Source organism: Psammomys obesus, unplaced genomic scaffold (assembly GCF_907164565.1).
Source record: "Psammomys obesus unplaced genomic scaffold, mPsaObe1.curated_primary_1811, whole genome shotgun sequence".
Taxonomy (NCBI): domain Eukaryota; kingdom Metazoa; phylum Chordata; class Mammalia; order Rodentia; family Muridae; genus Psammomys; species Psammomys obesus.
In genome coordinates this window covers 1,798,768-2,087,125 of record NW_026596073.1, presented here as the reverse complement: position 1 = coordinate 2,087,125, position 288,358 = coordinate 1,798,768, and the positions used below count along the sequence as shown (strand labels likewise).

Here is a 288,358-nt window from a genome sequence, read left to right as displayed (position 1 = left end):
CAGTAATTATGCTGTCCTAGTTTTCTATCTGCTACTGTGATAATACACTCTGACCCAAAGCAACTTTGGAGAGAAAAGAGTTTATTTCATCTTTTACCTTTAGGTCACAGCCCTTCGTTGGGGGTGGGGCAGGGGGAGAACTCAGCCAGAAGAAGGCTGGATTCAGAGGAATGCTGCTTGGTACCTTGCTCACTGCCTCACACTCAGCAAGCCTCCTTATACAGTCCAGTACTGCCTGCCCAGGGAAAAGGCGCCTTCTACCGTGAGCTGGGTGTCGCTACATCAATTACCAGTTAAGACAGTCCCTCACAGTAATGCTCATAGACCAACCCGATGAAGACAAGTACTCAATTACTTCTTTTGATTTTAGGGTATATCAACTTGATAGTTAATGCTACCTATGACATATGCCTACCAAGAAAAAAGGAAAAAAGAAGAATGAAAGGAGAAGAAAAGGAAAAAAAAAACCCTTAATAAATTTTCAGGGAGTTGTAAATTTATCATGGATATTAAAAAAAAAAAGGAAGCACAAGGATTTCCTTGCATTAAAAAAAATGATGGCTTAGGAGAGAATAAGAGAAAAGGGAGAGAGAAATTCTTATCAAAGATCAAATTACCATTTGTGTCTTCATTTGAGGTTGTATTTGCCTGTGAGTGTTGCTTTTCTTTACTTGGTCCCAAAACCTTGTACATGCTAATAAAATGACCTATCCTTGAAAAAAAAAATGATGGTTTTCCAAACTTTGGAATTTTATGAAATTCATTCAAATTTTATTTTTACTCTTTTGAATGAATACCAGAAATCATGCTAAATAGCTAAATAATTTTTTGTTAACTCATCTTTATGAAAAGACTCACTTCATCAGAGTGTGCATAGATCTACAAACATTTCTAGAAATCATATTTCATAAAACAGTTTAACAGCTGTCATTACTTGATGGATAATAACAAAACTTTTAAGTTAACTAAAGAACATATTTTGTCTTTAGTAATTTCAGGATTGTAATACAGTTTTTACGGGTATGTGTAATTAGCAGAAAAATAATTGTCAGATGATTGACAAAATGATAAGTGATGTGTGCTTTTCTTTTCTTACATATTGTAATCATGCATCAGTTATATATATGTATATAATGTCTCCTATTAATATTCAGTTATACATATTGATCGGTGCCTTACCCAGTCATCATTAGAGAGGCTTCCTCTAGCAGTAGATGGGAACAGACGCAGAGACCCACAGTCAGACATTATGGGGAGAGAGTCTAATTGGGAGTTTCCATTAAATCCCTTGTTTAATAGCTCAGGGAATCCTGTGGAGATTTTTTTTCTTTTAAAATTTTTTAATTAAATTTATTTTTTAATTAATTACAGTTTATTCACTTTGTATCCCAGGTGTAGCCCCCTCCCTCATCCCCTCCCAACCCTACCTTCCCTCCCTCATCTCCTCCCATGCCCCTCCCCAAGTCCACTGATAGAAGAGGTCCTTCTCCTCTTCCATCTGACCCTAGTCTATCAGGTCTCATCAGGACTGGCTGCATTGTCTTCCTCTGTGGCCTGGTAAGGATGTTCCCCCCCTTAGGGGGAGGTGGTCAAAGAGCATACCACTGAGTTCATGTCAGAGACAGTCCCACTTGGAGGGAACCCACTTGGAGACTGAGCTGCCATGGGCTACATCTGTAGAGGGGTTCTAGGTTATCTCCATGCATGATCCTTGTTTAGAGTATCATTCTCAGAAAAGACCCCTGTGCCCAGATATTTTGGTTCTGTTGCTCTCCTTGTGGAGCTCCTGTTCCCTCCAGGTCTTTCTATTTCCCCCTTCTTTTATAAGATTCCTTGCGCTCTGCCCAAAGTTTGGCTATGTGGAGATTTTAAGAACCAGAAGGGATGGAGGAAACCAGGAGAACAAAGCCTTCTGAATTTATTAACCAGGGTGCAAATGAGCTCTCAGAGACAGAAACAGCAGCAGGCACAAGCAGGGCCCACAATGGGTCTATCTCAGGCCCTCTACACATACATCGCAGCTATTAGCTTAGTATTTTTATGTGATGCTGGACTGTGAGAATGAGTGTCTCTGGTTCTTTTGCCTGCTCTTGGGACTCTTTTCCTCCTTTTGGGTTTCTGTGTCCAACTGTTATATGACAGTTTTTGTTTCATCTTATTATATTTTATTTTGTCATGTTTGGTTGTCATCTCTCTTAGAAGCCTGTTCTTTTCTAATGAGAGGCAGAGAGGGATCCAGAGGGCAAGGGAATGTGAGGAGGAGCTGGGAGGAGCAGAGGGAGGGGAAGCTAGAATCAAGGTACAGTGTATGAGAAAAGAATCTATTTTCCATAAAGGTGAAAAATACTAGAATAAAAAATTAAGTTTTTATTATTTTCTTGGAGATAAATTAACAAGTAATGTTTTAAATATCTTCAAACAAGAATTAAAAAAAAGACCAAAAGACAATTTAATGGTTTTTAGTAAAGCAGTGGCTCACAGTCATACCTTTATTACATGTCAGGCACTGTCCATATTTTAGCTTAGTTGATATACATTGGAAGCTTACAGAGTAGCTATTTGTTATCCCATATTTTTAATTAGGTGTTTTTGCTTTACTTTTTGAAAATTTTATACATGTATACAGTAGATCTTCATCATACCCAACTCCTACTCTCTCACCTCAGTTTCTTCCAGGAACTCCATCATATCTCCACCTCAATTTCATGGATTTATTTGTTTATTTATCTTTCTCACTGAGTCTGATTAATGCTGCATAGGGGCATGGGGTCATCCACCAAGCATGAGGCACTACCTGTGGCCACAGCCTAAAAAAAGAAGACTTTTCTTCCTGCAGCAGCCATTAACTACTGGGAGCAGTGCATGTAGGCCCAGAGTCTGAGGAGTACCTCTGAACTCAAGGGTTTTTTTAAAAAGTCCTATTTTAAGATGTGAAGAATTGACATACAAAGAGGTTGAATACATTATACAAAGCCACACAACAAGCAAAATATTTGGGAAGTCTGTATGTGCTATGTCTAGCCTAAACATTAAAGGTACATATGTGAATAAAACAGAGGAGAAGAAAAGGCATTGGGGGTTTGCAATTTAGGATAGGATAGCCTGGGGAATTTTCATTGGGAGGTCAATAAGTCAAGAAGGTATTGATAAAAAAAATATCTCTGTTTCATGCAATCAAGAAATATTTCCGGGATGGCGCCCTTTGAAGGACAACTATTTGGTAGCAAACTGGCTTGGGAAAATGTTTACACCAACCAATGTTTATACTGACTTCTCATTGCCTGGCCAGATATCCTGCTCACAAATTTTGAGCTCTTTTGTCCTTTGGGTTCTAGTTTGGTTTGTCTAGTGGGAGTCACAGCAAGAGCTGACAGGCAGAACAGAGATCAGTGTGTGTGTTAGTGTGTGTGGTCATCAGGTTGATGTTTCCTTCCACAAAATTTTGTGATTTCAGTCAGGTTGTTCTCTCTTTAAGGCTTTCTTATTTTCAGACTAAGGGGTGAAGTCATCTTACAACTAGCACTAGTCACATGCAACCTCTTCTACTTCTTTGGAAAGTTTTCCCCTTAGGTTCTTTACAGATTGCCCAACTTGAGTTGCTTGCATTTTCTACTGCAGTCCTGAAATGCATGGTGGACATGTTAACTATGCAGTTCTCCAAATCGCCATTGAATTTGTTTATCGCTATAAACACCTCCAAATCAATGGGATATATTAAAGCACAGACCTAATTGGACATCTAATACATTTAGCATGTACTGTTTCCCTCTGTCTTCCTTCTAAAATTTACATAAAGTTGACTCTAAAATCCTTTTAACTTTAAACTTCTCCTATCCTCAGAGTGGTTTGCGTACAATCCCAGGTCCACTGTAGAAAACCATTTAAAGCAAGAAGTACTCAAAAAAGCTGATGTTTCAAAAGTGAGCAGCATTTTACTTGTAGGTAACAGTTTTTGAAGTGCTAGCCAAGTTGGCAATTTCTTCCTGGAAAGTAAGATAAATGAAAATTCATTCCATCAAATATGTTCCCTTCTCTTAATGACAGTTTTGATGACCTATTTTTAGTATCTGAATAAGTTCAGGTGAGAATATATCATATATAATATGTAAATTACAGAGGTATGTGATTTAGAAGTGAAACATTGGGTCTAAAAGACAAAATACCTGGAGTTGAATGCCTCTTCTATTGCTAGATCAATGTTGATAACCTAAGAAAATGACATTAAAAAATTAAAATCATATGTGTCTTTCTACTGGGATACCTCACTCAGGCTAATCTGTTCTAGTTCCCAACATTTGCCTGCAGATTTCATGATTTCCTTGTTTTTAATTGCTGGTAGTATTCCATTGTGTAAATGTACCACATTTTCTGTACCCATTCCTCCTTTGAAGGACATCTAGGTTGTTTTCAGATTCTGGTTATTACAAATAAAACTGCTATGAACATAGTTGAGCAAATGTCCTTATTGAATCGTAGGTTATCTTTTGGGTATATGCCTAAGAGTGGTATAGCTGGATCTTGAGGTAGCACTATTCCTAATTTTCTGAGAAAGCACCAGATTGATTTCCAAAGTGATTGTACAAGGTTACATACCCACCAATGATGGAGGATATATACTCACTTATAAGTGGATATTAGCCATATAATACAGGATAAACATACTAAAATCTATAGTTCTATAGAAGCTAAACAACAAGGAGGACACTAGGGAAGATGTTTAATCCCCAATTAGAAGGACAAACAGGATACACATTGGAAGTAGGAGAAGACAAGGAACAGGACAGGAGCCTTCCACAGAGGACCTCTGAAAGACTCTACCCAACAGAGTATCGAAGAAGATACTGAGACTCATAGCCAAACTTTGGCCAGAGTGCCAGAATCCTTATTGAAGAAGAGGGAGACAGAAAGACCTGGAGGGGACAGGAACTCCACAAGGAGAAAAACAAGTCAAAATACTTGGATCCAGGGGGCCCTGCAGGGACCCACACTCCAACCAAGGACCATGCATGGAGAGGACCCACACTCCCTGTTCAAAGAAAGCCCATTGGCTGTTCAGTTTCCAAGTGGGTTCCCTAGTAAGGGGTGTAGGGCCTGTCTCTGACATGAACTCAGTGGCTGGCTCTTTGATCATCTCCCCCTGGGGGGTGCAGCTTTGCCAGGCCACAGAGGAAGATGATGCAGCCAGTGTTGATGAGACCTGATAAGTTAAGGTCAGATAGAAGAGGAGGAGGTTCTCCCCTATCAGGGGACTAAGGAAAGAGCATAGGGGGAGAAGAGATACCTGGGAGGAGATGAGGGAGGGGGCTCCAGAGGGGATACAAAGTGAATAAATTGTAATAAATAAATAAAATAAATTAAAAAATTAAAATCATTCTGTGTATCTGTTTCTTTATCTAATGATGGAAATAACTTACTTAAAAAGATCATTGTGATGAGTCAACAATCTGGAACATAAAATCAGTTAGAATGGTGCTTCACATACAATAAACAATAGGAAAAAGATTTGATAAAGGCAACTTTTTTCCAGTGTCAATCCATACAAGTTAAGTACTTCAATACAAGGCATTACAAATTAAACGTGAAAGCTTGATTCAAATTAAGATACAAACTTCTATAGCTACAGAAGGCTTTATGGTAGCATGTCAAACATTTTTCCAAAGACTGCTCAATGTTGACAATTTTCTTTTATTAAAATATTATTTAAATATACATAGATATTACACTAATCTTAAATGCCCAGAACCATTAGTTCTTGCATGACAATAAAATTAAAATAAATGAAGGAAACTATAAAACAAATAAAATATAAATTAGAGACAGTAATTTAATGTGATAGATGATGTTTTGTTGAAAGGAAATTACTACCTGTAAAAACTCATTTTTATAGTGTTGGGTCATTTGAGGCTGGCCGCCTGTAATATATTTTATGATGACTCACTTTTACCATCTTAAAAACAGTTGGAGTACAAGGAAACCTTTGTCTTGACTTCCATGATGTCACTTTGTCTTCATGTGCCACAGTCTCATCACCTAAGTATTCAGAACATCCCAGTTCCTTCTCATTAGGCAGTGGCAAGTAAGTCAGTAATCTCTGCTGTAGCATAGTTATAAAAACAGTCATACATGTGGCCATCAGAACTGAGTGGTAGGATGGAGTCATAAGAGCAAAACATCCTTGTTGTTTTCTATGTGTATTATCTCAACACTAACTCAAAACATGCTGTTAAAAAAAAAAACCACAGAGAACTTTTAATTCTTCACAAGCTCTTCCAAGGACATTTATACAGTTTTTTTTTTTTTAAAGATTGGAGATATCACTAAATTAAAAAAAAATTTTTTTAATGAAAGCATGTCTTACGATGAAGGGATGATATGATTTGGAAAGGATGATGATATATGAAAAAAAATGCTTCATTTGAAGGAAAAAAATAATGCAAAATGGATTTCCAGGAATCCATTTTGTCTTGAATCTGGTACTTTATAGGTAATGCAACTTTATAATTGAGCCAAAAATATATTACTATTTATCTAGTATTTAAAAGTGGTGTAATAGATAAATCATAGCTAACAACATAATTCATAGACATTAAGAGAAGTCTCCTTACATATGTGATTGAACAGAAAATGTCTTTTTTGATAGATCATTTAAGATGTCATTCATTATTATTGTATTCTAAATTCACAGTAGTTGAGACTGTTTGTTTTTAGCTAAACTACACCATAAAATCTGCAAATCAAAGTTATACAGAGAACCGAAATGAAACAATTATTCTATAACAAATATGTGTTAAATTTTTACATTGCAAAATTACCTTTGGCCCTTGAATAACCAGCCGTGTACTCAATTCTTTCGTTGTCTGAGTTGCCCACTCCCTGATGAAAACATTAACCAGCTACATTGCAATGTCAGATGCTAAAAACAAGCATGGAATGCATCTGTTTCACAAGGTCTAGCAAAGAAGAATGTTCAACATGACCAACCAATTAGTAAGGTGGCACTGAAGGTATTGGCTCTAATATATTAGCAAGGCAATTTTCAGTTGTCCAGAATTTGAGGGTGAAAAAAAAAAAAAACACCAGTGTAATATCATGTGCACTTTTTTTTCTGTAAATACATATATCTAAACAAATGGAAAAAAGAAAAAGATTAACCAACGCTGTACATTCTTACTTTGAATTTAATTTAGTTTTATTTTCACTTTTGAGAGCTATGTTAATTCTTGAATGTCATGGCATAGAAAGGAGAGCAAGATGCAAATTTCATATTGAACTGTTATGTAGTTTTCTGTTTTTAAAAGTTGATTGAGGTCCTTATAAGCAAAATTTCAAAAAAGACAGAAACACATTTTAGTGACATGTAAGAATTTACATATTATCAAACGTTGTGTGCTAATTTGATATATTTATATAATGTGTAATGATCAAGTCAGTGGAATTCCATTTACTTGGAAAGAAACCTTTACATTTCTTCTGTGTGTGTGTGTGTATGTGTGCACATGTATGTGGGTTAGCATGTATATGTGTGGTCATGAGGGTGGAGGCCAAATGTCAACCGTGGGTGCTTTTCCTTGAAGCTGTCTGTCTTGCTTCTTCATACAAGGTTTTGGGTTTTTCAGCGGGTTCTTTGGCTCACCTCTTTGGCTGAAATGAATGCTAGAGAACCTCAGGAATCCTCATGTCTCGGTCTCCCGAGATTTAGTATTACCTGCACACGGCACCACACCCAACTTTTTGCATAGATGTTAGAAATCAAACTCATACTTGCATGCTAGATGCCTTTCTGACTGAAACTTCTCCTCAACACCTAGGCTTCTTTTTTTTTTTTTTAATTACACTTTATTCATTTTGTATCCCCCCATAAGCCCCTCCCTCCTCCCCTGCCGATCCCACCCTCCCTCCCCTTTCTGCATGCATGCCACTCCCCAAGTCCACTGATAGGGGAGGTTCTCCTCTTCTTTCTGATCTTAGTCTATCAGTTCTCATCAAAAGTGGCTGCATTGTCCTCTACTGTGGCCTGGTAAGGCTGCTCCCCCCTCAGGGGGAAGTGATCAACCAGCAGGCCAATCAGATTATGTCAGAGGCAGTCCCTCTTCCCATTACTATGTAACCCACTTGGACACTGAACTGCCATGGGCTACACCTGTGCAGGGGTTCCAGGTCATCTCCACGAATAGTCCTTGGTTGGAGTATGAGTCTCTGGGAAGTTCCCTGTGTTCAAATTATCTTGTTCTGTTGCTCTCCTTGTGGAGTTCCCGTCCCCTCCAGCTCTTACTGTTTCCCACTTCTTACATAAAATTCCATTCACTCTGCCCATCAGTTGGCCATCAGGCTCAGCATCTGCTTTGACAGTCTATACTGCAGAAGCTTTCAGAGGCCCTCTGTGGCAGGTTTCAAGGTTGTTTCCTGTTTTCTTCTGGCTTTCAGAGGCCCTCTGTAGCGGGTTCCGAGGTTGTTTCCTATTTTCTTTTTCTTCTGATGTCCATCCTCTTTGCCTTTCAGGATGGGGATTGAACATTTTAGTTAGGGTCCTCTCTTTTGCTTAGTTTGTTTAGATGTACAGATTTTAGTGGGTTTATTCTATATTGTATGTTTATATGAGTGAGTATATACCGTGAGTGTCTTTTTGCTTCTGGGACAACTCACTCAGGATGATCCTTTCCAGGTCCCACCATTTACCTGCAAATTTCATGATTTCCTTATTTTTCATTGCTGAGTAATACTCCATTGTATAGATGTACCACAGTTTCTGCATCCATTCTTCAGTTGAGGGGCATCTGGGTTGTTTCCAGCTTCTGGCTATTACAAATAAAGCTGCTACAAACATGGTTGAGCAAATGTCCTTTTTGTGTACTTGCGCCTCTTTTGGGTATATGCCTAGGAGTGGTATGGCTGGATCTTGAGGAAGCGCTATTCCTCGTTGTCTGAGAAAGCGCCAGATTGATTTCCAGAGTGGTTGTACCAGTTTACATTCCCACCAGCAGTGGAGAAGGGTTCCCCTTTCTTCACAACCTCTCCAGCATGTGTTGTCCCTTGAGTTTTTGATCTTGGCCATTCTGATGGGTGTAAGGTGAAATCTCAGGGTTGTTTTGATTTGCATTTCCCTAATGGCTAATGAGGTTGAGCATTTCTGTAAGTGCTTCTCTGCCATTCGATATTCCTCTGCAGAGAATTCTCTCTTTAACTCTGTTCCCCATTTTTAAGTGAATTACTTGGTTTGTTGCTTTTCAGCTTGTTTAGTTCTTTATATATATTGGATCTGAGTCCTCTGTCAGATAAAGGGTTGGTGATGATTCTTTCCCAATCTGTAGGCAGTCGCTTTGTTTTGATGACGGTGTCCTTTGCTTTACAGAAGCTTTTCAATTTCATGAGGTCCCATTTATTGATTGTTGCTCTTAGAGCCTGTGCTGTTGGTGTTCTGTTCAGGAAGTTTTCTCCTGTACCAATGAGTTCTAGGGTATTCCCCACTTTTTTTTCTAGCCGATTTAATGTGTCTGGTTTTATGTTGAGGTCTTTGATCCACTTGGACTTCAGTTTTGTGCAGGGTGATAAGTATGGATCTATTTTCATTTTTCTACATATAGACATCCAGTTGGACCAGCACCATTTGTTAAAGATGCTATCTTTTTTCCATTGTATGGTTTTGGCATCTTTGTCAAAAATTAGGTGTCCGTAAGTGTGTGGGTTTATTTCTGGGTCTTCTGTTCGATTCCATTGATCCACCATTCTGTTTCTATGCCAGTACCATGCAGTTTTTATAACTGTTGCTCTATAGTACAGCTTGAGATCAGGGATGGAGATACCTCCAGAAGATCTTTTATTGTAGAGGATTGTTTTAGCAATTCTCGGTTTCTTGTTATTCCATACGAAGTTGAGAATTTTTCTTTCCAGGTCTGTAAAGAATTGTGTTGGCAATTTGATGGGAATTGCATTAAATCTGTAGATTGCTTTTGGTAAGATGGCCATTTTTACTATGTTAATCCTGCCAAGCCATGAGCATGGGAGATCTTTCCATCTTCTCATATCTTCCTCTAATTCTTTCTTCAGAGACTTGAAATTTTTTTCATACAAGTCTTTGACTTGCTTGGTTAGGGTTACTCCAAGGTACTTTATGTCATTTGTGGCTATTGTGAATGGTGTTGTTTCTCTAATTTCTTTCTCAGCCCTTTTGCCTTTTGTATACAGGAGTGCTACTGATTTTTTTGAGTTAATTTTGTATCCGGCCACTTTGCTGAAGGTGTTTATCAGCTGTAGGAGTTCCCTGGTAGAGTTTTTGGGGTCACTCATATATACTATCATATCATCTGCAAATAGTGATAATTTGACTTCTTCCTTTCCCATCTGTATCCCCTTGATCTCCTTCAACTGTCTTATTGCTCTAGCAAGGACTTCCAGCACTATGTTGAAGAGATATGGAGACAGTGGGCAGCCTTGTCTTGTCCCTGATTTCAGTGGGATTGCTTTAAGTTTCTCTCCGTTCAGTTTGATGTTGGCTATAGGCTTGCTGTATATCGCCTTTACTATGTTTAGATATGTGCCTTGTATCCCTGATCTCTCCAGTACTTTAAACATGAATGGATGTTGGATTTTGTCAAATGCTTTTTCAGCATCTAGGGAGATTATCATGTGGTTTTTTTTTTTTCAGTTTGTTAATATGGTGGATCACATTGATGGATTTCCGTATATTGAACCACCCCTGCATACCTGGGATGAAGCCTACTTGGTCATAGTGGATAATATCTTTGATGTGTTCTTGGATCCGGTTTGCAAGTATTTTGTTAAGTATTTTTGCATCAATGTTCATAAGGGAGATTGGCCTGAAATTCTCTTTCTTTGTTGAGTCTTTGTGAGGTTTAGGTACCAAGGTGATTGTGGCTTCATAGAATGAGTTTGGTCATGTTCCTTCTGTTTCTGTTTTGTGGAATAGTTTGAAGAGAATTGGAGTTAGCTCTTCTTTGAAGGTCTGGTAGAATTCTGTGCTGAAGCCATCTGGTCCTGGGCTTTTTTTGGATGGGAGACTTTTGATGACTGCTTCTATTTCTTTGGGGGATATAGGACTATTTAGTTGATTTACCTGATCAACCCAGAGGGTCTGCTATAGAGCTGGGGATGTGACTGGGGGTTTTATCTAGAGGAATGGAGGGAAAGATGAAGATCAGCAGTCAGCCTACTTGCTTTCTGGCAGGAGAGACCTGTCGGCTCACAGGGAGTGCCTGCAGGAGTTAGGACTGGGATAATAAAAAAAAAAAGTGGAGGGAAGGGAGGGAAAGAGGAAAAGGTCTGTAAGATCTATGGGAGCTGTGTGATGGTGGAAGACGGGAAGGCTGCAGCAAGTGTTCTTTTACAGAGCTGGTGCTAAGAGTAGGGGACTAGATCTGGAGAAACAAAGGGGGAGGTGAAGATCTGCTGTCAGCCTGCCTGCTTCCCTGCCTCCTCTTTCTGAACAGTATATGTTGGATCTCTTTCAATGACCTAACATTAAAATGTAGCTTCCCTGCTTCCCTGCCCCCTTTCTTAACAGTATATCTTAGATATCTTTCAATGATCTTACATTGAAATGTAGCATTTTCCCAAAGCTGTCACTATTCCATTGTGTCATAATTAGTTTAATAAATTCTTCATTTGTATCTTTTGAATTTTTCTTTTACAGTTTTCTGGCATGAATGGGAAGTGCAATTAATATAGTTGTATATATTCAGTTATGTAAAACTTGATGACTCTGTCAGTCGGAATAAATCAAGTTTTGCTTTATAAAAGCTCATGACTACATAAATTAATTTCTTACTCCTTTAAAACACTTGGCAGGTTTAGGTGAATCATCTGCTCAATTGTCCTGTGTATTGGTTCTGAATTACAGGATGCTTTGATCTTACGTCTTATCTATATCAACAAATACTTTTATGATCACTGTGAACTGGAAATCCAGGTAGTGGCAATCACACTGTCCTGAAGAAGATAATCTTTGCTACTATATTATTGACCTAAGAATATAAATTAGTCGTGCTTATCTTCAAGAAAATGGGGGATCCTGTTGTTCTATGGGCCAGAAGTACAGGAGATCTCAATACTGATACACAGATAAGGGGCTATCACAGAGGCTGATCCAGTGACTATGGAACATAAGGCCTTGAGTCCAAGATAACAAAGGGATTGTAAGCTTATGAAAGCACAGAAATGCATTCCTCAAGTCCTAGGCTTCATCTGGGAATGATCCGTTAACTAAGAGAGGACCAGGGCTACAGGGAAGAATGGAGTGAAAAATAATACTAGCTCTTGACCGGAAGAACGACCATGGCAAATGATATGGGCAGAGAATTTCCAAATGGAAAAAAAAGGAGTGATGGTGCTGAAGGTGAAGTTATAGTCTCAGTTTAGTGGGCAAGTAGTTGTCAGGAAGAAGAAGATGAGTATGATATCCTGCTGTCAGATCAAGTGGTCGAGGAACAGGACTGGGAAGTCCATGGTCCATGGCCGTTAACATCCTAGCTTCACAATTGGCTTTGGAAAAGAATATGAGGTAAGGCTCCAGGATGTGATCTATGATCAGAGAACTAAAGTCTGTGTGAAGTATGACAAAACCATTATGGCTGTGGTTCTGAGTTTACGAGCCCACTGTGCATTTTCTCCTTACTTCTAGAAATGAATGATTGCCGTGTTTAAAAAAGTAACCATCTTTGAAAAATTAAAAAATGTTATACAGTTGTTGCACACATCACTATGGATCCATTTGCTCTGCTTATCTGTTTGAGTGGACTCTTGTGCTGTCCTAAATGTCCCCTTTCCACAATATCATTCACATCGGAAGTCTTGGTGCCCGGTTCCTCTCTTGTGCCTGTGACTGAGTATAATCAGCTCATACACATTCTAATTCCTCTTCAAAACTCTCTATCCACTGTTTCTCTATATCACTGTCATCACCATAGTTCAAGATAGAATCCTATATCTTGGACGTTAAAGTTTTGTAGTTGTTCTATCTTCCTCCAAATTGGCTGCCTTTATTACCCATACTGTAGGCTTCTTGACAAAATGAATAATACATACACACCCACGGCTTAAAATGATTCATTTTTTTTTCTATTGGCTTTAGAATCGAGAAAAAAATACTGTGTTAATGATCTACAAGGACATCAGTAGTTTGGTTACAATCTACGTTTCCTTTATAAACTCACAACACAATGTACTTTGGTCACTCAAAACAGCCTGTCTCAAAACGGTATATACTCACTTATATAGACCCATAAGAGATGATAAACATAATGAAATCTATACACCTAAAAAAGATAATCAAGAGAGCGGTCATGGGGTAAGATTATCAATCTTCGTTTTGAAAGACAGATGGGATGCGCATTGATCATTGACAGGAGTCTACTGAGCGCATTGGAAAGACTCTAACTAGCAGTGTTTTCAAAGCAAAGACTCATGACCAAACCTTTGGCAGAGTACAGGGAATCATAAGAAAGAAGGGGAGTTAGTCTGATGAGGAAAGGATAGGAGCTCCACAAGGACCAAAGATATCTGGGCACAGGGTCTTTTCTGAGACTGACATGCAACCAAGGACCATGTATGAATGTAACCTAGAACCTCTGCTCAGATGTAGCCTGGGGTAGCTCAGTAACCAATTGGTTTCCCATAGTGAGGGGAACAAGGACTATTTCTAACAGGAACTCAATGACTGGCTCTTTGGCCTCCCCACCCCCCAAGGGAGGAGCAGTCCTGTTAGGCCACAGAGGAGAGCTTTGCAGCCAGTCCTGAAGATACCTGATAAAACAGGATCTGATGAATGGGGAGGAGGTCCCCCCTATTAGTGGACTTGGCAAGGGGCACGGTGGAGATGAGGGAGGGAGGGACTGGGAGGGAATGAGGGATCGGGACACGGCTGGGATACAGAGTTAATAAAATGTAACTGATAAGAAAAAAATAAAATTCAAAAAAAAAAAAAGAAAAAACAAAAAAAAAAAACCCACAACAAAACAAAACAAAACAAAACAAAAAAACAGCCTGTCTTGACTGTTCATCTGCATTTCCCCTCCCCTGTCTCTGATTTTGGAAATTACATTCCTTTGGCCTGAATACTATTCACACCGTTCCGTTCCTCCTCTACAGGATGTGAATGCATCCTTCCAACCTCTGCTAAAGTGTTCTTTACCCAAATAAAGCTGTCCTGGTCCATTTTCTGTAACTATAACAGAATTCACATGACTAGGTAATTTATAAAGGATAGAAAGTGTTTTAACACATTTCTGGAGGCTGGGAATTCTGATAGCATGATGCCAGTGTCTGTGGAGATTTAAGTGAACAAAGGCTTTCATATTACTTACTACAACTCATGGCTGAAGTAGAAGAGCTGGGGAACACCTGAGAAAAGGCAAGCATTAGAGTTTCCTGCTTAAAATCTTTTTTCATTCACTTTACATCCTAATCATAGTCTCCCTCTCTCCTTTTCTTCAGGTCTCTTCCTTCCTCTGTCGTCTCCCTATCCCCCTTCCCCAGTCTTTAGAAAGGTACCCCCCCACACCAACTGACCCCAGCATGTCCACATCAGTCCTGAGCACATCCTTTTCCACTGAGGCTAGCCAAAACGGCCCCACCAGAAGAAGTGATAGAAAAGCAGGCAAGAGAGTCTATGTCAGAGACATCCCCTGCTCCCATACTACATATGAAGACTAAGCTGCCCACTGGCTACATATGTGTAGGGGGCCTAGGTCCAGCATGGTCTTTCCTGGGTGCTTCAGTCTCCATAAACCACCCTCTCCTGCCTTGGGCCAGTGTTAGTTCACTGTTGGTCTTCTTGTGAAGTTCTTGTCCCTTCCAGGTCGTTCTATCCTTCTTTCCACTCTTCAGCAAGGCACCCAGTGTTCTGCCTAATGCTTGGCTGTGAGTCTCAGCATCTGTTTCAATCCACTGCTGGGTGTAGCCTCTTAGAAGACAGCTATGCTATCTATGCTCCTGTCTGCAAGCATAGCAGAGTATTAATAGTGTCAGGGCTTGGCTCTCTCCCATGGTTTGGGTCTTAAGTTGGGCCAGGCATCGGTTGAACATTTCCCCAATATCTAATCTCTGCTTTATCTTTATCCCTGCACATCTTACAGGCAGGGTAAATTTTGGGTTAAGTTTTGTGGGTGGGTTGGTGTTCCGCTCCCTCCTCTAGAAGTCTTGTCTGGCTAGAGAGTGGCCTCTTCAGGCTCCAGCACTCCTGCTTCTAAAAGTCTTAGCTAGACTCACCTTTATATCCTCCCAGAAGCCTACCCTGTCCTAGGTCTCCAGCTTGTTTTAGAGATGCCCCTGACCTTTGTTTCTTTCCTCTCTCCCAGCCCTCTGGCCTCCCGCCCATGCTCTTCCCATGTCTGATCCCCACCTTCATTTCTCTCCACACTCCCTTTCCTACCCCGTACCCTTGCTTCATCCACTTCCACTGTCTATTCTATTTCCCCTTCTGAGTGATATTTAAGCATTCTCCTTTGGGCACTCCTTGGTACTTAGCTTCTTTGGGTCTATTAATTGTTTTATGGTTATTCTGTACTATATAGCTAATATCCACTTATATGTGAGCACTTACCATATATGTCTTTCTGGGTCTGTTCTACCTCACTCAAGATGATATTTTCTAATTCCATCTATTTGCCTGCAAATTTATGATTTCTCTTTTTAAACAGATGAGTAGTATTTCATTGTGTAAATATACCACATTTTCTTTATCCATTCTTTGGTTGACGGACATCCAGGTTATTTCCAGTTTCTGGCTATTACGAATAAAGCTACTAGGAACATAGTTGAACAAATGTCCTCATTGTATGGTGGAGCATCTTTTGGGTATACGCCCAGGAGTGGTATAGCTGGGTCTTGAGGTAGAACTATTTCCAGTTTTCTGAGAAAGCACCAGATTGATTTCCAAAGTGGCTGTACAAATTTGCACTCCCACCAGCAATGGAGGAGTGTCCCACTTTTGCTACAGTCTGGCCAGCATTTACTGTCACTTGAGTTTTTGATCTTAGCCATTCCTACTGGTATATGATGAAATCTCAGCATCATTTTTTATTTTCATTTCCCTAATGACTAAGGACGTTGAACATTTCTTTTTTTATTTTAATTTTAACTTTTTATATTAGTTACAGTCTATTCACTTTGTATCCCAGCTGTAGCTCCCTTCCTCATTCCTTCCCAATCCCACCCTCCGTCATTCTTCTACTCTCATGCCCCTCTCCAAGTCTGCTGATAGGAGAGGTCCTCCTCCTCTTCCATCTGACCCTAACCTATCAGGTCTCATCAGGACTGGATGCATTGTCTTCCTCTGTGGTCTGATAAGCCTGCCCCCCCCCCCATCAGGGGTGGGTGATCAAAGAGCCAGCCCCTGAGTTCATGTCAGAGACAGTCCCTGTTCCCCTTAGTAGGTGACCCATTTGGATATTGAGTTGCCCTGAGCTACATCTGTGCAGGGGTTCTAGGTTATCTCCATGCATGGTCCTTGGTTGGAGTATCAGTCTCAGAAAACTCCCCTGTGCTCAAATTTTTTGGTTCTGTTGCTCTCCTTGTGGAGCTCCTGTCCTCTCCAGGTCTTTTTATCTCCTACTTCTTTCCTAAGATTCCCTGCACTCTGCCCACACATTTTGGCTATGAGTCTCAGCATCTGCTTTGACACCCTGCTGGGTAAAGTTGTGGAATACTACTCAGCAATTAAAAACAAGGAAATCATGAAAATTGTGGGCAAATGGTGGGATATAGAAAAGATCATCCTGAGTGAGGTATCCCAGAAGCAGAAAGACACACATGGTATATACTCACTTATATTAGACATATAAGATAAACATATCACAATCTGTTCACCTAAAGAAGCTAAGCAAGAAAGAGAACCCTGGGTAAGATGATCAATTCTCACTCACAAAGGCAAAAGGGATGGACATCTGAAGAGGGAGAAAACAAGCAACAGGACAGGAGCCTACCATAGAGGGCCTCTGAACATTGAGCATTTTTTTAAGTGCTCTTGGTCATTTGAGACTTCTCTGTTGAGAAATCGCTGTTTAGCTCTGTACCTTATTTTTAACCGAATTATTTTGTTTTTTGGTTTTTAATTTCTTGAGTTCTTTATATATTTTGGATATTAGCCCTTGAAAGTCACCCTGATACCTAAACCACACAGAAACCCATCATCCTCCATGATCAAGTAGGCTTCATCCCAGGCAAACAGGAGTGGCTCAATATATGGAAATCTATCAACATAATCCACCATATAAACAAACTAATTAAAAAAATAAGATGATTTCATTAGGTGCTGAAAATGCACTTGACAAAATTCAACACCCCTTCATGATAACAGTCTTGAAAGACCAGGGATACAAGGCACATTCCTAAACACAACAAAGGCAATATACAGCAAGTTTATAGCCAACATAAAATTAAATGGTGAGAAATTTAAAGCACTTCCACTAAAATCAGTGACAAGGCTGCCCATCCTCTCAGCATCTCTTCAATATAGTACTTGAAGTCCTAGCTAGAACAATAAGACAACTTATCTTCAAGGGAATACAAAGAAAAGGGAAAAGAAAAAGTCAAAGTATTGCTATTCTCATATGATATGTAGTATACATAAATGAGCCCCAAAAATTCTACTGGAGAACTCCTACAGCTAATGTACACCTCCAGCAAAGTGGCTGGATACAAAATTAACTAAAAAACAAAAAAATAGTAGCCCTCTTGTATACAAACAACAAATGGTCTGAGAAAGAAATAAGGAAAACAATACACTTCACAATAGTCCCAAATAATATAAAGTAACTCTAAGCAAGCAAGTGAAAGACCTGTATGACAAAAACTTTAAGTCTCTGAAGAAAGAAATTTAAGAAGATATCATAAGATGGAAAGATCTCTCATGCTTATGGCTCATTAGGATTAACACAGTAAAAATGACCATCCTACCAAAAGCAATCTATAGATTCAATGCAATCCCCATCAAAATGCCAACAAAATTTTTTACAGATCTTGAAAGAACAATTCTCAACTTCATATAGAAAAGCAAAAAAACAAGAAAAGCTAAAACAATCCTGTGTAATAAAAGCACTTCTGAGGTGTCTCCATTACTGATTTCAAGCTAGTAATGAAAACTACGTGGTACTGGCATAGAAACAAAATGGTTGATCAATGAAATCAAATTGAAGACCCAGAAATAAACCCACACACCTATAGACACTTGATTTTTGACAAAGGAACCAAAACCATACAATGGAAAAAAGAAAGAATTTTCACCAAATGGTGCTGGTCTAACTGGATGTCTACATGTAGAGAAATGGAAATAGATCCATATTTATCACCCTGCACAAAACTCAAATCCAAGTGTATCAAACACCTCAACATAAAACCAGAAGCATTAAATCTATTAGAAGATAAAGTGGTGTTCAGCCTGGAACTCATTGGCACAGGAGACAACTTCCTGAACAGAACACCAACAGCTCGGGCTCTAAGGTCATCCATTAATAAATGGGACCTCATGAAACTGAAAAGCTTCTCTAAAGCAAAGGACACTGTCAACAGAACAAAATGGCAGTCTACAGATTGGGAAAAGAGCTTCCTCCTTTTAAAGCAACCTCCTCTGCTGTTTATTGATACAGTCCCTCAAGAGTGAGTATTCACTAAGTAGAAAAATACAAAAGGATAGGAGCTCTACAAGGACCAAATATATCCGGGCACAGGGTCTTTTCTGAGACTGACACTCAACCAAGGACCATCTATGGATATAACCTAGAACTTCTGCTCGGATGTGGCCTGTGGTAGCTCAGTAACCAAGTAGTTTTCCAAAGTAAGGGGAACACGGACTATTTCTAACAGGATCTCAAGGGCAGGCTCTTTGTCCTCCCCCCCCCCCCAGGGGAGGAGCAGTCTGTTAGGCCACAGAGGAGGACTTTGCAGCCAGCCCTGAAGATACCTGATAAAACAGGGTCAAATGAAAGGGGAGGAGGTCCTCCCCTATCAGTGGACTTGGAAAGGGGCAGGGAGGAGACCAGGGAGGGAGTGTAGGGTTGGGGAGGGAATGAGGGAGTGGGATACAGCTGGGACACAGAGTTAACAAAATGTAACTAAAAAGAAAAATAAAATTTAAAAATAAATAAAAATAAAAATTAAAAAAAATAAAATAAAATTAACTTAGAGAAATAGGATAAAAAAAAAAAAGAAAAATACATAAATTTATTTTGAGGTTTCAAAAACACCAGAAAGAAAAGGAAAGGAAATGTATTCTGGGCTCAGGCCAGAAAGAAGGGAAGAGAAAATTTTGGAAAACCAAACAAAATACCAGTAGAGTAGGTGTACAAGAGTTAGAAAAGCCTTGAAAAGAGAAGCAATATATGTAATAGCCAGACTTCAAGGAACTGAGGAAAGAAAAAAAAATTCTTCCAAGGATATGGATTGTTCGTTTCAATAGCACTCCATTGGTATGCTCTTAAATGTAGAGCAAAAGCTATGACGTGATGAGATTAAGTAGTTGGAGAACAACAATGGAAAGTATTAACCAACGGAGACAATGTACAGAAGATCCTGAATGTTGAATTTTATGGCGTAGAGTCATAGACAGAGCAAAGTAGCACAAGTTAGCAGATGCTCGAAAGGGAGCATTAATCACTTCGCAGGAGGAAGTGTTCCAGAAAGGCAGTTTGCAGTGTTACATGTGGGGAAAATGCTGTAGCCTAACAGTTTTGGCATAGATCTCAGAAGCCATTGGCTTTGATGAGGATCTCTGGAAGGAAATAGTTCACCGACAGGACAGGTGGCATTACACTGATAAAGGTCTAATTGTAAAGGCTTCTGACTATGTGACCAACCCTGCGACCTTAAGTAAGAGCCTCAAGGCTCTCTGAATTTTCGTTGCCCGTTCTGTGAAGTCATTATCTGTGAGGGTTAGCACTGAGTAAATGCCATATACACATTTATATATATGCCATCTTTAGACACATGATCAAATCTAATGCCCACAGTGAACCTCTGAGGCAGATACCATTTTTTTTTTAAATTTGGTTTCTTAGAATATGAATAAGGGAGGAAGAAAGGAAGCCAATGGGATTCTGAAGTTGAAAGTTGTATCTCTTGCTAGTCAGTTAACACTAAGGATGAAAGAGGATTCCAGCACTGGTGGCTGGTTGAGAAGTAGGAGGCCCTGTTGTGCTCTGGGACACCATTGCCAGAACTTTATACTGTGTGAACTGGTAAGACATCAAAACCAAGAAGGACTATCTATGCAACATACTGAAACTTATCAACTGTAGCAGTGTAGTCGGAAAATGTCCAGAGAGATTTGTGACCTTCAGGGAGTCTGCCCAACAAGACTCAGAATTTTGCCTGAGGAGGAATAGGACACTGAGACTTGAAACAGAGACAGCCATGCTGCTGGACATGAAAATCTTGAAATTCCAGATTTTCCTGAAACTCATGGTCCTGTAGAAGTGATTTACGTTCCCCTCCCTTTTGTGTTCCTTCCCTCCCAACATTAGAACCTGAAGAAGATACTTATCCAAGTAGTACATACAGCAAGCCTTCATCTCTCTCCTTATCAATTCTTCCCTTAAATAAAGGAATTTGAACAGAGGTACTCAATACAATGGGATACTTCCTTAAACGTCACTGCTCAGGGAGGGATACAGGCTTAACAATCATATCATTGCTTCCTTTTGAATGTCCACCATAACTAGATGGTAAAGACCCTGTTGCTGAAGACACCACATCCAGAGGATACAGAGGCAAGAAACTGGAATTTGTCCCTTGCTGGTCAATGTCCATAATGTCGGAGTGTGCAATGCAGGCTGCCATGGAAGAAAAGTTAGCAATAGCCTTATCCAGCAGTGGAATCTGCATGCTACAGTACTGACTTGGTGTGCAAGATCTCATGATGAAGGAAATGGTATATATGCATTGTATCTTCTATGTATATGTATTTCTATGTTATCTATATGTTTTCAAATCTCAGTGTCTTTGTCTGTAAAAAGAAGTTACATGAAACTGCCAAGAATGCTTGCATTCAAATCCAGTTTTGTCCTTATAACCTATGATTTTAGTAAATTATTTCTATTCTGTTTCTATGATTTTTATATACTAGTTTAAATTATTTTTTATTAATTAAATTTACATCTCAGTCGTATGCCCCTCCCTCTTCTCCTCCTAGTCTCACCCTCCCTCCTGTATCCCCTCTTTCCTCCTCTTTAGAATAGGGGAGCCCCTGTACCCAGACATTCCAGCTCATCTATTCACTTGAGAACTGAGTTCATCTTGTGGCCTTGTAGGAAAGTCCTACCAGGGGAACTTGATCAAAAGGTAGTCAACACACTCAATGTCAAAGATATCCCCTACTGTCCTAAAGAGTGGGTCCACATGAAGCCCAAGATGTTCATTGAACTTACCTTTTTGGAGTCTGTGCATTGTAATATGTCTATCCTGTGCCAAATTCTCTTATAAGGGAGGTTCTGCATATAAAGCACTAAACAGTATTTGAAAACCATAGCTACCTAGTATATATAACAAGGATGAGAAATCTGATTATTAGGTTATGATAATGGAAATTTACATAGATGACATCACTTTCCAAAGTGGTTCTCTAACGAAGTGTGTGACAAGAACGAAGACAGCAAATCACTTCTATTTCCAGCAAGTTTTATGGGCCTGTCTTGGTAGTAAACAACATTATACATTTAGAGGTGATGAGGTCCCTGACTAAAAGGAGCTTGCCATTTAATGTGGGAGATAAATCATCCAAACACAGGAGATTGCTTGTAAAACTCTCACAACTCAGATTGCTTCCAGAGTAGCAGCTCAAAGTCTGAGAACTGATATTTGTAATGACTTCATTTTTAATAAAAATGCACATGACAAAGAACCAAGTAATGTAATACCAACAGTAGCAATATAAGGTGAAGTATCTTAAAAGGCTAACCAGGAGGTAGCGAGTAGCTGAAAAATGAGGGCAGTATGAGTTTAAGTTAGAGTTGACTTCCGTTACCCACATCTGTGACATTGCCACAGCACAGAAGTTCACAGTGAAGCACACAGGCTCCTGTGAGCCCTTGGTTAAAACGTCTTTCTAGGGAATTCATACAAATGAACATCGTCCTTTTATATTTTGTTTTATTTTTTTGCATGTGAATGTGTGTGAGTGCCTGTGTGTGTACTGTGCTTGTGCATGTTCACATGTGAGTGCACATGTTTTTCAATGTGTGTGAGCACCCATGTGAGTCAGTGCACATCTGTATGTGAGTGGGTCCGTGTGGGGACGGGAATCTGAAGTTAAGTAATTTATAGGGGCAGAGTCCCTAGCTGAACGTAGACCTCACTAATTTGGTAAGTAAAGTTAGCCAACTAACTTCCAGGATCCTCTGTCCCTGCCTTCTATGGGTTGACATTACATACTTGGCCACCATTTCTATTTGTATTTATGTGGGTTCTGGAATTGAACTCCTGTCCTCAATTAGCCATCTCCCAAGCCCCATTTTATTTAACCCTTACTGAATAAAATTTTTTTTATTCATTAATATTAAACTCATGGTCAACAACACTGTACCTAATGTTTGAATGATGCGGAACATGATACTTTCTTTGTAACTCTCACCCAGACTTTTTGTGTTTGTGTCTCAATAGCAGGTTAACACTATACCTGGGGTCACTTTAGAGAGCACAATCAAGAACAAAAACAGAAGTACGGGAAGCACATTGTGTCAAACAGACCTTAAAATGATGTCTATTCGCACTAGGAAAGGCTGTTCTACCACTGAAAGCATACTCTTCTGTATATTTCTTTGAATGACCCTGAAAGTATAATGGACATTGATTTGGTGGTTGTGGTAGAGGACGCTTATAGCGATGGTGGTGGTGGTGTGCCTGATAAATTTTAACACATACTAAATCCATGAGTAATGAAGATAGACTGTAAGCCCAGAGGGCTTCAATGAAGGAATGGGCTTACAACTGTTTTGAGCATAGTAATGAAGATGGTAATGATGGACGGGGAATCCATCTCCTCACAGGCTCTGTGCCACCACAGTCTCCAAGTCCTGAGCACAGACCCCTCCTTCCTCTAGCGTGCCATGATTTCCTCAGGCTGGATCCTTGAACCTCACAGCCTATTACAGAAGGAGTCTCATAACAAAACACAAAAGACATCTAATATATAGAATAAATATTATTCAGCCTTTCTCCATATTTTAGATAAACTTCTGTCTGAGGATTAGAGAAGTCTGGAGATTTCATTCTTGTAAAAACATATCAAATTAAGAATTTGGCCTACCCAATACTAATCTTCAAACTGGACAGATTCTTGCTATTATTTTGTTACTATATACCCACATTTGGCTGAGCAGAGATAAAACATTAGAGGGTGGTTAGGGAGAGCCTTTTAAGTCTCCCCACTCCATGAATTAGCTTATGTTATCTTTGATTATCTTTGTTAAGTGGGAAAAAATGAGGCCCCCTTACTTTATATTTCAAACATTACATCTCAATAGTGATAAAAATAGCATGTAGGTATTAGTCAAAGATTTATTTTTTCAAGATTTGGCTCAAAACCAGACTAAAACTTCCATGTGCTCCAGTAGACCTAGTGTTTCTCATAGGTTGCTATTTTTGATCCCTGTTGCTATGACAATGGACTTTACATCAGCAGAAAGGGGATGAGGTATTGAGTGATTTATGCCCACTGTTTGATATTTTAAGCTATTCACCACTGCTCTTTTCCTTTTCTGTAGAAGGACTATACAATTACTTTTCTTATAGAGCTTTTGGATCTTCAGATAAAGGGGCTCAAAAAAAAAATCCAACCCTCTAAAAATCATAGCCAGTGTCTTTTTCACAAGACGTGTGGCTTGAAATTGCATTGGTCCTAGAGAACAAACAGAAGTCATGGCCACTGGCCTTTTCTATTCAAAATTATTCAGTGGAGATGAAAGGTCTGTGAAGCATTTCTGCAATGCCAAGTTGGGTGTAAAAACGTTAAAAAAAATTTAAAACAAATGAGCTCAAGAACAATTAATAATGACTAGTTTTCCTTTGAAGGCTAATCTGTTCCTTGATAAGTCCAAGACTATAGAAGGTTTGTTTTCAATGGCGTTACAGAGGGGAAACTAGCAATTCTGATGGATCCATTTGTGGTCCATGCTCCGTGGCCTTTATTATTTATTATACTTTAAAGGAAACAATTCATTGATCAAAAGATGGAAGGAGAAGAGGACCGCTTCTATCAGTGGACTGGGAGAGGGGCATGGGAGGAGAAGAGGGAGAGTGGGTGGGATTGGGAGGAGATGAGGGAAGGGGCCACATCTGGGATACAAAATGAATGAATTGTAATGAATAAAAAAATAAATTCATTAAAAACGTCAGTTTGGGAAGGGTCAGCGGTACGCGAGGGTCTGACTTGTTTCCATTTTCTCCTGGGCTGCCCTCTTCTGATTCCCCAGAGCACAGCAGTTGGGGGTCTCCCCCATCCACAATTAATACATTGACAATCTGAATGTTTGCCCAAGGACTCAGGGCTTTTAGCTCCCCCATTGGTAGCAAGGTATTGTAACCTTAAAAGGGTATTTATACTGAGCTTGTGAACGGCGGCGAGTGGAGGACTTCATAAACTTATGCAGTTGATGGTAACTTTTAAAAACAGTCTTCTGAACTGCTCGAAAGTGTTTGAAAGTGTTACTGGAAGCTAGTAACAAGTTCAGTATTTTACAGAAACCAGCCACTTTCTTAATTCCTTCCAGCTGGGGTTGAGGCACAAGCCAGTTTTACAACTCTAGAATTTTTTTTTTTTTTATGTAGAGAAAGAATGATCCAGGCTGGCTGTAATCACTGTGATAAAACGAATAAGTCTTTTCCTACTTTTGTTTCTTCAGTTCCTCCACTTTCATGTGGTCCCTCCCTGTCATTCCTACTTCAAATGGAGAAAATGCTAATGTAGACATAATTTTTTTTTCCTTCTCCCAATCCAATGCCACCTGCAAACCTGCAAGCCAAGTTTCAGTCCTGACCCTCTTTGCCCGCCACCATCCCTGCTATAGTTACTGCCCTTCATCTAAGGAGCTTCCCTTTACAGCAGACAGAGCTACCACCGAAAAGCACAACTGGATACAATGTAGAGATTAATGGATGTTAGGGAGCCCAGCACCAGTGAATACATCTGTGTCATTACTTCTGCTTCTATGGCTAAAGGAATATCACAGAAGAGGGGCTGAAAGATTGTAAGAGCCATGATACCAGGAAGTCTGCTGTGAAATAGCAGATGGTTGCATAAACAAGACCGGAACACTTGGGAAATATCAATAGATGTGTTAACATGATAGTGTGAAAATTTCATGGGGTCTCACCCCTAGGCAAAGAACCACAGGAAACTAGTAGTTGTTGGGAGAGGGAGAATTAGTCATTACTGGTTATCCATACCAAATGGTCAGCCCTGAAACCAAATCCACACAAACAACAAAAGCAGTGTCATTGGGTTGTGTTCATAACTTATGCATACATATACATATACCGTATGTCACAATAGTAATTAAAGAAAATGAGGCTACCGATCTGAGACTAGTAACGTGTGGGAAGGGTTGGAGGGAAGGGGCTGGAGAGGGGAAAGGAAGGGGGAAAGTGATGTAATTCTGTTGAATTGAAGTGTATTAAAATTGAACTTCAAAAGAAAAAGATTTGGAGAAAAAAATTCATATCAGTTATCAAGGCTTCAAAGTAACATATATGTATATATGTGTAAACATCTCTCTATATATTCTTTTCTCTAAGACCAGACAGACTTGATATTCATGATAGTTCTCTTTAAAAAACAAAGTGTGTTAGCTCCAGGTGCTCAGTTACTACTGATCAAAGAACATTAAAAAATGCTTGATGAGAATTTTGTAATTCCAGCACGCTGGTGAGTAAACATTCAGTGAAAGGCAAAATGGAGAGCCCCGGTTTGAAGGAGTGAGTTTCTCTTGCTGCAATTCGAATGTTTGCTTTAAAAGCACTTAAGAAGCTCCTGCTGAATCTCTTGCTCTCTCTTTTTGGGCTCCTCCTACAGGAAGGTTGATGTTACCCGAAGAGTTTAAATAAAACGTGTGGTACAAGTCCACACAGGCTGAATGCCTCTGAGTTCTTTCTGCTCTGTGGTGGCGAGTGGGTGGAATGCATACACAGGTTTTTTTGTTTTGTTTTGTTTTTAACGCGAGGAATTCTAACTACTCCGAATATCTGGGTGTAAGAATCAGGTAGTCACATACCTCCTCATTCTGGAACTTTTCCTTCTCACCACTCCTTCTCAACATCCTCCTTCTCATGTGAAAGCTCTTGAATGCTTGTCAAAAATAGAAAGCTGAACAGAGACTGTTTTCCCTCCCGGCTTTCTATGTTTTCTTACAGCTACAGTGTAGTTCTATAAATGTGATGAAAACCAATTACATTATTTTTCTTATGATAACATGTTTACCTGGAGGCTGTGAGGAGAGATACTGATGATGAAATATGAAGGCCTTGGTTCTGTATTGAATTCATATCATTTCATTATTACAGTAATGTCTTTACTATAAAATCAGTGTCTTAAGTGAAGTCGCACGCAAGTGATTTATTTGTGAAGGACACAAAACTAATTATAAGGAAAATTTGAGATATGAGCCCCATGCCCAATTTGCTACAGGCAGAAGGCCTGTATTGATGTCTTTGTTACATTAAAAGAGAAAATCTTTTAAGAAGGGCTCAGTAATTTGTTCCCTTTTGAATTAAAAATAAATAAAGTTCTGGTGAAAGGACATTGGGTCTCTAAGGATCAAGTCATGTTTTTAATTTTAAAATGCAACTTTATGTTCTTTTATGTAACCATTTTTCCAAAAAAGATTTCTAGTACTTTCCTTTCCTCTCTCTTTTTATTCAGACTGCTGTTAGTCCTAGACTCATGAACTTGTTCACTGACAAATCTACAAGGCCTCTGCATACCTTCCCTCGGGGTAGTCAGTGCCGAATGTGGCTAGGGCACTCTACGGCACATCATCTGTACAGGCCAACAGCTAACCTGGTTCCTGGTATCTCACTTTGTCCATTAGCAAATAGAGGATATATAGAACCCGTCCCCCAGAAGAGCGTGAGACGCCCGGAAACCATGATACGGATAAGGCTGTACTTACTGTTTATTCCTGCAGCAGTTCAGGGGCAGCATGATTGCTGTGTAATTTTTGCTTGCTTGCCACTCAAAGGACCTTCTACTCTTCCTCCCAAGCTGGTCCTTTTCATGTGTTCCATGCATGAACTTCATCAGACAGAAAAAAAAAAGGAATCAGCTTTAATTTCTTGTCTTTCATGCTCAATTTATTATTAACTGTAGATTTAAATAACAGTCCTGGGACCTCTCTCATTTTTCTATTTATAGGCACATTCTCTCTTACTTTGACTACATGGAGAGACTTCGAGAGGACCTTTTCCTTGAACCCCATCTTGCATCTTTTCTTCTTACCACAGTCATAGAGGCTTGAAAGAAATTTCACCACACCACCTCAGGTTTTGTAGTTTCTTAGATACTTACTAAATGCATTTATGATAGTCGTCCTGCCTAACCACCTCATACACCATTTTTTACTTTGACCTCTGACCTCTAGTTACAAGCTGCTTCTTCCTTTTCCTCTCTCCTCTTCCTTCTTTTTCTGTTTGTAGGTTTCATGTTTCTGACTGCAGGATCTTCCTACTTGTGTTTCCCTCAGCCAGAATATTCTTTCTTTTCATCCCATGGTTGATCATTATTAATTAATCAATGCCTAGCTTAAATGTTATTTCTTTGGCCACGTAAGTTGAATCCATTTGTTGTATATTCAAATTAGTTCATGTTTTCTCTTCATAATATTCATTTAAACTGCAACCACATCACTATGGAGCTCTCTTTTACTCTAGCATGCAAGCTCCGTGAAGGCTGTGCTGTAGCTCCTGCTCACCTTCCACCAGCAGATTGCCTTGAACATATTTGACATTCATTAAATGTTTACTGTCTGACTTTACCCACTTGGAGACTTAGAAATAGTTGCATATATAGGAAGTCCTGTATTTTAAAAATACCCACACCATGTGTAAGGCATGCAGCTCAGTGATAAAGTACATAAATGAGGTAATGTATTTATTCCAACACTCCTCTCTCATGCCTCTCTCTTTTGAAGCCTTTGCTAAGAGTGAATATAGTTTCTAAATACTATGTTCTGACATCAAACACTCATGCTAACTCTTTTGACTTACTTCTGAACACTCAAATTTGATTGGATTTCATAGCTTGAATTTTAAATTCAATTCTATTGGAGACAGTCTGGTATTTTCCTGACCATTGTCTTATCCTACCTACCAGAGTTGTGCTACAAAGCTGAGAATTCTGAATATTCATTTTTATTTTAATCTGGAAATGATTTCAATGCTATTAGGTTGTGAAGCCTAAGCTAGGTGCTATGAGGGAAATGGAGAGGCATTAGGCAAAGAACCAACTCTGAAAGCAGCTTTCAAATAACAAAGGGGCAAGAGGCGTATCTGAATATCGTGATTAGTTGTTTTCGCTGTTGAATTTTTACCAAATCTTAACAGAAACTACTTAAGGAAGGAACTACTTATTTTGAATCACAATTTCAATCCATCTTAGTGGAGAGACTGTGGCAGAACAGCTCAGTTCACACATCCTGTAGGGACAGGAAGCAGACAAAACAAGAAGCAGTTGAGGATGGTATGTGCCAAGGATCTGCCCCCAGTGACACACTTCCCTTGGCCATTCTTCCTACACTTGTAGGACCTCCACAAATAGTATTCACACTGTAAGCATACAGTAGATCTTACACATTCAAACCATAATAATATCCAAGTGCAATAGATTCACTGTGTGGATAGAATCTACTAAGAAATAGTTCAACTCCATCTCTTGTCCCCCATCCAAGAATAGGACTTAGAAAAATCATTAAGCTACAAGATTGTTTATGTTTCACATCTTGCCTTTCATTACAATCATCCAGGGAGCTCAATGATAGTTGAGTTCTGCCTCAGTTTGAGGTGCCACTAGGGCATACTGTGTCTGGTATCAAGCATGTACGTATTTGGGGAATGACCCAACTCAGCTAGTTAGGAGAGAGTGTCATGCCTCATCATCCTTTCAGAAAGGCAACTTTGGGTGGGAAGGGGCTAACAGCAAAGGCGAAGGTTGGGGAGGAGTTGCCTTCTCAGGTATTCTGTTAGTGGAATTAAACTTTCTTAGATGTGTATTGATAAAGCCACAGAGAAATGTTCATAATCATTTCATAACACTGATCATCTAAAACATCTGGGTGAGCTAATCAATTTTTTAATGAGCAACCAAAATGTTTTAGAACATGAAAAATAAAATTATAAAACTGTGCTGAACAGAAAAATATGGTTGACCCCCTCCCCCGGCAATGGGCAAAGAGACATCTTTTTGATGGTGTTGTTCTTACATCAGTCAGGGATAGAGTAAATGGCAGCCCTTTGTGCATCCTAGCTTGATGCCTATCTTGGTGGCCGAAGCTGTCTTATGCCTAGAACTCACAAAAATCTAATCAAATCAAATCCCGGCAGTGCAGTCTGGGACGAGGAAGACAAAGAGAGACTTGTGGACTGCCATGCCATCCACAGGCCTGCCCTCCAGTGCCTTGCGCAGACAGCCCATAGACACCCAGGGGCCGGTCAGCTGCGTGTCCAGTTTGCAGTGGGAGTCACTCCAATGTGTGAGGATGTGGTCGTCGGATGGGAGAGAAGGAGAAATGGAACAGCCTGAGCATTCTGAAGAGAGATGGAACTGGAGACCTGAGAGTGAAGAGGAGGAGCCTGTTGTGAGTGGCCAGCTCCACCACCTGGGGTCATGGTGAGGTCCCAGCCCAAGCCACTTCTGAGGGCGGTGCCTGGGTCTGTGGCTTCACAACAGCCGGGCTCAGTGTTGATAGCCACGGCTTATGTTACCACTAGAAAACATGGACGACCATGTGGATGTCCAGGTGCAGTACATAACTGGCCCCACCCCTCACTGGATGCAGCGCTCTGGAGATCTGGCCTCATCTCTCATCAGTGACAGCACTCAGGAGAGCAGGCTCTGTGCCTTGTCTAGTGGAGCTGGGCTTGGTGGCAGGGATGTGGGTGAGCCACCTTAGTGCATGAGGATGTGAGAGCTAACCCTGCCCACCCATTGGTCATGAGGTGGTATGGGTGCAGAGATGATGACCCCGCCCTCTCCTCATCACCTCTGGCAGGAGGAATGCTCCCCACAGGGTCGTGAGCAACTAGGGAGAGAGCAGGCCTTGCACCTTACCTAAGCAACACAGTGGAATTGGCCCTGATGGTGAGGGCACGGAGTCGCCAGCTCACAGGGAGTGAGAAAATGGAAGAGCTGGCTCAGCTCCTCATAGGTTGCAGCATCTGGGAGAGTGAGCCTTCCACTTCCAATGGGCCACCCGGTGGCTGGTGGGTGCCGGTGAGCTGGCCCCAGGGAATGGGAACAGGAGAACTGACCCCTCCTCCTACCAATGGTGGAATTGGGTGGCCTAGCTGGAGCAATGCTGGAGCTAGTGAGGTAAGAGAGCGAGCTGTTAAGCTGACCAGGCCCAGATCCAGGGATCTGACCTGACCCACTCCAAAATCTATACCATCTGTGTCAGATATGAGAAATGGTCGGTCCTGTTGTGCTAAATCTGCAGGATCTCTGTGGCATAGGGCAACAACAGGGTAACTGTGAGGAGATCTGGTGATGATCCGAAATTGATGGTGTCACAGAAGCCAGATATCTCAAACCAGAACAATGACTCCTTGCAATGAGCATTTGCACGTGAAGATGTGTGGACAGATGGATATACTGTGGGACACACTGTGACACACTACAGCTTCCATGATGACATGTTTTCTATGCTTAGTTTTTATTGTTGTTGTTTTTGTATGTTTTATTTTGGAGGGGGAGGTTTGCAAGGAAGAAGTTCGGATATGAGGAGCCAGGGAGATGAGCGGGATTGGGGTGCATGATGTGAAACTCACAAAGAATCAATAAAAAGTTAAAAAAGTGACTGAATTAGCAATTCTTGGCTTTGAGTAAAATTTATTTAAAACTATTCTAAGAATATATGCAGTAGAAGAGTGGGTTACAACATTTGTGAAGGGGAAGCCATATTAAGATAAACTTGGTTATAAATCAAGCATGAAATGTAGAGATAAAGAAATCCCAGGCCTCATCTTTTATTTTAAAGTTAAAGTTGTAAAGAAACAACCTTAGGTTGCTTGCCCGGGTCACACACTATTTGGGGATTTTTTTTTTTCATACTAGCTAAATTTCTAAAGGAAGTGGAAATTGTAATGTTCATTCTGTAGATGTTATTTTAAGATAACCCATAAGTTTAATCTTTGTTTTACTTATTATCATTGTTTCTGAAGAGTGTATTAATCAAAGTTCTCTAGAGTAGTGGTTCTCAACCTGTGGGTTATAAACCCTCTGTGGGGGGGTCACCTATCAGATATCCTGCATATCATGTATTTACATCACAATTCATAACAGTAGCAAAATTATATCTTTGTAGTAGCAACAAAATAATTTCATAGTTGGGGATCACCCCAACATGAGGAAGTATATTAAATAACCACAGCATTAGGAAGGTTGAAAAACACTGGTCTGGAGGAACAGAACAAATAAAATCAATGCATATTAAAAAGGAGTTTACTAGACTGGCTTACACAACGTGGTCTCGATAGTCCAACAGTGGCTGTCTTCTCAGTGGAGAGGCTGAGAACTTGTAGCTGTTCAGTTCATGAGGCTGGATGACTCAGTAGTCCCAAACCTAACCCTGAAGGTCTGAGATTTCCCGAGAGATGCTAGTCCTTAGTCCATGGTGGAAGGCAGAAGTGGGGTTCTGACACCAGGGAAGAATGGCAGCATCGTGACAGCAGCAACACCAGTGGCGGAAGTAGTGCAGATGAAGTCTCTAGCAAGATGCACAGTCAAGCAGTCACAAGACAAACCTTTCTCTTTGGAGCTTTTGTCAGGGCCACCACAGGCAGAGGTTGACCACACTCAGTGTGGGCCTTCTCACTTCGGATAGTGCAATCATAAAGGTGTGTCCAGAGGCTTGCCTGTTAGCTGAGTCCAGATCTAGTCAACCTGATCACAAAGATTCACCATCACAGACTGTGTGCAAATTACTGTGACATTCATCAATGAATTAAATTTAGCACTTATATGAATATTTAAATATATGTTAAAATTGCAATTACCATGAATCTTGACATTAAGAACTTATCCATTTAATGACATATTTCTACCAAAACAAACCTTGTTCCCCATCATATGTTTCTCTTTGCCTACTCAGATTTCATGATTCTGAAGAAGAAAAGGTAAATTGGTGTGACTCCATTTAAAGAACAGTTATTAACAGTAGTTTATGGGAAAATTGACAAAAAACTGGTGCTTTGCAGTCAATATGTGACATTGTTTTCACCAGAAATTGTGAAAGGCTGATTCTCAAAGGTGCCAGGAAAAAAAGCCACTTGAAGATAGAAAAATTTCCACTAAAATATAAGCAGATTATTTTTTTTGTATCTGTTCAGTTAAACACGAGACCAGAGATTATGATATCATTAAAAACAAGAAGGAATTCTTCCAAGATCCACAGATTCAAATCATAACTGCTATGTTGTATTGACTAGTGCTTGTGTTGACTCCAAAACCATGGTGCTTCATAAAAATGTTAGCGTTCAGTGTCTGTGTGTGGCCACATTTATGCAGAGATGATGAAGGGAGGCCTTTGGCTCTTGGCAGCTGCTACTTTGTATGAGATCATTATTTTTTCGTGCCCTCACTGGGACAAGGTAGCCTCTATATTTTTAAGGACCATCTTCATGCTGATGACATAGCATCTGGTTTTCATAGATGATGTCCAGGGTCCCAGAGCTGAATGCTGGTAATCATTTTTAGGTCTATTTCTTATCTGTTGTATTTTTCCAGAGACTGTCTCTTATATCTTTGTTTTTCTTTTCTTACCGTATTTTTAGTTATCTTTGCCTTTTCTTTTATACTCATTTTCTAAACTAAGATACACTCAGATCTTTAGGTACATATTTTGTAGGAGTTGAAGATTCTTGAAGCCATCTTGTCACACACACACACACACACACACACACACACACACACACACACACACGACTATACCTTAGCTGCAATAATATTAATTACACGTGATGCTTTGGGTTGTGTTATTCCACGGTTTATAACCTCTTTGTCCATATTTAGCAAATCATTACGTTACATAAGACATGATAGCAGTGGCCTAAACCTAAACTCTCACTGGTTAAACTTATTCCTCTATTGTTTGAAAAATTAAATTAGCCACAAACCCTGTAATCACACCATTTAAATGTCATTGAGGTGTTTTCTCACACTTTGGTTAATTTGCTGAAAATTCTGTTTAATTCATGTTTGACAAATTTAAAAAGTGTTTGTATTTACCAAAATGAATTTGTTTTAACTATTTGTTTTAACTATATTTATTATTATTTTATAATAATAAATTGGATAGAGTATTTTATCATTTGCTTGGTTTAGTCTGAGGTTGTCCAGCTGTCTAGGACCAACTGTTGACATGGCTATAAACAGAATTGTCAATGAAGGCAGCATGATTTTCTTATTGCTGTCATAATAAATTATTTTGAATGTGGTGGACTATTTTCCAGATGTTTGAAAGCAGAAATCCCTTTGTAAATTTTAATATCAGGAAGTTGGCATCTGGACATAAGTTTTTAGTTTCTGCATTTAATTGATTTTTAGTGAACTGATTTTAGAACATTTGATTTTTGGCATATTGACTTGATTCCCTATTAAATATATTATGTCATTTGAATTTTACAGGAATACTGATTAGCATAATACTTCTCAATAATTCTTTTTATGGGGGACAAATGGGTTTATTTCATATCTAGTTTTCTTGGCACAAATGAATTGAAATGCTATGTCATAAAGTATATGTACTGACATTTTGTCCTAAAATACTGTTGTAAAATTTGATCTCTTAGCTAAAGTGGCATTTGGCGGATTTTTCTATTATCAAATTATTTTTTTCAATTCATTGTGGTCTATAAGGGATTTCCTTCAAAATGTATAAAAGTTCTCTGTGTTAAACTTTTACCCAATGATTTTAGGATTCATTGATCACTCTTGCTCAAATAAATTATTATATGGCTGGTAACACAAAGAAAATTTCCTAATATTTGTAACCTTAATTTTTATTTTTTATGTGTATGGAATTTCTTCCATATATGTCTTTGTGCTACATGCATGCGGTATTGGCAGAAGAAGATATCAGACTCTCTGGATCTGCTGTTACAGATCATCATGAGGTGCTGGGAATCGAACCTGGGTCCTCCGGAGCATCAGGCACTGTTCTTGAATGCTAAGTCATCTCTACAGCCCAAGTTTTCAATGGTAACATTCCTTCTAGGTGTGTATATTAGATATTTTACACATTGCTGAGACAAAATGTCTGATAACAATAAGGATAGAAAGGCTTACTTTAATTTATAGTCCAAAGGTAGAATCCATCCTTCTGGATAAAGCACAGAGGAAGGGCATGAGGCAGATGATCACATCACATCTTCAGTCATACTGGTGTTCAGCTCACTTTCTCCTTTTCTTTAGTCCAAGACCCCAGTCCATGGAATAGTATCACCCACATTTAGAAAATATATCACAGATATATTTTCAGAAGTTTATTTTTGTGGTGATTCTAAATCTCATCACTGACTATCTAGATTAGCCATGGATTTTTAAAAAATAATTCAGTGTTATTATTCTTATTCTTGATGCTAAACTTAGCTTAAGTCTGATGTCACTACTACTCTTGAGTATTTTTTGACTTCATTAGATTTTAGGCTTCTCTATGTTTATCACACATGCATGCACGCACAAAAACACACACATCAGAGAGACAGAGAGAGAGAGAGAGAGAGAGAGAGAGAGAGAGAGTTTTGTATGCCCTCTGTCTAAGATATGAATCATTAATTTTTTTAAGGAGACAGTGTGGAACTTAATGTTTTCACTGTTATCAGGCTTTTGCCACTTTCAGGCTTTCATAGAGATCAGAGTTAAAAATAGGTCAGATTGGGCCAGTTGTAGTAGTGCTTTCTTATCCTTCAAAAATTGGCAACTATCTTACTTTTCAATAATCAGGTCTCCTCTAAGTTCCTCATCTAGTGGCCTGGCCTACTCCAGTGAGCTTTTCCAGTGCTGTCCCTAACCTACAGGCTTGAGCCAGGATATACATTTTGTGTGCCAGCTAGCTCTGCTCTGTGACTACCTGACTTCAAACTACCTATGCCATGTCCAACCACTAGGCCCAGCCTAGCCTCAGATCTTTTGTGGGCTTGTACTGCCTACCTGTTCCTATACTACCTGCTTATTCCCCAGGTCTCAGGTCTAGTTTTTATAGTGCTGGGAGGTGCTATGAAAACTGCCAAAGGATAGTAGCAATTAATACATCTAAATTGTTCTATCCAGCTGTGATGTCTATGACCACCATAGGTTAAAACCATGGCCAGCATGTAGAGATATCCCTAATGGTATGAGAGTGACAATAAAATCTTGGCAGTAACAAACAACTCTCTGATGGGACTTAAGACCCTCTCAAAAGATATTATTGCCTGGTCCTGGAAGTGTAGCCAGCTACCCATGAGCAATAAAGTCATGGGTCTCAGAGGAGAACAAGAACTGCCATTTTCCTAAACCAATGTAATTCTTATCTTTATACCCACAGATAAATGTAGCTCTTTTAGCCTCATCAAAGACGCTTCTATCTAAAGCAGACAGAGACCATTATAAAAAGCCACAACTGGTCAGAACTGTTTGTGGGGTGCCAAGCTCTAATTGATATATTTATATCAATAATACCCAAAGCTTAGAGAACATCAAGGTAGAGGGGACAGAAAGACTAAGAGTTAGAGGACCATGACTTCTTCTGCAAGATTGTGTCTCCTAGAAATGACAAAGAAACTGCACCCATGATACTTCAGCAACACGGCTGCTTAAACAGGATCAGAATGGTGGTAACACAAATAGACACACTTGAAGTGGAAGTTTCCGGTATCTTTGGAAACTCAGTTGTGTCATGTGACTATGTGTTTTTTTTGTTTTGTTTTGTTTTGTTTTTTGTCATTTGTTTGTTTGGGTCCCAGATGTGGCTTGCAGGAATGTTTTTTCCCTGCAAAAGAGCCTCCTGGAAAACAGCCCTCATAAGAGGGCAAGTGATGTTGGTCAGCTGAAAGCTACCTCGTGTGAGTGGTGTGGTTTTGTGAGCTGCAAAAAAATAGGTTAAAACCTTGTGTGGACTCTGAGATGGGTTAAATAGAATCCCATAGAGAGTGAGAGAATGCTTTGTGCATCTCTATGCTTCTGCATTGCTATGGTTTATGTCCTTTACTGATCTTCATAGAGAGAAATGATCCAGAGAACTTCTCAGGCTGCTTTGGGGCAGTTTTGCCCCTTTGGAGGATTCATGCCATTTGGGCAGAGTCTAGCCTCTTCTCTGCTGCTGCTGACAAGTGTTGCAGCTGCTACTTTGCTATTTGAGGAGACTGCTGGTCTCCTGACAACTGAGTTTGGTAAGCCCTAAAGGACCCTTATCATCAGGGAGTAGATAAAAGAGGTCTACAGCCCCTTTCCCTACTAATCTCCTAGCTAAGGTGGGGTGGGAGGTGGAAGAAAGGCAAGGTGTGTAAGAAGTTTATGATTCTGGAAAAAAAATTCTTAGGACCTCATTCATGCTGGGTAACCACTTTGCCATTGAGCTAAACTCCCAGCCTTAAAAAATGCACACATGTGTGTGTGTGTGCATAAGTGTATATATTTGTGTGTGGGCATATACATGTGTGTGAGCATAGTAAGCTTAATGACTCTAAAGGTTATAAAATGTGCAGCCAACACATCATTGCTAAGGCTTTGACTATTTCCTTAGATCAGATCCCCCAGAAAATACAGGGTGAGGTAAGGACTCTGGTAAAACTTTCTGTTAGGAAATTCAATCCCGAGAAATGAAACAGGGACAGAAAATCAAATGATATTTCCTGGGATAGCCTTCCTACCTCCTTGTATCAAATATGACTGATTGCTCAACCTAGGAGGACCACCTTTCAAGAGGCTGTATTAAACTACTTAGGGACGAGATAAAATTGTTCCACCTTGGGAAGAAGAATTTAACCTTGAACTTCCATGTCCCATTGCTCAAAGGATTCCTCTAAAATTGCTTCCTTCCATGAGCTATAAGTATGCTTGTCTGTATTCTGATCGCTGGAGGTGGCCTGCGATCTGCCTCAGTGCCAACAGGGAAGTCAAAGACACAGAAGATGAAGGGTGACTATTAATGTGAAGTCTAGGTGACTGGAGGAGCGTTCTGAAGCTTGTACAGAATTTGTCATGGAATTGGACCAAGATGAAAGTTGTTGAAAGTAACTGTAATGGGATGAGAGAGGTTTCTGACACAGTCACCTCTACTCCTTCATTTTCGTCATCCTTTTTTTTTTTTTTTTGAGACAAAGTTTCTCTCTGTAGCCTTGGCTATCCTGGACTCACTTTGTAGACCAGGCTGGCCTCAAAGCCACAGAGATCTGCCTGCCTCTGCCTCTGCCACCCCGCATGTGCTGAAATTGCAGGCATGTGCCACCGCACCTGGATTTTGTCATTCCCTTAATTTTCTTCTACAAAGTAGAGGCACAATAGTTACCTAAGATACTTTAAAATATAAAATAGGACTCATCCACATTGTTATGTTTCCTTTTCTGTTTTCATAATTATTGTAACCCATGAAAGTCAGGGCTTTTTTGGTTTAAGATATTGGAAAAATGTTAACTTTCACTAATGGCTCAGCAATTACATTAGGAGTCTTGTCATTCTGACCCAGTCTCCATGAAGGCCATAGAATCTTTTATCTCATCCTTTCTCTCCTAGGCTATCATATTCCCTCAGGTTTTGAGTACATTTTGCTTGAAAGAAATACCTAATGCTTTTCTCTCCTCCTACAATCATCTTTCTTTAGCCTGAATAATACCCCTGAAACATTTAAGCATATATTTATTTATATTATTCTTCAAAATATCAATTGCTTTTGAGTCTACTAAATTAAATTAATCTTCCTTCTGAAGGATTTACAAGTTTTCAGAAATTAACAAAAAAGCTGACTTTTCTGTTCCTTCTGTTTTAGAAATATCCATATAATTAATTGCAGCTACCAAATTGGATTTCCAGTTTTCTTGGACACTTGTTATACTTTTTAAAGCCTATTTCTCACCCTTATTCTTCCTCAGTCTCAAGTGCCTTTCCTTAAATCATTTAAGTACCACCTTAAAAACCATTCCGTTTGTTTTTCAAAGCACATCTTTGAAAATAATTCTTTCAGGATGCCTGAGAATCTTGGTCAAATCTGGTTTCATTATGACTAGTGTTGAATCTGTAGTCTTGATATTCCTTGCCTCCTGCATGGGCTAGTATTTATTCTTGTTGTTAGTAGGTCTCCTTAAAAATGTGGAAGGCTATCTCTTTAAACAGAACCGCAGGAATATTTCAAGTAGCTCTTTAGTATAGGACCTAGGTTTAAGGCTAGAATAAATTAATCTGGTAGGCTTAGCTGATGGGAACCAAAGGAAATTATACTACAAAGATATTCATGTTTTATGCACCTAGATTGATCATTTTGGATCATAGATGTCTACAAAAAGGTCTTTTCCTTCTGTGATAAAAGAAAGCTGTATTGCATGATGGAGCCAGACACTGACTGTGTTTTTGAAAGACAATGTCCAGTGTTTGCTAGTTCAAATGTAGACCATCTAGTAAAACTGGGATGGGGATAGAAGAATATAAGGCTTTTTTTCCTACACAATATGACTATTGAATTTCTATGTCACAGTGTGCAATTATAAGCTGAAAATAAATTCAATACACTTACAAAATGCAGTAAATAACAGCCCAAATAATTAATCTGAACACAGTCATCTGACTTATATTTGTTGGAGTCACATGAAATTCAGCTTTATTGACATCATTTCAAACACTCAGATGCCTTTTGCTTTATTTGGGTGGAGTTATTTTTACTAATCACACAACTGGGGAGAAATGAGTCTTACTGCATGTAAGCTAACATTTTGTACTAGTGAGAACATATTTTGGTAGGGAAGATGAGGGCTAAAAATAGCAACTTGGAAAAACCATTTTTATCAGGCTGATTTGACTGAGAAAGGTCCTAGAACTCTTGTCTTAAATGTGAGGTCTGTTTTTTCCTTTAGTCATCTTAATCAAAGAAAAAAGTTACTTTCTGATGATGATATTAGATATTCAGTAGTTTATGGTTTCAAGGCAAATAAATTTTTGTCTATGGAGAAGAGTTTCTTCAAAGGAGAAAACTGGCTAATTTTGGCTCATTTCCCTAGAGTCACAGTTTCCTATCTGATGGGAATTTGAGGAGCTTGACTGTATGTACTTGAGAAAAGTCAGTGGGAAGAAGAGATGTGGTGGAATAGAGAGCGACCTTTTGATCTAGCTGACAGCCAGAGTCCAAGGTTTTAAAATTAGGATTGTAGGGCGCTGGGGGTGGTGCAGTTTCTTGAGTCAAATGAGTTCTGTGGACACAGGACCTGTCTGTCCTGAATCTGTAGCCACCATCACTTCCTTACAGAAGGGATGCATCAGCTGGCTGGCTGAGCTCCTTGCTGCTAGATGCAGCCTGGTCTCAGTTCTGTGTACAACCAGGCAGAAATCATTTTTTTTTTTTCACTCACCAATGTGGTATCTAGCAAAAAAAAAAAAAAAAAGATAAAACTTAAAAAAAATGCAACAAATGAATGGATTGTCTAAAGTAGCAAATACAAAATCTCCTATGCTTATATGCTTCTGTTGGTTTGCTTTAGATCGTAAAAAAAAGTCTGATGCTCTAATGGTGAACATTCTTATCGGTTAGTAGTCCTCCTCTATGTCATCACTGCATTGTAATGATTTGTTGACATGCACTTTCATCCTTAGCCAGCAAGTTCCATATTTATTTACAGGCTTTTAATCCATGTATGCATATATACATTTGCGGGTCAATTTGTGAGTGTAGATGTGCATGCAAGTGTGTGCGTCTGCATGTGGAGGTCAGGGTTCAATGTCAGATGAATTCTTCAGTGGCTGCCCAGCCTCCTTTTTGAAACAGTGTCTCTTGCACAACCTGAAGTTCACCAATTCAGTAAGACTGCCTTCTCAGGCACCTCAGGGATTCTCTTGCTTTGTGTCCACACCTCTGCGGTTACTTCCCATTGTCAGCTTTTGTCTGGGTGCCGGAGACTGAGCTGAGATACCCATGCTTGCATAGCCAGCACTTTGAGCCATGTCCCCAATGACTATATTTTCTCTACATGGTAGGTAGTATAGCTTGGATCTGCCACATTTTTCAAGGACTCATGTGATAAAGCAGCGGTTCTCAACACGTGGGTCGCAAACATTGGGGGTCAAATGACCCTTTCACAGGGGTCACATATCAGATATCCTGCATATCAGATATTTACATTATGATTCAGGACAGAAGCAAAATTACAGTTATGAAGAAGCAATGAAAATACTCTTTTGGCTGGGGTCCACTACAGGAGGAGCTGTCTTAAAGAGTCTCAGCATGAGGAAGGTTGGGAACCACTGTGCTAAAGGCTTGCATCTCAGCATAGCTTTGTTGAGAGGTGATGGAACTTCTAAGTGATGAGATCTTACAGAAGTTAGGTGAATGGGCATACCATTGACGTGATATTGGGAGTCTGTCGCACTTTGCATTACAGCGGCTTTGAGAGCAGTGACATTGCCTGAACATATACTCTCCATGTTATTTGTCTCTTGCCACAGACTGGAAGACAAAAAAGCCAAGTGACCATGGGATGAAAGCTCTGAAGCTATGAACCAAATTGAAACTTTCCTTTTTAAGCTGATCGTCTTAGGTGTCTGTTACAATAATGGAAACCAACAATGCAGCAGGTGTTTGCTAAATTTTGCATTTAAAGATGCTATTTGTTATTACAGAATTGCGTTTACTCAGTTCAGAATACAAAAATCAACTCAAGAAATACTGATCCTTATTGTGTATTTATAAGTCCATACGATCTAGATTTTACAGACTTGTTTCACTGATTGTCTTTAGAAGCTTAAGGAGTTTATTTGATTTTTTTTCTTTAAAAACAATCTCTCCTAAAGTAATACTTGCAAATTTTTATCTTACAATTAAACTTTTCATATGTTTACTCATTTGTTTTTTTCTGGAGGAGCAGAGTTAGCAAGTAGCAATACAGGAAGGATTTAAATCTTAGTGTCTATCATTCTTGAGTACAAGTTTCCAGTGTTTCTTAAACTTGAAAAATGTACAGATTCCTTGGATATGCATATATATATATGCATATATATATATCCACATATACATGTACACACTTACACATACACACATATAACATACAACCTAGGGATCTTCTTTCCTTTGGAAAAAATCTCTTTAGTTTGAGAAAGACTGACAGAAGAAAGTAAGGTTTTATTCTATGGAAATTGTTTTCAATATGAATTATTGCTACAAGAGAACTGTAGATTTATAAAGGATTCCATCAACATAAATTACCAACTTTAAAAAAATTATATATTTTCAAGAATTTGTATACCTGGGCTTTTAGGTAGAACCAGGGCCAACGGACTCTTTGGAGGCAAGACCAGGGGAATGGTTTGTGCTCCATTCTTATAGTCTGGACAAGGAACATATTTCATAAGAGAAACCTGCTGCCAGAGCTGTGACCTTGTTCCCTTCAGAATCAGAAGTGCTGGGTGCAGAGAGTTTGGTTGTGATTCCCTCCTCATCTCATTCTTGGAGTCAGCATAATTTCTCTGGAAAGATGAGATAAAAGTGGACATAGAGGCCTGGCTCGTTGCTTCAGTTCAGCTCAGAGCTGAACAGACAGTGGGCTGTGCTGAAACTAAATTTCCATCCAGGCTTTCCCCATGTCCTATTCTACTTCCTTCAAATCCTTTGTAAATGTAAAGCAATATAAACATCTTCCATAAGATCATCTGTAAGAAAATATCTGTCTCAGGAACCCATACAAGACAAACAGTGAAGTCAAGGAAACAATTCAAATACAAAAGAATGATTTCTAGGTGTAGTTAGTGTAAGACAGGACACATGAGCCTGCTTCTCAGTCATCACGCATCTTGTAAGCTCCTTCTTCACATATACAGCAAAGGAAATTCTTGACTCTAACACATGGAGTATAGACGTCCAATATCGGTGACAACCTCCTCATTTGGAGACACAGCTTTGCAGAGGTTTCTTGTTACTCCCTGGATGGGTGGATCTCTCCAACAAGGTGGATGTAATCAATTTAGGAAAAACCAGGCAAACCCATAGAACTAGCTCAAATAATCTTGTTTGGTTTTCTGAATCAGCCAAATAAATAGAACAGTGATCACAACCCTTCACTATGAGTCATGCAGGTGATCTCAAATTATAATGTAACAGTTAAGCTAACAGCATTTAGCTGATGCTATGAGCATGACAATACAACATAAACCGGCATCAGGACCATCTTTCTGGGTTTATATGTGACCAGTGGCTAATCCTTTAATTCTTTAGCAGTCTTAAGTGGGAACAATTTGTATTGAGTTCCAGTAGCTGGAAGTATGCCTGAGTTACTGAGTAGGAACGCAAGAGTGACACCTGTTTAGAATGTGAATTTAGTTTCAGAACACTGGTTTTTTTTTAAACATAAAACAAAAAGAATGCAACATTGCAACATCACAATATGCCTTGTATAAACATAAAGGCTCCAATCCTTTCAGACCATTTCATTTGAATCTTTTTTTTTTTTTTTTTTGGAGGGCAGGGGTGTGTGTGTTTGATTTTTAACAACAGCAACAACAAACTTTTAACAATAATTGCTGAATCTTTTCTTTTCTTTTGAATTATTCAGGTAAGTCAAACATATTTGAGGTAACACTTAGACTGAAATACCTGTGCATGTATACCTTCTGAGCTCAGTTCTAAGATAACATTCTAGCATATGAGCCGAAGAAGAAATAAATGAGTTGTACCCCCAGCAACAAAGCAATTCTCAGAGTTCCATGTTCCCTTTGCCTGGTCATACATTGGGCTGATCAGTGGAACACAAGGTGACACAAAAAGCTTTTATCTTGCCGTGCTTTGAGAAAAAGAAGATGCGATTCAGTGTCAAAAAGGAAGTTAGCTATGAGACACAATGCAAGGTGCAGTGCATTGCTAATTATTATTACTGAGTGGAAGAGAGCAGCTCTCTCTGCTGGTTTTAAAGTGTGGCAGCCAAGAAAAACTCCAGATGTAGATTCAAAAGATAATTTCTTTGCATAGTCTTTGATGACTGTGTTTATGAAAGTAAATGTCAAGGTAAGCTTGGCAAGGAACAAAAGAGATGAGTCACATTCCTCCAGCCTCATTCTCCAGATGCTGTCTTTTACCTTTCTGAGTGTGCACAAGTGTGGTGCTGGGTTTCTGCTGGGAAGCAGTATGCAAACACTCAAGGAACAGCAGGGCAGTCATTTTTCACATAAGCTTTGTTTTCATTTCTGCGACTTGGAAAGACCAAGTTTCCAAACGCAGAAATCCATGTAATTGCTCTGCAACTTGAGTCCTTGCTTGCACTTTGGACTTTATATAGCAACTAGGTTTAAAAAAAAAATGCATTCAGAAGAAAGAGTGTATGAGCTTTGAATTAAAGCCCTCCTTCCATGTCTTGCTTTTATATCAGACAAACCAAGTTTGTTTAGAGAAGAGAAAGGTGTAAAGAACACTTGACAGTACCTTGGCTGGGTTTTGTTTTATGCTTTTTTATTTTCTGTAACTGCATTTATGCCTTCAAAGTACTATGCCATAACCCACAAAGCCAAGTGCTCTGACACGAATTGTGCCTTGTAATTTAAGAATAACTGTGTTAACTAATTTGCCCATTAATTAATTAGATTATTTGTTATCTTGCTATTCAATTTTAAATTTTTTCGCTATATTTTAGATTCTTTTCCTCTGTGGGCTGAATATTTTTTCGCAGATTTTTCACTCATATTAAAGGCTTTTTTTGTTTCTTTTGTTATGCAGAAATTTTAAATTGGATACAATTTCATTTATCACAGCAATAGAAAGGTAGCTAAGACACAGATGGATCATGAAAATACCTCTTGTACATATTATATACATAAATACATTATTTCACTTATGAAGAATGCTGTGTTGTTTGCAGGAACCTGGCAAAGATCATGTTATAAAGTCAAACATTGCATGCCTTCTCTCAAGGATGGAAGCTAAAGGCAAGGAAGACGTGAAAGTAAAAAAGTGCATTATGATGGATGTGTTGGGGAAAGGAGGCTAGAAAGGCAGCAGAGGGGGTGAAGTGACCATCTAACACACACACATGTATATAATTGCCGCAGTGAAACCCCCTCCTTTGTCCAGCTAGGAAGTGTTGAAATGTTGAGCGTTACGCCAGGAAGAGACCATTTTAAAGGCGACTCATTGTTCCTAATGAAGACGGGATGCTGCTTCCTCAGCATCAGTATCTTGAATCACTGTTTCATGTTTTTAATTTTGTCTTCATTTCCAAACTTACCCAATCATTTGCTATATGTGGCCTCACTTCCTCACTGTCATTATTTCCTGGTGTCTGAATTCTGCCTTATCGCTTTCTGGAAAAATTGACGGTCACCAGTGACGTTTTAGGAAGAGTATGTAAGGACATTTTTAAGGCTGATTCATTGTTTTGACCTCCCATAGCACGTGCCTTGTTGATCATCTACACTGAAACTCTTCCTTGTTCTCTAAGTTCCATGAGGCCATGAAACTGATTCTCAAATACAGCATGTTTTCTTAGCTTAGGTTAGTGCTGAGAACCCTGAAGTTATTCTTGATACATCCCTGCCTTTTTATTCCTATATTTCCTTTGTAGTATTCTGCCTGTATGGTTTTAAATCGCGTGAGTCCTGAGGCATAATTGTTCTTAACTGAGTTTTTTTTTTTTTCCCCTCATTCCAATCATCACAAAACTACTGTGGTGCTTTTTTGTTTGTTTGTTTTGTTTTTGTTCATAATCCACTTTTTCTGAGTAAGTCACTCTATCATGTTCTGTCCTCGGGAGTGGCTGGATTCAAGCTAGTGGGAAGTACATCTGTTCTGGTATTACATTTTTTTTTCTGAATAGTAAAAAAAAAAAAAATCACTTCCTGTGACAATGTAAAAAAAAACAAAAAACAAAAACGTGTCATGAATAGATCTTAACATTGCTCAAACCCTAATCAGAGTAGCTTCTTACAGAAGATGGGAACTAACAGAGACCCACAATTCGCAGAGCGAGAGATTTTGCAGTAGTCAGTCCTAAATGGGATGTCTTCACCACAGCCCTCTCCTCAAGGCTTAGGGATCTAAGTGGAAGAAAAGGCAGAAAGATTGTAAGAGCCACAAATGATAGATAACTCCAAAGAAACAGTGTCTTCTAGGGTCAACAGGACTGGTGCACAGAGGTACTAACAGACACTTATGGCACTGTGCCCACAACCTGCACAGGCTTAAGCCAGATGGGATCCTAGCACAGAGGGAAAGGGTTCACACCCCTATCCGAGAAGCTCTTTGCAGTTGATACCTACTGGGAAAGTGAAAGGTGGTTATCTCTAGGGGAGTGTTGCCGTGTATATCAACCACACTCCAGCACAGGTTCCATGCCTAGGAGTAGTGGAACTCAGTGGGTTTTGCATTTTGTTTTTGTTGTTATTATCTTTGCATTTTTTTTTGTCTTAGTGGTTTGTTGTTTGTCTTGATTATTGGTTTTGCTGAGACAAGAGAGATAGCGGTAGAGATAGATAGACAGAGATAGATAAAGAAGATTAAGTTGGATAGTAAGGTAGGTGTGGAGGATCTGAGGAGAGTCGGGAGAGAGGAAATAGGATAAAAATATATCATATAAAATTTTTATTTTTACTTTTTAAGCACACATGTTAACAATATCTGATTTTATTTATTTTATTTTTAATAATAAAATATAATGAGATAAAACAAACAGTAATATATCAGAATTATAGCAGCCTGGGTTGTTTGGAGATTCCCATGCGATCCCTTTGGCCAACAACTCAATTAGATGTACCCACTCCAGGTATTGGAAGTTTCATTTGTTGACAAGAGGTGTCCATTTGGGGTTCTGTCTTCCCCTTGGTGATTTCATTTAGATTGCCTTTATAAAGCAGTATGGAAACCTTTATATATATATATATATAAATGGGCCTTAACTTTAGTTGTCTTTCTGCACATTCCCTCTCTTGTTCCCTCTCCCTTTTTTGTCCCCATTATATCCTCCTGTTCCAGCTTCCTTCTCTGCCTGCATCCATAACTATACATTCTATATCCTTTTCCTAGAGTGATCTTTATGTCCTCAGTAGTCCCTTACACTACCTGATCTCTGTGGTTCTACAGATTGCATCTTGGTTATTATTGACTTACATAGCTAATATTCACATATAAACAAATACATAGGATATTCATCTTTCTGGGTCTGGAATATCATTCAGGATATTTTTTTTCGAGTTTTATTGATTTACTAGCAAAGTCTACAATTTTACTTTCTTAAAAAAATGGCTGGTTTGGATTGCCTAAAAACTTAGAGAATGGTGCAGAAAGCTGAAAAATATAAGCCAAATATATAACAAACTAACAATGAAAAAGTCATTGCTCCTCCATCAAAATCAGCAAAAGCAAAATCAAGACAAGCACCAAAGGTTGGGGCAAACATGGTATTGGTGAAAGGCAGGATGCAAGGAAGCTGGCCTGTGCCTTGAAAATACATTGAAAAGAATGAGAAAATAACTGTCAGCACCTGCGGGGCTGATGATTGGGTAAAAGGCAGACACATGGTGAGCATAAGTATATGTAGGCAAAACATGCATACATTAAAATACATTTTTTTTTAAATAAAGAAAAAATGGCTGAGTTGTATTGCATAATGTAAACATACCACATTGTCTGTATGTAGTCTTTTGTTGGGGGCCATCTAGGTTGTTTCTAACTTCTGGCTATTATGAATAGAGCAGCAATGAACAAATCTGAGAAAGTGTCTTTGTGGTGGGATGAAACATCCTTTGATTATGTGCCCAAGAGTAGTGTAGCTGGATACTGAGGTCAATCAATTTCCATCTCCCCGAGAAACTATCACATCAATTTCCATAGTGGTTGTACACGTTTTTACTTCCACCAGAAATGAATGAGTGTTCCCTTTACTCTACATTCTCACTAGCATGACTTAAATTTTAAATAAAAACTAAAAACATGCTCAGGTAGGCCCATTTGGTCTCAAGCTCTTTGGAGTGCCCAGGACAGAGTTCAGAAATGGGCACTCAACAGTAACATGACGAGTTGGACATTGGAGTGTAAGCAAAGCAGACACATGTTGAAGCATATTAGAGATTCTCACCCAGAAAACGAAGACCAAAGGAGTTGATGGTAGATGCTATGCTGGTGATGGCTAGTCAGTAAGGTCAGTAGAGGATGACCCAATGTTTGTTCGATACACCCCTAAAGATGATGTAGGGATGACCTGGCGTGTGGTCACTCGGATTTTATAGTTTTTGTTTTGGTTCTTGTGAGCAAAGCTGGAAAGTTGGGGAAGTGGCTCAGCGTATAGGTATACTTGTTGCTCATGCAGAGGATCCAACTTCGATAACTCAGCACTCACATGGTGACCCACAACCATGAATAACTCCAGTTCCAGGGGATCTGACACTGTCTTCTGAACCGTGCAGTCACCAAGCATGCATGTGCTGTGCATACATATAGACACAGGCAAAACAGTTAGGCTGACTAGGTTTAGGAAGACTGAAAAGTGAGGTTAACGTCTCCTAAGCTGCTTTGTATTACTCCTTTATATGAATTTGCTGTTTTAACTATTCTCAGTCAGTCGCTTGTTTTACAGTGTGTTCCCACCTCTGCAACACAGCTTATCTGTCAAGCTATTATACTATCTTTCTACCCAGATTACATGATTGATATCTTTCCTTCCATATCTGTTTCACATAAAAGCTATTACCAATTAGTTCTTGATTAAAAGACTCAGAAGCAAGTACCAGCTAACTTAGCTATCTATCATCCACATATGTTCCCAAAGCATTCAAGATGTCCTAACATTTGGAGAGGATCATAGAATTCAGTTTTGGCCAGGAAACACATGCAGGCACTAAGCAAATCCTGAAAGAAGAAAGAAGCACAAATATCATGCAATACTATGTCACTGTCACTACTGCTACAATGACCTTGACCTCGGACTATACCTTGTCCTTGTATCCCCCTCGAAACACCATAGAGCATCCAGTTAGACATTCACCACCTGCCCGTGAAGCACATGCTTCCATTTGTGGCCAGAAGATCTGTTACTATATTGTATGAAGAACATTGGCTGTAACTGAGTTCTCAAGTTGGAATGGAGGCTTTCCCAAGGAGGGGAGTAGACTATTGCTTAGAAAAGGATCAGCAGATGCTAGGTGGATTCAACATGACAAATTTCTACTAGCTATTTCTTTGTTAAGTCATTACTCTATATACTCAAACTCTCAATGACTTCTCTGCTCCTTAAGGTTTTATTCTTCACTAACAATTTGGCATGTTGCCACAAACATTTAATATTGTTTCTCAATATTACTTATGTTCAAGAATATGAAAAGACCTTGTGGGTAGAAACTTTAACTTTATATTCCTGCCCTCAGAAAAGGACTTTCCACATTGTCTGTACTAAATATATTTTAAAATTTTATATTGATCATATGCTTCCTTTTACAGGGTTGGTATCCTGTGAGAATTCATGGTGGGTTTTATTTATTTTCACGATGAATGAACCAAAAGAGGGAAAGTGGCATTTATCACACATAGGAACAAGGGAGAGAATATTCTCTTTTATAGCAAGAATGAAAATAGAAACATCTGGGGTCTACTTGGCTTTATTATGAGCCATGCATAACACTGGGTAACTTAGACACATTATGACAGTCACTCCTCAGAACAAACAATTAAGCTGCATCCTATTGTTTTGGTCCTTTTGTAGAAACAGATATCATCGGGTTCTAGAGAGATGGTTCAAAAGTTGAACACTTGCTGCTCTTCCAGAGGACTCAAGTTCAATTCCTGTCATCCATATGGATGGCACACAATGCCTTGTAACTCGACAGGGTGTCTGGCAGCCTCTTCTAGCCTCTGAGGGTAACTTCACACTTGTGGTAGACACATGGAAATATACACGTGAATAAAGATAGCTTTTTCAAATGGAATGGATATTATTGGTAAGAAAACCTTAGTAACTTTCTCAAAGTTTCATAAAGAACTGAAATCCAAGGCCTCTTCAGTATTTTTATATTGCTCAAGGACGCTGTCCTTTCCTTGATGACTAACTCCCTCAGTTTTTTAGAGTCACTTAGGAGACTGCTTGAAATGCAAACTGTGGAGGTGACGCCAAGAAATCTGTATTTCTGCAAAGCCTCCAGCTGATTCCAGAATGCATCCGTGTCCGAGAACTACAAACTGACATTGCATCTCTAAGAAAGCATTCCCACATGGCTCCACACATTCATGAGGTTTGCTGAGACCCTACTGTCTGATTATTGTGTTCTTTTCTTTATCATTATTTACTTATTTGTATTTTACCATATTTTTTTTTGTAATTCTGCTCTTTAAAACATCATTTATTTATTTGTATATGTGTGGACATTTTGCCTCAATGTCTGCACCACACGTGTCCCCGGTGTCCTCTGATGCCAGAAGAAGGTGTCAGATCCTCTTGGACTGGATTTTCTGACAGTTGTGAGCTGCCGCGTGGATTCTGGGAATCAGACTCTATGTTTTCAATCCTTGTACTAATAAATTCCTAGTTTCCATTGATTTTCCTGCCCTAGATTCTGTCAAATATTTTAAGTATGTTTAGGCTTTACATTTGCTCTTTTCTCTACCAGGAACATACTCTCTCCAACAGCAGTAAACAAGGCTATAGGTCACTGTTCAGATTACCCCCTATGAAAGAGGCTTTACTTGTCCATCCTGTTGAAAATGATTATGTTCACCCTACTCCAACCCTTCTAGATATGTCATCATTCTCTGTAATTTCTGTTTCTTTTTGTCCTGTGATGGATTTTCAAGGCATTTGATATGTTTCAGTTATTTATGTTTATTTCTTACATCTTTTTCTCTCCTTCCATTCCACTGGAAGGTAAGATCTACCATGGGAAAGATTTCTTAGATTGTATTATACTATTCACAGAAGCTAGAATTTTGCTTGGCACATAATAGTATTATAGAATTATTGCTGGGGAGATTAATGTTATCATTTACAAATAATCATACATTTTCTTAGTTTTGTAAACGAGATTTTGCTAACTTAGACTATTTTTTCTTTATTGAATATAAATATTTTTCACAGAATATATGAAATATATGATCACTGTTTCCCTTCTTCCACCCTTCTGAGATTTCTCCCACCTTCCCTTCCATGTAGTCTAAAATGTGGTGGCCATTCAGAATAAAATCAATAGGAAGAATTTAAATTTTGTTCTATTTTGTAGCTATCCAAAAGTCCTTTGTAGAGCTTAAAATGAAATGCTACTGGCTAATATAACTTCTTATGATTAACGACTTTCTAGGTTAGTAAAAGCAAAATGCCACTGAATTGATGTTTTACTGAACACCAATTACTGCTTAGCTATAGATGTTTCTAGAACTATTCCTTGTGAGTAATTGCTCCTTTTTGTTTATGTAACAAAGGCCATTTGGTAGCAAGTTTCAAAAGGATGACTTTAGCTGCCAGGACAGTATTTTTAATAGAACTTGTTTAGAAACAGAATTGACTAAAACCTCTTGCCAAATTATATAGTTGACCCAAAACAGATCAGAACCCTGGTGTCAAGCTTAGCACTCAGGATTTAATCTACTTTCCAAACAATAATTAATGCTGAAAAATATCTGAGAATTTAAATCTAATCCTAATTTTACAGATGAGGAGCCAAAAGGGGAAGAAGTTAAATGGCTTATTTAAAACACATCATGAACTAACAGCAAGCTGGGGCTCCATATAAGGTTCTTGGCTCATGTTTGGTATTTATTCCCGTCTTGATCTACTGCTAATACAGTCACTAGTGTCTGGGAAGCTGATAATTGATAACTGGCTTTCTCCAGTGCTATTGTGATGACTGGAAGTGCCTGTTAAAATCTGGTTTCTGTGCTGAGACATGGTTCATGTTGATTAAAAAAAGAAAAAAGAAAAGGATCTCTAACTATATTTGTGTCCTTATTTTGCCTTCTCTCAACCCTTCGGATAGAAGAGTTAAGCTAATAGGACTCAATGAAAAAACACACAGCTCCACATATCCTTATGTTATAGAGCACATTACTGTTTATAAATAAACTTAGGATTGTGTTTTCTTTCTCAGAGGTAATAGAGCGATCATATAATCCTTTTGTAGACCATCACAACTCAATTATAGAGACATAGAGGGAAGTGTAATAAAAACACATCATTTCATTATAGGGAACAGAATACCCACGGAATCCCTGCTTTGGGTATGGGCTCCTTTATTTTAGAAAGGCTTCACAGTACAGTCATACTTGTAAAAACACCAATTTGTTGGAAAGATTATTTTGTCTCTGTATTTTTGTGTGTGTGTGTGGTTTGCACCTCAAATGATAGTCATGGTGAAACTTCTTTAGTAAAGTTGCTGTAAGAATTAGATGAAATGGTCGAGGTTGAGCATTCAGCATAAGTGCTTGGCATAGGACGAGTAGAGCGTAATTATTAGTGTTCTCAGCCCTCTCATTCTGTTCCTGTTTGATGTTAAGTGATGATAGCTATTAAGTGAAAATGGGAACAGTACCCTCAGTGCGTATATGGAGACAGTGTGTGATCATTTTTTTTCTTCCTTGTGTTTCGCACCCTGGCTATGGACACTTTTTGCTAACCAGATGCAGGATGCGACTGTGAACTACTTTTGTAGCCAAATGATTGCAGTACTCAGAGCCAACAGACAGTTCAAGCCATAAGCAACAAAAGCCAAGGAAACAGAATCTTTCTCTTTTAGAATAAAAAAGAAATGGCAAGAGCACAATAACTGGCTACAGCCGACCAGTGAATCAGTTGTCTCCAGAGAGTGCCAGCCAGAATGAGGGCAGAAATGCCAACTTACTATCCATCTGCTGTGTTACCAACACTGAGGCGTCTTTTGGGTGAGTGGATATACAGACTGGTGGATGATGAGCAGATTGTTCCTATCCTAAGCCTCTGGATATAAAGAGTAGGACCAACGCGTAGATGGCCTTACCTAGCAAATCATCAACTACTTGGGAAAGGGAGTGGACTCTTTCTCCATGGATTCCATCTGCTGTAATTGAGCTTTGACTAATAAACTGTTTCCTTGGGGTTAGAATTTTCAGTGTTGACATTCGTTTTTACATGGGATGAATTCCAATTTTATATTCTTCTTTTTTGATCTTGCATCGTCAAACTCCACCTCCCTCCTTAAATAGTCTCTGATGCTCCCCAGCTAATTCACTTTCTTTGATGGTCTAGTTTTCTGAATTTTATATGTGTGTGGGTTTGCTTTTTGACATAATACGTTTGATTTCAATTTTTTTCTTCTTACTCACCAAATGTAAATGCTTTGTGGGACTGTGATATTAAAAGATTACTCAAAGGCCTTTGAATTTCCATAGTGTTCATCACAGTGTCTCAGGTGTGGTGAGTGCTTGTGAATACCAGAGGAATTTCGGTAGGATTCCTTAGGAAGGCTCCTTCGGAAACACTATGCCTAGAGGTAGTTTTCAGGGTTTAGACAATAATATGCGTGTCGATATCTGCTCATTCTCTTTTGCTCTCTCTCGTGCTTCAGACCCATCCTATCCATCATTCCCAGGCATTTTCACTTGAATGTGCTTCTGAGATGCTAAGCCAAGCATTCCTCAAACGTGTTACCTATACCTCAATCCTGCCTTTCCTTTCTGTCTGCAGTTAATGAGTGGCAGACAATTTTCACCACAGCATTTAACCAATAAATAGCCAAGAACGAAGTTGAACAGAAGACTCCAGAGTTAAGCTAACTGGGTTAAGCTCATCCTGGCTCTGTATAAGATGTGACTAATAATCACGTCTTCTGTTATAAGGGTTGAATAAAATCAGAACACAGAAAGTGCTTATGGTGCCTAGCTCACTGAAAACATTACCATTATTATTAAGCATTCGTTTGCTATTACCCAGGTTTTTAATTGTTTTAATGTTGTGAAATTCTTACTAAATAAGAGATAAAAGCCATGTCATTACTTTTTATGTTTAGGCAACTTCTCCACATTTATGAAATAAATGAATCTAGAATAACTTCTTTAAATTCATCTTATCTGCTTACTTTACCTCTAAAAATTTAGTGTCTATAAGTAAGGTTAAATCTTGAGAACCTTTTAACACACATCCACAAAGACCTGTTGATGTTTATGTAGCTTACAGATGAGCACTAAAATGTGGCAGTTTTTTGCTTGTACTTCTTATTTTTAAAGGAAGGCATTGGTACTTGTCAAATTTCCAGAGCTCATACATTGTATAAAATAGGATGGTGACATCAAGGAAAAGAGGCGAAAATATTTTAAAGTTAGAAATTGAAATAAAAGTAAGATGCATAATTAATTATCTTCCCAGTCTTATCTTTTAACCTTATATTCAAACTTCAGTATCTTTTATGCAATAAACAAACTTGTAGATACACGAAGACCTCATACCAATAATAACCGTACCAGAAGTCTATACAAGTTAACAAGCCTATTTGGAATTGTCACTTTCCTGTTTAATGGCAGAGTGGCTTCAGAAGACTTGCTTTTTAGCCAGTAGGATGTAGCATGGAAATAGAAAACTTGTGCATGCTCATTTTCTCCTGCTGGTGACGGAAAGATGCTGCTTCCAGAAGATGTCAGCACTCTGAACACCCGCTGCTGGGCGCTCATGCTCAGCCCTGGGAGCTGCTCAGTACATGCACAGTGAGTAGAAAGAAGGCATCTTCCCACACGAAAGTGTGCGGTCTCTTTCTACTTTCTTTACTTTTCATGTTCTTGAGATCTCTGAGATCCAAAGAATAAGCTATCATTTAAGTTTTTAAAATTTATTTTTAAATATTTTTATTTATTACAGTTTATTTACTTTGTATCCCATTTTTTATGTCGTTTCACAAATGGAAAGAAACGCTCAACTTTTAGGTGACTTGGATTCTACATAAACTGCAAAGTTCATAATTACAAATGGGCTTTCTTTCAATAAATAGAAGGAAACTATATTCTTCTTAATTTTTTAAAATAGGAAATTGTTTTTATTCTTTAAGCACAGTACAGAAACACTGCACAAATTTGACGGCAGAGTTGTCACAATTTCTCTTTGTAAGCAACAGATCAGCTGTATTCAACCATTTTAAACCATTTAATTATAACAGTCTAATCGTAGTTTTAAAAATAATTCTTATTTTCATCTTTTAAAACTAACAGCAGAGCTCATTTTGGATTGACTATTTGCAGAAAGCACGTAACGGTCACTGTAAGAATGTTTAATTGAACCTGACTCTTTTGAAAGAGTATCGAGTGTTCAGCTTTTGAACCGTCTCTTTAGAACCTAATGACATCCATTTCTATAAAAGGAGCAAAACAATAGGACCTACCTTAATTGGTTGAGACTTGTTCTTGCTCCTAGGGTCAGCCACGTCAGGATAAACTGAAATAAAGAGAGAGCTATCTTTCCTGCTCAGTATACTTAGTAGAAGAAATTTAAATTCCGTATGACTTGCTGTGTCTTAACTGTGAGATCCAATCTTAGTTTTCTCATATCCTCTATCCCCCCCCCTCATCATGTCTCCCCACCCCCTACCCCTCACCCTCATCCATCTTTCAGAAACATGAATGAATTGGCATAAGGCTGGCATGTTTTTTTCTCTCTCATATATATTGTGAATTTTCTTATATTTCGCAGCAGAAATGTGCTAATGTCTGTGAGTGCTTCCCCGGGTCTTACTATGAAAAGTTACAAAAGGGAGGAAGGATTGCAGGAGCCAGAGGGGTCGAGGCCACCACAAGAACATGATTCACAGAATCAGCTAAGCAGGGCTCATAGGCACTTACAGAGACTGAAAGTGACAATCAAGGAGCCTTATAGGTCTGAGGTAGTCCCTCTGCATACAGGTTGTGTTTGTGTTGCTTGACGTTCTTGTGGGATCCTTAACAATGAAAGTGGAAGATGTCTCTGACTCTTTACCTGCTTTGGGGACTCTCATCCAGCTTTGATATAAGGGTATGTGCCTAGTCTTATTGTATTTCTTTATTCTGTGTTCAGTTGATATCCCTGGAAGAATTTTTTTTTCTGAAGGAAAACAGAGGAGAAATGAATCTGGAGGAAATAAGAGGTGGGGGAGGGGCTCTGGGAGGAGTGGAGGGAGGAGAAACTGTATCCAGGATGCAATATATAAGAGAAGAATAAAAAAAAATGAAACCCTAGTAATGCTCTGATAGTCAAAAGATTCACAGTTTGAAACTATAGTAGGATCTTAGATTTTTCAAGGAGGGACTGTGGACTTGAATTTGGTGCTGGGGTGAATGGACATAGCTTTTCTGGTACCCGTAAGTCTGAGCCTGAGGGGCCTTGATGAAGTTACCTGTCCGTATTTAAAGTGATGCTTGCAGATGTAGAAACACCCATTAGATTTAACAAGCTTTCTTTTTATTTCTACCACTCCTTTCTTTTATTTTCCACCTCCTGGAATCTTGTGACATTGGATACAGTTCTTGCCATTAATTTCTTGCATTGCAGGTCTTTAGAGGTAACTGTTTGTGTTAAGAATGTTATTAGTCTTTTATCCCATTTTTTAATTGGATTATTTTTTGTTGGTGTTTAACTACTTGAGTTCTTTTGTGTATACTGGATATTATCTCTTCGGCAGATGTAGTATTGGTGATGAACTTTTTCCCAATCTGTAGCCTGCTGTTTCATTCATTAACAGTGTCCTTTGCTTTACAGAAGCTTTTCAGTTTCATGAGGTCCCATTTATTAATTGTTGATCTTAGAGCACGCGTTGTTGGTGTCCTGTTCAGGAAGTTGTCTCCTGTGATAATGAGTTCAAAGCTCTTATTCACTTTCTCCTCTAGCACATTTAGTGTATCTGCTTTTATGTTGAGGTCTTTGATTCACTTGGGCTTGAGTTTTGTGCATGGTAATAAATATGGATATATTTGCACTTTTCTACATATAGACATCCAGTTAGAGCAACATCATTTGTTGAAGATGTTTTTTTCCATTGCATGATTTTTTCTATTTGTCAAAAATCAGGTATGTGTAGGTGTGTGGGTTTATTTCTGGATCTTCGGTTCAATTCTATTGATCAACCAGCCTATTTCTATGTCAGTACCATGCAGTTTTTTTTTTTAATTACTATTGCTCTGTAGTATAGCTTGAGGTCAGGTGCAGAGATACTTCTGGAGGTTCTATTATTGTATAAGATTGTTTTAGCTATTCTTTTTGTTTGTTTGTTTTTCCATATGACGTTTAGAATTGGTCTTTCAAGCTCTGTGAAACATTGTGTTGGTATTGTGATAGGGACTGAATTGAATCTGTAGATTGCCTTTGGTAAGATGGTCATTTTTTCAATGTTAATCTTACCCATCCAGGAGCATGAGAGAGCTCAACAAAAGAATCTCCAATAGTGTAGAAGCACTTAAAGAAATGCTCGACATCCTTAATCATCAGGGATATGCAAATCAAAATGATGCTGAGGTTCCATCTTATACCCATCAGAATGGCTAAGATCAAAAACTCAAGTGACAGAACCAGCTGGCAAGGATGTAGAGAAAGGGGACACTCTTCCATTACTGGTGGGAGTGCAAACTTATATAACCACTTTGGAAATCAATCTGGCACTTTCTCAGAAAACTGGCAATAGCCATATTTCAAGACCCAGCTATACCAGTTCTGGTCATACACCCAAAAGATGCTCCACCATACAATAAGGACATTTGGTCAAACATGTTCATAGCAGCTTTATTGGTAATAGCCAGAAATTGGAAACAATCTAGATTGTCCCTCAGCCGAAGAATGGATAAAGAAATTGTGGTATATTTACACAATGGAATACTACTCATTCATTAAAAACAAGGAAATCATGAAAATTTCAGGCAAATGGAACTCGAAAAGATCATCCTGAGTGAGATAACACAGACCCAGAAAGACACACATGGTATATACTCACTTATAAGTGGATTTTAGTCATACAGTACAGGATAGACATACTACAATTCACTGATCCCACGCCCAAGCATCTTAGGCTTCATGAGGACCCACTAGGTATGGGAGTGGGGAATATCTCTGACATGGACTATGGTTCCAACTTTTTGATCACTTCTCCCTGATGGGACTTCCCTAACAAGCCATAGGGAAACTCAATTCTCAAGTAAATAGATGAGCTGGGGTGTCTGAGGATTAGGGGAGAGGGAACATGGAAGGAAGGGTGGGACTGGGAGGAGAGGAGGGAGTGACCTATGACTGAGATGTAAATTGAACTAATTAATAAAAAAAGGAATGCTATTAGTCAGGAACATACTTCATAGTTTTGTGGAGAGAGCAGAGGTTGTATGGATGTGGGTCCATCACAGCTGATATGATGAAAGTTGCTCTTGATGACATGAAGTCAGAATGGGGATCCTAAAAATGTGCTCAGTGGTGCTCTGTGCGCTGCACTCTTTGCAGCATAGTGACCGATCGTGTAAGAGAGGTAGGCACTCTATTCAGGTGTGCTGTTGCTATGTCTAGAAGATGTTTCAGGCTAAAATAGAAAATGTTCTTCCAGGAGAGGATAATCTATACTCACAAAACAACTTTTGTTTGTTTGCAGAAGGACACGTTTCTTTTGTGCAGTTGAAGGCATGCTGAAATGCCCTGTCACTCTGTGCCTCTCTTAAAACGATGTCCAGCAGGGGAAAATGGCAGCAACTGTAGAAAGGAGAATGTTCTCTTTCAAATGGTGTCCTGCGTGACCAAAGGTCTTTGTTCTCTGTAAATTTTCTTCTGATTTTTTTTTTGTTTACCTTGCTGAGCCAAATTTCTTTCAAAAGTTATATCTGCCCTCTGTGTGATATTCATTTGTAAGAATGCTTCTTTGTCTATGCAGCTATGACAGAATAATGTGTTCTTTGCTGAGCAGAATGCCAAGTAATTTCTTATCCAATAAAATGAAAAAAATGAAGCTGTTCGAAAGAAACTTCCAAGTGACTCTGTAAGCTAAGCTTCAGAGGGATACCCCAGCCACCCTGGAGACCACAGAACAGTGCTCAGGACCCTTCCATTTCTGTTTATCTTTCATTTGGACAGTGAGCAATGTGACAGTCATTAGGGTTTGGCCACTTCTAAGACAGAAAACAAATAGTAAATTTGCTGGAGGAAGCCCTCAAACCCTGTCATATGAAAAACAAAAATCAGAAGTGGGTCTAAGGCTCACTAACATTCACAGTAATTGGTTCCCAGTGAGGTCCTAGCCAAAGAGGGCAGCTACTGTTCACTGGGTCATGCATAACAGATGTATACAGGCCCATTCCTCAAAAAGATGCATGCGCATATGGTTTCACATATCATGAGAAATCTGGAAATCTCATGTACACAGAGTAAGTGTACAAAAGCAAGCATAGCAAACAAGTAGGTATAGATGCTTTAAAAATATCTTTTTAAAAAGGCTGTTTCTGTAAGTTATGTTACTTTTTATGTATGTTTTAAAGAAACAATAATGTATCTAAATAATTTTAATTGTTTAATTACAGTATTATTTATGACTGACATACTAGATAATACAAATCAGAACAAAATTATTTCCAACAATCCTTGTGAGAAAAGGCAGAAACTATCACAAATTTTTACCTAGGTCCAAAATACTATTTTATCTTGATACATTTAAAAAATAATTACATGTACAAAAATCAACGGACATAGAGCTATCATACTCATATTTGAGTTAGCACTGCCTTCCCAGGGCTTGGGATTTTGCTTCTGTTTGCTACCGCCTTTGCATGGGCTCTTTGAATGATTGTGAATTGTTCAGAACAGAAAGGATGATGATGGCGAGAGGTGGGAAGCAGTAACAAAGTCAGCAGCCATGGCGAGTGTGGATGGCTCTCCAGCTTAGGAGACATTTCAGTATTACCCTCTCCTCATAGAGCATCACACAAAGAGCTGGACAAAGTGCAGCAGAAATAGCTAAGCATTTACTTGCCCGGGGCTTTGCGGTTCACTCCACGGGTGCCAGCAACAGTCCCCTTTACGGCTGCGGATCTTAGTGAGTTGTAGTGGTTATCACCATCCTTGCTTTTTGAATTTGATACAGATGGGATATAAATATTAGTGTCTAATGTCTTTTTTTTTTTATTCTGTCAAGAACAGCTCATCTCCTAACCTGAGACACTTTGTCAGTGAGGATTTATAAAATGGGACCATCTCCTCTTAGGGCAGAAAGGACGAACTTTATTTGAGCATGTTGGACTCATGGTCAAAGAGAAAGGCCTGATCGACAAAGGAAGCCGCTGAGGAAGAGCAGTGGCTTATGGGTACTAGGAGTTTGGAAGTAGAGACCAGGGCACAAGTTCCCTTGTTTGCTGTACTGTCAGAGCTCACCCCCAAATAGTACAGATTGATGATAAGGAGGAAAGAGGTCTTTAGGAGAGTGGAGGGCAGATGCCCAATCAGTTTTGTGTTTCATTCTTTGCTAATGAAGATCCTGAGATTTTTTTTCCCTTCTCAAATTCCAGCTCGAAGCTGGAAGGTCAGAGGTGCTGGAACAAATAGTGACAAAGACACAGTATGTTCTAAACCGAATGACAAAGAAGATGCAAATAATTAACTGAACTTGAAGGCACCCATCCAAAAGAACTCCAGGAACCCAGGAGCAAAACAGACTTTGGCTCTTAAACAATTCATAGTCACAGATGACTTTCACATGCTCCTAAAATTTGAGGCTAGGTATCAAACTCATTTTCGTGATTCAAAAAATCCAACCTTTCTCATCTTCAGTATATCTTTATATAGAGAGACCTTCTTAGTCTTTAGAGCCATTTTTGGTTTGCTACAAAATTGAGAGAAACACACGTAGATTTTGTATGTATCATCTGTCTCAGTTCTTTGAGGCTGGTGTAGCAAAGTGTCCTCTGTGTGGTGTGAATAGACAACAGAAATGTGTTTCTTACCGTTCTGGAAGGTAGGAAAACATAGAAGAACATATAAGCAGATTTGGGGTCTGATGAGGATCTGGAGCCTTGTGAATAGACAGCTATATATTCACTGTTTTCACATGGCAACAGAGGCAGGGGGGGCTGTATGGGTTTCCCCTTTTACCACAATACTAATCTCATTGATGAAGGCACTGCAATGATAAATTAACCTTTGCTGAATCCTCTCATCCTACCCAACACCATCACCCTGATTAGGATATTTGTGTAAGGATTCTGTATATAGACTGTCTACAGCGTCCCTCCCTTCATACATGCAGAGTCTCTGTCAATATTCTCCACTAGGGTGGCTTATTTGTCACAACTGCTGGACCTATGTTCGCATATTGTGACCACCTAAACTCAGAGGTCACATTAAGGTAGAGGTCCTTCATCTGTGGGTAATGACCTCTTCAGGGTCTGAAGACCCTTTCACAGAGATTTCCTAAGACCATCTGAAAACACAGAAATTTACATTACAATTCATAGCAGTGTCAAAATTAGAGTTATGAAGTATCGATGAAAGAAATTTTATCATTGAGGCCCCCACAACATGAGCAACTGTACTAAGGGGCCGAGCATTAGGGAGGATGAGAACCACTGCATTCTGGTTTCTTTATCACAAAGAGAAATCCTTTTCAGCTGAGAAACTTTATGTGACTCTGGATTTTTAGGTATATAAAGTAGCTATTGAAATAAAACATTTATTGATGAATGATAAAGAAATTAATATTAAAACTATCCTTTGGAAGTAAGACTTTACCATGTACTGGACAAACACAGTTGCACACAAATGAGATGGATAAACTTGTGTACTTTTGCACAAAGGATTAAATCTGAGAATTTGATGCTGCGGGATATAGAGAATCTCTAGTGGGTTTCAGAGTTGATCAATATTTGGGGTGGGGCTTCACGTAACTATCTAGTACAAATCGGCAGTTTATGGTCATTTCAGAAGTATTTGAAAATTCTGTCCCAGTTGCAAGCGAAAATTCATTTAATAATGTTATTTTTATTTTTTCCATGTATCTATTTATTTATTTATTTACCTATCTATCTATCTATTTATTTATTTAATCACTTTCCAGCCCTATCTCAGCCCCCTCCCTTCTCTCCTCCCTGTAGCACTCTCATGCCTCCTTCCCCCATCTTTCTCCCAATCCCCCCTTTCCTTCTCAGAAAAGGGGAGGTCTTCAATGGGTACTAACCCATTCTAGCACCTCAAGTTACAGCAGAACTAAACAAGCATCCTCTTCCACTTAGGCCAGACAAGGCAGCCCAGCTAAGGGAAAGGGATCCAAAGGCAGGCAACAGAGTCAGAGGCTGCTCCTACTCCCATTGTTAGGGGACCCACATAATGACCAAGCTGCACATCTGCTTCATATGTGTAGGGGGTCTAAGTCCACTCCACGCAAGCTTTTTGGTTGGTGGTTAAGTCTCTGTGAGCCCGTATGGGCCCCAAGTTAGTTGACTCTGTATGTAGGTCTTCAATCCTCCCCACCCCTGCCCCAGCTCTTTCAACAAACTCCCCATGCTCAGCCTATTGTTTGGCTGTGAGTCTCTGCATTTGTTTCTGTCAGCTGCTGGGTTTTTTTAAATGAAGCTCAAGTCAGCAACTCAAACAGATAATTTTTAAATGAAGCAATTGAACACAACACAATCCTAAGCTCTGTTAACTTGATTCTTACATGTTGAGGCATAAGAGTATTAAAAAGTCTTTGCACTCCATAATTAAACTACACGTTTCTATAAGAGTAGAAAACATTGCATCCACAGCAAAACATAGCAATTGGTAGCAGATAATAGTCTAGACTCTTGAGCTGAATTTAAATGGAGACCAGACATAAAGAATTCCAGAGTAGACAAAAACCAGTCAGGCCTCATAAGTGACTTTATTCTTGTTTGACTTACAAACATAAGCGAAACTTAACCTGAGCTATTTCTTGTAAATGCCAATATTTAAAAAAAATGAAACTAAAAGCCACAAATTAACTTTTAAATGTATAACTAGAGGCTTCTATTGAGGCAGACCAAGTAAGGCAATTATATAGCCAGAACCAAACAAAATTATTTCTGCTCAACTTGTACATGTGTATCTTATAAAAGATGCCCACTTGTTACCCTGCTTCCAGTGCTGTGTCATCATAAATCGTTATTTGTCCAAGTAAATGCTTCATAATTCTATTGTGCCTCAGTTTATCTTACAACAATGTTGAATACTGTGTAGTTGTTTTGAATATGACAATGTATTAATTTATATACATACTTACAAGTTGGAGCTGTAGAAAATAAGACTTATAGTATCCATGTACAAAGTTATGTGTGTGTGTGTGTGTGTGTGTACGTACCAAAGCTTTGATTCTTCTGGGTAAGACCTAAGAAAGCTTGTATTCCTGTGGGGAAAAATACGCTTTCATAAGGAACAGTCAAACAAGGGCTGGGATTGTAACTACTAGTAGAGTGTTTGTCTAGCATGCACAGAGCATGGCGGTGCACATTTACAACCCCAGCTCTCTACAGGTGGAGGCACGAGGACCAGAGCTTTTTATTAAGGTCATTCTTGATAACCTTGGTTATCCTATGAAGGTTATCCTTGGTTGTACAACGCGTTTAAAGTCTGCCTGTGGTACAGAAGACCTGTTTCAAAACCAAGCCGGACAACAATAAGACAAAACTAAACTGTCTTGCAAAATGGCTGTACCATTCAGCATTCCCACCAGTGACAAATCAGAGTTCTTGCTGCTCTTCATGCTGGCCTCCATGAGATCTTTGTTGTCAGCACTCTGGGGCCGGGACATTCTAACAGATACATATCAAACTGTTTTAGTTTGCATTTTCTGATGACACACGATGTGACTTGTCTTTTCACATGCTTATCTGTCATCTCTGCATCTTCTCCATTAGTTATCTTCATGTCTTTGCCCTGTTGAACTTTAAGATTCCTTGTGAGCTGTGGGTGGAGGTATTTATGTGCCTTTTGCCAACATTTCCTTCTGTCTAGAACCTACCTTCTCAAAGTCTTGACATTGTCTTTTCAGGCTAGCAGTTATTTTCTCTCATGTGTCTTGCCTTCTATATTGCACTTTAAAATATCATTACCCGACCTAAGTCACCTAAGGTTTCTTCTTTTGTTGTCCTATAGGAGTTTTCACAGTTTTGACTTTAAATTAAGATTCATTATCTCCTTGGGAACAATTTTCATGAATGTCTGCATTTAGATACATTTTTAATGAGGATATCAATTTCTAGCTCATTCATTGAAAAGGCTATTCTTTGCCAGAGATAAACTGACTATATCTATTTCTTTTGTATTCTGTTGATATGTTTGTCTTTTCTTTCATGACAGTTACTGTGTTGATTCCTGCAGTTTGTCAGATGAGCCCTTAAGTTTTGTCATGTCATGTCTTCAACTTTATTCTCTTTTAGAATTAGAATTATGAATTTCTTACTTCTTTTCCTGAGTTTTAGAATCCCCTGGATGTCAGTGGAATGACTCGCTAGGATTTTGATTTGGGTTGCGTTGGGTTTCTAGAGCAAATTGGGACTCTCTGGCTTGGCAGTTTCTGCCGGTCTCATGCAGCACTGCCACACCCTAGAGACGGTAGATAATAAAGCTCCGTGGCTTCCTCATTCACGTCTGTTTGCTCAGCTCCTCTACCCATTTAGGTGACTGATGCCCTAAGTCAAGCTCTCTCTTATGAATTCCGAAATGGTTTCTGTTTCTCTGGTAGCTCCTATTGATGCATGAATATCAAGTGCTTAATGTAATACTTTCAGAATAATTTCTCTCATGCAATGGATATGAACAATGTAACTGAAGTGGAAATTACCCAATCTGTAAGGATTTTGAATCCTAATAAAGTACCACAGGCTCATGAGCCTTTTCATAATTCCCAAATCTGTAAAGCTCTGAACACTGAATTTGTAGAAAATTTATTTGATTGCAAATTCTGACTTGAATCAGTATAAAGCTACTTGTAGCTTTTATAGTTATCTGTCTGTAAGTTTCATTGTAAAAAGATTAATAATGAATTTGATTTCAGAAGACAACCAGACTCCAGCAAGGAGGTAATGCCATGATTGGAATTTGCACTTACAAACTTCAAATAACTCTGGGTTCAGAAATCCATTGGACCAAGGTTTAGGGTAGAAGTTGTATAGCTTTATTACATTTTAATTAAGAAAGAGTTATTTTTGAAATGGGCCTTGTGAAATTGGGTGGATGGCAGAGACAGGCAGAAAGGGCATTCTGAGTAGGAAGAAAGTTACAAAGAAAATTGTGGGAAAAGGGAACATGAGTTTATGTATGCTAAATAATAAATAAGGGTAGGAGTGGGTAAAGAAGAAAAATGAATACGATACACGTAATAAACCATCAATATTGAGTATATTATTAGGAAATGGAGGACTTTTAAGGATAATGACCTTGATGTTGTGTTAAGAGTCATTACACTAATGACTGGCTTAGCTTAGCAGGGACATATTGGAGATGGTGTACATTTAACAGGCTACTTTAGTAGGATAGACAAACGAATTGAAATAAAGCAACATCATTCCAAACAAAGACAGATTATAAGGATAAAGAATGCATAAGATGTGATAATTGGCTCTATGGGCGTGACAGTATCAGAGGGAAAGGTATCTTAGGTGTACTTAACATATTATCAACAGAAATATCCATGGCAGGGGAAGGAGCAAGAGGCAGGAGAAGAATGACTAAGTTAGGATATGCTGAGAAACTCAAATATGAAAGCCATCTGGAGCCGACAGAGTTTACTAAAGATGGCAAATACCTGCTTCCCTAAAGTCGTTTGTGGATTCACGGGTTGCGCAAAAATGATTTCAACTAGGTTTATCATTTGAAATTAGCATATGGAAATCTGACTTTGGAATGGAGAGATTTGCTTTCACAAGCTCTTCAAAACAGAAGTCTTGCCAATGCTAAAATTTCAATAGATTTCTGTAACTAAGAATAGAGACCCCTATTTTCACAATTACAGTTCACTTCTCTAGCACATGTGCTCTGCCTCCGTAGTACAAGCTGAATGCACTCACAATTACAAAAAGAAATTCCAAAATGATTTCATGGCTTAGAGCTTTTGATGACTTTACATTACCATTCAAGGGTAGTATGAAAAGTCTCATTCCTCAAAAGTGGCTTATTAGACAAATTTTCCCTTCCTTTGTGCAATTCCAGCCACGAAACCACAAGCATATTTTTACCATTGCTCAAGCAGCATCAAAACTGCCCTGTCACAGCAGCAGAGGTAGCTCTGTTATTATGGAGACAGTGTCTTGCTTCCAGGCAAGCATGGTTTCTAAATTTACACCTAGTTTCTTCTGACCGAGTGGGTCTCTTTGTGGCTAGAACGGGACAACCTATGACAGGTGTACACCGGAACATTTGCATTCGTTTGCTAGGACTGCTATGACAACCTAACAAACAGAATTTTACTCTCCTACTTTTGGAGGCTAGCTGCCTGGCATCAAGGTTCCAGAGAGCTCTTGTGAGATGGTAGGGTCTGTCCTAGGCCTGTCCCTTTGACTCAGGGACATTATCTTTCCTGTGTCTTGTCACATCATTTATCATTTCCTCTGTGCTTGTTAGGGTCTCTGTGAAACTTTTCTTTCTTTCTTTCTTTCTTTCTTTCTTTCTTTCTTTCTTTCTTTCTTTCTTTCTCTCTCTCTCTCTCTCTCCCTCCCTCCCTCCCTCCCTTCCTCCCTTCCCCCTTCCCTCCCTCCCTTCCCTCCCTCCCTTACCTCCCTTTCTTTCTTTCTTTCTTTCTTTCTTTCTTTCTTTCTTTCTTTCTTTCTTTCTTTCTTTCTTTCTACAAGAATGCCAGTCACTTTGGATCAGGGTCTACCCTGATGTTCTCATGTTGATGTATTACTTTCATAAAGACCCCATCTCCAAATAAGGGCACGTTCTGAGTTACTAGACGATAGGAATCCAGCATGTCTTGTTCAGGCACACAATTCCAACCACAACAACACACTATTATTAGGTGTGCTTCTGTGACTTATGTGATCCTGGTCCCCACTGCAAACATGTAAAAATGGTTCAGAACTGGATAGAACTGGCTGCTGTGGACTCACCAGGGGCTTCCTGGATGATGGGCTGGCACAAGTGAAAAAATAGATTACTAACTGGAACGTGACTGTTTGTTTCTGCAGTCTTCCCTTACTGTGCAATAATGATACTTTCTTGGACTGGGAGTGCAGCTAAATGATAGAGTGTTTCCATGGTATGCATGAGATTCTGGGTTTAACCTCTAGCACTGAAATTTTTTTTTCTGTAAAGAATGAGAACCTAATATGAATATATCACAACAGTTTATCTGCAACTAAAAGCAATAACTTCATTATGGAAAAAAAACAAAGGATGGCGTTTTATTTTACTTAATTGTGTCATAATCATTTTTTTAAAGCAGTGTTTATAAAGCATTGCTTTTAGTGGCAACAACTAGAAGAAACATACCTGCCTATTTATAGGCTGTGTAAATAAATACCGAGTGTTACTGTATAGTGGATATACTGCATTTCCCATAATTAGATTTTATTTACCTATACTAAGTTTCTGGTTGCTGGGCTTTGTCCTTGCCCAACATATAAGTTATTTAAATGAATGAACTGATGAATATATCATTTATGAGATCTTATTATTATCACTGTTCTATCATTCATGGAGAAGAGTACAAAACAGGAAACAAATAATGAAGTGTCAATTTCTAAATATCCCAACAATACCGTAACTTTTATAATGTAGGCGCTGGCATACGGAATCTGGTCCCTTCTTCTACAATGCCAAATCAAGGTTCAAAGAGATCACTGTTTCTGAGCTGATCCTGCTGTTGAGTGTCAGGCTGAACAGCATCACTGAGCAGTGCAGACGAGAGCACCGTGAACTAAATCTAGTTGTTGTTTCTTACGAGGCAATCTTTTAGATCTTCAGATCAGTTGAGGGTTGGCTGATCTCAGCCAGGCTCAGCTGGGTGGTCCTGTGGGGATCATCTGGGCTCACTCATGTGTCTGGAAGTCAGCTAATGTTGGCTTGACTCTGCTGGATGACTTGGCTTTGTTTTTTGTGTCTCATTCTTCTCTTGGGATCAGTGGGTCACCTTGAGTGTGTTGTCATGGCACTGGTGGTGAAAAAGGGAGCATACACAAGCTCTTTAAGCCCTTTCTGAGCTTTGGGATATGTTATAGAGCTCCAGTTCTATTGATGAAGACAATATTCTCCTCCCAGTAGGAGGAACTGTGAAACCTAATGGCAAATGGTATTGATATGGGGGCAGGGGACGTGCTATGAATAGTCAGTGCCATGAACCTTCCACAAATGGTACAAGATGGAACTAGGAGAAAAGGAGAGCTTATGAGATATGTTAATTTCATTCCAAGAATATGGTACATGAATCTTTGCTTTAATGTGCACTTTTGTATTATAATCAGAGTTGACAATATCTGTATTATTGGATAAGTACAAAGAATAAAAGAGGCTATTTATAAAATTCTCAAGGACTGGCTCTTTGGCCTCCCCACCCCCCAAGGGAGGAGCAGTCCTGTTAGGCCACAGAGGAGAGCTTTGCAGCCAGTCCTGAAGATACCTGATAAAACAGGATCAGATGAATGGGGAGGAGGTCCCCCCTATTAGTGGACTTGGCAAGGGGCACGGTGGAGATGAGGGAGGGAGGGAGGGACTGGGAGGGAATGAGGGATCGGGACATGGCTGGGATACAGAGTTAAAATGTAACTGATAATAAAAAAAATAAAATTAAAAAAAAGTATTTAAGACACATAAAAAAATTCTCGTATTGTAGTACATCTTGACTTTATGTTAGAAAAGTTCCAACTTATTCTTTGTGGTATGATTTGAGGAGAAACATGCCTAAAATAAAATAAAAAAGACAAAAATATGCAGAAAGATAAAGTATATAATGACCTTTTGCATGAATTTAAAAGAAGAATAAGAGGGAAATTTCCTGGCATGAAGAAATTTGTGCACATTAATGGAAAGAACAGAGAGGGTTTTCCAAGAGTGCAGAGGGGACTGGCATAGAATCAAATGTGAAAATTATGTTGAATCTATTTACCAAAGTATCTCTAGCTAAGTTCTTTCCTCCTGTGTGAGGAAGAGTCTTGGCAAAACACAAGACGGTTTTTTCCCCTCTTTTCTCTGCCACCCTTTTCTATAGATTCTTTATGGAGTTGTGCATCTGGAGAGAAGACCCAGAGCTCAAGACTTGATAGGTTTTGCTTTTCTCCTAGCTTCTGACCTTTCCCCGACCTTCCTAACTATCTCCAATCCTTACTAGAATGTCCTTATTCTTATATTCTTTACGTGTTGAAGACTTTTTAGGGGCCTCTAATGTGTAAAACATTGTATTTGATGTGGGTTGGGCTGACGAGGTAGTGGTGGCCGCATGTTTGTATGGAGGTAAGTGACAAAGAAACTAACAAGGTACAGGAATCTAGATACTCTGCCATTCCCTCCCAATAATTTGTATTCTCCTCTATATTGACTTTATCATTCTGTGGCTCAGGCTGGCATCTGTGAACAGCTTCAGCTGAGTTTTGTGTTCTTTTGGCTTCTATTAGAGTTTAGGCCAGAGAATGTGCCAGGGGAGACCAGAGGTTAGGAAGAGCATTTCGTTCCTGCTGGCCGGTGGACTGGAGTTCATACTGCCACTCAGCAGGGAGAACCAGCCTTTTCTTAGAGCTCCAGCTGCAGTCTGTCCTTAGTTCTGGGAACCATTTCTTCTCTTGGCCTGCAAGGCCTGATCCTCTTCACCCTGAAGCATTTCGTCAGTACCTCACACATATGTTTGTAGACAGTCCCTTCTCTCAGCCTTCTTTAACTGTTTTCTCCTATGTCATCCATGTTCTGTAGGAACCCTGACAGGGATTCCCTACCAATGTTAAGCTAATAAAGGTGTTGAAGGCCAAGTGTTGATAATGTTTTTGTTTGTTTGTTTTTGTCCCAAACGCAGGACTTTCTGGGTTCTTGACACCTTATTTCATTTTATATCTTTCTATACACTTCATTTTGGTTTGAAAACGCCCGTTTAAACTGTACTATTTGACTGATCTGAGATACTAAGTATGGCGTGCACTGTTCAGCATAGCATCTCCCACCCTCCTCCCTTCCTTTCTCCTGCAAAACCCCCGCTTTTCTCTTTTTCCTTTTTTCTCCTTTCCTTTTCTTCCCCCCTCTCCTTTCATTTTTCTTAATTGCTGTGTGGAGGAGGTCAAGAAAGTAATGTATGAGATCAAAGGACTGTTTGGACAAAACTGTAGAACTAGTGATTTATGAAAAGATATGAACATTCAGGCAGACAATGTTATACTCACAATATCATCTTAAAATTTAAGCTGCTAGTATTTTCACTCCTACATTATACCTCTTTACACCTTATAGCTCTAGCCCAAATACCTCAGGAACTTCTATGTCTTTTATAGCTTCTTTCAAAATATTAGATATTTTACTTCTACAATGCCTTAGGGATTTCTTTCTATCCATTCTAGAATTTCCTTTCACAACTTCATTCTGTGATGCATTCAAAATAGGTAAAAGTGAATATTCAAAGGCTTAATTGTATGTTGTGTTTTCTGTGCAGAAAAATTTGGCTTAGCCCACAGACACATCATGTAGAATCTTGTTGGGAGCTTATGCTTGCTGAGTTAAGGGTAACTTAGGTTTGCCATCTGTTCCTATGTGGAGTTAAGCCTCTTCAGATGGAATATCAAACAAGAGCCTCATCTGTCATATAAATGCTATTTACTGTGTTTTCTGACTCATCCTTTGATCGGTCTCTGCTTACATGAAGTCACACTGACCCACTTTCTGCTCCCCAAACAGTGTACTGGATGGTTTTCTTGAATCTGTTTTGATGATGTAGTCCCCCTGCTCTTCTCTTTGCTCAAGATCTTTGCTTCAAACGAACAAACGCCTACTCTATTTGACCTCTCTCATAAAAAAAAATGCTGAACTTCCAAAGCTCTCTGGAAGTAAGGTCATTCTCCCTGCACAGACTGGGAGTTAAGGCTCAGAGATTTTTACCCAGAATCATAAAAATTGACAAATACATAAGTTGCCAGTGTATGAATGGTTGGGATTTCTGCTGTTTCCAAATTTTGTGTCTTATTTTGCCAGTCAACTTTGTGTTTCTGTATTGAAATACTTGAGACAATTAGTTTAGAAAGACAAAAAATGATTTCTTTGGCTTACAGTAATGGGGTTACTGGTCCAGTAATGTTTCAGGGAGGGAGGTTGGGGATACACGTATTGCTCTGAGTCTCTGATGAGATAACACAAAATGGCAAATGTGTGCCACTGCAAACTCATCAGCTGGGGAGAAAGACAGAAAGAGGAAAAGACTGGGTTCCTATGATCCCTTTCAAGGACAAAAATAAAAATTACTAAGGGTTGCCTGCCTTCCATAGACCTGTACTGGATAGTTGTATTTCAACTTGACACAAGATAGTGTCATCTGAGAGGAGGGAAGCTCAACTGAGAAAACCATAAGAACAGGTTGTAGGCAAGACTGTAGGAAATGTTCTTCATTAGTGATTGATGGGGGAGGACCCAGACCATTGTGGGTGGTGCCATCCCTGGGCTGGTGGTCCTGAGTTCAATAAAAAAGCAGGCTGAGCAAGACATGAGGAGCAAGCCAGTCAGTAGCATCCCTCCGTGGCCTCTGCATCAGCTCCTGCCTCCAGGTTCCTGCTCTTTCCGAGTTCCTGTCCTGACTTCCTTTGATGACAGTAATAACTTGCTTTTTGGTGTTTTTAGTGCATTGATAAAAACTCTAACTAAGACAGACTAAGATAGCCCTACCATAGAATCCAAGCCCTAAACTTGTGGATCCCATAAAATATGTTCATACAATGAATAAGTGGGAAACTCATAATATGCCCTAATTACTGGGATTCAGAAATGGTTTAAAAGCATTCACAGTTTAGAACAGAAGGAAAGATAGGAGAGACACGCAGCACAAACTGTGTCATAGATACCACAGGAAAATCCTGTGCTATGGGAGAGTAAAGGAGCCCTCTGGGAGAGCTAATACTTAAGATAACTTTAAGTATAAACAAGACTTTCCTAAATGAAATGAATTTCAGGTTGAGATAGTTAATACTGTCAATTCCAATGCTTTGTTTTTCATGCATTTTTATATCGGCTTTGATTTTTAAAAATTGTATTGAGGTAGCTGTTTTGATACTTGAGTTCCTGGCATCCCTTTAAAGTTTCTGCAGTGAGTGATACCTCTTCTCACTCTGTTCTTTTCCCGATAACAGTTGTGACATTTTCCATGAAGTCACAGGAAATTTAACCTTGGTGAGTGAAGGGTGTGAGTCTGTGGAGATGGTGGAGAGATGAAGAGTGTCCAGAAAATGGGGTTTCATATGATTGTGAGGTGGCTTTGAAACAGGCCGAAAGTTTATTCTCATTTTTTTTGTTTGTTTGTTTGAATGAAAAATCGAAAGCATTTTTCAAATCAAGAGTGACATAACTAGATTTGATTTCTGGAGGATTCCTGTAGAGAGGAATGAATAGATGGGATCAACACTTGAGAGAGAGCAGGAAACAAAAAATTTCATTAACTAAGATGTGAAACTTCAAGAACCTAAATAAAAGCAATAAAGACAGGTAAGAATTTGGGGCAGTGTGAATTGTGTAATTAAGTTTTTCTTGGTTTTCTTTTTTTTTTCTTTTTCTTTTCCTTTTTTTTTTTTTTTTTTTTTTGCTAATTATGCAGTTGCTAGTTTGTTCTTCAAGAAAGACTCAGGGATTAGTTTAAAGATGTCAATATTTGATATCCTTTTTAATATCTTGCTTGCTTTTAGTTCAGAGATAAAAGGATGGTGAACAAGCTCATCTTCACACCTCTACCACACAATACCCAATCTGATAAACTTTGCCTTCCTTTGTTCGAAAAACATCAGCACCACGAAACCTCAGGGTGTTTATTTCACTTAGCATCTTACCACCCAACTGAGGTCGAATGTAAAATAAGGGTAAAAGCCTGCGGAATTGGAAATAGACTCAAATTACTTCAGAGTTTTCTCTCCTTTACAAATGTTTGGGCTCCAGGCAAGAGGAAAGTCCTGCACAATGTGAAGCTCAACTCATCTTACTGTGGTCTTTTTTGTTTTTTTCATCTGTTGACTTGGTTTTGAAACAGCTTTTGATTCTATGATGTCTTAAAAATTATAGCCCAAGTTTTATAGAAGTAAACGTTGATTTAGTTAATGAAATAAGTATCTTTGAAAGACAATTTGTTCAAGAGTAAGTCAAAGGGGTTATGCCATACTTCATTACTTAAATTGTACTAAATTGGTGGGGAATGTCAGAGTTTCTATTTCTGGGTGATAAGATATAATAATATGAAAATGATATATGAAAAGGATAAAGGTCTGAGGATGATGGCATCTAATACTTCCAACTAGTTTGCTTTATACTTTCAACACTATAAAAGTATGGGATTACCAGGGCTGGCACTAAGCAAGTTTTCCTGGAAAAATGTGTCACATTGCGAGGTGATAAGTAACTTTATCTTGGCAGCGGCTCCTGGCTCACTTGGAGTGTATTGTTTAATAGATTTTTCTAAGTGTTTTTCCTAGTAGGGCATCTTCCTCACAAACCTCAGTGCCAAGGGCCTTATCCTGGACATTACATCTTTCGATTCAGTTTACTTAGGGAAGTGAGCCAAGCAGTTCTAATGAGTTAGGAGAATAGAACCTTTCCTAAGAACTTAGGGTTCTGTTATCTGTGTCATTTTTATTCCCCTTCTTTTCTATTAACTTGGCAATTTGTCTGTCCCCAAAGTTTCAAATAACAACTTTAGGTTTGTGACTGAATCATGCCAAAACCATTCCACATTTCAGAGACCTAGAGCTGTAGAGTTATTTACTCTCTGGAGTTTTCTATCGAATTGCTCATTTTCTGTTTACTTAAACTTTTGCTGGGTGATCAGTGTTTGAATCCTCTCTTTCTCTTTTTGTCCTCCCTATATCCCCACTCTTGTCTTCTCTCTGCATGGCTGTAGTCACAGCCACCATAGTAGAGCAGTCGCTATGACGTGCCTAGACCATCAAGACAGCTCCTCACCACCATCATTCAGTGCTACATGCTTTCACCTCTCTCCATTTCTCCGAGCTCTACTTTACCCAGAAGATATGAGAATTATTATGTTGCTCTTCTATTAAAAATTAAAGGAGAGGGTCATTCCAGTGATAGAGTATTTTTTTATTTTTATTTTTGTTTCACCAAAAGACAAAGTCTAAGATTTGGCCCCAGCACTGGAAAAAAAAAAAAAAAAAAAAAAGTAAAAACTTTTGGCTAGATAGTTAGGTAGATGGTTTGTCTTTCAAGTACAAGGTCCCAAGTTTGATCTTCAGAACTCACACTAAAACCAAAAAGTCAAATGCAGTGGCACATGTCTTTAATGCCAGCACTGAGAAGGCAGTGAGTGATTCATGGATTCATAGGGCTTCATGGCCAGCCAAGGATCTTCAGGACCGCCGGAGACCCTTTCTCCAGGGAAAGGTGGATGATGGCTGAGGAGCAACAGTTAGATTGTCCTTTAGCCCCACCCCCCATAGGCGTGTGCACACTTGCTGATGCACCTACACATACACACAGGTTTCATTGATTCAGAAGCAGCTTCCGTTAGTAAATGCAGTTAACTCTCAAGAAAACTCTTTAAAATGAATACACTTAGTAACTTATATTTAAAACATCATTATGAATACACTTCAGTATATTACTAGCATTTGTGTAGTTTTCAATTCTGTCTATTACAAAAAAAATTCTATGGTTATTTGGATATAATTTTTGTGTTTATAAATGAATTTATTTCTCTCTGTTAAAAATTGAGAATAGGATCATAGGTCAAATGATAGGTAGGTATTTATTTAACTTTATTTTTTTCAACATTCTTTGTAAAATGATCGTGTCATATTCTCATCAACAGTGGGCAAGAAACCCAGTTGTTTTCTGTCATTGGTAACCATCTACAGGACAGATAATTCTTATTTCAATCTATACTACCCTAATTACTAATGAGAACATGTTTCCATGTGCCTCTTTATTATTCACATATTTCCTTTTATTGTTTTACTTTTTAAAAGTCAGATTGCTTCAAAGTTGGGAAAGGGCGAGGTGGAGGGTAGATCTTGAAGGAGTTACAGGGAAGAATGGAAGGTGAATACGATCAAAATACATTGTATAAAATTCTGAAGGAACTGATGAACTATTACACTAGAATCATTTTTTTTTTTTGTCTTGTTAGGAAGCTAAACAGAAAATCTAACAAGAACAAATTCTACACCATTTTTAAAGTGGGCTCTTTGTTTTCTTAGAATTTAATTATTTGAGTTCTTTGTATATTTTAGGTACTAACTCTTTGTCAGATGTATAACTGGTAAAGATCCTCTCCTGCACCCGGAACCATTGGCAGGCTGCCTCTCCACTTGAGTGATGGTGTCTTTTGTTGTACAAAATCTTTTTAGTTTCACTTATTTGCTGTTGGTCTTAAATCAAGATCTTGTTCAGAAAGTTCTTTCATGTTCCAATGAGTTCAAACGTAACTTTCTCCTGTGTTAGATTTAGGATAGCAGGTCTTATGTTGAGGTCTACAATCTGTTTGGAATAGAGTTTTGTTCAGGGTGAGAAACCAGAGTCAAGTTTCATTCTACATGTAGTTCTCCATTTGTTGAAGATGCAGTCTTTTCTCCAATACATATTGCTCGCTCCTCTATTAAAAATCAGGTGGATTTAGAAGTGTGGATGTATGTGTGAGTTCTCAATTCTATTACATTGATCAATGAGTTTAACCAATCGATGGTTAGCAATGATCAATTGCTGGCTAGCAAACTGATCAATTAGTCTGTTTTTATGCCATTACCATGCTATTGTCATTCCCATAGCTTTGAAGTACAACTTAAAATCTGAAATGGTGATGCCTTCAGCAGCTTTTTTGTTTTGTTTTCTTTGGAATTGTTTTGACTACCCTGAGTCTTTTGTATTTCATCATGAAGTTTAAGATTATTCTTTACATTTCTGTGAAGAATTGTTTTGGAATTATGATGGAGATTGCAATGAATCTGCAGATTACTTTTGGTATGAAGGCTATTTTCACAAAATTAATCATGCTAATACATGTACGTGGGATTGCTTAATTGATCTTTTTCTCTTGATATGTTTGCTGTTTGTATGTAGGAGGATCACTGAATTTTGTGTATTAGTTTTTGTATTCTGCTACTTTGTTGAATAAATTAATCAACTGTAGGAGTTTTCTGATGGAGACTGTAACATATAGAACCATATTACTTGCAAATGAAAATATTTTGAATTCTTCCTTTCCCATTGATATTCCTTTTTCTCCGCTTTACTTGTCTTATTGCTTCAGTTAAGCAAATATGATGTTTAACAGGAAAAGGGAAAGGAGCCATCCTTGCCTTGATTTTAGTGGAAATGCTTTGAGTTTTTCTCTGTTTAAGGTGATGTTGGCTGTAAGTTTGTTGCTTTATTTTGTTGAGATATGTTCTCTGTATTTTTACTCTCTTTAGGATTTTTATCATGAATAGATATCAGATTTTATCACAAGCTCTTTCTGCATCTAAGGATATAATCATATGGTTTCTGTCATTTAGTCTATGTAAATGGTGAATTTTACAATTTCACTCACGTATGTAATATATTTTTATCATATTTATCTGTTGTCCTCTCTTATTCTTCTCTTCTTCCATTTGGGCCTCTTTATCTTTTGAAAAACTTTACACTCCTTCTTTTGTGTCTTTTAAAATTATCCACTGACTTTTTTAGGGTAGTGTGCATGAGCATGAGTGAAGTTTTGTTTTGTTTTTAAATTTGCTTATGCAACCTTACAGTGGCTATACTACTGAAGAAAAAAATGACACCTATTCTTCCAGCAGTAAATGCCAGTAGCTCTTCAACTAGAGGTGGGGCCCTTCCGCATACATGATGAGATGTGGGATACTGACCAGCTCAATCTTGTCTACATACTGGTGGCTGCTATAAGCTGGGTGATGCCTCACTTTTTTTTTCTCCCAAGCTTCCATACAGTTCTCTCTAGCACCATTCACCCTCCCTAAGCAATCTCTTTGATAACTGCTGGTCAAATTAATCTTTCTAGTGTACTATTGTTTATGTTAACTACTCCCTAAAAGCCATCGGTACATGTTACCACCTGTTAAAACACTCATTTTTTTGTAGCCAATCTGTTATGAGGTCCTGGTCTTCGGAAGGAACTTCTAAGACCCGGGAGTTCTAGTTTACCTTTGCTTCTGTGTCTTCCTTATTTGATGTTACACTCTGACAGAAATGACAGCACAGTACATAGTGGGTACATATTAAGTATTTACTGAATGACCAAATGAATGGACCTGTTTCTACATACTGCTTGATAATATTAACTAGTAACATTTTCTCTGGAAACAAATTTCCTGTATTAATATTCATAATCTTTGACCTTAAAAGAATATTTATGAAAATGTGTTACAAGGTGATCTTCCAGCTGGGAAGTAATATTTTTGAGATATGACCTATAATAATGGAATGTCAGGTGGTCTGAAAGAGCAATAAAAGTATGATTAAGTCCAGCAAGATAAAACCCCCTCTTCTGATACCTCGGAGTCCATAAAATTATTATAAAGAATAGCTGGCTTGGAACCTTCTTAAAAGCATTTTCCTTTCAAAAATATTGAAAGTTAAGACAGTATCTTATTTTACATAGTAATGATACTTTTTTTAAAAAAAAGAGCTCAAAGCCAGGCTTGGTGACTAACACATGTAATTTTGGCAGGCTGAGACAGGAGTGTTGATGTCAGTTTGAGGCCAGCTTGGACTGTATATACTGAATTTCTCACCAGGCTGGGTTACAGAGTGAGACATCATCTCAAAAGCATTAAACTAAACTAAAATGGAGATACTCAACAGTGAAAACCATGATGCTATTATAGGAACACACCCTTTTTATGTAGACTTCTGTTGATGTCTCCGTGAAAGGTGCCTTCTTGAGTAAAGAAAAGACTATTTCAATGGCTCCTTAAACTATAGAATAAGACCCAAACTAGCTTAGCAGGTCAGACACTAAACAGTCTCCCCCAAAGCTATATCTCCATGCACGTTATTTTTCTTTTCTGTTATACATTTAAAGCACAGAGAAGTAAAAGTTACGAAGAGCTGTGCTTCTCACAGCAAATGACTTTATGGCTATTCTCCCTACCCCCTGTCCTACAGAGGAAGCCATCATCTTCCCTTGTATTATGTTGCTCCGAGTTTATTATCCATTTATTTTTAAGACTGAAAGTAGACTTTCTAGGAAGGGAAAAAAAATCCTCTCTTCAAGGGTTGGAGGAGGAAGAAATGGCCCATCTAAGGGAGAGAGTAATTAGCATTCCTGAACCCTAGGTAGTCTGAGAAGGTTTGTGCCACCCAGAGCTGGAAGCATGTGACTCCTGACTCTCCAGGAACTCTGGACTCTAAGCACTCACCTCTTAATCAGAGCTGAAACCTCCATGCATGACTTGATGAGTTAGTTATCAGAGAAAAGAACAACACTGAAAGGCACTTTTGACGCTGGCTAGCTGCAGGCAAACTGAATAGCAGAAAGACCCAAAAGAGAAGCTGCCTTCACTGCCACTCCTTTCCATTTCTTTCCCTGTTATAGACATCCAGTACTTAAAGAGAAACTAGATCACCCAAATGACAGAGAATAGACTGTCATTGGTCTAGTTCGTAGGGGCTCAGAGAATATTTAATTCAGTTTTAGAGAAAAATGAGACTATTCTTAAAGTTAGTAATTTATCTTTTTTCATGATGACAGCTAGATTCTTGACCCAAGAGAGTACCTCTGGGGGCTTCCATTTCTTCAATATGAGAAAGCAGCTACTTCTCCATGCCATGGGACATGCAGAATGATCCAGAGGAAATGATGTCATGATAAGAGGAATCTGGGAAGAAAGGAAGTAGGTGTGGTGTTTGGGGACATTGACTCTGAGGTCACACCACTCTGCCATGCAAGGTTTGTTTTATCACAAGTTAATACTAACCTCACTGTGTTGCAATTTCCTTATCTGCAAATAGTATGATGATAGAATGACCTCACAATGTTGTTTTACTAATTCCACGATTAAAGGGAAAGGTATGTAAAAAACTTAGTGTCTAGCACAGTAATTTTGAATAAATGCTCAGTAATATGAATTTTATAAACTGCAAATGACTATGCCTTTGGGCTTATGTAGAAAAATGTAACAATCAGAATTAATTGACACTTTCACAATATATTACAAAAAGGTTTGTGGTATTCCTATGACAAGGCACAAACATAGAAAGATGTTTCTTCACAACTATATGAATTCTAAGAAATGCACTCATTGTAATGTGAACATCACCGTATTTCCACAATCTGAATGGCTATGATTGCATTATTAGCAGATATGATCTCATGGAATCATCACTGTATGTGTGGTCAGTTGTTGACCAAAACGTTGCTATGAGACATGACTAAAGTAATAGTACAATAAAGAACGAGAGAGTTGGCTGAGGTCAAGAGAGCATGACCTCATGAATGCTCGGCACTGTATCTACAAGTGAGTCATATAGTCAGCATTGGGCTTCCATCTGGAAAAAAAAAAGTTTACAGTAGGCATTTATGACTAGCTTTCAAAACAGTCTTTGGGACAATACCATTTCTGCATTTTTCCCTGTACCCCGCTGTATGCTAGTGTAGTAATGACTTGATTTCCCTGAAGAAGAAATGTTTCCAAAACTGAATTCACCACAGTTGCTTCCAAATGAGTTGTTTCTTCCTGGATTCCTACTAGGTTAAAAACGATTAGATTTCAGATAGGAAACCTGGGGCTTCCATCAGTCCCTCTTGGCCTTCATCTATTCAAAAAAGGCATCACAGTATCCCCAGCAGGCCCACTTCCTTTCTCACTGATGGCTCTGGGTCATTCCTTATTTCTTGTGAATTTTTTTGTATTACCCTCTGGTTTACCTTTTGCTTACTTTCCCCTCCTTACCCTGCTTCAATATCTTGAATACTTCCGTCTCTGATGCATGTTCCCCCGAGACAGAGTCAGTCATATTATTTACCTCAGAACTTTGTGGGATTGCTCAGTGGATAAAGGCATGAGCTATCAAGCCTGATGACCTGGAGTTGAGTTTCCAGGTCCCATCAGGAAGGCAGAAAGAACTGATTCCCACAAGTTGTTCTCTGACTCCCACATCCAGGCAGTGGTATACACACACACACACACACACACACACACACACACACACACACGCACATATGCACATGCACACACACAGTCTACTCAATATTGAAACATATTAAAAAGCTTCAACTGGCTTTTCACTACTTTTCAAACGAAGAAAAAACACCCGATAATCACTCTCATTGCAATGAAACTTCTTCAGCACTCACAAACACATAGTCTAACTCTATTCCCAGGGCTCTTCCCTCATTTTTGTGTGTCTGGATCTGTGTTCTCTCCCTTTTTACACCACACATGACGCAGAGTACCTTTGCCTTGCTATGGTGAAGAGTTCAGTGAGAAACCAAGAATTTTGTTTCCTGAGAATTCAAAATCCATGGAGTGCTGCCCTCTTTTGGTTGCAGCAGCCAAGAGTTCCAAGTACCAAATACGGAATAGTGCTGGGTGACTCATCTTTTCCTTTCAGTTAGAGCCCTCGTGGAAACAAACAGGGCAGGCCGAAATAATTCCTCCCTCTCTCTTTTCATTTTAACTGACTTCAAAGATTATTTGTTATTAGGGAGATAGAAGATAAAATCTGTATAGGAAACCTTCATATAGGCAGTGTAAACTCCAGGAAAGTCAATGGTTACTTTGACCACATCCAGTGTTCTGGGGATCTTCAGATTAATATCGGCTCTTATGTATAAGGTAGGAGCTGGTCAAAGTACACGTTTTCTAAAGGCCCTTTCAGGTCTAAGAACAACTTCCTGACTTAGAGAAAGTAGGAGCAAGTGCAAGGTTCTTTTTCACACTGTTACTAAGTACCCACAGAAATAAAAATAGGGAGGCTGTCCTAGAAGTTAAAAGTTGCCTTCTTTAGATTTTCTGAGTGTCAAGCCCACAGCAACCATTCTGTTCTTGAAGCAGAGAATGACTTAAGCCCAGCAAAAATGAATCCCAAATTTCTAACAAAGGATGACTGATGAGAGACTAGCAGTAAAGAGTACCCCGTGACTGAGGGAATCTCACACAATAGAACTGTTCTAGAAGAATATCTTCAGGAGTCATTTTGTTTACTTTTTTTGTCATATAGAATGGTGCCTATCCCAATTGTAGTCAGAGAAGTTTCACCCAGGAACTGATAGAAACTGATGTAGAGACCCACAGTCAAACATTAGGTGGAGCCTAGGAAATTCTTAGGAAGAGGGGGAGGAAGGATTGTAGGAGACAGAGGGGTCAAGAAAACCACAAGAAAACCCATAGAATCAACTAAACTGGACCTATAGGGGCTCACAGAGACGTAACCACAATAATCAGGGAGCCTGCATAGGAATGACCTAGGCCCTCAGCAATATGGTACAGTTGTGTAGCTTGGTCTTCTTGTGGGACCCATAAGAGTAAGAACAGAAGTTGTTTCTGACTCTGTTGCCCACCTTTGGGACCCTTTCCCTACTGGGTCCCTTTTCCAGCCTTAATAGGAGAGGTGGTGCCTAGTCTTGCTGCAACTTGTTATGCCATGGCTGGTTGGTATCCATGGGAGGCCTGTCCCTTTCTGAAGAGAAACAGAGGAAGAATGGATGAGGGGGGAGGGGTTAGGGGAGAGACGGGAAACTGCTGCTGGCATGTAAAAAAAAAATAAAATAAAAAGTGTTCTAGGGCTGTTGATTTTAGAATGCTCCGTGTCTTTGCTATGAATCTCACTGAACATTGTTGGATACAAAGATAATGACAGTAGGCAGGCATGCACTATTAATAACAGGAAAGCTCGGTTGAGAACGGCCTTGAGCTTTATCTCACATGTCAGTAAAACCCAGCTTCCTTGGATATGAAATGGAAAGGCATTCCAAAACTGAAACTCAGAGGGTGACAGGAAGCCCCACACCTCTCAGAGGAGGACAGGTTTGTGGGCTGGTGCTTGTTGCGATCTTGGCACTATCTTTGATTAGGAGCTAATGTTAGCAGAAAGATCAGGTGTCAGTCATGAGAAGAGCTGTTTGTCGCTGTCCTGAGAAGGTCAGCAGATCCCTGCCCTTTCTTTTTGAAACGTGATCTGGGGTCCACAAACAGCCACAATGAGTTGGATCACTGCCACAAGCTCTAAATTGGGCTAAAGAGGTTGACTTCATTCCAGGACTTGATACAGGATGCAGCTTGAAATATTCAGCTGGGGAGGGGTTGGGGCTTCTTTATCCTTTTCAATAATGCTATTTGAGGAGACAGGATTGTATAGTGACATCAAGGAGCAATTTAAGTGTGATTTGTCATGCACTGAGCAGAGTGGGTCCAGAAAAGCCTTAAACTTTCTTGTGTTCAATTTTAGTTCCTGTAGATTACTTAGCTGCATTAGGAAGGTGATGTTTCTTTTAAAAGAGGTTGGCTTCCTAAAGTATTATACACTTCAACTTTGTAGAAAGGTCCATCAGAAACAAAGGAAATCAGTCTTCCAGGCAAGGATATGAATGCATGTATAAATACAGTTTCTTTTCATTTGCGTGTGAATTTGCAAGCAGCACCTCACTAAAGCTGAACTTTTGCTGTATAAATAAAACCATCTGGTGTATCCAAGTATTTCAGTCTCTAGAGAACAGGATCATAAACAATCGATCCTCCACAGGCTTGTCAGTGTTTTAGTTTGAGTAAAGCTTTCCCACACCACTGCTCTAATCATTCTAGTTTCTTTATTTTCAAGATTTTATAAGTTGGCTTTTTCAATCCTGTGTTTTTGTGTATTAGAGGAAAAGTCTACCTCATTTTTGGCAATGGGACAGAACAATACATTCTTTCAGGTGTTGGGATTAATGAGTTTTCATTAAATGTATACATAGGCAGATTAATAGAGCATTTCAAAGAGGAAGAGCATCATTCTAGTTTTCTGATGGGAAAATGGGACAAAGTGACAAGTTCAAGGTCCCTTGTCCCATAACTATTAGCTTCTAAACATGATCCAGATTTTGTGAGTCCCAGTTGAATAATCTTTTTTTTTCTCACAGTGACTTTAATCTGTTGTTTATTTTTTTCTAAGCATGGTTAGCAAGCATGTCTCTGAATTAAATATAGAGAATCCAGTCTCTGACCAGTTGACCAAGTAAGGTCTAACACCTGGGACATTGGTTAAGTTTCATGAGATTAGATTACTTTTCTTTTTCTTTAATCTCTCCTCCCTTTCATTAGCAAAAATGTTCACTATCAATCTACTTTTTAGGAAAAGAATTCTGAAACTAAAATATATTTGTTTGGATGACCAAAATAGACTGTTTGCAAAAGTCACATCATTGAATGCTGATTAAAAAATATCCACATCCAGAAAGCTGAACATGAATGCATTTGGAAAACTTTGGGAGCAGAAGGCAAAGGCTTGGGTCCCTTACCTAGAAGGAAGGATTTCACTGGTCTAGGAAGAGTTCCCTAGGTGATCTAAACATCTAGGCTAGGTTAGTGAATAAGTGTTTGCTGCACCTGGAATTGTTATTTATAGAGGCAGTGTGGATAGGGGTTCTTATCTTTATCCTAGGATACCTTTTCTGTTCAGCAATAATTTGAGGTGAACCGAGAAGATCAGGTAGTGATGAGAGGGAAAGACAATGGTTTAAATAATGGAAAAGCTTACTCCATCCTGGTTTCTACTTTTCTGAGGTTGACCAGATAGCCCACCTCGCCTCAGTGAGCAGTGGTAAGGATGTTATAGAGATTCCTTCTCTCAGCTTCAGAAAGAACTGGCCATGGAATCTCAGGCTTAAAAAATTGATTATAATCTTATAGACTCTTTTTTTTTAATCTGGACATATAGCAGTATTGTTATTACTGTGATTTATGTTGGCACATCATGGCATGTGAGGCAAGCATCTTCACTGCTGTATGCATACACTGTTACTTGCTGAGTCATTTGTTTGGGAACACTATGTTCCCTGGATCTTAGTGGATCCACACAAAAGCCTCCCTCAGTCTGGGAAAAGTCAGACTTCAACTAATACAATGTTAAAAACTGTAATGCTTCAAAGTAATAAAAAGATCCAAAGAAGCACAAGAAATACTTAAAGCTAATGTCTGCTTTTTCCTTTGAGAGTGGAAACTGTTACCTAGCAAGTATGGGCAGCTTGGCAAGAATCTGTTAATCATTTTAGCTTCTACCAGAACCATAGGCCTAGTAGGTCATTGCGTCTCAGCTTGAGAGTGAATCCAAGTTTTGTTTAGCGGTAATATTCTTAGTGGTTCCTTTTTAAAAATAGTTTTTCCTTTACTGTGTAGTTCATGCCTTTCCCAGGCTGATATAGAGAGCCTTGATAAGTCTGAAGTTAATAGGGAAGTCAGCTTGTTCATTCTGGCAGGGGGGCAGGAGGGTTGGGTCTCCCACTCAGCAGCCTTTCCACTCCTGCAGGAATGTGGGCAGGACGTATGGGGTCTGTGGTCTACAGACCTTAGATTGCTGTTTCTTCACCTTCCAGCGTCGACCAAACTTTGCCAAAAGAGATCTTGAAGTTTGTTTTTATATTGTGGCTCTAAAATTATTGGATAGTGCCCAGAAACTGTTTTGGAACAAGACAGGAAGATCTCAGTGAATTAAAACAAAACAAAACACCACACTTAATGTTTCTTAATATATTCATATCAACTCAAAAGAACCAAATATGGTTATAGTTTATAGAGTTTTATTCCATTTGTTATTTGTCCTTTTAAAAATGTAGCATTTGGACAGTTGATCTCCCAAGACAGAATATTGACATCAGGGTTTGTACAGGCTTTGATGTTACCTAGTTTATTGATGCGTACACTGTAATAGAAAATGATGGAGATCAGCAGGAATGAGTGAGTTCTAGTCCCAGCTTTGTCATAAGAGCTCTGTGACTTTCGACAAATGATCTTCAGCTCAGGACTCATGGAAGGAATATTCAGGACCTGCTGACAGCAGCTTTATTGTGCTATATTTGGTGAGATCTACTTTTTATTGAATCCTGTGTTAAAGCTCATTCAGACTTGCATTCAAGAACACCATATCAGAATGTACATTATTTCACCAGTCATTTGTTTGAGGACTCACAGATCCTTCTCAAGAATACAATATTCAAATTGTTTCTGAAAGACCCATCAGTACTGTCCCTGATCAGTGGTTTATTTTTCCTCCTTTTATTTTCCCCTTCACCTTTCACTATTTTCTTCTACGGAAACCACCTACTACTACCCAGCATCCGTACCTTGGAGATCTGGATACACTATTGTTGTCACTGTTTCATATGTACAAGATATATGGTGAACTTTGGGGGAGAGTGCGGACATTTTTTCATGAGGTGGGATGAGCTCAGCTATAGCTTCTGTTTTCCTAGAGGCCATGTTGTATTTATAGTTTTCTGCCTTCTACAGAACCTGAGCAGTACCAGGAGGGCTCTAATCACATAGTACCAGCCAAGGTGGCTGCAATCTGAGCTCTACCAGGGAGCCCCTCCCTCTTTTACTTTATTTAAAAAAATTAAATTTATTACAATTTATTCACTTTGTATCCCAGTTTTAGCCCCCCTCCTTACCCCTTCTCAATCCTGCCCTCCATTCTTCCCCAGTCCACTGATAGGGGAGGTCCTCCTCCCCTTCCATCTGAAGCTAGCCTATCAGGTCTCATCAGGACTGGCTGCATTGTCTTCCTCTGCGGCCTAGTAAGGCTGTTCCCCCTTCAGGGGGAGGTGATCAAAGAGCCAGCCAGCTGTCAGAGACAGCCACCAAGGAGCCCTTTCTTCTCACAGAAATTTTCCTCATCTCCTTATTTCAAACCTTTTCTCCTTTTCTCTCATCATAGGATGTTACTTTCTCACAGGCTTAGTGGAAAAAGAGAGGTGTGCTCCATTAGATTAAATGTGCATTTTCATTGAGAAACATTGCTTTTAGTAGAATACATTCTTTTTTTTTTTTACTTTTATTTTTTAATATATTTATTTATTCACTTTACATCTTATTTTTTTTATTTTATTTTTCTTTTTAGTTACATTTTGTTAACTCTGTGTCCCAGCTGTATCCCGCTCCCTCATTCCCTCCCCAACCCCACACTCCCTCCCTGGTATCCTCCCTGCCCCTTTCCAAGTCCCCTGATAGGGGAGGACCTCCTCCCCTTTCATCTGACCCTGTTTTATCAGGTATCTTCAGGGCTGGCTGCAAAGTCCTCCTCTGTGGCCTAACAGACTGCTCCTCCCCTGGGGGGGGGTCAAATAGCCTGCCCTTGAGATCCTGTTAGAAATAGTCCATGTTCCCCTTACTTTGGAAAACTACTTGGTTACTGAGCTACCACGGGCCACATCCGAGCAGAAGTTCTAGGTTATATCCATAGATGGTCCTTGGTTGAGTGTCAGTCTCAGAAAAGACCCTGTGCCCAGATATATTTGGTCCTTGTAGAGCTCCTATCCTTTCCATATCATACTAACTTCCCTTCTTTCATATGATTCCCTGCACTCTGCCAAGGGTTTGGTTATGAGTCTTAGTGTCTGCTTTGAAACATTGCTAGGTAGAGTCTTTCAGATGCCTTTTGTGGTAGACTCCTGTCATAAGTTCAATGCACATCCCATTTGTCTTTCTAAATGAGGATTAATCACCTTCGCCTGTGTCCACTTTCTTGATTATCTTCTTTAGGTGTGTAGATTTCATTATGTTTATCATATCTTGTAGGTCTATATAAGCGAGTATATACCAAGTTTGTCTTTCTCCTTCTGGGATACTTCACTCAGAATGATCTTTTCTAGATCCCACCACTTGCCTGCAAATTTCATGATTTCTTCCTTTTTGATTGCTGAGTAGTATTCCATTGTGTAAAAATACCACAGTTTCTGTATCCATTCCTCCGTTGATGGACATCTGGGTTGTTTCCAAGTTCTGGCTATTACAAATAAAGCTGCTATGAACATGGTTGAACAAATGTCCTTGTTGTGTACTTGAGCAAATTTTGGGTATATACCTAGGAGTGGTATAGCTGGGTCTTGAGGTAGCACTACTCCTAGTTGTCTAAGAAAGCGCCAGATTGACTTCCAAAGTGGTTGAACCAGTTTACATTCCCACCAGCAATGGAGGAGGGCTCCCTTTTCTCCACAACCTCTCCAGCATGTGCTATCACTTGAGTTTTTCATCTTGGCCATTCTGATGGGTGTAAGGTGAAATCTCAGGGTCGTTTTGATTTGCATTTCCCTAATGGCTAATGAGGTTGAGCATTTCTTTAAGTGTTTCTCTGCCATTCGATGTTCCTCTTTCGAGAATTCTCTGTTTAGCTCTGTTCCCCATTTTTTAAGTGGATTACTTGGTTTGTTGCTTTTCTGCTTCTTTAGTTCTTTATATATACTGGATATTAGTCCTCTGTCAGATAAAGGGTTGGTGAAGATTCTTTCCCAATCTGTAGGCTGTCTATTTGTTTTGATGACAGTGTCTTTTGCTTTACAGAAGCTTTTCAGTTTCATGAGGTCCCATTTATTGATTGTTGCTCTTAGAGCCTGTGCTGTTGGTGTTCTGTTCAGGAAGTTGTCTCCTGTGCCAATGAGTTCTAGGCTGTTTCCCACTTTTTTTTCCAACTGATTTAGAGTATCTGGTTTTATGTTGAGGTCCTTGATCCACTTGAACTTTAGTTTTGTGCAGGGTGATAAATATGGATCTATTTTCATTTTTCTGCATGTAGACATCCAGTTGGTCCAGCACTATTTGTTGAAGATGCTGTCTTTTTTCCATTGAATGGATTTGGCTTCTTTGTCAAATATTGAGTATTCATAGGTGTGTGGGTTTATTTCTGGGTCTTCTTTGCGATTCCATTGATCCTCCTTTCTGTTTCTATGCCAATACCATGCAGTTTTTATTACTGTTGCCCTGTAGTACAGCTTGAGATCGGAAATGGAGATACCTCCAGATGATCTGTTGTTGTACAGGATCGTTTTGAAGATTCTGGTTTTTTTGTTTCTCCATATGAAGCTGAGAATCTTTTTTTCAAGGTCTGTAAAGAATTGAGTTGGTATTTTGATGGGAATTGCATTGAATCTGTAGATTGCTTTTGGCAGGATCGCCATTTTCACAATGTTAATCCTACCAATCCATGAGCACGGGAGATCTTTCCATCTTCTGAGATCTTCTTCAATTTCTTTCTTCAAAGACTTGAAGTTTTTCTCAAACAGGTCTTTCACTTGCTTGGTTAGAGTCACACCAAGGTACTTTATGTTATTAGTGGCTATTGTGAAGGGTGTTGTTTTCCTAATTTCTTTCTCAGCCTTTTTGTCTTTGGTATACAAGAGGGCTTCTGATTTTTTTTGAGTTGATTTTGTATCCTGCCACTTTCCTGAAGGTGTTTATCAGCTGAAGAAGTTCTCTGGTTGAATCTTTGGGGTCGCTCATGTATACTATCATATCATCTGCAAATAGTGACACTTTGACCTCTTCCTTTCCGATTTGTATCCCCTTGATCTCCTTTAGTTGTTTTATTGCTCTGGCTAGGACTTCAAGTACAATGTTAAAGAGATATGGAGAGAGTGGGCAGCCTTGTCTTGTCCCTGATTTCAGTGGGATTGATTTAAGTTTCTCTCCATTGAGTTTGATGTTGTCTATAGGCTTGCCGTATATTGCCTTTACTATCTTTAGGTATGTGCCTTGTATCCCTGATCTCTCCAAGGCTTTAAACATAAATGGGTGTTGGACTTTGTCAAATGCTTTTTCAGCATCTAAGGAGATGATCATGTGGTTTTTCTCCTTCATTTTGTTTATGTGGTGGATTACATTGATGGATTTCCGTATGTTGAACCACCCTTGCATTCCTGGGATGAAGCCTACTTGGTCATGGTGGATGATATCTTTCATGTGTTCTTGGATTCAGTTTGCAAGTATTTTATTGAGTATTTTTGCATCAATGTTCATAAGAGAGATAGGTCTGAAGTTCTCTTTTTTTGTTGGATCTTTGTGTGGTTTAGGTATCAAAGTGACTGTGGCTTCATAGAATGAGTTTGGTAGTGTTCCTTCTGTTTCTATTTTATGGAATAGTTTGAGGAGAATTGGTGTTAGTACTTCTTTGAAGGTCTTGTAGAATTCTGCGCTGAAGCCATCTGGTCCAGGGCTTTTTTTGGAGGGGAGACTGTTAATGACTGCTTCAATTTCCTTGGGAGATATAGGACTATTCAGTTTTCCTACCTGATCTTGACTTAATTTTGGTAGATGGAATCTGTCAAGAAAGTTATCCATTTCATTTAGATTTTCAAATTTTGTGCCATATAGGCTTTTGTAGTATGACCTAATAATCGTTTGGATTTCCTCAGTGTCTGTAGTTATGTCCCCATTTTCCTTTCTGATTTTGCTGATTTGTATGGTTTCTCTCTGCTTTTTAGTTAGTTTGGCTAAGGGTTTGTCTATCTTGTTGATTTTCTCAAAGAACCAGCTTTTTGTTTCATTGATTCTTTGGATAATTTTATTTGTTTCTAATTGATTAATTTCTGCCCTTAGTTTGATTATTTCCAGCCGTCTGCTCCTCTTGGGTGTATCTGCTTCTTTTTTTTCTAGGTTTTTCAGTTGGGCCATTAAGTTGTTTGTATGTGATGTTACAGATTTCTTCTTGTAGGCACTTAGTGCTATAAATTTTCCTCTGAGCACTGCTTTCAATGTGTCCCATAAATTTGGGTATGTTGTGCCTTCATTTTCATTGAATTCTAGAAAGTCTTTAATTTCTTTCTTTATTTCTTCCTTGACCCAGCTGTCATTGAGTAGTAAGTTGTTCAGTTTCCATGTGCGTGTCGGCTTTTTGTTGTTTCTGTTGTTGTTGATATCCAGCTTTAGTCCATGGTGGTCAGATAGTAAACAAGGGATTATTTCAATCCTTTTGTATCTGTTGAGGCTTGCTTTGTGACCAACTATATGGTCTATTTTGGAGAAGGTTCCATGTGGTGCTGAAAAGAAGGTGTACTCTTTTGAGTTTGGGTGAAAAGATCTGTAGACGTCTATTAGGTCCATTTGATTTAGGGATTCTGTGAGTGCTTTTATTTCACTATTTGGTGTCTGTCTGGTTGATCTGTCCCTTGATGAGAGTGGGGTGTTGAAGTCTCCCACTATTAAGGTATTAGGATCAATGTATGATTTAAGCTTTAATATTGTTTCATTTACGAATGTAGGTGCTCTTGTATTTGGGGCATAGATATTCAAAATTGTGATGTCCTCTTGTTGGATTTTTCCTTTGATGAGAATATAGTGGCCCTCCTTATCCTTTTTGATTAACTTCGGATGAAAGTCTATTTTATTAGATATTGAGATGGCTACTCCAGCTTGTTTTCTGGAACCATTTGCTTGAAAAACATTTTTTCCAGCCCTTTACTCTGAGGTAGTGTTTATCTTTGTTGCATAGGTGTGTTTCTTGGATGCAACAGAATGTTGGGTCCTGTTTCCGTAACCATTCTGTTAGCCTGTGTCTTTTTATTGGTGAGTTGAGTCCATTAATATTGATAGATAATATTGACCAATGCATGTTAGTTCTTTTTGTAATGGAGTCGATGATCTTACCTTGTTTCATTGCTTGTTTTCTTTTCATTTTTGTTGGGATATTATCTGTATGCCCTGTTTTCTTGGGTGAATTCGTTTTCATTGGATTGGAGTTTTCCTTCTAGTATCTTCTGTAGGGTTGGTTTGCTGTATAGATATTGCGTAAATTTAGTTTTGTCATGGAATATTTTGTTTTCTCCATCTATGATGATTGAAAGCTTTGTAGGGTATAGTAGTCTGGGTTGACATTTGTGATCTCTTAGAGTCTCCATGATGCTTGCCCAGGCCCTTCTGGCTTTCATAGTTTCTGATGAGAAGTCTGGTGTGATTCTGATAGGTCTACCTTCATATGTTACTTGGCCTTTTTCCCTTGCTGCTTTAATATCTTTTCTTTGTTCTGTAGATTTAGTGTTTTGACTATGATGTGACGTGATGTGTTTCTTTTCTGGTCTAGTCTATTTGGAGTTCTGTAGGCCTCTTATATATTTATGGACATCTCTTTCTTTAAGTTGGGAAAATTTTCTTCTATGATTTTCTTGAAAATATTTTCTGGACCTTGGAGCCTGGAGTCTTCTTTTTCATCAATTCCTATTATTCTTAGATTTTGTCTTTTCATAGCATCCTTGATTTCTTGGATATTTTGTGATTGGAATTTTTCTGATTTTACTTTTTCTTTGAGAGAAGTATCAATTTCTGCAAGTGTGTCTTCAGCTCCAGAGATTCTCTCTTCCATCTCTTGTATTCTGTTGGTGATGCTTACTTTTGTGGTTCCTGATCTTTTCTCCAAGTTCTCCAGCTCAAGAGTTTTCTCATTTTGTGTTTTCTTTATTGATTCTAATTCTGTTTTCATGCCTTGCACCATTTCTTTCATGTGTTTGAATTTGGATTCCTGTCTCTCTATGATGGACTCTATTTCTTTGTTCATTTCCTTTTTGTATGCCACTAATTTTTTCTCTACTTGTGCCTCTATTTGTTTGGCTATGTTTGCCTGTGTTTCTTTAAGGGTTTTGTCTATTTCTTCTTTCTTTATCTCCAATTGACTGGCCAACTCTTTGAAAGATTTGTTCATTTCCTCCTTATGAGCCTCAAATAATTGAGCAAGCATGGCTTTAAGGTCATTTTCCCGTGCTTCTGATGAATTGGAGTATCCATCGATTTTGGGGTTTGCTGGTGAAGTCATGATGTCCTGATTTATGTTGGAAGTGTTCTTTCGCCTACCCCTGGCCATTGGCTTATCTGAGACCTTCCCTGTTTGTTTTTGGATTCTGCCGATCAGACTGGTACTGTCTCTCTCTCGAGTCTGGAGAATTCTTTAGGAAGTTGAGAGAGGTCCCATGTCCTTAGTGTGTGCTGAGGACTAGCTGTACCTGTGGGAGGAAAGTACGCAGGCGCAAACAGAGGCAAATGCAAGCGTGCGTGCGTGTGCATATGTGTGTGTGTGTGTAAGTGGGCGTGGGCGTGTGTCTCGAGGGACAGAGTGATGGCTAATGTTGAACCCTTGAGTGTGTGGGAGGGGCTCTGTAATGTATATGTCGCAGGCGCTAGTGATGATCACAGCGCAATTTCTGGCATTAACTTCCTTAACTCCTCAATTAGACCCACAGAGCAGGAACTTCCATGTTCCAAGTGCCCCTCTGTTTCCCAAACTGGGTATATGGGTGGGAGGGGGTTCGATGCCTGGCTTCTGTTTTAGAAGGACCCAGGATCAGTGGAGCTGCAGATTCTCAAGGGTGCACTCACTTACAGGCAGGTCACTTGGCAGAGATCGGGGTATCTGGGCTCTCTGCTCTCTGGTTTGGCCCTGCTTCTTTGATGTGCTCTGCCAGTTCCGTGCTGTTGTCACTGCCAGGTTATGAGGTCTTGCTGCAGCTGGAGATTTCAGGGTGGTCACGTCAGTGGGAATGGGGGTAACCAGCCTTTCTGTTCTCTGGTTTGGCCCTGGTTAGTCTTAAACTGGAGGGCTGATGTGCCCCGCCAGCTCAGTGCTGCTCTGCCGCCAGGTTAGAAAGTCCCGCTGTAACTGGAGACTGGGTTGCTAGTCCAGATGCTTTCTGGGAAGTCCTGGGGTCTCTTCACTGTGCTCTCCAAGCTTGGGAGGCCCAGCGCCTGGTGTGTCTAGCTTGTATGGCGTTTCTGTCTGGTTTTGGTGAGTATATAGCGTATTCTCTGTCACTGTGGGATTGGGCGGGCTGTACCGTCAGTGACGGCGCTCCTGCGGAGCTAGTATGGCATCTAGCAGACTCGGGCCCTGGGAGGATGGTGCAGCTGCCGCGCGAATCTGGGGCTCCGAGACACAGTACTGCTGGCCTTTGCCGATAAAGGGCTTGGGGCTCCGCCTCAGTGGCTGCAGGCCCCAGGCAGTTAGGTCTGCGCTGAGAAAGGCGAGTCCGCTGTGCTGAGGAGGAGGGAGGTCTGGGGGAGGGGAGTGCCGAGAGATCAAAGGATCGTTTCTCACCTTCCCCAAACAAGTCCCTGGGTGACCGGAGACCAAGGTTTTCACCTCCTGCGATGTTCCCTGCTGTTTAGAAAGTCTCTCCGTTGTTTCCCTGGCTTCAGAAGTTCTTCCACTCATCAACTCAGAACTTTATCTCTTCCACAGCTCCGAAACTGTGTGTGCTAGTCGCCATCTTGGCTCTGCCCCCCGTAGAATACATTCTTACACTTTATGTCAAAAGTAAGTTTCTCCAAGCTGCCGGTGAGAGCTTCCTCAATTGCAACCCAGGTTTCGACAATAAAAATAGCACACACTTAACAAGCAGAACATTTTGAAAGAAAATGCTGTGTTAAATGAAGTGAAAAAAAAAAGAATATGTATATTTTTTTTACCAGTTTTATTATATCTTTAACAATGTCAAATGTCTGTCACAAAGAAAAGCTTTCAGCAGTGGAGAAAGCTGATTAAGAATCAGAAAGTAGCTTTTGAAAACCATGTGTAATTTTTTGCACGTGTGCACGTACGTGTACATGAAGGGAAGGGGGTGACGTTTGAGGCTCAGTTCTTCCCCGCCTCATTTTGTGAAACAGGGTCCCCATCGAACTTGAGTGTTGCAATTCCGGTAGTCTGACTTTTCACTGAGCTCCTGGATGCCCCTGTTTCTACCTCCCTGAGCCGGGACTGGAGGCATACACTCCCACACTCCGATTTTTACGTGGGGAGCCAAAGTCAGGTTCTCACGCTGGTGTGGCAGATGCTTTCCAGATCTTTAGCCCCTCCTATGTAAAAATTTAACCCTTAAAAACTCTGAGAAGTACTCACAGATAAATATTTTATGACTAAAAAAAATTATCACTCTATGAACAGTTCTCCATCCTTAGACAGAACGGGCCTATCACAATATGTTTTAAAATTGAGACGAGACCTAGAAAAACCATTGGTAGAATTATATATAACAAGAATTGGAGGGCGCTGGGCATCTTTGAGAAGCCCCTTAAATCCTTTAAACTGAAGAATTCAAAAAATGTCCTCTAGATGGAGCACCAGGCTTTAGTTTGTGACAATAAATATTCTTATTTTTTTGTGAAAGTAACCCCCAAACTTCATTTTAAACAGAAAGTAATGTAAATGCATGATGAAATGCATTTCATATTGCTGTGAATTCTATCTTTTAATGAGAAGAATGTTATAATTTTGTGATGTAATTTATTCTTATAACCACTACAGTGAAGTGTATTCATGTTTAGATTTTCCATGAGCTGGCTACTGGGTTCTAGAGCCTTGTGGTTTCATATTCAACAGCTGAGAAGCTACAGGTGCCTGTGAAAATCTTAACTATGCTGGAGAGGGAAGGTTGTCGAGAGCTGGGACTGCAGTCGTGAGGGAAATCTTGTCTTGTTGGAGACTTTTCAAAAGTGGACTCAGGGTCTGCCAGTAACACTTGTGAATATGAAACATAGACTCCTGAAGTCATCCATTGCATCCTTCTCATTTTATGAAAGAAACTGAGACTGAGCAAGGTGCCCCTTCTCTCCCCTTGACGGAGTTGTTATGTAGAGCACAATAAAAGGAGCAGCGTGGTGAATTTTTGTTGCTCTCGTTGCTCCTTCTCAACGTCACTGATATATATATCATACATATATATACACACATATATATATGTATGATATATATATATATATATATGTATATATATATATATATATATATATATATATATATATATATATATATATATATATATATATATATATTTGTTTTGTTTTGAATTGTGCTCCTCCAAGAACATAGAATCTTGGAAAGCTAATAAAGGAAACCAAGGAGCCCAGGAAACTTCTATATATAACCAAACTTTAGGCACATGTCCAATTAGTCACTTGGAGATTTTAACTCTTCGGCAGTTTGTGAGGAAAATGAAGACATTGTAATTTGTTACCATAAGTGACAATCCAGTATCCAAGCCACCCATCCTCAAAGTACCAGGGGATTCTCCAGTAATGTTTTGAAAAATTTCCTTTGTTCTTAAACTGGCTAAAGTTCATATCTGCTATTTTTGTAACCAGAGTACTCAAGTATTTCCCACATTCTGCCGAATTCTCTCTCCAACCACAAAGCAAGATCCGAACATTGCGATTTTTAAGTATTCAGAAAAGTCAACGTAAGTCACTGAGAATAAAATAAGACTAAGCCACACAAAAAAGTCAGATCATTCCTTTCCAGTAACCCTAAGAAGGAGTATTACTCAGCAATGAAAAATAAGGAAATCATGAAATTTCAGGTAAATGGTGGGACCTGGAAAGGATCATCCTGAGTGAGTTGTCCCAGAAGCAAAAAGACACACATGGTATATACTCACTCATATAAACATACAACATGGGATAAACCCACTAAAATCGGTACATCTAACCAAACTAAACAAAAGAGAGGACCCTAACTAAAATGCTCAATCCCCATCCTGAAAGGCAAAGAGGATGGACATCAGAAGAAGAAGAAAACAGGAAACAACCTAGGAACCTGCTACAGAGGGCCTCTGAAAGCCAGAAGAAGAAAACAGGAAACAACCTAGGAACCTGCCACAGAGGGCATCTGAAAGCCTCTGCCCTGCAGACTATCAAAACAGATGCTGAGCCTGATGGCCAACTGATGGGCAGAGTGAATGGAATTTTATGTAAGAAGTGGGAAATAGCAAGAGCTGGAGAGGACAGGAACTCCACAAGCAGAGCAACAGAACAAGAAAATTTGAACACAGGGAACTTCCCAAAGACTCATACTCCAACCAAGGACTATTCATGGAGATAACCTAGAACCCCTGCACAGATGTAGCCCATGGCAGTTTAGTGTCCAAGTGGCTTACATAGTGATGAGAAGAGGGACTGCCTCTGACATAAACTGATTGGCCTGCTCTTTGATCACCTCCCCCTGAGGGGGGAGCAGCCTTACCAGGCCACAGAAGAAGACAATGCAGCCATTCCTGATGTGATCTGATAGACTAAGATCAGAAGGAAGGAGAGGAGGACCTCCCCTATCAGTGGACGTGGGGAGGAGCATGCATGAAGAAACGGGAGGTAATGTGGGATCGGGAGGGGAGGAGGGAGGGGCTTATTGGGGGATAAAAAATGAATAAAGTGTAAGTAATAATAATAATAATAACAATAAAAAGAAAAAAAGAAGAATCAAAACCACAGCATTACATTCTGCATCTTTTAGCTATGCGTTATGATTATAGTTAAAACTAGTCAACAACAGTTATAGTATTTGTTGAATAAACAAAAAAGTTTTTATTACATGACAACATAGTATGCTAAAATCCTATGCTAAAATCCTATCTTAGTATAGCTTTTACATTGATTCTTTTCTGATTATAAAGATAATATGTATTTTGCCCAGTTTTTCCCTTAGGTCTTAAAAACTATGTGACATGAATAAACTTTAGTATGTTTTCCTGTTGAAGACAAGAAAGAAACAAACTCCAGGCTGGCAAAATACTACAAGCAAGAAGCCATAGAAAAATATGATGGTTGTGTCAGACTGAAATGATGAGAAAAAATGAGGCATGGAACATTTTTTTTTCCCTCTTTCAAATCATTCTCACAAACATCTGGCTTAACTGCTCTTTTGAAAATATGTCACAAAACTTCATATTTTATTTTTAGTGTAATTCCTTTTTGTGTATCCAGCAAGTGGATCATTCCCCTCTTTGAAGAACTAAGAATGCAAGTTTTAAATAGAAGTTTTATGTTTATAAGTTTCTTTGGCTATATGGTAGCCAGTCTATGGGCTAACACAGCATTCTGATTTATGACTTGATGGGTCCCCTGTGTTAACACTGAACTCTCCCAGAAGCAGCAAACTATTCATTCTTAATTGACATTTCAGAAGAGAATTTTGCAATTGGCCCAGCTTGGCAAGGGAGGGCAAGGAAGGTACAGAATTCCATCATAGGCATTGACTCCCAAAAGTGACCAGCAGAGGGCTTCCCTGTACTTGTACCAAATGACTTTTTAATGGTAATACCTAGCACAACTGAAAAACTACCTTATTCAGCATCAACTCAGGTTAAGGAGAAATCACTTTTCCGGACATAAGCTTTGTTAATTAAAAATGAAATAGAAAGATTGGTTAGATGAGCAAAGCTTATGTGACTCTGTTAAATCTAATAATTGACTGACGAATGTACTATTTTTTTGGAAGAATGTTGTTCATTGCTTAGAGAAAAGCATTGGAAAAATTCAACAGTTGCTGAGGTCCACTCAAGTTAGATTTTTATAAATACAGTGATCTACCAAGGTTCTTTAGCTGAGTTACAGCAGTGTGCTGGATCCAGCTTTTACTGGCTCCTGAACGATGGTTACTAAATTTGCAGGACTTTTATGAGCCAGTTCAAAGTCATCAGAAATGTGAAGATTTATACCACGGGAACCTGAAGATGATGTATACTATGGTTCTTTACTTACCCTACTTCTGGCTGCTAAGTATTTGCCAGTATACCATTGGACCTTAAAAAAAAAAAGAGGGGGGGCACACTTTTAACACCCACTGTCACAAGTATGTGCCTGAAGTTGTTCATGGCTATCTGACCAGATGTTGGCACAGTTGCCCTTGAAAGTCGACTCCAGCCCTTCACATGTACATAGATCTACTTGGTTTCTTTTTCTCCCCTGCTAAGTGAGCTGGACGTTGGAGGTGGAACCAGGCTGGCCTCACGTGCAGGGCAAGCTGTGTTGATGAGGTAGTGAGAAGAGAGGTCTTGATGTGCCTGTGAGCTCTGAGCTGCAATTGCTGTCCTCGTATTGTCCCGACTTCCTTAGCCCTCTCTGATCATTTACAGGGTGTGCTTAAATGAACTTTTCCTAGGCTAGCTTGTGTTTCAGTACTATCTTTTACAATACTACCACCGTTCAGTGACACACTTTATATGGCATCTGACATGGCTGATGTACTAATACTGTTATTTATAAAGATCGTGGAATTTCAGACTTAGTAACACTCCCACGCAGGTGTTCAATTAATAATGATTTTTGTGTATTTGATCTTGAAGCACTGTCCTCTGTTTGGATGACTTAGACAAATGTCTTTTAGCATTCCAATCACTTTCCTTGCTATAATGTGGATGGCATGGTTGGAGGTGAACACAGGAGGCAGGGTGTTAGGTCTTGGTGTGTCATTTTCTGCAAGTGGCTGGTCTAAGGCTTCGCTTGAGCTAGTGATCAAGCAAGCTACAGAGTTGTTTCTCGTTGATGTCAGTAGCTGCTGCTGAATGTGACTATGGCTCCTGCTTTATTCTGGTTGTTTTCAGTCACGACCCGGGATTTTGTGTTAGCTTTCTCTGGTTGGTAGATCTTCTGAAGTCCATCGACTCCTACTCAGGCAGTCAATCGCTGGACTTCTGTTGAGATGATTCTTTCTCTAGATGGTGACCCTCATTCAGCCACGAAGCCAGACTCAACCAGTGGTTCTCAGCCATCCTAATGCTGAGACCTTTTGATACAGTTCCTCACATTTTGGTGAGAGGAACTGTATTAAAAGGTCGCAGCATTAAAATTATTTTAACTTTAAAATTATTTTTGTTGATATTTCACAACTATAATTTTGCTATTCTTATGCATTGCAATGTAAATATCTGATATGCAGGACATCTGGTATGAAACCCCTGTGAGTGAGTCATTTAACCCTCCAAAGGGTCACGACCCACAGGTTGAGAACTGATCTCAACTCAGTTTCACATGAGTTTATCTTAGAGACAGTGGTGTCGTCTTTTAAGTGGACAGGAGAGCTAGAGCTAGGAGGGCTGCCCTTAGATCCTCTTTCTGCTTACCAAGAGTTTTCGTTTTCACCTTTAGCACACCTGCTGTTGCTCCATCCTGCCTTCCTCTAGTCCTCTCCCTTTCCCACAGCCTTGACTGTAAACAGTGGACTTTAACTCCCTTTTCTGATCTCACTGGGAAGTCTGTCTTATACTGCTCTAACAACTACCTGTTTCTCATATTTGCCTCTAACTACGTAAAAGGCAGAAGCATAGGAAATTCCATTGGTTTTAGAAAAGCTTGGTTGTCAAATTAATTTAGTTTAATATTTATTAATTTATTTATTTGAGACAGAGCCTTATGCAGTCCAGACTTCTCTCAAATTCATTATGTAGCCCAGGCTGGCCTTGAACTCCTCCTCCTCAGCCCCTCAAATACTAGGATTAAAAGTATGACAGCCTGGTGGTAGTGGTGCAAACCTTTAATCCCGGGATTCTGCAGGCAAAGATAATTGGATCTCTGGGTTCGAGACCAGTCTAATCTACATAGTGAGTTTCAGGACAGTCAGGGCTATAACAGAAATCCTCTTTTGAAAAACAACAACACAAAAAGAAGTGTGAGTTGTATGCCTGACTTATTGACTTTTTGAAAACAAACTAATAATCCAGTTCTATGTTTGAAGCTGAGTATAATCAGAATTTCACAGGTGAGACACCATTACTGTTGAAACAATCTCCTGTTAGGTGTACTTGCAGTTATGAGTTCAGGAATAGCCGTTCACTGAGCACTCAGACAGCAGACTCAAATCAATAGAGGTTAAATAAACTCTAAAGAGAAACTAGCTACTGACACAATCTGATCTCAGGAGTCAGAATGCGACATTGGCCTGCTGCTAAAACAGGTTTATATAAGAAAAACTGCAACCAAGTAACAACCAGATAACCAAACAGTAACCAAGTCTAGGAAAAAAAACCACAACTAGATAACAACCAGGTAACAAAAACACAACCAGGTATCCATGTGTAGGATAGAACATTACATCATTTTACTTAGCAAGAAAAAGTGTTTCTCTGAAAAGCTTCTGTAAAGCAAAGGACACCGTCATCAAAACAAAACGACTGCCTACAGATTGGGAAAGAATCTTCACTAACCCTTTATCTGACAGAGGACTAATATCCAGTATATAAAGAACTAAAGAAGCTGAAAAGCAGCAAACCAAGTAATCCAATTAAAAAATGGGGAACAGAGCTAAACAGAGAATTCTCGACAGAGGAATATCGAATGGCAGAGAAACACTTAAAGAAATGCTCAACCTCATTAACCATCAGGGAAATGCAAATCAAAACGACCCTGAGATTTCACCTCACACCCATCAGAATGGCCAAGATGAAAAACTCAAGTGACAACACATGCTGGAGAGGTTGTAGAGAAAGGAGAACCCTCCTCCACTACTGGTGGGAATGTAAACTGGTACAACCACTTTGGAAATCTATCTGGCGCTTTCTCAGACAATTAGGAATAGTGCTTCCTCAAGACCCAGCTATACCACTGCTAGGTATATACCCAAACTTTGCTCAAGTACACAAAAGGGATACTTGCTCAACCATGTTTATAGCAGCTTTATTTGTAATAGCTAGAACCTGGAAACAACCCAGATGTCCATCAATGGAAGAATGGATACAGAAATTGTGGTATTTTTACACAATGGAATACTACTCAGCAATCAAAAAGGAGGAAATCATGAAATTTGCAGGCAAATGGTGGGATCTAGAAAAGATCATTCTGAGTGAAATATCCCAGAAGGAGAAAGACAAACATGGTATATACTTGCTTATATAGACCTATAAGATATGATAAACATAATGAAATCTATACACCTAAAAAAGATAATCAAGAGAGCGGACATGAGGTAACATGATCAATCCTCATTTAGAAAGACAGATGGGATGTGCTTTGAACATATGACAGGAGTCTACTGAGCACATCTGAAAGACTCTAACTAGCAGTGTTTTCAAAGCAGATACAAAGACTCATAACCAAACCTTTGGCAGAGTACAGGGAATCATATGAAAGAAGGTGAGTTAGTATGATGGGGAAAGGATAGGAGCTCCACAAGGACCAAATATATCTGGGCACAGGGTCTTTTCTGAGACTGACATTCAACCAAGTACCATGTATGGATATAACCTAGAACCTCTGCTCAGTGCTCGGATGTGGCCCGAGGTAGCTCAGTAACCAATTGGTTTCCCATAGTAAGGGAAACAAGGACTATTTCTAACAGGAACTCAATGGCTGGCTCTTTGACCTCCCCACCCCTAAGGGAGGAGCAGTCCTGTTAGGCCACAGAGGAGGACTTTGCAGCCAGTCCTTAAGATACCTGATAAAACAGGATCAGATGAATGGGGAGGAGGTCCCCCCCATCAGTGGACTTGGAAAGGGGCAGGGTGGAGATGAGGGAGAGAGGGTGGGGTAGGGAGGGAATGAGGGAGTGGGATACAGCTAGTATACAGAGTTAATAAAATGTAACTGATAAGAAAAAAAATTTAAAAAAAAAAGTGTTTCTAACTGACCTTTAATTGGATTGGTTGTGCAGTTGGGGGACTTCATAAAGTGTTCAGGTAACAAAGTATACAAAGTTTGTGAAATGAGACAAAATCATTGGGAGGCAAAGCCTGAAAACTTGAAATGCTAAGCTTCTGTTATGCTAAAGGTAACAGCAGGTATTAACAGAGGAACTACCAAGCAGACTTCAAGGAGAGATTGTGTAGTTGTGTAGGGCTTTTCCTAAAAGCCCTAGGAAAAAAAAGAAGCAGACACACCCATGAGGAATAGATGATTGGAAATTATCAAACTCAGAGCTAAAATCAATGAATTAGAAACAAAGAAAACAATTCAAAGAATCAATGAAACAAAGAACTGTTTCTTTGAGAAAATCAACAAGGTAGACAAACCCTTAGCCAAACTAACTAAAATGCAGAGAGACACTATCCAAATCAGCAAAATCAAAAATGAAAAGTGGATATAATGACAGACATGGAGGAAATCCAGAGTTATTAGGTCTTACTTCAAAAGCCTATATACCACTTTATTAGAAAATCTAAATGAAATGGAAAATTTTCTTGATAGATTCCATTTACCAAAATCAAGATCAGGTAAATAGATTACAAAGTCTTATATCCCCCAAGGAAATAGAAGCAGTAATCAAAAGTCTCCCATCCAAAAAAGACCAGGGCCAGACAGTTTCAACACATAATTCTACCAGACCTTCAAAGAAGAGCTAACTCCAATACTCTTCAAACTATTCCACAGAATAGAAACAGAAGGAACATTACCAACCACATTCTATGAGGCCACAGTCACCTTGATACCTAAACCATACAAAGACTCAACAAAAAAAAGAGAACTCCAGACCTATATCTCTTATGATCATTATGAAAAAATACTCAATAAAATACTTGCAAACCAAATCCAAGGACACATAAAAAAATATCATCCTTATTATGACCAAGTAAGCTTTATCCCAGGCATGCAGGGGTGGTTCAATATACGGAAATCCATCAGTGTAATCCACCATATAATCAAGCTGATGGAGAAAAACTACATGATCATCTCCTTAGAGTAGAAAAAGCATTTGACAAAATCCAACACCCGTTCACAATTAAAGTCTTATTAGGATCAGGGATACAAGGCACATACCTAAATATAGTAAAGGCAATATACAACAAGCCTATAGCCAATATCAAACTAAATGGAGAGAAACTTAAATTGATCCCACTGAAATCAGGGACAAGGCAAGGCTGCCTACTCTCTCCTTATCTCTTCAAGTACTTCAAGTCCTAGCAAGAGTAGTAAGACAACTAAGGGAGATCAAGGGGATACAAATTGGAAAGGAAGAAGTCAAAGTATCACTATTTGTGGATGATATGAGCACCTTCAGCAAAGTGGCTGGACACAAAATTAACTCAAAAATTCAGTAGCCCTCCTGTATATGAAAGACAAAAGGGTTGAAAATGAAATTAGGGAAATAACACCCTTCACAATAGCCACAAATAACATAAAGTACCTTTAAACATAAAGTAACTTTAAACAAGCAAGTGAAAGACCTGTACGAAAACAATTTCAAGTCTCTGAAGAAAAAAACTGAAGAAGATATCAGAAGATGGAAAGATCTCCCATGCTCATGGATCAGTAGGATTAACATAGTGAAAATGGCCATCCTACCTAAAGCAATCTACAGATTCAATACAATTCCCAGCAAAATACCAATACAACTCTTTACAGACATTGAAAGAACAATTTTCAATTTCATATGGAAAAAACAAACAACCCAAAATAGCTACAACAATCTACTACAATAAAAGATCATCTGGATGCATCTCCATCCCTGATATCAAGCTGTACTAGAGAGCAACAGTAATAAAAACAGCATGGTATTGGCATAGAAACAGAAAGTGGATCAATGGAATCAAATAGAAGACCCAGAAATAAACCCACACACCTATGGATACTTGATTTTTGACAAATAATCCAAAACATGTAATGAAAAAAGGAAAGCATCTTCAACAAATGGTGCTGGTCTGACTGGATTTCTACATGTAGAAAAATGCAAGTTGATCCATATTAATTGCCCTGCTAAAAAGTAAAGTCCAAGTGAATTAAAGACCTTAACATAAAACCAAACACACTAAATCTGTTAGAAGAAAAAGTGTGGAAGAACCTTGAACTCATTGGCACAGGAAACAACTTCCTGAACACCAATAGCACAGGCTTTAAGATCAACAATCAATAAATGGGACCCCATGAAACTGAAAAGTTTCTGTAAAGCAAAGGACCCTGTTGTCAGAACAAAACGCCTGCCTACAGACTGGGAAAGAATCTTCATTAACCCTATTATCTGACAGAGGCTAAGATCCAGAATATATAAAGAACTCAAGAAGTTAAACACCAACAAACCAAGGATTCCAATTAAAAATGGGGCACAAAGCTAAACAGAGAATTCTCAATAGGCGAATATCAAATTGCAGAGAAACACTTAAAGAAATGCTCAATGTCCTTAGTCATCAGGGAAATGTGAAAAAAATCAAAACTACCCTGAGATTTCACCTTACATCCACCAGAATGGTTAAGATCAAAAGCTCAAGGGATTATGCATGCTGGAGAGGCTGTGGAGAAAGGGGAACCCTCCTCCATTGCTGGTGGAAATGTTAACTTGTACAACCACCTCGGAAATCAGTCTGGCACTTTTTCAGACAATTAGGAATAGTGCTACCTCAAGATCCAGCTATACCACTCCTAGGCAAATATCTAAAATATGCTTAAGTATACAGCAAGGACATTTGTTCAACCATGTTTGTAGCAGCTTTATTCATAATAGCCAGAATCTGGAAACAACCTAGGTGTTCTTCAACCAAAGAAGGGGTAAAAAACAGTGGTTCATTTACACAATGGAATACTACTCAGCAATCAAAAACAAGGAAATTGTGAAATTTTCAGGCAAATGGTGGGAACTAGAAAAGATCATCCTGAGTGAGATAGCCCAGAAGCAGAAAGACACATGTGGTATATACTCATATGGATATTAGGCATATAATATAGGATAAACACTAAAATCTGTACCCTTAAAGAAGCTAAATAAGAATGAGGATCCTAGGGAAGATGCTCAATCCTCATTCAGAAGGGCAAATGGGATAAGCATCGGAAGTGGGAGAAGACAGGGAACAGGACAGGAGCCTACCACAGAGGATTTCTGAAAGACTCTTCTCATCAGGGCATCAAAGCAGATGCTGAGACTCATAGTCAAACTTTGGGCAGAGTGCAGGGAATCTTATGAAAGAAAGGGGAGATAGAAAGACCTGGGGGGCGGGACGTGAGCTCCATAAGGAGACCAACAGAGCCAAAAAGTCTTGGCCCATGAGTCCCTGTGGAGACAGATACTCCAACCAAGGATCATGCATAGAGAGGACCTAGAACCCCTGTTCAGATGTAACCCATAGCCAGCATAGTCTCCAAGTGGGTTCTCTAGTAAGGGGATCAGGGTCTGTGTCTGACAAACTCAGTGGCTGGCTCTTTGATCACCTCTTCCTGGGGTGGGGGGTACCGCCTTGCCAGGCCACAGAGGAAAACAATGAGGCCAGTCCTGATGAGACCTGATAAGCTAGGGTCAGATAGAAGGGGAGGAGGACCTCCCCTATCAATGGACTAGGGGAGGGGCATGGGAGGAGAAGAGGAAAGGAGGGTGGGACTGCAAGGAGAGGAGGGAGGGGGCTACAGCTGGGATTCAAAGTGAATAAACTATAATAAATAATAAATAAAATAAAAAGATATCCAGTAAAGATGACAAAAAGAAAGTTTAAGCTGAGCACAACACTTGTGTTCCTGCATACCGTGGCTTTAGTGCTCCTTAAGAGAAGATTCCTGCCTCCTCAAAATGGTTCCCTCTTGAGTATCATCTGCTATGTCTTCACCACCTTACTCTTTATGATTCCTCTTCTATCATCTTTAGAGTAACTACTTAAAGTCACATGGAATGGTGCATAGAATGCAAGTACTCTGAAGGCCGAGGCAAGAGGATTTCATTATCAAGGCCAGCAGTGTCTTCATAAAGAGTCTCAGGCTAGCCTTGCCACTTAATGTTACCAATTTCTATCACAAACCAAACCAAAAGAAACCAAACTCAACCAAACCAAAACTAGCCAACCAACTATGCAAACAGAAAACAGACAACAACATCCCTTTACATCAGCGGTTCTCAACCTTCCTACCTTCCTAGCACTGCGACCCATTATAATTCTTCATGTTGTGGTGACCCCCAACCATAATATTTTTGTTGTTACTTCCCAACTGTAATGAATCATAATGTAAATATCTAACATTTCTGATCGTGTTATGTGAGCCCTGTAAAAGACCCAGTCAACCCTCAAGGGGTCACGATCCACATGTTGAGAAATACTGCTCTACACGCTTGAAACAACTTGCAGTGTGTTTCATGCTCTCCAAACCTGCATTTTATCCAAAGTCTATTGTAGTTAATGACATTATCACTCATTCAGTTGGTCATCCCAGAAAACACCATCCTTTGTTTTTTCTCTCCAAGTGCCACATTTGTTTAAATAGCAACTTCAATTACTTTGTTTCTAAATATTTCTTGAGTAGTATCTTTCCTCAGGCTCTACATTTTATATCCTGGGCCAAATTGCTCTCATTTTTTAAGGACTTTTATTATGCCTGTTTTCCTTCATTTAATGGTGTTCTCCTGGAATACAGACTAACATTTAAAGCTGAGAGAAACATGTGTTTGTGTGTAAATATCTGTGTGTTCATCCTTGTGTAGGTATGCATACAAGTCTACAGCCCTCTGTTGCTTCTTTGCTTCCTATTCTCCTGTGGCTTCAGTGTTTTCTTTTGAGATTAAAGTCCTGGGTTCTTGGAATACGCCAAAGAGTTTGAACAGCCTCACTTTGCCTTGCTTACATTCTGGCCTTCCTCCAGACTCTTCCTCACCCATTCCTCTCCAGCCACACTATGTCCTTCAGCTCCTTAAGGCTTCTTGTGCTTTCTTATTTTCAGGCAACTACATAAGCAAATTTTCCTGCTTGGTAGAGCTGGGTTTAATTTAAAGATCATTTTCCAGACCCTGCATTTTCCCCTCAACTTTCTCAGAGCACCTTGACTTTTTTTTTTTTTAAATCACAATCCTCACAGTTGCACTTCAGTTATTATTAGGATGATTTATTTTAAATTAATTAATTAACTAATTGCCAAACATTTTACATTCCAGGAATAGCCCCCTCTTTCATCTCCCCCTAATCCTACCCACCTTTCCTCCTTTCTCTCCTCTCCCCTCAGGAGAAGGAACCCCCAAAAATCACCCATCCCAGCTCATTAAGTCACATGAGGAGTGACTTCTTCTCCTGTGGCCTGGTAAGGCATTCCTGTCAGGGGGAGTGATCAAAAAGCAGGCAATGGAGTCCATGTGGGAGACAGTCCCCGGACCTCCTACTAGTAGAAGTAAAGCCTGAGTTGCTAATTGGCTATGTATATGTAGAGGACCCATGTTCCATTCATGCATGGTCTTTGGTTGGTGCTTCATACTCTGCAGGCCCCTCTGAGCCTTGGTTGGTTGGCTCTGTTGGTCTTTTTGTGGAGCTTTAGGTCCATTTATCCTTCCCCCACTTTTCTACTAGACTCCCTAGGCTTCACCCAGTGTTTGACTGCGAATCTCAGTATCTGTTTTGAACCTTTGCTGGGCAGAGCCTTTCAGAGGACAACTGTGAGAGGCTCCTGTCTGTGAAAGCATAGAAGAGTACTGTTCATAGTGTCAGAGGTTGGTTTTCTTCCATGGGGTGGGTTTTGGGTCAAACATTGGTTGGACATTCCCTCAATCTCTGTTCTACCTGATCTTTGTCTCTGCAGTTCTTATAGGCAGGGTAAGTTTTGGTTTAAAGCTTTTGTGGGTGGGTTGGTGTTCTCCTCTCTCCACTAGGAGTCCTGTATAGTTAGAGGGTGTCCTCTTCAGTCTCCCTGGCCCCTGTTACTAGTAGTTTCAGCTAGAGTCCCCCTTATACCGTTCCAGAGGCCTGTTCTGACTAAGGTCTCCAGCTTGTCACAGAGATGCCCCGCCCACAGTTTCTCTTTTCTCTGAAGGCTTTCTGTCCTCCTGCTCCACATTCTCACTCTCCCCAGGTCTTATCTCCACCCTTATTTCTCTCTGTGCTCCCTCTTCTACCTTGTCCCTCTCTTCAACCACTATCTCTGTCTATTCTATTTCCACTTCTGAGCGAGATTTAAGCTTCCTCCCTTGGGTACTCCTTGTTACTGATCTTCTTTGAGTCTGTGCATTATAGTATGTTTATTCTGTACTATATATATCTTAACTATATGTATGATTAAAATCTACTTATAAGTGAATACATACCATGTGTGTCTTTCTGGGTTTGTGTTATCTCACTCAGGACGATCTTTTCTAGTTCTTTCTATTTGCCTGCACATTTCATGATTTCCTTGTATTTAGTGGTTGAGTAGTAGTATTCCATTGTGTAAATGTATCACATTTTTTTTTTTTTTTATCCATTCTTTGGTTGAGGGACATACAGATTGTTTCCAGATTCTGGCTATTACAAGGAAAGCTGCTATGAACATAGTTGTGCAAATGTCCTTGTATGGCAGACCATCTTTTGGATATATGCCCAGGAGTGGTATAGCTGGGTCTTGAGGTATTGCTATTCCCAATTATCTGAGAAAGTGCCAGACTGATTTCCAAAGTGGTTGAACAAGTTTTCATTTCTACCAGCAATGGAGGAGGGTTTCCCTTGCTCCACATCTTTGCCAGCATGTGCTGTCACTTGAGTTTTTGATCTTAGCCATTCTGACAGGTGTAAGATGGAACCTTACAGTCATTTTGATCTGTGATTTTCTGATTACTAGAGAGGTTGAGAATTTCTTTCAGTGCTTCTCAGACATTCAAGATTCCTCTGTTGAGAATAATTTGTTTAGCTCTATGCCCCAATTTTAAATTGGGTTATTTTGTTTGTTGATGTTTAGTTTCTTGAGTTCTTTATATAGTTTGGATATTAACCCTTTGTCCGGTGTAGGATTGGTGAACATCTGCTCCCAATCTGTAGACTGCCGTTTTGTTCTATTGACAGTGTCCTTTGCCTACAGAAGCTTTTCAGTTTCAAGAGGTCCATTTATTAATTCTTGATCTTAGAGCCTGAGTTATTGGTGTTCTGGTCAGGAAGTTGCTTCCTGTGCCAATGAATACAAGGGGTTGGTTCCACTTCTTTCTAGGAGGATTAGTGTTTCTGGTTTTAGGTTGAGGTCTTTGATTCACTTAGACTTTAGTTTTGTGCAGGGTGATAAATATGGATCGATTTGCATTTTTTTTACATGTAAACATCCAGTTAGACCAGCACCATTTGTTGAAGATGTTGTTTTTTTTTCCCATTGTATGCTTTTTGCTCCTTTGTAAAAAAATCAATCATGTGTCAATAGGTATATGGGTTTATTTCTGGGTCTTCGATTTGATTCTATTGATCAACCAGTCTACTTCTATGCCAATACCATGCAATATATTATTACTATTACTTTAGAGTATAGCTTGTAGTCAGGGATGGAGATACCGCCAAAAGTTCTATTATTGTATAGGATTTTTTTTTTTTAGCTTTTTTTTTCTATATGAAGTTTAGAACTGTTCTTTCAAGGTCTATAAAAATGTATTGGTATTTTGATAGGGATTGCATTGATTTTTATAGATCTCTTTTGGTAAGATGGCCATTTTTACTATGTTAATCTTACTGAACCATGAGCATGGGAGATCTTTCCATCTTCTAATATCTCCCTCAATTTCTTTCTTCAGAGGCTGGATGTTCTTGTCATGCAAATCTTTGACTTGCTTGGTTAGAATTACAGCAAGATACTGTATATTATTTGCAGCTTTTGAGAAGGTTATGGCTTCCCTAATTTATTTCTCAGTCTATTTGTCATTTGAATACAAGAAGGCTACTGATTTTTTCAATTAATCTTGTATTTAGCCAGTTTCCTGAAGGTGTTTATCTGGTGGAATTTTTGGGATCACTTATGTATGCTGTCATATCTGCAAATAGTGATACTTTAACTTCTTCCTTTCCAATTTGTATCCCCTTGATCTCCTTTAGTTATCTTATTGCTATAGCTAGAACTTCCAGTACTATATCAAAGAAATATGGAGTGAGTGGGAAGCCTTGTCATGTCCCTGATTTTAGTGGGATTGCTTTGAGTTTCTTTCCATTTAATTTGATGTTGGCTTTTTCCTTGTTGTAAATAGTCTTTATTATGCTTAGGTAAGGACCTTATATTTTTGATCTCTCCAAGAGTTTAAAAAATTTATTTATATATTTATTTATTACAATTTATTCATTTTGTATCACCACTGCAGCCCCCTTCCTTTGTCTCCACCCAGTCCTACCCATCCTCCCTCTTCTCCCTCTATGCCCTTTCCCTAGTTCCCTGACTCTAAGACATTTGTCATGAGGGAGTGTTAGATTTTGTTAAAGGTTTTTTTTTTTCCTGCATCTAATGAGATGATCATGTGATTTTTTTCTTTCAGTTTGTTTATATGGTGGATTACATTGATAGATATTTCATATTTGAATGATCCCTGCATCTCTGGGCTGAAGCCTACTAGAGTATGGTGGAATATATATTTAATGTGTTCTTGGATTCGATTTATATTTTATTGAGTGTTTTTGCATCAATGTTCATGAGTGAAATTGGTCTGAAATTCTCTTTCTTTGTTGGGTCTTTGTGTGGTTTAGGTATCAAGGGGACTGTGGCTTCATAGAATGAGTTGGCAATGTTTTTTCTGTTTCTATTTTGTGGAATAGTATGAGGGGTATTGATATTAGCTCATTTTTCAAGGTCTGGTAGAATTTGCACTAAAACCATCTGGCCCTGGGATTTTTTTTTTTTGGGGGGGGGAGGTTTTTGATGACTGCTTCTGTTTTCTTAGGGTTATAGGACTGTTTAAACCTGATCTTTATTTAAATTTGGTAGGTGAAATCTATCCAGAAAATATCCATTTCCTTTAGATTTTATAATTTTGTGGAATACTGGCTAATGAAGTAAGAACCAATGATTCTTTGGATTTCTTCAGTGTCTGTTGTTATGTCCCCCTCTTCTTTTCTGACTTCGTTAATTTTGGTACTCTCCTTCTCTGTCTTTTAGTTAGTTGGGCTAGGGTTTTGCCTATCTTGTTGATTGCCTCAAAGAACCTGCTCTTGGTTTCTTTGACTCTTTGTATTGCTCTCCTTGTTTCTAATTTATCAGTTTTAGCCCGAGTTTTGTTACTTCTTGCCATCTGCTCCTCTTAAGTGTGCTTGCTTCTTATTTTTCCTAAAGCTTTCAGGTATGCTACTAAGTTACTAGTATGGGATTCTTAATTTCTTCATTAAGGGACGAAGTGCTATGAACTTTCCTCTTCACACTGCTTTCATGGTGTCCCATAAGTTTGGGTACGCTGTGCCTTCATTTTCATTGAATTCTAGGAAGTCTTTAATTTCTTTCTTTCATTTCATCCCTGACCCAGTAGTCAATGAGCAAGGAGTTGTTCATTTTCCATGCATGTATAAGCTTTTTTTTTATTTCCGTTGGTGAAGTTTAGCTTTAATCCATGGTGATCTGATAAAGAACAATGTGTTAATTCAGTTTTCTTTTATCAGTTGAGGTTTGCTTTGGGACTGGCTATATTGTCGATTTAGGAGAAAGGTTGTGTGTGGTACTGAGAAGAAAGTATATTCTTTTCTGTTTGGGTAAAAAGTTCTGTGAACATGTATTAGGTCCATTTGATTCATGACTTCTGTTAGTTTCAATATTTCTCTATTTAGTTTCTGTTTTGATGATCTGTCTGTTAGTGAGAGTGGGGTATTGAAGTTTCCCACTATTAATGTGTGTAGATCAACTTGTGACTTAAGGTTTAATAATGTTTCTTTTACAGATGTGGGTGCCCTTCTTTTTGGGACTTAGATATTCAGGACTGAGATGTCCTCTTGGTGTATTTTTCCAAATGAATGATGAGAATGAAGTGTCCTTCCCCATCTCTTTACAATGATTTTTTAAAATTCTTTATTAATTTCACTTTATTCACTTTGTTTCCCCTCTGTGGTTCCCTCCCTCCTCCCATCCCAATCCCTTCCTTCCTCCACCTTCTGCATGCATGCCCCTTCCCAAGTCCACTGATAGGGGAGGTCTTCTTTTCCTTCCTTCTGATCCTAGTCAATTAGGTCTCATCAGGAGTGGCTGCAGGGTCTTCTTCTATGGCCTGGTAATGTTGCTTCCCCCTCAGGAGAAGGTAATTAAAGAACAGGCCAATCAGTTCATGTCAGAGACAGTCCCTGTTCCTATCACAATGGAACCCACTTGGATACTGAACTGCCAAGGGCTACATCTGTGCAGGGGTCTTAGATTATCTTCATGCATAGTCCTTGGTTGGAGTATCAGTCTCAGGAAAGACCCCTGTGCTCAGATTTTTTGGTTCTGTTGCTCTCCTTATGGAGTTCCTGTCCTCTCCAGATATTACTGTTTCCCACTTCTTTCCTAAGATTCCCTGCACTCTGCCCAAAGGTTGCCCATAAGTCTCAGCATCTGCATTGATAGTCTACAGGGCAGAGCCTTTCAGAGGTACTCTGTGTCAGGCTCCTGACTTGTTCCCTCTTTTCTCCTTCTTCTGATGTCCATCCTCTTTGCCTTTCTGGATAGGAATTGAGCATTTTAGCAAGAGTCTTCCCTCTTGCTAGTTTCTTTAGGTGTACAGATTTTAGTAGGTTTATCCTATATTATAGGTCTATATGAGTGAGTATATACCATGTGTGTCTTTCTGCTTCTGGGATAGCTCACTCAGGATGATCTTTTCCAGATCCCACCATTTACCTGCAAATTTCATGATTTTTTTTTAATGGAGCTTACATTATGGGATTATTTTTTGATGAAGGAAGCAAGCTTATTCTTTTCTCCATTTCCTTTGTCTCGTACTGCATATCAATTGAATTAGCTTTAAATGTAACTTGTGTGTTTTATTATTTGATGTTTTATGTCATCGAACAATGTTTTAAGCCATAGTAATAAACTGAAAATTTACATTACTAATTATTCATAATTTTTGTGATTGATTGGCTTTTCCCATCCATTCACTTCTAGGAATTTCTGTCCTTTCTTGCCTATATGAAGAGCAAAGTAATTTAGCTTAACTAGTAAGTAAGCCAGATGTTAGATTATGAAACACATAGCATAATGGCACTGGAGAAACATTCTCCCTTAACCTTTAAAATTTTTATTTTATTTTTAATATTATTTCTTTCTCTCCTATCTCTATTCTCTTCCAGATCCACCCTCCTTTGTTTCATCTTGAAACAAGGGAAGGTCTCCAAGAGATGACAGCTAAATAGGACAAAACAAGGTGTGTATTGTGTGAGAGAAGAATCTATTTCAGTAATTAAAAACACAATAAGAAGTAGACTTGGGAAAAGAAAAAAAAGACAAAAATCATCTTTTATTTTTCAAGATTGTAATTACATAATTACATTATTTTTCTTTTTCCCTTCTCTCTCTTCAACCCTTGCTAGGTATCTCCTTGCTCTCTCTCAAACTCACATATGCATAGCCACGTGTGTTTGTGTGTGTGTGTGTGTGTACATGTGCTTATGTGTGTACGTGTGTGCATGTGTGTGTGTGTGTGTGTGTGTACATGCATTTGGTGTTTGATTTTCTACATGCATTTCTCCCATTTTGGTCATATCTGCCATGAGGACCTTACTAGAATTAATTTCTTTTAGACCCTAAGCCTAAAGATTTGTGAGATGAATATACCTCCTTCAAAAATAAGAATGTTTTGTTCAGCATCAGAAAATGGACTAATATATATTTAGGTGTGGGTTATTTTAATCAGAAAGAATTCTACAGAGAAATATAATCAATACTATATATGCACACTAACACACATAAATAATGTATAAAATAAACAATATATGCTGGAGAGGATGCGGAGAAAGGGGAACCCTCCTCCATTGCTGGTGGAAATGTAAACTTGTACAATCATCTTGGAAATCAATCTGACACTTTCTCAGACAATTCGGAATAGCGCTTCCTCAAGATTCAGCTATACCACTCCTAGGCATATATCCAAAATATGCTGAAGTACACAACAAGGACGTTTGTTCAACTATGTTCGTAGCAGCTTTATTCATAATAGTCAGAACCTGGAAACAACCCAGATGTCCCTCAGCGGAGGAATAGATACAGAAATTGTGATACATTTACACAATGGAATACTACTCATCAATTAAAAACAAGGAAATCATGAAGTTTGCAGGCAAATGGTGGGAACTAGAAAAGATCATCCTGAGTGATATATCCCTGAAACAGAATGACACACATGGTATATTCTCACTTTTTAGTGGATACTAGACATATAATATACAATAAACCTACAAAAATCTTAATACCTAAAGAAGCTAAACAAGAAGGAGGACCCTGGGTAAGATGCTCAATCCTCACTCAGAAAGACAAATGGGATGGACATTGGAAGAAATAAAAACAGGCAACAGGACAGGAGCCTACCACTGAAGGCCTCTGAAAGACTCTACCCAGCAGTGTATAAAAGTAGATGCTGAGACTCATATCCAAACTTTAGGCTGAGTGCAGGGAATCTTGGGAAAGAAGTGGGAGATAGTAAGACCTGGAGAGGACAGGAGCTCCACAGGAGAGCAAAGAACCAAAATATCGGTGCCCAGGGGTCTTTTCTGAGACTGATAATCCAACCACTGACCATTCATGGATATAACATAGAACCCCTGCTCAGATGTAGCCTATGGCAACTCAGTATCCAAATTCCCTAGTAAGGAGAACCAGAACTCTCTCTGATATGAACTCAGTGGCTGGCTCTTTGATCACCATCTCCTGAGGAGGGAGTATCCTTGCCAGGCCACAGAGGAAGACAACACAGCCAGTCCTGATGAGACCTGATAGGCCAGGGTCAGATGGAAGGGGAGGAAGACCTCCCCTATCAGTGGACTTGGAGAGGAGCATGGGAGGAGATGAGGGAGGGAGGATGGGACTGGAAGGGAACGAGGGAGGGGGCTACAGCTGGGATACAAAGTGAATAAACTGTATTTAATATAAAAAGTAAAATTAAAAAAATAGGAAAAAAATCATCTATTTATGAAATTGGGTCATGGAATCTGAGAAATCCACAAGCTGCAATCAACAAGTTGGAGATCCAAAAGCCATTTGTTTAACTCTAATGTGAAACTGAATCTGAATGAAGGTGACTTTTTCTTTTGCCTTTGCTTTAACTCAACTATATTGCTAGAGCACAGATTTTTTTCTAATTTGATATTAATTTTTTTTTCTTTAGCTCTTCAGTGTGTTAGATGAGTCTTACCTGCATTGGGAAGGTGATGTGCTTTAACCAATCCATTGATTTAATGCTAATGTCACCCAGAAGAACTTTGCAGAAGACTCAGAACACTTTGTCTAAACATCTAGACACCCTGCCATTCTATAAAATTGACATATCAAATCAATCATCATAAATATGCTTCTTTCTGTCAGCTATTATTGTGTAGCATTTTTTTCCCCAAGATAGAATCTTCCATCTTGAAGGAAGCAGGTTGAGGCTCAGGGCACCTTCCCTTAGGGAGGTAAAGAATTCCATCCTGTGGCAGGTTCCTAGGTTGTTTCCTGTTTTCTTCTTCTGGCTTTCAGAGGCCCTCTGTAGCAGGTTCCTAGGTTGTTTCCTGTTTTCTTCTTCTTCTGATGTCCATCCTCTATGCCTTTCAGGATGGGGATTGAGCATTTTAGTTAGGGTCCTCTCTTTTGCTTAGTTTGTTTAGTGGGTTTATCCTATGTTGTATGTTTCTATGAGTGAGTATATACCGTGTGTGTCTTTTTGCTTCTGGGACAACTCACTCAAGATGATCCTTTACAGGTCCCACCATTTACCTGCAAATTTCATGATTTCCTTATTTTTCATTGCTGAGTAATACTCCATTGTATAGATGGACCACAGTTTCTGCATCCATTCTTCAGTTGAGGGGCGTCTGGGCTGTTTCCAGCTTCTGGCTATTACAAATAAAGCTGATACAAACATGGTTGAGCAAATGTCCTTTTTGTGTACTTGAGCCTCTTTTGGATATATGCCTAGGAGTGGTATGGCTGGATCTTGAGGAAGCGCTATTCCTAGTTGTCTGAGAAAGCGCCATATTGATTTCCAGAGTGGTTGTACAAGTTTACAATCCCACCAGCAGTGGAGAAGGGTTCCCCTTTCTCCACAACCTCTCCATCATGTGTTATCAGTTGAGTTTTTGATCTTGGCCATTCTGATGGGTGTAAGGTGAAATCTCAGGGTTGTTTTGATTTGCATTTCTCTTATGGCTAATGAGGTTGAGCATTTCTTTAAGTGCTTCTCTGCCATTTGATATTCCTCTACAGAGAGTTCTCTGTTTAGCTCTGTTCCCCATTTTTTAATTGGATTACTTGGTTTGCTGCTTTTCAGCTTCTTTAGTTCTTTATATATACTGGATATGAGTCCTCTGTCAGATAAAGGGTTGGTGATGATTCTTTCCCAATCTGTAGGCAGTCGCTTTGTTTTGATGACAGTGTCTTTTGCGTTACAGAAGCTTTTCAGTTTCATGAGGTCCCATTTATTGATTGTTGCTCTTAGAGCCTGTGCTGTTGGTGTTCTGTTCAGGAAGTTTTCTCCTGTGCCAATGAGTTCTAGGGTATTCCCTACTTTTTTTCTAGCCGATTTAATGTGTCTGGTTTTATGTTGAGTTCTTTGATCCACTTGGACTTCAGTTTTGTGCAGGGTGATAAGTATGGATCTATTTTCATTTTTCTACATGTAGACATCCAGTTGGACCAGCACCATTTGTTTAAGATACTATTTTTTTTCCATTGTATGGTTTTGGCATCTTTGTCAAAAATCAGGTGTCCATAAGTGTGTGGGTTTATTTCTGGGTCTTCTGTTCGGTTCCATTGATCCACCATTCTGTTTCTATGCCAGTACCATGCAGTTTTTATAACTGTTGCTCTATAGTACAGCTTGAGATCAGGGATGGAGATACCTCCAGAAGATCATTTATTGTGGAGGATTGTTTTAGCAATTCTGGGTTTCTTGCTATTCCATACGAAGTTGAGAATTTTTTCTTTCCAGGTCTGTAATGAATTGTGTTGGCAATTTGATGGGAATTGCATTGAATCTCTAGATTGCTTTTGGTAAGATGGCCATTTTTACTATGTTAATCCTGCCAAGCCATGAGCATGGGAGATCTTTCCATCTTCTCATATCTTCTTCTAATTCTTTCTTCAGAGACTTGAAATTTTTTTCATACAAGTCTTTGACTTTCTTGGTTAGACAGAGGGTCTCTGAAAGCCTCTGCCCTGCAGACTATCAAAGCAGATGCTGAGCCTGATCACCAATTGTTGGGCAGAGTGAATGGAATTTTATGTAAAAGTGGGAAATAGCAAGAGCTGGAGAGGACAGGAACTCCACAAGAAGAGCAACAGAACAAGAAAATTTGAACACAGGGAACTTCCCAGAGACTCATCCTCCAACCAAGCACTATTCATGGAGATAATCTAGAACCCCTGCACAGATGTAGCCCATGGCAGTTCAGTTTCCGAGTGGGTTACATAGTAATGGGAAGAGAGACTGCCTCTGACATAATCTGATTGGCCTGCTCTTTGATCACCTCCCCCTGAGGGGGGAGCAGCCTTACCAGTCCTCAGAAGATGACAATGCAGCCACTTCTGATGAGAACTGATAGACTAAGATCAGAAAGAAGGAGAGGAAGACCTCCCCTATCAGTGGACTTGGGGAGTGTCATGCAAGCAGAAAGGGGAGGAAATGTGGGATCGGGAGGGGAGGAGGGAGGGGTTTATGGGGGGTACAAAATGAATAAAGTGTAATTAATAATAATAATAATAATAATAATAATAATAGAAATATTAAAAAAATTCCATTCTGTAGGGAAGGTCTTTAAAACTCAGGAAGTAAACAATTCAAAAGGCTTAGGAAGTCCCTGAAACCAACCAGATTACTAGCCTCCAAAGGCTTTTATTAACAGGATCACTGAGAGACATTTTCAGACAAGCTGAGATGCTTAGGAGAGGTTTTCCAGCTGAGCTGTCTGGAAAAAAACTAGTTGAGTTGTGTGGAACAGGTTCAAACCAACCGAATTACCTCTAAGAATTACTCTCTGACTTGCTTGGTTTCCTGCAAGCTGTGCAATGAGATCCAGAGTTCCTTCCATTTTTCATGAGCTCTCACTCTTGCTGAGGTGGGCCTTTGGTGATACAATTGTCTTTGCGTCATTTCTCCTGTTGTAAGTAATCTGTTACCAATACTCTTCTAAGTAACCCTAATAAAATCATTGGTTCATTAAGTTGGGCTTTGATTATAAACTAACTGTTGATTTATCTGGGATGAATAAACATTTATTCATGTCTCCCAAGCAATCATGCTCTAGAACAGCTATGAGTCATGCTTAACAACAACAAAATACTAATTAAGTTAACTCAAGTTAAATAGAAGTTATTGCATAGATGTAGTCATGAAACCACTTCTTTCTTTGCTTCTTTCTAAGAAACCACCTCTGCAAAATACCTGATTGTGGTTGATCATTTAATAGCAAAATCATGAATGAAAAATAGCTTCCATCTTCAATTCTGTAAAGGTTTACAAAGTCAAGGACCACAACCTTAGGACAACAAATAACTTTGTCTCTCTAATTTATATTTCGGTGTCTGAGAAAGACATGGATAAGTTCTAGGACTACCTCTATGTTCATTTGACTGAGAACTAAGGGCCTATGTTGGTGGACAGAGAACGTGAGTGCTCTTATTACTATAACAAGTCTCAACTGACTTAGTGACGTAATGCAGCGCAAATATAACTAATGAGCCTAGATATCAGAAGTCTGAGATGGGTTTTACTGGCATTCAAAACAAGACATGGGCAGGACAGCTTTCCTCCCTGAAGCTCTGGAAGAAAATCCATAGCTTTGTCTTCTGTAGGTTTTGGAGGCTGTCTTCTTCCTCCCTCAGTGTCGCACTCTGACACCTTCTGCACTTACCATCTTTACGCTGGAATCACAGGCATTCTGTAGGATAGTCTTCCCAGCCAGAAAGCACAATCACATCTTTTAAAAACTGTTTTATGTCCTATAAATACCCTAGGTTCGTAGAATTAGGAACTTGTCATCTCTTCCCAGGGGTTAATGAGAGAGCAGCACATCACACCTATTCAGTGAGGGGTCTTGAAGGTATGTTGTCAATGGACCGGAGGTTGTGATTAAGAGGAATTGCTTTGTATAGGAAACCTATCAAGAGTAGGAAAACTAAATAGCACGTGTGTGTCATCTTATCTGCAGTGGGCAGGGATTCTCACCTTTAATCTCCATGTAATTTTCTCCACCTTCTGCTCTGTTTTGCAGAGGATTTTTTATCAATGCCACAGTGTTTATAATTTTCTTGCATTCCCTTTTTCTTACTTGTCTTGTATTCTAGTTCTCTAGAGCCATGTTTTTTCGTTATCAAGATATAGATGTCTAATGTCCTTAGACTCAATCAAAAACCATGAACTATAGAGAAGGTGGGCTTGCGAATCTGTGCATCTGATATGCTCCCTAGGTAATTCTTGTACATACCAGTTAGAGAGCTTCCACTGTGTTCTAAGGAAAGCTGATAAACTTATCTTGTTAAGAGAAGACTGAAGAAAAGCTTCTAAGGGAACTAGGACATTTTCACTGCAGCTTTCAGAAGACAGTGATAACAATTTTGTATGTAACTTAATAAGTGTCTCATTTCGGCCTGGAGTAGAGAAGAGGTCATGTCAAGATAGGAATGCACTCTTCGGGGCTTGATCAGCTCTTATTTGAATCTTAAATCACAACAAAGAACTTGGTCTCTTCTGTTGTTTTCATACTGATCTGAGTTCTGCTGAGAACTGCAATAATACCACATCTCCAAAGGCAATTTGGTAGCAAGTGTGTGATTAAACTTACACCCGATGTTATCCAGTGGTTACAATAGCAGCCATCATAAGCCAGATTGTTCATTTTTGAATTGGAATCTTGGTGTAATGGGAAACCATCCAGTCATAGCACTGAAGAATCTGAATGGTTTGGTTTTATAATTTATGATCCAAAGAGTAATTATTTTTATGTGCTTTTTTAAAATAATACATTTTTCAATTATTTGTTTTGAATAATTTTCACTTGAAATTAAGCTAAGAAAGAAAGTTACAAGTAAACTGATGGAAAAAACCACAAATGTTTAAAATACATGGAAAGAAAAAAACCTGTATTTGATGATTGGTGTTTTTATTTTTGGTAATAAGGTAGTTTATATGATCTTAAAATTAACTTGTTTTAAAATAGTTGGTGATAAAATAGTTAACCATAAAAACTGCTTGATGCTTCCTTTTAGATGTAAGGGACATTACCATAAGCCAAAACCAAAGCAAGAATAAAATTGAATTTCCTTCATTTTGAATTCAAGATTTGAATTCACACTCCCTGGTCTAGGAATCTTCAACCTGAGAAATCAACAAGTAACTCCCTAAAACATATGGTAGCAATAGATACATCATCATCATCATCATCACCACCACCACCACCACCATCATTGTCATCATCATCATTATTTGGTGGGAGGGGGCAATGGATACATCTTTAGTTCTGGTCCTCAAAGGATTCTCACAGACAATTCCCTGCCAACCATGTATACAACACACAAAAAATGGTAAAGTCCTTAAAGCAGTCCACCTTGAGTGAAGTAAACTTGATAGTAGGATTGAAACCATCACTGCTGCCCTTCAGGAAATTAAAATACTTTCTCTCAGCCGTTTCAAAGTAGGTGTACAGAAATGTTGATGATACAAGCAGGGATCACAGATATGAATTCTACAAGCTATCTTATTGTAATCAGAGAGTGAAACTCTAGCCACTCCCTCATACAATGCTCTCTGTAGTATAAATGCAACCTGTCGTAGTTTAGAGGACACAAAAGGTACCTGAGTTAGATGTTGACAAGAGGAAGCTAGTTGGAGGAGCATTGCTTCTTTTTCCATTAGATAGTGTGAATCACTCCATAGCAACCAGGAAAATGAATGTCCTTATACACTCTAGAGTGATGACTTTTGGGTCTAAACTTCATATTGAAATCATGAACAATACAGACATGACTTCTGAAGTATTACACATTCTTATATAGTAAAGTCAAGATAGATTACATCTAAATTAAATTATGTACAACATTCCAGAAATAGCCACATAGCACACAGCTTGAAAGCATATGTAAAATTCTACAAAGTATTATATTATAGTAAGAGAGTGAAACTCAGAGAGTTAAAATTCATCTTAGAGGTAGATTCTTTTGGTATCTCAATGATAAGACAATTTTTGGATAGAATCATGGACTCTGCAATGGTTGAGTTTAGCAAAGCAATTTTATTAGTAGACAGTGATATTATGGGAGTCAAATGTTAGCTACTTTAGATTTGATCTCAATTTACATAAGTGGATGTTATATAAATATGTAGAAATCAACTATTCTCAAAGACAGCATATTTTATTACAAAATCCCTTTATCAATGACATATATACCACAAGGTCTGAGTTTTCCCATTGCCCGTTGTTTTGAGTGTGCTGTGTTGAGGCCAACAGGTTGTTTGGTGTCAACTTTCTGGAGCTCATATTCCATGTGGGAAAATGCACAGTGCTTTTGTGGCAGAAAGGGAACTTTATTGCTTGCATTCTGTGCTTGCCTCAGGCTTCTTATGAACCTAGTCACTCTTCATAAACTGGTGGATGACTCACACTTTGCTTAACTTCCTTTGTCAGGGTATAAAACAAATATAAAAGTTGTCATTTTAACAGTAATAATCATACGTAGCAATAGTCATAAATTCCTTTTTGTGTCTCTGGGTCTAATCTTTCATCTAGACTCTCTGTTCTGTTGGCACTATTCATGGAAGCCTATTTTGCTTATTTTCATGCTGACTACCATTTCAGGTAACAAGTTCGTGACAGAGTTAGTTGAGAACGAACTTGGCATTTAGTTATTGCTTTCTTTGTCACTGTTCCTTCTTCTTTTCTAGTTTATTTCCTTTGAGAAGCCTTGACAGAGGGAATCAGAGGGAAGGCACATACAGCAAGCCTCTGCTTAGAAAAGAATGGCCAAGCTGGGGATTATTTTTTGGTGTGGTAATTTTGACTGCTTTCTTTACTAGACAAAACACCTTTCAGTATCTGAACACATAGATTAAAAACAGAAGAGTAGAAAAGAAAGTCAGATGATACAGTTTTGGAATTTTAAATTTTGTTCAGTGGAAACTGAAGTGATGCTTTTGAATTAAGAGATGCCATATGAAATTTGAGATGAAAAAATCAGTTATTACATTTATTTAATTTTATGTGCTATCAAAGTTTATATGAGAAACATGCAATTCCCAGAACTTTCCATTGTTGTTTTCTCAATTTTTCTAGGCAATTTTCAGGTGCATTAAAAATAAGTAGGTTTGTAATCAAATTATCAAGTCATGAAATTTAACTTTGTTTTCAACTCAACATTTTTCAATATGTGTATCATTGGAGAAAAAATTAAGTTTCAGGAAAAAAATCAAGATGTCAGTAGACAGAGAAAACTATTCTGAAGCATGATTTATATATTTGTCATATCATAGGTTGATTTATGTGGAAAGCAAAGAGACACTATTATAGATTAGCCAGGTGCAAAAGACTGAAGACTTAGTACTGTATGATGATTTAAAACATAGTACAAAAGTTTACTTTCCTTGGTTTGACAAAGTTCTTTGGAGGGCAAATTTTACATTCTAAACAGTGAGCAACTGTAGCTTTTCAATTATCCTAAGTTAACACATTGAAATAGATTATTTTATAGTTTTGACTGTGGCTCAGTGGATACAGATGACCAATATTTAGAAGGTAAATATAAATTATTCAGTGAAATATCTGTGTAGAATTAGCTAATTGTCTAAAGAGTTCAAGAATAAGAAATTATGAACTTTTTAGTAAATATTATTGAATGCCTGCTTTACTTTAAAATACATACATTAACATTCAGAATGTGTGCATGTGTGTTTTTGACAACACGTCACTAATTTCTAATTTTAATGCTGTTTATATGTGTATTTCATGCTTAGTTTTGTATTGAATGGGCATGCCTTTTTGTTGCTGTTGTTATTGCTTCATGGAATTAGCTGTTATTTATCAATGGAGAAGAATTATGACCTCATGGAAAAATAACACAAGAGCAGTGAACTTGGGACAATAAAAGGAAACTGTGTTTAACAGGTATTGGATGAGTCAGCAACTGACTGGGGAACACAAGACAGTAATTATTGCCGTGAAGTACCTCTGTTATCAGACTTCCTCCTTATCGTACCCTATCGGCTAAGTGAGAGAGAGGGACAAAGGCAGGTCGTGGAATCTGTTGTGGGAAATATGAGCCCACGGCTTAAGCGTGGCTTTCACTTCTATATGGGCTTAGATGATCTATCTGCATTTCATTTTGAAAGATGAGAGCTCTTCTCTGATGCTGCTCTGGCAGTTGATTGCTTCTGTAGAAGAATGCCCAATGGAATAAGAACTCTTTTTTTTTTTTCATGATTTAATCAGGTACTTGTCTTAGAAAAGGGAAAAATACAATATTAGGAAAATTTTTCAGGAAATACTGAGTTGTTTTTGTTTTCTTTTTAAAGACAAATATTAGAAAAAAAACGTTTTCTTTTTAAATCTGTATTTGTTCTGCATTGTTTCATCAGCTCCGTGGGCTGATGAAAATGTCAACCTATATTGCACTACAGTGGGACTTCAGTTGAAAACACAGAGGCATAGGTATAATTTAATTTTTTAGAATAAGATACAGTATTGTAGATATTGTAGGAAACGTTGATTAGATTTCCTTTCACCTCTCCTCAAAGGGTACTACTACTTTGTGAATAAAAAAGACATGGTTAACATGCCAATAGTTAGGAATAATGGGTATTTCATGATGTCAGAAGATATAAAGAAGTATTGTTTGGATGATCCCATCTCTCAAGATTACAAAAGACTGTCATTGGCTAGAAAGATGTATGATGGCAGGTGTGTACCTGGCTGTAACTAATACGGGCTCAGGCAAGAAGCTGCCTTGCATTACTAATGAGGGATTACGCCAAAAGGTTGACTCTGAGTTCTAAAACCTCAGGTGCTGTGTGCAGCTAGAAAGCCTGGGGTTTTTTCTTTCAGCTGCTTTATCCCATAACTGTATTCATTTGAACTTGAGTGCACAACGAACACTCACGCTTGTTGTAAGATGTCATCATAGTGAAGACCAGCAATTTGGTTTCAGTTCAGGGGGAAAGACTCCACTGAAATGAACATTGTGAGAAAACTCAATTTAATGGTACCTTGGAGTGTTTTCTTGTTTCCTATACTGCTGTTTTCATTACAAGGTAAGAACTTTCGTATTTTTACCTTCGTTCATCAGGTATCATTCCCTCTTAAAACTGAGATTGTTTCCTTTTGTGTGGGTTCTCAAGCATTTTGAAGTTGTTAGAATAGATATGTACTAAATAACATTCAGACAATTTTATTGAATTAAGAGTGTAGAGAATTGGTATGCTTAGTACTTTTAAATTTTTCTTCAATGGCTATTTAAATCATGCCTTTATCACAATTTGCTGTCATCCTTAACTCCTTTCTCAAACACGATTTGCAATTCTTTCCCATATGTAAGTTAAGCATTTGAAACTTTATACTAAAGTGAAATAGAATATTTAAACTCACTTCATGTCATTAAAATCTAAAAATCCAAAAAGTGTTTTTTAGGTCTAACTTTAACATTTGAGGTTATGAATTAATTTTCAATGTTTATAGCAAGTTTACCTATAAATTAAATTTTATTAATTTTTTTCTGTGGAGATGATATTTATTTATATACACTGTTTTCTTTTTTGATCCCTGAAAAAGGGTCTATGTTTTGGAGCTTATAGGGTGAATGGAGGAAATGACAGAGGTGGGAAAGACAGAGAAAAGTCACAATCTTTCCACCATAGCACCACTTAGCTCTCAAAGAGAAAGATGTAGAAACCTGTGCTGGGTCAGGGAGACACTAAGATTGGCTTGATCATTCTGTGACTATTATTATTATTATTATTATTATTATTATTATTATTATTATTTGCATCGTGTAAATCTACAGACATTGGCCACATTTTCGGGATTGTTGGTCGTGTCACGTGTACCACATATTTCATTAGTCAGAATCCACTAAAAAGAATAAAACTGCAGCGATTCTTAATCCACACTTTAGAATCTGGATAAAAAATGATTCACTAAAGAGCAGAACACAGACCAAGCTATCTGTACGTCTCGCAGTCTCACACCCTGTATTTATCTCTGACAGGATACATTTGTGCGTCATCAGTCTTAACAGAACCATCTGAGTGAGTATTTCTTTGTCTTATTGTCCTGAAACATCAAAGGATTGAGACTATGCCAAACTCAGTAGACAGGTCTGTCCATTTCTAAAATAACTAATGGAACACTGACAAAAAGTTTGAGATGTTCTTCTTTGAAATATTTCCAAACATTAGAGAAGATTGGGCATCTACTGTCCTGTTTGTGAGATGATCTTGGTGCTGTTTACTGCCTGTAGGCACGAAAGAGAAATTTCTTTCATTTCAAAGGTTTGTAAAGAAGTTGTATCTATTAACATATCTCTTTACATTTTTGTTATTGACATTTATTATTGGCTGCAAATGTATTATATTGTTAACATAAAGTAAAACCGATTTTAGGGATCAAATGGTTATAGTAAAAAATAATGAAAATAGTTTATACTACCTTGCTTAATGAAAAGCAGAATTGCAGTAATTTGATTTTTAAAGTATATCTTTATTGATAAATATGATATAAAATATGAAATTCCATAAAACAGATGTATAAGTTGGTGAATTAATGATTTGGTCTGATTAGCTGACACTAAATGTCCTTATATTTATATTAATCTACTTTTTAATGACATGGAACAGATGAAATTTGAATATTACATTTGGAACAGTAAGCGCACTGTTGGTAAATATCTACTTCGCCAGACTCATGAAGTCCCAGACAGAAAAAGCTATGCCTGTTGGTGCTATAACACAATACTATTTTGTTTATTTCTCAATCTCAAAGTTCCTTCCTAAGATTCAGTTTATATCAGAGCCTGGAGAGATTTGGGGACAGTCCCGAATTTTGTAAGCTGAGACAGCCCCACCACCCAAATCTCACCCTTCCAAAGAGGGGTGGGGTGCCCTTTAAATGTTAAACCAAGAAAGGCCTCTTTGATAAAGTGATGGAGATCAGGAGGAAAACACCAGCTCCCTCCTGGGAAAGGCTGTTCAGGTTGCCCAGGGGCCTCTGACTACACAAGTTCTTTGTGTTTTCTTGCAGAAGTGAGTTTCACAAAAATGAACAGAAAAGAGCTCTGTTAGCAGCACAGGTAGGTTATGCCTCAGATGGAGAGAGGCAGAGAAATAATTCATTCTGCTTTGGACTCTGCTGTCACTTCAACAATGAGACCTTTGTGGAGGGAATGAAATGCTCAAAACAAGACAGGAAGGAGCAGGGAGAAGCAAAGGCATTTCTCTGCGACTTTTATTTTATTAAAACCCTCAAATATATTCTCAGCTCACATTGATTTGTTTGGAATGAAGCACCTTTTCTCTCTCTCTCTCTCTCTCTCTCTCTCTCTCTCTCTCTTCCATTCATCTCAGCATAGCGTTCAATGTCCATGGTGATTGGATATTATCTACTTGGTAGAACATTTGAGTGATTTAGAAGTTAATCCCAATATTGGGTAGCAATAAGGCAAACACACATAAGGAATGGAGAAAGACTGAAATGATCTAAATTAAATACAGCAAAAGAACACTAGACATATCCTGATGTACTGATGGACTGCTTTCATGTTTTCTAAAATATCCAAATTATGGGTATTTCTGAAGAGCAGTACACTGTTAAATTTGAGAACTTGTTGCCTGCCTCCTCTTATATACAAAGGACATTGGATAACATGATTGAATTATCATCAGAATTGGAATTTTCAAATGCATGAGCCTTAGAAAATATCTCCCTATGACAGATAGTAAATTAGAGATTTAATATGGGAAAGAAAGTTTTTTTTTTTTTTTTAAAGAAGTGATATGATTTGAGTATTTATGTAGTTAACACCTTACATGCTCAAGGGAGCCTTTGACAAATGCTAAAATGCAAAATATTTTTTAATTTAAAATTATTTTGAATTATGTTTAGATGTGTGTGGGTATGTGCACCTGGATCTGAAGCATAGGATCCCAAGGAGTTGGAGTTACAGGTGGTTGTGAGTAATCGGATGTGGGTACTAGGAACTGAATTCAGGTCTTCTGGGAGAGCAGCAAGTGCTCTTAACCAGTAAGCCATGTCTTTAACCCCTGAAATAAAGTTGTAATAAGTATTTCCTGATAGGAACCTTTATGTGTATATTTTATTGTAGTAACTGAAGAGAACAAGTAGATGGAGAAGACAAATATGGTACAATATTATGACAGTTGAGATGACAAAACAAATGCATTTTTTGATTGATGTTAGAGTTTTCTGTTTGTATGTTTATATATTTGGTGTGTTTGTGTGTGTGCAAGTGCATTCACATGTACAAATGCACACTTGCACTGTGGAGGCCAGAGTTTGATGTCTTCTTCTATTGCTCTATGCTTCATCTTTTGAGACAAGAGTCTTTCATTAAACCTGGAATTTTCTGGTCAATGAACTCTAGGACCTTCTCTACTTACTGCTAGAATTCCAGTCATGAGGCACTGTATCTGGTTTTAAAAAAAAAACAATGTTTTTATCATTTCCTTGAGAATTTTATGACACATATTAATCATATTTCATCTCATCTCCAAGCATCTCCCATATCCACCCACCTTCTCATGCTTCTCCCAAATCGGTGTGCCTCTTTTTTTCACATTTTCTTTTAAAATTTTTTTAAAAAATTATTTTTATTTATTACAATTTATTCACTTTGTATCCCAGCTGTAGCCCCACCCTTGTCCCCTCTCAATCCCACTCCCCCTCCCTCCCTCATCTCCTCCCATGCCAAATGGGTTCCCTAGTAAGGGGAACAAGGGCTGTCTTTGATATGAGCTCAGTGGCTGGCTCTTTGATCACCTCCCTCAGATGGGGGAGCAGCCTTACCAGTCCACAGAGGAAGACAGTGCAGCTAGTCCTGATGAGACCTGATAGGCTAGGGGAAGAAGATGCATCTCTTTGATTTTTATAAGTACCCACCCAGTCCAGTTTGTGTTACCCATGAACTTAGTGTGCAATCATCCACTGGAGAATGATTTACAGGAGCCAATCTTGTAAAGAAAACTGGCTCTTCCTCTTCCAGAAGGCATTATCAGTCAGCATTCCTCAGCTAATGACGGCAGTGCATAATCTCCTGCAAATTTCATGTGGGACTGTTGACTGGCTTTATCTTATGCTGGTCTTATTGAGACAACCACAGCTAATCCGAATTCATGAGTGCAGTGGTTCTGTCATCTCTAGAAGATACTGTTTCAGTTCAGTCATTCCTGATCTTTGGCTCTTACAATCTTTTGGCACATCCTTCCTTGATGGTCCCTAAACGTTGGTAGTGGAGTAACACACATGATTCATTTGTGACATGGCACGCCATAGACACTCAGTCTTTGTGCTTTGATTAGTTGTGCATTAATCACCATCCGATTCATAAAGAAAATTCTCCGAGAGATGAACTAATCTATAAATATAGAGATATGAGTTTAGACGGCAGTTTGATACTGTGTTTATTCAGCAAAATGATAGCAATAGGTTCAACTATGGGGCTTGTGAGCCACCCAACCATTGTTTCGTGGACAGATTTTCAGTACTAGACATGTGTTTCCTCACACAGGCCTTAAATCTAATCAGGAAAATCGGAAAATGCGTGGCGGACCCTGTAACATGTGTGCCAGTACTGTGCCCACAGGTCCATCATGACACTCAGACCACTACTGTAGTTTACAGCCAGATAAGTTACCAACAGATAACTTCCCTGATCCCCTGCACCTGCTTGGCACCTTTTGGCACAACGAAAGCCAGACAACAGAGAAGAAGCTTTCTGCTGCTCAATACCACTTTGATTTCTTCTTGTCTGGTGACAAAGTTTGTTGTACATGGCTTTGACCCTTTCTGTGGATGTTGGAGACCCTTATGCTTCCACAGCAATTGCTTTATCCACTGAATCATTTTCCTTGTCATAGAGGGTTTTTTTTTAATTTTTATTTTTTCTTGTTTTTTTTTTAATTTTTATTTTTTCTTAAAAAAAAAAAACCTAGGATGTCAGTGGAAACAATATTTCAGTTTAAGGAGTATTTTGTATTAGAGAAGTGGCAGTATGAGGATTGTAAGTTTGAGGCTAGCCTGGGCTATATTGTGAGACCCCGCCAGAGAACAAAACAAACCCTCCAAAAGGATGCTTTCTGTGGAAAAATTATTATATATCATGTGAAGCAGTTAAAATGAGTTCTCTGTGATAATTTTGAAAAACATACTTGCCAATAGATCATATTAACCACAAAAAGCAATCTGTGTAACTCAGTAGAAAATCTGTTGACTGAAAAACAGAACAAAACAAAACAAAACAAAAAACTTTTATTCAGGTGAAAACTCTAGATTGAAAAACTTGTGCAAACCATCTGTCCCCTACGGGTGCATATAAAGACCTCTGCCGAGGGCATTGAACCACTGTGCATTTACATGCCATCAGGATCTGTGTAATCTACTAGGAGTTAGGGTAATGCCTCTCCTCTGTTACTAAGGAGGAATGCATTTGTTTTGCCTTGGTGCCCATTTTCAGCAGGATGAAGAACAGGGGACTCATGCTTCTGTTTCCTATAGCCAGGGAACATGTGTCAAGATCATTTAATGTCGATTGTTTTCAAGGGAGAAATGTGTCAGGGAACAATGAGGTCATGGTCATGCAGTACACTGCTTAGAAATAGCCTTTATGGCCAGTTGTGCTCAGTTCATTCCTCTTCGGTAAGCAAATAGCACTGATGGATGGATAATTGTCTTCAGAAATATGCTGGCAGTGACGTAAGCAAGCGAAGCTTAGGCAGAGGCTTCTATAAATGGCATGCATGTAAGTGTCCCAGTGATTTCCCTATGCAGGGCACATCTCTGTGGTGCCAAGCACCCTGGAGATGCAATCAGGAAGGAGAAAGAGCCGATTGTGCTCTCTCATCAGTTATGTGAATATGTGTACCTACTGCCACATTCTCTGGATTGCATCCCATAATTCTTTTGAAGCAGGCACTGAGACCAAGGCTTAGGTGAACAGTTTTTGGAAAACACACAAAGGAGGGTCAGACAAAAGTGAGAGGAGAAAGGGGGAAAATTCACTACAGGGCATGTTACTGGGTGGCTTCTTGCTATAAGCATCTGGAGCTTGGTCTTATTGGGAACATGATGAAGAAGTGTGTAGCCTGTCACCCCTGTTTCAGCAAGGGACAGGGAAACTGGCATAGTTATCATCCAACAATTTCTGATTCTCTACTGATCAAAGAGAGGAGCTTGTGTATCTTAGCTATCCTAAAACCCTACTTGGACTTTGATCTCAGGCAGAGATAGAAGTCTGGGCTTGGAGCTGGAGGCTAGCATGTCCCCAGAAACCCTGTTGAATATAAAATGAGCTGAAAAGACATCGCTAGAGTTTGCTTTAGTCACAGTACTCAGCACCATAAGAGGCAGATTCCCATTTGAATAATAGCATTTTTTTCCAGTTCAGTTCTTATTGCTGACACACCAGAAGTCATGTTTTATACGTGTCAACAGAATAGTCATGCTTATAATTTAGAAATGTCATGTCTTCAGGGATCTGTAAAGAAATCATTTCTGTTCAAATGGCTCATTGAATCCACGTCACCATGAATTATTTGATGTTATGTGCATAACATAAAACTGAAAATGCCCCACACAGAAAAGCAGCACATCACTGTAAGTTCAGATATGCTCCAAAGCTAAGACTGAGTGTGAAACTTCACACTGTGAAATGCTTTATTGTGCTGGATAAACAGAAGGAATGGTAAGTTGTTGGGAAGTTAAGTGGTCACTGGGATTTCTTGAGAGTAGGTCAGAATTGAGTGGAATAGAAAACAAATGTGTGCATTTGCCTTAGTCCTGTGTAATTCAGTATATTACTTTTAAAATTACATTCAAATTATTTTGCATTTTTTAGTTTTTTGAAAATAGCCCTTGCTGTGCTGAAACTCACTCTATAGACCAGGCTGGCCTCAAACTCACAGAGATCTGCCTGCCTCTGTCTCCTGAGTGCTAGGATTAGAGGCGTGTGCTACCATCACCCGGCTTATATATTTATATATTTAGTGTTTATGTGTGTATGTGTGTGTGTGTGGGTGTGTAACTGCATGAGTATATGTGTGTGTGTGAGTGTGTGTGTTCTTATGCCGTGGCATGCACATGGATGTCAGAAGACAACATTTGGGAGTCTCTTCCTTTTTTCCATCAGGTGGTCCTGAAAATTCAATTTCGGTCTTGATACTTTGCCTACTGAGTGATCTTGATGGCCCCTATATTTCATTTTCACTTAGGAATAGTAAGAAGCCAGAGCCTATCATCTGTATTAATAAACTGTTAATTATTTCACCTGATCCCTATGATTCCATAAGGGAGATACTGTTATTCCCTTTATTTTATTGGCAACCGAGGCTACATGGACTAGGTAATTTGTTCAAGTTCTTAGGCCAGTGTGAGGCAGAGTTGAAGTCACTATACTTTCATCAAAGATCAGAGATTTGAGGGACTGGTTCCCATTGCAAAGATATGCATAAGTTATTTCAGAGCCAAAGTACTTTGAAGATGGCGTGTGTTCAGAGATGCTGATGTCTATTTGACTTAGGCAGCAGAAAACAGTATGGTGGAAGAGAAAATTAAACTTGACATCATGGTGGGCCCACAGACATGAACTGCTGAGGATTACTTATTTGAAGACTGGGCAAGTAAAAATGGAAGAGGCTGAGCAGGGAGACCAAAACATGGACCAGTTTGTGAGGAGGAAATAATGAATGTCTGAACTTGGAGCCATGGTATGGGGGAAGGAGTTTAGACCTGACTCTTTAAGAGTCTTCACCAAATGAGAGAATATACGAGCAGGATCATGTAACATGGGGTGAGTTCTCCTGTTCAAAGAACATACTGAGGGGCTAGGGAGATGGATTACGCTGCCTGCCAGGAAAGCAGGTAGTTTAAATCTCCAGTAAAAGAGCCAGGCATGACCTTTTACCGCTAATTCCAGATGGGGAGATTGGAGACAGGAAGATCCTTGGAGGTGACTGGATAGTCAGCTTAACCAAATCCTTGGTCAGCCTCTGGACTCCATAGGCAAATGCACATTCCTCCGTGTACATTCACGAACAAGTACACACATGCATTGTACACACACAAACACACACATACGGAAAAAAAATACTGAAATGGAAAATGCTTAAATCCAGCTTCTTGTGTGTGAGAATGACCATTAGAATTAGAGAAGAAAGACCTTGTTTCTTACATCAATCATCATTCTTATCTTGAATGCTCCTCCAGTTTCCCTAAATATCACCAGCCACTTAATATGATAATCATGTGGAAAAGTTTGAGTGTATGTCTTCAGGTGAATATAAAGTGCTATGGGTAACGATATGATCCTGAACCATATATGCAATTGGAATTGAGTTGGACTGATAATCTGTAAATGATTGCTTTAGTAATATATAATTATTTACAGTATGTCTTAAATCACACTATGTCATAAAGATTGTTTAAAGCAGTATCAGTTTCCTTATTGCTAAACCTTTTGTCGTAGATGCTACTCTGAAAGCTTAGAGGACAGTGTTTTTTTTAATTAATTAATTTTTTAATATATTACAGCTTATTCCCTTTGTATACCAACTATAGTCCCTCCGTCATCTCCTCCCAATCCCACCCTCCTTCTCTCATCTCCTCCCATGCCCCTCTCCAAGTCTACTGATAGGGAAGGTCCTCCTCCCCTTCCCTCTGACCTTAGCCTATCAGGCCTCATCAGGACTGGCTGAATTGTCTTCCTCTGTGGCCTGATAAGGCTGTTCCCTGCTCAGGGGGAGGTGATCAAAGAGCCAGCCACTGAGTTCATGTCAGAGAAAGTCCCTGTTCCCCTTACTAGGGTACCCACTTGGATATTGAGCTACCTTGGGTTACATCTGAACAGGGGTTCTAGGTTATATCCATGAGTGAACCTTGGTTGGAGTATCAGTTTCAGAAAAGACCCCTGTGCCCAGAATCTTTGGTTCTGTTGGTCTCCTTGTGGAGCTCCTGTCCCCTCTAGGTCTTTCTATCTCCCCCTTCTTTCATAAGATTCAGTGGTTAACTCTGTTGTACTACACAGTGAAACAGATGTCATTCCTGTTCCCATTTTACAGATGAACATATAGAGGTATTAAGCTGATAAGAAATATGTCTAAGTAGGAGTAAATGGTCAGATGGTGTTTTCGTGACTGGTGTTTTCAGTCTGATGTGCAGACAGGTCATTGCCGACTGTTGGAATATCAGCTCTGTGTACCCTATCTCCTATTCACTTGTACCTGAAAATGTCAGAGAACTCTTACTTTTGTATGCAAAGAATCAGGTAATACAAATACAGTTCTTTTTCAGGACTCCTTTCACAAAGGGATGGCAGACTGGGGTAGGAGCAAGGGAGTGAGGGCTCAGAAGACAAATGCCTTGTCCAACTTGCTGAAGAGACAAAAAAGAAGGCTTGAGGCCAGCTCTTCCGACCATCTCCCCAGGGGAACCCTTTCTGCTTCACTGCTTCAGTCTCCATAATAGAAAGATACTTAAGTCAGCACTTTATATTTTCTGTATTTATAAATGCTTTCCAGAACTTTTCCACTTGCACATTTGGCTTATGCTAAATAAATGAACTAATTTGCATTTTTATCTCTCTTTTAAAGTTTGAAGCAACCTCTCCAAGATATTTCTTCCATGACACTATTAATTGGGGTGAGAGTAAAATAAAAGGTCAGTGTGGGTAGCTATTCTTTTGCATATATTTTTCTGAGCTGATCCTTTGAGGAGGGTATATTAAACCCATTCTTGATTGCTTCATATATACAGGGCAGGTACTGAACCAGTGTGGTAATACTAGCAATTATTTAAGTTCATGTTCTATACAAATCCAAATTATTCTTAGAAATGGCCAGGACTCAAACATTTAGATGAAGCTGACAACAGCGTGACTGAAGAAAATACCAAAGGGTATCGGGTGTTTTTTTGTTTTATCTTTTGTTCCGAATCAATAAGTCTATTCCCTATGTGCAGTTTGTCTTAGCAGTTTACCGTTTTTGTTGAGCAGAAAAATGGATGGTGGCTTAAAATGCAAAGAAGCAGAAGTAACTCTTATTTAAAGTCACAGTGATTCTTTTTAGATTTAGTTGCTACTTGCTTTCAGGAGAGTAAACAGCTTTGTAAATACATTTTTTAAAAACCTGTGTTTGTTTATCTAAATATTTAGACACCTACCCTCTGGAAAAATTAAGACTACTTGATCCAATGTAAATTGTAGGGACAGGTATCTCTTAAAGAAAACCAAACTGCTTGTAACTTTCCAAAAAAAATTTTTTTTCACCTGTAGTTTGCTTTAAGTTAAAACAGTTCCTTTTTATTACTCACCTGAAATTTACCTGGAGATCTGTAGGCTTTGAAATGTAAAGAGATATCAGTGGATATTTAGGGGGAAAATAAAAACGGGACTTTGTGTTCGTGTTTGGCAGACATTTTTGTTTTTACAGTTAGGTAAGTGTCTTTACCAACGGGACGGCTTCCAGACAGGCCCAGCTTCTTTAGCAGTATTTCACCATGACTCAAAGATATTCTCTGCTTCTGATGTGTAACTGATGTGCTTTCAGCCTGAGCTTTGCCAGTTACCATTGTCTATTCCTTAAGAGATGAAACGTTTCCACTAGAATTCATTTGCCTTCTCAAACTCGTTCAGGTGATGCCATTGAAATTAGGGAAAACTTACAGCAATTTGCTTCTTCTTTTTAATGTATTTATTTGGGGCAAGTTTTCTTTCCACTAAAAAGTATTTTTTGGAGGGGGAGGGGGAACAGCCAGAAGTGTCTTTTGCTTCTGCCTTATATTTGTCAAGCATTGGTTTCCGAAGGCTGAGTCATTTATAACCGAACCTCAGTATTAATGGGCAAACTTCTAACAAAACGTGTCACCCTTCTCATGGAAGGTAGGAGCTTCTCTTTGGGTTTTATGCTTTGCTCGAGCCCTTACTGAAATGAGTGAGGTCTGAGTTATTCTTCAGTACAGCGCTTGCTCCTGGAGAAAGGGCTGGTGGGAAGGGTTCCAAACTTGGTGCAGGGAATCATCTACAGCTTGGGTATTTCTGGTTCTCATCATCTGGGACAAGGATTCCTTACATGGGAACTTGACCTTTCAATTGCTCGAAGGAGGCTAACCTTTTCTCTCAAAGTACTTTGAGATGTGAAAGCCTGTCTTTTTTGCTTCAGAGCACACATAATGAAATGAATAGATAGAGATTTGATGGCTTAATTCTTTAGCACCGCAAGGCAAGAGGCCCGGATTCTGTTTAAGTTAATGGTGTTACAGTTAGTCTAAGCTAGATCATGACATATTGTGTTTATACGAGCTGATTCTTGCCAGAAGATAAGTTATTATTTTGCCCCTCAGGTTCTTGTCCTCATGAATGCCTTAACGGGGCTTTCTGTTCTAAGACGGGTACGTGTGACTGTCAAATATTCCAAGCTCTTGGGACAAGGTGCCAGATTGGTAAGTTTCAGGCATATTTATGAAAGAATTATGGGACATGAAAGAGAACATTAAGTCATGATTTGCTTGGAAGTATTCATCTTCTGAGATTTGGGACATTAACTAGAGCACTCAAAATTTATTTTCATCAATTTGAAGTAATTTAGAAACATTGTAAAAGAAAATAGATGTATCAGCTTTCTTTTCCCACCAATCTCTATTTCCTCAAGTATTTTTTTTCTTTTTACTTTCTTTTGCAGTAGCTCAGTAGGACCATCTTTTCACTTATGTCTCTCTTTTACTTAGTATATGTTTTACTTGATGCATTTCTTTTTTATATATATATAGTTAGCTGCACATTCACTATATAGATTAGAAAAAGTACTGAGAAGTCTTCAGGCACTGGGGATTATTTTTCTTTTTGAAATATTTTTATCCACAGTGTTTAAGGTGGGTCTTAGGTTAATAGTTATCAATAGATAATAACTTCTAGGGTCTCAGGATTGGGAAGAATGGATGTGAGAGAAAATCACTTCACACCCCAGAGCCAGGTACAAGCTGATGGATGACTCATTTTCAGAGACTATTCTCGGGAGGCTGTCTTTCTGCTGTCTGACCATGCTCTCTTTTTTCCACTCTCTGAAGCAGAGTCAATCCCAGTCTTATACTGTTAAATCATTCTTTATACATTTTTTTCCTACATGATCAAACCCCTTTTTGTCTTTCCCTAAAATATTGGCTTTTCCCCCAAAGAGCCACAAATAAGAATAAGCAGAACATAGCAGGCTGGACTCTACATACATGGTGCAGTGATTGTATCCAAGAACTCACGGAACAGCATATAGCAAGTTGTGCTCTACGTATACCGTGCAGTGGCTACAATGCAAGCAAGCAAGCTTTTCTCAGCTAAACCTCTACATCATAGGTCCTCTGGGCAAAATCTTGTGCTTACAATAAGTGACGTAAGAACAAGGAGGTGCTAAGCAAACTAGAGTATTCTTAATTTTCAGCGGCTGTTTGTAGCTGAGCAAGTTCTTTCTGAGCTCTTTCTAAACATCTTTCATAATAGGAGTGACCTTTCAGAGGGTTTCTAGCCCCTGCTCACAAACTATACAGAGCTCCCGCAATCTCTTTATTGTATATCAAGGAGTCCTGTCCATATGACCAAGTCATTCTAGAAAAGGAAGTGAGTATGAGTTCAGTAGCTTCTCTAGGGCCTCATTTCTTCCTGACGGCAGCCATCTGGGGCTGAGTGTGAAAACTCAAACAATCCCTGATATTGTTTGATATCTGTAAGCTGACTAAAGTTCTTCAGGGAACAACTGGCATAAAAGGCCTCTATAAATTCAATTTCTTGTTCAGATAATTCAGGGTTCACTGCCTTTACAGCCAGGAGAAATGCTTCCTCCATAGTGGTTGTTTCTGAGCCATTTCCTTCTCCCCCATATCCGCCTAAAAATCTTACCAATTGCATTGGACTAGAGTTGATTAGAGGAAAAAGATGGAGTCATAGTAAGAAACAAATCAGGCAGAAATATAGGAAAAAGCAACGCCATTTGTGGACTAGTAAGCCAGAGATGTTTTCTCCAGGGCGGCGATGCTCCAGCAGCCGGAACTGTGTCAAGCAGCTGCTTTCACAAGCATGTCATACCTGACAAATAACCAATATTTTTTTTTACCATTTGCAAGAGTATCTGCTAAGCACAGGGCAGGGTGTATTTGTGAATAATACAGACACACTTCTGCAACCAATGATGCATAATGGATAAGCACTACCCAAACCTGAGTGTTCTAAAAGAAAGGCAGGATGTAAGATGTGCTGTCAGGGAAGACTGCCTGCAAAATGAAACATTCTATGTTTTTTTCCTGAGTGGACCAAGGTTGGCCTGCGCTAACAAATGTAGGTAAAGGTGTCAAAAGAAGATACTAACGTTCTCCCTTATCTGTTTGGTTTCGGTGAAATATATAAAAACCCACTTAGTGACTTTGTTGTTTTTGTTTTGTTTTTTTTTTTTTTTTTTTGCAACTGTTATTGCTTCTTACATTATTATAAAGTGAAGCATTTAAAAGGTAAAAAACTGAGGGATGGAAAGACGACTCAGCAGGGAAAAGGTTTTGTTGTCATGCATCATGAACCCACAGATTTCCAGGGAGAAACAAAGAAGCAACTCCACAAAATTGTCCTTAGACACCTGCTTGCCATGACCCACTGTGACCCACACACATCACAGCCACGATAACAATGATAGGTAGCATAAATAAAAGCAAAACAGAGTAGCAGGTTATCTGAGGAGAGGCAGGATCATAATAGATGAAGCTCTTTGATTTAAAACAAATATTGTTTGAAATTTCACCAGTTTGAGGTCATCATTTTCAAGATTCCAGGAAACTCTGAATGACTAATGCTTCCAGTTCCATTTTCCAGGCATGTATAAACATGATTTTTTTGATCATCATTTATTTTTCTCTTTGGAAACTATAAGGACATTAAAAAAAAAGACTTATGAAGAATGGAGCATTCTCCTGTTGCCCAGGTTGTTTTAGAATATTCCATGATGGCCTTTCTTTTCTGAGTCATTCATTTGCATTATTGTCGTTACCATCTTGTATTATCTTCCTTACTTTTCCTTTCTTCTGGATCTTTCTCTTGGAAACAACAGTTAGGGGAATTTCTAGCATAAGTCCTTTCCTCAGAGAAACGTGGAGAGTTGGTTTTCTTTAAGGAATCAGATGGTTTTTAAGAGTAGCACATGGTTCAATGCTATTTGTTTCTTTCTGTGATGTGGACCATACCAAGGGGAACAATACTTAATTCAGTGAAAAATTATAATTACTTATTGCGACTGAACATCTTGAAATTGAAATGATTTATTTTATACTCCTAAAAATTATTTCATTTTATTTTTTAGTCCCAAACATGGGAAGTGGCAGAGATGGAATTTGCAAAACTTGGGGACAGTATCACTTTGAAACATTCGATGGAATCTACTATTACTTCCCAGGAAGCTGCTCTTACATATTTGCAAAGGACTGTGGTAATTTGGAGCCTCAGTACACAGTATGGGTAGGTGGTACTTGAATTTAATCAATTAAAAATTGCTACTTGGAATAATGTATTTTAAAATATTGAACAAATGGTCAGAAATAGACAATAATTATAGAACACAGAAGGCTCTACTCTTAATGGAATGACCCAAATTTGTGGCCGCCTTGAGTGTAATTCTATTGTGATGATGACTGACCTGTTAGCAACAGGTTTTGAATATATTAGAGGACGTCTCACAGGCTGTGGAGAAATGCCAGGTGTTTATTGCAATAGCAACTCTCAACAACATCCTTGATATTTGGGCTTTATGTGATTATTTGATAATTAAATATAGCTTAATGGTAGAGAAAATATGTTAGCATGTACAAGACTGTGGTTTAGATTGTTGACTCCAAAAAAGAATAGATAAATATATACAAATATGAAATAAAACAAAAGTTCTAGGTATCTCCATGCCTGTTACTTGGTTGGAGTATGAGTCTCTGGGAAGACCCCTGTGTTCAAATTTTCTGGTTCTGTTGCTCTCCTTGTGGGGTTCCTGTCCTCTCCAGATCTTACTATTTCCCACTTCTTACATAAGATGTAGCCCATGGCAGTTTAGTGTCCAAGTGGGTTACATAGTAATGAAATGAGAGGGACTGCCTCTGACATAATCTGATTGGCCTGTTCTTTGATCACCTCCCCTTGAATAGGGAGCAGCCTTACCAGGCCACAGAAGATGACAATGCAACCACTCCTGATGTGATCTGATAGACTAAGATCAGAAGGAAGGAGAGGAGGACCTCCCTTATCAGTGGACTTGGGGAGGGGCATGCGTGAACAAAGGGGAGGGAGGGTGGGACCAGGAGAGGAGGAGGGAGGGGGTTATGGGGGGATACAAAGTGAATAAAGTGTAATTAATAAAGTAAAATTAAATTAAAAGAATAAAATTCAAAAAATTAACATTTAAAATATTTTAATACATCATATGTGTTAATATATAAACTCTTACAACGTTACAGCATGTGGAAGTATGGTGATTGTAAACAGATATCTATGGCTTTCTCTGTGTCTTACTGAGCTGTCTTATTATATCAACAGTAACAGTCATTTTTCTTTGTTATCAGAATAAATATGTGACAAACCTGAAAAAAAATAACCCTTGTTGTGTAGAAGAAGCTGATGTTTACGAAAGAGACTATATGGCTTATGTAATTGTTAGGTAGATTCATGCTACATGATTGAGCTCATCTTAGTTTCAGAATTCCCAATCTTAAGAATTCCAGGAAATATCTCAAAATTCAGCTACCAAAGGGTAATAGCTAAACCAAGGATTTAAGGTACATCCTTTCCAATCTAGCATCTCCAACCATAACCAGGGGAGTACTGTGAGGTCCCATTTAAAAGCTAACTTTTTATGGACTAAATGTTGAAATCTGGTATTTGTTTTACTGTTAAGTCCTGTTGTAGTTTCCTGAATTCCCTGCTGCAGGGTGATGCAAAACTTTGCATTTGCTCTATGGTTCTGGGATCCCCTAAGGCAGTGAGGAATAGTGAATGTTACATTTGGGGGCAGTAGGACAAACAGTATGTCTCCTTGGGAAGAAAAGAGTGCCCCAAGTTGAATGCTTCCATATTCTCCTTTTATTACTTACCATCCTGTCCCCACCCTTCCAGAATTCTGGCCTCTTGAGCTCCTTCAATCCTGTAATTGAAGTGCTGTCTTTCAGTGTTACACTCTTTTGGCAACAAGGTGCGAACTAGATTATCATGCCACACACTACAGTGCAGAAGGCCAAACCAGCTGCTGCAGCTCACAGATACTGGTTCTTCCGGGTCCAGTTTTCAATGTCGAGATTTTCTTTCCAGCCAAGAAATATGTTTATTTTAATGCAATCTTTCTTATGGGCTATAAAAGTAGTTCACTTCCCTTTTTGTTTGTCAGCCAATTCTTTTTTTTAAGCAGATTTTTATTTCTTTAAAAAAATTTTTTTATTAATTTCACTTTATTCACTTTGTATCCCCCCTGTGGTTCCCTCCCTCCTCCCTTCTCAATATCCCTCCCTTATTCCCCCTTCTGCACACATGCCCCTCCCCAAGTCCACTGATAGGAGAGGTCTTCTTTTCCTTCCTTCTGATCCTAGACTATTAGGCCTCATCAGGAGCCGCTGCGTTGTCTTCCTCTGTGGCCTGGTAAGCATTTTTGAATGTCTGAAAAACAATCGTGAGTCTAAAACTTACAAGAGGTGTCATTCAAGCGATGCCATTGTTAGCAGCATCATAGATTTGCCCCCAGGGTTGTTTTTTGTAGATTTCATGCAAATTCATAAATTGAAATGATTTTGTTTAATTTTATGTTCTATATTTTCAGTGAATGCTATATTAAGAACTTTCCTCCTTGCCATATATTTTTAAAAATACTAATTTTATTAGCTATGGAGTATTCAAATTTATGGAGGGTTCAAATGATTTAACAATATTCAGTTTGGAAATTTAGATTTTAAAAAAGTGAATACTTCAAAAAAGAATGCTAACATGCATTTTTCTTTTCATAACTCTGTTATTTTTATTTAAATTTGATTTTCTTTTTATGAAGGTAATATATGTTCATAGCTTAAAAGACTTTGTCCTTCACTCCCTACTGCAGCTGAAGTCTGACTCCCAAAAGCAACTGTTTCAACTTCTTGAGCTGTTTCTTCCAACTTTTGTCATACATCAAAATGTGATTATTTCAGCAATTTTCAACATTATAAATTATCTGTCCACTCCTTGCTGTAGCAAATAAGGAGTTATCTTTATTACACTCTGCCTTTTACTTAACTAAACATACCAACTCAAATGATAACACATGTTGGAGAGGTTGTGGAGAAAGGGGAGCCCTCCTCCATTGCTAACAGGGACATAAATACTACAACTGTGATGTTTACGATTTTTGTGTTCAGTGTGTACCATATAGCTTCAGAAAATTACCATCTCACATGCAGAGGTTAAGGTGAGCTTACAGATCTCACGAGATAATTTGCATTTTATAAAATTTATTAAATGGTTCATTTCCTGAGGTAAGTATTTCTTTCTTCTCAAGAACCCTAAGTGGAAGTGTAGTTCTCACTTTGGAGCATGTCCTGAGGCTAATGGTGTTGTGAGCAGTAAAGGTACACTGTGAGTTTAATCAACGTGTGCATCTGTGTAGTTATTTCCCCTGTTTTCATTCTTTCTTTTTCCATTTTTCTTCCAGGTCCATAACAGTCCAAAGTGCCTTGGTTCTGTGTACTCTTGTTATCGCTCAATCAGCTTATTCTTTTCAAACCAAGAGGAAATTAGAATTTATGGCCATGAAATAAAAAAGAATGGAATCAGGTAAGACGGGGGGAAAAAAAGGCCTATGAAAGTGAGGCCAGCGATGAACTGAAAATTTTAGATGTCTAAGACTGGAGGTGAATTACAGGGAGAGGGAGTATAGGGCTTGTTCGGCTGGCTTTTACAGTTGTGTCACAGAGACATCACGCCTTCGCTGTGCTGAAGCCCCACCAGGCAGCTAGGATTCTCGCTGTCCACATCCCAGTGCTGGTGAGGCAGGTGGGTTTGCAGAGGAGCAAGGAGGATCGCCACCTTCTCCTGCGGGCATCAAGAGCTGTCTTTATGTAGTTCAAGTCTGATGACTTTGGCTTCTTTAATATTTTGTCTTTTCCTTTTGTAGCACAGCTTACAAAGATTGACTTTCTTTTCTTTTGGAAGGGATTCTGGAAGTCCTTCCAAGTCTGTGAGAATGAGGCTTGGGTGTCACTTGAGAATTTCCACTGAAGCCCCAACAAAGACTCTGAACCAGTAAATAACTGTCCTTGTGGACAGACCAGTGCAGCCACTGTGGCTTCCTGCCTGCCAACAATACGAGAGTTTTGGGGAAGGGGATGTTTATGTTTGACAGGGATTTTGAACAGTTAAAACCAGGAATCGTGGGGAATAATTTCCCTTCCAATCCAAATAATTACAAAGACACCCAGTTTTAAACATTTCCTAGCTGACCTATGCCAGAGAAAGTAAATAGTGAGATGGAACAGTTTTATCCATCATTCAGAGCTCACTGTTGGGTGTGTGAGCCATGGGATTCCTTCCAGTGACATACACTAATGATGATGCTTTTCCTTCGTGTCAGCCAAGGGCAGGAGCACCGCTGTAAAGAGGCCTTTGAACAAAGCGTCAGAGAAGTATCATGCCACACCTGCAACCCAGAGCAGCCCTCACCCCCTTTGGGAATTATTTAATTTTTAATGCCCTTTGCTCTGGTATGAGGCCTTGTCATACATCTCTCTGACCTGGTACCTGCTGTGTAGACCATGCTGGCTGAGGACTCACAGGAGTTCTTTTGCCGAACCCCTCTGATTGTTGAGGAAACAAGCATGTACCAAAGGGCCCAGATTTCTGGGATTAGTGTTTGCTTATCATTTTCTGTTCGCTGCTTTAAACAAAGTTGGAGTTTGTTTGTTTTTAAAGTCTTAGGTTTTAGTACAGATTTAAGCAAGGATGTTAACAGAGAATGAGAGGACAACAGTACATGCCATAAATGACACACACACACACACACACACACACACACACAGAGTTACACAGAGAGAAACGGAGGAGAGATAAAGGGAGAGAGAGATGAAGACAGAGAAAGACACCAAGACAGAGAGGATATACTTGATCATTTTCATATAAAAGAAAGGTGAACATTTGGATGGAAATACAGTGTGGTTAAACTTGCATTTCTTAGAGCTGAATTTACATGTTTTTATGAATATTCATTTGGGCTTTTGGGTAGTGGGCACTTAAAATGATCATTTTTCATAAAATGGATTTACTTCAGAAAAAAATTTCAAGTATATTAACCATTTGTTAAATGGAAGCCAGAACTGATTTCCATAACATGAAAGATTTCTATGAGGAATTGTATAGTTCTATGACAGGAAAAGAGTGAATTTATTACTTGGTAATACTTCCTGCACTATGTTATTGCTATTGTTGTTGTTATTCTAGTGATGTTGAGACCAGTCCAAAAAGGTCAAATGTGTATAGCTTTTACCTATCTGAACTGTGATCTGAACTGTGAAGTAAGGGGTTTTGGTATAGATGAAGCCCTGGGTACTATCTTAGCACAAACATGAGTATTTCTGTCTGCTTACATTTTACTGTTTCCAGTTATAAACTAAAACAAAAACCCCTCACACATCTTACATAAAGTATGTCTTAGGAGGATTGGAATCTGTTCTTCTATCACTGTCATCTTCATTAGCACCCTTTCATGTCACGTACAGGCAATCACAGATTCCATTTTTTCTCTTAAAATATGTATTTAATTAAATTTACAGTGACAGAGAGCTGACAGATACAGATCACTGACAAAGAGCCAAAACAAAATTCCCATTCACAAGAGGTGCACCTCCCACAAAATGCACCTCATTAGTGTAAAATAGGTTTATAAAACATCATCCACTATTTTAAAAGAACAGATTCTCATCAACTTTTAAATTCTGTAGAATAATATTATCATTGTGATTTCATACTGACTTTTACTATGAGCATCTGCTATTAAGCTGTTAATCATAACATTTTTGTTAACTAGTCTTTTATTTTCTAATTACAATTGGTAGCTACTTCTCTTTGCTTATAACTATTTTCTATAAATATTTACATATAAAAAAACCCCTTTGTGCAGGTGGTTACAGACATTTTATAGTCTTTCTTTGGGCATTATCACTTCATTTGCTTACTTTTGATGTTTATTTTTTGGACAGAACCATTTGTAATTCCTAGAACAGAAATTACTAATTTGAATTTTTGAGAGAAAGGTATAACTATATCTATTTACCACCTATCTTAACCATGCTCTATAACTTTATTTTTATATGACTACCTTAATAATAAAAGTGAGTTTCTCAAATTTATTTCATGATGAGGACCTGTTCCTTACTGCACCATTTATAAACAGAAGGAGGACAGTGTTCTTTATTTTCTAAGTGACTTGTGCTTTTGCAATGTTCATTTGATTAGTTTTTTTTTTTTTTTTTGTTGTTGTTGTTTTTTTTTTGGTTGAAAATAAATTAAATAAAACCAGAACTCAAGGACATTACATATATTGGCTATTGCTTGCCTGTACTTTAGGACTATTAAGCAGAAGTTTTAGATTATCTTTAACTCTTTGGATTAAAAAGTATTCTTCAACTCTCATTCTTCCAAATAGATAGAGCTGGTTTCCACACTGAAAAGACCACGGATAAATTTCAGCTGTATATTTCTGGTTTTGAAACAACTACTAAGTTGTAAGTTTTAACTCTATGTCAGTGGTGCTTTCCTTGACTTTTCATTTAAATATTAAGCTTGTCAAGAATTTTGACATTTTCTATAGGATGAAAACTTTGGGGATTCCCCAGCATAGCTCATTCAGGAACTCTGTGGAACACGGCATGTGAATGGTCCAGGCTCTCTTGTCAAATTGTTTCCTTTTCCAGTTTGTCTCTGCCTCAGACAATTGGGCAAGTGTATATAGAGAAGCTAGCTGACTACATTCTGGTCAAAACGACCTTTGGATTTTCGTTGGCTTGGGATGGAATGACGGGAATTTACCTCAAACTGTCTGAGGAGCACAGAGGAAAATCCTGCGGCTTGTGTGCAAACTACAATGGCATTCAGTCAGATGACTTTGTGATTGAGCAAGGTAAGGAGCTAGAGCACAAGAGAGGGTGGGCCCTTTAGAGTCTTCCTTCTTTGGCCAATAGCAGCTAGTAGCCAGAAGACTTGACCAAATGGTGGAAAATCCCTGCCTACCACTTGTCTACTCTGGTGATTTCAAGTACAGTTCAAGACGGAAAAGATTTTCTGGTTACTTGACAACATTTACTAAGATGCAGTGCTTGCTCACATAGCAAATGTTGATTGAGCATTTAGTTTGTAACAGGAGTCTCACGGATACTGTATACACTACTCTGGGGATTGGGAGCAGCAGTGATCAAAATGCACACCTCCCCATTTCTGGACTTCACACTTGAGTGATTTAAACCATTTGGCCTGACTGTGTTTACTATAGGAGAAAAGGTATTTTGTATCCAATCTTGACAATAAAACGACTGCCAAATAATAGTTTTGTAAAGATGATGAAATGAAATCAGGATTACCCACTTGACGTAGCAACTGGGAAAGGTTTTATATGCTCTCCTGGTTACCTATTGACTCTAAGTCTTGAAACTTGACTAGTGAGTCACTAATAACAAGTCCAGTTCTGCTTGGAGACTACTGAGGAGTGAGTAAGAGAACCACATGACTCAGGTTCACATAAAGAAGTTATATATATATTTATATATATATTTTATGTATTTATATATTAAATATATTTAATATACACATATATGTATAATATATTATATTGACATAATATTGTATATAATTATATATGATATATACATATATAATATATTACCTATAAAAATATAATATATTACATATATATATACATACATACTTGTGTGTATTTGTGCGTGAGTGTGTTTGTGTTTAACCCATTATACTTAGTAGCAGTATACTGGTCTGGAACAATACTTCTTACATATTTCTGAAGTTGGGCCATTGAATCTTTCTGTTGTTGTGAAAGAGGAGCATAGTAATTCTGGACTTACAGAGTAATCAGTGACAGTAAAAATATACTTTACTGTGTTTCATATGTTAATATGAGCACACAGCAGCATTATTACTAACACTCATGTCATCTGGTGAGATGTTTAATGTTTTGTTCATGTCACAACAAAACCACAGCCTCCAATATAGTGCAGCTGTCAATTGATTCTACTAGAGTTGGGTTGGATGTTATTATACTTAAGCACAATCAGACACAATTGCTAACTGCCTTTAAACTACAGCTTGCTACAGAATATCGTTTTGTATTACAAACTTAATGATAGTTGTCTTTATGTTGTACTTTAATGGATGTTAGAAGAACATTCTAGAGTGTAAATTTTTCTTTTTAAAATTCATTTATTTTATTTTTTCTAATTTAATTTTATTTTTTTCTTATCAGTTACATTTTATTAACTCTGTATCCCAGCTGTGTCCCTCTCCCTCATTCCCTCCCAATCCCACCCCATTTATTTTTTTTTAATTTATTACAATTTATTCACTTTGTATCTCAGCTGTAGGCCCCTCCTTTGTCCCTCCCAATCCCACCCTTCCTTCCTCATATCCTCCCATGCTCCTCTCACAGTCTAGTCCACCAATAGGGGAGGTCCTCCTCTCCTTCTCTCTGACCTTAGCCTATCAGGTCTCATCAGGACTGGCTGCATTGTTTTTCTCTGTGGCCTAGTAAGGCTGCTCCCTCACTCAGGGGGAGGTGATCAAAGACCCAGCCACTGAGCTCATGTCAGAGACAGAGTCCCTGTTCCCCTTACTAGGGAACCCACTTGGACACTGAGCTGCCATGGGCTATATCTGGGCAGGGGTTCTAGGTTATTTCCATGCATAGTCCTTGGTTGGAATATTAGTCTCAGAAAAGACCCCTGGGCCCATATTTCTTGGTTCTGTTGCTCTCTTTGTGGAGATCCTGTCCCCTCCAGGTCTTTCTCTCTCCCCCTTCTTTCATAAGATTCCCTGCACTCTGCCCAAAGTTTGGCTGTGAGTCTCAGCATCAACATCTGCTTTAATACCCTGCTGGGTAGAGTCTTTCAGAGGTTCTCTGTGTAGGCTCTTGTCCTGTTCCCTTGTTTTCTCCTTCTTCCGATGTCTATACCATTTACCTTTCTGAATGAAGATTGATCATCTTACCCAGGGTTCTCCTTCTTGTTTAGCTTCTTTAGGTGTACAGATTTTAGTGTGTTTATCATATATTATATGTCTAATATCCACTTATAAGTGAGTATATACCATGTGTGTCTTTCTGTTTCTGGGTTACTTCACTCAGGGTACAGAGCTAAACAGAGTGTACATTTTTGAAAGTCAGAATGTGAAATAAAAATTCTGTTCTGCTATTTATTACATTAAAAAATTTAATGATGTGACAGTGTATGCTTTCATAGAGTGAAAAGGAATAAGTAAGACAATTCCTGTAAACATGTAGCTTGCCCATCACATAGATAATACTCAATCCATTTTAATTACTTTATAATTGTCTCCAGGTATCCCACAGGAGTGAAAATATGTCTTTGTATATTTTTAAGAAGCCCTCAGTTAAATGCAAATGTTTTATTCATGCTACATGGATAATTTATCATCAGAACCAGTTTAACAAGAGCTAGACTACAGAGCCTGGCTCCAAAGAGTCAATTTCTTCATATGTAGAGTGGAAATAATGAAAACAGCCCTCAGTGCCTCTCAGTGTATGAACATCTAATGAGAAAATGTAAAATGTAAAACATGCTCAGAAGTTCGTGAGCATGATATAAAAGTACAGAATCAGGAACATCACGAAATGATACTTGTATCCATTAGATATTGGGAATGAGAAGGCTTACAAACCTGGAGTCCTGTGACTATGTCGATAGGAGTATTTGGAACTAATGCAGAATCAATCAAATGGTAATTGTTGATTAATTTTTACCTCTGCATCAAAGTTTCATGAAAAACACAATACTCAGTCCAGTTCTTAGTGTGGGAGTTGGACAAGATTGCTTTGAATGACTTCCTCCTGCACATGTAGGGAACCTGGTGTGGAGGTGAGAATGGGAAACAGGATCTGCCCTTGTTAGGGTCAGGAAGATGGACCAAGCCTCTTTGTGCAGAGGCAGACTATGCGAGAATGATTTTTGGCAGTGAAGTGTGAAGGCAAGAAGCAAAGGCCTTGTAGGTGAGGAACAGTTGGGAAGAGCAACAAAGTTGAACTAGTTGAACTGAATTAGGGAGTAGCTACCGGGAGAGAAGAGGGCAGACCCTTGGAAGTCTGTGGTAGAAGCCCAAAGAAAGGCAACAGGCTTCTTCAAAATCCGGTACACAGCACAAGGCAGAATTATTTTTAAGATTTCATTTAAAATAAGTTGTAGGAGCATGAAAAGAGTCTGATCTTCTGTTTCTTCCCATATTGTAAAAAGGCAGGACAATTTCCAGAAGTGAGTGTGTCACCTTTGTCTCTAAGGTGTGTGGTGTTTGCTTGAAGCTCAGCATGTGCCTTGTTGTTGGGCTCAAGAGTTGGGTAGTCTGACAAAATACTACTGAATGTGCAGCTTCCCAAGAGTAATTAAAACTGTACTTCTCCTTGCATTCCTACTTATCCTTCACAAATAACTTCACAAAGAGACCAGACTACTCGGAATTTAATTTGTTGTCTAGCTGAAGAGTTCATGTTCGTAGTGTATGTCTTTGTATGGCTTCACACCAACACAAAGGCTCTGCTTTACTGTCATTTTTCCCAACTTGATAATTAATAGCCCTTCTTCACTCTTGTGTCCCAATATGCTCAGTGAATTATTCTACCTACAGCACCTCCCATTGGAAGCATTTTCTAATAGATAAAAATTTAAAGTCTCAAAATAAACAACTTTTTCGGCTCTGTTACTAATACAATATAGTAGCACTTGATAAATGTTTGAATCTAAAACTAGGAATAAAGTGAACTCTAAGCCAGTGGTTCTCAACCTTATTCTTGCTGCTTTCTTTTAATATAGTTCATGCTGTGGTGACCCCAACCATAAAGTTATTTCATTGCTACTTCATAACTGTATTTTGCTCCTGTCATGAATTGTAATGCAAACATCTGATATTCAGGATGTCTGATATACAACCCCAAGGGTTGTATGAGTCACAGGTTGAGAACCCCTGCTCTAAGGCATTGCCCAGGCTGCTTTGTAATATAAAATCCTGACATATGTGGGACTTATGAAAATATTTTGTTCTTCAGACTTTTAAAAAATTGGCATTTTGAACTGAAATATGGCAGTAGCTTTACTTAAGGAGAACACCCATTGTTAGTATTTTAGAGTAGGTTTTGTTCACTGTATGACATTTCCAACAATTCTGGAGATTATAAGGGAGGCCAGATACTTTTGTGAGATCAAGAATGTAATTTAATAAATATTGAAAACTCATCTACATTTTAATTAATTTATTTGGTAAATATATTTTGAGCATGTGCTATATATTTGACGTTAGAGTAGGGATACAGGAATAAAACATGGAAGCCAGTCTCTCATTTATTGTAATAGAAGGCAAAATAAATAAGGAGACAAGTCAAGATATAATTTTTGTGAGAAATAACAACCCTGACAGTCAGTGGGAAATGAGATGAGAACAATAGAACAAGTGTTAGCAATGACCTAGAAATTGTTTTCAGAAAGTCACTTAAAAGAGTCCTATGTGAAGAGAGGAAAATGATGGATGAGTGGCTTTTAAACACTGTTTATTTTTACAATACTGGGAATTGAACCTACGGCCTTGTACATACCAGGTAAGGACTCTATCAAGAGGTTACATCCCCAGCCTTCTTTTTCTCTTCTTTCTCTTTTAAGATTGAATCTCACTAAATTACACAGATTGACCTTGAACTCACTTGTAGCCAGGGAAAGCTGTGGGCTTGAGATCTTCCTGCTTACCATCTGAGAAGAGTGGTTTTGAAGGAGGAGGAGGAGGCCCTTGAAGACAAGGACTGTGAGCTGTTAAGGAGCAACTCCCAAAGCTAGGTAGCTGGAGACCGTTGTACAAGAAGTGGAGCAGGAGAATAAACAAGAGTGTGTGGGGAAGGAATGGCAGGTGCCCTCCCTGGCCACTCTTCCATGCAATAGGGAAGTTGGGAATGTCACACAAGGAGCAAAGCATTCCTGTGAACAGTGAATTTAACCAGTGTTTTCTAGTAGCCCACACATATTACTTCCCCTCTTTTAACTGTGTTCAAGGAGATGGAAAAACACTTGAGATTCAGAGTAATCAGACCACCAAGTCTGGGTGGCAGAAAATCTGAAGCCCCCAACCTGAAATCCTCCTGTTTTACGTGTCTCTGCCTAGCCTATGAAACTTGAGATTCAGCCTTGTCTGAATAAGGGGCAGGATTAATTTCCATATCTGCCTTGAACATATTCAAAGGCTTAGTGGTGAACCTATACTTGATCTGTTGCAAGCCGTTCACTGCTGTCTGTTGAATCCTATATGAACCCCTAAATAATTACCCCTTAATTATTCTGGGATCACTTAGGCTTCTTAACACTGGGACCCCGTTAAAGCGTGCGTCAGCCCACTCCTCATATTTAGGTGAAATAGATGCACTTCTTAGCATCATTCTCTTTGGTTTATTTGCTAGCCTCACCTTGCCTCTATGCATGTTTTATAAAATGCCTGTGTAGATACATATGTGTGCATTTACATGTGGAAGTCGGGACAACCTCAGATTTTGTTCTCAGGAACACCACCTACCTCCCTTGAAGCAGGGTCTCTCATGGTCCAGAAACTCATCAAGCATGCTAAATTCTCTGGCCAGTATGCCCCAGGGATTTGTTTTTTTTTTCGGTCTCCTCAGCATTAGAGTTACAAGTTTTGGTCATCAAACTTAAGTTCCCATGCTTGTGCGGAAAACACTGACTGAGACATCTTAGCCAGCTGGAAGAAGAACTTCAGTAGGGTTTGTGGAAATGACTCTGATACAGTTCTGTTCATGTCTGAATGCAATAGCGGACTACACAGAAGACATTGCTATGTTTGCAAACAGCTGGCTGCTGCAAACTCCAGATGATCCTAAATGTGTACCCACTCCCTCAGACTTTCCAAATCCATGTTCCAGTGGAATGCCAGCATTTGAGGTAAGTTTGCTATGAAAAAAAAAAAACTTCGGCATATTGGATTTAATACAAATCTATTTTTTGCCTGCTTAGCATTAAGCATTTTAGTGCAAATTCACTATAATTAAATTATTGGATTCAGATTATGTAATAGCAATATGGAATGATTTCACATTAACTTCAGCAATAAGGGATTTAATGGGATTCACCAATGTGGTGATTCATCAATAAAATAGGTAGCTTGAAAATTTTTCATCACATTTTTCTAAGTATAAATTATCTGCTCTTTCCAGTGAGAACACAGAGTTCTTCAGGTAGGTAAGTAATGAGCACACTTGTGTACCAGTGAACTTTCTGATGATTGCTGTCTGTCTTTTGCACAGGCAATCTTTTTCAAATGCCAGATATTGCTGCAGTTTCCTTTTCTGAGCTGCCATGAATACATCGATCCATACCTATATATCGCCAGCTGTGTTAATGACCTGTGCAAGTAAGTGAAATAATTAGTATTTGCAGTAAATTTTCTTATGCAAAACAAACAAACAAAACAAGAGCAGATGTACTTCTGTAACACAGCCATTTCAATGACTTACCACAGAGTGCTAAGTATAAGGACCACACTGGACTTACAGCTAGTTATTAGAAGGTGGCTGTCAAACAGGTAGTCAAATGTTTTACACAGAAGAAACGGAATCTGATGGCTTTTAAACCCTTTGTGCCACTGGCCCTGTTTTAGATTCTAGAGATGTCTACTGAACCTTCTGTGCAATGATCCACAAAATAAAACAATGTTATAAAGGAGACTAATGAAACAGTCATCAAAAGAAATAAAGAAATCAGCTTCTAATATACTGCATAGGTGCTTTAAATGTATTTCATATTTAATGACTGCTGAAATTTAGCATTGTGAGGGTGCAAACAATATAATATGTAATTTCTCCAATTATAATGAGAAATGAGAACAAATGAAAAATAAGTGAGATATGTTTCTGACAAAAAATTAGGAACAAAATCTTCCTAATAACATTGTGATTTGATGCCTTTATGCACAACTGAAGGAAATGCTCAATTTCAATTGGAGATGGCTAGAAATAAACATTTATAATGTTTTCTCTCCATGGTCACAGATTTCTTTATGCTTTTCCAGTTCAGCAACAATCAGAATAGAAAGTTATCTGGGCAAGAAATCGATCACACCGTGTTCATCATAGAAATTAAGACAAATTACCCATTGTCGAACTATTTCTAAATTTTGTTTATTTTTGGTTATCAAGTATATGTGATTAGTCATCTTGAAGATTCAGGAGTACTTTAGGAATTCTTGTATATCTTAACATAATTGAGTCTTAAGAAATAAAAATAGTATGCTTGACCATTTTTGTAGAACAGCCAACTAATTTTTGGTGAAGTGAGGCCATTTGAATTTTTGGTAGCTTGCTAAGATCTTAACTTTTATCAAAGGTAATACCAAAAAAGTGGAAATAGTGCTAAAATTATGTTACCTGTAAATATTCTTTTTTTTTAAAGATAAATTGCTTACTATAGAAGTGTACTTAATGTATTGATGTTTTCCAAATATTACAACAAACTGGTTGACTTTATGGCATGGCTTTGAGTTGAGTGCAGTCATGCCTTGACTTGTGGTACACAGTTTCTAGGTCCAGGGGTTCCTAGGTGAGCACAAAACCCTCAAATAGCTTCTCTACTCCAATGATGGTCAGTGACCTTACTATGCAATGTTTTGCTTTTATTAAAATTATTCATGATGTTCTGACAGCCATATGGGCTATTTTCTCCTGTTGTAGAGTAAGCCCATATCTTTTTCTGATGATTTTTTTTCTACAGTATATAAATGCCTTTGTAAACCAAATGGAGAATATTTTTAAATTTCTTTCTTTGTTATTAATTATTATTATTTATTACAGTTTATTCACTTTGTATCCAGGCTGCAGCCCCCTATCTCATCTCTTCCTGGTCCCACTCTCTCTCTTCCCCCTTATGTCCCTCCCATAGTACAGTGATAGGGGAGGTTCTCCTTTCCTACTATCTGACCCTACCCTATCAGGTCTCATTCTGAGTGAGGAAACAGAAGCAGAAAGACACATATGTCATCTCTTCACTTATAAGTGATATTAAACATATAATATAGGATAAACAGCTTAAAGAAGCTCAACAACAAGGAGGACCCCAGGGAAGAGGCTTAATCCTCATTCAGAAGAGCAAACAGGATAGACATCAGAAGACAGGGAGCAGGGCCGAAACCTTCCACAGGGCCCTCTGAAAGACCTACCCTGCAGTGTATCAAAACAGATGCTGAGACTCATAGCCCAACCTTGGGCAGAGGGTAGGGAATCTTATGGAAGAAGGAGGAGATAGAAAGACCTGGAGGGGAGAGGAGCTCTACAAGGAGACCAACAAGGCCAAAAAATTTGGGCTCAGGGGGTTCTACAGAGGCTGACGAATCAACCAAAGACCATGCATAGAGTGGACCTAGACCCTCTGCTCAGATGTAGTACACAGGCAGCTCAGTCTCCATGTGGGCGCCCTAGTAAGGGGAGTAGAGGCTGTCTCTGACATGGACTCAGTGGCCGGCTCTTTGATCACCTCCTCCTGGTGAGGTGGCCTAACTAGACTACAGAATCAGATCATATAAATCTTTTGCCTTTTAGTATGAATTTTTGAAAATTTTTTCTTTCTCTGTAAAAAGTAAAGACTAATTGTTCTGTATTTGCTCTTTTATTCAAACTGGCTTTTTCCTTTTCAGGATCCACAGAGGTAGACACGTTCCTTATTTCCCCATTTATATAGAATCAAAAAAAAAAAAGATTCTTTCCTCAAAATGGCTTGTGCCCATGGTTTGGGGCTTTCCTAAATTCACATTCATCTTTAGCACATATTTCTTTTTGTAGGCTGAGATAAAGTATCTTTTGGTAGATTCAGGAAAGTCATTCTCTATTTATTCATTTGGCCACTCCAATAGCCGAGGTAACTGCGGATAAACTTAAATGGAATGTTTATACTTCTCTCATTTAAAAGTTCAAGCCAGTAATTGCTCTTGGATCAACATCATGGCTCTTGTCCATAAGCTTCACAGTGACTTTGCAGTCTTGCTGACACACAATGTCCCTGTATCATTCTCAGTTTCAAGGTCCAACCTGGCTCTTTATTATTATGTCTCCATGCTAGCTGTGAAGAAGGGAGAGATGAAATGGAGCACTAGTTTTTTTTGACCTGGAGGACTCATATGCAACCCACAATCTAAGTATCTTGGACCAGAAGGTAGAAACGTAGTTATACCTAGCTGCACAGGAGGCTAGTAAAGTCTTCTGCTGAGCATCGATACATCCAGGAAATACAAGGAAAAGCAAGGGAAGCTAGAGATAAAAACAGTTCTCCCTTATATCTACATAAACTTTCAATGAAAAATTAACCTTTTTTTTTTTTTTTTGTAACTCTGACTTGTCCTTTCTTCAGGACAAATGGAACAGAACAGTGAGGTAGAGAATTACCTCATTGTTGAGTACATTGGCTGACTGTTAAGACACATGTTTGAGGTGGAAAGTCGGGGTTAGGAGGCCGGATAGGCAGGTCCTATGAGAAGAGTGGTATTGTGTTTGAGTTTAGTGGACATTGCCAAGATGAAAGTGGGAAACTCCCAGAATACGTTTCCACTTCTGGCATTTCCTCCAGGGCACACCTTCTTACTGTCCTTCTGTCTTTCTTTCCTTAAGTAGGAAATGAGTGGTTCTTTACTTTTCCTGTATTATGGGACTGATTCAGAGGGATTCTGTTCAATGAAAAGACAAACTTACTAAACACACATGTATTTCTTGCTTATATCATGACACATTGAAATTGTCTTGGTAGCCATCTTTTATGCTTATTAGTTAAGCAAAGTGACACACCATGGAAAGAGAAATCATGTCCACATGGTCTTTACACGGAAAAGCTAAATTCTAGTGGGGTAGAGAAGCAGGTTCCCAGTAATGGTACATTCGTTTGCCTGCACCTGGTGATTGACACACAGAGATCAAGGACTGAGTGAGGCTCCCCGCAAGAGTGATATTTGGATGGGAAGAGTACAATCCTTGAATTTATGCCTTCCTGGTTTTGCTTGTAAAAACTTGGCAGCAAAGAAATGATTTTAATTTTTGGCATGTCAAAGTCAATTGAATTAGAAACAACAATTATTTAATGCATGTTTTTCTCATTAGATTTAACTTCCAAATGGAAAATAAGCCCATTTTCTTTCAGCAAATAAAGATAGCAATTTCCTTCTTGCCTGATTGCAATGTTTTTGAACAGGTGCGATAAGACTATGCGATAGCGTGGTTCCTGGGGTAACATAGACACTCAGCAAATGACAGATAATTTAACATTTGTTGCACTGTTTGGCAAGCCCCAAACCACTTTCTGTTTTAACTATCAAAATCACTATTAATTGTAGAAAACACACATAGTTAAGGTAAATCATGCATGGTACTTTAAGGTAAATCTCTCCCAGAAACCCAATAATTTTTAACATATGCTTCTTTTCAGAAAGAGTTTTTTGTCTGCACTTTTAGAATTTTCTGAGCTTCTGAAGTTTATATGGACAAGTTTCTCTATTGCCTTCTAAAGCTCCATTAATTGGACTAGATAAGCTACTTGGTTCCAATTACAGTAGCACAGACTAAGGGCAATTTGAGAAGGTGGCTTTTATAACAAAGACCAGAAATGTTAAGAGTCACAGAATGGAACATTCTTAAGGTCATTATCTCTTAAGATGCTTAACTATCCAATTTTGAGTAAGGATTGGGTTGAAAACCAAGCTTGCTACCTTGTTATAAACCTGTTTATTTTGAAAGCTCCTTGTTAATCTGCTTTGGGAACTGGCAGATCCCATAAGAAATTATTGTTTAGAGAGCTTCTAAAGTGATTACAAGAAAAATAATTAGAGATAATTTACTTGTGGCAGTGTTGTAAAAATGTCCAGCTTCAGTGAAAGAGCTGAAAAAAACTTTCCTTTTAAATCTTAAGTTAAATGTTATTTATTAAGTCTTTCAAAAATATTTTGTACTGTTATGGCAAGGATCACTAAGAACTAGTATAATCCTTAGGAAGGCCACAGACTATTGGGCAATTCAGAATGAGGTGTTCGGAAAAAAATGTTCATGTTTGATATTCTTTGTAGAAATATAAATTTATGTTTTAATTTCATATAAAAGTTTATCTGCATTTATTGACTGCATTTAATTTATTTATTAAATTCGAAAAAGTCTAGGATATGTTGTATAGAAGTACAAATGCATACAAAAATTTTAAAATTTAAATATAAGTATTTTTCATTATAGTTTCTACTTGACCCGTAGGGAAAGTGTTCAGACAATTGAAAGGCTACGGTAAGGTGTTGACACACACTGTGGTAAATTTAGGTGGGTATATTCATCTACTATCTCCTGTGTATGTGTTCTCAGCATGCTTATCTCCTAGGGACTATGTCATGGAAGACAGGCATTCTGATGTCAACTGGTATCAGTGTATTCACCAGACTTCCATTGCTTTTAAGGCTCAGTGGTTCCAAGGCAGAGTTCTGTGTAGTTCCCATTTTTAGAGTTTTTTGTTTTTCTTTCTAGAACTGATGATGATGAAACCTACTGTCGAGCAGCCACTGAGTATGCTAGAGCCTGTTCCCATGCTGGCTTCCCCATTCAAGACTGGAGGGATGACTTTCCAGCGTGCAGTATGTTTGTATTTTTCAAAATACAAAAAAAGCCATGTATTTTACAATAAAAAAATCAGTCTTGTTCAAGAATTCAGTTTACCCGACTGTCAAAACTAACACATTGCAAGATTTTTTTTTAATTGCTGACATATTTGTAAGCTTCCATGTTTCCTAAACACTGTTTTTTTTGAGAGAGGATAAAACTGACTCACAGCCCACTGTCTGCCCATTGCAGCTGACAAGTGTGATGACAGCTTTGTCCACCGGGACTGCATCAGCTGTTGTCCACCGAGCTGCACGTTTGATAAGCAGTGTCTCGGGAGCAACCTTCACTGCCTTGACGGATGCTATTGTGCAGACGGTAAGCACCTCACGACAAAACCATGCCTGTACTCTAAAGCTGTACTTGGTTATGTGAAGACTATGTCTTGGACCTGATGTCCTTTCCCTGGACATCAGAGATATTGCTCCATACCCTTGCAGCATTCAGTCCTTGAAGTGACTGAGAGTAATGTTTGCTTTTCTTTAACAATAAAAGGGGATTTTTTTTTGGGGGGGGAGTAAATATTTCAGGAAAGTTGGAATCTAATATTTTTAATTGCCAAGGTGATGAATTTATTCTTTCAGTATTTAGTAATCATCAATTCTTTATCCACTTTCATTTTCTGGACTGTAAAAGTGAGTTTAGAAAAGACCTTCATATTTTTCCATTATAAGATTTTAGTCCTGGTTTATTTTTAATATTTGAATAAAAATAGCGAATGATAGAAGTGAGGGTTAAAGTTATTGCATGGATAGACATTTATAAGGGAGCCTGAAGATTTGTTTCGGAACTTTCTCCCTTGCACTATTTCTCTGCCTCTGATTTTTTGAGCATACACATACGTGATATACTGCGTATGTATGCATCTGCATGTGTAGGCAGAGACTTATGTGCACTTGTCTATTAATGTCTACCTGATAGTTTGAAATAGGGCCTTTCTCTGAACCATGGAACTTGCCATTTTGTCTATACTGACTGACTACCAAGTTCTGGGATCCAAGTTCTTTCAATAACCTAGTACTGGAAATGTATGAGCTAGGCCTGGCATTTAGGCATTCCAGAGATCCAAACTCAAACCCTCACGTACACACAACAAGCACTTTGCCCACCGACAAATATCCTCAGTCTAACTGGTTCCCCATCCTTAAAAAATACAAAATAGGAAAAGGAGACCATGCATGCAGCTCAGTGGTAAAGTACTTCTGTGTTATGCAAAAGATCTAGTTCAATCTCTGGGACCTCAAAAGACAAAAGTGATCTTCCCAAAGTCTTTCTGACTTCCCACTACATTGAACAAGTGGCAGTCTTGAGGTGTTTGCTTACAGTCAAACACTCAAAAAGGATCTGGCGTGAGTGCATTAATCCATGTAATTCAGTATGCCAATACTTTTTCCTGAGGAAACTTGTTGTTAAAAAAGGCCTGTGGAAGGAAGAGCTGACTTAAATTCTGCTCTATCCTCACTCACTTTCACAAAGATTTAACAAATGCACTGCAATGGACCACTGTATAGCACTGCATAGTTCTTCAGTATCTGTGTGTCAATAGTGTAAATCTCTTTCTATCTTGGATTTTAAACAGAACATAAACCAAGGATATACCTTCTCCCATTTTTCTTTCTCTTCTTTCCTTAAATTCAAGAAAGTAGTTTTCAGTTGCCTTTCTTCTCTTTGGCAGACTTTGAGACTTTGATGGCAAGTTACAGGAAATAAATGTTGAAAATCATTGAAAAAATTCTTCATAAGATTGATACCCAACTGAGAGCCAGGTTACTAGAATACTCCTTGACAGACAAGGAAGCTTTGTTTCTAGCCTCTACTATAAGCAAGGTCTTAACAGCACTTGATTAAACTGTTACGTAGTCAAAGAATATAACCCTTACTGTTGTCTTTGAGATTGTGACACACATTTTTCTTATGCAGGCCTCATAATGGACAATGGGACTTGCATCTCTTTGGAAAGTTGCCCATGTAGTTTTCATGGATTAGCTTATTCAGTTGGTTCAAAAATTGAACAAGAGTGCACTGAATGGTAAGTGGTCAATGGCTACACAATGATCTCTGAATGTCAATCTATTTAACAACTTGGTCACGATAATATCTTGCAGAGTCTACTCATTGCTCGTTTTCATCTGCAAATTCTGAGGTGCAGTTTGTATTTATTTTGGACTGCACAAGTTGGTTATGTTGATGTGTTTGTATTCTTATTACTTCCTTTGGTAATTTCATAAAGTCCTATGCTCATACACTGCCCATCACTTTTTGTTCTTTATAATCATTAATTAACACATACTTTTCTTCTTACAACTTGATGGCATTCTAATGTTTCTGTACTGAATACTTTATAAAGTGATTGTCTATTGCCAATTTTGGTTCATGAACAGAAAGATTTACAATTCCTTATTAAACTAGCTCAGATTCTTGTAAAGCATGAATTCCTCCATGAGCATGGCTCTTATTTCTTTGCTGTCAGCATACACACACACACACACACACACACAAAACCATGCAATTTTATAACTAACCATGTTCTTAGATGCTGATGTCATCAGAGACTCTTTCTTTCCTCAGAAAATCTTCTGTTTGTGAAGGAGGAAAGAAGCCTTTATCTTACACAAGAAGAGGACTCTTTCCTCTTGTCAATGTCTGATGACATTAAACAGATACATAATGGATGTTCATTTGTGATCCAACCAGTCCATAACTATTAGTCCAACATTTTTATAGAGGGTTTTCTAGTCAGATAATCAAGAACCTATTAACTCGATATATTTTTATATTAATCAATATATTGAGGCAAATGTTAGCATACTTACTATGTCAGGCTAATATCTTTATAATTTTGTTTAGTGTATGTGTTGGTGGAGTTTGGAACTGCACTGAGCATGACTGTCCAGGTAATCCTTTAAAATGTTAAGAAACAAATTTTAATAACTTAAAATTTTTTTTTAATTTGGAAGGAAAAATAACATTGGGCTTTATGAATGTATCTCATATATATAAAAGAATATAATTAACATAATTTACATATAGAGGATTGAATACCTAGTACCATTGAGCAGGCAACTTTGGTAAAATTTTGTTAAAATGGGTAAATATAAAGTCTAAAACTGTATAGAGAAGCTATCGTTTAATAATTTTTAATAAAACTTAATAACCTAATTTATCAGACCAGTAAATCTAAATTAACACTTAACCTTTTCTTTTGAGGTACTCTTATTATCTTAAGTTGTTCTGTTGATTTTTTTTAGGGATAAACACACCTTTTCCCGCTTCCTTTATCTGTTTTCTTCTCCTTCTTTATTTTTGATAGTTCAGTGTTCTGTTGTGGGTGATTCTCATTTTACCACGTTTGATGGGCGCCATTACTCTTTCATTGGCATGTGCCAGTACATCCTTGTAAAAGGGACTGGAAAAGATAAATTCACAATTACTTTACAGAAAGCTCACTGTGAGCAGGTAAGTACAGCCCTGGCAGTAAGCAGAGGAATTATCATATTTCAAAGTCCAACATTGATTAATAAAATAAATCACTATTTCTAATGTATTGATTAGTAAGATGTCACTATTCTTAATATATCACAAAAGAATGAATAGTGCTCACCATTAGTCATGACATATATTGATGACATGATGAACCTTGACTTTAGATATATTTACATGTGAAAAAAAGTTTTACCTGAATTTTTAGGTTATTTGCATATTTTCCTCTTTGAAAATGTAATGCATGATTTCACAATAGGACTAACCCTTGATTTACTCCCAAGCAACAGTTATTATTTTTAGATAAGATCCAGCAGGTTATATATTATTCTAAAAGGATATATAATACAAAATTATATAATATATAATTCTTGACATATTATAGTATCAATGTTAGATCTTTTCTTTAAATAAACACATCAACAATTTATTTAAAAAGAAAAAAATTTAAAAAATTCCAAAATCTTTAACAATCAAATTTAATTCCAATAAAAGGTCCTTTTTAACAAACATTATAAACTAGTTCTTTGCTTTTTCCCCAGAGCGTTTGTTTTTGAGACAGGTCCTTGCTGTGTAGCATAGGGTAACCTTAATCTTGTAGCATTGTTTCTCCTTCAGCAGCCTGAGTACTGGGGCAATAACTGTGACCTGTCACCCCCGGGCTCAGCTTGACTCTTTTATTGAAATTTATTAATGTTTGAATTACGTTTATGATTAGTCCTAAATTTCTTGGCTGTAGTCTTTATTGACAACTTTGTCAATTGTACTAACTAAGTGAAAAAATATGTGTTATGGAAACCTATTACTGGTATTTCACTGAAAATGTAATTAAACATTTTATGTAATATATATATGTATATATAGTATATTCGATATGTCATATCAAACCATACATTGCTACGGGTGGGGTTACATGAAATGTATTATGTAACAGTCCCTTCATCATATCCAGGCCTTTTTATATACCAGAAATTCTTATTTATACATACTTATTCTCCATTTCCTCCTTTCTATTTTTCTTTTCCCCACCTTTCTTGCCTCCATCTCTTTCTCTCTCTCACCAATACTCTGACTTTTATGCAGAACCTGGGTTTGGTCTGCCTTCAGTCTATCACTCTAATTCTGGAGGATGATTTTAACAAACAAGTGACACTCACTAGGGGAGGCCAAATCATCACCAGTCCTAACCAAGGCTTCACTCTGAATGGTAAGAAGCAGTGACGTAAGTACAATAACATCAAAGCAAACACACCCTAAAGGGCCCATTTTTGTCTTGGTTGATGACATAGCATTTGCTGAGTGCTCATGTCACTCCACCAAAAAATACCAGGGGCTACCATATTTATTGCTTTTCTTTTCAAGTGGCCTAGAATTTGCAAAAGCAAGTACATTCTCACAATAAAATGAGATAAACTCAGTGACTGAATAGGTCCCTGTTGGTGAAAGGTGTCGCCTTGGAGGTGTAACATCCCCTATTGGGAACAGGACTTGCAAGTAAGGAGAATTTTCTGAAGGAGATGCTGTGTCACTGAGCATTTGAAGTGGAGTAATTCTTAGGGTATAGAAGGTAAGGAAGTGCTTCAAGGAGAGAAGTGAGGGCTAGGTCTGCGTGAAGCTTGTTGAGGGGATAATATAACTGTATTGACATTGCTACTTCCTGGACAGCATTAAGAAAGACTATTCAGAGCTAATATTAGGAAAACAGTGTGCAAAGGGCTTCATCTATGGTAGTTTCCTGGAATGGACTTTGTTTATGTCTGTATTGCAACGTAAATATTAAGAATATTCTTTTGAATACCTGATAAAACAGAGTCAGATAAAAGGGGAGGAGGTCCTCCCCAACAGTGGACTTGGAAAAGGGCAGGGAGAAGATGAGGGAGGGAGGGTAGGATTGGGAGAGAATGAAGGAGCAGGATACAGCTGTGATACAGAGTTAACAAAATGTAACTAATATTAAAAAGAAAAAAGAATATTCTTTTGTTGCACAGTGAAAACTCTCTCAGAAATTCTCCAGCTTATGTCACATACATCACATATTAGTGTTACATAGGTATCATGCTAAGAAAATTCATGTAGACATGAACATACAATTGTTATCATTTGATCATTTCATGAAATGGTAATCTCACACACAGTAGTCAAACAGTGAATATTAAGGAATTGTAGATCGTTTCTTTTTTTTGTCTTTGTAGACTTTAAGCACAGCAGTGTGGAAATGATTTTGAGATGACAGATATCAGACATACAGCATGCAGTATGCGAGGCATGGCAAAACATGACATGGGAGCAAGGAAGAACTTTTTGAGTTTGTCTCTAAATGTGTCATGAAATAGTGATCATCAAAAGCTATGCTTCCCACTTCTGCTGGCATCCACAAAAATATGGAAAAATTTGAGAAAATTGATACTTCCTAATGGATCATGGCCACTTTAGAATAACATTCCGCACTACAGCACATCATTCATACACTACATACACACATATCCACCATAAAACATACACAACACACATACACATAGATACACAAATGTCCATGTACACACACCACACACCACTATGCTCCACATCTCTATACCATATACCCCACCACATATAGACACACATACCACCCATATCAGACCACAACCTCCATACCACACCCCCCATGAAACTATACACCACTCCTGTGCAACACCATTCACCGGCTTCACACATACCCATACACATGTACGCCACACACACAAACACACACTCTATGTAAAAGATGATTAGAATTCAAATATCTGAGAACTATCCACTCCTCAAGATGTTTGTCAGTAGAAATTACACGTTGACAACAGTCTAAAAAATACTTGCTGAAGACTGGGACAGTGAGGTAGAAGCAAGGAGGCAGGAGAAAATCAATCAGCCATAGGGATAGATTTAGCCCTGGAGCACAAACAAGACCTGCCAGCTAGCGAACCGATTCCGGGTATCATAGAGGAAGAGGCCTAATGTTGCCTGTCATCTCAGAACACTGCCTGTCTGTGACAAAACTCGTCTACTATGTTCTTTTCCCACAGGCGTCGTTGAAATTCAGACTCTGTCGTCCTTATTCATGCTCCTAAGAACCACATTTGGCTTGAAGATCTTATTTGCCATTGACGGAGAGAGGATTTACATTCAGCTCTCCAGTGCGTGGAAAAGGAGGACATTGGGTCTGTGTGGCACCTTTAATGGCAACATCAGGGATGACTTTCTGTAAGTAAGGTTCATGTACAGCTTGTTGAGCTTCATAGCTTGTCGGTTTAGAGGAGAGTGATTCATCAAAAGTGTTTACATCGCTGACAGGAGGTCAGCAATTACTGGCTGAGTGCCTCACACATATCATCATAGTTAACTTGTACAGCTATTCTCGTTACGTTAATTAGAGAAGAAACTAAGACCCCACGGGAACCAACAAATCATTCAAAGTCACTTAGGGCTTCTTAAAGTTTTTCCACTCTACCCTTTTATCCATGAAATTTTATGCAGTCCTGAGTATAGAAATATATTAAAGAAAGGTATATTTCAAATGGGTAGTGGTAATAAGGTGTAAAGAAAATTATTTCAAACAGTTCTTTGCTACAAATATAATTTTTACCACTTACTAAAGATGAGGGAGCTATTCTGATTTAATAATCATCAATGCTGAGAATGCTCTTTCACACAAACATGTAGTATAAAATGGCAGATAGTTCCGAAAAATTTGTCTTCATCTCAAGCCAAAATTTAATGACTTTTAAAATAAAACTCAATGAGCAAAATGGTAATCCCCCAAAAGCCAACATTCCAACACCATACAGTCCAAAGTTATATTAATTTGATATTTATGGGGATAATGGTTGTAGGAGAATACTCAAAAATACATTCTCTAAAATCAAGCTGTATGTTTGTGTAAGAGCAAAAAAAGTTTGTACGGTATAAGCACTGTAATTCATAACCTACAATAGTCTCAGGTCTGAGCTGAGGTGTTCCGGGAGGCGTTGGCTGATATTGTGTGGCATGACAGCATGTGAAATGCAAAGGGTTTGTGGTGTGTTTAGAGCCAAAGCTGTAGTGGAGTCATGCAGTGCTACATAGGTGATTGTTGAGAGAAACACCTTGGATTCACAACATATTTGATGTGATGTGGTGTGTGTGTGTGTGTGTGTGTGTGTGTATGCAGACCAGAAGTCAACCTTGCATGTTGCTCCTCAGATGCCACTTGTTTTCTGAGTCAGGATCTCTATTGGCCTGGAGCTCACTGATTAGGGTAGTTTGGGTGGCTTTCAAGCCTCAGGAATCCAGCTCGTCCTACCTTCCAGTCCTGGGATTATAAGTATATACCACCATTTTGTACGTAAGTTTTAGGGGTAAGAAAATGTCTCATGGATTGGGGGCAGAGCCAAGATGGCGACTAGCACACACAGTTTCTGAGCTGTGGAAGAGCTAAATGTCTGAGTTGGTGAGTGGAAGGACCTCTAACCCAGGAAAACGATGGAGAGGCTTTCTAAACAACAGGGAACATCGCAGAAGGTGAAAACTTTGGTGAAAATCCGGGGACTTGTTTGGGGAAGGTGAGAAACGATCCTTTGATCTCCCGGCACTCCCCTCCCCCAGACCTCCCTCCTCCTCAGCACAGTGGACTCATTTTTCTCAGCACAGACCTAACTGCCTGGGGTCTGCAGCCGCTGAGGCGGAGCTCCAAGCCCTTTAGCGGAAAATGCCATCAGCACCCGTCTCGGAGTCCCAGATTCGCGCGGCGGCTGCACCATCCTCCCAGGGCCCGAGTCTGATAGACACCATACTGGTTCCACAGGATCGCAATCACTGACGGTACGGCCCGCCCAATCCCACAGTGACAGAGAATACGCTATATACTCACCAAAACCAGTCAGAAACGCCATACAAGCTAGGCACACCAGGCGCTGGGCCGTCCAAGCCTGGAGAGCACAGTGAAGAGACCCCAGGACTTTCCAGAAAGCATCTGGACTAGCAACCCAGTCTCCAGTTACAGTGAAACTTCCTAACCTGGCGGCGGAGCAGCACTGAGCTGGCGGGGCACATCAGCCCTCCAGTTTAAGACTAACCAGGGCCAAACCAGAGAACAGAAAGCCTAGTTACCCCGAACCCTACTGATGTGACCACCTTGAAATCTCCAGCTGCAGCAAGACCTCATAACCTGGCAGTGACAGCAGCATGGAGCTGGCGGAGCACATCAAAGAAGCAGGGCCAAACCAGAGAGCAGAGAGCCCGGATACCCCTATCTCTGCCAAGTGACCTGCCTGTAAGTGAGTGCACCCTTGAGAATCTGCAGATCTCCAGATTCTGGGTCCTTCTAAAACAGAAGCCAGGTATTGAACCCCTCCCACCCACATACCCACTTTGGGAAACAGAGGGGCACTTGGGACATTGAAGTTCCTGCTCTGTGGGTCTAATTGAGGAGTTAAGGCAGTTAATTCCAGAAATTGAGCTGCGATCATCACTAGTGCCTGCGACATATACAGTGCAGAGCCTGTCCCACACACTCAAGGGTTCAACATTAGCCATCACTCTGTCCCTCAAGACACATGTCCATGCACACTTCCATACACACACACACACACACACACACACACACACACACACACGCCTGCATTTGCCCTGTTTGCGCCTGTGTACTTTTCTCCCACAGGTACAGCTAGTCCTCAGCATACGCTGAGGACACAGGACCTCTCTCAGCTTCCTGAAGAACTCTCCAGACACCAAAGAGAGACAGTACCAGTCTGATCTGCAGAATCCAAAAACAAATAGGGAAGGTTTCAGATAAGCCAATGGCCAGGGGTAGGCGAAAGAACACTTCCAACATAAATCAGGACATCATGACTTCACCAGCAAACCCCAAAATTGATGGACACTCCAATTCATCAGACGCACAGGAAAATTACTTTAAAGCCATGCCTACCCAATTATTTGAGGCTCATAAGGAGGAAATGAACAAATCTTTCAAAGAGTTGGCCAGTCAATTGGAGGTAAAGGAAGAAGAAATAGACAAAATCCTTAAAGAAACACAGGCAAACATAGCCAAACAAATAGAGGCACAAGTAGAAATAAAATTAGTGGCATATAAAAAGGAAATGAACAAAGAAATAGAGACCATCGTAGAGAGACAGGAATCCAAATTCAAACACATGAAAGAAATGGTGCAAGGCATAAAAACAGAATTAGAATCAATAAAGAAAACACAAACTGAGAAAACCCTTGAGCTGGAGAACTTGGAGAAAAGATCAGGAACCACAAAAGTAAGCATCACCAACAGAATACAAGAGATGGAAGAGAGAATCTCTGGAGCTGAAGACACACTTGCAGAAATTGATACTTCTCTCAAAGAAAAAGTAAAATCAGAAAAGTTCCAATCACAAAATATCCAAGAAATCAAGGACGCTAGGAAAAGAAAAAATCTAAGAATAATAGGAATTGATGAAAAAGAAGACTCCAGGCTCCAAGGTCCAGAAAATATTTTCAAGAAAATCATAGAAGAAAAATTTCCCCACTTAGAGAAAGAGATGTCCATAAATTTACAAGAGGCCTACAGACACCAAATAGACTAGACCAGAAAAGAAACACATCACGTCACATCATAGTCAAAACACTAAATCTACAGAACAAAGAAAAGATATTAAAGCAGCAAGGGAAAAAGGCCAAGTAACATATGAAGGTAGACCTATCAGAATCACACCGGACTTCTGATCAGAAACTATGAAAGCCAGAAGGGCCTGGGCAAGTATCATGGGACTCTAAGAGATCACAAATGTCAACCCAGACTACTATACCCTGCAAAGCTTTCAATCATCATAGATGGAGAAAACAAAATATTCCATGACAAAACTAAATTTATGTAATATCTACACAGCAAACCAACGCTACAGAAGATACTAGAAGATACAGAAGAAAACTCCAAACCAACAAAAACAACTTCACCCCAAAAAAACAGGGCATACAGATAATTCCCAACAAAAATGAAAAGAAAACAAGCAATGAAACAGGGTAAGATCACCGACCCCATTACAAAAGGAACTAACATGCATTGGTCACTATTATCTATCAATATCAATGGACTCAACTCGCCAATAAAAAGACACAGGCTAACAGAATGGTTGCGGAAACAGGATCCAACATTTTGTTGCATCCAAGAAACACACCTATGCAACAAAGATAAAAACTACCTCAGAGCAAAGGGCTGGAAAAATGTTTTTCAAGCAAATGGTTCCAGAAAACAAGCTGGAGTAGCCATCTCAATATCTAATAAAATAGACTTTTATCCAAAGTTAATAAAAAAGATAAGGAAGGCCACTATATTCTCATCAAAGGAAAAATCCACCAAGAGGACATCACAATCTTGAATATCTATGCCCCAAATACAAGAGGACCTACATTGGTAAATGAAACATTATTAAAGATTAAATCATACATTGATCCTAATACCTTAATGGTGGGAGACTTCAACACCCCACTCTCATCAAGGGACAGATCAACTAGACAGACACCAAATAGGGAAATAAAAGCACTCACAGAATCCCTAAATCAAATGGACCTAATAGATGTCTACAGAGCTTTTCACCCAAACTCAAAAGAGTACACCTTCTTTTCAGCACCGCATAGAACCTTCTCCAAAATAGACCATATAGTGGGTCACAAAGCAAGCCTCAACAGATAAAAAAGAATTGAAATAATCCCTTGTATACTATCTGACCACCATGTACTAAAGCTGGACATCAACAACAACAGAAACAACAAAAAGCTGACACACACATGGAAACTGAACAACTTACTACTCAATGACAGCTGGGTTAAGGAAGAAATAAAGAAAGAAATTAAAGACTTTCTAGAATTCAATGAAAATGAAGGCACAACATACCCAAATTTATGGGACACACTGAAAGCAGTGCTCAGAGGAAAATTTATAGCACTAAGTGCCTGTAAGAAGAAATTTGTAACATCACATACAAACAACTTAATGGCCCAACTGAAAACCCTAGAAAAAAAAAGAAGCAGATACACCCAAGAGGAGTAGACGGCTGGAAATAATCAAACTGGTTCTTTGAGAAAATCAACAAGATAGACAAACCCTTAGCCAAACTAACTAAAAAGCAGAGCGAAACTATCCAAATCAGCAAAATCAGAAATGAAATTGGGGACATAAGTACAGACACTGAGGAAATCCAAACAATTATTAGGTCATACTACAAAAGCCTATATATGCCACAAAATTTGAAAATTTAAATGAAATGGATAATTTTCTTGATAGATTCCATCTACCAAAATTAAGTCAAGATCAGGTAGAAAGACTGAATAGCCCTATATCTCCCAAGGAAATTGAATCAGTCATTAACAGTCTCCCCTCCAAAAAAAGCCCTGGACCAGATGGCTTCAGCGCAGAATTCTACAAGACCTTCAAAGAAGTGTTAACACCAATTCTCCTCAAACTATTTCACAAAATAGAAACAGAAGGAACACTACCAAACTCATTCTATGAAGCCACAGTCACCTTGATACCTAAACCACACAAAGATCCAACAAAAAAAGAGAACTTCAGATCTATCTCTCTTATGAACATTGATGCAAAAAAACTCAATAAAATACTTGCAAACTGAATCCAAGAACACATCAAAGTTATCATCCACCATGACCAAGTAGGCTTCATCCCAGGAATGCAAGGGTGGTTCAACATACGGAAATCCATCAATGTAATCCACCACATAAACAAACTGAAGGAGAAAAACCACATGATCATTTCCTTAGATGCCGAAAAAGCATTTGACAAAGTCCAACACCCATTCATGTTTAAAGTCTTGGAGAGATCAGGGATACAAGGCACATACCTAAAAATAGTAAAGGCAATATACAGCAAGCCTATAGCCAACATCAAACTCAATGGAGAGAAACTTAAATCAATCCCACTGAAATCAGGGACAAGACAAGGCTGTCCATTGTCTCCATATCTCTTCAACATAGTATTTGAAGTCCTAGCCAGATCAATAAGACAACTAAAGGAGATCAAGGGGATACAAATTGGAAAGGAAGAGGTCAAAGTGTCATATCATATTCGCAGATGATATGATAGTATACATGAGCAACCCCAAAAATTCAACCAGAGAACTCCTTCAGCTGATAAACACCTTCAGCAAAGTGGCAGGATACAAAATCAACTCAAAAAAAATCAGAAGTCCTCCTGTATACCAAAGACAAAAAGGCTGAGAAAGAAATTAGGGAAACAACACCCTTCACAATAGCCACTAACCACATAAAGTACCTTGGTGTGACTCTAACCAAGCAAGTGAAAAACCTGTTTGAGAAAAACTTCAAGTCTCTGAAGAAAGAAATCAAAGAAGATCTCAGAAGATGGAAAGATCTCCTGTGCTCATGGATTGGTAGGATTAACATTGTGAAAATGGCCATCCTGCCAAAAGCAATCTACTGATTCAATGCAATTCCCATCAAAATACCAACTCAATTCTTTACAGATCTTGAAAAAAAAGATTCTCAGCTTCATATGGAGAAACAAAAAATCCAGAATCTCCAAAACGATCCTGTACAACAACAGATCATCTGGAGGTATCTCCATTCCCAATCTCAAACTGTACTACAGAGCGACAGTAATAAAAACTGCATGGTATTGGCATAGAAACAGAAAGGAGGATCAACGCAACTGCATAGAAGACCCAGAAATAAACCCACACACCTATGAATACTCGATATTTGACAAAGAGCCAAATCCATTCAATGGAAAAAAGACAGCATCTTCAACAACTGGTGCTGGTCCAACTGGATGTCTACATGCAAAAAAATAAAAATAGATCCATATTTATCACCCTGCACAAAACTAAAGTCCAAGTGGATCAAAGACCTCAACATAAAACCAGATACTCTAAATCAGTTGGAAAAAAAAAAGTGGTGAACAGCCTAGAACTCATTGGCACAGGAGACAACTTCCTGAACAGAACACCAACAGCACAGGCTCTAAGAGCAACAATCAATAAATGGGACCTCATGAAACTGAAAAGCTTCTGTAAAGTAAAAGACATCGTCATCAAAACAAAACGACTGCCTACAGATTGGGAAAGAATCTTCACCAACCCTTTATCTGAAAGAGGGCTAATATCAAGTATATATAAAGAACTAAAGAAGCACAATAGCAACAAACCAAGTAATCCAATTAAAAAATGGGGAACGGAGCTAAACAGAGAATTCTCGATAGACATCGAATGGCAGAGAAACATTAAAGAAATGCTCAACCTCATTAGCCATTAGGGAAATGCAAATCAAAACGACCCTGAGATTTCACCTTACACCCATCAGAATGGCCAAGATCAAAAACTCAAGTGACAACACATGCTGGAGAGGTTGTGGTGAAAGGGGAACCCTTCTCCATTGCTGGTGGGAATGTAAACTGGTACAACCACTCTGGAAGTCTATCTGGTGCTTTCTCAGACAATTAGGAGTAGTGCTACCTCAAGACCCAGCTATACCACTCCTAGGTATATACCCAAAATTTGCTCAAGTACACAACAAGGACATTTGTTCAACCATGTTTGTAGCAGCTTTATTTGTAATAGCCAGAACTTGGAAACAACCCAGATGTCCATCAAAGGAGGAATGGATACAGAAATTGTGGTATTTTTACACAATGGAATACTACTCAGCAATCAAAAAGGAGGAAATCATGAAATTTGCAGGCAAATGGTGGGATCTAGAAAAGATCATTGTGAGTGAAGTATCCCAGAAGGAGAAAGACAAACATGGTATATACTCGCTTATATAGACCTACAAGATATGATAAACATAATGAAATCTACACACCTAAAGAAGATAATCAAGAAAGCAGACATAGGCAAAGATGATCAATCCTCATTTAGAAAGACAAATGGGATGTGCATTGAAAGTATGACAGGAGTCTACCGCAAAAGGCATCTGAAAGACTCTACCTAGCAGTGTTTCAAAGCAGACACTAAGACTCATAACCAAACCCTCGGCAGAGTACAGGGAATCATATGAAAGAAGGGAAGTTAGTATGATATGGAAAGGATAGGAGCTCTACAAGGACCAAATATAACCGGGCACAGGGTCTTTTCTGAGACTGACACTCAACCAAGGACCATCTGTGGATATAACCTAGAACTTCTGCTCGGATGTGGCCCGTGGTAGCTCAGTAACCAAGTAGTTTTCCAAAGTAAGGGGAACAAGGACTATTTCTAACAGGATCTCAAGGGCAGGCTCTTTGACTTCCCCACCCCTCCAGGGGAGTTGCAGTCCTGTTAGGCCACAGAGTAGGACTTTGCAGCCAGCCCTGAAGATACCTGATAAAACAGGGTCAAATGAAAGGGGAGGAGGTCCTCCCCTATCAGTAGACTTGGAAGGGGGCAGGGAAGAGACCAGGGAGGAAGTGTGGGGTTGGGGAGGGAATGAGGGAGCGGGATACAGCTGGGACACAGAGTTAACAAAATGTAACTAATAAGAAAAATAAAATTAAAAAGAATGTGTCATGTAGCCTAGGTTGGATTCAAAGCTGCAGTTTAGACAAAGGTGGCCTTGAACTCCTGATCTTCTTGCTTCTGCCTCTCAACTGCTTGTATTATAGGAATGTGCTCCACACATGACCTTGTTTGACTTGAAAATTAGTTTGGGTCATTGCCCATTTAGAGACATTTGACTCTTGCCAAACTTTTCATGACCCTTTTTTCATTTTACGTGATTCCATATGTGTCATGACAACAGTTTAAGACACTATGGCTTAGCTCACATTCTAGAGTGAGGAGGCTTGTGTTTATGTAGTGTTTCAAGATGTGGGCTAACTGCTGCCTTCTGTGCTCTGATTTGAGAAACTTGCAGCCCTTTAGGAAATCTTAATGTCATTTTTATTAACAACAGTAAGTTATACTGTAGAGTCTTATTTGGTACTACCAAGGCAAACCTTGGTGACCACGTTCATTGAATTTCATGAAATTGGTGTTACACTGGCAGAAAAGCAATAAAGTATGCCTGTCTCCTTTGATATGAAAATGCTTTTCAGTGCCCACGAGAATCAGCAGGTCGTGGTTCAAGATCATGTTATGAGTACTAGTCATTTGGCCTGAGGCTCACTGGGAACCAGTTAAGTGAGATTGCTGCTCATCCTCCGGAAACTGGAGTTGTGTTACAAGGAAGTGATTTTAACCATTAAGAAACATGGAATTAAAAAAAAAATAGCTCTGATGGCTGTCAGGAGTGGTAATGAGCTGGGCTCAGGGTAGGGTTAATGGAAGGGAGTTGTTGATCAATAGATGAATAGAGATCTATCATTGAGCACAATACCAAGAGTCAATAAATATAGATACTTGAAAATTGCTAAGCGGCTAACTAACAAATTTCCTCATGCAATAATGATGAGAATATGAGGTGGCATATATGTTCATTAGCTTGCCTTAACCCTTGCACAGCGGATACATTTAGCTTTAAAAAATTATCATGGACGTTCTAAATACAGACAAACTTAAGCTGGCCCCATAATCTCTGTGTAAAGGATTCTAATTCAGAAATATTTAGTGCTATGAGAGGCAGCAATCAATAATGCACCTAATATACTGAGATGATTTCAAAATAATAAATGTTGCCCTTTGTGGTCATAGCCAGAAACACAGTGTAAGTTTAGAGGTCACCATGGCCTGAGCATCTAGGGAACAAGTCATGGAAGAGAGGTTCTCTAAATAGAATGAGAGTTTTTGAAAACCTTCACTCATAATCTTTCCCTCTGTGGTTCTTTCCTTTCTAATCATGATCATGAAGTCTGATTGTATGGTCAAACCAACTCAGGCATTATTTGATTTTAAAAATTAGTTTATATCTAGCCAAAGTTAAACGTAGATTAGTTGTGAAAAAAATTATCATTTATCATCTACTTTTACACCAAACTGCCAGGGTTATGAGAATGAGGACCCTATCCTTGGTCGTTTATAGTCACAGGATTCTTGTCTACCCTGGGTGAACTGAGCAGAACTTTTAGTAGGGTACCAAGACGTTTACTGAATGGGCAATGAGAACTGACATTTTAATTAAAAGTTTAAAAGCAAAATTTATTTTACATTATCTCTCATGTAGTTTGTTTGCTTTTGTTTTATTTACGTGAGCTTAGAATAACAATGGCTCTGTCACATTTTCAAAACAGAAACCATGCTAGGAGTCTTAGAAGTCCAGAAAAGACATCCAAGCCGTCTTTCTTGGCCTTGTTTGTCAGAGTGGGTTCTGTCGGCATTTAACAGAGGGCAGGTCTGTCTGCCAGTCTCCAGGCCCCAGTCTCCTCTGTGCGTAAACATTGGTGCGATAAGAATGTAGGATAATATTTCAGTCGGAGATAACTCTCCAACATTGTTTAGCTTTTCCACTAAAGTAGTTAAAATTCTTTATTTGACAAAGGTTAACGTGAATCTACAAACATAGTTTAATGGAAAAATATTAATTGAGAATTTATTTTACATGCCCTGTTAGAGTTGGTCAAGTATGGCAAACCGAAAGGCCATTTTATAAAGTGAAATACAATAAATAAACAGGCGTACATTCTGGTTCCTATCTTTAACAAATTTATTGTTTTAAGTCAACTAAATGAAATAAGAGAGCAGGACTCTGAGTAGCTCCTCCTGGGACCGGAGATATTTTTGCTTTCCCTGGGAGGAGGCTGGGAGAAGGAAGGCTGGGGATGTGGGGTAGGGGGAGGAAGGGGAGGAAGTTGGTAGAAGTCAGGCAGTTTTTTGAGTGTCTTCATCTGAACAAAATCTTTAGTGTTCTGGGGGCTTGTTGAGAAATAGGAAAAGGAAGGAGGGAGATGAGTAAACTTAATGCAGAGCTGTGAACAACTCCTCTTTCTCACCTTCCTTGGCCCCTGAAGAAGTGGTCTCGACTAGGTGGTAATTAAAGTACTCATCTTCAAAGGCACTGTGAGAATGGAGGTCAAGCCCACCCTTCCTTTCCAACCATTGTAGGCCTCAGGGACTGGCCGATATAGTCCTCCAGGACACTGGGCCTGCCTTCATCTGTATAGTCTCCACAGGGTCTCACACAGCGCTGGAGAGTGAAATCACTTAGTAAATGTTGCCTGTTGAATTAGCGGCTTTTGAAGGCCACTGAAGATGCAATTTCATATATGGCCCCTCCATGTTGTTGTCTCACGTTTAAAAGGTGGTTTGGCTGTTCTCTTCTATTATGATCTGCTGAGGAAACCGAAGAACTGTGTATATGTGATGACTTTATATCAGTTTTCACCCCGATTTTAATCTAGTGTGTTTGCTCAGTATTTCAGTACTTACAATGTAAATTGATATATGAGCCAAGAGTATGGACTATTATGCTCTATACTATTTGTCATTAGCTTGAATAGACCATGTGAACCATGCACTCCTATGTTTCTGCATTCACCTTAAACCACACTCAGACTGAATTTTGGGTTGTGTGAGAGATGCTTGGTTATCTGAGTGGGAGCCAAATCTGATCCTGTGCTTCCTTGGACACCAGCTTGAGGAAATGGATGAACATTACTGTGAGCTTCTGTTTTGCTTTCTTTTATAAAATGGGCACAATTTTATTATTGAAGAAGGGTGCTTTCTTCACAAGACAGAAATGAAGGTTTAATAACATAATTCAGCGCCTTGAAACAAAAATCTCAAGAGTAGGAAGGTGATACATCTTAAAAACTACCAGGAAACTTGAATTTTAAGACTAATTTGAACATTGAGAAAAAAGAATGCTTGCTTGTTTGAGTAGTTGAGTGAGATGTGCTAGTGAAAAGAATGAGAGGCTATGACGGACATTTTCTTGTCTTTCCAGTTCCCCATCAGGCATGATAGAAGGCACCCCACAGCTTCATGCGCATGCATGGAGAGTGTCCTCCACCTGTTTCGCACCTGTCCATGTCCCGATCGTGGACCCCTGCAACATCAACCAGCAGAACAGTAAGTCTCCCTTTCTGCACAGAGACTGAGGGGAGATGTCCAATATGTTACTCTAATTTTGTAATATTGTGCTATGATTTTAAATTATGATTTATTCATTATAAAAGCACTGCTGTTCCTTACGTGTTTAGGTTCAATCGTGTACCCACATCCACACCTTTTAAGTGCAGTTGAGGCTGTTTAAAAGACCAGAGAACAACCTACCACTTTCCATTTAAAGATCTACATATCGTGGGTGTTTACGATTGCCTTCTTCTCAAACACAGGCTGCATCTTGGTGTTTTCAGCTCTAAGGCTGCTGTTACAGTGGCAGGGTGCTCAGCTTCAGTTTCATAGTGCGATAAATCAAGATCACCTCCTCTTTATGTCCACTCACAGCCTCTGTTATAGCTGTCTAAGCAAGGAGCCCATAACCCAAAGATTGGTTTGTGCTGTTAAGTGGGCAACAGTTTGAGATAGTCATGCTCCAGGTTTGCAATTTGTAGGAACAATGCAACTCACATGCCTACAATTTTGGGACACACACACACACACACACACACACACACACACACACACACACGGAGAACCCTGTTTTTACATGTCCCAGAATATTAAACTAAAGCCTCAATAAACCATGTTAAAGGCTAGTTTGTTTCTCAGTAAAAGGAGTCTTTTGGGACAAAATCTAATGTGCATGCTTTGGCATTTCGTAATTTTAATTTCTTTCCCTATTTTGCCTAGTTTTCCACTTTCATAGAGTTAATTTTTATCTGTTACTATCCCTAACTGAGAATCCATTTACAATTTTCACATTTTGTATTGGTTGTGTGTGAGGGCTATGCTGACTGTTTAGTGGCTTTTATTATTAGCTTGGTTCATATATGCTGGGAAGAACAGGTAATATTGCACCCAACACTTAAAAAAAAAAAAAGAGGAGAGCCCAGTGAGGATTGTTAATTTCTCACTCTTTCTTTCCAATCTCAAGAGTAGACTAGTGTCTTGACCTGTATGATTTACTACTTTTTTTTTTTTTTAGTTTTTTTCTTTTTTAATTTTTTTCTTCACAATTTACTCATTATATATCCCAATTGAAGTCCCCTTCCTCAACTTCCCCAGGTCCACCTTCACTTCCTCTTCCCCTCATCCCCTCCCCTTAGTCCACAGAAAGGGGGGTTCTCCACCATTGGCATCTGCCCATAGCTTGTTAAGTCTCATCAGGACTGCCAGGATCCTTTTCCTCTGTGGCCTGGCAAGGCTGCATCATCAGGGGCGAGTGATCAGAGAGCAGTCAACTGAGTTCATGATAGAGGCTGCCCCTGCTCTCCTCACTCCGAGATCCACATGGAGACTGAGCTGCCAATCGGCCACAGCTGCGCAGGGGGTCTAGGTCCTCCCCATGCACGGTCCTCCCTTGGTGCATCACTCTCCGCAGGACCCCCTGGGCTCACATCTTTAGCTTTGTTGTTCTCCTTGTGGAGCTCCTGTCCCCTCTATGTCCCTCTATTCCCACCTCTCTCTTTCCTCTATAAGGAAAGCATTAAATTTGTAAGCAAATGGATGGAACTAGATGATTTACTTTTAAATCCCATTTCCATTTCCCTCCATTCCATCCCGATATTTTAAAAACAAATTCACTTTTTCAGCTAATCTTAGTTGGTTTCTAATATTGTATTTGTTTCTAACATTGATGATTTCCTCCTTGCTGTTTCAGTGATATTATTACTTATTAAATTACCATGTAAAGGTTTCTATGGACTTGATAAGCTGTCCCTTCTGGCTGTGTTTTTATTAGCCTTCACTCTGTACCATTTTATCACATTAACCACTACTTTCCTAAAACACTCAATGTCTTCTGTGGAATATGCTTTAGAGATTTTCTTTTTAACTTTTGGTATGAACTATTATTTCTAAAAATCCCTAACAGGTAGATTTAGAAAGACCCCCCCCAAAAAAGGAAATAAACAAAAGCCAATAACTCTGAACAGGACTCTGAATATTTCCTCACAAGAATCATCTTGGCTTACCCTTTATATAAAGACAGTGGAAATACATTTTGACTTACAAATTCCTAAAGCATAAAAAATGGCCTTACCAGGGCATTAATTCGCTCTTTTAGAATTCATGGCATTAGGAATATGCCCACCAACAGTGTATAGTCATTTGTTTTGCTTGTGCATGCACATTTAATGCGAAAATAGTGCTTCTGTAACCACGAGGGTTTTTTAATTTTTTTTTGTTATTAAATATGTCTTGGATCTGGAGGAGTGTGAAGGTGAGGATGATCAAAATACACTGTATAATATTCTTGAAGAATTAGTGACAATGCTTTATTACAAATTAATATGCTTGCCGTCCTCAACAAAATAATTTCAGTGTTCCTTGAAAGTGAAAAGTATCTGATGTCCGTCTGTCTCCCAAGGACAACGACAGTACAAAGACTGACCCACTTTTATCTTTGAGGGAACCAATTCAAGTAAGGTCCACTTACATGGAGCAACCACATTCCTCACCTTTTCTTCTTTTTTCTGAATGACAGTATCTCCCTGATCTTGTCACACTTGTTTTGCCAGTCCTGTGCAGGACTGAATTTGCTCAGCAATTGATTTGAAGGTGAGATTCTAGGAACCTGCTTTAAATAATATAGTGATAGCTATGTCTCATAGACGTCAAAATATATTCCAATCTCTAATTTCTATTCATTATTCATCCAGCTTTTCATACAGAGATTTATTAATCAGACAAAAGTGAGCTCTTCACATTTGTTCGGTATATACACTGCGTCCTGTTGAATGGCTCTGTGGCGTCTGCCCTGAGCCATTGTGTTGTCTTTTGACCCTGAGACCTCATTGGAATGCAATCATTGCCAGTTCTGGGAAAATTGTGTTTTCTACAAACTTGTCACTACACCAGTTATCTGGAACCAGTTTTGTTAGGCTTAGAGGCCTGGAGACAATAACCCCTAGTTCTCACAGCAGGTTTCCTGAGGTGATCCTCAGCTGTGGGTTGAGTGTGGCTACCATTTCTGTCAGCCCATCTGTTGCTCCTGTTGTTCAGGTATGCTAAGGAGTTTTGACTCACAGACGATTGAATGTGGAATCAGTGCTGTCACCTGTGTGAGTTGCTGGATTTTTTTTTTTTTTTTTTGGCTCTCATTTAAAGTAACAATACATTTCTAGAAAAGGGAGATACTGGCGATGTTTTGGTACCTTATTCTTGGGGTAATATCTGGCCTGGCATATGAAAGACTCATGTCTTCTTTGTTAGTTGGGTATGCAGCGCACTGTGACGTCATCCACCAGGAGCTCTTTGCTCCTTGTCACGTCTACGTCAGTCCAGGGCTGTACTATCAGCTGTGCCGCCATGACGCATGCAAGTGCGGAAGCCCCTGTCTGTGCAACGCTCTTGCCCACTATGCCTACCTGTGTGGTCAGCGCGGTGTGCCCATCGATTTCAGAGCTCAGATCTCGTTCTGCGGTGAGTACGGCAGCACCGAGAGATGGCCGGGTAATTCCTTAGAAAGTCTGGCATTCATAATCGCCACTCTTAATTCTTTAAAAAAGATGTCAATATTGTATATAAATTATTTGAAATATTCTTATAGAGTATAAATACTGAAAACAAATTCTGAGTTTATGTAAGTTGGAGACATGTTGGAAAAATAGAACTTATAACCTAAGGACTGAATACTATAATGCTAGCTTAGCACCCGGGAGATCTTTCGGGTGATCCTTCGCTTAAACTCCTGGTGCTAGAGGAGGTACAAAGAGAGGGAGAGAAGGAGAAAATGAAAGAGATAAAGACAAAAACACAGAGAAAACACTAATAACTGTCCATTATTTGTTACAAAGTTCAGAGTAGGATGATGTATCTTGAAAGAAGCATTAGAAATAAACAGAAAAATTAGGCAACATTCTTATCCTGGAAATGTCATATTTAAATATTTGAAGAATGTGGAAAACAGTGATGCTATAGGTGACATAGCTGATCTGTAGTTAAATAGGTATAGTATGTAGCACACAGTTGCTATTTCATATTCTTGGACTCTAATACACCTGGCTACAGTGTCCGCTGTTTCATTTAAGGTAGAGTGATTCATACCTGTCCTATAATTGTTTCTCAGCCACAACCCTTGGGCCTCCTGTTTTTTTTGCAAGTTTACTGAAAACCTGTTACATTCATACATACATTGTTTCCGCGCAGCCTGTAGCTGCTCTCCTGCTGTAAGAGCAGGGCGCAGGGCCTGCAGAGCTGGAAACACCCTTTGATCTCTTACACAGAATGTCTTCTGACCCCTGCTCTAGTCCCTCCTTCAATGGAAGCTTCTTATCTCTGACAAGTCAGCTGAAAGGTCTTCCATTTTTTTGATGTTTTTGCTGTGAGCCTAACCTAGTGGCTAGGCTGTCTCTCTAGCCCCATTTTCCAGTTTCTTGTTTTATAAAGTATTTTTCGTTCCTACATGAGTGAAATCCAAGATCCAAGACAATTAAGATCAACATTTCTCTCCTCTGTTTCAAAATTCTCTATTTTATTTCTCTTTTTGGTGACGATGTCTGGAAATATTTTTCACTTTCTTAGTCATAAAGTTACATTACACACTTAACATAATTTCAATTTTGTTTGAATCAGAATGGTTGAGATGTTTGTTTCTGTGTGCATTAGCTTTTTTGTTTACTTTAAATAAGGGGAAGCTTTTTTAAAATAATATTTTTATTCATTCTTTGAAAATTTCATACCATGTTTTTAAATTTAATGCTTTATTTTTGAGAATTCTAGACATGTGTATTCTATATTATTTCTACTCCTTTTTCTCCTCCAGCTCCTCCCATGTCTGCCAACTCCCTTTCAAAGTTATGACCTTTTCTGTAATTATTATTACTGAATATATGTATATAAGCACAGCCCGTGGAGTCTGTTTAGTATTGCTCATGTGTATATGTGTCTAGGGCTGGGCATTTGGAATTAGATAACCTATCAGGGATCTTGTCTCTGGAGAAGACTGATTCTCAGCAGCCATTCATTGCCTATAGTTCTTCATCTAGGGATAGGAGTTCACGAGGTCTCTCCTGTTCACATTTGCGTGTCCGCTGGTGGTATCAGTGTACAGATCTATTTTAGGTTATTTTTAACTAGCCTGACATTTTTATTTTATTTTATTTTATTTTATTTTATTTTATTTTATTTTATTTTTTTGGTTTAAAGAGAAATTAGAAAATGTTTTTTTTTCTTTTTTTTAAATTATTCTTTATTAATTACACTTTACTCACTTTGTATCCCCCCCGTGGTTCTCTCCCTCCTCCCATCCCAATCCCTCCCTTCCTCCACCCTCTGCATGCATGCCCCTCCCCTAGTCCACTGATAGGGGAGGACTTCTTTTCCTTCCTTCTGATCCTAGTCAATTAGGTCTCATCAGGAGTGGCTTGCAGTGCCTTCTTCTGTGGCCTGGTAATGCTGCTTCCCCCTCACGGGGAGGAAATTAAAGAGCAGGCCAAGAAGTTCATGTCAGAGACAGTCCCTGTTCCTATTACAATGGAACCCACTTGGATACTGAACTGCCATGGGCTACATCAGTGCACCGGTCTTAGGTTATCTCCATGCATAGTCCTTGGTTGGAATAGCAGTCTCAGGAAAGACCCCTGTGCTCAGATTTTTTTGGTTCTGTTGCTCTCCTTATGGAGTTCCTGTCCTCTCCAGATCTTACTATTTCCCACTTCTTTCCTAAGATTCCCTGCGCTCTGCCCAAAGGTTGCCCATAAGTCTCAGTATCTACATTGATAGTCGGCAGGGCAGAGATTTTCAGAGGTCCTCTGTGTCAGGCTCCAAAATATTTTTTTAAAAAAGTATAAAAGTGATTTAAAAAACACCCAAACACTGTATGAATAAGCAGTATCAAGTTGTGTCATATTTGTAAATGAATAAATGCTTACTTAGGTTTCAAGAATATGATAAAGGTTACGACAACCATACTGGTTAGTTTTTATCAACCTGGTATAACTAGAGTCCTCTGGGAAAAGATAATTTCAACTAAAGATGTGCCTCCTTCAGACTGGCCTGTTAGCATAACTGTGGGACATTTTTTTGATTGCCACCCCTGGGTGGGTGTTCTTGGATTGCTTAAGAAAGGACATCTGAATATGCACCTGGAGGCAAGCCATTGGGTACCTTCCCTCCATGGCTCTTGACTCCTCTTCTGCTTGAGTTCCTGTCCTGGTGTTTCTTTGCGATGAACTGTGGTCAGGATGGGTAAGCCAAATAAATCCTTTTTCCCTCAAACTGGCTTTGGTTAGTGGGTTATGAAAGCTAGGTTAAAGATATAGTACTATGAAGATTTAAACATAGGAATTTACTCAATTAAAAATATATTCTGTAAGAACAAATAAATATGGTACCGGAATTAAAGATGCCACAGAATGTCTAAATTAACAGCATTGAGAAATAGGAATTTCACCTACATGCTATACTCTCACTGAGTCCAGGAATATTTTCCTTCTTTCCTATATCCATCCATCCATCCATCCATCCACCCATCCATCCATCCATCCATCCACCCATCCATCCATCCATCCATTCATCCATCCATTATCTATCTATCTATTTATCTATCTATCTATCTAGCTATCTAGCTATCTATCTACTTACCTATCTACCATCTATCTATATAACCATTCATTTATTTGCCTCTGTTATCAAATTTGTGATGTGTCCACTGATGGAAGATGTCTAATGGTACATGTAACATGCATGTAAGATGTGCATGTCTAATGATTTATATCTCTCTTGGATGTATGAGTGAACAGAACATGTTTCTATGCCTGTGGGACCCTTTCTTTTTTATTTTTTTTATTAATTATACTTTATTCACTTTGTATCCCCCCTGAATCTCACTCCCTCCTCCCCTCCTAAACCCTCCCTCCCCCTTCTCCACACATGCCCCTCTCCAAGTCCACTGATAGGGGAGGTCTTCCTTTCCTTCCTTCTAATCCTAGTCCATTAAATCTCATCAGGAGTGGCTGCATTGTCTTTCTCTGTGGCCTGGTAAGGCTACTCCCCCCTGAGGCCAATCAGTTCATGTCAGAGACAGACCCTGTTCCCATTACTATGGAACCCACTTGGATACTGAGCTGCCATGGGCTACATCTGTGCAGGGGTTCTAGGTTATCACCATGCATGGTCCTTCATTGGAGTATCAGTCTCAGAAAAGTTCCCTGTGCCCAGATTTCTTGGTTTTGTTGCTCTCCTTGTGGAGTTCCTGTCCTCTCCAGGTCTTACTATTTCCCACTTCTTTCATAAGATTCCCTGCACTCTGCCCAAAGGTTGGCCATAAGTCTCAGCATCTGCATTGATAGTCTGCAGGGCAGAGCCTTTCAGAGGCCCTCTGTGGCAGGCTCCTGTCCTGTTTCCTGTTTTCTTCTTCTTCTGATATCCATCTTCTTTCCCTTTCTGAATGGCGATTGAGCATTGAATTAGTTGATTAGTTTCTTTAGGTGTACAGATTTTAGTAGGTTTATCCTATATTATATGTCCAACATCCGTGGGACCCTTTCTTAAGCGACACTTGTTTGTGCACAGCCGTGGTGTGTCAGAAGGGCATGCTGTACCATCACTGTTCCTCACTCTGCCTTCGCTCCTGCACCTCTCTCTCCTCCCCTGAGCAGTGCAAGGATGACTGTGCTGAAGGATGCAACTGTCCCGAAGGCAAATTCTATGAAGAAACACTTAACTTCTGTGTGCCCATGTAAGTCACAGAGTTGGCTTGACAACAGCCAGATTGCATGTGCTTTTCTTCTGACAGGCCAAATGGATTTATGCTCTTGTTTCTTTAAATTGCTAAATATACTTTGTTATTGATTGCTTTATTATTTGCTCTTTTTTTTGTAATGTGGTGAGCTACTCACAGAAAGGTATAGAAGCCAGACAGTCTCTACTAGTTAATCCTGAAGCTTCTTTTCTTTTCTTTTTCTTTTTTTTTAAATATTTTTTGAAGCTTACAAGTAAGAATAAGCTTACTTGTTTTCTCCACACCCTAACCACAGCAAGGTTTAAATTTCCCTGTCATGTGAGGGGTAGAAGTTCTTTCTGTTCTCACCCAGAAAGTTCTTAGCCCTCACAGGAAGTGAAGAGTTTTGTTTTGTAGATAGGGTTAAAAGATACAGCGATGTGCTTTCCTGAAGTGCATTCAGCGACTTTTCTTGGGACTAAACAAACAGTTCAGGACTAGTTTGACATTTAAACTCTGTAGCTACTGTGATCAATGAGTTTCTATTGTTTGGAAAACAGCACTGTGTGCAGTCCTGTGGAATGGCGGGCAATTGCAGGGCAGAGTCTGCTGTCATTTCAGTTGTGTTGGAAGAAAAATACATCTTACTTATTTACTTCACCTTTTCCTTTACAGATATCATTGCCGGTGTCATTATAGGGGGAGTGTTTATCAGCCTGGAGAGCTCATCCCAACACCCTCAGGCTTATGGTAGGTGTCAACCAATAATATTAAATACACGTTTATATCACATTAGAATGGAATATAAAATTTCTCAGATATGTACTAGGGATTTCAGAATAGATTTCTTTTTAAAAAAATTATTTATACATTTATTTATTACAATTTATTCACTTTGTATCTCTGCTGTGTTTTTTTTAAATTTAACTTATTTATTTCATTATTACTATTTATTCACCTTGTATTCTCTCTGCAGCCCCTTCCCTATCTCCCAGTTCCATCCACCAACCTCTTATCCCCCTATCCCCCTCCCCTAGTCCACTGATAGGGGAGGTCCTCCTCCCCTTCTATCTGACCCTAGCCTATCAGGTCTCATCAAGGCTGGATGCATCATCTTCCTAAGTGGTCTGGCAGAATAGATTTCTAATTTTAGTTGTCATGAAATTAAACAAAAGCCCTTTAATAAGCTTTGGTTCTCTAATGGATGCTAGGAACGGGGTAGTAATTCATATTACATTCTGGGTTCTTACAGGCCCACGGTTCTTCTACCGGCTCGGACAAATCAATTCTGTCATAGATCTGAATAGCACACAGAGGGGTTGCTTATCTTCTGGTGATGCTTATCAAACCTTGTGTAATAGCACTCACAGAATAACGTCCACAGCAGTACCCATTCAGCTACACCTATCTCCCGCTATCCTCCTTTTAGCTGCACTGCAGGTGCTCATATATGATCCCCATGTGTAGATAATGGCAAGAGTCATCTTGAACCTGGACTGTGTGTTTTCTATTGTCCTGGCACTGTTCTGAGCATGCTATGTGTATTATTAATTAAACAGTCATGACTAACTTGCAAGTCCTGCCATTTTATTCCAATTTTCACATGAGCAGAATGAGGCACACATAGTTAAGCCACCTGATAATAGTACTGGGAGGTATGCCCAGGCACCTGGCTTGGCATTGCTTGCTCTTCCTTTTCAGCTCATTTTGTTTCGATAGTAAATTATCATTCACACTCAACTAACCTTTATAATTATGTCCATATCCTTCCCACCCCCTGATTAAAACACAAAGAAACCGTTGCATCTTTTTCCCTCCTGAGGAATATACTACTATCTACAGTTTCCCCAAGCCAGAAATCTGGGAATCATTTTGACTCTTTTCTCATGCTCAACACACCCAGCCTTCAAAACCCAAACAACCTTGGATTTAACTTGATTTTATTTTATTCATGTAGGTAAATTCCATTTCCCCCTTCCCATCCCACTGCATTAACAATGACACTCATCTTTTCTTTCTTGCATCTTTCTAAAAATTGTCTTTGTTTTACATTGCTATAGCAAAAATACCACTTTATACCCTTTATAAAGGTCTACTTAGCTCATGGTTATGGGGTTCCAAAAGCATTGGGTCCACAGGGAAGAGAGAGTCAAGGAAGCCAAATCTTTTCTTAACAACTACCCTTGTAAAGAGTTCAATTCTGAGAGACATAATGATTCACCCAGGTAATGAACATATTAATTTCTTCCCCCATGATTAAATCACTTTGTGCTTTAAGCCAAACCTCTTATAGTTGCACCTTCAGACAGTATGACAGTGAAGACCAATCCTCAACATGAGTTTGAGAGCAAAACCATTGCATATTGGTCTTCTTGTCTTAGTCTTCAGACAGTATGACAGTGAAGACCAATCCTCAACATGAGTTTGAGAGCAAAACCATTGCATATTGGTCTTCTTGTCTTAGTCTTCTTCCATATGTTGGAAGAACCTTCCTTTGAATTCAATCTCCTTAAAATTATTTATTTAAGCTTAGTAAACTTAGTGCCAAAAATAAAAAAATAGCATAGTGATCTTATTTGCATCCCTGACAAATGTCCACATCCCAGAAGTATGGTATGTAGACCCAGCTGTCTCAGTTCCTCTAGGCATTTGCAGTATGGACTAACAAACCTCTGAGGGACATTTTGTTGCTAAAAGATGTGTGCACGTGGTTTTCATGTGATGAGGCCCTTGATAAGTCAGTTTCTTTGTTTTGCCAAGAAGAGAACACAGAGTTTGCTCTAGAGCTAAAGGGAAATTTGTGCTGGAGTTACTGGGGGCTGGTGTGTGTTCCCATTATATTATCCTCTTAAAAAGTTTGTAGGTTCTTTTGCCTGTACATGGTTTTCCTTTTAATGTTACAATCAATTGCACGGCACCTGTGACTCAGTTTATCTTCAGTGATGCTGCCAGCATGATTGTCTTGACCTTCAAACTGACCATCTCACTTTTGAGTTTAAAGTCTTTGGAAGTTCAGCTCAGGAAAGCAATCCTAATGTCAGAGCAGGATCTTGCTTTGCCTCTCTTGCCCACCTCATCTCCTGGCATCCAATTAAGCAGAGCAATGCTTTGTAGCTTATAGTTTATATATTTTCATTGAGTACCTGAATTTTTCTCTCTGATCCAAGTCATAGCCTTCACCCATTCTTTAGAATTGCTCAGGTTTTTTGTTGTTGTTGTTTGTTTTGTTTTTTGTTTTTTAAACCTCTGACCACCCAGATGTCAGTAATCCTCTTTTCCATCCCAGATCTTAAATGTGTTTTTGTGTTGAGTGTGTCATGTTGTATAAATTAATTGTATATTTTCCCCTGTTAGTAGAATTTCAGCACCTGGGTCACGCTATTAACAATACAGTGGCGTTTTTCCCCTCATGTCTCTCGCAAGGCCCCGTACATGGAAGTGTTTGACAAACTATATCAAAATAAAATAGCTGTCTTAGACCTGTTCCGAAAGGAATCGTTTATCTGTATAAAACCGGAGGTCTGAGTCCATAAACGAACTGTTTCTTTACTTCTAGCCAGTGTTCAAATGGGACTGTGAAATGTGATGAGCCAACAACACCCTCTACTGGTGAGTCCCAGATACAGGTTATCCTGCCGAGCAGGAATCTCTAACACTGCCCCAACTCCTCTGACAGAAGGCATTCAGTCCATCGCAAGCTTCCTTATTCGAGCACACGCATATATAGTAATATCCTGTAGTCGGCACCGTGTTCCAGTGATTCCTGACTTTTTCACATCAAGAGTTAGAGTCTTTGTAGGACAGTCGGTGTTAAGGAGACAAGGCTGCCTGGAGACACACAAGGCATATAGCCTTTATACCGTCTACCCCAGCACCTCCTCAGGTACCTCAAAGGCTTTAGGGGTGTAACCCAGATGCCGATTGTGGATCAGAAATCGGAAAACTCTATCCCAGATCAACACTTCTCAGCTCTTAATGTACACACAGCAAACCCGTGATCTTCTTAAGACGTGGGTCCTGATTGTTAGAAGCAATGACAGAGATTCTGAATGTCTACCAATTGCCAAGGTACTATTAGTGCTCCTGGGTCCTGGGGTGTGTCTTGGTAGCAAGGTTCTAGGACTAGTTACAACAAGTGGAAAACAGAATAGAATAAGAGCGTGGTGGCACCTTCCCGTAACCCAGCACTGAGGAGGTGGAGGCAATTCAGAGTTCAAGGCTAGATTCAGCTACGCAGAGTTAGACGCCAACCTGGCTCATGTAACACTCTGTTATAAAAATGAAAAATAAAAACAAAAGGTTTAGAAAATATAGCCACTGCCATTTCTCTTAGAACACCACTTTCCACTGGAATCTGTGTCTGGAAGCTCTTCAAAGTAGAGAGGACCGTTATGAATATGGATTTTCATCAGATGAATAGACTCAGAGTTTCAGTGACTACAGAAAAATTCTGGGCAAATGACAACTTGGTTTTTATTCACTTTGTTAGATAAGGAGATTTAGGCTCTGTTACCTATTTGAGTGCATGTCATTATAAATTAGCTTTGAAGCAATCGTAGTGACACACATCTGTACTCCTAGGCAAGAAGGCTAAAGCAGAGGCAAGCCAAATAGTGCTTGATAGTGGGGCCCTCTTTTAGAACACAAAACAAAACGATAAAATGCCCTTTGAATAGCACGTTCTAGATTTACATAGTCAGGATTTAGATCAGTCTGGAACTTCTCTACGGTCATGTAAGTGGGCTTCACAGATAACACAGGAGCTACCGGGAATCTTCAGTAGGCCCCTGTTCCTTCAGGGTAGCTCATAGTTAAAGCAGGGATGTTTTGGCAACCTGCTTTTTGAATGGAGTCCTCACTAATCTCTCTTTGGTCCCTTGTAAGCATTTTATTTAATTTCCGACATCCCCAAAGCCTTCTGGGAAAACAGGTTATCTCCCGTCATACCTCTGTCACAGTGGCCACTTCCGTACTTTACAGTTTAGTAGAGACCGATGAAAATAATGACACCGAGGCAAGGCAAAATCAAGAAGTAACCTGTATTTATTATGGTTTCGTAAATGTTTAGACATGCATTGTAGCTTCTAGTCATTAAACATTGTTGTGTTTGAATTAATCAGCGTACCATGTTTTTTCACTTTAAGAAATTCTATGCTAGTTTTTTAGTGAATTGGCATGGAAAGTGGCTATGATTGTGGAAAGAGCTTTTTAGAAATTTGATGACCGAACAGACTCTGGCTAGGTAATGCTGATAAGTTTATCACAGAACGAGAGCATCCTTTATCAGCGATGACTTGGTCTGTGAGTTCTGTTTGGATGATTTGTGCATATGATTGTGGAGCAGATGCACAGTTAAAGCCATGTTATCCATGCTTATACCTGAAGTCCACGCCTGCCCAGAAGGGAAGGAATATTTTGACTGCAGATTTCCAGACCCTGAGTTACCGGCTGGTGGTATAAATTGTGAAACCACGTGCGCAAACCTGGCCATGAATTTCACCTGTGCTCCGTCCTCACCGTGCATCAGCGGCTGTGTTTGTACCTCGGGGTGAGTTTCCTTTTCTTGATAATACAACTGTGTCCAAGATTTAAAGGAAACGTAAGGCCTCTTAAAAGTATTCTTGAGGCCACCTCTATGATAGAACTTGCCTGTCAGCCTTATGACCTGAGTTGGATCCCTGGTACCTACATAAAGATGTAAGGGGAGACCTGATTCCATAAGGCTCTGACCTCCATATTCATGTCATTACACACTTAGGCCCATGTATGCACATCACACACACACACACACACACACAATTTTAAAATAATCTTTGCAAGGATAGCCTTGCTTTGAACAGTGGTTAACTTTGAGTTGGTAGCTAACATACTGTCCTAACTATTTTACTAGACTAATTTAACATTGTGCAATATAAATAGAGTCACACACCAAACTGAAGAAAGAACATACTCTAAGATCAGGTTGAGATGGCTCCCTTTTCAGCTGCAGGTTTGGGGAAGTGACACGATCAGTCCTCTTCACTAAAGTCACCATTTAGATATACATCATTATATATATGTATATTATCCCATTATGTATATTATTATTCCATATGTATATTAATCCATTCCAGTAATTGTCATTGGCATTAATTTGTAAAAGTGAAACCAACTGATTTAATTATAAACATTACACGTAATTACATTGAGGCTAAATAGTGGGTTACTTTTAAGTGAGAACTCTGACCTCATTCACACCAGAGCTCAAATTTCAGCTCTGCCATTGTTAGCTGAATTATTTTTGTCACATATTCTTTTTCAGTCCCCAACTAGGTAGGCATGATAAGATATGTAAGATATTGTAAGATGTGTGTGTGCGTGTAGTGTGTTCGGTGTATATGAATCACAATTCAATTGCAGGCTATCTACTCCTCTACCTTTCCTTCAGTTGTAGAAATACTGTGTACTAGACAGACACAGAGTCTGGAGAACACACATATAGTCAGTTCCCCCTAATCTTGCCTGTCTAATGATGAATAGAGGGAGGGCCATCTCAGGTAAACAGGTCACCCATTCTTCCTCAATGAACATATCCCACAAAGACATTCCCAGGATCAACTCATAAAAAGCAAGAGCATTGTAGGGAGAGGTCTTGTGGTTTGTCCCCAGGAGAAGCACCTTTGTCTGAACGGCTCAGGAGAGCCAAGTATCTGGGAATGGGATCAATCTGCTTAGAAGAGAAGGGCATATGAGGGAGAAAAAGATGGCCACAACAGACAAGAGAACAGACACAAGAAAAGAAAAAAGGTTGGTGGAAATCAGGCCGTAGAATGAATAAGCAAAGAAAACAATTTGTCAAAAAGAGAATGGAAAGAAAATGTTTGTTGCAGTCAAATAATTAAAACCTGCAGCACTGCTTGATTTGTTTGATTGTGACTGTTAGGGGTACATGGCCAATTAAAGCCGTATCTAAGTTTTATTTCAGGTAGAGCATTCAATGCTGTTTATTATCTATCACCTTTGGCTTTCAGTTCAAACCTGGCATTTATTTCCTGACTAAACCTTATTAAGAAACATAGAGAAGTGCCATTCCTCTTTCCCTAATTGCATTAAAATAGAGCTGAAATCAATTGAGATGTTTCTGATTGATTTGGGAAAAATCTGCAAACAGAAACTTCTAGTAAAACTGTTGATGATGATAATTGAAGTTATCATCTCTTTAGTGTGACCTTTTCTGGCTCATTGAGACAATTCCTTAGTCTATCATGTGTTTTCCCAGAGATCCTGATAGGTTATGAAAGGTCTTCACAGCCCTAGGTTAGGAATCACTGCACTGAACTAATGCAAAGTGGGGGAAAAATTAATATTAATGGCTTCAAATATTGGTCCTCCTTATTAAAAAAAAAACTTTAGTTTCAAATCCTTTTAAAAATGGTATTTGTTTCATGGATGGCTGAGTACATCACAGCACACCAGCTACATGGAATAACCAGCTACATGGAGGTTATTTCATGCTTCTTCCTAGCCAACCCAAATGATACAAAATGACTATATCTTCCTCTTCCTTGTTTTTGAAACAAGTTTATGAAAAACTCGTCAGTTTTCAACTGACATTTAAGACAGCATATTAATAAAAAGGAATCCGAAATACTTGATATATTTTCATTTAAATACACCTAAATCAAACTGTCACAATTTTATATCTTAGCACCAAGAAACAAGCTTGTTTGCTCTCCATAGTAACATTAGCAGAAAATGTTACTGATTTCATAATTTACTATTTCCCCTGGGACTGTTAGACAACACAGATACTTTTATTAGCAGACAGTGATGTCTGGGACAACTCCTTTCTATTCACATGTACTTTTTCTAGAACAACTCACCATGTTAGCGATATACACTTGTTTTATATTTATTGTGCCATATAACAGAAGGTTAAATTGTATCTGATCGTGTGCTGGGCATTTAGTTAATACCGTGATACACAAGGACCAGGTAGGGAAAGAAGGGAGACCAGACTCAGCCTTCAGTGCAAAGGTGTTGAATCTGACAAAATTGTAGACTGAACGTCTGCCTGACCCGTGCAGGTTTTTCTAATCATGTTGCTTTTCCTTTCGGAAGAATGGCGGAGCACAAAGGCACGTGCTACGTTCCTGAAAGCTGTCCCTGCATCTGGAAAGACTGGGAGTATGCCTCGGGGGAGGTCATCTCTACACCGTGCTACACCTGGTAAAGGCGGCCATTTATCCCACAGGACTATCCCTCTGCAGTTGTTTTAATCTCACTCGTTTTAGTGACATGACTCGATGCTTCCGATTAGCAGAAGCAAACCAGAATCAAGCTTGCACACGTTAGAGCTGTAGGTCCTCGGGGGTTGAACGGCCACTTTCTATGAGGGGACAATGATGTTTAAACATATTATCCTAGGAGAGAAGTATGAAATATGATAATCTGGCAACTTAATAGGAAAAATATTTCAAACTTCTAAGAAAATGCTAAGTATGCAGTAAGAAGTTTGACTGTTTGGAAGTCAGTGAGCATAGTGCCATAAAAATAGTTATGTTTTGTTAAAATTTCCTTAAAATGTACACACATATTCTAAAAATCTGAAGATAGCATCCAGTTAGCTCAAGCAAAGGAGATGAATTGTGCTTTTTTGGGTGCTAGTAGGTCTACGTTCAATTTTCATTCTCTTATGCATTTTCTGTGTGTCCCAGGTTTAATTTTGGTGTCTGGCACTGTAAACGTAAATACACGGCAAGCTTGCCCCTGTGATGGGCACTGTAAGAACGAATTGGTGATTGCTGCCTCTGAATGCTTCTGAGTACGTGCGTTTTGGTGACTTGAACAGGCTAGCACTGCAGGGGTGACTCTCAGCTAAGAGCACTGCCTGCCCTTTCAGAGGACCCTGGTTTGATTTCCAGTTCCAGGGGATCCAGCCCTCTCTTCTGGCCTTCCCAGGCGCTATGCACACACATAGGCACAGAAATACATACAGGGAAAACATCCATGTACATAAAACAAAAAGAAAAATGCTAGTTAGAACTTAATTTCTCCAGAAGGTAACTCCTGTGATTTTCCTAATAGCGTTTGTCGGCGGGGGATGTTCAATTGCACGTACTATCCGTGTCCTGCAGTGTGCACGGTATATGGGGACCGGCATTACCACTCCTTTGATGGTTTGGAATACGATTACATCAGTGATTGCCAGGTCTTTTTGATAAAGGTTGGTCATAATTGCTTTTCGTTTGAATTTGCATAAAAACAATGTGGAGAACAACATGTTGTCCATGGCATATCACATTAGCATATGACCTTAGTAAGCTTATGAATGCCATAGTCATTTCAAACGCATCTCTTCAGCTTTAAACTCATCTTCATTTTGTTTTCTTATTGGTAAGGGATCGATTAAGTCTTTAGCCCCATGCCTTTTGCCTTGACTGTGAAATGAATATAATGACTATGCCTAGCTCCAAGGGTAGAAAGAGCTTGGATACACAGTAATTGCTCATTAAACAGAAATTATTATTTTATTGTTAGCTTGGCTTGAAAATATACATATAGCACATTAAACCATATACTTTATTTTTAATGAATATAAACATCAAAGAGATTATTTTTGGTTCTAGAAATGCTAATGTGATGGTACCCTTTGGCAAATTTCTTGATTAATATATCTGAGAAAAATCTTAAAATTTCTCATATGTATAAAGAATATTAATAATCTATACGCATAGCTTGTTTAGCCACCAATGATTCCCTGTCTATGGGTATAGTTTCTAATGTGTGACAATGGTCCTTTCTCATGCATTAATTCATTTAAATTACTTTTGTTTGTTAATTATGAACTATACTAATAAAGACACATCTACTATAGATCATTTTACTAGAACAGATTTACTTGAAAAATCTGTTAAGTTTTGAGGTAGGGATTATGTTTATATTTCTCCTTTCTTTTTCCTCCTCAAGTCGTTTGGGGGATTCTGGACATTTGATGCACTTAGTAACTATCCAGTAATATCTTATAGTGGTGGAAAAACGTTCTTTATTACTTTTTGCAGTAGAAAACAATATGAACCACTATATTTTTACACTTGTTTCTTTTGACAAATTTTGGTGGCTTTTTAAAGATTTATTGTATTCTATGCATATGAGTATTTTGCCTATGGATGCATGTGCATTGTGTGCAAGCCTGGTGTGCACAGAGGTCAGGGGGTTTCAGAGCCACACGGGTTGTTGTGAGCCACCGTGTGGGTGCTGGAGCTGAAGCCTGGTCCACTAGAACAGCAACAGTGCTATTAGCTGGTAAGCCGTCTTCCCAGACCCTAGTGTTTTTCCATCCTTAAATAAGTTTTTTTTATTAATTCATTGAGAATTCCATACAATATACTTTGATCATATTCTCCCTTTTTCCTCAACCCCTTCCATATCCACCCTCTCCATCCTTTGCTTCCTACACAACTTTGTTTTCTCTGCACGTCCATCAAGTCCAGTTTGTGTTACCCCTAGTCTTGCGAGTGGGGCCTGCCCTGGAGTGTGGTTATCCTCCCGGGGGTGGCATCCGCAGAGAGAGCTGACTTTATCTCTCTACCAACAGCTATCCAATGTTAGTTGTTCCTCAGTCAGTACTGAGAATTTGTGCCCACCTCCCCTCCGCTCTGCCTGGATTTTGTTCGGCTTAAACTTAACGCAAGTCTTCTGCATGTTCTGGGAAACTGCTCTGTTACGTCTCGAAAATGCTGTTTCTTTGCTGTTTGCCACCACCTCTGGATTTCACAGTCTTTCACGCCCCATTCTTTAAGATCTCTGCACCTTGGAGGCAGGGGTGTGATATGTACCACCTATTTAGGACTGAGCATTCCACAGTCTTATTTTGTGCATATTGATCAGCTGAAGGTCTCTGTGTTAGTTGCCATTGATTGCAAGAAGAAGCTTCTCTGATCAAGCTAACCACAATGTTTTCAAATAGGTGACTCTGCAGAAAATACTTTCAAGAAGAGTATTTCTTTTGGCCAGGAAAGTATATGTTAGTATTTGATACTGAATAATTATGGATAGATTTTTTTTTTTCTGACACTACAACAGAACAGAGCCACTCTGAGCACTTTTATCCTATATTCATCTTAGTCTGCCACGATATTCTCATGTTAAAACAAATGCATCCTGTTCTGTTTTAAATCTTGATAGGATTGCCTTCCTGTGTATAATGCACCAGAAGAATAATTTTCTCAGTATATTAGAAGCAACCCTATTTAAACCATTAATTCAGTGTCTGGTTGAAGATCAGCTCACTTAGCAAAAGGAGGCTTGAAGAATACCAGTTCTGGAATTGTATGTACCTACTTATCTGTCAATGTTCTTTTCCAAAAGAACATTGTATACACATTTTAGAACTAAATATTTACTAAATTTTATTGGTAACTTGAAGAAAATGAACTTACTGTTAATAATATAATATTACCCTGGAAAATTCTCACTGTTTTACCAGTAGAAATTTTACTAAAATTAATAAAACTATAATCAGTCCCCAAATGTTTTAGGGCAGATTGAGTACAGCTAATAAAACAAAAATCTAAAAAGAGTAAGTCATCTCTTTTGATGATAAAGCATCGTACTATGTGCCAAGGATAAATTAGTGATTAATCAATCTAAGCTATTCTTCATCATCTTGACATCTGATTATGCCAACTTTCTTTTTTGAAATTCTTTTCCCCTTTTTAGTGGCAGTATTTGCTGCTGCTCACACTATCGCCTAGACTCCCACCGCAGAGCCTCTCGTCTGGAAACATTAGTGCTTCCTCTAAGAAGGGGAGAGGGTTTCCTTCTCTGCCATTCGATATTCCTCTGCAGAGAATTCTCTGTTTAGCCCTGTACTCCATTTTTTAATTGAATCCAAATTGAATTGATTTTTTTTTGCTGTTTAACTTCTTTAGTTCTTTATATATACTGGATGTTAGTCCTCTGTCAGATATAGGGTTGGTGAAGATCCTTTCCCAATCTGTAAGCTGTCGTTTTGTTCTGATGACAGACAGTATCCTTTGCTTTACAAGAGCTTTTCAGTTTCATGAGGTCCCATTTATGGATTGTTGCTCTTAGAGCCTGTGCTGTTGATGTTCTGTTCAGGAAGTTGTCTCCTGTGCCAATGAGTTCAAAGCTGTTCCCCACTTTTTCTTCTAAGCGGTTTAGTGTGTCTGCTCTTATGTTGAGGTCTTTGATCCACTTAGACTTTAGCCATCAGGGAAATGCAAATCAAAACGACCCTAAGATTTCACCCTACACCTATCAGAATGGCTAAGATAAAAAAACTCAAGAGACAACACATGCCGGAGAGGTTGTGGAGAAAGGGGAACCCTCCTCCACTGCTGGTGGGAATGTAAACTTTTACAACCACTCTGGAAAGCAATCTGGTGCTTTCTCGGACAACTAGAAATAGTGCTTCCTCAAGATCCAGCTATACCATGCCTAGGTATATACCCAAAAGAGTCTCAAGTACACAATAAGGACATTTGCTCAACCATGTTTGTAGCAGCCTTATTTGTAATAGCCAGAAGCTGGAAACAGCCCAGATGCCCCTCAGTGGAGGAATGGATGCTCAAATTGTGGTATATCTACACAATGGAATATTACTCAGCAATGAAAAACAAAGAAATCATGAAATTTGCAGGTAAATGGTGGGATCTGGAAAAGATCATCCTGAGTGAGGTATCCCAGAAGCAGAAAGATGTACACGGTATATACTCGCTCATATAGACCTATAATGTAGGATAAAGCTACTAAAATCTGTACATCTAAACAAACTAATCAAGAGGGAGGACTCTTGCTAAAATGCTCAATTCCTATCCAGAAAGGCAAAGAGGATGGACATCAGAAGAAGGAGTAAAGAGGGAACAAGTCAGGAGCCTGCCACAGAGGACCTCTGAAAGGCTCTGCCCTGCAGACTATCAATGCAGATGCTGAGACTTATGGGCAACCTTTGGACAGAGTGCAGGGAATCTTAGGAAAGAAGTGGGAAACAGTAAGATCTGGAGAGGACAGGAACTCCACAAGGAGAGCAACAGAACCAAAAAATCTGAGCACAGGGGTCTTTCTTGAGACTGCTATTCCAACCAAGGACTATGCATGGAGATAACCTAAGACCCCTGCACAGATGTAGCCCATGGCAGTTCAGTATCCAAGTGGGTTCCATTGTAATAGGAACAGGGACTGCCTATGACATGAACTGATTGGCCTGCTCTTTAATTACCTTCTCCTGAGGGGGAAGCAGCATTACCTGGCCACAGAAGAAGACAATGCAGCCACTCCTGACGAGACCTAATTGACTAGGATCAGAAGGAAGGAAAAGAAGACCTCCCCTAACATGTGGCCTTGGAGAGGGGCATGCAGGCAGAGGGTGGAGGAAGGGAGGGATATTGAGAAGGGAGGAGGGAGGGAACCACAGGGGGGATACAAAGTGAATAAAGTATAAAAAAAAAAGAAAGAAGGGAGATGGCCCCTGGCACAGCTCTGACTGGGGGAGTGTAGTGTCAAGGGCACTGAATTCCTGTCAGCCAGCTCTCCTTTGTTTTTGTATTGATTGCAAACTCAGGCTGTATCTGCAATGCCTTTCCACCTTATCAAACTAATCCTGAGTTTCCTTGCATCCTGAGGAGGACCCAGTAATCTAATTTATAAAGCATTCATTTTTATTTCTCAATAGGACTTTTAAAAATTAATTCTTAGTTTTATTTTAAAGGTATAATGTTTTGTCTTATCTCTTCATTTAAGAAAGTTAGGTTTGTTTTTGCTTATCACTAGAATGAATTTTTTAAAACACTTTTTATTGATTCTTTGTGAATTTCACATCATGTACCACAATTCCACTCATCTCCCCCTTCCCTCAAACCCACCCCTGCAACCTCCACCGCAACAGAGAAAAAAAATCCATCTCATTGTGGAAGCTGTATCACAGTATGTCCCTCAGTATACCCTTTTGTCCATACTTCTTTGCTTACAAGTGTTCATTGTAGTGAGCCATTGGTTTGGCTCTAGGCCTCTGGCTTCTGCTACACTATTAATACTGAAACCTGACCAGGACTCCTCTCAGCTATCCTGCTGTTGCTCTGTGTCATGGAGATCTTGTAGTTTTGGATCTGTAGAACCAGCCCCTTCATGCACTCCAGCAATTCATCCGTGGAGTAGATGTTGGGTGGGCCAATTCAAAGCCCTGGATCTGTGTTTGAGAGGTATCTGAACTGGTCAGATGACCAGCTCTCCTGTACCTGTCCCCACACCATCAGGACAAGCTTTCCTGCTCTGTCCCAGCTGACCTACCAAATTCAGGTGGCAGAACCAGCTCTCCCTTCTATGCCTTCAGGGCTGGCTCAACCATGCACACTCTCCTCACTTCACACCCCTCCCCACTCCAGCCATCAGGGCCAGCTCTACTGTGCTGCCTAGCTGAGGTGCAGAGCCTGGTATCCCAAGTGCTATTGTAGGTGAGGGGCAGGGATAGCTCTCCTGCCTGTCGTAGGTGACTAGGGACAAGGGAGGGGAGGCAGACATCTTTCCCTCATGTGTGCTGGTGCCTGAGCCACCACACTGCACAACAGACAGGAGTTAGGGTTTGTTCTTCATGTTCATGCCCTCGGGCCAGCTCACCCACCGTTCCCATGTCCAGGACCAGCTCTACTCTGTAAATGTACTTTTTATTCCCTCAGGAAAGTGGATGAGATGAGAGCCTTACCCAAGCCTTACTAATACGTGGCTTGGGCTGAACCCAGAACGTTTCTATATAACATCTCTAGGCCTAGGCCTGGAAGCTTCTAGCCTTGTGACAATCTAATCTTCTATAAGCCCAGACCTGGAGGGCTTCAGCTTCTAGCCTCCATCTGCTAACCTAGTCCTAGAATGTTTTCAGCCTCCTAAACTTACTGCTGAATAAGCTCACCCTTTCTTGTTCTTTGTGAAATCTAGTTGGCTGGTTCAACTCAGCTCTTCTGGATCAAAACTCCTCTCCAAGCTTATTGATTCAAACAGTCTTTTCTTGACTTCTCACTGATTTACTCTGCTTGAAAACACTGCATCTGAACTTCACGAACTGAACTGCACCAAACTGTACTATACTCCCAAACTCTGCTGTACTATCTCCAAAAACTCCCTTGCTCTCTTCCTGCACTGTTCTTAAGTAGCTGCTCTTTTCTGTTCTTGTAAGAGTTGGATGTTCTGAGGGGGGAGCAACCTTACCAAGCCACAGAGGAAGACAATGCAGCCAGTCCTGATGAGACCTGATAGACTAGGGTCAGAGGGAAAGGGAGGATCTCCCCTATCAGTGAGGGACATGGGAAGAGAAGAGGGAGGGAGGGTGGTATTGGGAGGGGGCTACAGCTGGGATACAAAGTGAATAAATTATAATAATAAAAGAATTAAATATATTTAAAAAAAGAGTTAGGTATATCCTATCTCTGATTCATTCCGTCAAATCTTTCTCAGATTTGTTAACTTTGTCTGTCACTCAATTAGACTTCGTTGTTTGGGATTAAAGGTATGTACTAAAGTGTGTCTGTATTCTAGCCAGAGGGCTTAGAGGTGTGTTGGAGTAGAAGTTTCTGGTTTCTTTGGAAACTAAGTTGTGTCATGTGAAGGTATTTTTTGTTTTGATTCCAAGTGTGAAATGTGGGAATGTTCCTCACCCCCTGCCCCTGTGAGGGGGTGGGTAATGTTTGTCAGCTAGGAACTACCCTGTGAGAAGGGTGTGGTGGTTTTTGCTAGCTAGAAAACATCCTTGTGTGGACTCTGAGAAGGGATGTCTAGAAGCCACAGACAGTGAGACAATGGTTTTTGCATCCCTTTGCTTTGCAATGGTTTGTATTGCTTTGCTGGTTTTTGCAAAGAGAAATGCTCCAGAGAACTTTCTTTGCTGCTTTGGTGGCATTTTGTTGCTTCAGTGGACTCCGTTTGGATAGAGTCTGGCACCTTTTGCGGAATAATAACCACTGCCGTTGCCATTGCTTGCTGTTGGCTGCTCCTGCTGTGGTTTGCTGCTTTGCTGTTTGAATGGACTACTGGTATCTTGATGACTGAGGTTGGTATAGAACCCAGAGACCCTAATAAGCAGGAATTAACTAAAAGAAGTCTACAGCTCCTTTCTGAACTACTAATCTCCTACCTAAGGTGTGTGAGGGGGTTTAAAAAGGAGGTAGAGGCATTTAAGAGCTTTAAATAAAGTAGGTGTTTGAAAAATCTAAGCCTACAATGTGGATTAAGGAGTGTCTGTGTTCCCGCCAGAGGGATTCAAGGTGTATACTAAGGGCATGCTGGTATTTCAGTCAGATCACATAGACCTAGGTCTTTGGAAGTGATCCCTTGCCAGAGCAGCCATATCACGGGAGTAAAATTCTTCTATACTAACCTGCTGCCCAGGTGAGTTTCAGGACCTGGTATCACAATTTCTATAACTTTGCTGAGGAAATACTTGTTAGAATTCAACAATTAAAATACTCTGCTATTTTATTTATGTTAGATGTTTGCTTTATACCACGACGTCTCATAACATGTTATTCTCTGAGTCTTGAGACAGACTTAGAGAAAAGGTCATAACTGTATTTTGCAAAACAACATGGTTTAAGAGAAAAAAATCCACAAAGTCCAAAACTTTCAGCATCCACAAAGGAGACCATTGGTTGTTTATGAAAAAAAAACAAACAAAAACAAAACAAAACAAAACAAAACCACACCAGGAAGCATATTATTTTATTTTTCAGATTCAGAGTCAAACTTTAATTCTATGAAGCTATAGCAAGCGGCAGCCACTACTGAGCTTTTCCCCATAATGTTTTAGATCAGGTTTTCAATGTTCTCCTTAGCTCATCCTTCAAAAGTTAGTGCTTTCCTCAACCCCCTGAGAGCTTTCTGACTTCATCACTCTGAAATTTCTAAATCCTGTCTAAGTTTTCACACACATGTACACATGAACACATACACACATGCATGCACACACACACAATATGTGTGTGCTTTCTATGATGTCAGACCTGGACTGAGACGTGGAGGTAAAATAATGAACAAAAATGAATGTGTGCCTGGCTTCATTTGTACCTTGGACATAAGGATAGTGTTTTTTTTTCATATTAACTACAAAATTCATATGAAACTACAAAGAAAAATAAGTAATAATCTAGATGTAAAATCCATCTCTCTCCCTCTCTTTTGTGTGTGTGTTTGTGTGTGTGTGCATGCATGTATAGTGGCCACAGTCATATACTACAATCTACCTAAATATTTCCCCTCTATGTTTTTTTGAGACAGGGTCTCTCATTGAACCTGAAATTTAAAAAATTATTAACTATCATGGATAGCTATTAAGCTCCAGAAATTTATTCTCTGCTTCCTAAGAACTGAAACTGTAAATGCATTCCACTGTGCTAGGCATTTTTACAAAACTATTATTTAATAGGGATTTAGTGATCAGACTCAGGTCATAATGCTTATACACCAAACACTCCACCCACTTAGAAACCTCTATACCTTTTTAGTTTTCATCTTATTTTGTTTTTGAAGTCACTCTGTCTTCTAATAACTCTTGATTTCTGGTCCTTTGTTTCTGATCACCTGATGTACTTTTGTGCCTCCTTTCCCCAGTATTATTTTTTATTTTTAATACCCTTTTCTTTATTATTATTATTTATTACAATTTATTTACTCTGAATCTCAGCTGTGGCTCTGTCTCTTATCTCCTCACAGTCCCACCCTTTCTCCCTCTTCCCCCTAGTCCACTGATAGGGAAGGTCCTCCTTCCATACTATTTGACCCTAGCCTGTTAAGTCTCATGAGGACTGGCTGGATCCTCTTTCTCTGTGGCCAAGGTAGGCCACCTCACCAGAGGGAGGTGATCAAAGAACCAGCCACTGAGTCCATGTTAGAGATAGACCCTGCTCCCCTTACCAGGGAACCCACATGGATACTGAGCTGCCCATGGGCAGGGCATCTCTGACTACTCTATGCATGGTCCTTGGTTGATTCATCAGTCTCTGCAGGACCCCCTCAGCCTAGATTTTTTTGACTCTGTTAGTCTCCTTGTCCCCTCCAGGTCTTTCTACCTCCCCTTTCTTCCATAAGATTCCCTGCACTCTGCCCAGAGTTTGCCTATGGGTATCAGCATCTACTTTGATACCCTACTGAGTAGAGTCTTTCAGAGGCCTCTTATGGAAGGCTCATGCCCTGTTCCCTGTCTTTTCCAACTTCTGATGTCTATCCTATTTCCCCTCTGAATGAGGATTAAGTCTCTTCCTTAGGGTCCTCCATGTTGTTTAGCTTTTTTTGGGTTATAGATTTTAGTATGTTTATCCTATATTATATGTCTAATATCCACTTATAAATGAGCTTATACCATGTATGTCCTTCTATTTCTGGGTTACCTCACCCACGATGATCCTTCCTAGTTCCACCATTTGCCTTCAAATTTCATGCTTTCCTTGTTTTTAATTGCTGAGTAGTATTCCACGGAATAAATGCAGCACAACTTCTTGTATCCATTGTTCAGTTGAGGGACATCTAGGTTGTTTCCAGATTCTGGCTATTATGAATAAAGCTGCTGTGAACATAGCTGAGCAAATGTCCTTGTTGTGTGGTTGGTCATCTTTCAGATATATGTCCTAGGAATGGTATAGCTGGATCTTAAGGTAGCACTATTTCTAATTTTCTGAAAAAGTGCCAGATTGATTCCCAAGGTGTAAAGCAAAGGACAATGTCAATAGAGCAAAATGACAGCCTACAGACTGGGAAAAGATCTTCACCAACCCTACACTTGACACAGGGCTAATATCTAGAATATATGAAGAATTCCAAGAAACCAAGGAATCCAATTTAAAAATGAGATACAGAGCTAAACAGATAATTCTCAATAGAGGAATTTCGAGTGGTGGAGAAACACTTAAAGAAATGCTCAGTGTCCTTAGTCATCTAGGAAATGCAAATCAAAGTAATCCTGAGATTCCACCTTCTCCACTATTCTTAAAACTAATCTCTTACAAGTTTTATATTTTTATGTGTGTTGTTTCTATGAGATTTCACCTTGCTGTGATCTCATAACACCTTGTAGATATGAACCCTGTTTTATTTATTTGTTGATTCACAGCGACCTATTAGCAGAGACTTTGTGTGAAATGGTTACCCTTAAAGGGGGTTGTGGCTTATATATGACAGGTGCTGATGCTGTCCTGACAAGGGAAACACTCTTCTATTTTGAAAGGTGCTGACAGGTCAAGTTTTGGAATCATGTGAAGATCTATTGTCCACCAGAGCTTTTAGACTAGAGAGAATAAAAAGCCTTGATATTGACCTTTTCCATTTAGCTTTGTAATTGTTACTGTGTTGCCTAGTAACCCTGCCACATTATTTCCAAACCTAATATTAACTGGAAGTAGATCAGGAGTGGGAATTATAGACACACAGCTCTTAGCACTGCTATTGTTTCAAGTTTCTGTCAGCATTGCAGGGTGTTAGGAGACAAAACAGATCATAAAGAATATCTCTTGACATTTCTGATTCAATATAAAGAACAGAGCCAACACTGAGGTACTTTGATTAACAATAACAGAAATGTAATTGTAATAGAAGCCCTGCAGCCCACTTTTCTCACCTTTTAATCTAAATAACTCTTCCTAAGAGAACGAACATACAAACCCCTGCATTATATACTTTTTTCCTGCTTTGAAAACCATTCATAAAAACATAAAAGCATGACATTCATTTTTTTTTCAGCAGAACAATGCTATAATCATCTTAATGGCCCTTATTGTGTTGCTTTTCAAAGTTCAAGCAATGCTTCGCAGAGGATTGTTCAGGAAGAAGACTGTAGCGCCAGCTCCTGTCAAGGAAAAGCAAATCACACAGGCACATTAATTACTCTGTCAACCCTATTCACTAAACAGTCTCCTGTAGGCACTGCTGCAGTAATTGCTAACAAGCCAAGAATAATTTGTCCAAACTAGAAAATATATTGATTTAGAGTTCATCTTGCCAGTGATGTAAAAAAAAAAAATCTATGTATAGAGAATTTACCTGAAAATCCATATGCTTTTAATAACATTTTCATCATGAGGAAAACACACCCTCTTCTGCCTCAAAACAAAGTGTCCAGGAAGCATATTTGGAGCGTTGACAATTTTGTGATTACATGGCAATGCCCCGTCCAAACCTAAGTTTTTTTTTAATTTTTTTATTAATTACACTTTATTCATTTTGTATCCCCCCATAAGTCCCCCCCTCCTCCCCTCCCGATCCCACCCTTCCTCCCCTTTCTGCATGCATGCCACTCCCCAAGTCCACTGAGAGGGGAGGTTCTCCTCTTCTTTCTGATCTTAGTCTATCAGTTCTCATCAAAAGTGGCTGCATTGTCCTCTACTGTGGCCTGGTAAGGCTGCTCCCCCCTCAGGGGGAAGTGATCAACCAGCAGGCCAATCAGATTATGTCAGAGGCAGTCCCTCTTCCCATTACTATGTAACCCACTTGGACACTGAACTGCCATGGGCTACACCTGTGCAGGGGTTCCAGGTCATCTCCACGAATAGTCCTTGGTTGGAGTATGAGTCTCTGGGAAGTTCCCTGTGTTCAAATTATCTTGTTCTGTTGCTCTCCTTGTGGAGTTCCCATCCCTTCCAGCTCTTACTATTTCCCACTTCTTACATAGAATTCCATTCACTCTGCCCATCAGTTGGCCATCAGGCTCAGCATCTGCTTTGACAGTCTATACTGCAGAAGCTTTCAGAGGCCCTCTGTGGCAGGTTTCAAGGTTGTTTCCTGTTTTCTTCTGGCTTTCAGAGGCCCTCTGTAGCAGGTTCCGAGGTTGTTTCCTATTTTCTTTTTCTTCTGATGTCCATCCTCTTTGCCTTTCAGGATGGGGATTGAACATTTTAGTTAGGGTCCTCTCTTTTGCTTAGTTTGTTTAGATGTACAGATTTTAGTGGGTTTATTCTACATTGTATGTTTATATGAGTGAGTATATATCATGCGTGTCTTTTTGCTTCTGGGACAACTCACTCAGGATGATCCTTTCCAGGTCCCACCATTTACCTGCAAATTTCATGATTTCCTTATTTTTCATTGCTGAGTAATACTCCATTGTATAGATGGACCACAGTTTCTGCATCCATTCTTCAGTTGAGGGGCATCTGGGTTGTTTCCAGCTTCTGGCTATTACAAATAAAGCTGCTACAAACATGGTTGAGCAAATGTCCTTTTTGTGTACTTGCGCCTCTTTTGGGTATATGCCTAGGAGTGGTATGGCTGGATCTTGAGGAAGCGCTATTCCTAGTTGTCTGAGAAAGCGCCAGATTGATTTCCAGAGTGGTTGTACCAGTTTACATTCCCACCAGCAGTGGAGAAGGGTTCCCCTTTCTCCACAACCTCTCCAGCATGTGTTGTCCCTTGAGTTTTTCATCTTGGCCATTCTGATGGGTGTAAGGTGAAATCTCAGGGTTGTTTTGATTTGCATTTCCCTAATGGCTAATGAGGTTGAGCATTTCTTTAAGTGCTTCTCTGCCATTCGATATTCCTCTGCAGAGAATTCTCTCTTTAGCTCTGTTCCCCATTTTTTAAGTGGATTACTTGGTTTATTGCTTTTCAGCTTGTTTAGTTCTTTATATATATTGGATATGAGTCCTCTGTCAGATAAAGGGTTGGTGATGATTCTTTCCCAATCTGTAGGCAGTCGCTTTGTTTTGATGACGGTGTCCTTTGCTTTACAGAAGCTTTTCAATTTCATGAGGTCCCATTTATTGATTGTTGCTCTTAGAGCCTGTGCTGTTGGTGTTCTGTTCAGGAAGTTTTCTTCTGTACCAATGAGTTCTAGGGTATTCCCCACTTTTTTTTCTAGCCGATTTAATGTGTCTGGTTTTATGTTGAGGTCTTTGATCCACTTGGACTCCAGTTTTGTACAGGGTGATAAGTATGGATCTATTTTCATTTTTCTACATGTAGACATCCAGTTGGACCAGCACCATTTGTTGAAGATGCTATCTTTTTTTCATTGTATGGTTTTGGCATCTTTGTCAAAAATCAGGTGTCCGTAAGTGTGTGGGTTTATTTCTGGGTCTTCTGTTCCATTCCATTGATCCACCATTCTGTTTCTATGCCATTACCATGCAGTTTTTATAACTGTTCCTCTATAGTACAGCTTGAGATCAGGGATGCAGATACCTCCAGAAGATCTTTTATTGTAGAGGATTGTTTTAGCAATTCTCAGTTTCTTGTTATTCCATATGAAGTTGAGAATTTTTCTTTCCAGGTCTGTAAAGAATTGTGTTGGCAATTTGATGGGAATTGCATTAAATCTGTAGATTGCTTTTGGTAAGATGGCCATTTTTACTATGTTAATCCTGCCAAGCCATGAGCATGGGAGATCTTTCCATCTTCTCATATCTTCCTCTAATTCTTTCTTCAGAGACTTGAAATTTTTTTCATACAAGTCTTTGACTTCCTTGGTTAGGGTTACACCAAGGTACTTTATGTCATTTGTGGCTATTGTGAATGGTGTTGTTTCTCTAATTTCTTTCTCAGCTCTTTTGTCTTTTGTATACAGGAGTGCTACTGATTTTTTTGAGTTAATTTTGTATCCGGCCACCTTGCTGAAGGTGTTTATCAGCTGTAGGAGTTCCCTGGTAGAGTGTTTGGGGTCACTCATACATACTATCATATCATCTGCAAATAGTGATAATTTGACTTCTTCCTTTCCCATCTGTATCGCCTTGATCTCCTTCAACTGTCTTATTGCTCTAGCAAGGACTTCCAGCACTATGTTGAAGAGATATGGAGAGAGGGGGCAGCCTTGTCTTGTCCCTGATTTCAGTGGGATTGCTTTAAGTTTCTCTCCGTTCAGTTTGATGTTGGCTATAGGCTTGCTGTTAATCGCCTTTACTATGTTTAGATATGTGCCTTGTATCCCTAATCTCTCCAGTACTTTAAACATGAATGGATGTTGGATTTTGTCAAATGCTTTTTCAGCATCTAGGGAGATTATCATGTGGTTTTTTTTCTTTCAGTTTGTTAATATGGTGGATCACATTGATGGATTTCTGTATATTGAACCACCCCTGCATACCTGGGATGAAGCCTACTTGGTCATAGTGGATAATATCTTTGATGTGTTCTTGGATTCGGTTTGCAAGTATTTTGTTAAGTATTTTTGCATCAATGTTCATAAGGGAGATTGGCCTGAAATTCTCTTTCTTTGTTGAGTCTTTGTGAGGTTTAGGTACCAAGGTGATTGTGGCTTCATAGAATGAGTTTGGTCATGTTCCTTCTGTTTCTATTTTGTGGAATAGTTTGAAGAGAATTGGAGTTAGCTCTTCTTGGAAGGTCTGGTAGAATTCTGCGCTGAAGCCATCTGGACCTGGCCTTTTTTTGGATGGGAGACTTTTGATGACTGCTTCTATTTCTTTGGGGGATATAGGACTATTTAATTGATTTACCTGGTCCTGATTCAGCTTTGGTAAGTCAAATCGATCAAGAAAATTGTCCATTTCATTTAGGTTTTCAAATTTTGTTGAGTATAGACTTTTGAAGTAAGTCCTAATGATTGTTTGGATTTCCTCAGTGTCTGTAGTTATGTCCCCCTTTTCATTTCTGATTTTGTTGATTTGGGTGGTGTCTCTCTGCCTTTTAGTTAGCTTGGCTAAGGGTTTGTCGATCTTGTTGATTTTCTCAAAGAATCAGCTCTTGGTTTCATTGATTCTTTGAATTGTTTTATTTGTTTCTAATTGATTGATTTCAGCCCTGAGTTTGATTTTTTCCAGCCATCTACTCCTTTTTGGTGTGTCTGCTTCTTCTTTTTCTAGGGTTTTTAAGTAGGCCATTAAGTTGCTTAAATGAGCTGTCTCAAATTTCTTCTTGAAGGCACTTAGTGCTATGAACTTTCCTCTTAGCACTGCTTTCATTGTGTCCCACAAGTTTGGGTATGTTGTGTCTTCATTTTCATTGAGTTCTAGAAAGGCTTTAATTTCTTTCTTTATTTCTTCCCTGACCCAGCTGTCATTTAGTAACAAGTTTTTCAGTTTCCATGTGTGTGTAGGCTTTTTGCTATTTCTGTTGTTGTTGAAGTCCAGCTTTATTCCATGGTGATCAGACAGGATACAAGGGATTATTTTAGTCTTCTTGTATCTGTTGAGGCTTGCTTTGTGACCAACTATATGGTCTATTTTGGAGAAGGTTCCATGAGGTGCTGAGAAGAAGGTAAATTCTTCTGTGTTTGGGTGTAAAGTTCTGTAAATGTCTGTGAGGTCCATTTGATTCATGACCTCTGTCAGAGATATTGTTTCTTTTTTTAATTTCTGTTTTGTTGACCTGTCCTTTGTTGAGAGTGGGGTGTTGAAGTCTCCCACATTAATGTGTGGGGATCTATATGTGGTTTAAATTTTATCAATGTTTCTTTTACAAATGTGGGTGCTCTTGTATTTGGGGCATAGATGTTCAGGATTGTGATGTCTTCCTGGTGGAATTTTCCCTTGATGAGCATGAAGTGTCCTTCCTCATCTCTTTTTATTAATTTTGGTTGAAAGTCTATTTTATCAGATATTAGAATGGCTACTCCTGCTTGTTTCTTGGCAAACCTAAGTTTTTTAAATGAACCCAGGCGCATCTCTACGTTCATCATTGTACCCCACTTCTCAGTCTAGAGCTGACACCGTGGAATGCCTCCATTCTTCTTTTCCTTTCGGTGAAATCTCTTCTAAAGTCAGTAAAAGGGTCAGGGATCAATAGTTTTGACGTTTGGAGAGAGAAGGACCACTTTGGAAATTTGCAAAAAAGTATGAACTGTTTTTCCCCTAGGGAAATGATAAGTATGTGACCTGATAATTAATTATTCCACATCTTGTGCCTACAACATCACATTTTACTCTGTAAATATATGTAATTATAATTTGTGAGTTACAAGTACAGATATCACAGTATGCTAAAGAATTCTGAGACTGCAGAGTCAGGCGTTCATCCATGAAACAGCACTGACTGAGGAACTGATTCTAGAGAGGACAGGCTAAGTGTGAGTGAGGATAAAAAGGGGTCCAGTAAAGTGAAGATCTAGGTATTCAAGGTTAAATGATGTTCTCTGAAATGAAGGGTTTCATACAAGTTGGTCTTTTCTGTTCAACCATTCCTAGAATATTCTTAATTTTTTAACTAGTGGCATTACCTAGACCAAAGCAAACAAGGACGAACTAAGATTTTTAATTCCGTCTTTGCATTTTATAAAACAAATGACCTTGAAATCAATCTTTCCCTTTTTAGAAACTTTGTTTCATTTGATGTCTATTCATTCATCACAATGTTGATTTTTTTTTTTTTTAGAAGAAATTCTGCAGCTGGACCACATACTTTGAACACATTGATGGATAGCCTATTTAATCTCCATTGGTCTACTTCTTTCTTCTAATATCTCTTCTGTTGTCACCCTGTGTAGTGTGAACATATGTGTGTGTGCTTGTGTGTATGTGCATGCATGTCTGTGTGTGTAGATGGTTTAAAGCATCCATGTAAAATCTAGGATCCATAAATGAAAAACAAAATGTATGTGAAGATCTACTGTTACATCCACTTTCCAACAGATGACATGATTTCATCTTGTGGCTGAGTAAAACTCCTCCGTGTGTGTGTGTGTGTGTGTGTGTGTGTGTGTGTGTGTGCGCGCACACCTCATAGTTTCCTTATCTATTCATCTGTTGGTGGAAAGCTGAGCTGATTGTATAATTTGGCTATTGTGAATAGTGCTGCAGTAAGCATGAATGTGCAAGTATCTCTGTGCATGTTGACTTGGAGTCCTCCGGGCACATACTCAAAAGGAGTATAGTTGAGGGTGGGATTGGGAGGGAATGAGGAGTGGGATATAGCTGGGATACAGAGTTAATAAACTGTAACTAATAATAAAAATAAAAAATAAAAAGGAGTACAGTTGCATCGCATGCAAGATCTAACTTTAAGTATTTCTGAGGAACATTCCTAGCTATCTTCACTGTGCCTTGACCAGTTTGTGTCCCCTTTGGTGTCTATAGAGGTTTCCGTTTGTCCTCCTCACCACCATTATTTTTGTCATATGCTTTCATGACAACAGACATTCTGGCTGGGATGAGAGGGAATTCCAGTGAAATTTTAATTTGCATTTTATTTTCCATTTAATTATTTAAATTTTTATTAATTACAGTTTATTCACTTTGTATCCCCCCTGAACCTCCTTCCGTCCTCCCCTTCCAATCCCACCTTCCCTCTTCCCCACCAGTGTCCCTCTCCATCAGGACTGGCTGCATTGTCTTCCTCTGTGGCCTGGTAAGGCTGCTCCCCCCTCGGGGGAGTTGATCAAAGAGCAGGCCAATCAGTTCATGTCAGAGACAGTCCCTGTCTCCATTACTATGGAGGCCACTTGGCTAATGAACTGCCATAGTCTACCCCTGTGCAGGGGTTCCAGGCCATCTCCATGAGTGATTATGGCTAAAGATGTTGTGTATTTTTTCTATTTGTATTTCATCGTTTGAAAATTGTCTCTTAATTTTATTAGCACTTTCATTGTCCATATCATGTGGTTTTCAGTATATATTTTCTGTTCTTTCTGTACTCTAGCCTACTTTTCTGCCATACGTAAACCTAGCCAAAATGTTTCCCATTCTATCAGATATCTCTACTTTGATTTCTTTGCTGTGAAGAAGCTTTTACATTTTGTGTAATCTAATTTTTAAGTTCTTGGTATTAATTCTTGAGCTACTTGAATCCTTTTCAGAAATTCCATGCCTCGGCCTACAGCTTAGTTTCAGGTCCTATGTTTTGGTAATGGATCCATTTTACTTTTTTACAAGGTGAGAGAGGGGGCTCTAGTTTTATTCTTCTGCATGCAAATATTCAGCTTCTGCAGAACTGTTTGTTAAATAATGATCTTTCCTCCAATGTGTGTTTTTGACAATTTTGTAAAAATATAGGTAACTTTCATAGTGTGGATTTAATTCTGTTTCTCTGCTACGGTGATATGCTTATCTGTTTGTATTGATACTATTGTTTTTCTTTCTATGACTGTCATATAACTTGTTTTAGGTCCAGCATAATTCTTTTTGTTTAGAGTTGCATTTCAATTCATAGTATTTTGTGTTTTTATATTAAATTTAGTATTGCTTTTTCTATTTTATGGAGAATAACACTGGAATTTTATGGGGATTACATGGAATCTACAGATTGGTTTTGGTGACATAACAATTTTTATTACATTAATTCTGTTGACACATGAGCATAGGAATTTTTACAAATTCTAGAATCTTCTTCAATTTCTTCAGTTCTTTAAAAATTTACATTGTAGAATTTCTTTATTTTCCTGGTTAGGTTTATTACAAGGCATCTTATTATTTTTTAAAGATGTTATACATGACGTTATTTTCATTTGATTCTTGGAATTTAAAAACTCTCCTTGATTTTTTCACTGATCCACTCATCACCAACTACTGTCGTTTAGTCTCTACAAGTTTATGCATGTTCTATGGCTAGTTTTGTTCATCATTTTCTAGCTTTATTCTTCTGCCATCACATGAATCCAAGAAATTATTTAAAACATTCTTTCATTTGTTGAGAATTTTTTGTGTCCTAAAATGTTTTCTAGAAATATTTTAAGTAAGAAATTTCTATGGGCTAGTGTAAAGAATACATACTCTATAATGTTCTGGAATATGATTGATATTTGCCAAATTCATTGCTATATCGCATAACTAAACTTTGATTTTTCTTTGTTGATGATTTGTCTGGATTACCTGTCTATTTGTGAGAATGGGATATTGTAATCTCCCACTGCTCCTATGCTGGGACAATCTATATCTTTAAATACAGTAGTGTTCAATGCATATATGTTTCTAATTGTATAATATGAATTGACTTTCTTTATTTCTTTTGACTACTTTCTTTTTTTAAAATTTATTTATTTATTACAGCTTATTCACTTTGTATCCCAGCTGTAGCCCCCTCCCTCGTCCCTCCCAAGCTTACCCTCCCTCCCTTTTCTTCTCTTATGGCCCTCCCCAGTTCAGTAATAGGGGAGGTCTTCCTCCCCTTCCATCTGCGCCTAGTCTATCAGGTCTCATCAAGACTGGCTGCATTATCTTCCTCTGTGGCCTGGTAAGGCTGCACCCCCCCCCCCCGAGGGGGAGGTGATCAAAGAGCAGGCCAATCATTTCATGTCAGAGACAGTCCCTGTTCCCATTACTAAGGAACCCTCTTGGACACTGAGCTGCCATGGGCTATATCTGTGCAGGGGTTCTAGTTTAGATCCATGAATGGTACTTGATTGGAGAATCAGTCTTAGAAGACACCTGTGCCCAGATATTTTTGTTCTGTTGCTCTTTTTGTGGAGCTCCTGGCCCCTCTAGATCTTTCTATCTCCCCCTTCTTTCCTTAGATTCCCTGCACTCTGCCCAAAGTTTGGCTATGAGTCTCAGCATCTTCTTTGATAACCTGCTAGGTAGAGTCTTTTGACTACTTTTAGTTTGGAATCTATTTTGTTGGATATTGGTATTTCTGTAGCTGCTTGCTTTCTAGTTACATTTGCTTGGAATATTTTTCATTTTTTTTCTTTCTGAGTCTATGTGTTTCGCTTTTCCCGCGAGAAACATTTCTTGTAGGTAAAAAATTGATATGTCTAGTCTTAAAATCAACCCTCTTAGTGCATGAATATTGATTAGAGAAATAAAGCCACAGTAGTCAGAGTTACTATTGAGGGATATATGAATCCCTGTAGTTGTTTCTGTAATGCTGGCACATTCTTAATCTGCATTGATTTTATTTCTTTTTTTTTATTCTTTATTGATTACACTTTATTCACTTTGTATCCCCCCTGTGGTTCCCTCCCTCCTCCTGTCCCAATCCCTTCCTTCCTCCACCCTCTGCATGCATGCCCCTGTCCAAGACCACTGATAGGGGAGGTCTTCTTTTCCTTCCTTCTGATCCTAGTCAATCAGGTCTCATCAGGAGTGGCTGCCTTGTCTTCTTCTATGGCCTGGTAATGCTGTTTCCCCCTAAGGGGGAGGTAATTAAAAAGCAGGCCAATCAGTTTATGTCAGAGATAGTCCCTGTTCCTATTACAGTGGAACCCACTTGGATACTGAACTGCCATGGGCTACATCTGTGCAGGGGTCTTAGGTTATCTCCATGCATAGTCCTTGGTTGGAATATTAGTCTTAGCAAAGACCCTTGTGCTCAGATTTTTTGGTTCTGTTGCTCTCCTTGTGGAGTTCCTGTCCTCTCAAGATCTTACTGTTTCCCACTTCTTTCCTAAGATTCCCTGCACTCTGCCCAAAGATTTCCCAAAAGTCTCAGCTCTGCAGGGCAGAGCCTTTCAGAGGTCCTCTGTGTCAGGCTCCTGACTTGTTCCCTCTTTTCTCCTTCTTCTGATGTTCATCCTCTTTGCCTTTCTGGATAGAAATTGAGCATTTTAGCAAGAGTTCTCCCTCTTGATTAGTTTCTTTAGGTGCACAGATTTTGGTAGGTTTATCCTATATTATATGTCTATATGAGTGAGCATATACCGTGTGTATCTTTCTGCTTCTGGGATAGCTCACTCAGGATGATCTTTTCCAGATCCCACCATTTACCTGCAAATTTCATGATTTCCTTGTTTTTCATTGCTGAGTAATATTCCATTGTGTAGATATATCACAATTTGTGCATCCATTCCTCCACTGAGGGGCATCTGGGTTGTTTCCAGCTTCTGGCTATTACAAATAAGGCTGCTACAAACATGGTTGAGCAAATGTCCTTATTGTGTACTTGAGACTCTTTTGGGTCATCAGAACAAAACAACAGCCTACAGATTGGGAAAGGATCTTCACCAACCCTATATATGACAGAGGACTAATATCCAGTATATATAAAGAACTAAAAAAGTTAAACAGCAAAAAAATCAAGTAATCCAATTAAAAAAATGGAGTACAGAGCTAAACAGAGAATTCTCAATAGAGAAATATTGAATGGCAGAGAAACACTTAAAGAAATGCTCAACCTCATTAGTCATCAGGGAAATGCAAATCAAAACGACCCTTAAGATTTCACCTTACTTCCATCAGAATGGCTAAGATCAAAAACTCAAGAGACAACACATGCTGGAGAGATTGTGGAGAAAGGGGAACCCTCCTCCACTGCTGGTGGGAATGTAAACTTGTACAACCACTCTGGAAAGCAATGTGGCGCTTTCTTGGACAACTAGGAATAGTGCTTCCTCAAGATCCAGCTATACCACTCCTAGGCATATACCCAAAGAGTCTCAAGCACAGAATAAGGACATTTGCTCAACCATGTTTGTAGCAGCTTTATTTGTAATAGCCAGAAGCTGGAAACAGCCCAGATGCCCCTCAGTGGAGGAATGGATGCTCAAATTGTGGTATAACTACACAATGGAATATTACTCAGCAATAAACAAACAAACAAACAAACAAACAAACAAAAACAAGGAAATCATGGTTTTATTTCTTATCCTACTGTTGCTTATTTTTTCTCATGGCCTGAATGGATGTCTTTATTTTCCTCTTCAGCCTATAAAATTCCTTTACCTATTTTCTTTAGTGATAAATTTGTGGTCGTAGATTACTTCAGTTTGTGTTCATCATAGAAAGTTTTCTACTCATTGTGAATCATGTCTTTTCTTGACAGTTTAATATGACTTGGAAATGTGGTGTCTCAAGACATTTGTCACTAAGGGTATGGATTGAAACAAAATAAGCAAAGTGAAACTATTAATCACGAGAAAAAAATAGAGAAAAGTTAAATAAAGAGGGAACAATCAAGGCAAATAAGGAATTTAGGGCTTGTTCATCCAAGACAGAATAAAAAGAAAAAGAGGGAAGCAATGTGGTCAGACAACCTAAAACAATCTCAGCACTTGAGGCTGAGGTAGGGAGACTTCTAATTCTAGGACAATTTTTGTTCCTTGGGAAAATCTATTCAGACACAAAAGGAAAGTAATAGGACAATACAAATCAAAGCTGGTCCACAAAGTTGAAATTGGGTATTAAATAAATTAAAAATTAAACGTGAAGGAAAGGACTTGTTCAGGGCTGTAACGTCTTCGCATGAGCATGGGTGCCCGGTGCTCTTGTACAATCCTTTATTTGGTTCAGGCCTGTGCATGTGTTGTGCATTCTAGTCTATGTCTCAGCTCGGATTTCTTCTTCCTCCAAAATGCATGATTCCAACTTTTCCGTGGTAGTCTGCAGGCTAGAGGTCAGCATGTAGTTCTGTATCGCTTGCAGTGAGATTCCAGAGCGGATTGTGATGGGAGGGAAAACTGGCCCTAAAGTCACTCAGTGCTGGTGGGGTCTTTTAAAAAAATTGGATTCTTCAGCAATAAAGTCTTATGACACTAGACTTGGAGAAACTGAGCTAAGCTGATCCGAAAGCTTCTTCCCAGAAGTTTTGCTTTTATAGTATGGAAGGTGCTATGCAAGTTGCCAAGGAAGAAAATAAATCAATAACTACCCCCCCCCTCGCTGTGATGATTACGGACCACAACAATGACCAGCATAATAGGCATCCCCAAATGTGCAGTAGTGGCATGTGTGTCTTGGTGGTAACCAACAGCTGTCTAACTGGACTCATGCCCACCCAATGGGAGGAAAATCATGCCCGGGACTGTAAATCTAGCCAACTGCCTATGGCTAGTGAGTCAGTAGAATCTAGAGGAGAACCCACTACTGACACTTTCTTAAAATAGGACAATTTTAACTGCATTATCAATATGTGCTCTTATACCCATCAATAAGTGTAGCATTTCCCCCTCACTAAAGAAGCTTATTGCAACAGACAGAAACCATTACAGAAAACTAAAATTAATCAAAATGTAGAGAATACTGGACCATGGGGTGCCCATTTCCAAATGATACATCTACAACACAATTGCTGTACTCAGGGATCAGGGAACATTATGGAAGAGAGGAAGGACCAGTTGAAAGAGCCAAAGGGCCAACTTGTGTGCTGGAGACTGTATTTTATATATGACAGGGAAACTGCCTCCACAGTATCTCAATAATTTTATTGTCAAAACAAGACCTGAATAATGATACTACCAGTTAACATGCCAACACACACACACACACACACACACACACACACACACACACACACACATACACACACACACACACCAATAATAATAATTATGTAAAAGGGCAGTACATTTGAGAGAGAAGGAGAGAGAGAAAAAGAGAGAGTTGAGGAGGTGTAGGAGTCATTGGCAAGATGATAGAGAGGGGGAAACAATGTAAATACAAAATGCATATATGAAATTTTCAAAAGTGAAACCAAGGAAATCCTCTTAGATTGGAAATACTGACAACCAGGTGGAAGTAAGTTACTGAAGCAGAAAGACCGTGGAAGTGTTACTTCAGTTTCTCATGACATCCTTGATGGTGTATTTAGGTCAGCGTCATCCCAGAAATGCCACATCACCATGAGCACATCACCATGGCAGTGACTTCCAAGGAAAGTTGGTGAGATGGCAAATAAAGGCGCACACTGTGGTCCTGGTACTCTCTCAACGGCTATGGTGTCACCTCAATGGGGTAAACTTAAGTCCCATGTCTCTCAGAGCACTCAGACCCAGCTACAGGAAAGCCAGGCAGGGCACTGGCTTTGGTGGTGTCCTTTATAATAGTTGGGCATCCCCTCTTTATTCTTTCTCCAATGACTCCTGAACCACCTCAACTCTCAAATTTACTGCCTTTTTACATAATTATTATTGTTCTACCCCTCTCTCTCTCTCTCCATGTTGGCATGGCAACTGGTAGTACCATTATTCAGGTCTTGTTTAGACAATCAAATTATTGAGATACTATGAATACCAGGATGACTAGTCCTGGCCTAGCCAGTTTGCAGCAGGATAGTGTCACTGCTTAAAGGGAGGCATATGCCATTGCATAAGGTCCTTATTGTTTGAGAAGGCGGCTGTAGGATGAACACTGATGTATAAACACATGTCAAGAAGTGATTCATTTGAATATTGTGCCCGCTGTACACAGGGCATTTGTGTGTGGCGGGGGTGGAATATTTAGCACACATACTGGAACAGGTGCACACGCAAATCTGACAGCAAGCCTCCCTCCCCCGGATACTGTAATAAGTGCATCTGATTACAAGGCCCGTTCTGTGAACTGTTGACAGTCCAAGCTTTAGAACTCAGTGTGTGCACACCTGTGTGTCTTACCTAGCGGCTGTCACCTGCCAGAGCTCTGCACCATCCCCATCAGGGCCATGTGATGTGTAGGTTTCCCACACTGCTGGAACTGGAGTGTGTCAGGGGAAGACAGAACCGTAACCCATTACTACATGGTGAGAGTGCAGGGACCTCACCATGAGCACTTGCACCATGATGCTAAGTGAGTGGATATGACAGGGTGTGAGCTCTCAAAACACGAGTGTAGCGATCACAGCCCCACTACGTGGCTGCCTCGCTGACAAGGTGGCCCATGTCTGTATCAGCAGGTTGTGATGTTGGGTCTAGAAATAACATTAGTGTTTAGAACATTTTCTTCCAGAAAGCCAACTGTATTAAGCGATAAAATTTTCTACTTGTCAGTAAAGATCAGTTTCAAATGTTGTGGGAGTTAGATAAGACATCATGAAGTTTGAAAGCGTGCCCACAAATAAATCCCACAGTTTTGCCTGCTAGCACATGGCACAATTTTTCTTCTACTTCAGTTCTTCTTTGGAGGCAGTAAGCAGTCCAAAGAATTCCCTAAAGTAAAGGAAAATATATACCATCTAAAAATGAAAATAGGTAAAAATCTCTTTAAGTGACTTACTGTATTAGTGTTATATACTGATAAAGAGAGCTATAATGTAGATCTATAAGGTAAAGTAGAGCCACTGTAATGAAATGGACCTAAAAAGGATTGCTACAACAAAGTTAAAAATATATTAAGAGTAATTATTTAAAGACTGTGGTATTTCAATAGAATGTTTTCTCATTTTTAGTTAAAATTAATTTTTATTTTTGCTTTAGAAGTATGACCTTTTTATGTTTTAATGTAAGCCATTAGAAATCTTGTTTGTCCTTAAATTTGTTAATAAAAAATAAGTAAAATTTATATGTAGTATACATTTGTGCCAATAAAATGCTCTTGACATATTTCAGAGTACAGACGATTCTGATATATCGGTGATCTCCCAGAACAAGAAATGCTTTGACAATGATATTGTTTGTTCTAAAAGTGTTTTAATATCAGTTGGGGACACTGAAATCTACCTCAATGATGCTCCTTACAAACAGGTTAGTGAACTCTGTCTTTTATGATAACCTTAGCTTGTACTAATGATACAGAGAACACACTAGAAATGTCTTAGATAACTCTGTTTATATATAGTTAGATCTAGATTTTGTTGTTGTTTTGTGTGGTTTTGGCAAACCGTAAACCACCTTGCATTTTCTGCTTATACTATTTGTCATCATATTTCAGTCATTTCTACTATTTTTCCTTCCCATTGATCAACATTCTTGGCTTTGGCAAACACCGTCTGCCATGTGAGTTTCTATGGTAATCTTTAATCCGTCTCCTGACACCCTGCCTAAGGCCTCACCTTTATTCCCTCCGGCCCCCTGCAGCAGCAGTTGCTTTCTCCGTACAGGAATCTGGCTTCTTCTGCCTGTTCTGCTTCAATTGTTTTAGGTGTTTTTTCATCGCCCACGAGGTTCTTGGCAATTTGGCTGCTGCCCGCCTGTCCTGCCTCAGCTCTTGTGGCTCTTTTTCAAGCTCATGTCCCAAAAGTTGAATCTTTCTCTGGTTGTTTACATATTCTAGGCGCTTTTTACTCTCAACTGCACCTTTAAAAAAGTAACTTATGAATGAATCTTTTTATTTAACAGATTCTGGGCAGTATGTTTTATCTCCTTCAGGAAAGGTCTCAGGATGCTCTCAGAGACCCTGTTCCATCACCATCAGTCAAATTCCTGGTGTGTTTATTTGTCTTCCCTGTGTGTCCATGAGCAACACGTGAAAGAAGTTCATTGTGTCTTTCCTTTATTTTTTTTTATACTGGGAGATCGTCCGATCAGAAGTTTGAATCAATTTTATTCACTCATCTACTTATTTACTAATTCAGCCACAGTGTCCACAGTATATGGAAACTGGTGGCCAATTCTTAAGCTGTAATAGTGAAGAGATCCTGCTTTCCTTTAATTAACATACTACAGTGAAGATTTGTTAAGAAACATAAGATTGGGCAGTGTGATGTGCTGTGCTGGAGTCTGCTTAGGCTCCGACAAGAGCTCCTCAGAACAACCACTAGAGCAACCCTAAGCTTTCAAGGACGTTGGAGCATCTATTTGGAGTCAGTGAGAACAATGTAGCACCATCTCCTGTCACCTACTTTGCACTTTAGCAAAGTTTATTGAACCACTCGGGCTTCAGCTTTTCCTGAGCGTGATTACAAACCCCCTTTTTCAGTCCATGTAGATTGTAGTGAAAATATGGAATAATAAGTCTTAAGAACCAATCCCCTCTTTCTTTCAGCTTCTTTATTTTTCATCTGGAGACATAACCTGACAAGAGATGAATTAGCTAGACGAAGAGGGAGAAAGATAGCATTTCAGTGAAATGGTTATACTCAGAAGCAGAATTGGAAGCTAACATGTTATGGTTGACGGCAACAATTGGCTTAGATTGAAACGAAGTCCGTGGGGTGGTAGAGCAGGAGCGTGGCAGAGATTCTGGAAGGTACAACGCTAGCAAACTAGAATGTGGCAGGCATGGGAGCAAAAGTGCCTGACCAGGGTTCTAGGCTCACACTGGAAGGAAGCTCATGGATGGGACAAGTCAGGTGAGCTTCATTTCAAAGGCAGTGGGTTTGGGTTTTCAAAGTGTCTGATCTGACAATGGTCTTTCATATTTCAAAAAGAATTCTCAGAACACCATTTTCCTAACTGAAACACATTTTCATGCAAGTCATCTGAAACATTCCTTCTAAGGGCACCTTTCTGTGTTTCTGCCTCAGACACTGGAATGGCTAAGGGTGAAATGACATGGCAGGTCAAGAGAAAACATGAGCCCTTTCTGCTAAAAAGAGAAATAATTTTCTGTTTTAAACAAAGGTGGCAGCATACAACTTTAATCTCAGCACTAGGGAGGCCGAGGCAGGTGGATTTCTGTGAGTTCAAGGCCAGCCTGGTTTACAGAGTGAGGCCATGACAGCCGGGGCTCTGTTACACTCAGAAACCCTGTCTTAAAAAAACAGAAACAAACAAACAAACAAACAAACAAACAAACCAAACAAAACGAAAGACTGCACTTTTTCATTTGTGTACTCTGTTTAGCCCCTGGATTACTTTCTGGTATTTCCTGGTACTTCGGTTTTCAGTATCCCCCAAATTCTTGTACTGCAGTCTGAGAACCTCCATTCTGGGACACATCTTGTATCTCAGGGGGGAACACTGAGAGATCCGCACAGCCCTCAAATGACCAAACTGCTTTGACAGTCACACCGACATCTTTTAAAAAAATAACTACAGATGTTTGGCCTAGCCCTCAGTTAGATACTCATTTATAGGTGAATGTCTGTCTATGATCAAGGGTGCTTTTTCAAAAGGGGACAAATTGGTAAATGCTCATATAAAGAAACTTTGGCACATTTCTGAAGTGGTAATTGCAGCTCTGTGTAACTCCCAGCCTCCAATTTTCGCCTGTACACAGGCGTTGATGAATCTTCTTTATTTAGATTGGGAGGAATGAAGATTAAGAAAAGCCACAGGAATAGTTTGATCCCAACAAGTTCCCAGCTAAAATGCCTTTCTGGGAGATAAGTGAAAATATAGTAAGTGCTACTTACTTCATAACTAATGGGTTTCTCATCCAGGGAAATGAATAAACAACTCCCTGTTCTTTATATAAATGCACAATTATATTTCGATCTAACATGCAAATTAAAAATCTTTTATAAATTCACCTATGCTGTACTCTGAAATGTTTTAATTATCTCAATTTCTGACTTATTTTTTTCTAACATCATTTAGTCATTTAGTTATTGTTTGAAGTGCTATCCTTCCAAAGCACAGGTTTCTATTTTGGACAGTTCATTACGGAGGAAGCATTAGCTGATTATCTGAAGAGAAAGGAGTGCAGTCACTTATTTAGATTAGAATGGTTGTTCTTGCTGCAAGCCGCCCTACCTAATGAAACAAGCGTTCTGTATCTAATGGCAAAGTGAAAAGGTGTGCTTGTGATTCAGAGCAAGTGATTTAAAACCAGACCGCTGGGATGAGAAGACATGATAACAAGTGTGGCAACAAAAAACTAATGGAAAGTACAATATATAGTTGGTGTCATGACAGAGTGATTTAGGGGCATAGCAGGTTATACCAATTATGGGGCCTTAACCAAAAGGAAATGTAGGGTCCTTGGGCAAAAAGTCTGTTTTCCCCCCTTTTGTCAGGATGTTTTTCTATCCATTGATATGTGCTCTTGTTGGGCATAGATAGCCTTTCATGTCGAATGTAGGCATTCCTGGTGTGGAGGGACACATCCTATCATTCTTGGTACTTGGTCCCCTGCTCAGCCTGGCTCTGTGCTGCGGATGAAGTACAGAGGTGGTGCCCCAGGCAGAGGGTAAGGAGCAAAAGGCCTCCTGCCTCCAAGAGGCAGGAGAGGCAAGATGTCGAGTGTGCCTGTGCCAGGGCGCCATGGCGCAGATGCACCACCTTTATCCCATCGGACTTGGCTCGCAGATCACAGATTCAAAAGTAAACTTGATTTTAAGATGGCGATTACGGAGCATTAAAATTCTAAGCGTGGGCCCAGTACATGAGTTCATTTGGGAGCGAGAGATCTTGTATAGCCTCCTGATGGAGGAAGCATTTGAGTCAAAAAGGGAATAAAACAATTGTGCCAGACTCTGGGACTACAGTGCTTAGCAGGAGGAATATCAAGTGCACATATTTGGGATAGCTTAAATGATGACTTGACTCTTCGAGCTAGTGAGAATAGAAGATTGGTCAGTAGAAGAATTTGAGGCTAGGCAAAGCCAGTTAACAATATGGATGGATGTATCAACATTGTATAATATAGTTATAAGTATAATCTTTCTTTTCCAATCTAAACCGATATATTTGGGTTTTTTATTTTTTACAGTTTATTCACTTTGTATCCCAGCTGTAGTCCCATCCCTCATCCTTCCCAATTCTACCCCCTCTTCTCCTTTCATGCCCCTTCCCCTCATCCACTGACAGGGGAGGTCCTCATCCCCTTCCATCTGACCCTAGCCTATCAGCTCTCATCAGTACGGTCTGCATTATCTTTTTCTGTGGCCTGGTAAGGCTGCCTCCACCCCCCATCTGAGGAAGGTGATCAAAGAGCCAGCCACTGAGTTCATTTCAGAGATAGTCCCTGTTCCCACTTGGATACTGAGTTGCCATGGGCTACATCTGTGCAGGGTTTCTAAGTTATCTCTATGCATGGTCCTTTGTTGGAATATCAGTCTCAAAAAAGACCCTGTGCCCAAGGAGAGCAACAGAACCAAATAAGTATAATTTTAATATAAGAGAATATAAGAGATGGAAAACACCTTATAGATGTGACTGTTTTTTCACCTGTTCTTTAAAATATTCATTTAAATACCATTCTCCTATGGCATTCTCTCACTACACTCTGTTTTATTCAGAGAAGAAAAATAGATCCATCATGAGGATTTTATATCTCTTTCCAATTTTTGTCTTCTACATAAATTGATTTCCTTCTCATTAATACAATTTTCTAGATCATTATATGAGATCAATTCAAGACCAAAGTCACAATTGGAAGTCTTGTTTCCCAATGTATTTATCATCTAATTCCTCTTACCATTTCTAGTTTCCAAATTATTTCCTTTGAGCTTACGGTATTGCTTCTCAATTCAAACATTTGATTTTATTTTGCTTTGTCAGGTAGTCCACGCTTCAGCCCTTAACTGCTTTTCTGAGGCCTGAACATAATTTGAATGAGCCTGGCACCAAGCCTTTGCTTAAGCCACTCCTTCTGTTTCTTCTCCGTTCTCATTGTGGGTTTCTGTTCCTTTCTGTTCAGGTTCTTTTCCAAGTTTTATCGCCCCCTTCGTAATCCTTCCAAAGTCTTTTTGTTCTGCAAAGGCCAGTGGTCAGGTAGTTCAGAGAGACCAGCTAGCACTTCACATAGGGTTTCAGGGCTGCTTACCAGTATCAGGTTACAGTGAGTCAAACCTGCTTCTAGAAACTTCTGATCCTGAATTTCTGTTCTAAGGCATTTTAAGTCACATCGCCAAATCTGTACCTCTGATTTCATAGAGGGAGGAAGTCATATTATTCTTGTTTGCAAATGTCATAACCCTATACTTAAAAGGTTCTACACTCTATAGCAAAAACTTGTAAATCTCGTTTCAGTAAAACAGCAGTTCAAAACCATCAGCATACAACAATTGCTGTATTTTTTTAATCTTTTTTCTTTTTTATAATTTATTTATTTTTTTATTAATTGCAGTTTATTCAATTTGTAGCCCAGCTGTAACCCCCTTGTTTATTCTCTCCCAATCCTACCCTCCACCCCTTATCTTCTCCCATTCCCCTCCCCAATCTGCTGATAGGGTTTTGATAGTAATTCATCTCTCCTCTCTCTGTCTGTCTTTCTGTCTGTGTTTATCTCTGTTACTTTCCCATATACATACCCTTATGTATATGCACCTGAGCATATATGTTTGCATATATCTATCTATATCTGTATTGTGCTTTCCTTTTTCAGTTATCAAATCATTTCATCTGGACTTTTTCACTGGACTATGAAAGCATTTTATCTTGCCAAATGTAATAGGTCTGTATTTCATTTAAAAATTTAATAACATTAGAAGGCTGTATCTATGCTTATTTTAAATACTTAAAATCACAAGCAAAAAAATTTTTTTTCTTTTGAAGAGAAGAAAATGCATTTTTCTTCCTCAACCTTTTGTAGTCATTGCTCCTTCACAGTCTGTGTATCCATCCTCTTTCTCTTCTTTTCACTGTCCCTGGATTATCTTTCATGTTTCCAATGGTCTCTTGTTAAGCCTATTTTCTAAGTTTTATATGAATACCAATTTAATGTATTTCTCATTTAATACACTGGTTTTGCATTAGAGGATTGAGAAGCACAGCAGGAAATCATGTTAGGTAGACACTGGAAGGCGTTAGCGCATCCCCTCCTTCGGTTAGAGACTGTGATACTTACTCTAAGATATTTTATCCTTTGGAAGAAGCGATCAGGCTTTTTCCTGGAAAGCAACCCCGAATACCAGCTGTGGAAGGCTGGACACTACATAGTAGTCTACTTCCCGGAGGAAGATATCACCATTCTGTGGGATGAGAAGACAACCATCCACATCAAAGTTGGGCCACAGTGGAAGGTAAGCCAACCTCTCCTCTAAGTGGGCTGCTAGGAATGGAATTGTGTTTGTCTTTCCATGTCTGAAGAAAAGAATGATTGGATGAATTGTTAATCAAATTTTGTTTTAAAGGATTTCTTTGAGTTTTTTTGTAAGCTATAGAGATCTATGTTTAGTTATGTTTCCAAAATTACTAACAATGCCCTATTTAAAGGACTTCAGAAATTCAAGTCTAGTTACACAACTGGTATAGCATACAAGAATACTACTTAGCAAGATAAAGGAATACACTACTTATTTGTATAGTATAGGTCAATCTTATTTAGTTTTTTGTTTTTTACTTTAACATCCACATATCTGTTGTTGGTTCATTCATCTCCCTTATTTCTCCTCCCTTGAGTTTGGTTATATAATTTTTTGTAGTAAAAAAAAAATCACTTACTGTAATGATCTCTTTTCTCTATTTTGTTTCTTATTGTAGATTTTTAAAATAAGTTAACATACAGTAAAATTGTAGTAGTAAGTAACTAATAGTAAGGTAATTTAAAATTACCTTATGGTTCTATGGATTTAAAAAGATGGATGGAGTCTTGATCTAATATTGTAGCTCTTCAAAAAACAAGTCTGTCAACACTCACATTTTGTTCAGGCTGCTCCCTTATTGCTAAATTACTTCCATCTCCACAAATCTGAAAAAAGACCATTGTACCTCCATTGCTATTATCCATTGTTTTTCCTTCCTCGCATATCATATAAGTAGAATTGTTGAGTAGCTGTTGAGAGCTCCACTCAAAGACTTGGTAAAATAAATATAAAATGTATCCGTTTGTATGAATTAGTATTTTTCCCCTTTAAAATACTATTGTAACCCGTGGTATGGCTGTACCACAATTTGTTTGCCCACAGGTAAAAATGGTAACTAGCCTTGGATAATCTAAGACATGGGTCCCATGCACTGTTTGCTTTCTTGGAGGCAGGAAGACGATGTTACTTTAAAGGGCTGTGTTCCAGCCATTATTATTAAAGAGAGAGTTGAAGGGGCATCAGTTTAAGGTTTTAAAAAGAGTTCCACTATTGTTAAAATACCATCTGCTTTGAAAGCCTTAGAGGACCCTGCCTCTAAAAAAAGAAATTACAGTATTTTGAGGAAATCCACTGGTCGTTGTGATATGAATAGATTCCTGGGCTCATCATTTCGTGAACTATAGTCACTGAAGTTAGCTTTATTGTTTCAACATTAATGATGTTACAGAGCCTTAAATATATAACTCAAATTTATGATCCAGATGTTTTTATTCATAAAATTATTCATGCTTATGCACTATATATACATAACAGTATATATGCACATATATGTATTAATAAACTTCAGTATATACTTTTAGGGTTAAATTGTTATAGATGTGAATACAAAGATGTACAGTAATTATGATATATAATATATGAAGGTTGGTGAAATATTTGGGAGCTGTTAAATATTAGAAATATAATTAACTTGGTATGAACTCATTTTATTAAAACATTTATTTTAAATTATTCTGTGAAAGTTCTTCATAGAATTTTTTACTTTTAATATATTTGAATGTTAGAATAAATATTAAATATTTCATTATAATTTTATTACTTTAGAACAAGCTGGCAGGATTGTGCGGGAACTTTGACAAATGTACTTCAAATGATATGACAACATCTAATAACCTTGAAGTGCGAAATGCTCAGGTGTTTGGAGACAGTTGGGCCTTAGGACAGGTAAGTTACATATGTGAAATTTAGAACAAACATATATTTATCAAAAAAACATTCTGATGAGTTAAATTACCTAGGTTATTCTTTTACATGGTTTTTCTATGATACTTTATAGGTGATGGACTTCCATATTTTTCTATGTAATTCTTTTTTTAATTTAAATTTAAAATTTTTAATATTAATTACAGTTTAGTCACTTTGTATCCCAGCTGTAGCCCCCTCCCTCATTTCCTCCCATTCCCCATTCCAAGTCCATTGATGAGGCGGTCCCCCTCCCCTTCCCTCTGACCCTAGCCTATCAGGTCTCATCAGGAGTGGCTGCATTGTCTTCCTCTGTGGCCTGGTAAGGCTGCTCCCCCCTCAGGGGGAGGTGATCAAATAGTTAGCCATTGAGTTCATGTCAGATGCAGTCCCTGTTCCCATTACTTGAAATTCATGCATGGTCCTTGGTTGGAGTATCAGTCTCAGAAAAGACCCCTGTGCCCAGATTTTTTGGTTCTGTTGTTCTGCTTGTGGAGCTCTTGTCCTTGCAGAACTTTCATCTGCCCCTTCTTTCATAAGATTCCCTGCACTTTGCCCAAAGTTTGGCTATGAGTCTGCTTTGATACCCTGCTGGGTAGAGTTTTTCAGAGGTCTTCTGTGGTAAGTTCCTGTCCTGTTTCCTGTTTTTCCAACTCTTCCTATGTCTGTCACGTTTGTCTTTCTGAGTGAGGATTTAGCAACTTCCCTAGGGTCCTCCTTCTTGCTTAGCTTCTTTAGGTAAACAGATCTTGTACAGATATATGTAATTCTTATGAAAATTTTATTTTGCAAAAGTTATTGTTTCTGCATTATAGGTGGAAAGATTGCATTTCAAAAAGGTTAAATGATTTGTCTAATACAACCTATATATTCAGAAATAACAGAGGTGACATTCAGACTTACACCTCTCATATTTTTTAAGCATAGCAAAATACTTTCTGCTCTATATTCATTCACTATATTTTGTTTAATATGTTGTTATATTATTATAATATAGACTATGAATGTGATATTCTCTTCCTTTGAGGAATTTTAATGGCTAAGTTACTAGGTGACATAGAAAACTACTAATAGAATATATTGATGTATATAGCTGAATTAATAAATATACACAGGAAGTTGAGAAAGATTCTGTGGAACAAATACTCTGATGATAAGGTCTTTAACATCTATAAGATCTGAGAAGATAAAGGTTAGAGCGGTGGTTCTCAACCTTCCTAATGCTGCAATCCTTTAATAGATTTTTTTATGTTGTGGTGATCCCCAACCACACATTTTTTTTTTGTTGTTGTTACTTCACAATTATAATTTTGCTACTGTCATGAATCATAAGATAAATATTTAATATACAGGATATCTGATATGCAACCTCTGTGAGCATCATGACCCACAGGTTGTGAACCACTGGTTTATGGGAGAAAGGATAGGAGAAAAGGAGAAAGTCACCTAGCAAATGTGAACAGGTGTGGAGAAAGTGCAGAACATAAAAACATCTCATAGTGTTCATACGGTATGACGTAGAGTTAGAAATAGAGAATGACTGAAAAATCAAGGGGAGGCCTTGAAAACAGCAGGTGCAGGAGGCTCTTATAGCACAGTCAGGTGAGCTGTTAGGGGAGATTAGAAGTTTATAGAAACTGGCATCATTGAAAATGGAAATTCCCAGTATTTATTGAAGGACTTTATTGAGGATGCATTTGGAAGGTTCAAGAAAGCCTTATACCTCCTGACATCAGAAACAGAGTAGAAATAAGTACAGTACACCTTAGGATGTACTGAGAAAGATGTGACCTAAAGATGGAAATATCTAATTTCAAGCTACAGAGCATAGACCTAGCATAGAAATATAGATTTGCCCCTTGGTAATATATGCAGGCTGCCGAAGTAGAGACAGCTGTGTCAAATGAAGGGCACAGAGGTTTCAAGGTAAGGAATTGCAAGGAATGGAGGGAGTAGAAGGTTTGGGAAGAAGAGCCAGTGTAGTGTAGTTATAAGAAAACCCGTCAGAACATGTTGGAATTGAATCCAAATCAGAAGAGACTTAGAACCAAAGGCGACTGAGGAAATCATTCGTGTCCTTTCTCAGAAAAGTTTTAGAAACAGCAAAGGTCAAATTTCAGAGTTCATCTGAGTCTCTGGAGATTGTAGAAATCTGTACCCAATATCTCAGAAGATGGGTTGTGACAAAAATGAACAACATAAAAAGTTAAAGGAGAGAGATTCATGCTCATAGAATTTTTTTTATTTTTTGGTGAAAATGTTGTATTGGTAAAAAATTCAAAACAATTAACTTCACTCTATAATGTTACTCTGTTTAATATTTAGTTGTTTTTCCGAAGTGATTTATGTTATTAATATATAACCTATATGGATGACACTAGGCAGTAGGTAAAAATGTCTGAAAGGACACAACTGTGCTACATGCCTTTGTCATGAGTCAGCAGGGTGCTTTGATCTCAGAGTTTAGGCCCCTTATAGTCTCTTATTCTTTCTTTGATTTTCAACAGTGTGAAGATCTTATGGAGGCACTGAAGCCCTGCGAGGCGCACCAAAACAAATTTCCCTATGCCAAGAAAGAATGTTCCATTTTGTACAGTGACGTTTTTGCTCCTTGTCGTAATGTGGTAAATGAGAACTTTCACTAAAATCTTAACTATAAAGTCATGCTGCTGTCGATGCTGAAATGAGTGGGACAAGTTCAGCAACTCATGTTTCTCAGGTGGCCTGTAGTCATTGTGGGGACCTTTGTTGGTGTTTTTCTGTATAAAAAATGCCTAGTTGTCTTCCTTTCTTCCTCATTGTATCTTATCTAACAGTGTGCACAGGTAAGTGATCATTTACCTATGTAATTCATCCTAGTTTATGAAGTATGATTCATCTACAGCATTTTGTAAATAAGTGTAAATAATAAAAAGAATAGAGGTTTATCTGACGTCAGAGAGCATTTCAAGTGGACATTCTACGCAAGTATAGTCTAACAGGATTTCTAGTGGCATATTTAAAAGAATTTTTAGGAGCTATTCTAAAAATATAACTTAAATATCTAATCTTCTTTCTCATGCAATAATTTTGGGTCCCAGTAGAAGCTGTGGAAATAATTTAATACATTATTTATTTTTTTCTCATATAATATATCCTGACCACAGCCTCCTCTCCCTCTTCTCTTCCCACCTCCCCTCTCTCCCAGATCCACTCATCCTCCATTTCCCTTCAGAAAACAGCAGGACTCCCAGGAATATCAACCAAACATGGTGTAACAAGATGCAATAAGACTAGGTACAAACCCTAAAATCCAGGCTGGATAGAGCAACCCAGTAGGAGGAAAAGCATCTCAAAAGCAGGCAAAACAGTCAGAGACACCCGAACTGCCACTGTTAGGAGCCCCCAGAAACACCTAAAGCCAAACAACACCCCTCTGCATGTCCCTTGTTTTCTCAAAGGACTCACATGTGCAATGTTCGAGTCGTGAGCCAGGTTTGCTGTTCACCTTCCTGGAATACTAATTTTTTTGAAAGAACAAATAATCGAAATATATAGTCATTCAAACATGAATATTTGGCAGATATTTTCTTGAGAAGCAGAGAGTAAGTCTGTGGCTTCAAGGAAAACATTCATCAGCATTTGTTGCCCTTAAAATATTTTAAAAATTTTAGATGAAAAATAGAATTTTGCAAAATTTGGCTCTGTAACTGTGGGCTTAAAAATTTTGTGATGCTTTTCTGAAAATACATGATGATATGAATATGTGTGGCCTGTTGCTTCTGCGTGTAATTAAACACATTAACATTTAGAAGATCTTTGTACACCACACAGTTTTCAAATAATTAATGCATAATGCTATGGAATCACACAAGAGTGAAAGATTATTATTTCAAAGGTAAATTAAATCTAAAGAGTTTAATCTAGCAAAGTGCTGAATTCATTGGTGTGGTTTCAAACACCAAATTGAACCTGGTCTTTATGAATGTCAATGTGACGGTTATTAAAAATTTAAAACAAGAACTGCCATTTAACCAAACCATACCACTTCTAGCAATTACAAAGCATCTATATCCTATCACAGGGATACTTTCACATTCCAGTTTGTTTATGCTCTATTCACAACAGCAAGGAAATCAAACCAGCCATTCAGTTGTCCACCAACAACTGAATGCATAATGAAAATGTGGCACACATACGTGTTTAGTTTTATTCAGCTCTACAGAAAAAAGTAGACAGAGCTGTACTAAACACAAACTCAGAAAGAAAAAAAACGAACAATGACAATAACAACAAAAATGCAAAATACATATACAGATCCATGTATAATGTACATGTTTACATATAAACAGATGTAAGAGTTGATAAAGCCTAAAAATCTATAAGGAAACCAAGAAGGTAATTAATAGGTGATGAGGGAGGTTAGGGATCAAGAAGAAGGATACATGGGACATAAAAGAAGCAAAGAGGCTGTGTCCTGAAGGTTGTGAGAGGGGGACCAGGGATAGTGGGGGTAGGGCAGTGAAGGAAATGTGGAGAAAAGAGAACCCTAAAACACAGTGTTATCTAATGCAATATATCCTAATTAAACATAATAAAAAAGAAGGCCACAGTTTTGGATATCGTATAAAAGAACATCATCACTGTTAGTCATCAAAATCACACACAAAAAAGAAAAGATATTAACCACTCTTAACTTTTTAATTGTAAATACATGGAAAACTTTTGTCATCTTTTAACCAAAACCAAACCACAGAAAGAATAGTACAGCACTGAATGGGAAAGCAGCTGTGTGCTACAAAAAGATGTTAAAAGTAATCTGCAAAAAATGTGTAGCATGGTACTCTCCTCACTGACCTAATTTTGCTTGATCAAAAATACAGGTTTTTACTAAAACATGTAATTTATGTTAACATGTAATGAGTTTACAGTTACTGTCTTAAACACCACAGTTGTACTTTTGAATGTGATAACTCTATATAATGTCAGAAAGTTTTAGGAATTTAAAGGGAGTCCGTGACTGCTTGCTACATTTAACGGGCATGGGTAGACTAGAGTCCAGTTTATTAAACGTTTTCCACGTTGAGATTTCTGTGCTTCTTAGGAACCATAGTTCCTTGACAGGCAATATGGTGTTCATTCTGGACCCAAGCCGCAGAGACTTAAGGCTTTACCCCTGACTGTTGCTTGAAAAATTAACCTGGGCATTGGCACACAACCTAAAACACAAATAGCTGACACCAAACCCTTTTTTCTTTCGTGACACATTGATTTCACATTAATCAATTTCATCAGTGATTTAACAAGTACAAAATTAAGTGACTAGGAGACATTTAGAAGAAACTGCCATTGCCACTCACTCATCTCCAGCATTTTCCCATTTAGGAGACGAAGAAATAAAAGAAGAAAAAAAAAGTAAAGTGCATTTAGAAAGAGTGAGCTCCTTTAATGCCGGGTGATTATGCCAACAACAAAATCCTGCAACAGCGCGCTTTCAAAAATCTGAAATATACCCGGGTGCAGATGTCAAAGTAGATCTGTTATTCTTGTTTTGCTAGTTCTTTGAGGTGGCATTTGCTTAGTAATTCTCTGGCTGCACAGTGGGTTGGGACAATAAGGGCTGTGTAGGTGGGAGTATTACGCTGAGGACACCTGTTGGGAAAAATGGGCAATTACTCTTCTACCGGAAGTTTGAATTTAGTCACAATCAGTGCCTATTGGAGTTATATTGTCTTTCATTTTGCTTTCAGATCGATGTTACTTCTTTTGCCAAAAACTGCCATGAAGATACATGTAACTGTAACCTGGGAGGGGACTGCGAATGTCTCTGTACCAGTGTGGCGGCATACGCTTACAAATGCTGTCAGGAAGGGGTGCCCGTCCACTGGAGGTCACCCACTGTTTGTGGTGGGTACCTTGCATAGGACGTCGTTAAGAGGATAGCTTTTCAGAAGATCCAAACGAATTGTCATTTTCTTGTGGAGTAATGCCATGAAACTCATGGAAATATAGTTAGTTTTAGTTGTCCAAATTTCATAGTCTTTTGACAATCACAAATTATCATATATCAAAGAGAAAAAATATGTTAAGTTTTCTATTATGTTTGAATGCTGTTCCTGCAGCTTGTGAAATATAAATTACATACCGTCCTCCCAGAAATTGCTTAGGATTCCAGTCCTCCTATGCCTGTGAAATTTCATCCTTCTGATAATAAGGATGTTCTTTTCAAAACTCATCTTGATTTTCTTTCAGATTTGACTCCTTAACCATTTCATTTGCTCAGATGTGTGGTTAGTCATCTGAGGAACTGATTACAGTTTGGACGTTTCTGTGATCAGCTTCTAAATTGCCAAGTATTTGTCTACCTTTACAACAATGTCATGAAATCTGTTTTAGTAAAACACATCATCTTAAAAAATACCTTTTGAACAAGACCTGGTTGTATATACCTGTTTTTCAGCACCCAAGATGCTGAGACAGGAGGATCATTGTGAGTGTGAAGGTGGCGTAGTATTTAAAATATTATAGGTGTTTGAAAAATAACAGTTACACATGTACATGCTCTCTCTCTCCTCTCTCCCACTTCCCCTCTTTCCCTACATATCTTCCCCTCTCTCTGTCACACACACACACACATATACACACACAAAATTGCTTTTGCTCATAGGAAGTTTCTAGATAATGATGTTATCCTCTGTTATTTTATGTAGTATCAATAATGGATGTTCCTGTGCTGCACATACTCAGATAGTAATATGTAATTTATATGCAATTTAATATTTATTTTTCTTTCTTTTAGCACTTGATTGTGAATATTATAATGAAGGTATGTGCCATTTTAATGAATATTACTGCAGTATTATGTCAGATATGTTTTCACATAACTTTTTTAAGCAGTTTATAGTATCAATAAAACACAAATAGTTCATGAATTGAATGATAAAGTTATAAACGTTTTTCCATATATAATTGATCTACTTTTCTGAGGAATGGTGTTAAAATTTATTTTTTAAAAATAAAAATGTGTAATTTAGGTTCTTTATTAATTAATTTATTATAATTATTAATTATATTATATCAATTATATTATATATTATAATTTATTATAATTATTAATTTATTAATTAATTTCCACATTTAATTTTCTTTTTAAAAATTGTTAATTAACTAATTTTAATTGATTATAATTTATTCACTTTGTATCCCAGCTGTAGGCCCTTCCCTCGTCCCAGTCCCAGTCTCCCTCCCTCTTCTCCTCTCATGTCACTTCTCCAGTCCACTGATAGGGGAGGTCCTCCTCCCCTTCCATCTGACCCTAGCTTATCAGGCCTCATCAGAACGGACTGGATTGTCTTCCTCTGTGGCCTGGTAAGGCTTCTCCCCTCTCAGGGGGAGGTGATCAAAGAGCCAGCTACTAAGTTCATATCAGAGGCAGTCCCTGTTCCGCTTACTAGGGAACCCACTTGGACACCGAACTACTATGGGCTACATCTGTGCAGGGGTTCTAGGTTATCTCCATGCATAGCTGATACTCCACACTTGATTGGAGTATCAGTCTTAGTAAAGACCCCCGGGCCCACATTTTTGGTTCTGTTGGTCTCTTTGTGCAGCTCCTGTCCCCTCCAGGTCTTTCTATCTCCCTCTTCTTTCATAAGATTCCCTGCACTCTGCCCAAAATTTAGCTGTGAGTCTCAGATGGGTAGAGTCTGTGGAAGGCTCCTGTCCTGTTCCCTATTTTCTCCCTCTTTCAATGTCTATTCTCCTTGCCAGTCTGAATGAGAATTACGTATCTTCCTCGGGTCCTCCTTGTTGTTCAGCTTCTTTAGGGCTATAGATTTTAGTATGTTTATCCTATATTATACGGCTAATATCCTCTTTTAAGTGAGTATATAGCATGTGTGTCTTTCTGCTTCTAGGTTACCTCACTCAGGATGATCTTTTCTAGTTCCATCCATTTGCCTGCAAATTTCATGCTTTCCTTGTTTTTAATTGCTGAGTAGTATTCCATTGTGTAAATGTACCATAAATTCTGTATCCATTCCTCTATTGAGGGACATCTGGGTTGTTTCCAGATTCTGTCTATTACAAATAAAGCTACTACGAACATGGTTGAGCAAATGTCCTTGTTGTATACTTGAGCATGTTTTGGATATATGCCTAAGAGTGGTATAGCTGGATCTTGATGTAGCACTATTCCTAATTTTTCTGAGAAAGCACCAGAATGTTTCAAAACATACTTTTTCAATAACACAAGTGAATAAGTAGTTATACTAATTTTAGGTAAAATATAAACATATAGTAAAGGCACAGCTTTTACTATTACATATAACTATAAACTTTCTTCAAAAGTTTTAAAATTTTCATAATTTTAAATTAATAATTTTCTAAATTTGTGGCAAAAGGCGATGCTTTTATACATGAATGCACAAAGGAATGTTAAGCTCAGACTAATTAGTAAGTTTATCATCTCAACATTTACTCTTTGTGGTGAGAATACTTAATACTTTTTTTTTACATTTTCAATATTTAGCCCAAAGTAAAAGTAAGACTTTTATCATTTATGACAGCATGGTTGAACCTGAAGGATGTTAAGCTGAATAAAGTCATTCAGGAAGAATGAAATTCCATTTGCTTGTATTACATGTGTTATTTAAAATAAACTCACAGAAGGAGAGCAAAATGTGCTTAGCAAAGGTAGGAGAGGGGGAGGATTAATCAGGAAAGGACAAATATTGATCAAAGTAGAAAGTTTTAGTTCAATAAGGAGAATAAAGTCTGGTGATCATTACACATCATGTGGCTACAGATAAGTTTTATTATATTGTAGAAAACAAAGAAACAAAATGAAGATGATATCAGAAAATGCACTTTACATTATAAAATTATGTCATATCAATGTGAAAACTTAATACAATAGAAATCAAAATCCTCTAGCTTCAGCAAGTATTCAGGCTTATCACTAAGAGTCTGAGTGGGTGTTTTACACAGATGTAGAAAAAGATGAGTGAGGACATCAGTTAAAAAGTCAGAAGGCAGAGCTTGCTTTTTCTCAAACTATGTAATGGAAAGACAGCGACCAAAGCCTAGTTCAGACAAGTGAGGCCATCTGGATCTGGAGAGATGACATCTTTTACTGCCTGGACAACTCTGGCCTATGATAGAAGGATGGGTAAGTTAGCATAACGGTCATAGGAAGCCAGCTCCAGCAATCCATTGAAGCTATGGTGATAGCTAACAGAGGAGATTGCATAGAAAACCTTGAAAACTGCAAGGTATGAAGACATAAAAGGGATGCTGGGCGTGATGGCACAAGCCTTTTATCCTAGCACTCAGGGAGGTAGAGGCAGGTGGATCACTGTGAGTTTGGGGCCAGCCTGGTCTACAAAATTAATCCAGGACAGCCAAGGCTACATAGAAAAAGCCTGTCTCAGAAAAACAAAATAAATGAGTAAATAAATGGGAGGATACTTTTGTTTGTTTTGCTACATTTCTAGAAATTGATTTTGAATAAAAGTTAACACTAATAAAATCCTTATGATAAAAGAAAATCTAACCAAAGCTATTTTTTATCCAAGATTTTTCTTCAGAAATGCACACACACACACACACACACACACACACACACACACACACACACAGGCAAACATACAAAGGCACACACGCACCTGTGCACATACGAGTGGGTAGGGGAAAAGAGAAGGGCAGGTAGAGGGAGAGAAACATACACACACACACACACACACACACACACACACAAACACACACACACACACGAGAGGGGGATGGGAGGGTGGGAAATGGAGAGGCAGAGAGCTGAGATTGGGTATATCAATCTTCTGGGCTCCACAATTAAAAATGTAATTGAAACTAATAATAGAGTGATAATAGGTAGCTTTTGTTAACCTTTTATTTAAGAGGAAATTGAGATATGAAGAAATGGAAAAGCTTTGCCAAAAGCACTTAGCGAAACTGTGGTCGACTGGGACTTATAAGCAGTAGTTGTCCACGGCAGCTGCTTAGTCTGTGCTGCTCTGCTCCGTGAGCTGTGGTTCTGTGCTTTCGAGGATGCCATTGCGTTGCTGCTGTGTGGTCTGCATTCTGAATTCCGAATCGGTTTGAGAAACACTCCAATGACGTCCTTATTTAAACCTGTACTCTCCCATAGCTCTGCTCCAGGGTCCTGTCCATCCTGTGCCCTCCCCCAACTCACCCTTCCTCCCGCCAGCCCTCCTGTGCTTTCTGCCATCTGCTGAGCACTGGAGTCCTGAGTCACTATCTCTTGCAGTGCGGTACAGCTTTGCCTTCTGTGATGTCCGCTGCAAGTATAATGACCTGTTTCCTGTCGGGTTACAGAATGCTCAAGCCATTTTCTTTAGTTCCATTTATGGCGCTGTATTTATAGTTTCAGAAGGTGAACACTGGGCATCCAACCCTGAGGATACAGTGGTAGTAGGTTCAGGGGAGAGGCAGACAGGGAATTGATTTCCTATGATTCAAGTAATAAGGAAAAGTGTCAATGTGCCCAGGAGGGAGAGTTGATGGCCACAGAGGTAGGTGACTGAAGAAGGTAATAGAACTGTAGAGGCTGTTGATGGAAATCATTAAAAAGGACAACAACATTGGTTTAAGTGACTTTTCACAATAGTTTTTTTACTCCAAATAATTCCACAGCTATTATAAACCACCTTGGCTTTTTCAGACATTTGCAGCTGAATTCTCTCTTCCTTGTTACCTACCACATGTCAGCAACTATGTTGTAAAGATAGTTACATTATTTAAGGAAAATACATAAATAGATAATTTTGAGAAGACAAAATTAAAAAGAGAATATAAAGGTTGTGTCTGGGATTGTCTCAATTGTCTTTGGCATCACTGCAGTGCTAAGTTCCTCATGGTTGTTATATGTCATTTTCTTAGAATTTAAAGGGAGTGTTGTCATTATTACTGTGTATGGGTAAAGACTAGTATCCTGCTCAAAACTGTTACATAATGAAGTTCAGAGTGAGTTTATTAGATAAACGTTTTACTGTACCCAACTATAGTAAGGACACCAGTAGCATGGAAATTGAGTTGGTGTCACACTAATCTCGTTCTCATAAAATAGTAATTAAAATATTAATGGACATAGTTATCATTTATCTGTTTATTTTTGTGAGATGAAGTTTGAAGAAAAATTACTCTGAGGGCTTTCAGGTCTGGGTCTAGGCATCTTATTTTTCATTTATTTTAAACTCATCTTACTGGTGAAAGCAGTAAAATATTGTATAGTGTGTCTTTGAACTCTTTTTTTTTCTTGAGATTCAGCTGGAAGAGTGTCATGAGGCTATTAGCATGAGGCTGTTTGGAGAGATAAATGTCTTGAAGTCTTTATTTTATTTATAATTATAATTTAGTGTGTGCGTGCATGTGTGCATGCATGTACATACATGTATATGTAGATATGAACACATGTAACATGCGTGTGCTCTATGTTATAGTATGTGTGTGGAAGTCAGAAGAGAACCTTCATAAGTCAGGTTCTCTCTCTCACCATGGGTTCTAGAGATCAAATCTAGGCCATGAGGCTTAAACAGAAACCACTTTTACCTGCTGAGACATCTCATAGGTGCTGTTACAGAGGGTATTATTATCATTGGATGTTAGACGTTTATTAGTACCCTGAGATTTTAGGCTAGGAGGTCATCTAGACACATTTCTTCCTAGAGGTAAGAGAATTTGAATACCAAAAGACTAAGTCATTTTTCCCATCCGGTTTTGTTATACATGTAAAAAGAATTCATGCATGTACCCATGTGTGTATTTATAGACATAAGTACATGTATTTATTTCTAATTACATATTTAAATTATATACTTTAAATACATATACAATATACTAAATTCCTGTTAGTTGAAAATAGTTGTTAATGTATCAGTGAATAGATTTCAATTGCCCAATATTTATGAAGTTTTTTTTCTATTTTTTTAAAACCTTGAAGTCCTATGCTAATTTATAATTATTTTGCTTGTAACTCAACCAGGGCTTGGAGAAGGACCATATATGCTGGCAAGTTATGGAAAGAGTGGCCTTGTCCTAGGTGCCAATGTAACCAGTAGAAGCATTTTCTCTTTGCCAAGAAGTAGTGATCACCATAATTTATTTTTTATTTTTATGATCACTCCGGGCCTTTTCAAAGAGAAGACATCCTGTAAGTATAATTGAAAATTCAAATTTAGTTTTTCACTTACAGTTTTTTCATTAACCATTCGCCAAGTATTAACTGGAGATTTCATATGCTATGGCATTTTCTAAATTTCTTCTATATCCAAAGAATATAAAACAAAGTCTTGGCATATAAAATGGCTGTTTTATATGTAAAATAATTTGCTTATCTATTGGCATTGCTACATTAGAATTGCAGATGTTTGATTGAATTTTTTGGTATTAAGTAACCCACTTATTAAATGTTTATAGTATTAACATAGAAATTAAATAGAAAACATTCACTCCTAACATTTAAAGGATTTTAATAGAAAGTTAAAGTGAAAGTGATGAGTTGAGTATGAGGCGTACATATCAGAGTGTCGATAATCGCGGAGATAGGGTTTTGCACCTCCTTTGTCCTGGTCTCAGGTGTCCTTGGTTCCTTGACTCTCACAATTTGAAATCTCATAATTCATGTCCGACATGCCTCATTTACTGGCTTGGACCAGCAAGTTATATCCTAGGCTTGTATCTGCCTGGCAACTGTTCTTATTGGTGGCCATGTCCTCTCTGGCCAGTGATGCCAGGCTAAACTTTCATTGTAGTCTACCTAGAACCATGTACAATTTCTTTTACAAGCACAAGAAACTAACGAATCTGACAAAATGCTCACTTCTCTGAGAAAACTCTCTCAATTCTTCTTTCCTATAAAAAGAACTCTCTAAGTTCTGGAAGTTTAAAGTTTTAATTTATATTAGTTGCAACTGATTTTCCTTATACAAAAAATATTTAATTTTATTTTGCATCTTTGGTTTCTCAGTCATGATATTTGCATGTTTTTTTTTATATTTTCTTTATAATAATTATTTACTACAATTTATTCACTTTGTAGCCCCCTCCCTCATCTCTTCCTGGTCCCACTCTCCCTCAGTCTTTCCTAACTATGTCCCTCTCCTAGTCCACTGATAGGGGAGGTCCTTCTCCCCTCCTTTCTGACCCTAGTCTATCAGGTCTCATCAGGACTGTCTGGACTCTCTTTCTCTGTGGCCTAATAAGGCCACCTCCCCATGAGGAGGTGATCAAAGAGAAGGTAACTGTCTTCATGCCAGTGATTTCCCCCTGCTTCCATTAGTAGGGAACCCACATGGATACGAAACTGCCCACGGACTACATCTGAGCAGGAGGTCTAGGTCATCTCCATGCACTGTCCTTGGTTGATTCATCACTCTCTGCAGGCATCCTGGGCCCAGATATTTTGGCTCTGTTGGTCTCCTTGTGAAGCTCTGGTCTCCTCCAGATTTTTTGTTTGTTTGTTTTTGTTTTTTTAATCTCCCCTTTCTTCCATAATTTTCTCTGCATTTTTAATCTCCCCTTTCTTCCATAATTTTCTCTGCATTCTGTCTAGAGTTTGGTTTTGAGTCTCAGCATCTGTTTTGATACCCTGATGGGTAGAGTCTTCCAGAGGCCCTCTGTGGGAGGCTTTTGTCCTGTTCCCTGTCTTCTCCTACTTCCAATGTCTATACTGTTTTCCCTTTTGAATGAGGATTAAGCCTCTTCCCTAGGGTCTTCCTTTTTGTTTAGCTTCTTTAAGAGTATAGATTTTAGTAGGTTTATCCTATATTATATGGCTAATATCCACTTATAAGTGAGTATATACCATGTGTGTCTTTCTGCTTCTGGGTTACCTCACTCAGGATGATCTTTTTTAGTTCTATCTATTTGCCTGCAAATTTCATGCTTTCCTTGTTTTTAACTGCTAAGTAGTATTCCATTGTGTAAATGTACCACAATTTCTGTGTCCATTCTTTGGTTGAAGGACATCTAAGTTGTTTTGGCAGATAAACACTTAAAGAAATGCTCAATGTCCTTTGTCATCTAGGAAATGCAAATCCAAATGACCCTGAGATTTCACCTTACACCCATCAGAATGGCTAAGGTCAAATACTCAAGTGACAGAACATGCTGGAGAGGTTGTGGAAAAGGGGAACCCTCCTCCATTGCTGGTGGACATGTAAACTTGTACAACCACTTTGGAAATAAATCTGGCACTTTTTCAGAAAATTAGAAGTAGTGCTTCCTCAAGATCCAGCTGTACTATTCCTGGGCATATATCCAAAATATGCTCAAGTATACAACAAGGACATTTGCTCAACCATGTTCATAGCAGCTTTATTAATAATAGCCAGAATCTGGATATTTCTAAGTTTTAACGACAAAATAAGTGTCTTTGGTAATATTGCGTTTGATGGATTTTTTTGATTTTTTTTAATATATAGTGACTACCATTCTTAAAAGATACAAATGATGTTTTTTTCCAAAAATTGACACAATATTTTAGTGAAAAGGGTTTATAGCATGAATCATACAGTCATAAGGGACAATTTTGAAGCAAATTATCAGAATACAGCCATACTTACCTAATGCTCTGGAAAGCCTGATTACTCATTAGCCATTTTGTCTTCTGAGAAATAGACAGTACTATTGAATAAATGACATTTTCTTTTTTTATTTTAACTTTTAATAATTACACTTTATTCACTTTGTATCCCCCATAAACCCCTCCCTTCTTCCCTCCTAATCCCACCTTCCCTCCCTCTTCTCCACACATGCCCCTCCCCAAGTCCACTGATAGGGGAGGTCTTCCTCTCCTTCCTTCTGATCCTAGTCTATCAGATCTCATCAGGAGTGGCTGCATTGTCATCTTCTGTGGCCTGGTAAGGCTGCTCCCCCCTCAGGGTGGGGTGATCAAAGAGCAGACTAAACAGTTTATGTCAAAGGCAGTAAGTACCTCTTCCCATTACTATGGAACCCACTTAGACATTGAACTGCCATGGGCTACATCTGTGCAGGGGGTCTAGGTTATCTCCATGCATGGTACTTGGTTGGAGTATGAGACTCTGGAAAGACCCCTGTGTTCAGATTTTTTGGTTCTGTTGCTCTCCTTGTGGAGCTCCTGTCCTCTCCAGCTCTCACTATTTCCCACTTATTTCATAAGATTCCATGCACTCTGTCCAACAGTTGGCCATAAGTCTCAGCATCTGCTTTGAAACATTTTCTTAATGTAGCAAAATATCTTATGAGGATTATTTTTCCCTTAAGATTCCACTGATAAAAAGTACAGTTGGTTACAGACTTAAATTAGTTTGTGCTCCTATTTTCTCACTTTTTTCTATCACATGACTTAGTGGTTTTTAGGTTTTGTATCTGAAAATATTACAGCCTAAAAATATAGATATCAATTATTTTTCCCCTTTCCAAGGTCATAATAGATAAAAAAAAAAGATAGAACTTGCTAGAGATTGGTTTTGGCCTCCCAAAACCAGTTCATTGTCAGTACTCCATTGCTTTTTTTCTTTTGGAATCTCATTATTCTTGTCCGATGTGCCTGAGATGGGTGTTAATTTCGCATGGTGAAGTGTTTGACTGTTTTCAGCTTTGTTGATGCGCATTGTGATGCCTGCGCCTGTGCTCTGCCTTCCCCTGAGACCCTAGGTCATCAAGACATTCTGTTTTACAGCACTGGCTCTTGTGTCCTTCGAATCTGCTGAAAGGCCCAACTTCTTTCTCTACGTCCACGACAATGACACTCTCAGCTTGTTGCAGTGGCGGGCAAACTCAGCATTTCATCAGAGAGCGACGTTTTTCCACCACCAAGGCCTCTGGATTCCTGGTTACAGTACCTTTGAGTTATACAGCAAGAAAGGTTTCTTCATTGTTTTTATGGATTCCATTGTCAAAGTGTCAAAATATGAAGATTCAGAACAATTCAAGCAGTCGAGTAGCTTCAGCATAGAAGGTGCGAGTCATGAGAACTCCAAAGAGAGGGCACAAATGCTCACGGGAGGGCCATGTCAGATGCTAATATTAAGTTCCTGATGCTATGAGTAGACTTATGTGATCCTAACCTTTCTACCCTTCAAGCTACTCATCAGCTGAACAGGAGGAATAATGCCAATTTTACCTACTGTCTTAAATGTGTGATGTAAATGGCTTAGAGTAACTTCAATAACTTTGTAATTATTTCTCCAAACATCACTAATAGAACTTATTGGGCTTTTGCATCAGAACGCACTCACTCATGGCTTGTGAAATGGTCCACTATTTGCATCTATTTTTTTCATGTAAAACAAATTCACAGTAATCTGATTCTTAGACTTGAAGACAGAATATTTATCTCTGTCTTCTGAATTCAAGAGTGTCTGGATTTACTGGCCCCAGGAAAGTTTCTTTAGTTTAGCAGAAGCCCAGTCTGTTTTCTAAGAAAGAGCCTTTGTTGTCTCGAGCCAAGGTGATCTGACTGTCAGAAAACAATTCTCTCTTTGTAGAGCTGAAGTTACGTTCCGCTTTCAAAACCCAGCAGCTTGATTTCTATCTGAAGTCTTGCAAACACTGCTCTGTTTTAATTGATCTCCTGAAGCAGTTCAATATTGCTAATCATTTGCCTTCTCTACTGTGCACGAATTACTGAAATCCTCTCAAATGGTTAGATTTCAGAAAACCCCAATTGCATCGTAGAAGCATTACTATAGCATAAATCCTTGAGTTCAAAGCAGGACCACATGAGCCCTAATGCTCCTAATGCTTCTTGGTATACTTGTGTATATTTTGTTTTTGTTTTTTGGTTCTAGTTCAATGAGACAGAAGGGCCAGTTCAAGCAACTTCATCATTTTCCTGTAGGAGTTGGGAATCCACAGAAGCTTAGGCTTCGGGGTGAGCTAGTGAACTTTCGCTCACCTCCCCTGCTCAGGGTAGCAGTGCAGGGCAGCAGCGTCTTGTCTCTGCATACTCCAGATACACCTCAGCAGCGGGAGAAGCACTCTCGGTGTCACCAATGTCTCTCAGTAGAGATGTTTCTGGACACCCTGGCTTAGGGAGACAGGCTTCGGTTAGTCTCAACAGTTTTAGCTTTGTGTTTGCATAGTACATTCCTACGGTACTCAGCAGTTATTGTAAGAAGCCCAAGTGGGACTCTGAAAGTCAGAGAGAGCCAAGCCCACTTGGGGACATTGCCTCTTCCTCTTGGTTCTTGAGAAAAAGTACTGACATGCTTGTATGACATTCTATACAGTGCTGCATTTATTTTAATTGATTTTATGTAAAGTTGAACTTAATAAGACTCCATTTCCCCTTTAATCAAGAAGTTTGCTCTTCTAGAGACAATCCCACTCATGGTCTAGTGAAGGATAGTCAATGGCATCAGTTGAGACACTGATCACTGGAATCTCTAGTGGTCTCCTCTGTTTGTAAAGCCAGTCCTCTCTTAGGATCCATGAAGCAGGCACTCCAGCTCAGCTCTGCATACACAAACAACCTCCCTCTCACAGCCCATTTCCTTGCCACACTAAAGTCTTCATGGGAGAAGATTCAAGATGCAGGTTTAAGTGACCTCTTAGGTACGGAGTTCTGAGCTGATCCAGAAGAACTTCTCCATTATGTGGCAACGAGAATCTATTGCCAGAGTTTGTAGGTGGAAAAATCTTTAAACAAACGATATTCTAGAACAACAAACATTTATATTTCAACCACACTGATTTATTCTTTTGTATTCAAGCAGTACTTACCATGTATGAGGCGATGTGCTAAGTTCTGTGGGAAGGACAATGGTAGAATGTGCTCCCAAGAGTTTTGGTTTTGAGGTGTGTATTTGGCCTTACCATTTTCCTCATTGTCTGAGTCTGGCAACATACTTGGGCATTATAATGAAGGCATGTTTCATTTTAGATTGCAAGTAATGTTTCCTCAGCAGAGCTGTGCAATGATAAAATAGAATAAAATTATGTTTTAAAAAGTAAAGTTCTCAAATACTAGGATGGGAAAAATCAGTGAAAATGTCACTAACAATAAAAGAAAGGAGAGTATTAAAATCTTGGGAGGGTGGATCTGCAATTAGTGCTTCAACATGAGCACCAGAACTTTCGGTCACTGGAGAATTATAATGTTTTTATTTGATACCCTTGTCTGTTATAGAACACTATGATGGGGCTGGAGAGATGGCTCAGCTGTTAAAGGCTAGGCTCACAACCATAAATATAGAACACTATGATGAAAGAGCATCCAAACACCACACAGGTTCATATTGGAAGTTATTAGTTTTCAAAATGTGTGTTTCAATGTGCATAATTCTAGCTTCCTCTTGTCTCAGAAATCCAGGCAGTAATACCTTACAGGCAGATGTGTGAATGGAGATATGAACCTTGTGCTACTCCATGTTTTAAAACATGCAGTGACCCAGAAGCCCTTGCCTGTACATTTCTTCCACCGTAAGTAGCATTGTTCCACAAACCTCAAAATCTCAGTATCAACAGATTCTGTCCTGGGTGATTTTGTGTCAGGTTTATTTTAATCTCAAATAAGAGCTCAAGATCCATTGTGTGTGAGTAATTCTGCTTGAGGCTAGATAAGACTATGAAAAGAATAGACCCGAAAGCAGTAGGAGCTGAGACCAGAGAACCATTGTGGCAGGCAAGTCTGTTGTGAGGACTTGGTGATTTACTGTGAGACAGGTAACCCTGACATATTTTACACAAAGAAACTGCAAGATCTATTTGTACTTCAATCACTCACTCCTTGGATGTTCAACTGATATGGACTGTTGAGGGTAGAACAGGAAAGGGCAGAATTTGCCAGTTACAAAGCTCAGAAGGAATTTGTCTCATCTGGGAGCCTCAGAGGTCATGTGATCAGATTTGGGAGCCATTTCTAACTGCTGAAAGAGTTAACATGAGTGACAAGGGAAGGAGGACCTAAGCACTCCAATATGACCCCAGCCTTGAGTGACTGAAGCTGGAACTTGCCTCTTTCATAGCATTCTTGCAAAATGTAGTTCTTGCCGCAAAGCTTTATTCTCCATCCAACGAACTCCCAAGGTTTCAGAATATGTATTCCAGCTGTCCCAAATACCATGTTCCAACATGTAAAGGGTTTCCTAATATTTTTATAATAAATAATGAAAGAAAGACACAAATCAAAACATTTTTTCAATTAATGGGAACATGGGTAGGCAGGTTACAGCAAAGTGGGAAATATTTGCTATGGGCGTTGGGTGCCATCTGAGCTCTTAGGTTAGTGGAAGCTAGGTGACATTTTGAGCTTTTGGATCAGTTTTGGAAGCTAGTATCATCTGTTAAGTTAGTACCTCCCCAAAGGTTTTACTTGATAGTTGTTACGATTGTTATGTCAGACACACAGTGAGCAATGGGTGGCTGTTAATGGGAGAGTAAGATAACCCAAGAGAACTAGGCACCAGATCTGCAACATTGCAGCCTTCCTCCATCAGGCAGTTCTAATGTGCCATCGGCCAGCCTTGTAGAACATTGAACATATATGTGGTTTTCTCTGGGAACTTCAGTTCACAATAGTGAAAATCGGACAACTCTCAGAAAGTTCAGGTCACTTAACTCTACGGAAGACTGTATTGCCCTTTGATGAGATAAGGAAAATGCTAGGAAGAGAGATTTACTTCTGAGGATCTTAAATTTAAGACTGAGAATTCTTCATGGAGTTTGGTATGTGAGGAAGAAGCAGAACAGAGGCAGAGGGTGTAAGCAGCTTTCAAAAGCAGGGATTTTGTTATGAAGGAGAAGGGGAAATGGGCTCAGTTTGGAAGAGGATATTTCCAGGTTATTTTATATTAAAGATCTAGTCGCTTTTTCTCAGAATTCTTACTATTATGAAATGCCCTAGGCATGTGAATAAGTGAGACCTAGGCCATGTCAGGAACTCTTGGTCTTTCAAAAGGAGACAGGAGCATAAGCAGAGCAACAGTCTGTAAAGAGGTGGAGAAGTGACCAAAATCAACAGTATGTTCAGGGCAGTGGAAAGGCTAATTGTGTTATATTCCGTTTTAAGAAAACAGACCATCTGAGACATAGAGGTCACTCAGCTCTCCCTAAGCCACGCAGCTTGAAGTCTGACCAACTGTGCCCTGTGTACCAAGTGCTGTGAGCACAGAGGAAGGAGAGGAAACTCTACTTGCTTTTTAAAAATTGAAAGCAATGTCTGTGTGTGTGTGTGTGTGTGTGTGTGTGTGTGTGTGTGTGCAAGTGCACACGTGTGCGCATGCATGTGAAGTGTTTCCTACTTTTTGGATGTCTCATAGTCACATAGTCACATGTATGTCATCGTGAACCTTCTGGTAGCTATGAGGAGGTGAGTGTGCTGCATGACCATGTGGTAATGATGATCCCTCGGGAGCTGGGGTGGAAGGGATCAGATGACACATATGTCTGTCACCAGGAGAAAAGCCAGCTGTAACAGGAACATGGCATTTAGGTGCTATTATTATTACTACCATTATTATTGCACTTATTATCAGTGTCTGAGGTTGCTAACGCTAACTCAGTGTCTCCAGTGTGCTGTCTTGAAGCTCTTCCCCTAATGGGGAGGATTGTGCATGCCTTGAAGTTGTAGGAGGAATTGTTCTGTCTTTTACTTTATGCTGGTGTGTCTTTGCTGACTCTTGATTTTGCTCATGACCTGATGGGACTCATGCACTAAGCTGGGATTTAATGTGCCCCTGTACCCCTCTTTTGAGTGCCCAAGTGAATAATCTGTCATTCTTGTTTCTGATTATTTGAGTCTCTGGTACCACACAACTGTTAAAAACCAGTGTTCCATGAAAATGAGAGCTGTTAGTGAGAAAATATGTCAAGCAGCGTATTGTGGAACACATATTTAAATTCTTATTATGCGTCTTTTATAATAACTCTTTCACACTGAGGGATTCTATCTATCAGTTGAAAGTTGGGTGAAATATTAGCTGTATGACAAAGCGAAGAGGAGCCTGCTGTGTGTATCTGTAAAGTTACTGATAAGGCATAAAATAATGGCTTTTGGAAAATGGTTTAAGAGAATAGGAAACGAATTTTGTCCCCTACAAAGCAATTGCTAAATAATTGAGTTATAAAAGAAAGAAGGCTGTGTAGAGGAATTTTATTCCAGCAACATGGCTGCTCTGGCAAGGGATCACATCCAAACACCTAGGTCTGTGTGATCCAGCTGGAATATAGACATGCCCTTAGTCTCTGTAGCTGGAATACGGACAGGACACACCTTTAATCCTAGTGATGTCTGATTGAGGGACAGATGAAGTGATAATTTAGAGAAAGATTTGACAGAATGGGTCAGAGAGATAGGACATGCCCAATTCTTAAGAGAGCAAACAGGAAAGAGAGGCTACTTAAGAGCAGGGCAGAGAGAGGGGAAGGAGTTCATGGAGACAGTACAGTAGAGTTCAGGAGTACAGTTGAGTTTGGTGCAGTTTAATTGAGTGCCGTGTGTTTGTGCAATTTAGTTTGTAGAGTTCAGAGGCAGTATTTCCAAGCAGAGCAAATCACTGAGAAACTGTGAGAAGCCAGATTGAATCAGTCATCTTGGAGAGGAGTTTTGAGCCAGAACAGCCAGCCAGAATCCAGAAAGAACTAGAAAGGGTGAGCTTATTTAGTATAAAGTGTTGAATGCTGAAAACATTCTAGGCCTGGGTTAGCAGATAGAGGCTGGAAGCAGAAGCCTTCAAGGTTTAGGTTACAGAGGATTAGATTGAATGGAAGTTAAAAGCTTCCAGGCCTAGACCTAAGGATAGATGAATGGAACAGGGATAGAAATGTTCTGGGCCCAGTCCAAGCCATGTATTAGTAATGCTTGTATATGGCTCTCATCCCATCTGAAGAAATAAAAACATTTACCAGGATGACTTCATTTAACTATAATCTATTGTCTTTAGTTTGTCAACTTTCTAAAATTCTCTTCTGTTGCCTGATAAAGTTCCAGATAGAATTTTATTATGGGTTAAAGTTTTACTATTCAAGTTCATTGTATTAAAAAAGCAGTTGATCATGTAGAAACTGACTATTCACATTTTAAAAGAATCATTTGTAAATGTTGTATCTGAGACCTTGCTAACCATCCCTTGTTAAGCCTGTTCTGTAGAAGAAAGGATTTCCTTTACAAACACTGCCCTCTGCTGCTGCTCAACCATTGTGTCAAATTAGTTCATGTTCGTGAATAGAAAGACTGAGTATCTTTGTCCAGATTATTACAGATGAAGCAATTGGAAATGTTTTGAAAAAAAAAAAAAACTAAAAATATTACATCTTGCTAGTGCAACTGAGAGGCAGATAGTCAGCCTTGGCAGATGAGGATATGCATTAATTCTCTGTGGCACTTTTGAACTTAATAATTAGGCTTGGCTTCACAGGAAAGATTACATTTCCTTCCATTAAGGATACAATGGACACTGAGCTTCAACTGGATGGCAGGAAAATATGATCTTAGTCATACACACACACTTAAAATAGAGAAATAAAAGTAACAACCTACTTGCTATATCTTAAAACTCTCCACAGACTGTCCCTCTATATTTCCACCCATTTCTAGAACATGAGCTTTGTGCGCCTCAAACATAAGTGTGTGCTTTGAACATCCCATATTCAAATTCTGCCTCCACCACCACAGTGATATTCTCTGTGAGCTCCCCATTTGCAATTTCATAAATTATATAAATGTGATGCACTATCAGCAAATAGTTATTCCAAGTGCCTGATGATGAACTTTAAGGAACTTTAGGCATCCCAAGCTTCAGTTACGAATACTTAAGGTAGATTTTTTCTATGTACACTTATTTCACTTATTTTTCCATTCAAAGGGTTGAGGGGTGCTTGCCGCACTGCCCCAAGCGTATGGTCCTGGACGAGGTGACCCTTAAGTGTGTTTATCCAGAAGACTGTAAGTGTAGACCTTGCTTAATTTGCTGTTAAAAATGAAAAGCATGGATAATTTTTTCCTGAGGAAAATGGTTACAATAAGAAAGAAGTTTAAGGCAGATAATAACTCATTTCAATCTCTCTTCTGTATGGCTTAAAAAAAAAAGAGCTTTTTAAAAAACTTTCCAATTGTTTTCTAAAACATGCATGTGTTGTTTTTCACATCCCTCTCCTGTATTTTCTTTTCTAAAACATTTTCCTTGATTATAAAAATCTTTGTGTAAATTAGGTAGGTCTTCTTTCATGGGAATACAGATTAATTATGTAAATTGACATAGAGTGTCTCTGTTTCTTTGCAGGCATACCATTGATTTCCACAGAACTACCAGGTAGGCTGTTATACCTGGGGGTTTGGATATTTCTACAATTTTCAACAGTAAAATTAGTATTCAGCAATATAAGACTTGGTCCATTTATCCTAGCTGCTAGTAGATGAACCACCCAACTGACAAAAATCTCAGAAGTGAGTTTTGTTTTTTATTAAGAGCAGGGTGTGTGCGGAGTCTGTAATTGGCCGACTTCCTTATCCAATTCAGTTAGTGCACATTTCTACGGTTTCTTCAAAAGTCATGGTAATGCAGTTGGCTTTAGGGAGATGTACATAAACTTCCTCTGGACCCTTCATTGATATTCTGGATTCTGTCCAGGCTTCTGAGGAAGCATTTGGCTTCTACCCTCATTTACCTCCCTCACTATTAAACTTGCTCTAGCTTTGCCAGGCCATGGAGGAAGATGGTGCAGCCAGTCCTGATGAGACCTGACAGGCTAGGGTCAGATGGAAGGGGAGGAGGTCCTCCCCTATCAGTGGACTAGGGAAGGGGCAAAAGAGGAGAAGTGGGAGGGTGAGTGGGACTTGGAGGAGATAAGTGAAGGGACTACAGCCGGGTTACAAAGTGAGTGAATAAATTGTAATAAATAAATACATTCATAAATAAATGCATAAATAAAAACTTGCTCTAGGAAATGATTTTATAAATCCACTCTTAGAATCCTGCCAAGCCTAATATACTTCTCTTGTGCTTGTGATTTATAAAACTTTAGTTTCAGATACTTATATTTGGTAAGCCTCAGTTCGAATACTGTGTCTGGTTCTTTCCTAGCACTTGGTTGGAATGAGAATGTTTGACAGGTCATAGCCTCAATCTTAATATAAACAATAGTCAGCAGGGTATTGTAAAACACAGACCTCTCTGTATGTAGCTTCCAACCAAACATGGGTCAAAAGTATTTGGAAAAATATTCCCGTGAGTTAATGACATATATAAAATGTTCCTCTTATCATTGCCTAAATTATGTACTAAATTATTGTTTCTATAGCTTTTACATTATACAAGGCATAAGTCATTTAAGACACTGATGATTTAATTGCATAGAAGGACACATAGTTTATATGCAAATACCACATTATCTGATATTAAGGACTTGCGTATTCACAGATTATGGTATGTGTGGTGGGTCTTGAATGAGTTACTGATGGACACTAAGAGGTGACTATAGTATAATGTTGGTACTTGGAAATATTTCCAGAAGACCATACTAATTATTTGAGAGGTAAAGCTCAAAAAGTTATCAGATTAAATGTGTGTAGCAGAAACAAAATTATGTTCTAGCTTGAAGGATCAACATGTGTGAAGGTTTGGAGGTACGAGAAAACATGTGGCATAAAAGCTATTTCATGCGAGTAAATGTATTTTGAATATTCAGAATTGAGCCAAGAGATTGGATGAAAGAGATGAGAATTGGATTTTATTTTCTGAAGGCCATCACTGAAGGGTTTTAAGTCATCTGTGATGTTTTCCAGATTAGAGCCTCATTATCATAATCATCAGTGTCACTATTCTTAAAAACTAACATTTATTGAAGGTTATTATAGGACAGTCACTGTGGTAAATACTCGGCATACATTTAATGCTTGTGGAGATGGAAAATTGATCTATCATTGTAAACACTGATGTAGGGAAGGACCAGAAATCCTACTCTACTGAATCTATGAATGAATTAAGTCTATGAAATAAAACTGCATATTCTGTCATCAAGGACAGAGACTGACAATTCTAAATACTAGTGTTTACTTTGACATCACAAATCAATTACCCAACATTCATCTCAAATGTCTAAACTAACTGCAACAATTCACATGCAGAACATCTATATTACACTTCATAAATGTCAACAGAAAGAAAGGTAATTTCTAGTTGTATGTGTGCATATATACTTGTATACATATGAATGTATATACACATGTATATGTGTATGTATATAAACATGTATACATATATATCCCTAAGGTGTCCACTAAGTAATAAATGAACCTACCAAGCTTAAACAATGTTTAAATTAATATAAAAATCAAATTTTATTTTATTTGCTCTACAAAAGCAATTCAACATCTGAAAAGAAATGAAGAAAATGACATCATTTACAGTGGCATCAAAAATTAATAAAATATTTTGGAAGTGGTGGTCCCCGCATTTAATCCTAGTGCCCAGGAGTCAGAGGCAAGGAGATCTCTGTAAGTTCAAAGCCAGGCTGGTCCACATAGTGAGTTCTGGGCCTGCCAGGGTGATTTAGTGACACCTTGTCTATTGAACAACATGAAATACTTGAGAATACATTTAACAAAATAATCATGGGCTGAAATATGGTTACAATGGAATCTGCAAAGCATTATTAAAGGTATTAGGTAGAACAAAAAAAATGGGAAGAAATCCTGTATCCACAGATTAGATAAGTTTCTATTGTTGAGGAAGCAACACTGTTGAAAGTTGACTATGCAGAAATTGACCCTAAAGCATTTATAATTGAAATGAATTTGAATTAATTTGAAAATACAAGTGTTCTGGAATAGCTGAAACAGTTTTGAAAAGTAATCAGAAACTAAGGAGACCCACACATCTCCATTTTAAATGGCTTGTCATTGTCACAGTTCTGTAACCAGACACTGTTAGTTATCCACTGATGATCCTGTGCAACATGTGTTTTTTGCCATGAAGATCAGTCAACCACCCAGTCACTAGACTCCTTTGTGATTTTGTGCTGTGACCGGGTGAGAACTTTATATTATTTTACTTGGGAAATGACATTTAAGTTTCCATCAAACCTCATTCTCTGCATGAGGAAACAGACATACGATACCATGAACATTGTTCATGTGAGCAATAAGTGGGATTTAAAAAATATTTTAACTGTCCTTCAAGTTAGAGATTATAAAATAGAACACATATAAGGGTTACCTGTGGAATTAACTAAAGTTGTATAAAAGTCATCTTGTGGATTATGGTAGACTGAAATGGCTCTTCACAACTGTGTATGCCTTCATCTTCTTATTGGTGTCTATGGGGCGTTCCATGGCAAATGGACTTTGCTGATGTGAAGTTGTTGATTGATTTCTTGATCTTGGAGTCTTGGCCTAAATTATCTATGTGGGTTTAACATAGTCACAGGGTTCTTATGAGCAGAAGGAGGCAAAGCGTCAGTGATAACATAAAGAAAATGATGTGGCAGCAGAAACAGGAGAGAAAGAGACCAACAGAGAAACAGACCGATTGAGTGATTGATTGATTATTTTGTTGTTTTGGAGAAGGGTACATGAGCCAAGGAATCCAGACAATCTTCCGAAGCTGAAAGGGCCGAGGAAACACTTTCCCCCTAGGGCTTACAGAAGAGAGTTGTATCAATGCATCGACTGTAGGATTCTGATTTCTAGAGCTGCAGTATAATAAACTGGTAATACTTTAAGCTACTAAAACTTGTGATAATTTGTAACAGCCAAGGGAAAACACTACAGTATTTTAATATCTTCTAAATGACAAACTGCAGTTCCAACTAGGGAAGATTCTAGCCACTTGCCTTGGTTCTTCTGTAGTTCTTCAGATTGAGTATTTTGATCAAAGAGCAGGAAATAGTGTCCATGTCAGTGACAGCCTCTGCTCTCCTTACTAGGGTACCTACATAGCTGCCCATCTGCTACATATGAGCAGGGGTTCTAGGTCTTCCTTCATGCATGGTTCTTGGCTGGTTTATCAGTCTCTGCAGGCCCTCAAGGGCCCAGATTTTTTGCCTCAGTTGTTCTAATAGAATTCCTGTTTGCTCTGAGTCCTTCTATTCCTCCCCTCTTTCCCATGACTTCGTGTTGTCTGCCTAAAGTTTGGCTGTGAGTCTTAGAATCTGCTTCGATCCCCTGCTGTGTGGAGTTTTTCAGAGGGCATTTATCATAGGCTCCCATCCAGTTCTCTCTCTTCAACCTCTTCAGGTGTTTATTCTGTTTGCCCTTCTAAATAAGGCACCATTGGCATCCTGAGTGAGTTCTAGGGCCCTCATCCCCTTCATCAGGCTGGCATCTACCTCTCAGTCCCTGTTCACATGAAGAGTCCTGATCCACTAAGAGTCCCAGGGAAGAAAGTTCCCACACTTATGAAGTACCCTGACAGCCAGGCTCCACCTCAAGAGAATCAGCGCTTGAGACCTTCAAGCCACTCCTTCAAGACTGGAACACACTGGCTTCCTGAGAAACAACACTTCTGCAGATACCAGTTTCTTTTTTAGTGGAACCAGACAGCAGATTAGATCGACTCAGGCAACTTGGCCAGCTTTAGCATTGCCAGGTCTTCTAGAACAATCTGATAAGACTTTTTATAGCTAAAGAATCCTTCTATGCCTATCCTGTTTAGTGTGGATGCACATGTTACCCTCAGATTTCATTCCTTGGGTCCCATCCAACTTGCTTTTTAAGACAGGGTCTCTAACTGGCCTGGAGCACAGCAGACAAGGCCCGGCTGGCTTGGCCACTGGACCTTAGAGATCCACTGAGATTACAAGCATACACCATCATAGTTTTGTGGTTTTTTTTTTTTTTTAACATGGGTTCAGGGGGTCTCATGCTTGCATGGCAAGTGCTTTATTGACTGCGCCACCTCCTAGCCCATCAGTCTTTGTTATCAGTAGCATCAGTAAGCAAAATTATAGAGCACCAAAAAATAAATGGAAGAGCTAATTCTCTCACAACCTCCATCAGCAGAGGCGCCAGAATCGTAGAAATTTTCTTTAAGACAAACAACCTTCCTGTGAGAGCCAGCTTCGAATGAGTTGCCCAGCAGCTACATGGCACTGGGTCCCCCACCACTTTCTCTGCAAACCCGCTTCAGCTTCCTTGCAGACTTTCTTGGTAGTAAATTGTTTAAAGTTTGTGTTCTCTATAAAAAAAAAAAAAGAATTAAACATCCATCCTAGAGTCTTCCGTGTTATATAGCTTCTTTAGGTCTGTGGATTGTAGTGTGGTTGTCCTGTATTATATGGCTAATGTCCACTTATACGTGAGTGTACACCATGTGTGTCCCTGGTGATGGGGCATTGCCAGGCCACAGAGGAAGAGGATACAGGCAGTCCTAATGAGACTTGATAAGCCGGGGTCAGATGGTAGGGGAGGAGGACTCCACCTTTCTGAGAAATAGGGGAGGGGAATAGAAGGGAAGAGGGAGTGAGGAGATGAGGGAGAGGGCTAAAATCAGGATGTAAAGTAAATGAATTATAAAAAAAAGTAAATTTAAATTTAAAAAAGCAGAACAAGTATTTTAGACATTCATTTAGTACTGATAGGGAAGGTTCGAAAGTGCTTTGCAGAAAAGCCTGTTAGTGATGCCTTCCCTTTCTGCGTGTCAGTCCTCTCTCACGCCCGCACTGGGTTGCTCCATGGTCCTAAGGAAGCATTGTTCTGCCTGAGAGAAGCCCAAGCTGGAGGCCAAGCTGGGAAAGGGATCAGATTCACAATTTAGTATTGAAACTGGATGGACTTTGTAACGCCCGAGGGATATTTTGTGATTCCCTTGATAATTCTTATCTGTTCAGACAATTGTGCTACAATGAGGCTATTTATAGAAACATTAAATGCTAGTGTTCCGAAATCAGAAGTTCTGACTAGGATCTGCCCATGCTATTTACCAGATGCCTCAATGGCTTAATTTCTGTATCTGTAAAGTTACAAAGATATTTTATTTCATCTACTTTACTTGATGCTTGGGGGGAAATGAGTGGAATAAACTATGTAAAATTTCTTGGTTCATTTTCAACCACAGAGAGCCTCTCATGGTGGCTCCGCCCCACTAACAGACACATGTTTTCATTTCTTGTAGTTGAAGACACGATTACTCCGACTACTCCGACTACTCCGATTACTCCGTCAGAAGTAACTCCTACCCCAGGTTTGGAATGTGAGGTATGGCTGTGCCTCTTTCAGCTGGTCGTTGTTTTTTACAGCACTTACACAAGTCCATGTATCACCACTGTATGAACACAAACTTCTTTTGGCACAGCACCTAGTTATTTGCTAAAAAATAAGCAAAACACACATTTTATTTTTGCATCTCTTTGTGTGTGTGTGTGCGTGTGTTTGATTGTACGTGCATGCACGTGTCATGTAAAATCCAAAGTGTTGGGTGTTAGTCTTCAGGAATCACTCATCTTGTTTTGTTGGCCAAGAACCAGCTCAAGGATTACAAGGATTACAAGGCTCTAGGATGCCACACTGTTTAGCATGAGTTCTAGGGCTTGAACTCAGGTTTTATGCTTTAAAACAAGCACATTCCTGACTAATATACCTCTATAGTCCATCACTGTGCCTTCTTAAATCAGCTAATGCTTGCTAATTAATTTCTGGTTGCAATAAAAAAAACAAAATAATGGTCAAGTAAGAGCTTCAAATATTTTCTTGAGAAAGAATTTGTCCTATTTCCATTGGTTTGCTTTTATTTTACTTATCATCATTTTTTAGATGTCTATTTGTTTTCTAAAGAGAGGAAGAGAGGCTGTGGATTTGAGTCGGGAGGGAAGTGGGAACAGCTGCAGAGGAGTAGGGGGAGAAAAAACCCCATAAATCAGAATAGAGTACATGAAAAAAATGCATTTTCAATAAAAATAGAAAGATAGAATCATCTGGTGGAGTTTCTCTACAAATCAATGATTCATGAAAATATTTGTTGTGCAGATACTCTGTGTGAGGTTCTATGCAACACGATATACCATAACTAAAAATGATGACATCATTGACTAGTAGAACTAGTATTTTCTCAGGTGAGTTGAGTGTCTGGTGTCTCCCTTCACAGGTGCCACCCATTCTCATCTGTTTTTTATCCAACCCGTGTTTGTTGAGCACCATTTCAGGCCAAGTGTTCAGGTACCATCCACAGAAACTCAAAGATCCCGAGGTGGAAGTGTGTCTAGTATAGTAGTAGAGCTAAGGCACAGCAAGGAGAGCGGTAAACAGGGGAGAAATAAAGCAGGATGTGGGATGATTAGGTCATACCATGAAGATTCTTATAGAGTCTGTGGTTTTCTTCTGAGTGACACAGGAAGGCACTGTGGGATTGTAAGCATAAAGACTCGTATCTCCGGTTTGTCTCAGAATCAGCTCGGTGTTGTCTTACCTGGAGGGTAGAAGGGACTGTAAGGAGACCACAGAACCAGCTAGGAGGCTAGTGTGAGATGTTTGGCAAAAGGCCTAGACAGGGGTTGGTAGTGGAGATATTGACAAATGAGTGGGTGCCAGATATCTTGGAAAGGCAGAGGTCTCACAGTTTGGGAAGAATTAGAGGTGGGATGTGAATAATAGAATTATCGAAGGCTCCAAGACTTTTGCATTGAGCAACTGAAGGAGAGGAATTAAAGGGGTGGTGATTAAAGGGAAGGTCTGATGTAGCTGCAAGTATGAGCAGTAATTGTTGTGGATTATTAATATTATTATTAATAATAATTAATGATTATTAATATTCATCATTGATTTATCTTTTAATCAGTGGTTATTCCTAAACCAGCTGTATACACAAATCACCACACAGAGACTAGGATTTATTTATTTAATCTAGAGCACAATGCTGGGCAATAGTTACTCCATCCTAAACCTCCAAGCCCGCATAGTTTCCTATCATTTAGATTTTACCCATTATACTTGCTTTAAGTCATATCTTAGGTCTGGTTTATCTCTCCTCATGGTTCCAAGACCTCTTCTGACAATTTCCTCCTCCCCCTTGTTTCATTCTCCACCCCTCCGGACCAGGATGTCCCACCCTATTCTCTGCATGGCTCAGCATTGGCTGGTTGTTTTATTGACTCTACAGAGAACAAATGGTGGCATCTTTACACAAACCTGAGTCAGGTGATGCTTATTCTAAGCATCACAATGCAATGTCTGGATTTAAACCAAATAGTGGGGCAGAGAAATCAGCATTTGAATGAACAAGGGCAAATTGTATACATTCCAAAAGAACATTATACCAGAAAGTAATTTCAGAGTTTTCGAAAATCAGTGTAGTGATACATATCTGCAGTCATAGAATGTGGGATATGGAGACCAGAAGACCTAACATTAAAGGCCACCTTTCTACATACTCAGATCAGAGGAAGCCTGGGCTACCTTAAAATCTTCATCAAAAAATATTTGATGACTCTTTAATGATGTTAAACAACTGTGGACGCATATACTGTGGATGTGTGTGTGTGTGGTGTATATGAAATGATGCATTTATGGAAGTCAGAAGCCAGCTAATGGGATTCGGTTTTCTCCTTTAATGTTGAACTCAGGTCATTAGGCTTGGTGTCATTTACCTGAGGAAATATCTTACTATCACTTTATGAATTATTAATGAAATATTCAGGTATGAATAAATTGCAAGTTTTACTGAACAAATAGCTTATAAAAATGATCTGGGAAATTTAAGAAAAGGCTTTTTAAGGTGTCTGGTAATTTTTATCACACGTTAATGTTAAAGTAAATCTTAGGCATATATTGATTATTGTAGGGATAGGATCACAACAAAAGTTGAAGTAAATTTTTAATTATCTTTCAAAAGGTTTCATTTATTAGATGTATACTTACGAGAACAAGGGGAATGCAAAAAGTAAAACCCAAATGAAAGCATTAGTTGGAGTTTGGAACTTGACTAATTTTGCTCTTTCATTAACAGCCTCAACAATTTGATCCTGTTTATAACTGTAGCCAATACATCTGCCTTAACATGGAGTGGACCTTCTACAACTGGTCTCTGAATTGCCCAAAGGACTTGGAAATGCCAGACTGTGGATTCCGAGGCTGGCCTGTTCAAGTGAACACCGATATATGCTGTCCTGAGTGGGAATGTCCCTGTTAGTTTGCATTTCTCATACGGTGAACAATTGTCTGAACCATAGAAGAGTGTTGAGGTTTTTGTTTATTTGTTTGTTTTCTTTAAGTTTATGTCAGCATACCAAAATATTGCCTTTTACCTTTTTTCATCTGATTTGTGATTTCTGTTCTTTCTATGTGACTTTTTGAATTGCTTTCATCAAACACAAACGTAACATGTGTGTATATAAATGTATATTTTTTTCTCATGCCCAAAATATTATTAAATGAGGCCTTTTAAAATATGTTTTTTTCATTTAGAATTGAGTACCTTAACACAGATTTAGGAAACTTGAAGTTGTATTGGCAGAGCCTTGTATAAATTGAATAAATAGATCTTGAAATTGGCTGTGATAATGCCTCGTTCCTTAGAGCAGATGTTAGCATCTCCTGCAGAACTTGTAGTAGCAGAGTATGAGATCCTAGGACTTTCTGGTCTCTAGAGTAGGTGTGGTAATTCATATTTTTCAAAAAAAATCATTTTAAATAATTTTATGCATTTCTAAATAATGTTCTTTGATTAAAAGCCGCCCTCATTTTCCTCTCTTATCTTCTTCTCCACCGAGAGCTATGGGTTACAGAGAAAAAGAAGTCATATTTCTCAGTAATATGGCTACTTGTACATTATTCTCACCCAAGGAAATAATCCCTATTCATGCTCGCACAGCAAATTTCAGTTAAAAGCAATCACACACACACACACACGCGCACACACACACACACACACACACACACACACGCACACACGCACACGCACACGCGCACACGCGCGCACACACACACACGCACACACGCACGCACACGCACACACACACATACACACGCACTACTGCACTCATGCACACATACTAAAAACAAGCAAACAAACCCATGAAAACTCTATATTACAGTAGGAGGGGAGTTGGAAAGAAGATATCTTTTAAAGAAAGGAATTAGTTTTAAAGCTTAAATAGTAATCGAACAACCTCCACTCTGTTCCACCGTAGGTCGGTGCTCCATGTTGTCAGAGCTGAGCATCATTACATTCGATGGAAACAGTGCCGCACTATCCAGCATGGCTTCTTACATCTTAGTGAGAATTCCTGGGGAAACTGTAGTTGTCCACATTGAAAAATGTCCCATGAATCAGGTAAGTTGTAGTCGATCTTGTGGTTATTTCTTTCTAAATATGTAGCTAACGTACATTGTAACATCCAGGATTCTCAAATTTGATCTCTTAATATGTTTTATTGATTTATTATTTATTATAATTTATTCACTTTGTATCCTGACTGTAGCCCCCTCCATCATCTCCTTCCAGTCCCACTTTCCCTCTCTCTTCTCTCTTCTATGCCCCTCCTCTAGTCCCCTGATAGAGGAGGTCCTCCTCTCTTCCATCTGACCCTAGCCTATCAGGTCTCATCAAGACTGGCTGCATTGTCTTCCTCTGTTGCCTGGCAAGGCTGCTTCCCCTTCAGGAGGAGCTGATCAAAGAGCCAGCCACTGAGTTCATGTCAGAGACAGTCCCTGTTCCCCTTACTAAGGCACTCACTTGGACACTGAGTTGCCATGGAATACATCTGTGCAGGGGTTTTAGGTCTTCTCCATGCATGGTCCTTGGTTGGAGTATCAGTCTCTGCAGGTGCCCCTGAGCCTAGATATTTTGGCTCTGTTGGCCCCCTTGTGGAGCTCCTCTCCCCTCCAAGTTTTTCTATCCCTTCATTCTTCTGTAAGATTCCTTGCACTCTGCCCAAAGTTTGACTATGAGTCTCAGCATCTGCTTTGATACTCTTTTCAGTAGATTCTTTCAACTCAGCAATTAAAAACAAGGAATTGATGAAATTTGCAGGCAAATCCATGGAACTAGAAAAGATCATCCTGGGTGAGGTAACCCAGAAGCAGAAAGACACACAGGGTATATAATCACTTATAAGAGGATATTAGCCATATAATATAGGATAAACATTCTAAAATCTGTAGTCCTAAAGAATCTAAACAATGAGGACCCTAGGGAAGATGCTTAATCCTCATTCAGAAGGGCAAACAGTATAGACATTGGAAACAAGAGAAGACAGGGAACAGGACAGAAGCCTAGCACAGAGGGCCTCTGATCTCTTAATATTTAAAACAAGAAAATTTTCATGTAAAATTTTTATAATAGATTTATAACATAACTCCGTTGTTTTTTAAGGACAATTAATGCATTTACTTTAAACTTGTTTTTTTTTTTTCTTTATACTTTATTCCCCCAGAATGGAAATGCCCTTAAAAGACCAGTGAGTATTTGCAAATAATTTAGTAAGTTAATTTTGCTTATCACTAAAGCTATTTAACGTCATAAAATTTTAATTTGTTTTCAAACAAAGGCTTCTTTTGGAAGAATCTCAGGACTTTGTTTTAAGAAGCTAAATGTGACAACATCTACACATAAAATACTTATCAACAGAGTAGCAAGAAAGGTAAGGCCATGCAATAAGAATGTTCTCACACAGGATTACAGTAAGAAATTATGCAAAACAATCATTTCCACAAAATAAGAAATTAAACATATCAGTATGTTTATTGCTTGTATGCAGAGATATTATTTTCATGGAGAGTTAGAGGATGTGTTTCTTAGTTTGATATTTTCCCTCTGTTAATGTGAAGGCTTTTCTAATATGAATCCATGAGAGCAATGAAGGGTCACGTTAAACCCACCAATACTCTCTCAGATGCTGTGTAAGTCACCATGCCCCTTTTCCAAGAGTTAAGGTTCATGTTTCAAGTCAGCCAAAGGGAGAGGACATGAAGGGGATGAACACACTGCAGGAAAACAGTAGTAGCACAGGACACTCCTGGGAAGAGCACCAGGAGAAGAGCGGGTTGAATGGCTGGTTTCATGGTGCTGACACCACTATATCTTAATGAATACATACTAACTAAGACAGAAAGATAGCAAATATACATTTATTGTAATGACCTAAATGTGAGCAAAAAAACGCTTGAAAGGAATTGAGTGCTTTTATAAGAAAATTTCTAATCCGGAGAAATCTGTTTAACATGTAAGACTGAGTTGTCAGTCAGATGCATCATTCAGATCTAAAAGGGTCACTCTAAAGAACATGGAAAAGTGTACAGAGGTTTTGCTTCACAAGAATGGCGTATTATCTTGCTTTCTAGACCTAACTACTACATCACCAGAGTTCCATGGACTCCAGGATGTAATTAATATTAAAATGAATGTAAAATGATATTAAGTGGGTTTAATTAAGTAAAACCTAAACTATGCAAGCATTGTAATTTTCAAATGATGACATTCACGTATTTTTATTTGATTGAAATCAATAACACATGTAATAAATAATCTCAAATATAGTAAGTGCTATTATTTTTGAACATTTGGATGGAAGGGAACCAAAAGATTGGTCAGATGTAACTACCAAAGTTGCTGTTACTTACAGCTTGCAGCTCTATATTGTTGTAATGACCTCAAATCACTGTTTTTAAAAATATAATCGCCTTGGCCTGCCTATGTTAATAGTATCAAGTGGACATGCTGAAGGTTATGTCCAGAGTTTAAACAAAACGAACGAAGCAGAATTATTGAGATAATTAATTCTTATTAAGCTTGATAGATGATTCTTCTCAATATTATTACTCTCTCTACCTTAAATTAGTATTAGTAAATAATGGTTTAATCACTGTATGTTGAGGGGATCAGAGGAAAGCAAACATATGAAATGAATTTAACTTACAAGAAAAATAAAAATGCAAGATAATACTGAATATATCAAGGCATAGCAGAGGCTCAATAAGAGACATTGGAAGTTACCAGAAGGCATGGGATGACAAAAAAAAAAAAAAAAAAAAAAAAAAAAAAAAACCAAAAAAATTTAAATACTAACCCCCCCCCCCCATATTTTATAAAAGTTTAATTTTAACTTCTGTATTTCAAGAAATGGTCTCTTAAGGACTATATGTATGTTACTCTAGGTAGACGTGGATTCCATTGTTGTGCCTTTGCCCTTTTCAAGTCAAGAGCTGCTCATAGAAGATTCTGGAACAATGTATGTGATTACTACTCCTGCTGGGTTAATCGTGAAGTGGGCTCACCTTACAGGAATCATAGACATTCACTTCGGCCCCCAGTTTAACTTGTCGTCTTACACAGAAGGGCTTTGTGGTGAGCACAGATTTTGAAATCTTCCATTTTTTCGAAAATGTGTTTTCTTTCATACACTACATTATTTTGGACCCCAAGAGACCACTTTCCAGATGAAGATGTGATATTCATTTTTAATTTTACACGTGAGTGCTTTAGAAAGCAATGACTTTTAACAAAAGCTAATGAAGTAAGAAAAAGCCTTTCAAGTTAGATATTCTATTTAAATGCACATTTGTTGTGGTTCTTACTATACTATGTATTTGTACTAATTCATCTTTACTGAAAGTTCGTAAGTTGTTAGGCATAGTAAAGTTCACTTAATTTTAGCCTGCATTAATAAATTGGTCCAGGGTTACTTTAATATAAATTAAGATGAAAATAAGATACACAATGAAATAAGATATACAAAGTTTAAAAGTTTCTTTTTTACATTTTTATGTCTGAACTCTCAATAAAACATAAGCCATGTTGGAAGAGTTCACTGTTCTGAAAGTTCATGCTAGTTTTATTATGAAATGTACAGTTCATGTTTGCTATTATGCTAAGGCTTAGATTGTAGTATTTAACATAGGTATACACACATATAAGAAAATTTAAGTCAAACTAGACATATCAGTAACCATTTTACAAAAATTTGAACAACGACTAGATCTACACGACTGATGAAGAGTGAGCTGATGTGTCTGGCCTTCTTAAATTTCAATATAACGGTCCTTCACAGTGATGTGATATAAACACAACATTTCATTTTTTGAACTGCATATATGTTAATATTTTTCTAAATTTGACTTATATATTTTTGACTATTGACAGTATGTTAAATATAGCATAAACTTCTATAGTGACTTGATGCTATCATTCTGGAGACAGTTATTATTGAGTATAAATAAAAATTCAATAGTTATTGAGCAATAAAACCAACTTTGGGAATTTATGTTTATTCCTAGAATTCACCTCTTCTATGTGGATTGGTTTCTGTTTGATTTTCATGGTATTTTACTCTTGTGAAGACAGTAATTTGGCTAACTAGTTTTAAATAAGCAGTGCAGGGAAGAGACTAGAGTTAGCCTCGTGCTAGTCACAGCTGAGTCCCTAACTGCATGACCTCCACAGTGGGAGATATCTGATTAATTAAAGTGATGTCTGTGTTTTATCAGGGCTGCTAGTCTTAGTGCCAGATGAAGAAACTAGTGAAAAGAGTGAGTCTCTGTAGTATTGTGAATCCCTTGCATGGTGGCTAGAATGAAAATACTTTGAAATGTATTTGAAGCTGAAGCAGTTTTTTTGTACTATCTTTTACTATAAAAGGTTAGACATGAAGAAAGAACTGGATCTTCTTTGATGTATGAAGTTATCTACAGAAGTCAGTGACTTTTACTCATGGTGAAAGTCCTGTGTTGGAATTTTAATTTGATACTTAAAGAAAATGTTTGATTCACATATTTTATGGCCATAAAGTCCTGAGAATGAAGAAAATGGCCGGTTAATGTAGGATGGGATTTGGGTGAGGTTTGATCAGGATCCTGGAGGCATTTCTTTTTTTTTTTAATTTTTTATTAATTACACTTTATTCATTTTGTATCCCCCCATAAGCCCTTCCCTCCTCCCCTCCCGATCCCACCCTCCCTCCCATTTCTGCATGCATGCCCCTCCCCAAGTCTACTGATAGGGGAGGTTCTCCTCTCCTTTCTGATCTTAGTCTATCAGTCCTCTACTGTGGCGTGGTAAGGCTGCTTCCCCCCTCAGGGGGAGGTGATCAAAGAGCAGGCCAATCATATTATGTCAGAGGCAGTCCCTCTTCCCATTACTATGTAACCCACTTGGACACTGAGCTGCCATGGGCTACATCTGTGCAGGGGTTCTAGGTTATCTCTATGAATAGTCCTTGGTTGGAGTATGAGTCTCTGGGAAGTTCCCTGTGTTCAAATTATCTTGTTCTGTTGCTCTCCTGTGGAGTTCCCGTCCCCTCCAGCTCTTACTATTTTCCACTTCTTACATAAAATTCCATTCACTCTGCCCATCAGTTGGCCATGAGGCTCAGCATCTGCTTTGACAGGCATTTCTTTATGCTCTGCTTGGCGCTGCACGCCACTGATGAAGAGTAAACGGATGTGTCTGGCCTTTCTAAAGAATCTCAGGGCTGTAGCGTAGCAATTAGTCAGAATACTGCGAAGAAAGAGTATCTCTAACCACCAATCCTAGTTCAAATACTGACAATAATAACTTAATATTGAATAAATTCTTTGCTCCTCAGGTGACTGCTGTACGTTGTCTGTTTATGTCTGGGTTATTGATAAGGAGTATACCAACCTGTGAATGTTGTTTTCTCAAATGAGGGGATGAGATGAGAGACATTCCAAGTCTTTTGAACTATTTTTGAACATTTGCTGGCTGGTTCAGCTCAGCTGGCCTGGCCTAAACTCTTCTCCAAGCTGACTGATTCAAACTGGATTTTCTGCTGACTGACTTTCTCTTCCTGGCCTCAAATTAATTCTGACAATATGTTTTAATCTCCTGGCTCCTTCTCATTCTCTGGCTCATTCTGTCTTTACCACTGTCTAGCTTGTTCTCCCTAGAACCTGTCTCTGTAAAATGGTCCCAGTAAGAAGTGCTCAGTAAAAGCCCCCACTCTCACCCCTCATTGCTCTTAAGTAGCCTCTTTCTGTCCTGTACTCATGAGAGTTGGGTGTATCCTATCTCTGACTCATTCTGTCAAATCTTTCTTTGATTCTTCACTTTGTTTGACTCTCAATTAGACATCACTTTCAAACAAGGCTGCATCCTTCTATAAACTCACTCTACCTTCATTGTTTGGGACTGAATGTGTACAAAGGGCTTGTCTGTATTCCAGCCAGATTTTACTGAAGTCCAGAGCATGTCTGCATTCCAGCCAGATCGCATAGACCTAGAAGCTTTTTGGATGTGATCCTTTGCCGGAGCACTCATGTTGCTGGATTAAAATTTCTCTACAACAACCAAACCTTTTAGTTTCTTTCCTTATTGCTTTAAAAAAAGATCCCAACAAAAGCAATTTAAGAGAAAATATTTATTCCGATTCACAGCTGAAAAGTATAGGACACCATGGCAGGGAAATCAAGAAAGTAGAAGCTTAAAGCTTCTGGACACATCATATTCACAATCAGGAAACATAGAGTAAAGAATGCCTGTGTTTGTCTTTCTTTGTTTTCTCTATTTGGTCTATGATCCAAGAACAGGGAATGGTGCCTTCCAATTTTAGTGTGGATTTTCTCACGTCAATAAACCCAGCTCATATGTTCCCTCAAGATATGGACAAGTGCTATATAATTTCCCAAAAGTGTGTGCATAGGTTGTTTTCCTACATAATTTTACATCCTGTTATGTCAACAGTTATCACTAACCATCACAATGACCCATTGCAGGAGTTATGTCATGGCCTACATAACAGAGTAGGAACAATTATTGAAGGGAAACGTTTATTGTGTTTAGTAAGATTTTTCTTGGAGAATGGAAGACTGGAATTCACTCGTGAAATATTGCTGTTCTAGGAAGTATATAGTTTCATTTTAGTTTAAAGACTGTAGGAGCAGAATCTTCATATACATGATTTTATTCATACACATTTAAAATAGATATTTTATTAAGAAACAGACATTTAATTTTAAAGTTTTTATTAATGCCAAAGTAAAAGCATACAAAGATTCATTTGTTTATAATTTCATTCAAATCAATTATTCATTTTTTAAAACAAAATATTAAGCTAATTGAGTTGTATTGCCTGTATTTGGTGATAGTGAAATTTTCTTCTTTCTAAAAGCTTCATGTCCTTCCTTCCAAGGAATATGCAATGACGATCCAGAAGATGACCTCAGGATGCAGAATGGCACCATTATTACCAACATGGAAGATATAGAGTTATTTATCGGAAGCTGGGAAATTGAGAAATCATTTGAAGTGACAATGAGAAGACCTGCACGGAACTGTTCTGAGCATGATTGCAGCCATTGCATTGAGTTATTGAACAAAGACATTTTCGTTCCGTGCCATGACAAAGTAAGTTAGACGCAGCCAGAAAGAAGAGCAATTGCATTGTACTTTCTGAGAAAAAAAAATAATTAATAAGCTTCCGTTCATGCTCTGGTTCTACTCAGAATAACTTCTCTGCTAATCTTCTGTCAGTATGTTTGAAGAATAATTATCATTCATTTGTTTGTTTGATTGTGTAACTTTTAAGGGAGTAGAAAATTTCCCCCATGAATAAATTTCTCTAGAAGAAGGAGATCAATGGTGCTTGATAACCATGTATAGAAGTTAAGACTGTGAAGTTTTGCTCAGTTCCCATGATGCTAGCCTCCAATGTGCATATACCTGTAACACTGCCATCATTTAGTCAATTTAATTGATCTTTGTGTTCTCTTGTTTCCTTAGTTTAATTGACTTTTCCCTCATTCTCTTGCTTCCTCAATTTAAATGATTGGTAAATATTTTAAGAGATCTGTGTCAATAAAAAAGATTTTTTGTTAAAGGAAAAGAACAAAGCACTGCAGAATTTTGCAAGTCATTTAACTTAGTGACCCACCAGCATAAAATAGGCACGATGCCAGAATCCCGTGATGCACAAATACACGCCTTCCAGTGACTTCAAGAAATATAAAAGAAAAAGAGTTTGTGAACAGACCTTTGTAACACAAGGCATGAAGATACATATGAACCAGCTTTGGAAAAGCCTTTTGGAGATTTACTATCTGTGCTCTCTAGAAGCATTAAGAAACTGGGGAAGAAGTGGGAGAGTGAAAGAGCTAGGCACAGAAAACACTGTCTATAAGAGAGTATTTGGTACAGAAGTCCTACAAGCAGATTGCTGAGGCAGTTGGATGCCTTGTAGATAGGTGAAAGGAAGTATAGGAAAAAGAGTGAGGAAGTTGTAGTTAGGAAGGAACTCACCATGGATGACTGTACTAGATGGAGAAGAGCAGATGATGCAGTCAGCCTGGACCACGAGCTCCCTGAGGGATGCACAAAAGACTCAAAGTGATGGATGAAATGTAGTCCTGCTAGAGGCTGGGAATTTAGGTTGGGAATTTAGCTGAAAGTAAATGTTAAGTGTTGAACTAATTTAAATGCATGCACATAAAAATAAGACACACATCCACTCTGTTATTTTTCAAATCAATTTTAAATGATCATAAATTTGTTTTCTTTTTAAATTTTTATTTTGTTGTGGCAAAAATACCTTTTGAAAAATTGAGATTTAAGAGGAACTTTAATAACATTAATTTACTACTCTGAGTATTTGAAAATTTTTAAAGCACGTTCTCACTCTATAGACCTGGCTTACCTGACTTGCTATGTAGACCAAGCTGGCCTTGAATCTGCTTCTATTTTCCTGCCCCTGCAGCCCATGTATTGGCACCAAAGGCATGCTTTACCTGGTTTTTGAAAGTTTGGAGTTAGCTCATGGCCTTTGAGAAAGTAAAAACTACATAATTTATTATATGGCAAAATGCATTTCTAGGTTTCACCAAGGGACTTTTGCGAAAAAATGTGGATCAACTACACCTACTTATGGATCTATGAATGTGATGCAATTTCTGCATACGTGGCTCTGTGCAACAAGTTTGATATCTGCATTCAGTGGCGAACGCCCGACTACTGCCGTGAGTGAACATTAGTGCAAGGATGACTTCTAGTCGCTACAGAGCGTCCTCCTCTCTACAATTCTTTCTTCATTTCATTTTCAGTCACAAAAGTATCTTAGTTAATAAAGTTGGTGGAATGAAGAAAACCAATGTCACAGTGCAAGTGCTGTAGCAGAGCTTGAGAAATTGGGAATTCAGCTGTGTGCCCTTCTCCGTGTCCCCCTCTTGGCTGTGTTTCCAGAGGAACCGCCACTCCTGATTCATCACGAGTGCCTACCATCTTCAATCTCACTAGACACTGTGAGATTGTCCCCCCTCAAGATCATACCAATTTACAGCACCTCCCACAAGCTGAGTGTTCATTTTTGAACAGCAGGACTTTTTAAGAACAGCAGAAATCAACCAGAATTTCCTAAAACATCATTTAGAAATTCTCAGCAATGCTGCTTTTGGCAGTAACTGATTAAACCTCTACAGGCAGCATTTTTCTGTTTTTTTTTTTTTTTTTAATTTATCTTGTTTGAGTTACGTATTTAAGGAGTGTTTCTGTGCTTATCCTGTAGAGAAATTATATCTCCTGTGGCTCCATGGAGCAGGAACTTTGTAATAGGTAACTCTATATTTATGTGAAAGAGACTTGGACTGGATATTGGATATATATATCATACATATTTATACATGAAAAATTTTAAATAAATGCTTTCAAATGCAACATTGATTGCTATACAGACACTTGAAGTATGCTTTTGAATTCCCAAGGCTACCTTTATTTGTGGCTGGGTAGAAGATGAAATTTAGTTTTTAAAGAAGCTAAAACACGCACAATTTATCTCCGTAACATGGGCTGATCTCTCCCTCCTTCCCTCCCTCTCTCTGTCTGTCTCTCTATTCCTTCTTCCCTCTGACTCTCTTTCCCCCTCTCTTTCTTAGCCAGAACTCACACAAATTACCTTTGTTATTAATAAATTCTGTCCTTTACTGTCTACAGCTCTGAGCTGCCCAGAGGGAAAGGAATATCAGCCCTGTGTGAGGCCGTGTGAAGCAAGAACTTGTCTCAACAAATGGTTCTATGGACACACCTTGTGTCTGAATTTGAGAGAAGACTGTGTATGTAAGAATGGAACCATTCTTCACCGGCCAGATAAAACTCTATGCATCCCAGAGCAAGAATGTGGTAAGGACTAAAGTATAAAATGATTGCTCGGTGATCCATTAATTATGCATATGTAACACCTTTCAGATTCTGGAAATATATGCTGTGGGAAATTGATTAAAGATGACCAAGGTGTTGGAAAAGAAATAAGTTTGTAGTTTGCCTTTACTATCACTTCAGTTGGAGTTAAAATTAGGCCTTTGATGATGATGGTATTTGATCTTTACTTATGCAAATATTTATAACTAAGAAAGAACAAGACAAATTAAGAAAAGTATGTTGTGGCATCAATTTAAGTTTTGTATAGTGTATCACTTTTGTCTCTGTGACTGTGAGTCTATGTATCTGTAAGATGGAGAAATTAATGGTACTTAGAACAGGTAGACATAAAATAATTTTAAAAACATTGTGCATTTAGAAAACGAGAATGCTGGAAATGGTAGATAACATTGCAATCTAGGGAAAAGCACTGAAGTCCTACATGTTCATGTTCAAATTATTTTTGGCACATTTTCCTTCTGGTTGTGGCAGATTAAAAAAAGAACAGAAAGTTCTGAAAGTTCCAACACAGCACTTCTTCAGTCACATGGGTGTTAATCATGGCCAGAAGAAAGAGAATTTTGCTGGAAATTAAATGGAAGGATGGGTAGGATAGAAATGGAAGGACGGTTTCAGAAACAGGTTTGTGACTGCCCATAAGGAAAGTGCCATGGAAGGTTGTGGAAAATACTAATATTTTCTCTGGACTTTATGTTAATGTTGGTTAAATAAAAATGCAATGTGCTAGCTGAAGAATGATGAAAGGAATCTGAGAAAGTATAGATTCATGACTTGTTGTTATATTGGTGGGTCAAATTATGGTCCAAAAAGAAAAAAACAAAAACAACACAAAAACCCATCATGACTTGATTTGCTTTAGCACATGGTTATAAATGAAATAGCATTGTTTATCTTTTACAGTATGCACTGACAGTGAAGACCAACCCCGAAGTGCTGGGGAGATTTGGAATGGTGGCGTTGATGAATGCGCCCTCTACAAATGTCTGGAGAATGGAAGCATTATTCCTGTAGAGCCTGTCTGTGAAGACGAGCCCTCCCCCATTTGTGAACGAGAAGCTGAAGTTGTAATGGGCATTGTTGATGAGCTGACTTGTTGTTCTAAAGAAGTTTGTGGTATGTATCTAAACTGGAGATATGTAGACATGCGTGATACTCAGTCTGAAAAACATGACAGGGTTACAATGTAGTACTTCCATAAATGTCATTTTCTTGAAACAAGTTATGTAATTGCATGTAAAAAAAAAAAAAAAAAAAAAAAAAAAAAAAAAAAAAACCTTGCCAGTAACTGTTAATACTATTCAGCAACTTAGGACAAAAGGTCGGACTCTGAGTCTCTGACTCATGACAATAAGGGATGCAAGAAAGTCCCAGAGAATTCTTAGAAGCACTGCTATCTCGTACACAGCCCAATTTTGAGCTTGATGGGTTCCACAGAAGAGGGCAAACACGCGTGGCAGAGCCACTTCCCCACTCTGAGTTGGCAGCATAAGACCAGTTGCTCTCACTACTGCGATAACACTCTGCTGCTTATTCCTAGGCTGTGACATGACTTTGTGTGACAGGACCATTCCAATGTGCACAAGTAGCCAGAAGTTGATGGTTGGCTATAGTGCTCTTTCTTGCTGTCCCCAGTATGAGTGTGGTAAGTTAATTTTTTAGGGAAAGTATAGCTCACTGGGCATTCTGAATAGTTGATTTAACCCTCTTCCTCTAGGTCTCTTAGGATGGGATTATTTTATACAAGCTTTTGAAGTTGCTAATTTCTAAGATTGTCACTAATTCAAATAGAAAAAGAATGGTATTGTCTTATTTTAATTCATTTTATTGTCTCACTGTTAACAAAATTTCAAATGTTTGTTATTCCGCAGAATGTGATACACTGAGCTGTCCCAGTATTTCAACACCAGATTGCAGAGAAGACCAGTTTGTACTTCAAGTCCGACAAGGAGAACCTTGCTGTTTCTACCCTTCCTGCGGTGAGTGCTCTAGAGGTGACTTGCAGTAAGAAGGGCAAGGACATGGGACTATCCATTTGCTGTGGATTTCATAGGCAAGAGTGTCATGTCATATCGTAGGAAGTGAACTCACTGAGAAGCATAGGAAGCAGTGCATATTGTAAATAACTCTCAGCAGTATTACAGCGAGTGCTTACTCCATCAGCAAAACTATCAATATCTGTCTAATAATGATCAAAGTAATGGAACCAAGACAGTTTTTTTTTTGAGCATTTAATGATGCAAATATCTATCTTTTAAAAAGAATTTGTAATATGGGCATTTCTAGAAGACCCAACTAGAATAATGCTCTGTAGTGACATTAAATACCATATTCAAATTTAATTTCTATATATAACCTGTGAACTATGATAGTCCCTAGAGAACATAGGAATATGTAGCCAGCACAAAGTATCCTATTTGGATAACTAGAAGCTGAATAACAGGAAAAACTCTTTCTCCCTGCCTCCCAATTCAAGTGAATTATCATACCAGAAATCAGAAGGCATCGCCACCTGGAATTTCCTTAAATTTTTATGACTGCAAGTGGCTAGATAAAGTTCAAACAAGGATTTAGGGGCAAGTAAAAAATTTCATGGGGAAGAAGAGATGACACCTCTCTCTATCTGTTTTCTGTCCTAGTGTTCCGCCATTTCTCACTCAAATTCCATTGACAGAGATTCTAATTAGAGAGATATGGGTTTTCCCACCATGTAGCTGGTCAGGATGAGGCCCCTTAATTAACAGTCTTTGTAAGAACTTTGTAGATGGGTCATCTGTCAGAATCATTCAGAGAAATTTCAGATGTGGGAGGCATGACTGGACAATTTTCTACTGCACTCTTCAGCCATAAATGGCATAAAAATAAAACAATTACAGTAAATCAATCAATGGTATTTTGTTTTCCATGGGATAAACTATTCTACAAATAAATGGCATATATTTCTGATAGATGTCATCTCTTGCATCAGCCAAAGACCATACATAGAGAGAATGTAGACCTCTGCTCAGATGTAGCCCACAGACAGCTCAGTCTCCATGTGGGTTCCCTAGTAAGGGGAGAAGAGGCAGTCTCAGACAGAACCCAATTATCTGCCCCTTGATCATTTCTCCCTGGTGGGGTGACCTAGCAAGTCCCCAGAGGAAGAGGATCCATATAGTCCTGATGGGACCTGTTAGACTAGGATTAGACAGTAGGGGAGAAGGACTTCTCCTATCAGTAGACTAGGGAAGAGTGATAGGGGAGAAGAGGGAGGGAGGGAGCGTGGGACCGGGAGGAGATGAGGGAGGGGACTACAACTGGGATACAAGTGAATAAATTGTAAAAAAAATAATAGACATGGATATAAAAAAAGAAAGCATAAAGTTGTACATTTTTGTTTCAAAGAGCTATGCAGTATTCTCCTACTTCCCAATTAAATATATTGTATTTATTTTGACTTTGTGTATAATGTGAACTAAACATTAATTTGATTTTAGTGTAGTAGTGTGATTGTTTTGTTATTGTTATTGTTGTTTGCTTGTGTGTTTAACCTTTAGTTTGTGAATCATGCACTGAACCGCCTCCACAATGTGCGGATGGGGAATTCCTCACAGTGGATCTGAACACGACACACCTGTGTTGTCCTCAGTACTACTGTGGTAAGCCCTTTTTAACCAATTTTAAACATTAAAATATGTCTGTGAAAGGTCCAAGAGTCAGATGTTCGAGAAGTCCAGTATATCTTAGTGGTACTGTTAATTCAGATCCCCTTCTCAGGGGTTTTCCCCGGAGGAGCTGGGCTAGATAGCTCAATTACTGTGGCTGAGTAGGCACTCATGCTAGGCTCAGGAAGGAAAGTAGAAGGAACCCCTGGGAGGTGGAAACCCTGCACTGCCTTGGTAAGGGCAGCTAACTAAAGAGGACATGCAGGTCCATGAAATTCATCTTTACTTGTTTGATTTTTCCTCCTAGTTTGTGAGCCGAACCTTTGTCCTCCACCGTTACTCAGCTGTGCAAAAGATATGAATCTGGTGAAAGAAAATGTATCTGGACAATGTTGCCCAAACTGGCATTGTGGTAACTCATTTCATATCTTAGAGTTTTCTAATGATGAGTTAGCGTGTTCTGAGTCAGGTAAACATGTTGATTTTTGCCTTCTAGAATGCAGCTGTGAAAATCTTGTCATGCCAACTTGTGAAGTGGTAAGAATGTATATATTTTTATTAACTTATTGTGTTGCTCAAATTGGTATCTTCTCCCTTTATCTGCCTCATTTCTGAATTATATACTGTAAATAAAACTGTCCTTGTTATAAGTCCATAGAATAAAATAATGTTATTACATGATAGTTAACTTTTTGTATTTTATTTAACCAAGTGGCTTTGCATGATGCTGTATACCTTTAATCCCAAATCCCACTGCTTGTGAGGCAGAGGCAGGTGGGTCTCTGTGAATTTGAGGTCAGCATGTCTATATAGCGAGTTCCAGGCCAAGTGGGGTTGTATTGTAAGATCTGTCAAAAAATGACTCATAAAATACAGTACACTGTAACACTGTAATATATAATTATTTAACAGAAAATTTACTCTCCTAATATTGTATTACTTAAGGTCCTTAAAATGTGAAATATTAAAAAAACATTATTTTAATATTTAAAGGCATGCTCAAATAACTCTCCCAGGAAATGTACTTCTGTTGTACCCTTTATAGAGGAGAAATAAGTCTAAACATGTAACTCTGTGTCTTTTCTTTTCTTGAGTTAGTTATGAGTATGTAAAGAGAAACATTTCAAGGATTTAATATTTTAAAATAACAAGGGTGGCTCAGGAGATTTGTTAATGGAGTGTGACTAATGGTGCTTCATAGCTTGTCCTCAAATATCTACCTTCATTTTATGCTATTAGCATTAAAAAAGAAGATATATTCTTCTTTAAGATAAAGAGAAAGGGAAAGAAGAAGACGCATACCATCATTTATTAGAGCAGATAATTTCTTCCACAAAGACATTCTGACAGTTACATTTTTATGTTTTTCTTAATGTGTACTTCCAGATGGCCTATTCAGATATCTAAGAGCCAAGCTTTTTTTTTTGGGGGGGGGAAACAAATGAAGCATAGTTATTACATAGTGGATTTGCTCTTTTTGCATGTCACTATTTTATTGTCAGTATCACTTAATTTTACATTTGCTCGGGGTTGTTATACAGGCTTCGCACAGAATTCTGAAGATTTACAATAACTTTTATGATAGCCACTTTTCTCATAACCAAATGCCTGGAAAGAAGCAATCTAAGAAAAGATTTGACCTCAAGGTCCAGGGAATATGGTCCATGATATGGGGAAGATATGAGAGCAGGAGAGGCAGGGGCTGGCCACATTGAATCTGCAGCGAGGGAGCAGAGAGTGATGGACCCTCGTGGTCAGCTGGTTTCCTCCCTTTTTCTTGTTTATCCAGTCTGTGACTCATTCCGTGCAATATAACTGCTTTCATTAAGGGTGTGTTTTCCATCCTTGGTTAAACTTATCAGAAATACCCACACAGGCAAGACCAGAGCTGTGTCTCCTAAGCAATCTTCAGATCTGGTGTGTTGACAATAAATACTATCTATCACAGATTTTGTAAAAGTTTTCATCTAAGTTGTGTTTGTATTACACGTACATTTGCATAAAAGTAGGTTTATGGCACCTACAACCCTCAGATCTTACTTAACATCAAATCTTCACGACTAGATTTTTAGCTCCTTTTATAAGTAAGTAAGTCGAGGCCTACAAGGGTACATGACTGATTGAAGTCAGGAATCAAAGGGTGTATGTGGGTGTGAGTGGGCATGTACTGGGTACTTACCCTGTACTTTGGTGGCCATCAGAGCATCATCTCAGATCAGATCTGGGGAATTCCAGTCATGATTAACATCCTTCAGAGTTTCTCTGCTAGCCTAGAAGACACTTAATGATCATTTGCTTTCAGTTTAGTATAAACTGACACTACAATGGGGGATGACATCATGTCCAGTTTGGAAAACTTGGGCTATAACTCATATTGAAAGGGTAAGAGATATGAGACCCAACATATACTACCTATGGTGATGTTAATTGGTTCACACTCTTCCAGTACAACATTTCACTAGGTTATTCAGAGTTACCGCTTGGTCCAACAACTCACCCCCAAGAATGAATGAATGACACACAGAAACTTGTTTTTGAATATCATAATAGCTATAAAGTAGAAACAAGCCAAGATGATAGAGTTTTATCTGAACCTTGAAGAATAGTGACACTTATGCCACAGCACTCCATCTTATTGGATGTAATGATAAGGACTTGTGAATAATGTATATCTTATTGGTGAAGTTAAGGACTCGTGAATAATATATATCTTATTGGTGAAGGTAAGAGATGAAGCTACAAATAAATATGTGGAATGGTCTGAAAAGACGTAGACAAAGGAGGGAATATTTTAAAGCTGAGCTTGTGAGGAGATGGTGTGTATAATCATGCCTTTGGTTATTAGAAATGAAACCAGTGGTAAGTGATCTATGTAGAAACACGGGGCAGATCCCTTATTTCAACTTCAGAGTACCGTTTGCACTGGTAGAATTTGATTAATTGTTTTTTTAAAAATTCCATTAGAAGGTTTTATTTCCATTCTCTTTGGAATTTTATTTAGATTAAAGTCATAAAACAACCAATGAATTAACACTGATGAAACTACAATTTATAAAGCAACATAAAATGTTACATATTAGCTTGCTGGAAAAAGTAACTTTAAGATAGTGGATTTATTAGAATAAATACTTTATATGAAGAATCAAATTCATTTTATTAATATGTTATGAAGATTGAAGGCACTGTGGAAAAAGAAATGCTTACAAGAAAATACTTGAGAATTTAAACCTAGTCCCATCATTGTTTTGACGATGTTAAATCATTTCTAACAAGGTGAGGACTGAGTCTCAGTCATGACAAATACTTATGAATAGCTATCGGCTATACAGCACTGTTGGGGTATGACCTCAACTCTGACCTTTTTATCACCCTTCCCATTTTTTTTTTCACAGTGCTAAGGGGCCAGCAGTATCGTTTTGTTTGTTTTATGGATGAGGGAAATGAGGCACACATTGGTAAAATAATATCACTAGTTTGCATAGTAAATAGTGAGCCAAGTTCTGCATGTTGGCCAAGTTCCCCAGTTGACTCTTAGACACCATTCTAGGCTCACTGCTTTTTCTCTGTCCGGATGCCATAGCTGCCTTGCTGGTCCGTGGACCTCAAAATTCTGGACTGCCTCTGAAGAGCATATGGTTACATTTCCAGGGCTGCACGCTTCCTTTCCCTCAGCTGTCCACTAGCATCTCAACAAATTCAACAGTATTCTAAAGTCGGGATATACAATAAATATTATTATGTCCACCTTCTCTTATTTAATAGATAAGGAAATTGAAGTACAAAGAGATTTAATGGTCCGTGCTGGCGAGATGGTTCAGTGGGTAGGTTCGCCTCACAAAGAGACTAGAGTTAGTAAACACAGCCCATGCTCTGCAGGTACCTCACCCGTATTCCCAACACACAAGAAGCAGAAACAGAAGATGCCTGAGACAAGCTGGCTACCTAGACTAGCTGGACTGATGAGCTCTGAGGAGAAGAGAGACGCCTTGCCTGAGTGTATAAGTGATCAAGGGAGGCACCTGCTGTCCTCTGGTTTCAACATGCACGAACATTCCAATCCACACACACAAGGCACACATGCACCCTACCACATAAACATGAATACATACCTACCCCTATACAGGCACTGAGTAATCTGTAATTGCGTTTTTATTGTGATTTTTTTTTTCATGAATGCTTGGCAGACTTAAGCCTCCTCAGTACCAGGTGTGTTAAGTATCTCGTAAGTGTTTATCTGGGTACGATTCTTTGTAATGCGTCTTTTCAAAATAATCATGATAAATCCCATAATAATTTCTTTCTAATAGGGAGAATTTGCCACAATAGATCAAAACTTTCAGAGTGACTGTGGATGTGAACAGTACCTTTGTGGTAAATGTTTTCTTTTTTAATATTTTAAATAATGAATGTTTATTATTGGTATCTGTTATTTAGTGCTTATATATTTAAAAATGTTTTCTTTAAAAAATGTGGGATTTGTGTTTAGCCACTTGCCAGTATTCTAATGCACAACTGTTGTTTTTTCTTCATAATATCTCAAAATGTTCTGAGAAATTTGATAACTCAGAAAAAAGTATTATTTTCACCACAGAACTTTTTTGTAAGAAATTATTATTATTATTACTATTATTATTTAGTACATTTTATTCACTTTATATCCCAGCTGTGGCACCCTTCCCCTGTCCTCTCCCAATCCCACACTCCCTCCTTCTTCTCCTTTATGTCCCTCCCCTAGTCCATTGATAGGTGAGGACCTCCTCCTCTTCTATCTGACCCTAGCTTATCAGGTCTCATCAGGACAGACTGCATTGTCTTCCTCTGTGGTCTGGCAAGGCTGTATTCCCCAGGGGGAGGTGATCAGAGAGCTTGTCACTGGGTTCATGCCAGAGAACACCCCTGTTCCCCTTACTAGGGAACACACATTGAACTGAGCTGCCTATGGTCTACATCTGAGCAGGGGTTTTAGGTCCTCTCTATGCATGGCCCTGGGTTGGTGCATTGGTCTCTGCAGGCACCCCTATTGGTCTATTTCTCTATTGGTCTCTTTGTGGAGCTCCTGTCTCCTTAAGGTCTTTCTATCTCTCCATTCTTTCATAAGATTCCCTACAATCTGCCCAAAGTTTGACTATGAGTCTCAGCATCTGCTTTGATACTCTTTTGGGTAGATTCTTTCTACCCAGCAATTAAAAATGAAGAATTCATGAAATTTACAGGCAAATGGATGGAACTAGAAAAGATCATCCTGGATGAGGTAACCCAGAAGCAGAAAGATGCACAGGGTCTATATTCACTTATAAGTGGATATTAGCCATATAATACAGGATAAACATACTAGAATCCGTAGTCCTAAAGAAGCTAAACAATAAGGAGGACCCTAGGGCAGAGGTATAATCCTCATTCAGAAGGGCAAACGATATAGACATTGGAAGCAGGAGCAGACAGGAATCAGGAACAGGCCCACAGAGTGCCTCTGAAAGACTCTACTGATCGAAGTATTGAAGCAGAGGCTGCGACTCATAGCCAAACTTTGGGCAGAGTGCATGGAATTTTATGAAAGAAGGGGGAGATAGAAAGACCTGGAGGTGACAGGAGTTCCAAAAGGAGACCAACAGACCCCCCCCCCAAAAAAAAATGATGAGCCCTGCAGAGACTGATTCACCATAGAACTTTAAGAGGACACTGGAATTCTTTTTCTATGTTAGGTTAAAATATAGTATCTAAAATTGTCAACATGTTTTTGTTCATTGTCTATGATCAGTATTAGCATTTCAAAGCATGAAATACTAGATTTCATACTTAGTGGGGTTCATAGAATGTAGAATATTTCTTTAATGGCTTAAAATGCCTCAAATTTTTGTATGAGCAAAGAAAGGCAGAACCTCGGAGTTATATAGAGGCAAGGAAAGTTTCTGGCTATATGAAGCCCTCTCCTAGCCTGCTTTAAAATACCATCATTCACATACCATGCAGCATTATCCTGGCAGCACTAAAAACGGAATCATTTCCATCATCATAATAGTCATTGAAGCCACAAAATGTTACAGAATCCCATCATGGAGAGTACTACTGTTATTAAATTAGACTTTGTAGCTGTCTAGGTTCACATTAACTGTGTTTGGAGGAGAGGTGGGAATGCCTTGTTCATCTCTGAGACTTCATACTTCTGGAAGTTGCTATAAAATGTATCTTTTGGAACATGTTAATGTAAGTGATTTTGCACTTTAGTTTTTATTACACATTAAGGGATAAGTGTGCTATTCATGTTGTTAAATGAATTCTTGGTTTGTTAGACATATGTAATATCTTACCTGATTTTGAAAATTTGGTCCATCACAATGAACATAAGTTCTGTTGATTGGTAAATACAAAAGACAACACTGTGTTTTGTTTTGTTTTAATTGACCCCCCCCTTTTTTTTTTTTTTTTTTTAGAAAAGGATGATGTATGCGTGTTTCAGGAAGTCTCAGTATTGAATCCTGGCCAATCTCTGATAAAGTATTTGGAAGGGGACTTTTGTTACACAGTAGAATGTCTGGAAGAAAAAGATAACTATACAGGTTTTCATACTTTGAACGTTACAATGGTGAATTGTTCAAAAGACTGTGATGTTGTAAGTATTATTATAAGTTGCTCTGGTGACCCCGTGAGTTGAAAGTTTCCAGCTAGAGAATTTGAACCTGTGAATATTTTATGAGTTATACACTTGAAAAGCTCCTCAACACGCTATTATTTTACGAAATGTGTATTCAATGCAGAGTTTCACGTTGCTAGGAATGGCCTTGAGTTTCAAGAGTTGTTGTGTACAGATTTCTTGTTTGGTTGACCTAAGATTGTTGCACCTGCCTGATGAGTGTTTCCTGGTGGATGGAGAAGTCAACATTGACTTTATTTCTAAGTTGGCTGCATAAAGTAAATTATTGCTTGAAGCTCTTCAGATTCACCTTTAGGAATGCTTCCAGATGTTGGGGGGGTATGTTATAGTTGGAAAGCACCTTCAGGACTGACTCATTAAAGTGCTTGTATTGCTGTATGGCTAATCCTCTGAGGAGCTGATCCTCCGCCTGTTCACTCTACGCAGCACCAGACATACATTCCATCCTCCAGTGATTATGATTGCTGTGGAACCTGTAAAAATATATCCTGCAAGTTTCCTATGGAAAACGGAACATCAGCTGTCTATGAGGTATGGAATTCTATTTCCTAAACCGTGTCCTATGGACAGTAACTCTCTCTGGCACTTTCTCCACACTCTTGAATTGCATTTAAAAATGTCCATTTGCCACACGTGCCTATATACATTGTACACCTACACATAATGGACACCTCCCACTCTTGATTATATTTTGTTCTGTTTTAAATTTTCTGATATTTTTTTGATAATTTTGTTTTGTATTTTTTAAATAAGTTTACTTATTTATTCACTTACATCCCGATCGATCATAGCCCCCTCCCTCCTCCCCTCTGCTTCTCTTCCCACCATCCCACCCCAGTACATCAGGTCACATCAGGACTGAGCTCACCCTGATCCACTGAGGCCAGGCAAGGACACCCCACTAGGGGGAAGTGATCAAATAGCAAGAAACAGAATCCATGTCAGACACAGCAGCCTCTCCAATTGTTTAAATTGCTTCCTAAGGTAATTTTAACACGGACTTTTTAAAAAATTCTTTATTAATTACACTTTATTCACTTTGTATCGCCTCTGTGGTTCCCTCCCTCCTCCCATCCCAATCCCTCCATTACTCTCCCCTCTGCATGCATGCCCCTCTCCAAGTCCACACGTTAGGGGAGGTCTTCTTTTCCTTCCTTCTGATCCTAGTCAATTAGGTCTCATCAGGAGTGGCTGCATTGTCTTCTTCTGTGGCCTGGTAAGGCTGCTCCCCCCTCAGGGGGAGGTAATTAAAGAGCAGGCCAATCAGTTCATAACATGGACTTTTACATTTTTTCTGGATTTACAAAAATGAGTTCCAGGAAAAGTTTGTATATAATCATTGATGAGGATAGTAAAATGGCATCATAGTATTTTTATGACACCATTAAATTTTAATTTTTATCTGTTGGCTATTACTATTTTCTGAATATTATTACTATTACTATTATTATTATAGGTTTTTTTTGGGGGGGGGACAGAGCTTCTCTGTATAAGAGCCCTGGCTGTCCCAGAATTCACTTTGTAGACCTGGTTGCCTTTGAACTTACAGAGATCTGCCTGCCTCTGCTTCTCGAATGCTGGGATTAAAGGTGTGCACCATGCTTGAATGAATATTATTATTTCTAACCTCTGAACTTACAGATGGTTTTTGGTTTCGGTTCTTGGATGATCTGAAGCTATTCATAAGTTGACACAGGACCTAGAACAGTGGCTCTCAACCTTCCGAATGCTGCAATCCTTTCATACAGTTCCTCATGTTGTGGTGACCCCCAACCATAACATTATTTTGTTGCTACTTCATAACTGTAATTTTGCTACTGTTATGAATCATAAAGCAAATATCCGATATGCAGGATATCTGATATGCTACCCTAAATGAATCATGACCCACAGGATAAGAATCACAGACCTAGAGAAAAGACAGTGACAGGGTATATCTAAAATTCTACTGGTCTACAAGAAAGAGCTTGGCTATACTTTTAAATTACAGTTATAGCCCAACAGACATTATTATGCAGATGTTTTCTTTTAAGCTTGGCAGTAAGGGAAAAAGAGGAAGAAAAGCAAGGGGGAGGGAGGGTAGGGCTAGGAGGGAAGGAGGGAGGGGCTTATGGGGGGATACAAAGTGAATAAACTGTAATTAATAAAAAATAAAAAATTAAAAAAAAAAGAAAGGAGGGTTGTGAGGGGTGTGGTTTGTCGTGAGGAATAGTAAACTGAGACGCTGAGGTTTGGTGGCTAGATGACCACCTGGTAGAAATACTTAAAGTGCTACTTTTCTTTCAGTTGCTTTATGTCATATGAACATCTTAGTTTCATTAAGAAACCAAAGACATACCAACATGTGTGTGCACAGGTGTTCATGCCTGTGCATCTGTGTGTTATGTAGTTTTGAGACACAATTGGGGTCATTTTCAGATAGAATGTTGATGTTCCAAGAGGCTTCCATATCTTGTGTTATATTTGATTAAATAAAGATTTAATTAATTTATGGGTTCTAGGAAATGTTACAGATCGTGGCATGTCTAGTAGTAATTTTTTTATTTTATTTTAAATTTTTAGGAGGGGAGCACCTGGCACTATAATTGCACCACCTACGAATGTGTCAACACCGACGAGGGAGCAATGATCCTAAACTATCGCATGGTTTGCCCTCCTTTTAATGAGACCGAATGCAAACTGGTTTGTACTTTGTTCTATCTAAAGATATCCTGCATCAGCTGTAATTTAGGAAGTCCACATTAGTATGTTTCTCAAGGTCCTACAGACATAGTTGCTTATTTGCTGTCGTGGATGTTTATGTTTTTTTCTTTGCATGGGTAAAATCTCTGTTACAGTTCTGTGGTTTCCTATTTTGCATTCAAAATTGACTCTCTTAGAATGGATAATTTGCTGTCTCTAGGCTTTTATGTGTATAGTCAAGGATAATTGAAAAAGCCTTTGGTCAGCAAGTCCAGGCACCCTTTTAATATAGATAAATGTACCACTTAATTGAGTTTTGCCTTTTTTTCTTTTCTTAGACAAACACATAGATTTATCATGTCACTAATGCATCTGGATCTAGTGACATTTACTTTGCTTCGCTGATTCAGGCCCCTGGAGAACTTGGTGTTTTTTTGGTTTTGTTTTGTTTTTGTTTGTTTGTTTTCAGATTCTATAGTTTTGCTCCATTTTATCCTCTATTTTCTAAGAGAAAAATCTGTCAGGAGAAAAGGTTTTTTTGTTTTTGTTTTTGTTTTTGTTTTTTTTTTTTTTTTTTTTTTTTTGAAGTGTAATGATTTTTACTCCAAAACAAATGCTTAGTTACTTAGACAGTTGGTTGTTAATGATTAATGGGATTTATTCAATTGCACAGAGAAATCGCATAGTTTCTCTGATGTTTTTTTCTTGTAGTTATAACCTTTAATAGTAATGGCTAGCATGCTATCAAATGTACTAAAGTTATATTTAAGCTCTGGAACATGGGTTTTGTTTGAAAAATAAAATATTTATTAAAGAAAGAAGTGTCCTCTTAACATTTGTGATATGTAGGAATTTAATTCATCTAATTAAGATAATTTAAATTGTATTTTGGAGTTGAAAATTAATGGCAACTAGTTAGGATAGCTTTTATTATTTTATTATGGTTAAATTATATGGAGCATTGTAAAAGCGTTCCTTAAGTAGCAATTTTTTTTTTGTACTTTTTGTATGAAGGTAGAGACAATGTAGGTTTTAACAAAATATCTTGTTCCTAAAAAATTCTTATTAGGAATTATTAACTTTTAATTGTTTTTTTCTACAAAGGCTTCCAGGTAGCTGATAAAATACTGTAAGAGTTGGCTTTTAGTTCCAAGTTAAGAGAAAATGGATAAACACTGTATCTCTTACCTTCTATTTTTTCTTCTCCTAGAATGAAGGGACTGTAAAGCTTTACAATGAAGGCTGTTGCAAGATCTGTAAGTGGGGATAGCTTAGTCGTCACGGGTCATGCGGTTGTTGTATTCTCTTAACTAAAACCACAGAGTCTGTCATTTAAGTGATTTTGTGTTGTGCGGTTGATATGCCTGTCATCCCAGCCTTTGTATATCGTGTGATATACATAAACTTTTGTCTAGATAAATTCTCATGTCATTTTTGGGTATTTCTTTATTTTAGCATTTTCTAAAAGCCATAGCCTAGGATTTTCTTTAAAATTAAAATGATTGTGTGTGTGTGTGTGCCTGTGTCTGTGTCTGTGTGTTTTACCTGCATGTGTCTCTGTGCACCACGTGCATGCAGTCATTATAGGGGCCGGAAGAAGGCGGCAGGTCCGCTGGAGCTGGAGTTACAGAGGTTGTGAGCCATCGTGTGGGTGTCGGAATCAGACCCAAAGTCCTCTGTAAGGACAGCCGGTCATCTTAGCAACAGCCACCTCTCCAATCTCTAGCCTAGGATTTTAATAGGTTTGGATTTCAAGTTCACTTTGCTTGGAATACACTCACCTGCACAAACTTCAGTAGATTATGAGAAGAATGATAACTGAGGCATCACTAAGAACATTTCAGGAGCAATGAAACTATCTTCAGACAGTTCGAACAGATCTATGAGTCTCTACTCCTGGGAAACGCCCATTTTGAATTACACTTAAATCCTATATTTAGAAATGTTCATGGGGCTTAGTTAAATACGTGTACTACCTTTTCTATTTGTTTTAATTATAAGTTTATTTTGTGGTAATTTTGAATAATTGAGATTAAATTAGAATAGAGGACTATTCATGTAGCAAACCACTTTTATTTTTTTAAGCATAAACTTATATGAATATAAAAGTAAGAGTTTTAAGAGAAATTACATAGGCAGAAATTTAATTTTTTTTCTAGAGATGCTTTGGAAAAGATCATAGGATAATCTGGGTTAATAATATCATTGCAGAGGGATGGAATTTTAGATATGGGCTGAAGTGTTTCTCAAATAACACCCTGAGTGTCCTTAGGGACTAAATCCCATGAATTTATAAAGATAGAATATTTACTTTGCACAAAATATACCTCAATAAATTCTGGAATTGTTCTGATTTTCAGCTCAAAGAGGTTAAGCAATTTATCCAAGTCATATTTCTCGTGAATGGTGATGATGGGCTAAAATTTAGTTCCATTGTATACAAGCCCAAAGTTAAGTCATACATAAGCCCTGCCTAGAGAGAAGAAAAGAAAAAGAAAGAAGGAAAGAAGAGGAAAATTTCAACATTTTACAACTTGATATCACTTTTACTGTGTTACTTTCTAGGTCTGCTATAACACAAAGTCTTACAAAGCAGGTGGCTTAAGCACCAAGAATATATTGTTTCATAGCTCTGGGGTTCCCAAACTTAGACGTTGACAACCAGCTTTTCTAATGAGTTCAGTGAAGGAACCATCTCTGTCCTTAACTTATGTTAGTATCATGTTTCTGTGTGTATGTGTGTGTTTGTGTGTTTCTCTGAATTTCCTCTTTACAAAGGCCAGTCATGTTGCTTTGTAATCCACATCTTACATCAGTCTTATCTGAGTGCCTCTGTAAAGGCCCTGTGACCAAATAAATGTCACATTTTCTAGCTCTACTGAACCTGGGAAGATTTGGGGGACACAATTTAATTGAAAAGAACTATATTGACTGGGCCTTGGGAATAGAGTGACATGCATTTTAATTACTAGAATCTGATGAAGCATCCAATAAGTTTTTTCTATTAATTGAAAATAAGCAATTATCCATTCAGTATTCTCTGAATCACATGGGAACTAAGGTTTATTGATTATCTCTTGTATCAGGAACACAGCAATTAAATTTAGCTGTAGATTCTAAAGAGGCTTGTATTTATATATTCTTACTCCTTATTCCTTTGACAGCTTTCCTCTAGATATGAGAAAGAAGTGAGTCTTATTCAAAGTCAAGGCCATTGTAATTGGCCCCATAATACCACCCCATGATAACTAATAGACAAGTTTGTGTGTTTACTTTCTGAGGGCAGACAGGAAGAAGTGGGTGACTAATTGATGAATGACATACTGTTACTCCTCAGCCTGTTTAGACATGAGCAGAGTCAGTCCTTGGAAGAAGGTATAGATAGCTTCCTGAAATGATTAGAATATCATGCTTCAGAGCAGAGGATCTCATGAGACAATAATGGATATAGATGCAGCATAGTTCATGTCTGCCAAGATCTTTGCATTGCAGAATAATGGCAAACTGCTTTGATCTCTCTCATTTGGTGTGTTACGGAATGTGAAGTAGTTTATGCTTTGACATTAGAGAAGCTTTGTCCCAAGCTGAGATTCTGAACAACTATGTTATGTTGTAGAGATTGTGGAGTTTGAATATTAAAGGTACTGTGATAACACAAAATATGCTACAAAGAATTCTGTGAGGAATACATAGAAAATACCTCTTGGAAGAAAATATGCTGTTAACCAACAATGAATAATGCTATCCCAGATATATATTCTATTATTTTTTCCGTGACAAGGACAGTTTAATTTCAACCAGGCTTAGCTACCTATCTCTCCTTGAATCAGAGTAACTTAACTTTACATGTTGGAATTTTGTATCAGCATGTATTTTTAACTAAGACTCTCATGGATAAATCGTATGAAAATTGATCTTGTAGTTTTACCAGATCTTTAAATTTATCTTGTAAGTAGAGTGAGTCAATGACTTCTCTAAAGTGGCAAAGTAAGTCCATGACAGGGGGAGGTCAGAATCCTAGCTTTTGTCATCTGGATTTAAGCTTAACTCACTAGCAAACATTGTTAAATATATATCTTTGGGTATATTATAATATAATACTCAGTTGCGTATTGATGCATGCTACTGTGTCCTGAATGGCTATTGTTGTAGGAAATAAAGAAATGAGTGTTGTGCTACATAATGTTTATTATTAGCCCTATGTTATTGCACCAATATTATTTGACCCGCTATCACAAATAATAAGATACAAATACGTGTTAGATTTTATAATTGCCTTATTTACCTTGGGCCAGGCAGATATATTACCTATGCTGTCTCAATAACCTCACCATGCATCTCCCAGCCCCCATACAACGCCATCTGCCTTAACCGCCATTATCTGGATTCCCTTTCATCCATAATCTTGGAAATACTTGCTTATCTTGGTGTTTTCTGCATCCACACCATCCTCCGAGTCACGTGGTTCCTTCTCTAGCTAACCCATCATGGAATCCTTCTTCTTCCTCTCTTCCCTTCTGTCTGTCTCCCATGATTCTCCTGTCTTCTAAAGCCTGGGCACCTCGGCCATGCCTACCCCATTTGGCCCTGCCCAGTTCTAAGTCGTTCAATCAGCCAATCAGGCAGGTTTACACAACAAGGATAGGTGTACCCAGATCTTGAGGGCCAGTAACACACATCCGACCAACCTCCAAAAGGCTATAGAGTATTTTTTTTTGAAATAGTAAAAAAATTACTTCAGAAACATAGAACAAAGTATGATTCATTCATGTATTACAATGTCTCACAATTAATTACTTTTTTATACTTAGCATATTAATGTGTACTTAGAAAAATTGGTTTTATATTCCCATTTTATTTACAAATTATGTACCAATTAATCATTTTTGCATATTATGTATTTAAACATATCATAGTTAAATCTAAAATTTTATTACTCCGTATGTATAATGTTTTTGAGATAACGAGGCAAAATGAAAAAAAATATGAATCTAGAAAATACAAGCTCTATGGAAGGAGAAAATAGATATTATGCATACAACATATAAGAGCAGAGTCTGAAAAAAATTTATAGTAACTATATGTTTTAAATAACCATGTGGATTTTCCAATCTAATCCTATTCATGTTTTAAATTAAAGAAGCATTTTACATGGAATTTTAAAGTTTACTTATTATTATTTTTAATTATGTGTAGGGTTATATGTCTCTGTGTGAGCATGTTCACGTGAGTGTGGTTATGGAGGGGCCAGAGGTGTCAGCTCCCCTGGAACTGGAGTTACGTAAGGTTGTGAACCATCTGATATGGCTGCTGTGAACTCCATCATCGGGAATAGCAGCAAGAGCTCTTAGCCACTTAAACATCTCCCCACCCCTTCCGTGGGATTTTGGATGAATACATGCATTTTCTTTTCTTTTCTTTCCTTTTTTTTTCAGGCAAACGAGAAGAAAGAATATGCCAGAAAGTGATCATTAAATCAATCATAAAGAAACAGGACTGCGTAAGCCAGAGCTCTGTAAGTGAGAAAGTAACACTGGTTACATAAAGAACGTGTATGTTTCTGGAAATCTGTGGATCTCTGACAACTGACACTGGCAAACTAGGCAAGAAAGGCACTTTGAGAGCGCTCCTGTGCCCCAATATCAAAATATTCTGTTCCTGAAGAATTATAAGTTATTCGTAGCATAAATAATCAACAGTTCTCAATGATAATTGCAATCTAAAGAGAGAAATACAATCTACATGTATTCACTACATTTTGCCTTTAGCTGTGAATTTTACTCAAAGGTTGTAGTCCATGTTATTACTTTACTTTTTTTTTAACATGGCCTACTTAATTCTATGCTGAACATGCACCAAAGCATGGCTGGAATAAAGTTATTCCATATATTCAGTCAAGCTTGCTCAATTCATTCTTTGGATTACATAAGCACTGCTGTATTCAGAATGGCCACGTAACAACCCTTTGGTATATGTATAAATCCCGTTTAATCTAGTGTTTCCACAATCCTTTAAACATATAGAAGGTTGGAGGATGAAATGGCTTCAGGAACGGTCTTCCTAACTCCCTGGAGGAATCAAATAATCTCCAGTGTTGGCTGAATTTGCAGCTCTCTTTTCTTATCATCTGCCCCTGCAGGTTAGTGTTGCATCATGTGATGGAAAGTGCCCATCAGCTACAATATATAACATCAATGTTGAAAGCCACCTGAGGTTCTGCAAGTGCTGTCGTGAAAATGGAGTACGCAACCTGACAGTGCCTCTGCATTGCTCAGGAAATGGCACTGAAGTTGCGTACACACTCCAGGAACCCATAGACTGCACGTGCCAATGGAATTAAGCTCTTGCACTTAAAGGACTCTGGACAGGATTGTCATGTCAGGCGACATTAACGTTTATTGTTATTATTTAGGCACATGTCAAACTTATACTCTACAGCAATAACATGTCCTTAACACTATTGGGATTTGACAACATAAAAGTAGGTACAAAATGTGTACAGTTTTAGATTGGTTGTTTTATTTTAATGAATACAATTATTCCAAGTTGTTTAGCTGAAATGCCGTCACATTTATTATTGTAGAGTGGGGCAAATTTAAATATTCCTATAAAGGCATTGCAGAATGTCTTTCATTTCAGGCCCTAGTCCTATTATTTTGTTTTGATTTGCAAAGTTTTACATAGCTGTCCAAACCCGAGGCAGACTTTAATTTCTACTATGTAATCTTATCAATGGGATTAATTGTTATAACTGTCTGGAGATAGACATAATGAGTTGTGCTTCTTAGAAACAGTACATAAAACCATAAGATGTTAGCTTAGTTAACAATTCAACAAATATTAGGAATGTTACTGCAGAGTCTCATTTTTTTTAGATGTGACAATTCCATAACATTTCTGTGACTTCTGCAAATATATGTAGCAACAATGTGGCTAGTTTATGTTAAGAATTTTTTTTGTAAATGATTTCATATTCTTTTATTGTAAATGATACAGCAAAGTGATAAAAAAAAAAGTCACAGAATCTTCCATTATTTAAAAAGTAGTGGGTAAGGAATGGATACAGAAATTGTGGTATTTTTACACAATGGAATACTACTCAGCAATCAAAAATGAGGAAATCATGAAATTTGCAGGCAAATGGTGAGATCTAGAAAAGATCATTCTGAGTGAAATATCCCAGAAGGAGAAAGACAAACTTGGTATATACTCACATATTTAGACCTATAAGATATGATAAACATAATCTATAGACTTAAAGAAGATAAACAAGAGAAAGGACACAGGGTAAGATGATCAATCCTCACTTAGAAAGACAAATGGGATGTGCATTGGATGTAGGAGAAAACAAATAACAGGACAGGAGCCTACCACAGAGAGCCTCTGAAAGACTCTACCTAGCAGTATATCAAAGCAGATACTAAGACTCATAACCAAACCTTCGGCAGAGTGCAGGGAATTATATGAAAGAAGGGGGAGTTAGTATGACTTGGAAAGAATAGGAGCTCCACAAGGACCAAATATATCTGGGCACAGGGTCTTTTTTAAGACTGACATTCCACCAAGGACCATGTATGGATATAACCTAGAACCTCTGCTCGGATGAAGCCCATGGTAGCTCAGTAACCAATTGGTTTCCCATAGTAAGGGGAACAGGGACTATTTCTGACAGGAACTCAATGGCAGGCTCTTTGACCTCCCCACCCCCCCAAGGGAGGAGCAGTCCTGCTAGGCCACAGAGGAGGACTTTGCAGGCAGTCCTGAAGATACCTGATAAAACAGGATCAGATGAAAGGGGAGGAGGTCCCCCCAATCAGTGGACTTGGAAAGGGGCAGGGAGGAGATGAGGGAGGGAGGGTGGGATTGGGAGGGAATGAGGGAATGGGATATAGCTGGGATACAGAGTTAATAAAATGTAACTAATAATACAAATAAAAAAATTTTTAAAAAGTAGTGGGTAAGATTAAAAACTTTAAGCCCAATATTCTTTTAGAATACCACACATGCAATAATAGTTATTTCAGTAATAAGGAACAGAGAAACATAGTGCCATTCACTATGTCGAGGATGACAAGGAGCTATATTTTTATACATTAAAATTGTTAATTATATTGTTACTATTTAACATTCAGTTCCTTTATTTATCACCGGGGACTGCTTCTAGATATATCTGTACACTAGGA

General features: G+C 38.7%; 1 protein-coding gene and 1 non-coding gene across 2 annotated transcripts; both read left to right on the top strand.

Moving 5' to 3' along the window:
- The first annotated feature begins 29,362 nt into the window (after positions 1–29,362).
- Positions 29,363–29,505, top strand: LOC129690562 (small nucleolar RNA SNORA48). Its single transcript, XR_008722315.1, has one exon. It is a non-coding gene; the product is annotated as a small nucleolar RNA SNORA48 (small nucleolar RNA).
- Positions 29,506–123,026: 93,521 nt separating this feature from the next.
- On the top strand, positions 123,027–286,515 carry Otogl (otogelin like). Its single transcript, XM_055626081.1, has 58 exons — positions 123,027–123,105; positions 124,059–124,098; positions 125,090–125,138; positions 132,667–132,733; positions 134,414–134,512; positions 137,401–137,555; positions 140,752–140,873; positions 144,005–144,210; positions 150,129–150,256; positions 150,619–150,725; positions 155,851–155,957; positions 156,175–156,300; positions 157,903–158,011; positions 158,830–158,876; positions 159,293–159,438; positions 160,546–160,669; positions 162,504–162,681; positions 174,274–174,398; positions 177,645–177,854; positions 181,947–182,112; positions 182,770–182,844; positions 185,651–185,703; positions 187,480–187,642; positions 190,195–190,302; positions 191,161–191,299; positions 216,188–216,322; positions 222,277–222,426; positions 224,035–224,154; positions 226,680–226,796; positions 229,902–230,058; positions 230,951–230,977; positions 236,171–236,338; positions 239,852–240,130; positions 242,478–242,595; positions 246,978–247,057; positions 247,395–247,424; positions 253,230–253,306; positions 256,050–256,227; positions 257,233–257,375; positions 258,478–258,501; positions 258,592–258,684; positions 260,198–260,387; positions 264,187–264,401; positions 265,864–266,005; positions 266,976–267,161; positions 268,101–268,313; positions 268,738–268,842; positions 269,069–269,176; positions 270,734–270,835; positions 271,149–271,253; positions 271,338–271,378; positions 275,149–275,212; positions 277,273–277,451; positions 277,920–278,024; positions 280,056–280,175; positions 281,386–281,431; positions 285,611–285,690; positions 286,315–286,515. Exons 1-58 carry the CDS (start codon positions 123,027–123,029, stop codon positions 286,513–286,515), a joined length of 7,026 nt encoding a protein of 2,341 aa, XP_055482056.1.
- The last annotated feature ends 1,843 nt before the right edge of the window (positions 286,516–288,358 follow it).

What these genes read in the sequence shown, in the direction of transcription:
- Otogl (XM_055626081.1), top strand. Translation starts at nt 123,027, where the DNA reads ATGAACATTGTGAGAAAACTCAATTTAATGGTACCTTGGAGTGTTTTC. An exon ending in CGGATGCTATTGTGCAGACG is followed by an intron (nt 156,301 to 157,902) that starts GTAAGCACCTCA and finishes TTTCTTATGCAG; the next exon opens with GCCTCATAATGGACAATGGG. An exon ending in TCAACAGAGTAGCAAGAAAG is followed by an intron (nt 258,685 to 260,197) that starts GTAAGGCCATGC and finishes ATGTTACTCTAG; the next exon opens with GTAGACGTGGATTCCATTGT.